Below are 288,358 nucleotides of genomic sequence, written 5' to 3'. Positions count from 1 at the left end.
GAACTGAGTAGAATGAATCAATGAATGGAATAGCAGAAACAGAGGAATAGGATAGACAGCATGGATGCTTCTTTCAACTGAGGTCCGAAAGGGAAATGAATAACAAGGAGTTGCATGAATCTCTGAAGGTGACATTCACTAACAGAGACACATGGAACTTTTAAGGCTTACCTGACCCTGATGCTCCCTACTGCGAAATTTTCTTCTACTGAACGATCTTCTCAAGATCAGGCAATGATTCAGCTGATATTTTGAAGATATCTTCGTGCATGTTTCAACAGCTACGCCAGAACTTCAATGTGGAGTCGCCATAGGATGGCCTTCCTCCAGTGGAGTCGCCACACAGATGATTACAACCAAAATATGTGCTCAAACCTTGTCTGTCATCAAAGCTTGACGATGTGTCGTCTACCAGGGAAGCTGAGCTTCGATTCTCTTCTCCCCGGCAACGGCGCCAATTAATGTTAACACCCCAAGAAACTCACCTAGGTTGCATATCGGTGATGCTCGGGAACATTACAAATTCAACAAAATAGTTGGATGAATGGTGTATGAATGAAACAAATGCTGCATATTCAAGCCAGATAACCACTTCTACTATGATTGACCCCAGACATGGGTGAACACCCCCAGACTACAAGGCTTTTAACCACCAATTACTCACACTTTGAGGATAAGGTGATAATGGAGAAGATTGACCACACCAGCAGATGCACAGGACCCTGTGATGGCCGGCTGCAACCAGTTAAAAGGTCTGTAAATCTAGTTTCTAATACACAAACAAGATGACAGCTCTCTATGCATTAAACAACAGAAACCTGCATACACGTTCAATGATACATGCTAAATCCTAACACAGAGGTGGGATGACAGCCCCTCTAATGCTAAACATTAACAAAACATGAATCAATGCAAACACGCAAAGCCTGGAACAAGAAAGAGAAGTGGAAAGTGAGCAATTAACAGCAAAAGAAGCTTGTATTAGCTAGAATGAAGACCAGACGCTGCAGGTTACAAAGTAGTTACAGTCTCCAGAAGTTGAACCTTACAACAGAGTCACCTTCATCTAACACTCATCAATCTCACTACATCTGTTTTTTCAGTATATATGGTGTCTCATTACACAATCTCTCTATTACCTATGCGTGGAGGAGCCCATAAATGGCCACCAACCACATTTACATTCAGGAGTGGGCCTCTGGTACAAATCTGGCTGTGCTGTAAATGGATTTGACCCCTCTGTTGCTCTGCAGTCCTCCTTTGAGCAGGTGGCATGAAATACCAAAGGAGCCATAACCATTGAATGCACTGATCTGATAAACGGTGTCCTGCTTCCTTCTCGGCCATACTGCTGATTAATTGCAGCAGTTGAACATTAAAAATGGCTCCATTATGACTGTTTTGCTTATAAATAGTGAAACGCTGCCCAAACTGTTCATTCCCGCCCATCATTGCTTCAATCTTGACTTTAAAAGGTTCGGGCATGGTTCAATCATCTATCGGGTCCGCCTTTCGGGTCGCAATGCATATCTTAACCGGCCAATCCTCTGTTTCTTTATATTTCCTTATACACAGAAAATGCGCCCAAAACCATTGAAAATGGCTTAAGCGCGGATTTGAAATTTTATAAGAAATGATTCATAAAATATCGGGCCCGACCCATCACGTCTGAACTCCATCGCAATTGGCACCTGCCCAAGGCCTCCTTTGTAATTTCTTTATACGAATAAAATACATAGAAAACATTAAAAACGCGAAGGGAGCGGACACGAAATAATATAAAATGGAGTATTGTATGGCCGTCGGGTCCGGCCCATCGCATCGCAATATAACTCATGTTAAAGCCCGCCCCTTTGAAAGCGCCGATAGCGATATTGTCGCGGACCCGATAATCTATCAGAAGGAATTAACACCACCGTCGGGTCCGGCCCATCGGCGATTGATCATTTACATGCAACAGGCCATGGTCCATTGGAAACGCCGATGCGATATCGGCGATCGCTCATCGGCGATGTCTTGTGCCCCAATCGTTGCGGACCCGATAATTTATCAGAAACAACTTATAATGCCATCGGGTCCGGCTTATCGGGTCGGAAGCATATCATATGTGAAGGCTCTGTCCCTTTGGCAACCCTGATAGCGAAATGCCGACGTGATCTCGGCCGTTGATCCGGATACGCGATCGACGGTCCTCACAAAATCGTCGATCACCATCTCCATTGCCTCTTTTTAAAAGTGCCGATACGATACGCCGATGCGATATCGGCGATCGCTCATCGGCAAGGTCTCCTTTGTCGCTGCCACTGCCTCCCCCGACTTGCGATATGCCGATGCGATCTGAACCGTTGATCGGCCAGATCCAACGGCTGAGATTAATGCGGATCCTTAAGCCTGTAATTTGCTTTTTACATGGTTTTTGGGGTATTTTGTTTCCATTTTTTGGCATCCTTCTGTGCGCAAACAACCCAATTAGGACTACCTTTGATCCTCAAATGTTGGATTATGTAGCAGAGCTAACATGTACACACAAAGCTATGTTATTGTGATCTTCCCAATTCCATGCACCTCAATACAATTATTCCCAATGGTCCGCTCGACCCTTACTATGGTTGACCTTATTTTCTAAATTATCTTGTAAAATTATTTCTCTCTACTATTTCTTATATCAATTCAAAAACCAGATGATCCTGATGGTCCACACCATCTTAGGATGTAACACTTTCCCGAATGTCAAATGTTTCAATCCAAACACATGTGGAGGTTAATGCATCATTTCGAGTTCCAAGGTATCCAATTGTTGTGGTGGCCATAATATATATTGTCTTGGAAAATTTGTTGTCATATATTCATCCCCATCAGCATGTGTTCATAATTGGTATATTACAAATTAATAACTATTTTACAAATCTATAACTTAATAACTATTTTATATATCAAAATTGTTTTGTGCATGATTTCATGTTCGTAACCTACCAAACTATCACGCCAAGACTTGAGTAAAAAAAAAAACGGACACCATGAAAATGTCTCTCAATATTTTTGGCATGCAATGTTTCTTTATTCAAATGATGAAATGAACTTTCTTCGGCATGATTTCCATTTTATTCACGAACATAATTAAAGATACTTTGTATAGTTGATTGTTAAGCCAATGTTCCTAACTTAGGGTGTCGATATGACACTAAAGCTCTCTTGGTATGACACTAGCTTGCATTTGGCTTCTTCCTCTAGTTTATTGCTAAATGATACTAGATTATCTTCACCTCCTATTGATTATTCAAGTGCAATAGATACAAGCACAATATTTAAGAAAACTGATAATTACTTCTAATGATGTTGATCTTCTTTTAATTTTTCCATTATATCACTAAGTAATTATACTTCATAAATTCAACCATATGAAAGCAATAGAACAGTAGAAATCACAATGCACAAAGAGAGCACAATATTTACCCTAGGAAAACCCACTAAGAGAACAACCTTTTCAATAGATAAATTTCTTTTTTGAACAAGAGACACATCTAGACCTTTAGTCAACAACTATGTCAAACTAGCCTTCAACAAAACTATTGTCAAACCTAGCCAAACCCTCCAAGTCAAGCCTTCCATTATGATCCAACACTTCACTCCATTGTTCTTCCCTAGGCTGAATTTTGACCTTCCAGAAACTACCAAAATCCTCAAATTTGCACCCCCTACAATTGCCCAGAAATTTTGGCCCCCTGCAACAACAACTACCCAAAATGTTCGAGAGAGAGAGAGAGAGAGAGAGAGAGAGAGAGAGATCCCAGAATTTACACCCCCTATAATTTCCTAGAAATTTTTCCCCCCTGCAAAAGAAACTACCTAAAAAATATGTAGTAGAGAGAGAGAGAGAGAGATGATTTCATCCTTCTTCTTCATCCTCTTTGTCTTTCTTGTCCTTCGCTTGGATTCCCATAATACTCTTTCTTGATAGAAGTCGAATTGGTGCCTTGAGGACGAGGTTAAGTTCCCTTTATATAGTGATGTGCTTAGGTTGAATGGCTATGAGTTTTCCTGGGCTGACTTGACCTAGAGGGAGTTTGACTTAACAATATTTGGAGCTAAAATTTCGAATTCAAAAATTCTTTTTTTTTTCTTTTAAAAATTTGAAATAACATGACTCAAAATATAATTTTATTTTGACTCTAGCATGAAGAACATGCTTTAAAATAATCAATATAAATACATCCAGGGCCAAAATATACATTATGAAAACCATCCATAGTTAAAAAAAATTCAACACTCCCTCTTAACTAGGGAGGTATTCATAATGACTAACGTAGGTATTCTCCAGTTGACAAATTTCTCTATGAAAAGGTTATAACAAAATCATCATCATTTTTTCAACATCTCTAAAATTATCAGCATCTTTGACATCATCAACATATTGTCAACATCTTTGACATCATCAGCTTTATCTTGTCAACATGTCTAATAACATTAGCATGAACTAGTTGGACTCTCTGACATTGTCAACAATAACTAGCAGCCATAATTAGTCGGTACCACTGACCCAACTAGTAGGTGCTCCTGACATGTGGTACAACAATTAGCATCAATTAGTCGTCATAACTTTGGTCAGTACTCTTAACTTAGACTAGTCTTGGTTCACCATCCTGGTCAATCTCTCTGACTTGTGGTAACACTTCAAAAGCCATACTTTATCTGAGCAACTAGGTCCAATGCTAAATGGGATCCTCATCCAAACTAGAGATACTAAGCCTCATGTTGAAAGTCACACACTCAACTGAGTGAACTCGGGCTTCTAGGACTATTCTCCCTAACCGATCAACGTATTTGACTCAAGGAGAATAATTGTCTATGATGTTATCATATCATCACTCCCTCTCAAATGGACAGGAAATCTCCACAAGCCCAAGCTTGTCCCTGAAGTATACAATCTTCTCCCTGGACAACGACTTTGTGAAAATATCAGTTGTCTTATCATCAATGGATATGTACTCAAACCTCATTTCTCTTATCTGCACCATATCTTGGATGTAGTAGTGCTTGATTTTGATGTGATTTGACCTATCATGGAACACTAGATTCTCTGAAAGCCTCACACAACTTTAATTGTCATAATATATTATGGTCAATTCCAACTCTTGGTTGAACAATCCTACAAACAACTTCTGAAACCCAATCAAAATTTGTATATCCCTGCAGTTGCACATTGATGTTTGAGACATATATCAAATCATAATTCATAGTACCACATAGATATATCAATATGTGCTTTGCTGGAATCTGATGCTAATGTCTCGGTTCCACCAGGAACTAGCTCAATGTATTCACTACAAAGCAAATGTTCAGCTTGGTATTAAAAAAATACATCAATTGTCCAATAAACCAACGATACATGGATGTATCTACTGAGATAGACTCGAGGTATCTCAATTTCTTCAAATTAGTCACCATGGGAGTTTCCATTGCTTTACAATCCATCATGTTGAACTTCTGAAACATCCTAATAACATAATTTCCTTAACCAAGGAAGATTTCGCTAGGCTTCCACCATACTTCCTATCCCCAAATAATAATGCATCATACCAAGATCCTTCATGTCAAGCTCAGAGGCCAATTGCCTCTTACATTGAATGACGAGAGGCTCAACATCTGTCAAGAACAAAACATCAACACATAGCATTAAAATCATAGGTGCACTCTTCACAGCCTTGAAATAAAGGTTTGGATAAGCATCACTCTTGGAAAATCTAAGTCTCATAAAGTAGCGATCAATTCATGCATACCAAGCTCTTGGAGCTTGCTTGAGTCCATAGAAGGTCTTCTTCAATCTGCAAACGTAAGATTCCTTCCCATGCACCTTAAATCCTTGAGGTTTTTCTATGTACACATGTTTCTTAATTACACCATTAAGGAAGGCAATATTTACATCCATCTTGTGTAAATTCCAAACCAAAAAATAAGCAAGAGAAATAACAAATCTAATGGAGTTGTACCTGGAAACTGGAGCAAACATCTCATCATCGTGTACTCCCTCTTTCTGGGATAACCCTCTAGCCACAAATCGTGCATTGTACTTTTTAATACTTCCATATGCAACATGCTTGATCTTGTATATACACTTGGAAGTCACCACTGAATCCCTTCAAGTCTCAGCAAAATCTCCCAAAAATCATTCTTAATGATGTAATAGTATTCTTCATTGATAGCCTCCTTCCATACTTGTTGGCTAGTTGCTTCTTCATCAGTGGAAGATTTTTCATCAATAAGGTTAGTCATAAGAGTTGTATAGCTAGATAACCTCTTAGGTTTCTTTCTTTCTCTAGATGTGCCATGTGGAGTTGCATGTCCTTCTACTTCTTCCAATGTAGATCTATGTCATGTTGGTCTCTTCTTGATCTTAGGAAGAATAACTAATTCAATAGATTCACAAGGCTCTTTTGGCTCTTAGGATGTTTTGAAGAACTTGAAATTTCTTCCTTAGAAGCCCCATGCTTTACTTCATCATATGAATCCATGGAAACTTCCTTAGACTTCCAATATGAAACCTTCTCATCAAAGGTAACGTCTCAGATGACCTCAACCTTGCGCTACTCTAGAATGTATATTCTATAATGCTTTGATGATTCACTATAAATAAAAAATATCCCTTTATTTCCTTAATACTATAACTTCTTCTTCTTATCCCTAGGAAAATGGACGTAAACTAGGCAACCAAAGATTCTCAAATGCCCAACCTTTGGCTTTTGTCCAACAAATGCTTCTTCAAGATTCATATCTTCCATAATTCTATGAGGACTTCTATTTTGAATATATACAGTTTTCAATGATGCTTCTCCCCATAAGAACATAGGAAAATCTTTATCATGCATCGTAGCCTTGATAGATTCGTCAATGGACCTGTTCTTTCATTTGGCCAATCCATTCTATTGTGAATTATAGGGGACCATAAGCTCCCTCTTAATCCCAAATTATTTATAGAAATCAACAAGTTCTTTTGAAGAGTATTCTCCTCCATTGTCATATATTAAAATCTTAATATTATGTCCTATCAAGTTCTCTACTTCAGACTTTATCCCTTGAAACTTGGTGAAGACTTTATCTTTAGTATTCATGAGATAGATCCATGTCTTAGGAGAAAAATAATCAATGAAGGTTACATAGAGATCCTCCAAGTGTTTTCACTTACATAGGACCACATACATCATAATGAATAAGATTCAATATTTATTTGGATCTACTATCCTTGCTTGGAAATGTCTTCTTGATATTCTTTCCAAGTGCACAACCTTTACATACACCTCCATATCTATCTGCAATTCAGGAGGACTCGAAACCAATTGATTTAAAACGGGCAGTGCTCTATAATGAACATGACCATATCTCCTATGTCATAGTTCACATGGATAGATTTCATCATTTACTAAAGCCTAAGCTGGTTGACCCAAGAGTCTATACAATCTTCCCTCGTGAATTCTAGTAACTATAGCATCATCTATATTAGAGCCCTTGGGAAATACCAGTAGTTTGTCATCAATAAAATCTACTCTATTGCCTTTATCTTCTAAACATGAAACAAAGACTAAATTCTTTCTCAAAACCAGAACATATAATACATTGTTGAGATGGACATTGTTACCATGTTCTACCTCAATGGATGTCTTTCCAATTCCTTTGACTGCATAAGTGTGGTTGTATCAAAGATTTACCCTTTGAGATAGTCTTTTTTCCATCAAGTTGGTGAGATTGATACAATCCCGTGCCATTTGTCTTAAAGCACCATTGTCTACCAGCCACATATCATCGTCATCATCTGCAATAGAACCTATCAGAGCATAAAAGCAAAATAAATATTTATCACCTTTGGATTTATTTTGATGTTCATCATTAATGTCAATTGTGGATGCATGTTGCTTTCCTTTTCCCTTTCTATCATTCTCTCCTTTAGGACATTGGTTCTTATAGTGACCAGATTTTTGATAATGATAGCATTGAATCTTTGACATATGTCTCTTTTTTTTTTCTTTTTTTTTTGGAATGAAAACTTCTTCTTTCCTCATTCTTCCTTTTGAAACGAGTTTCAAATGCTTGAGAGCTTTCTTCCTTTATATCTCTTGATATAAGCCTTGATTCATCTTGAATACAAAAGGTCCATAGTTCTTAAAAAGAGGGAACATCCTTCCTACTACTTATACTAGTTGCAAATGTGTCCCATGATCTAGGTAGTCCATTAAGTTTTGTAGTTGCAAGTTCCTTCTCATAGATGACTTCACCAATTGCTTGAAGTTGGTCCCTTATTTGGGAGATTCTTAAAAAATATGAAGCCACAATGTCATCATTTTTCATCTTTACATCACAAATATCATTCTTCAAACTCATGACTTGACCAATGTTGTTTCCTGTAAGTAGCTTGGTTAGGGCATCATACATTTCCTTTGAAGATTCAAATTTTGTAATATAAGGAATGAGGTGATATTTAATGGAATCCACAATAAGACTCATGGAAGCAATTTCATCTTCCTTGAACTTTTCCTTTCCTCCATTATCTACTGGCTCAACAACTTAACCCTTCATAATATCCGATACTTTGTTCTTTGTAAGGAAAAGATCAATTCTAGTCTTCCAAGCTCTGAAGTTTGAGGGCCCTTCTAACTTGTTTTATGATTTCATAGAAGAATCCATAGACGTACATCAACAAGAAGGACTTCAACAATAGTGATCTCAATGTAGTGTTTCTTCAAGAGTGATATTAGTGTTCCTTCCTTCACCAAAGCTCTAAAACCATGTTGATTTTTCAAGTGCAATAAATACAAGCACAATATTTCTAAATACTGATAATTATTTCTAATGATGTTGATCTTCTTTTAGTTTTTATAGTATATAATTAAGCAATTATACTTCAAAAATTCAACCATATAAAATAAATAGAACTGTAGAGATCACAATGCACAAAGAGAGCACAAGATTTACCCTAAGAAAATCCACTAAGACAAAAAACCCAACATACTTTTCAATCAAGAAATTCTTTTGTTCAACAAGAGACACACCTGGACCTCTAGTCAACAACTAGTTCAAACTAACCTTCAACAAAACTATTGTCAAACCTGTTCCAACCCTCCACGTCCAGCCTTCCAATTTGATCCAACACTTTTCTTTATTGATCTTCCCTAGGCTAAACTTTGGCCTCCTAGAAACTGCTAGTATCCCGGAATTTCAACCCCTACAATTTCCCATAAATTTTGACCCCCTACGACAGAAACTACTCAAAAAATATGTGAAATAAAGAGAGAATACTTCCACACATGTGATCTAGAAGAGAGAGAGAGAGATGATTTCATCCTTCTTCTTCATCCCCTTTGTCCTTCTTATCCTTTGCTTGGATGCCCAAAATACTTTTGCTTAAGAGAAGTTGAATTGGTGCCCTGAGGAGGAGGTCGATATGCATTTATATAGTGATCTACTTGGGTCTTGAGCCAACTTGACTTGGAGGGAGGTTGACTTGACAATCTTTGGAGCCAAAATTTAAAATTCAAAAATTCAAATTTTCTTCTTTTAAAAAACTGAAAGGACATGACTCAAAAATATAATTTTATTTTGACTCTAGCATGAATAGTATGCTTTACAAGAATCAACATTAAATACATCAAGCACCAAAATATACATTATGAAAATTGACCATAGTTACAAAAGTTTCAACACCTTCCACATACAAGCCAAGAGAGGCCAAACAGATATGAGTCTAATGGGAAAATGTGTCATTACAAGATGTGCTAACTCCCTATTATGTATGAATATTCTCATTATGATAAGCAAAAAAGCATGATTATATATAAATGTTGTGACACTCCTTGTCGGTTCAAAAATATATTTGATATCACACCAGAGGACGAGAGACGCAATACAAGCATACCATATATATGTATTGGTTTATGAAATGCCTCCTTGGCAAGGCCATGGAATAATTTTGGACGACTGCTTTCCAGGATTTTCCAAATTACAAATAGGATTTTCAAAATTTGCAATTCCAATTGCAGAAACAGGATGGCCACCTGGGCCGTATTGAGGAACATTTCCCATGCCTATTCACGCAGACTAAGCTGCCAAGCTCCAATGCAAAGATCCAACCCCGGTTACATCGACATCTGCCGAGCAGGAGGACTAGCATGCTGGCTCTTAGTTAGTTTTTGATTAGTTTTCATGCGGGTAGCTTTTAATTTACAGTTTATATATATATATATATATATATATATATATATATATATATATATATATATATATATATATATATATATATATATATATATATATATATATATATATATATATATATATAGATATAGATATAGATAGATAAGGATTTTTTCCCACATTTTTTAACATCAAATCAATGTAATGTGCAATGCAACGACTCCAAAAATACCTCAACATGTTGAGCAGCCTACTATTAGCAACATAATTGATTATAAGATTTATCTCATTGATCATTTTTCTCTCAACATTTTTGTTCATGGTCATATACTTTGTCAACATGGTAGGATTGTTAATGGCTATTGTGTGCCTAGTTTGACTACAAATATGTTGTCAGTTTCTTAACTAAAACAGATTCATAATATTCTCAAGTTTGGGTTAGATCAATTCATTGTTAAGTATTTGAAGAATGGCGAAATGATTTCATTAAAGGATTTCTCAACTCAAGGTATTGGCTAAACAAGTTTTGTGATCTACGTTGACCAGATCCTACATCGACTACTCTCATTTTTTAGACCGACGAATGTTGCAAAATTTGACATGAATAACTTGGACCCCTGAATTTTCAAAGTTTGAAGACAATGGTAACCTAGAGAATGGTTTTTGGTTTACCCAAAGTTCTTCCAACTAATGGAGTTTGTATAATATGTGTGCTAGGCAAGCACAATCAAGCCCCTTTCAACTCTAGAAAATCATGGCATGCACAAACACCACTAGAGTTTTTTCACAATGATATTTGTTGCATCAATAAGCATTCATTAGTAAGTATGAAGTATATTTTTACCTTTATTGATGGTTTATAGTTTTATTTGGGTCTATTTATTCAATAAAACTAAGAGTAATGCTTTTGAAAAGTTCAAGAAATTTCAAGCATTGGTTGAGAAGCAATGCATTTGGCCTATCAAGTGTTTGAAATATGATAATGGTAGAGAGCATGTGAATTAAGAATTTGAAGAATATCTTCTTCAATCATGTATCTCTTAATATATTTTTTTCCTTCATATTCCTCAATAGAGTGGCATAGTTGAAAGAAAGAATAGGACTTTGGTTGAAATGACTTGATTCCTATTGCAATCCAGAGAGTTGTCGATTGAGTTTCGAGCTAAAGTTATTTACTATGCCAACTATCTCTTGATTCTTGTTTCAACTAGAGTTTTGTTGACGGCATTAGAAGTCTGCCAATACAAGGGGTATCCCTGGTATGAAGTCCCAATTAGACCTCACATTTTTGGAGTAGGATCCCCTTCTGAAAAATAGGACATTCTACCATTATTCTTAGAGATTTTCCTTGGTTGAAATTATCAACATAAGAGCATATGCAAAAAATTTAAGATAAACAAGTAAGTTGACATTGTGAATCATACAATTGTATGTATTAATAAGGTTCTTGCACTAACGAAGTAGAAAGAGTGAGCCTTTAAGAGAAAAGTAATAGTACTATTCTATTAAAAACACACAGGAGCATAGAAATAATTGTTAATTAACCTACAAAATATTTCGAAAGGTAACAACGATCATAAAATAAAGTAACAACGCACATTCTACAAGATTTTTACCGAAGCCAATGAAATAGTTCATTTTCTTTAGTACGTATGAACACAAACATATACCATAAACATTAAGGGAATAGTTTTACAACATCCACAATACATGCATGAAGGTGCATAGCTCTGAGAGCTTCATATATTAAGTGAAAGTTCCAAGATACACAATTACAATGTTGCAGCACTAACCCCAAAATTGGAACATTAAGTCACCACTTTCTCCTCCAAATAATGATCTTCTCTCATATGCCAAGCTAGAGAAGCCAAGGTGGAAATTCCTTTGCTTGAGCTATGATAGTGTATTTATAACAAATGAGGTGACTCTCCACCTCTCTTGTGACTCTTGACCTTCCCTCATGACTCTTGAGCTCCCATATGACCTTTCGAATTCCTATGTGACCTTGAGCATCTACATGACACTAGGACTTTCTAGTTACCCTTCATGTTCCATGTGTGACCCTTGGTCTTCCACACATTTTATATTTTCTAATTTTTTTGAAATTATATTCCACAAATAATGTGGAAAAATACATGGGATCAAACAACACTCTTGTGTTGACACTTTGAATGACCATAGTTTGGTGACTGTGACATGAGACTTGATGGAAATGTATTGATGTGAGGTTCCTTTCACCATTAATATGCCTTCAATTCTTTATGATTGTTCAAGGATTTGCTTCATCTTCATCCTACAAAGGGCCTGGATGAGTGTTGAAACCTTCTAAGTCAACATGAGTTGTCATTTCTCCATCATGGTCCATAATTCCTTTACTCTTACATGATAACATCTTTGTGTCTTGTCTCCACGAGTGTCCTTATTGTAACCTCTTCTTACTAACCTCCTTGAGCATGATCTTGCCATGACAGGGTGATATCACCTGTGAATGAAGTTCACTCATGACAAGAAAAATTTAGCCCCATAATCACCTATTTTATTTGTGTTTGCTCACATGAGATTTGATTATGATGAGACATTGGGAAATGATTGAGAGGAAGAAACCTTGTTTTGAGCAGTGTGTAGTTTCAGGAGGCTAGGAGGGAGTGAATGGACACTGTGATTGCACAATGTGTTGTTTCAAGGGAGAGGCAAGACATGGATTGCGCATGGGAAAGTCCAGGAAGCAAGGATAGCAGGCTTAGGCATAGTGACTATACAATGTGCGGTGTTTGAGGGAGAGGATCCATGTATTATGTAGTTGAGCACTACATGACACAATAATATAGGATTGGGCACTAAAAGTGTGTAGTGCATGGTGGCAAAGGATGAGGGATATGACTGCTTAGTTGAACAAGTTAGGGAGGTAGAGATGACAAGCCTGCTCACTATGAATGTGCAATGCACAGTGCTTGAAGGAGAGGAACCATGGATTTCACAGTTGAGCATTGAAATGCTTGATGGATTATGTCACTCTCCTCTAAAAATGCATAGTGTGTAGTGAAGGCATATGGTAAAGGGAACTACGCAATTGAGCATTGTAGGTAGTTCGAGGTTAATTCACTGTGCTCTAGGATTGCGCAAAGTGCATTTAAAGGAGACTGTCCTATAGGATTACATAGTGCATAGTTCCAGGAGGTAAAGACTTCATCACTATGGCGTAGGAATGTGCAGTGTACAGTAGGCTTGAGGTTGAGTATTGGTCATTTATTGTGCAAGTTATGATGACAATGAAAACTCCAAAATTGATTAAGTGTGGGATCAATGAGACGAGAGAGAGAAAACATCCAAACAAACCCCAAGTGGAGATCACACACACGTATACCATCAAATATAAACTTAAAAAATGTACAATACTCAAAATCAGCATGCATACATTGAAATGACGACAAGGCGACACTTGTTTTTTAGTGCGACAGTTAAAATGTAAGATTGCGACACTTAAAATACAAGTGGCAAAACAAGTGGCAACTACAACCAAAAGATATTTTATGTCATAAGAATGTGTTCAACACATGTTCTAATGATAAATAGCATCAACTAGTGCAAGAGAGAGTGTTGGAGCTTCCTCTAGGAGGTTCTCTTAAGATGTGGGAAAACAAGTGAAAGAAACACATGCAAGAGTGAAAACAACACTTGAAAACACAAAGAAAACACAAATGACACATGAAATAATGGAAGTAGGAAAAAGTGACACTTGTAAAAGATAGAGAAAGCAAAAATGATGCATGTAAGAGTAAAATAAAGTGAAAGCAACACTTGTGAAAGAAAAAGTGATAGTTGAGTAACTCACCCAGATGATGGGGCGTTTGAAACCATGGATGCGAGAATACTCCTTATACTCCAATAACGCACAAAGCTCAAAAGCAAAAGATGAACATAAGGACAAACTTTGGACTAGAATCTTTATACAGGGAGAGCATACATGTAATTGGGATTGACATTTTTTAGTGTGCTTAGTGCATGTTGGGAAACTAGGAGCCAAGGGTGAACTAACTGACTTGAATAAGTACACTCTTACTATCAACAAAGAGTTTGCAATCGCTATCTGCCAAAGATTCCCTCACACTATCACTATCTATAATGATTGTGCATTCTTTGCCTCCAGGGATGACGTAAGCTCTGGCATCAAGGACTGTGCAAGCACTATCCACTAGGATTGCACAAGCATTATCATCAAGGATTGCGCAGTCACTATTTCTAAATATTGTGTAGTCATTGTCATTAGGCACTACACAGCTATTGTCATCAAGGACTGTGTAATTCTTGACTTCCAAGGATCCACATTGACTACTAATCTCACTCATAAGAAGTTTGTTATGTAGGCATCACAAGATAACCATGTAAAAGTAAGTCACTTCGACACTTAGAACCCATGAAGGAAGACTTGAACACTTTAGGAACATGACCAAGTATGAAATTAATGGCTTGAAATGAAGGATGGCATGATCATAAGGGGGCTCCAAAATTTGAATATAGGCAAAATTTCGAGGGTGTTGTAGTAGTGACAACAAGTTTTCAATTTTGTAACTCCATTCAAGAGATAGTGTGGAAAGAAGCCATTAATTGACCATCTCAAAACATTTATATGCATTGCTTGGTAAAATATTTCAGATGATTGTAAGAAGAAACTAGATAGAAACAATCATCCTTGCATCTTGATAGACTACTCAAAAGAATCTAAACACTATATATTGTTTGATCCTATAAAAAAACATATCATTATTATTGGAAGTTCCATATTTGATTATGAGTCTCTAGGACTTAAGTTCTTATGTGATATTACACATTGATTCCTTTGATAGTTGCAAAAAAATGAATCAACTTCTCTCCTTTTTGGAATTTCAACCAGTTAGTTGAACTATGTTCCTAAATCAATTAGTAGTTGGTCCACACCATATAAAACTATTACTTCTCCTTGTTGACATTCCAAAATGCATGTTAGTTCACTTACTACTTATTTACCATGGAGGGCTACTAACATTCTTGAAGTTTCTAGACCCAATGTTGGTGATATCTCTTCATGCCAACAAAAGTGTAGTTAGAAGTAGCAGGTCAATGTTGCTTTGGTGGCTTATGTTCTTAAGACTTGTGATATTGTCTCCTATGATGATGAATAAGGACAACCTGAATGGGATGAGGACATGTTATTTTTTATGGATTCTCTTTAAAAGAACCACACTTGGGATTCAGTTCCTCAAACTCAAGGGAAGAATGTTGAAAAATGTCAATGGGTTTACGAGACTAAATTTAACTCTAAAGGCACCATCGAGCATCATAATACTTCTTTGGTCATGAAATAATTTTCTCAAAAATAAGAAATCAAATCAAATACACTAAAACCTTTTCTTTTTTAGCAAAAAATAATTATATTCAACTTATTACTTCACTTGCTTCTCACTTTAGATAGCAGATGGACCAAATGGATGTTTAAAGTGATTTTCTTCATGATGACTTATCCAAATAAATTTATATGGATAGGCCCCTTATATTTGTGATGGATTTAAATATTTTTTGTCAAACATAAAAATATGTTTATGGTTTGAAGCAGAACCCTAGGGCCTATGTAAAGATTGATTGTTTCTTTCTCAATATTAAATTCAGACATTGTGATTTTGATCATGGTATTTATGTATTACATGTTAATGGTAATGCATTAGTTGTTTATCTATATGTTGATGATTTAGTAATAATCGGAAATAATGCCAATCTAACTCTTGGATTGAAAAAACAAAATGCCAACACATTTGAAATGATAGATCTTGGTCTTTTGCATTACCTTCTTAGTCTTCAAGTTTTACATTTTTATGATGGTGTTTTCCCCTCTCAATATAAGTATGTATTGGATTTGTTTAAATATTTTAAGATGGACAATTTTAATCCATTTGGTATGCCTCTTTTTAATGGGTCTTAAATTCACTAAAGAAAGTCAATCCCTTAATGTCAACACCACCCTCTATCGATAGTTGGTTGGTGGTGTTATCTATTTAATTCATAGTTTACCTGATATTTCCTTGGTGTAAGTATGGCTTATTGATTCATGTAGGATCCCCATGAAATCCACTGGAAATCTATAAAGAGAATTACTAGTTACCTCACAATTCCCTTGCACCTTGGAATCAAGTAAGAATAAACAATGATCACAAGTCCACTTTTGGATATGTGTTTCTCTTTAGTTGTATGCCACTGGTCTAGTCATGCAAGAAACAAATGGTAGTAACTATATTAACTATGGAAGCTAAGTATCATGGTGCAATTAATGAAGATAAAAAGGTAGCATGGATTTGACAAATCTTGGTAGAGATTATGTTTATGTCTAGGACTTTATTTCTATATATTGTGACAATTAGAATGTAATTTTGGTTTTTGACAATACTATTACACATAGTAAGATGAAGCATGTCCAACTTCATGCTCACTGCTTAAGATAATTGGTTCATGAGAAGGTTGTTACCATTGTCTATTTCCAAACCAATTTTTAGATTATTGATATCTTCACCAAACCATTGTAAAAAGCTAAGTTTGTTAAGCTCTAAGACCTAATTTGGATTTTAAGGATGTTGTACTTATGAGGGGGATGTCATGTTGATGTAATTTCACCTCTTGAATTTCTAGAAAGTTATGTTGAAAGGTGGGGTGGTGTTGGAACCTGTGTCAAAGCCTTAAGTTATATTGGTTAATCACACTTCTATTAGGGACAACTAAACAAGTCAATGTTGGAAATCAGGATAATACTAAGAGTTGGTAGGGATGGGTTGGGGTGGTGTGGGGGGGGGTGTGGTGTGTGAATGAGTATTAGGACAAATTTTAATAATTATTACCAATATACAATATTTCAACTCATTTAGCAATCAACCATGTAAACAACTCATCAATCACATAACAACAACATACACATATGTAACTCATAAAGACACTAGATGTATGTGGAAACCCATAAAGTGAAAAAACCACAAATATTATTTTAGTTCTTTATGCAAATGCAAGCTCCAACCTATTGTTACATTATGCTTAATGGCAGCAACCAGAAGGAAGCAGCCATGTGAAGGAGGCACCAACCCCCAATTGTTTTATAGGCACCAACCTAGAGGAAGCACCAACTCCCTAATTTTCAAGCACCCAATTGCAAGAGGCATGAACCCCCAAGTTGTTTTATAGGGCCCTACCTGAAGGAAGCACCAACTCCCTAATGTGCAAGCGCCAACTTGCAGAACCTAATAGATCCTTTTTTCAGAACATTTTCATACTCATATTTACATGAACTCTGTCACCTTAAACTTCATATTTATATATGATTCTCTCATTGCTTCAACTCTCGATCAGCTAGATATTTCACTGCACGATCAATATACTTAGGCTATCTATACTTCTAATTTTAACTCTATACCTACTCTCAAACTCTCCCCTCAAACCTAGATTTAATCACTTCTTTTAAGATATGCTTAGACAACTCTTTCTTTACAGTCTCAAAACCAATATCAACACTTAGATATATATATTTTTTACCAATCAATAACATCTCCAATTTTAGATCTACATACGGATATATTATGGGCTCTTCTGCCCAACTCATCCTTCTTCAACACTCTTTAGACTCTCTTGGATCTTTCAATTCTTCACTGGGTCAACCAACCTTCCTTTATTGATTTAATTATCTTTTATAATTATATCCATCGTTTACCACGGGTATCAATCCATGGTATTTTCCCATGGTAATTTTCATTTTGAAGGTATCAATAGCTATATCATTTGGCTCAATCAAGACTATGGACAAAGTCTATATTCCATCATGCTAGCTCCTTGTAAACATTTGATAGATTGTTCTGCTCAGTTCCAATAGTGTTTTTGACACAAAGGTTCCCTTACATGTATCTGTTCTTTACGTTTCCTTAACTCCCCTTATATATGCATCCATAACTATGCCTTCATCCAACAACTTATAGTGTCTTAACTGAATTTGGTGCTCAATCACCAAATTTTCATGTTAGCTACCCCCAAAGACTCCACCGCTTTAGCACATGTAACCAAGGTCCAGGACCAATAGCTTAATCACAGAAGGCACTTAGCCTCTCAACTTGTAAAATTAACATTAACAAACAACCACATATGTCATCTGTTGGTGCTCGCTCAATCGTCATTTTGATCAACAGTTGATTTTCATCCCAGGGCCACCCACATGCCCGACGGTTAATGGAGAAGGAGGGCTTGGGATTTGTCATTTTGTGCATGAGAACACTTATAAAAACTCATCGTTCATGCAAATCAAACAGTGGATATTTATCTTGGGCCCCCTTGCTTGTTTGGTGTTTAAAAAGGGCGGGTTCATTTTTTGTTGCTTTCCCTCAAATGCAACACGATGCCACATCAAATAGCCCCAGCTTCCATGTCATGCTACCATGACCTTTCTTCCATGCACAATCCCATGTGTCTCTGCCACACATGTTGCTATGTTTCTCTGCCACACACGTCGTCGTGTCACTACCACATCATTTGTTGTGTAGTGTCTTCTAGTATACCACATCATTACGGTCCCAAGTCTCTCTTCCTCTACTTGTCTTGGTGATGTCATGTTGTCATCATAATGATGTCATCCTTCCACGTAGTGTCCTCTAGGTGGTGCCACATGTCTCCTAGAAATAGGCCACTTGGTCACCCAAAAGGGCCAAATCATTAGGTGAATTTTGAGGTCTAAAATGGGCCTCCTAAGCAAAATAAAATGATAGTAAAAATAATAAAATAAGAGTTATGAATTTTTAAAAGTTAAAAAAGGAAACTACATTTTTTCTATTCTATTTTCGGTTTATGTTCTTGCAGGATTACTCAATGTTCAAGTGTGTACACTCATTGGATGCATAATTAGATTCTTCATCCAATGAGTGTGCAACTTGAAATTTGAGTAAATTTACAAGGTGATAAATAAAAAAATATGACTAAAAATAGTAATTTTCTTCTTTTCCCTCAAAAAATATTCTTCCTTGAGGATGGCATCATCATCTTAAATCCTATTGGTCTCTTAAATTTTATTTTATTAGTACACTTTTCATTTTGAGGTCCATTTTTTACCTCAAAGTTCACCTAATGCCACCTTCCACGTGTCATGATATGATTGTGCCATGTGTTAGAAAGGTAGCAAGAAAATCCTCCATTTGACTTGTGCCTTAGTCAAATGGAGAAATTCAAATTTCCACATCAATAGGATGACTTGGATTGCAGTTAGCTTGAGTTACATGGCCTTGTTACCTATTCAGATTAGGGAATTCAAGTTTATAGGCTTAGAGTAGGGTTGTGCATGTAGTGATTGCTAAGATTTAGCAATCTAGTTTAGTTATTTTCAGTTGAACTTAGTTAACTAAGCTCTAGTCATTAGTTCAGTAGTTATAACTATTGTCAACTCATTGATCTCTCAGTTAACCAGTCAATCAGCCAAAAATAGCCTAGATATGCATGGATTTCAAATTGCCTAGTTGGAGTGGAGGAAAAGGCACATTATAATTGTCAATTGTATACCAGTTGAGTGTAAAGGCTTGGTAATTAATAAGGTGATCAATTCCATTCTAATCACACAAGTAAATAGGGAATTCCCATATTCTTTAGTAGCTCAATTTCTCCAGGATCGCGCAAGGAAATAGGAGGAAACTAGGGGGCTTGAATAGGCTAAGTGTTGGCCAGAGATACTCATTCAGCAGGAGAACAACTTTATAGTGGTGGGTGTGCTTCTAAGCTTGAAGCTGACATTGTAATAGTTTCTCATTCTCATCTGATTAATGAAAAGTAGTGGAGGGCTTTTTCCCAATTGGTTTCCGCTGTAAATCATTGTTTTCTTTATGTTTTGATGGTTGCATGTCATTGCATTTGTTTCTATCTTGTGATTTTCTATTCTGCAAATTGTAGAAGAAATTTGTGTCTCTTGTTTTCAGTTTGAATTCATCAGTAGTAGCAAATTACTTGTCATTTCTACATGTTACCAGAGCCTGAAAACACAATAGAAACCATTTAATAGATCGTTTCCTTTAGAATTTTCGATTTGCAGATTCAATGAAGCAGTTTTTCTTTTGTGCGGGAAAATGTCTTTCAACAAATTGAGATTGGAGTATGCCCTAGAGGGAACCTTGAATTTCATAGATTGGAAGGATGGGATGGAAGTTGTACTCGATGATAATGCAATATTGGAATACACCCAAACTGATATAACAAAACCAGCAGCATCAGATGCACAACAATTCACCCAATGGAAGAAGGATACTACAAAATCCAAGAGGATCATCCTAAAGGGTATGAGAGACAACATAGTCTCGAATTTACAGTGCAAGAAAACTACATTTTTTATGTGGAATATTGTCATTGAATTATTCGAAAATAGCAATGATGCTAGGAAATTAGCATTGAGGGACAAGCTCAGAAACATCTGAATGCAGAAAAATGAAACAATTCCACACAACCTCTCCAGCTTCACTCAGGTTCGAGATGAACTTGGAGGAGTAGGAGAAAATGTTCGATCTTCTGACCTAGTGAGCCTAGCTCTCCATGGCCTTCATAAATCCTAACACAGCTACTAGGACTCTATAAATGGAAGGGACAAATTACCAAATTGGGAGAGACTTTGATCTAATTTGGTGCATGAAGAAATTTGAAGGAACACTAGAGATGGAGTAACATCCAAATCTCAAGAGGAAGAAAATTTTGCCTTGGTAGGTAAGGGAAAGAAGGTCAACGAAAAGAAGTTCAAGGGAAAGAAGGCCCAAGGCAATCCTAAGCCTAGCCAAAACAATGGCAAGAAAAAGGACCTCGGCAAAATTAAATGTTTTCACTACCACGAATATGGACACTATGTAACCAAGTGTCCACATAAGAAATTTGGGAAGAAGCCTGCAATAGGAGTAGAAGATGATGCTCTTGCATCATAATTTGAATTGGATTTCACCCTCATTGCATGCATGACAAATATTTTATGAGGAAATGTATGGTACTTGGACTCTGGAGCCTCATTTCATATGACAAGAAGCAAGGAGTTCTTCAACATCTTGGAGGATAAGGACCTACAACTACACATAGAACATGGAGATGATGGGAGGTATATTACCAAAGGGATTGGTACTATCACCTTTAAGAGGGAGTCAAGCTCCCATCTTCACTTAAAAAATGTAATGTATATGCCTGGGCTAAAGAAAATTTTGATTTTTGTAGCTCTATTGGAGGACATAGGTTATGATGTGGTGTTCATTAGATGGAAATATTTTCTGAAGCATATGTCTACTTGACAAGTAAATAAAATTGGTGTCGAAGTGAAGAGGTGGATGCATGTGTTGCATTAAGTAACAAAGCAGAACATGTTTAGAGTCGAGATGTTGGAGAACTATGGCATAGGCGCTTGGGTCACCTACACCGTGGAGCTTTGAAAATAATACATCCGATCACCATGACACTTCCAAAATGAAACCTTGACCAACATGATTTTTGCAAGGGATGCACTCTTGGAAAATATTTTAAAGCATCCTCCCAAGGTTGACATAGCAGAGCTGGAGCAATCTTGGAGCAAGTCCACTCAGATGTGTTTGGAGCATTTTCTACAATATCAGTTGCAAAACACAAGTATTATGTAATTTTCATAGATGAATGTTCCTGCAAGTGTTGGATCTATTTTCTGAAGAAGAAATATGAAGTGTTTGCAAAATTTGTTGAATTCAAATCATTGGTTGAAAATGAGACTAGTTAGAAAATTAAATCCCTAAGAAGTGATAATGGAGGAGAATTTGTGTCTAATGCTTTCAAATGTTTTTGTGCCGAGGAAGGAAATAGAAGAGAATTGATTACACCCCACAACCAACAGTGAAATGGGGTGGTAGAGAGGAAAAATAGAAACATTATAGGGGTTGCAAGATCGATGTTGCATGATCAAGGATTGTCACTATATTTGTGGGAAGAAGAATTCAATACAGCAGTTTATTTGAAAAACCGAGCCCTCACAAAATACTTGGTATGATCACACCCAAAGAAGCTTTCTCTGGTAGGAAGCCAATGTTGAGAAATGGCAACAAGAAATACCAGTTTAATTTGTCTTTGAATTAAACTAAGAATTAAAACCGAATTCTATTCTCGTAGCAACTTGTAAATAATTGATTAAGTTTAATTAACTTAATTAGCTTAGGAATTTCGAGATGGAAGTCTTTTTGAAGTCAGGCATATGTTCTCCCTGTGTTTTAGGGGTCCAATATGAGTTTAAATTGAGTTGGAAATTAGATCACTTAGATTACTGAGTTAAGTTCAGTTAAATTAGTTCCAAATTGTTTGAGGAACTAATAGAGAGTTAATAGTCAGTTGGTGCACTAGGGCATCCACAAGTGTCACTCTAGTTAATTGAAGATTCCCTTATCAAAAACTCATGCATCTCGATTTTGAGAAAGACCCAATTGAGACTAGAGTGCAGGGACAATGTATTATCGGTTGTATTATTTGCTGGAGTGTAAATATCATGCATGCATCAAAGATTGATCCTATATTTGAATTGCGCAGTTTTGGAAGCATGAATTCCCTTTAAATACAGGTTATTCAGCCTAGGAATTATGCAAGAGATTAGGGGCTTGGAGAGATGTAAAATTGTCTAAGTGTTGGCCAAGAAATAGCTTGTGAGATGAGAGAGTTGGGCATACTTGTGCGGAATTGTTCTAGTAAGAAAAAGCTTTGTATATTCACTCACTTTTCTGATATATGCAATCTAGATAGCGGGGTTTTTAGCATTGGCTTTCCCCAAATACATTTTGTGTTATGTGCCATTGATTTATCTTCTTCTTGGTCATATTGTTTTCATTGATCTATTGGCTTCCGTCGGTTGAAACTAGAAGTAGATTCTTGTCATGTGCTTTAGTAAATTGCATTGTGAATCTACAAGATTTTCTACATGGTATTAGAGTTGAAGACAATATACTAGAGGAGATTTTGAAGTTATGAGTTTTGGGTTACAGGTGAAATTAGAATTTGCAATACATGCTTCAGGATCAGCAAATGGTGTTCTACAATTTGTGGCTCGAGTATGCCTTGGAAGGCAGCTCAAATTTTATAGCCTAGAGGGGCAGAAAGGAGGTTGTGCTAGAGGATAATGGCTTGAAGGAATTCGTTGATCAAGAAATTCCTAAGCAAGCAGCATCGGATGCACAGAATTTGGCCGAATGGAAGAAGTGTGTGGCAAAGGCGAGGCGGATAATCCTTGAGGGAGTTCGAGACCACATTGTCTCGAGTCTCCATGGCAAGGAAACTTCATATGCTATGTGGAAACCATTGACGGACTTGCATCAAAATAGCAGTGACCAAAGGAAATTGGCACTGAAGAACAAACTTTGAAAAATCAAAATGGAGAAAGGTGAGATGATTCCAAAATACTTGACCAAGGTGAGATGATTCCAAAAGGTTAGTGATTTTCATGGGAAAAGTGTTGATGCAACATCAAACTGCTTTTTTAGAGGACTTATTTTTTACACTTAAAATTTTCTAATGTGTGAAGTGTGGATGATTGTTTTTAAATGTTGGTGATTTTCATGTAGATTTTGAAAAGCATCAACACTTTTTTAAAGCATATTTTGACACTTTAAATTTTCTTACATCCTAAGTATGCACAATTTTTTTTAAATGTTGATTATTTAATCATTTCTCAAGTTATTCTTCATCTTATTTTTCGTTCTAATATGTTTTTTTAAGGGTTTTCCAAACATGTGTTTTTTGCCTTTTTTTTTTTTTTTTTTTTTTTTTTTAAAACGGAAATTTTAATTTTTTTTTGAAAAATTAAAAAAAAAAAATAATAATAATAACATTAATATTTTGAACTTAGGATTTTTTATATATTTATATATCGTTAATTAATACTTCAATACACATAATAAAAGAGTGACGGAATCGATCTCTGCAAATTACGGAGGGTTTCTCTGCGACGGCAATGGCATCGATCCGACCTTCCTGCGTCTGCAAAACTACTGGTGGGTCCATAAACCACCAGCCTGAATCCACACCCATACGATTATCACTGTCTTATGCTGCGCCGCCGAAAGTAGGGTTTTCTTATTCCTTGCTTAAGATAGGGCTTCTAAGAAGCTCGGAGGTGGAAAACTGGACGGCTCTGTTGCCTGTCGTGGCCCCTCTCCCGGAGCTAATAGCTGGCAATTTGATCGGCCTTAATAGTTTGGCTCTGACTCTCAGACGCCTGCGGATCATACCCTCAACAGAGTGCTCTACGGCAGGCTATGATGGAGATCGAAACGCCGTCCCTTTGGAGATAGAGAAGCCGCTGCAGAGTTATGCAGGAAAATACCCTGCCCTGAGCATGGATTTTTCCCTCTTTATGTGGGGTTCTGGAACAGAGATCGGTGTCATCGAAGCACTGGCAATACAAGATCGGAGCTATAATGGAATAGATCGAAGCCTCCACAAGAAACTGACAGATGGGTTAAATGAATCTGAGCTGATATCAACAACATGGCAACAGCCTCAGGAAAAAATGGAGACTAGGGTTTTGTCGACGGCTCTATCTTTAGCAACTCTCGTGCCACACCAGAGTGCCTCCGAAAATTTCTCGGCCCCCTTTCAGGTTCAAATCACACAGATCTCAGGCAAGACCATTCTGCAATGGATATACCCTTCAGATCTGGTGCAGAATCTCAAGGTAAAACTGGAACGCAGATTCGGGATCCCCACTGCCCTTCAGAGACTTATATTTCAAGGTAAACAACTCGATGATCCTCTTCCCCTCTCTTCTTACAGCATAAAAAATAATAGCTCTTTAGTGTTTTCCCTTCGCTTGAGAGGTGGAGCTGCAGGTCAATCTTCTTCTGCTCCTCCCTTCTCCTACAAAGCTGCAGTACACTTTGAGATTCCCATTTCCCCTGAGACTCCCAAACCCAAGCCTTTTCTGGTTGACAAGTTAGAGGAGGTTCCCTCTGTTGAGATCTCCCACCCTGGCCTGGCAGATGACCTTCAAAAATTTGTTGAAAGGGCCATCATTTGCAGATTCAATGGGCTTTGGCCACGCTCTAAGGACCTCTATGACTGGATCCATGACAACTGGACTCACCATTGCAAGGTCTGCTTCTGCTCAAAAGGATATTTTATAGTTCTGTTCGACAATCCTAAGCACTATGAACAGGCCTTAGAAGAAGGTCCTTGGTTTAGGGGTGCAGCAGGACTCTTCTTAACTCCATGGTTCCCAGATTTTGACCCAGCATCTGCTGTCATCACCAAAGCGCCTGTCTGGATCAGACTTCCAAACTTTCCAGCTCACCTGTGGCATTTAGCAGCCTTTAGGAGCATAGGAAACACCTTGGATAGCTTTTTAATGGGATATTCCTGGCGGGAACATCAAGGTCTCTACACATATGCCAGATTATGTGTGGAGCTAGATCTAAGCAAGGGACTACCAGATCAAATCATTCTCAAGATCAATGACTTTGTTTGGACCCAGAACCTGGATTACGAAAACACTGCCTTCCGCTGCCGCCACTGTCACCTAACAGGGCACCTGCAGAATTCATGCCCATCGCTGCCTGCAAATTCGAAAAAGGGCAACTTTGCAAAGACCAAACCCAAGCGTTGGACCCCTTGTTCTCCGCCGCCAGCAGTGAGCTCTGATTCCTCAAGCTCGGAAGATGAGGAGAGCGATGCAGAACTGGACCAGGCGCCTCAGATGATGGATCTGTCCACTGATACTCCTGCGCATACCACTGTCACAGCAATCTCCCAGAAACGCGTCCATGAGACCTCCTCTTTTGAATCAGATAAGGAGATCCCCCTGCTGGAGAACTCTAGTCTTCAAGTTGTTTTAGCTCATACTCCCCAGGATGGCTGGATAAAAGTCAATAAAAAGAAAGGGAAAAAACATCGTGTTGAGAATTCTGCCCCTGTGGGGTAAAAGTCAGTTTTTTGCTCTCAAGTTAATTGTTGTAGCTCCGTGAATGGTTCACCCCTTCTCCGGGACCGAGGTTGATAGTTTCATCATTTCCAGTCGGCCGGTTTCTTGTCTCTCTTGATTGTACTATATTTTTTTTTTACTTTAACGGTTAATTTTTTGAATGGCGGCAAAACAGCTACCACGTGCTTATTACATTGAAATAGATCCTCAAATTTCTTGACCCTCAGATTTCTTGTTACACGGTGAGTCCATGGACATGCTTTGTCACAGAAACGCCTTTTAGGGAATAAAATCGCAGAGTCTCTGCCTAAAAGTTCTGGACATCATTAAAGGAGCGTTTGTCCACACAATCAATGGCTGTTACCTGTTGCCCCTGGGAGATTACAGAATTTGACTTGCTTCAACCTGGAATTTGAAATGCTGACCACTATCTCTGCTGCCAGTAGGACAATTCGGATCTGAGTTACTTCAATCTGGAATTTGAAATGTCGACTTCCCTCTCTGATCATCAAACCCCAACCAACCAGCGCCTTGGTTTATCAATCAAATGTATGCCACAGGATAAGGACATTTTTTGAAGAGATGGATTGCATTTTCCTTGGGAAAACAACTTGTTGTCGCTAACTAATTAATCCGATGCACTATCAGGCTCAATGCTTAGTTCAGCTTGCTCTAATGCTAGATTCAAAAATCCCTTTGCAGGAGACAAGGCGGTGGAGCCGATGGATATGAAATAAACTGTCACAAGATCATCTTTCTGTAGTTAATCGAAATTCCTGGAAAGGATTGTGCTGCTAACAGACTCAACAAGCTTGAGAGTTGACAGACAGAAGTAGGTCCCGAATTTTTGCTGCCGTTCTTGGCTTTCTTCCGACATGTGATTGGGGAACCAGTAATAGACTCTTTTAATTCTACCTGAAGCTCACCTGTACAGTGCATTCATCCAAACAATCACACAACGTCCAAGTCAGTTCAGGATTCTGCTGGGAACAGAGTGTAAAGAGTCTGCCAGGAACAGAGATTCCAAAGTATCAAACTTTTCATGAATGCCTGCCCTTGGAGCTTGGTATAATTGATTCCTGGAAACTAGAACAGCAAAGCCTGATGGAAATCCAAGATTGCTGGCTCAGTAGCTGATCCCATATACATCATAAATATCAATTTCCTGGGTAAACCTATTAAGGGATGATGCAGAGAGATTCTACCGAGTTGACTGAAAGGGTTCTTTGGCTTCTGGCTGAGCCAAGATTGGCTTCCGAATCGGCTTGAGAATTTAGCTGCCTCATTATGTGGTAGAAGGAAATTTTCCGAAACTTAGCCAGCATGGGTCTAATTTTCTTGAGAATTTGGCCTAAATGGATCTGCAAAGGATTTGAATGTGAATTCATTGCTTGAATGATGAGCCGAGAGTCTCCAAAGACCGTCAGGGATTGAATATTCCGTTTAAGAGCCAGAGTCAGCCCCTGCCACAAAGCTAGAGCCTCTGCTCTATTGTTTGATTCGATTCCTAGACCCCAATGATACCTGAGTAAAGTAGTGCCTTCAGGTTTCAGCAGAACTCCACCTCCACCCGCAGCTCCAGGATTGCCTTTAGAGGCCCCGTCGAAGAATAGACAATGGTCATCTAGGGCCGATCTCCACTTTAGAAATTCCTGTTCTTCTAGGCGTATTTCCCACATAGCATGGCAAGAGGCTGGAGTAATAGGGATGGATTGATTTTTTGGGACAATATCTTTCAGCCAGAGCTCCTCCTCACTGTCAAGCTTCGCTTCATTCCTTAAGGCTGGCTTAGCTTCCAATGTTTCTCCCAATATAGCTTTAATTTTGGAAATTACGCTGTTTGATGTGCAGATTTCTCCTCTGAAAATTCTGTTATTCCTTTCCAGCCATAACTTCCAGCATATGAATTTAGGGGTCCACATCCATGCAGTCTTTAGAAGGTTTTTTTTATTGAGGCAGAACGGTGATAGCTTGGCCCACTCGTGAAGCAGATTTGGCACATTACTTGGCAGCTCAAACTTGTTCGCCCTTGAACTCAGAACCCCCTTCCAAACTGTCTTGGCAAATGGGCACAGCAACAACAGGTGATCAGCTGTTTCTTCCTCTGATATACATAATGGGCATCTGGATGGCCCTTCCATTCCCCGTTTTCTCAGGTTGTCTCCTGTCAGAACACTGTTATGAGCAAGCGTCCAGCTGAAGAAGTCGATTTTTGGGAGAGAAGGGAAGCTCCATATGAATTTCCATTGCGTTGGGTCTGGAGGAACATTCGGAACAGCAATCAGACTTTTGTATCCTTCAGCTACCGAGAAGGTACCAGTATGGGAGCCCCACCCTCTTTTGTCCTTGGCTGTTGCTGACAGGGGAGATTTTCCTTGCAGTTTGTCTAACAGTAAAGAAGCTTCAGAATGCAAATGGTGTGGAACCTCTCCTAGATTCCAGTTGTCCCATCTTCTGTCAGCATCCTCCGTCCAGTTGGATATGTCCCAAAGTGTTTCCTTATTGTTGGAGTGCAGCCATAGTTTAATATTTGCCAGGCCTTCTATCTGGTGTAGTGGCTGGTCTCCAAGAATCTGATCTTTCCAAATTCTAATTTTCTTCCCATTGCCTGGGATCCAGTAGAGGTTGGGACTGAAGTTCTCCAGAGCTGCGATACAAAGCTTGGATATTGGGGAACCTTTGGAGTTTTTTGGAGGTAGGTCCAAACATCTCAAACGTTGACCTTGAAAGTATTTCTTCCACAGTACTTTTTTGCTCCAGCTTATTTTCCCTGCCACAATATTCCACAAAATTTTTGAGCCTAGAGCGAGATTTTGAGCAGCCAAGTCTCTCATTTGCAGACCTCCTTCTATGAATGGTTTCTTAATGGTATCCCAATTTACTAAATGAAGTCTTCTTTCATTGTTTTTCCCCCCTTCCCACAGGAATCTCCTCAGCATACCATCCATTTTACTGAGAAAGGTTTTGGGGGCAAGGAGAATGGAGTGCTGAAAAAGAGGCATGCTTGTTAGGACAGATTTTATAAGAATTATTTTCCCAGCAGTGTTCAGCCAGGAGGCTCCCCAGGCTTGTATTCTGAGCTTTAGCTTGTCCAAAAGGGGCATCCAGTGGGCAACTTTAGGGTTGGATCTGAAAATTGGGATCCCAAGATATTTGAATGATTCCCAGTCCTGACAGATTTTCATTTCCAGAAGCCTAGCTATGTCAGCAAGATTTTTGGCTGAGCAATTCCAGCCATAGATTGTGCTTTTTGAGTAGTTTATCTTGCTGCCGGATGCTTCCTTATAGATGTCCAGTTCCTTTTTGAAAGATCTGGCCGAATTAATGCTCGCTCCACCTAGCAGCAGAGTATCGTCGGCAAATTGGGCATGGTTTATGTCTTTGACATTATGCACCATTCTGAGGCCTGGCAGAATTTGGACTTGCTGACAGAAGTCGAGCTGGAAACTAAGAACTGAGGCTTGAATAGCATAGAGCAGCGGGGACAGCGGACAGCCTTGTCTTAATCCCCTGGAAGCTGTAAAAAATTCAGTCGATCGTCCATTTACCAACGGTGCAATCCAAGGAGAGGCAATGCAGGCTTTCACCCAATTTATGAAGTTTATTGAGAAGCCCATTTTCGTCATAACAACAAACAGAAAGTCGTGCCTCACCCTGTCGAAGGCATTAGCCAAATCTAGTTTTATTACCATTCCTTTCTCTTTTCTCTGGCCACTTGAGTGAACTGCCTCTTGAACCAGCACTATATTATCCAGGATCTTTCTCCCTTTGATGAAGCCTCCTTGGTTCTCCGGTATGATGTCCGGCAGAATATTCTTGAGGCGAGTGGAAATTATTTTGGTAATCAGTTTATAGCTAGTATTACACAGTGAAATGGGTCGAAATCTACTGAAATCTGAGGCTCCTTTCTCTTTCGGAATCAAAGCAAGGAAGGCTGAATTGGTACTGCCTCCTATCTTTGCACAGAATTGGGACTTCCTGGCCATTCTCAGGAGGTCTTTTTTGATAGTTGACCAGCAAGATTGAAAGAACCTAGCAGTGAACCCATCAGGCCCTGGCGCTTTGTCCGGTTCCATGCAATCCACGGCTTTCTTGAGTTCGTCCATGCTGATCGGAGCAGTCAGCATATTATTGACAGAGTCTTGCACACAAAAGGGATTAGATTATACGGATAGGCTTGAGGATCTATAGGCTGGTCATCTGGCGCTAAATAGAGATCTTTAAAAAAGGAGAATGCTGCTCTCTTGATACCTTCAAAATCATTAACCACTACCTCTTGGAATCGGATTTCTGAAACATTTTTGAATTGCTTTCTAGCTTCGGCATGCTTGTGGAAAAAACTAGTATTTTTGTCGCCGGCCTGTAACCATAAATTTCTAGATTTTTGTCTCCAATACTCTTCTTCGTCCCTACTGGCTTTATGAAGGGCTTTTTGCAGCTCAACTTCTTTTTGGAGCAGACTTTGGGTAATAACTGAATCCTCCATTGATGATTGGAGAGCAGCAAGGTTTTCTACAGACTCTTTTCTCTTGGCAGCAGGTGTTTTCAAAGCTTTAGCCCACTCCTTGAGTCTTCTCTTAAGAGCCCGCAACTTTTCTTCCCACACGAAGAAGGGGGATCCCTGTATTTTCCGACTCCATACTTCAGAAACCACCTCATTGAAACCCTCTTGCTGAATCCACAATGGGCTAAATCTAAATGGAATTGGGCCCAGAGAACCATCCATGGAGAGCTCGAGACTTATGGGTTTATGATCGGAAGTGCAGTTGGGCAGAATTTTGGATGAAGCCATTAGCCCGTTAGTAAGAAAGGAGGCTTGGACTAGGAATCTGTCCAACCGAGCAGCTATATGGCTGGGGCCTAGTCTTTTATTAGACCAAGTGTATTTCCCAGCTGATGGTTTGATGTCCTCCAAATCCCAGCCAATCATGATATCTTCTACCCATTCTCTGGCTGGATCCCTTACAGGGGAACCTCCTTTTTTCTCTTCAGCAGCTAGAGTAACGTTCAGATCCCCTGCAATAATGATGTTTTCTGGATTGTGCAATACAAGAAAGGACTGGAGCGAGTCCCAACAAATTTTTTTCTCCGATGGAGAGACCGGAGCATAAAGGTTAAACATACTTACTTGTTGACCAGAATCTTTGTGAAGGAGCTGAGTGAAAATCCAGTGCTGGCAACTTTCTTCTTGAATCAAGTCGTATTTGGAGCTGTCCCAGAAGGAGGCAATCCCACCCGAGGCACCTCTAGCACTGACAGCTCTACCAGGGCCTTTGTGCCAGAATGTTTTGCTGGATTGGAGGAGAAGAGTGTCCTCCATCTTTGTCTCCTGGATGAGAAAGATTTCAGGCATATGCAATCTCACAATGTCTTTCAGGGCCTCTTCTTTCAGCCTGCTACCTAATCCTCTGCAATTCCAGGAGACGTATTTCATTATTTACTGGAGTGGGGGGGAGTGGCTCCTTTTGGAGCCTTGTTATGCTTGCGCCCGGATCTGGTGTTCATCATTCCCTTTAGAGTTTTCTGAGAACCTTGGAGAACATCCATGTAGGTTTTCTCCTCTCTCTGTTTCTTCTTGGATTTTCGGCCCCTGGTCGATTTGATAGGAGAAATTTGTGAGCTGTCTGATTCAGATTCTCTTTCTTCTGATTCTTCCCCTGAATCAGAGGCAAGACTTATGTGCTCGTCATTGCCTGCTTTTTCCCCTTGATCTGCCTTGGCTAGTTGGGCATTTGATTCTTCTTCGATATCCTTCCTTTTCTTTGGCTGATCTTCAGTTTCTTCATGTTTCTCTGAGGTCTCCCCCTTTTCAACTGAGGATGGGCCTTCATTTGAGACTGGTTTGGTCTTGTCATTGGACTGGGGATTTCCCTTTGGTCCTGACTGCTTCTTCTCGTTTGGCTTTGAGACTACCTTTCCCTTTTTTATTTCCTTCCATCCTTCTTCTTCCTCTTTGTCCCCTGATGGTGCTTTGGGGCAATTTCGTTGAAAATGGCCGTGCTCATGGCAGATTCTGCATTTAAATGGCAGTTGCTCGTAGTCCAACTTCTGGAAATGGTGCCAATCTCCCACTGAAAGCTTGATGGCTTCCGGTAGTCCAGCTTCTAGGTCAACTTCCACGCAAATTCTGGCGCAAGTGTATTGGCCCTTGTTATCAGCTTTGTCTATGAATCTGCCCAGTCCGTTTCCTATCTTTTGCAGAGCTTGATAGCTCCAGCAGTGTATTGGCAGATTGGGGAGCCGGACCCAAACAGGGACCTCCTTTGGAACATCGACTGAGGGGTCAAAGTCGGGTGTCCATTTATTCAGGAAGAGACCTTGGTTTCCCATGAAATATGGACCATTTCTGAACACCAGATCTCGGTCTTCCTTGGTAGTGAATTCGAAGATGAAAAAGCCCCTTCCAACCGCGTAGCTGATCACATTGTTGGGAAGCAGGGGTCTCCAGTTTCTTTGCACCCATTCATCAGTCGATTTTGTTGTTGGCCACCGACCCATAAATTGCCCTACTAAACCTCTGTCAGCCAAGGCAAGGGCGATTTTGATTGTTTGGTCTTCCGGCAAAGCGATTTCTGGGATTTCTTCCAGCTTTTTTATAAATTTCGGGACTTCAGGATGATTTCGTTTTTTCCCTCTCTGCGTTAAAATGCTTCTGAATGCTTCTGCTGGGGATATCGGAGGGGTGGGAGAGGGCTCCGCACCCCCTGGAGCAGCCATGGCGGCGGCAGTTGAACGCAGACCTAGCTGAACGCATAACAGAGCGCGCATAAAATGTTTACTAAAAAAAATTGATTGTACTATATTTTACTCAATAGAAATAGTGTAATTTTACTGAGAAAAAAAAATACACATAATAATATTAATTTTAAATACTAGACAAAATATTATACATTTTACATATAGATATCATTAAAAAATATATGTATTTCAAGAACTTTTCGCTAAAAATAAAATGACATGTTAAATAAATAAAACATTATGGAAAAATTGAATTAAAAAAGTCGGAAAAATAACAAATTTTATGAAATTGTTATGACTTTTAAATCCAAAAATGATGACATTTGAATGTTTTTTTTTTCAAAAAAATGATTAATATAAAATTTTAAGTAAAAATAACTAAAAAAATAAACCATACAATTAAAAAAATAAATAAATAAAAATTAAAAACATAAAGGCCTATGGGATGTAGCTCAATTGGAGTTCGCCTTGTTATTAAGTAATATGTAAATCATGAGATTCAAAGTTCAAATCCCCTAGGTTAAACAAATATATATATGTTAAAAAAAAATTCCAAACAAACAAACAAACATTGAAAATAAATAAATAAACATTAAAACAATTAAAAAAGCAAATAAAATCAATAAAAATAATTAAAATTTAATTTAAAAAAATAAATAAAAATAAAAATAAACCGCAACCCGGGGATCGTGGGGTCGCGGGCCTGGGTAGGTAGGAGCAGCGGGAATTGCATTGCCAAGCTTGGGGCCGTGGGGCTGGGCAGGGGCAGGAGGGGGAGTTGTGTGCCCTTCCTCCCCCTGCCCCCGCTCCCTCCCACGCTCGCCCAGCCCCACGACCCAGGGCCCTGAGCTTGGCAATCCAATTTCGAGAACGCACAGCCTCCCCTCTCCCTTGTCTGACCTCTTCCCCCCTAATATTAGAAATTATATAATATCGATTTATTTTTTCTTTAAAAAAAAAAACAAATTTCTTAAATTATGTTTTTTTTAATATTTCAAGTTTTTCATTTTCATTTTTCTCTTTTATAAGTTATTTTTATTTGAAAGAATAACTTCGGCGTAAATCACATGTAGACAGACATTTGTCGACGCGTTTCGAACCAACTAGTGTGGTTAAGCGTCAGGACAAGTTGAAGAAACAGATCCAGCTTAGCATGTTAAATAGTCTGAGCAGAGTCTCCAACGACTAAATTGACTAACGGCTAATTTTGACCTTAGGACCCAGGTCAAATTATTATTTATTAATTTAATATTATTATTATTTTTATTATTATTATTTATGGAAAAAAGTTAAATTAGATAAAAGTACATAAATAAATAAAATAATTTTAATGGTTGGTTTTAAAAAGGAATTTATTTATTTATTTTAATTAATTATTAATATATATATAAATATATTTTAATTAAAGTTATAATATTAGGTTATTAAGATAAAAGTTAAGATTAATAAATAAAATAATTTCAATGGTTAGTTTAAAAAGATAATTTATTTATTTATTTAAATTATTTAATAATTATATATATATATATATTATAATTAAAATCATAATATTAGGTTGTTAAGTGACGAGTATTTTCATTCAATAATCATTTTAATGGTTAGTTTATTTTTATAATTATTATTTATGGAAATAAGTTAAATTAGGTAAAAATATATAAAAAATAAAATAATTTTAATGGTTGGTTAAAGAAGTAATTTATTTATTTATTTAAATTATTTATTAATAATTATATATATATTCTAATTAAAGTTATAATATTAGGTTATTAAGATAAAAGTTAGGATTAATAAATAAAATAATTTTAATGGTTAGATTAAAAAGATAATTTATTTATTTATTTAAATTATTTAATAATTATTATATATATATAAATTAAAATCATAATATTAGGTCGAGAATTTTCATTTATTAATTTAATAATAATTTTTAATGGTTAGTTTAAAAAAGTAATTTATTTATTAATAATCAAATAAATATATATATATATATATATATATATATATATATATATATATATTATAATTAAATTATAAAGTTAGGATAAAACACTATATAAATAAATAAAATAATTTAATGGTTAGTTTAAAAGGTAATTTATTTATTTAATTAAATTATTTATTAAATATTGTTAATATTATATATATACATATAAATTCTAACTAAAATTATAATATTAGGTTGTTAAGTTAAAAAATAAATAAATTATAGATAAATAAATAAATAAACCAATAACAATAATAATAATAATTATATATATATATATATATATATATAAAGATCTAAAAAATGAGGAGGGGGCAGAAAAACCGACTAAGAAGAGAGTGCTGGAATCCAGCACCTACTGAATTTCCAACCATCATCTCTATTGAGATTGCTCGGCCTCTTTTCAATCTCAATAGCTTCCCTCAATTTACGATGATGGAACTGAGCAACTTTGGAAACAACCTTGGCCTCTTCAATACACACGTGATGCTTGGTCTTTTCTGCATGCTCAGCTAATGCTGAAGACTTGGATCTCCCATGTCTTAGGTCGGCTGCATGTTCGCAGATCCTTTGATGGATGGAGCACCCTGTTTCCCCAATATAGGGGGTCCCACAAGAACAAGGGATCAAGTAGACACCCTTCATGTCCTTAGGGTTAACGAGATCTTTCACCGATCGGAGGGAATTGCGAATGGTGTTGAGGGGCCTAAAGGTTGAGGGAATATCATACCTTTTAGGGATTCGAGCAATCTTGTCTGTGGTTCCTTGAACATGCTAAGCTGGATCTGTTTCTTCAACTTGTCCTGACGATGAACTACACTAGTTGGTTCGAAATGCGTCGACAAATGTCTGTCTACATGTGATTTACGCCGAAGTTATTCTTTCAACTATTATGGATCACAGAAGCTTCCATTCAATTATTTTTATTTTTTAAACATTTTTTATGTTTGATTTTTTTGTCCCTTTTTTCCCTTTTTTTGCCATGTTTTTAATTTTTTTTATGTCTTAATATATAATTTTCTTTATTTGTCATTAATTAAAGAAAAAAATGTGTGTTTTTTATGTTTTGTTTTTATTTTTAATTTTCTTAATGTTTTAATTTTTGTTTTCTTTTTCTTGCCATGTTTTTTAATTTATTTTTTATGTTTTAATATATATTTGTATTTACTTGTTATTATTTTTTTATTTTTTTGTGTTTTTTTCAATGTTTTATATTTTTTCTTTTGTATTTTTCATTTTTATTTATTTATTATTTTGTTTTATTTTATTTTTCCTAGAATGTTTGTGTTGATTCTCGACTAGCAACCCGATTTTATTATGTAGCAATTTGATAGTTGATTTTAAAGTTTACGTTATAATGGATCGATTCCACCCCCATGATGTGTCAATTTCATGGTTGATCTTTAAGTTTTTATTACAATTGATCGAGTTTGCCTACACTACATGCCAATTTGATGGTTGATTTTAAATTTTTTGTTGCAATGCATCAAGTTGTCTTAAGCTAAGATTTTAGAGTCGTTACATTTTTAACATTTAAAAAAGAAATTACTCTTTCATTCAGCTCTTCATTTTTAAAGTCTTTTTAGTCATAAAAAAATTTCATTATGTCATGGTTAAAATATGTTGAAAACTTAAGATTTTATGTAGTCATGATCTTTGGTTTTAATTACATGGTTGAAAAATTGTCTAAATTCTAAGGTTTTTCTTAGCCATGATATTTTATCTTTAATGCTATGGTTGAAAATAGTTATAAGTAATTTATCTTTAACACCATGGCTGAAAATTGTTGGATTTTTAACGCTTTTCAAAGACGTGATATTTTATCTTTAATGTCATGCCTGAAGAGCATTGAAATTTTAATGTTTTTCAGAGTCGTGATATTTTATCCTTAATGACATTGCTAAAAAAAGTTGAAAAGTTACCTCGAAAAAAAAAAACGTTATTCGAGCATCAACACTTTTTGTTTTCACAGTGTTTTTTGCGCACACACACACACACACACAAAAGGGTTTTTTATTAGCTTTTACTCCCATTTTTAAAAAATGTTGAAAATTTACCTGGATTAAAAAAACAACAACACATTATTCCAACATCAACATTTTTCATTTTCGAGTTATTTTTCATGTTTTTTTGGGTTTTTTGGCTAGAGTTCTCATTTTGGGCTTACAATTCTCGTTTAATAGTTAGTTGTGGGTGAATTTTTTGAGATGGCTATATTGGCAACTTGCAAGAAGATTATCACAGCGGAGGAAACTGTTAAACTCTTCTTTGAACAAGTACGGGTACATTTTGGGATCCTGCAGAACATTATATCAAATCAGGATAGCAGGTTCCTAAGCACATTTTGGTCGAGCCTTTGGACACTATTGGACACGAAACTCACCAAGTCGGTTGCATTTCATCCCCAAACTGATGGCTAGACAAGGGTCATCAACAAGATGATAATGAAAATACTTTGCATGTACAACTCCAAGCATCCACAAACATGGGATGAGAGTCTTCTCTATGTGTAACACAACTATAACATAGCTTTCCATAACTCGACTAGTCACAATACTATTGATGTTACAATGTCGAGGGCATGCCTCATGCAACCACACAGACATAATCCACACATGTACAGTCTAAGGTTGATAAAGTAACTAGGTTTATTAAACGCATTCAGCACATCTATCAACAGGTTCACGACATCTTGGAGAAGTTCAATGCCAAGTACAAGCAGCGGTATCATCAACATTGGTGCCACATAAGTTTCAGGTGGGCGACAAAGTTTGGGTACATTTACAGAACAAACACCTTGTCAAATCTCATTGGAAGATCTGGCCACTCCCATACGAACCTTACACCATCACCAAGGCTATGGGTGACAATGCTTTAGAGCTCAACATTACCTCATTCCTTGGCCTGCACCCAGTGTTCAATGTGGACAACCTTCGGTCATACTTTGCACCATTGTTGGACACATCAGACATTGCAAAACAACTAACACCAATAAAGCTCAAACCAGACTACATGGAACAAGCCACCACTGATTAGATTATGGACACACAGATCAAGACCACTCGCTAGTACAAGATCCAACTATATCGAGTTGTCAAAGTTGGTCAACTCTTGCACCAAGGCAAGTGGCTCACCAGGGACCAAGTTCAGTAAAAGTTTCCCCATCTCATGGACGCACTCAATGCAATGGGGGAAATTGCTTCCTAAGGGGCCAGGAGTGATCCACACCTATATTGGTGGCCATCCTCCTATTCCACTTAGACCCCCATTGTTATTTCTTTCAGTTTCCTTAATTGTAGCATAGCTTACTATTTTTTGCATTTTTGAGGTCTTAAGCTTCCAGAGTCGTTTTGAGGGCCTGAATGACGTTTTTTGGGAAAACAAAGAGACTGGAAAAATATAAGAACATTTTACTACTATTTTTTCAACCTCCTCTTAGAAATCTTTGAAACAAGGTATTATGATAGCCAGACGGGGATCATATGTGGTGCAGGGTAACACCCGCACATACCCACAGTATGCATGAATCTGCATAACACAACTGTCCCAGGTATCTGACTCTACAATGGAGTCAAATCTTCAAACCATAAATGGTCAAGACCCTTTTATCTGCAGTTCCTTTGTATCAGAACCAATCACCCCGCCTGAACCTTCCTATCGGGACTTGAATCCTTCACAATCTTCAGTTGGTGCTTTTAATTCCCAACATAATCCTTACACAAAGGTTTTACACGCAATACACATCTTTCCGCTTTGTATGGACTTTTCACAGTTTCCGAGCTTTAACCTCCTCGCAATGTCCAACGGATCATACACATATGAACCATCAACCCTCCTCTGACTCCGACTATGACTATCGGATCGTTTAAGCCTTGAAAGGGTCGCAACACTTTATCGCAATTATAAAGAATACACAAAAAATACACGGAGGACTCCGCTCTGAAACCTTATAGCAGATTTCAGATTCTGTATATCCGCATTAATAACTATCATCGGGTCCTCCCTTACCATCCACTTCCGATCTCCGAAACCCCAACGTCGATCGTCAATAAATCGCTATTGGCGATATCGAAATTCTACTAAACACCACCGCTGACCTTTACACCTCCGATCGCCAATTGCGATTTAAATTGTGACCATTGATCTGATCATGATCCAACGGTCCATGATTAATCGATGTTCGCTCATCTCAACCTTCCAAGGCTCACTCCAATAATCTTAAAAGGGTTTTTGCATACACAACTTAATCTTGGTCGTTGATCTTAATGATCCAATGGCTACTGAACGTCCATCCTTCACTTGTCTGCTCGACTCTCTGTACTTAATTTTTCCGTGTTTCCTCCAGTTTCTTCTTTATAGTTCGGATTCTTCAAAGGTTCTACTTTCCACTCTTCTGCTGCTTTGAGCTTAACTCTTAAGCGCATCCTTGCTACGCCATTCCTCCAAAGCTTCTTCTATCTCTTCACTTGGATTCGAAATCCATTGTGATTCCTCTGAATCACTCCTCTTTCTGCGTGTTCTACAGAACTTTGTCTGTAACCTCCTATCATAGAGCCTATGAATTCACATACAAGCAACACTTAAACACACATTCAATTATTTGACACAAACAGGAATAACTCTGAATATATATTAATGCAAAAGAAAGATTACATTCGAGACACCTCGGTCTCGCACAGGCCCGATTCTCAACATTAGTGGCCTCTTCGTTGCCCGTAGGCTTACATATATTTATATGGAAACATTGGATTGGATCATTGAAGGGTCTAATAAATCCTCTAACAAAATACTAAAGCTCGCTACATGCATGCATATGTGGCAGATAAGTCTCCTTGAGACTTTATCCATTCCATCTTTTCCTCTGTTTTAAAACAGAAAAGTCTTCTTATCAGCTTCCCATTTAATGCCTAAAAGCTCTCTCTTGTTTCTAGAATCATGGAACTGTTTAAGAGTTGGATTTGACTTCTACCACTCATGTTCTCATTTATTTATTTATTTTGAGAGCATTTACATATTCTCCCATTATCTAATTAAATCACTTAAAAGCCTAAATATTACATTGACTTGAGACTTAGGAAAACTATTTCCTAAAATGCATGACCCCCTATGTCTACTATTTACAATGATTTTCCTTGGGTGAATGCTCTTGCATCAAACTCCAAAAGTAGAAAATATTCATGATCCCCTGATCATGTGTCTTCTAGTCTTTGTCTTCCTAGATCCCACGCTTTAGTTTGTAGTGGTCCAAATGCTCTGTACCTTTGCTGCTACTGTATGTCTGTTGTCTTTTCCTCCATGTTCTTCTTCTTGTAAATCAGCTTCAAACTCTGATTGATTATCTTCCTGCTGCTATCATTTTCCTCCATTTGAATTGCTTCGTCATCAACTCCCACATTTCTTCAATTTCTATGTCCAGCATATCTTTGGGCTGGTCCATATTCTGCTCCTTACTTCTTCCTCTTTCTTTTTGTTTCAGGTTATTGTTATTGTCTTCTATGCTGACTTCTATTTTACTTGCTTCATTCTTTGGTTTACTTGCCGCCTCCCTATCATCCTTACCCTCTTTCATGATTAAATCATGATTGTTCAGCATTCTTTCCAGCAAATTAATTTCTCCATTCTATGGATTGAATTCTTCCACAAAATTCTCTTCTTTCACCTTTATTTGGTTGTTCACTTGTGCCAAATCTCCTCCAGCATTTGCAACAAAACTTGCATACTCAAAGCACTTGTTAAAGTAAAAAAACATAGGGCTGTTGTGCCTTATCTTCCTTTGGCAACAATTTAGTTTGCTGCTCTGTTTTTGCCTTCTCCTCTATCAGCACATCAATATGCTAATTTGAATTCTCAGCGGAAATCATGAAACTGTCAGTTAGTCTCTCTTCCACACCATCTGTTCTAATGATGTCTTCCTGCTTGGGTTCACATTAGTGAATTTCTCCTTCCTTAACCTGCTGCTGGTTATCTTCACTTTGAAATTGTTTGATTCCTACTGCCTCTTTACCATCTTCAAACAATCTCTGCTCAAACTCTTTGATCATATACTCATACACATTCATTCTTTTTAATGAACCTACAAACAAATTACTGCATCTTCCTGTCTTCATGGCTACTTGAGACAGATCTTCTTCTTCACAAGCTGTACCTGCAGCTTCTGTTCTACCGTAAGGTTCTCTCATCAGTTTCTCCAGCAGTTTAATCTCCTCTTCACACTTAGCAAGCACTTCATCACAATGATCTCTTCTTCCAGCTTCATCCTTCACATGATGTGTTATAGCATTAAAACATTGTCTTCCTTTGACCCTTTTACTCTCAAGGTCTTTCTGTTGTAGCAAATCACTACTTCCCTCATTCAAGAGGTCTTCTTCATCATACTTTGTTCTCCTAGAGTACTCCTCCAGAATTTCAACATCTTCAAAAGACTATCCATCCTCTTCAAAACACTCCTTTGTTAGTGTTCCTTTTCCCAAGGTTAAATCCTTTGCATAGGGTTCCTCCTTCTTAACATCTTTCAGTAGATGTCCTTCTTCCCTATTGTCTGTCTCAATAGTTTCCATGGCTATCTCCACTGTGCCTATCATCATAGTGAATTGATGATCCTTTACTATGTTTTCAACTAACATAGTCTCTTCCTCAAGTTTGCCTTCAGTCCCTTGTTGTTTATCTTCTCTGAAGATATCTTCAAATGGCTGCTTTTCTCCTGCAATATCTGCCATCATACACAAACTATCAGTTTTAAAAATATAAGACCCTATGGTCTCACTTGATGGTTCAGCCATCATATCTCCTTGCTATTCTAAATCATTCATATGATTCATAAATTCTTTGATAATCTCTTCTTCAATCTCCTCAAGCCCTTCACTTGGTTGCTTGACATATTTCTCCAGTTGTATATGAGATCTATCTATCTCATCTTTTTCCAAAACAGAATGTTGATTCTGCTGGTCTTCTTCCTTCTTCTTAACATTATCAGCCAATTGTCCTTCTTTACATGTTTCACCTGCATACACATATAAATTGTCAGTTTTAAAATCATTAGACCCCTTGGCCTCACTTGAAGTTTCAGTCTTCAAGTCTTCATCTTCACTTTCTCCCAGAAATTCTCCTTGTTTTAGTTCACAAATGGATTCTTCCATTTCTAACTCAACTTCCTTGAGTTTTTCCTTTAGCCACTTTACTTGCTTTTGATGTAGCCTTCTCTATATTTCATGCCATTCCATTGGCATCTTCCTCGAGACCCAACCTAGTCTCTGGCCTTCCTCAAGCATTATCTTTAATTCATTGAGTTGTTCTTCTAATTCAGCAACCTCTTTGTCAATTTATTCTTGACTCATCTTCTTTCCATTTGCTTTGGCATCCTCTTTCTTATATCCTTTGTTATGGCTTCTCTCTGAACCTCTGTTATGACTATCAATAATCATCTTCTTCTCTTGTTTCTTCATGAGCTCCTTTGCAACAAGCCTCTGTGACAGCTAGTCCTCTTGGCTGCAATCTTACCTCACTAAGCTCTCCTCACTCAGTCTTTTGGTAAGCACGGGTCCTCTGTCTGGAACCTCCCCTTGAGCAACACCTTTGCTCCTTCTAGGCTTCTGCAATCTATCACTCTCTCTTGAGAACGCATCAGTTGTCCTCTCTGTCCAATTTCTTGTTGGATTCTTTAGGTTCACTGCCACTTCTCTTTTAGAGTATTCTCCTTACTATGTCTTCAAGAACTCACCTGGTTCTTCTCTCATAGCTTCTCTTGCTGTCACCTGTGCATTAGTATAAAAACACACATTCTTAATTTAAAACAGAACACATTACCTCACCTTCAATATCTCAGCATGATCTTGTTTCACCCATTCTTTTTCACTTTGAATGGATTGTCCTATGTTTTGTCCCTCAAGTCCTTTTTCCTTCAGAACTTGCATTAAGCAATCTCGCTTTTTCTTTCCTTTAAGGAATTCTCTATTCCTACCTACTCCAAGCCTCTGCTGGAATGCTACAATCTTCCAGAACTTCAAAATTTCCCCTTACAGATTAAAAATCTGCTCTGATTACAAACTTCTACTCTGATACCACTAATGGTGCAGGGTAACACCCGCACATACCCACAATATGCATGAATCTACATAACACAAACGTCCCAGGTATCTGACTCTGCAATGGAGTCAAATCTTCAAACCATAAATGGTCAAGGCCCTTTTATCAGCAGTTCCTTTGTATCGGAACCAATCACCCCGCCTGAACCTTCTTATCGAGACTTGAATCCTTCACAATCTTCAGTCAGCGCTTTTAATTCCCTATGTAATCCTTATTCAAAGGTTTTACACGCAATACACATCTTTCCGCTTTGTATGGACTTTTCACAGTTTCCGAGGTTTAACCTCGTCGCAATCGACCATCACAATTTCCAACGGATCATACACATATGAACCATCACCCCTCCTCCGACTCTGACTATGACTATCGGATCTATTAAGCCTTAAAAGGCTCGCAACACTTTATCGCAATTACAAAGAATACACAGAAAATACAGGGAAGACTCTGCTCTGAAACCTTATAGCGGATTTCAAATTATGTATATCCGCATTCATAACTATTGTCGGGTCCGCCCTTACCATCCACTTCCGATCTCTGAAACCCCGACACCGATCGCTGACAAATTGTTATCGGTGATATCACAATTCCGCTAAACACCGTCGTTGACCTTTACACCTCCGATCATCGATTGCGATTTAAATCGTGACTGTTGATCTGATCATGATCTAACGGTCCACGATTAATCAATGTTCGCTCATCTCAACCTTCCAAGGCTCGCTCCGAAATCTTAAAAGGGTTTTTGCCGACGCGACTTAATCTTGGCCGTTGATCTTAATGATCCAACGGCTGTTGAGCATCCATCCTTCACTTTTCTACTTGACTCTTTGTGCTTAGTTTTTCCGCATTTCCTCTAGTTTCTTTCTTTGTAGTTCAGCTTCTTCAAAGATTCTACTTTCCACTCTTTTGCTGCTTTGAGCTTAACTCTTAGCGCATCCTAGCTACGCCATTCCTCCAGAGCTTCTTCTGTCTCTTCACTTGGATTCGAAATCCATTGTGATTCCTCTGAATCACTCCTCTTTCTGTGTGTTCTGCAGAACTCTGTCTGTAACCTCCTGTCACAGAGCCTACGAATTCACATACAAGCAACACTTAAAACACGCATTCAATTCTTTGACACAATCAGGAATAACTCTGAATATATATTAATGTAAAAGCAAGATTACATTCGAGACACCTCGGTCTCGCACAGGCCCGATTCTCAACATTAGTGGCCTCTTTGTTGCCATAGGCTTACATATATTTATATGGAAACATTGGATCGGATCATTGAAGGGTCCGATCAATCCTCTAACAAAAGCCTAAAGCTCGCTACATGCATGCATATGTGGCAGATAAGTCTCCTTGAGACTTTATCCATTCCATCTTTTCCTCTGTTTTAAAATAGAAAAGTCTTCTTATCAGCTTCCCATTTAATGCCTAAAAGCTCTCTCTTGTTCCTAGAATCATGGAATTGTTTAAGAGTTGGATTTGACTTCTACCACTCATGTTCTCATTTATTTATTTATTTTGAGAGAATTTACATATTCTCCCATTATCTAATTAAATCACTTAAAAGCCTAAATATTACATTGACTTGAGACTTAGGAAAACTATTTCCTAAAATGCATGACCCCTGATGTCTACTATTTACAATGATTTTCTCTTGGGTGAATGCTCCTGCATCAATATGCCAAAGTTACGAACCAGGGAAGTTGGCGTTCCAACTAACTCTAACGAGGCCCACAAGCTTTTGGCGCTTCATCCCCTAGGGTTTGGTTTTTTGACATTTATGATTTCCCATTATTTCTTAATAATAAAAAGGCCTTCGAGCCTCATTTTAATATAATTAAGAAGACATGTAGCTGCCACATCTCTTCCCAGAGATAAGCTACTATCGCTTGAGCTAGTTTATTTCCATTTTACATGTAATAGTTTTCAGTGCTTTGTCATTAATGAATTGAAGTTTTATTTTCACTATATCTTTGTGTTTCTTTCATACTTGTATTTCGTTTCATTCCTTCATAAATATGTATCACTCCATATTGTTTGCATAAGATGCATGGACTTGGCCCCATAGATGCTCTCTTCTAAAGACAATCCAAGGCTTTCCCCATGAGTAGTGAACCATATAAAAGTATAAAATTTTGGCTACATATTTTTTTCCATGTGTTATACTAAATAGGATATGCAAGGATATTTTGATACTCAATCGCAAGCCAGTAAGATTCCTAGAGATTGAAAGTTCCAATTGGTTTCTAGCTCCATTGGATTTGTCCAAAACAATGGATTTATAATCATGCACTAAGAAGTTTTTGTTCAAATGTGGAAAAGACATATCTTTCACTTAGAGGGATATGATCAGGAGATAAAATCCATCACCTGTGATTTACATTATTTGGTTGGTTTCTTCAATAATGGTGCGCCAAGGCACCATGGCTTTGGATTACAGCTTCATGAATGCTTTGAAATTTAGATGATTTCTAAAGCCATGAGAGTTGACATGAGGAATATATTGGAAAATGTAACTAGATTCAGTGTTCATAATTACCTTTGTACTTATGACATTGTATATTTTTGTAAAAGGAAGAAAGAAAATTATTGTTTTAAACATGGGTTTCATGCCAAATTTGATTTATCTTTTAGTTCAATCAATATGTTCTTCATGCTTCTAGGGTTTGTTAAGTCAAAAAAAATATTTTTCATAAGTCTTGGAGTCAAGTCCCATTTGGACTTTGATAAGAAAGTGTATAGAAAAAATTATTTTGAGTCAAAATGTCATTTTGTCCATACAAGACCAAGTCGACCTTGTTTGGGGTGATTTGACCTCCACAAATGTGTATATATAAGAGCACTTCGACCTCATTTGGCATATACAATCAAGCAAGTTTGATCTCTTGAGAAAGAAGGAGGAAAATCAATGAAAAAGGACAAGGAAAGAAGTCAAAGTCAAGGAAAGAGAAAGCAAGGTCTAATGAGAAGAAAATTTGCCCTTAAACTCTCACAATTGAGAAAATTTCATAATTGTAGGGGACTAAAATTGCAGACCTAGTTGCAAGTTTGAAATTTTGTTACAAGGAGGCTGAAACTTATGTTGCATGGCGTCAAAGTCTGAAGTTTGACTAGCTTTGGAAGGGTTTGACTATTGTTGCCTTGAGGAGACCTTGACTTGCTAGAAAAGCTTGGAAGGAGGGTTGACTTGGGCCTTGCGAGTGGACTTGGCCTTGGAATTTGGGTCTTGGATTTCTCATTTGATCTGATTCTATAAGAAGAGAAGATATTTTTTTGGGTTTTCCCCTGGCTTAGAGACTATATTTCGTGTCCATTATCTTTTGTGATTTTAGTTTTTTATGACCTTGATAAATGTTTGATGAAAAGAATCTAATAAATAAGAAGAAGAAGCTAATATAAGTTCACAAGCACTTATTTAAGGATATGAGAATTGTTTAAATAGTTTCCATACTAGATTCTCCAACATGCAATCAGAGCTAAGGTGAAGAGAAGGTGGCTTGGAGATCATCCTTGTTGAGGAGATTTCTTATCAAAGGAAATCACTTGCTAAGGACACGAGGAAGGGCATAAGGAAGAGGATCTATTGACCTACAAGGAAGAAGAGTATAATCTCTTTTTGAATGCTCTCTAGTGCATTCCATCATCTTGAAGAAGAACATCTATCTTTCTCTCTCTTGAAGATTATTTTGAAGGACATATTTAAAGTCTCTTGAAACGTCTTGAAAGCATCAATATAAGTTGAAGGCATCATCAAGAAGAACACTTGGTTGACAAGTAAGTACCATATTTTCTTCCATTTCTCAATATACAAATCAAATGAACTTGTTTTGAAAGAAAAAAAGCAATAAGCTTAGCGGATCAACAAAATTTTTAGCATGGAAGAAAAGGATTGATTTGGTGCTCACAGAAAATGAAGTCATTGAATATGTTATTGGAAAAATTACTCAACCAAAAAGACAGAAGACTCAAGAATTAGCAAGATACAATAAGGAAGAATTGAGGGCACAAAGGATTCTCATTGAATCTATAAAGGATCATCTCATTCCCTTTGTTGTTGATTTGAGTTCATCCGAAGCAATCTATGATAAGTTGGTGAAATTGTACTCTATAAGTACCTCGGGTTAGAAAATATCCTTGAGGAATCAATTATATATATATATATATATATATATATATATCAAAGAATGAAGATATGGTCACATATCTTATGAAGATCTCACAATTCAGTGACCAATTGCAAGGGATTGGGGAAGCTACCTTTGATTCGGAGATGACTACTTGTGTACTAAATCCTTTGCCACCTGAATGGAGGAGTTTTTCAACTAGTGTCTACTCAATAAAATATACTATTCCCTCTAATGAAATATGGGATCAAAGTATCTTGGAATAAACAAGATTGAAGAAAAAGGATGACAGTGAATCAAATGAAAAATCTCAAGCCTTTGTTGTAAAATCCAAAAAGAAGAAAAGGAAGTTTAGAAGTCCAAAGGAAAACAAGATATGTCCAAGATACAGCGTTATGGATGCAATTAATATGGACATTTTAAGAGGGATTATCCAAACAATAAAAAAAACAAAGGAAGGAAAGAAGTGGAGCTCACATAGCTAAGGAAAAGGAAGAACCGGGGAAGAAGCCAAAAGGTGAAGATCCCAAGGATCTATATTATTGAAGGAGCTCCACCTTTATCAGGGTTATTTGTTGTTTGTATTTCTTTTGTTAGAATATAACAATAAAAGTAGCATGCACCATTGCGTTCTCTAGAAGAGTTTTGGTTTTTTTGAAGCATGGCATCATAGAAGGAAGCACATGATAGTAGAAGATTTAGAGTCTACATAACCAATTGATTTGAAAGAAGTCATCTGGGTGACAAGAATGAGGAGATTTAGACTATCTTGCACATCACAGTTCATGCAAGCATTTTCTAACATAATGTTAGAGGTAGTCATATTAAAAAAAGGATCACCGTGATCCTCCAATAAGAACCATCATTTAGGGAAGGTTCTTTAACATTTGGAAGAAGCATTATGGCATGACAAGTATATTCTACTTAGTGTAGAAACAATAGCCTTGAAGGATGAAGGCATGTAGATGGTCGAGTTGTAGTGTGAAAGGCGTAATTGAAGTCTTTCTCCTCTTAGAAAGGGAAAATTATCTTTGATGAGGATAGAAGCAATCTCAATCAAAGGAAGGGTGGCTATATGGTTGTATCAAAGAAAAGGTATGCATGTCTTTAGCAACTCTTCTCTAGAAGGTAGAATTCATGTCTATAGGAATCTTGTAGAAAGAGTTGGTCGTAAGAATGTGCTCTGTAAAATGAGCATCAGAAGTCTTCTATGTGGTTACTTGATGCTTGGAAGAAGGAATTTGGTATGCTTTGGAATGGATAAAGATCAAGACTCTTTCATAAGACAAGCATAGCTTAGACACAATGATATTGTTCAACATAAAAAACGATCTTCTGAAGAAATAAAGAGAGTCAATAATGAAACTCCAAAGAAGAAGATATTGTGATTAGTTTGTTTCATGGGATGGAAAGGGGTTATTGTACAATATGGAGATAGATCGTGCATAAAGATGTTGATCTCAAAGGAAACAAGTAAGCATAATCTAATATTTTGATAAAAGGCCATCATGTTGAGGTAATTATGATATTGATATTTTGGTATTGGTTATCTGGTTATGGTCTTGCTGCTTGGAAGAATGTTGTAGTTTGTAACAGCCCAAAATAAACATGTAATTAATTAGATTAATCAAGTAATTTATAATCAACATGCAATTATCAACTAATTAACATCAAAGTTCAAAACTATAAGTAGAGACACTTACCTGTGATTTCAGTTGAAGTTTGCTAACTGCAACAAGGTTTTGGGGACAACTCTCCACCCAACCGTAGGCTCAATTGCACAAAATCTTGCTACAACTGGCCACCCCCGAGCCCTCAATCAACGTACTACTGTTAGAGAATCCTTTGTCTTAGAACACTATTCTCCCAAGAGAATGAATGATAGAATCTTGGAATAATGGAATCCTCTCATCTTCCTCACCATCTATTAAATAGAGCAAACATTAGAAGGGGAACCACATGCACACACTCCATGTGTCCACATGCAACTTTACTGCTTTCTTGTTTTATTCTTTTGTTTTTACTTTTTGATAGTTTCACTGATTTTTACCATTTTTCTTGTTTTATTTCTTTTGTTTTTACTTTTTAATATCTTTACTGATTTTTACTATTTTTCTGTTTATTCTTATTTATATTTATTTAGAGCATGTAATTAATTTATTAACTAATTTATTATTATTTATTATTTTATTTATTGTTTACTATTTATTTAATATTTAATATTTATATTATTTATTATTAAGGCACATTACATACTCCCCCACTTTAAGGAACTTCGTCTCGAAATTAATATTATTTTTTATTATTATTTTTATTATTTATTATTAAGGGACATTACATTTATTTGGTTATTTATTACATCATGCAACAATCTCGACACCCTCTGTTGAACTAGTATAACCAGCAGGCATCGAAAGTTTCACAACACCCTGGAAATCCCAAAAAATCTCTGTCCTTTTTCCCACTTTCGGAATCAGGGATAAGCCTCCTCGGTCTGTATCCTAGTCCAAGGCTCGCGCCTGACTCAGACCTCATTTGCCCCAAGGCAGGCATCCGGTACAGTGCTCAATGTCACTGGCATCTCGCAAGGTTGGCCCACTCCCTCCACAACTCACTAAGGCGCACAACCCCAGGCATTGAAGTCCTTACACCCCTACCAGACTTCGGCATCCCAATACAATACTGGCCACCTAGCCTAGAACATCAGGCACTTGGCCTCCTCAAGATGGTCCCATAGCCCTTCAAGAGCTATCCATCAAGAGCTACACAAGACAAAGGAACCACTTGCATATGTAGTGTTGATTGAGTTTGTCCCCAGCCCATATGGTGTTACTTATTCTCCCTCGTGCATATGGGCTCGCACAAGATCATCAAATAAACCGGCCCTCTTGGCCCATTTGTGGAGTCCTGTGAATCATCACACCTCAACATGCAACCAATGCATTAGCTATACCATCATAGTATCATAGAAAATAATCCACATTCCAAGTCTTGCATGCCATCATGTAACATTCATCATTGTTAATCGCAACATTATGAATAATAACGAACTGCATGCTCATGCATGTCATAAATTTGTATGCAAATACCATCATAAGTTATAACATCAACATATTTTCATCAAAGACATATCATGACTTCACATAATAAATGAACCACATGTCAATAAACCTCATATTATAGCATTATAATTCCTATGCCACGTTATGCACATCATAATCATCATAAGGATACATCATCACTATTCTAACAACTATATAAATATGAACCACATGTGCATGATCACCCTTATACCATCATATCATGAAACATGAGAAACATCTCAATACTTATCAAATATAGAAAACTACTCTATAAGCATTCTTATCATGATTCATTAGAAAAATGAATTTCATTTACTTTACAAACATTCAACTATGAACTAAGATTATTCAACATCCATCTAGGATCTATGTTATCTCATCAGTGTTATTAGTGTTATGTTTTCATCAAGATACCAATTAGTTTTTCAATAATCATTTCCACTTCTTTCAACTAGGAAGTTGACAATTTACACCATAGGTATAATCATCTAAGTACATCATTAAATTTCACATGAGCCTTATCATCTTGAGTCTTAATCTCTCATCATATATTTTTCCTTCCCCAAGGAAATTCTGGTGAAATGTATTGTTAAGATATTACTAGTTATACAATCATTATTTAAATCATCTATCTCAAAATTAAAATCCCTTGGTTTTACATCCATTTACCCTTTGGCTTATTGATTCCAATATCGCTATATGTAATTGCATATAAACACTAGGTCATCATGATTTAATTTTATATCGTGCTTAATTTACTTGCATGAGGGTTTGTTGATCCATGTTGACTTAACAAACATCACTTAACAATTATCATTTTCATCCACAAAAAATATTTTCTTATCTCGTCAAGTTCCTATCTCAATACCATTTGATTGCTTTATCGTAAATTCACCCTTCTTCAATTTGGACAAGAGATTCTTGCTCATTAAATAGTATCTTTATTTTAGATTTTGAAACAGTTGGAAACACTACTAAATAGAGCAAACATTAGAAGGGGAACCACATGCACACACTCCATGTGTCCACATGCAACTTTACTGCTTTCTTATTTTATTATTTTGTTTTTACTTTTTGATAGTTTTACTGATTTTTACTATTTTTCTTGTTTTATTTCTTTTGTTTTTACTTTTTGATAGCTTTACTGATTTTTACTATTTTTCTGTTTATTCTTATTTATATTTATTTAGAGCATGTAATTAATTTATTATTTATTTATTTAATATTTAATATTTAATATTTTTATTATTTATTATTAAGGGACATTACATAGTTGAGGTAAGTGTATCTACAACTATTTGTTTTGAACTAAATTCAATGAATACATGGATTGAGTGGATGGCTTTGGTAATCCTTGGAGGATTATATAGCCAATATGTCCACATCATCTTGGGATTGAAAGGTAGCAGTACAAAAAGATAACCTGATGTTTATGTTTCAATGACAATGAAGATCACTTTCATGATTAGAGGGAGCTATGACAAGCTCTACTTTGATTGGCTCAATATAATTCCTTTGTTGATGATGACAAGAGGAAAGTGATATGAAAGGTTGATGGCCTAAACCCTATCATAGATTGAAGAAAAAGTTTGGCTCCATTAAATTCAGAAATATAAAGCTCAATATGATGAGATGCAAAGGAAACGAGGAGCCATGCAACTACTACTTGAAGATCTCCATGAAAGAACTAGTAGTTGATGTATTGATGAAGTTTAAGACAAGCTAAAGAGCTTGTGGTTATATCTTCCTAGTTGAAAGGAAGTAAGGAATCTCCTTTATGCTTGAGAGGGAGTAAGAAGTCTCCTTAAATTTTTGAGAAGGAGCAAGGATTTATTTCCAGACCAAAAGGGAATGAAGATCTCCTCTCTAGTTGAGAGGGAGTGATGATGGACATCATAGTCTCCATGTGTCATTCACTAGACTATGACTAACAACCATAAGTCTAATGAAGGCACTAGGAAGAAGAATGGAGAATTGGTTAAGCATATGGGATTGGTACTCCTTGATGATAGAGAATACATGATATGAAGTAATCCCATGGACCAGCATTCTTTGAGGATTGGATAGGGTATGCAAAACAAGAGTGGTTGAAGAGGACCGATATTCTTTGAGGATTAGGAATCCAAGATAAGAATAGTCCTTGAAGGACATGCCTAGTGAACATCCAGATGGGGTGTGCACCTTAAGAGGTAGTGTGGTGTCTCATGTAAAACCTCCTAGCATTGTGCTTTGATCTAGTGGAAAGATAGAACTTGTTAGCCAAGGCCTTGCTATGTTGACAATGTTGGTTATGATGTAGGTGCTTAATAATGGCTTATCAATCCGACTCTTCTTATGAGAATATTTTAGTTTGAGATAATTTGTGTATCGATTATATAATTATGAATACCTCCCTTGTTAAGAGGGAGTGTTGAAAAATATAACTAGATTTTATCTTCATAATTACCTTTGTACTTATGACATTGTATATTTTTGTAAAAAGAAGAAAAAATATTATTATTTTAAGCATGGTTTCATGCTCAAATTGATTTGTCTTCTAGGTCAAGCATGTTCTTCATGCTTCTAGGGTTTGTCAAGTCAAAAAAATATTTGTCATAAGTCTTGGAGTCAAGTCCCATTTGGACTTTGATAAGAAAGTGTAAAGAAAATTCTATTTTGAGTCAAAATGTCATTTTTGTCCATATAAGACCAAGTCGGCTCTACCTCTTCAAGTTGGCCTTGTTTGGGGTGATTCAACCTCCACATATGTGTATATCTAAGAGCAATTCGACCTCATTTGGTATATATAATCAAGCAATTTTGATCTCTTGAGAAAGGAGGAGGAAAATCAACGAAAAAGGACAGGAAATAAGTCAAAGTTAAGGAAAGAGAAATCAAGGTCTAAGGAGAAGAAAATATGGCCTTAAACTCCCACACATGTGAAAATTTCAAAATTGCATGCGGGCGAAATTGCATACCTAGTTGCAAGTCTGAAATTCTGTTGTAGGGAGACCAAAACTTCTGTTGCAGGGGTCCAAGTCTGAAGTTTGACGAGCTTTGGAAGGGTTTGACTATCGTTGACTTGAGGAGACCTTGACTTGTTGGAAAAGCTTGGAAGGAGGGCTGATTTGGGGCTTATGAGTGAACTTGGTATTGGCATTTGGGTCTTGGATTTCTCATTTGATCTGATTCTATAAGAAGATAAGATATTTTTCTGTGTGTCCCCTTTGGAGGGGTTTTGCCATGGCATGGAGTCTATATTTTGTGTCGATTGTCTTTCATGACTTTCATTGTTTATGATCTGGATAATTGTTTGATGAAAATAATCTAATAAAGAATGAAAAGAAGCTAATATAGGTTCACAAGTAGTTATTAAAGATAGGAGAATTGTTTAAATAACTGCCATACTAGATTCTCCAATAGAATCCAATAAAAAAAGTGTAGTTTGCCCATTGCAGAGTTCCTAAAATTTGTGATACTAAATGATAGATTTGTTTGTCCAAGCAGTGTTCTAGATAAGATGTCCAATTGTACTCCACCTATTTGGATCAGATCTTGATCTCTTATATGTTCGGCATATTTGTGTTTCCAAATATCACTATAGATTTCTCCTTCTCTTTGTATCTAGTGCACCACGTTTTTCCGCCTAGAACTTGATTGAGGAGTTATGGGTCTTCAAGACCTAAACACCCATAGCTTGGGTGTTGTAAAGGTTAGTCCAAGAAATTAAGGCCCATTTTTGTAGCAATGAATGTACCTTGTCAAAGAAAGTTCCTCTGAGTGTTATAGATCAGAGGGATAGCATGGAGAACCAATTTGACGAGAATGAGTCCAACAACAATGTTCAAAGAGAAAAAAATCATCTATCAAGTTTGGAGGTGGGCTTGAAAGAGAGCTCCTCCTAGGTAGCATTGGAAGTAGTATGTTCCATGAGAGGGATGGTTCTGAGATTTCATGTGGTTGACATAAGTGCCAAAAGCTTCCATGAAGTCTTTGTTGAATATATGTTGTCATTGATGGCTCAACAAGTACTTATTGTAGTCAAGAGACTAAGCAGGCGATCAAGGGGAAAACCCAAATGTGGAAGAAAACCCCATATTATGGGTGAACCTCGAATTTGGTTATTGGCACAAAAACAATAGAAGAAAAACCCCAAATTTGGAAAAATGCAAGACTGACTCATCTTTCTTTATTGGGTTATGACTCGAGGATTTACTACAGGGGTCAAGATGGGTATCTTACCTGCCATGTCGTCTCATAAAAAGTTGGAGCCACTCCCAAGGGTTGTTGAAATGGCAAATAGAAAGATAAATTGCAAGTGATGCTTGAATTTTCTTTCCCTAGTAGCACCCATTCCCTTACTTTCTTCATGACACCCATTCCCATTCCTGAATGCTCAAACCTTCCAATTGAATCAAACAAGGGAGGAATTGAACAAAAAGTTTTACTAAATTCCAGTGGACATAGAAGAAACAAAGTTTGCCCAGAGGGATTTCTTAGGTTTCGTTCAAATCAAAGTTATACATTCGTGATCAATTCGAAAGCGTACTTTTGGATTGATAGCATTGTCCTAAAGCCAATACGATTATTAATTACATCCAAGCCTTCGTCATTCTTCTTGGTCATCAATAACTTTGGACCTTCTAGTCATGGAATCAACATAGGACTGGCCTTTGTTGCTTTCAGGAAGCAAAGAGGTACTACTGAAAACTCAATGCATAGAGTTTCCTCTTCAAACGCGTTCCAGAGAAAGCATGTGATTAAAGCTTTGCAGGATTCAAAGAAGAAGGCAGATTCAGATTCTTATGTCTCTGGAAATGCAAACAATAATCTTCCATAAGTGAAGAGTACAAAACTGAAGAAAAATAAAAATTACCAACACTGTCCTTGCAGTGAAACATTTAAATCCATGTCCATACCCTCGGATGGTGATGAGGTGTTAGACATAACAGATTTGGAATCCTTTGATGCGCGTAACATTTCAGAAGATGGAAAAAAAACAAACCATACAACCTTCCTGAACTTGTTTTCAAAGCAATTTGTTAAGAATCGAAAGGTTAGGCTTATGCAAGTTCTCAATAAGTTGGAGGCTGTTCGATTGGATGCTTTGGCCATGGAGTAGTGGAATGAATTCCTCTCCCCCTGTTTGTACTTGTAATGCCAAAACTTATGCCAACGTTAATGATGGTAGTGACCACGCATTGGATGCTACTCAGTTTTCCTTGCTGTCGTCAATGGCAATACCAGAAATTCCCTTAGTGATAGAGCAAAACGAAGTTGGGATTTGAACATACAAACTGAAATGGCAGAGGAAGAGGATGAAGATTTAACTAACAACGAGTGCGTACAGGTACCAGATGTATTTCAAAGCAAAGTCCATCATTTTGGTTATGAGTTGCGCTACAAAATTCAATAAATTTCTCACAGAAAACCCAATGCTTAAGACTTCAAAAGCTCGCTTTCCCAATTTCCTTTAGGCAGCCTGGGCCAGGAAATTTCCTTATTCAGTAATATTGGTTTTGTATTCTTCTTTTTTTCAGAAAGAAAAGCTTTATGTTATATTGAGGCAATATATACAAAATAGATAGGATGGATCTGTTAAAAGATCAATGGATGATCATCTGAAAGAGAGACAGACATAATAGTTCTGATGGATTTGTTGCAAAGATCGCCTGTGAGAAGACTGATAGTCAAAATACATAAGCATCAAAGGATGGTAGAAAAAAACCAAAAGGGGGTTGCCTGCGGAGACAGCCATGATAATAGAGACAAAAAAACCACAAAAGGTCAGCTTCAGCGATTTGGAAAATAGAGAGCAGAGAAAAGAGATAGAACATATTGGTTTTGTATTCTATGTGCTCACATTTGAAAATTTTGAATTTTGAAGTTTAGAGCTAGCCTGTCTTGTTTTAATTATCATTATCTCTAGTGGCTTCGGGCTCTTGATATTGTTGGAGACGAAGATCTGGAAACCATATCTTCAAGCTGAGAAAATTGCGGATTTTTTAAATGGATCCATTTGACTGGATCGATGACAGAGCTCTGTTTTTATAATGTAGGTGTTGGCTCAAGAAATAGACTTAATCACAACAACCATTATTTATTTCTTGAACTTCCTCCTGTACTAATATTAGAGATTTTCAATCGTCTCAATGTAGAGAACTCAACCTTGTTTTCTGAGTATGTATTTTTTTAGGAGGATTTGCCCTGATAGCCATGAATGGAAAATATTATATCGTAAGAGATGGGGGCTTCCTGCACTTCGAAAACCTTCTGAAACATCTGCAGTTGCTAATCTAGCATCCATCTCGTTTGAAGACAACAGATTAGTGATAAGGCGGGGATATTTTAAAAATACACTTTCTTAAAACAAGTAAAAATATTTTCAAAGGCAGCTGCCTAATAATTTTTGTTGGCCAAGTTATAAGAATAAATCAATGGAACACCCAAAGGAAAGACTTGGAAAGTTGTTTTGACTGGGTCAAAACACAATTCCATGGGAACAAACCATGGTATTAATTTTACCATGGGCTTCAAACCATTGTAAAGGTGAGGCAGAAGGAAACCATCCACAAGTATAGGTATATGGTCAAGCCAATCAAGCAGGCCAATCAAGTAGGGTGAATGTGTGAGTAAGAGTGAACATTGAAGGACATATGGGAGGGAGAGCGTTGTTTGGAAAGCAAAAAGATTAACAAAGAGATGAATAGTTTAGATCAGATTGCATAGGCAGTTGAATGATTGAGATTAGATTGCATAATAGAGAGATGTAAAGTGTCGAGACCAATAATAAAGGTTGTTAAAAATAGCAACAAGAAATTCCAATTTAACTTGTCTTTGAATTAAATTGTGAATTATATTCTCATAACAACTTGTAATAGTTAATTAAGTTAAATTGACTTAATTCTAGAGTCATGTAGAGTGATCCATAAATTTTAGGGCCCAGGTTGAGTTCTTTTGAGTTGTGATTAGATAACTTAGTCTAATCTAACTGAGTTATAATGAGTTAAACTAGTTCTAACTGTTGAAGGAACTAGTAGTGGAGTAGTGCACCAGTGCATCACCACTACCACACCAGTTAACTGAAGATTCACTCATAAATAACTCATGCATGTCAGTTCAGAGGAAGATCCGGTTGAGATTAGAGTTCAGGGACATTGTACTATCAATTGTATAATTTTCCGAGTTGTAAAGATGGTGCATGCAATGAATTGAGGACCTATGTTTGGATTGCGCAATTATGGAGAGTGGATTTCCCAATTAAATATGGGTTAATTCCTCTAGGGATTGCGCAAGGAAGCAGGGGCTTGGTAGGCAGCAGAATTGGCTAAGTGTTGGCTTGAGCTGGTATGTGAGGCAGAGAGTTAGATTGTACTAGTGCAAGATTGTTCAGGACAAACAATCATTTCATTTTCTTCTCAGATCTTCTAGTTAATGCAATATAGATAGTCGGGGCTTTTAGCAGTTGCTTTCCCCAAAGAAATATTGTGTTATGTGCGATTGAAATTCTTCTTTTTCTTCTTATTGTTTTGATCGATCAATTTTGGTTTGTGCTAAACAATAGGGTAGATTCTTGTCTTGTGTTTTAGCATATCACGTAAGTTGTTGAAACTACAATAAAAATCTACATCGTATCGGAGTTGAAAACAATGTAGAATAGTCGAACTCGAGTTTGTTGTGCAGGTGAAAATTGAATTTGCGAGTTCATACTTCAGAGCAGCAATATGTCATTCTACAGTTTGCGACTTGAGTATGCCTTGGAGGGCAGCTCAAATTACATAACTTGGAAGGACAGGATGGAGGTAGTGCTGGAAGACAATGGCCTCAAGGAATTCATAGATCATGGCATTCTTAAGCCTCCAACATCATATGTTAAAGACCTCGCTGAATGGAGAAAGTGTGTGGCACAAGTGAGAAGAATTATCTTGGAAGGAGTTCGAGACCACATTGTCTTGACTCTCCACGATAAGAATACTCCATACTCAATGTGGAAGGCATTAATGGACCTGTTTCAAAATAGCAGTGACCATAGGAAGCTGCTACTGAAGGGCAAACTCATAAAGATCAAGATGAAAAAGGGCGAGTCAATTCCGAAATACTTGGCCAAGTTCACTCATTGTCGAGATGAGCTTGGAAGTGTCGGGATTATTGTTGCCGAAGACGATATGGTGAGCCTAGCTCTTCTAGGACTTCCCAAGAGTTGGCACAATTATCAGGACTTTGTCAATGGGAGGGAGAAGCTACCAGATTGGGAACAGTTGTGGTCGGATTTGGTACAGGAAGAGATTCAGAGGAATACTAGAGATGGATCCTCATCAAAGAATGATGATGAGGAAAATTGTGCCTTAGCGGGTAAGGAAAAGAAAGGGAAAGGGAAGGCATCCCATTCCAAATCAAATTCTTGCCATGGAGGCAAGAAGAAGGAAATGTCGAAAGTCAAGTGCTTTCATTGTCACAAGCTGAGACATTTTTCCACAAAGTGTCCACTCAAGAAGGCCGGTAAGAAGCCCTCAGGAGGAGCAGTAGGAGGTGAGGCACTTGCCTCACAATTCGAACTGGACTTTACCCTCATCGCATGTATGGTGTCATCGATGATGGGTAGTGTATGGTACCTGGACAGTGGAGCTTCTTTCCACATAACAGGTAACAAAGAGCTCTTGAGTAACTTGGAGGAGAAGGATCTCCATATGCATATTGAGATGGGTGATGACGGGAGGTATAGTGCTACCAGGCTTGGTACAGTTACCTTTCAGAGGGAGTCAGGTGCTCCCGTCACTTTGCGAGATGTTATATATGTTCCTGGTTTGAAGAAGAACTTGGTATTTGTTGCCATGTTGGAGGATAGAAGTTGTGATGTGATATTTAGTATGGGAAAGGTGTTCATTCGTCACATAGCCACAAGACAGGTGAAGAGGATAGGGGTTTGACATCAAGCATAACCGTTCCAAAACCTCAGCCTTGGCCAAGCACTCTAGTAAAACCAATCATCACATTTGTATTGAAAACTCTTGTGTTGTGGCCAAGATCGATCATTATCACCATAGAAAATTTAGAGAAGCTATTGAAATAGGAAAACACCCTAACAACCTCAACCGCGATGAGGGTTGGAAAATAAGTGATAATTGGATTCCTACTCTAACTAGAAAATCCACCTTCTCCTAGATGTTCCTGGCCCCATCATCACTTGGTCTTTCTTTGGTATACCTACCCTATAATTGATTATAATAATATAATTATTTGAATAATAATAAAATAAGTATTTGAATAACAATAATAATCAAGAAGGTATTAAGTTACTCTTTATATCTTGAATTAATTTTAATTTTAATTTTAATTAAACATTAGCTAACTTAAGTAGCCTTTAATAACTAAAAACTTTACAAAACAATAAATAATAATTAGTAAATAATATAGATATAATAATAGGCTAGAAGCATTAAGACTGAGGAGCATCACTAACTAGATAATCTCAATAACTATTAATAAAGATAAAATAACAATCATTAAAACATTAAGTTCTAACTATTATTTTGAAAATAATAAAATTTCAATTAATTAGACATATAGGAATAAGTTAGTTCATGATCATTATTAATCATTGTGTTTTAATTAGTACTTAACATTTTAAATCATACAATATTTAAACATTATTATCATCACTAAGAATTTGTCATTAAAATTTTGTTATTAACATAAACCAATTAATTATGCAGAAAACTATGAGTTAGTGGATAATCAATAGTATTATTAGGTCACAACATTTAATTATAATCATTTATTCAATAATTAAACAATATAATTATCTAATATTTAATATTCATTAATATAAATTTTTTTTTTTTTGTAAGCTTAGGTAGGTCCTCCTTTTCTATTTATATAAAAGCAAATTGAATCCACATACTGTCAATAGGTGGCCTCAACTTGCCCAATGGGAAACCAAGTTTGTTGGCCACCTATGCATATTATAAGCCATCCAAAATTGGAAAGTTATCAGTCTTTCTACCCAAACAATATATACAGAACTATTTAAAAACCAGTCTTTCATCTTAGGTCCCATAAACATGCATATAAAAGAAAACTAGCCGCTAAAAAAACAGTAACCTGAGATCCATGAGCTCAGTCTATTCCTTGGGCTCTTCCTATTCTGACTCGACACTGGGTCTTCAGCTGAATCTCCATTTGTTGGTGTCATTTCAACGATGCATGGAATGTGTCTCTGTATTTGATCTAATCTTATATCCTGCTTACATAGCTGGAACTGTATGGTCTGCAGGTCTCATTTATAATCTAGCATATCTCTGATTATCAAAGCCATCCCCATGGACACTTGTTCCATCACTTTTCCAACCAGCCTCTTCATGAGCCAGTGCAAATGTAAGGTTTGTTTAAATTGAGAAAGTCTTCCTCTAGTATTTCCAGGATCGGGAATGAGGTCTCTCCATTCCTCCATTTCTTCCTCCGAGTCCTCTTCCATAATCCTTTCCTCCATTTCCTCAATAATTTTCCTTATCCCTTCATCTGTGCCTTTCTTGTAAGCCTTGGCTACTTCCTTCACGGTCTCATCCATGGGTCATCTTCCCATCCTTTTTTCTGAGGTTCTCATATCCTGAGAACGAGGTCCGTTATTTCCCTGACCTCTGCGACCTTGTCCTCTTGCTGCCCGTGCCATGTCTCTAGTCTCTGCTACCTATTCACAATGGACACAGTTCAGAGTTAGGATAAAACTGCCATTACCCGTCCAAATTCCAATTGTTTCATAGGGTTTCTGTTTGCCTGCGCTAGCTCCCCTATGTCAACACTCCTCTGCTCCCAAGTACTCCAAAGAGCCCAGGATGGTACTCACCTTCTCCCTACTCCCTCTGTCCTGCTTCTCTTTCGGACCCCTGGTTACTGTCTCTCCTCCTTTTTCACGTCCTCCCTCCTTGGGTTCCCTCAGGCTGACCCCCTCTCTAAGCAACCCCGGTATAGTGAACACGGGGAGCTTCCCACTAAGATTCTCCTCTCTCTTCCTGCCTTGCTGGCTGACACCACTCCCTCTCTTCACAGCATTCCCCCCTTTAAAGGTCACCCCATTCTTTCTTAACTTTTTGCCCGGCTTCCCCTCACAAGCTCGCTCCTCTCTGCTACCCGAGCTTACCTTTCCTACCCAGAATTTCTGCCTGAAGAAATTTTATGGACTCTCATACCTCCCTGCCACCCTGATACAATCCTTTCTTGCCTTTCTATCCTTAGCCCTGAGCATAGTGCACCCCTCCCTATTATCTTCTAAGCCCTCCATCCTTTTCGGCCTCGAAGCAAAGCTACCGGGTCACTCCCTCTCGCTACTACTGCTTTGTTTGCACAGCATAACCTCTACACGAGGTGTCTCTCCTTCCCTCCCTGACCCAAGTTCCTTTACCCTCCCATCATACTGAATTTTCCTTTGCAAATTACAGAGAAAATACAGTAAACTACCCGAGGCTGGATGCGTGTCTCACTTGCCCGTTGCTCTCCTCCGCCTTCTCCCTTGCAATCTATCCATCCTTCTTTCCTTACCCCTGCTTTCATACTCTGTCGCACCTGCCTGCCGTCCCATCCTCCTTACACCACCGTCCTTACCACCTCTCCTCTTCCCAACATTCCTCACGCCACTTCGCCCATCTGACATCCCCCTTGGGATGCAGTACCTCTCCATGTTCTACGCTATAATCATGCGAGCTACGGTAAGTAGTCCTCGCGTCTCCTGGCTTCTGACATTGCCATTACTTTTGTTTACCCACTCTGTCACCCCGATCGGGGGATTCATTAATAGAAATTTAATATTCATTAATAAAAATTAATAAATAATAATTAGATCTATTTCATATCATTTTCTACACTGTCGGCTCCATCCATTCCCATCCCAACCCTATCCTCTATTTATTACCCTATTCATCTCTGACTTATTCACTCATCTGATCCTGATGATGAACCACAGAGGTTGGTTCAAAATGTTGATTACAAAAAACATAAATGCGATGACTCTGGAAGATATCACCACATAGAATCTCTACAAGTTGGAGGTAGAAGATTGCGCTGCCTTGAGCACGAAAGCAAAGAAGGTACAGAACCGAGACATCGGTGAGTTGTGGCACAGGAGGTTGGGTCACTTGCATCATGGCGCTTTGAAAATCATGTAGCAAATTTCTACTGGTCTTCCAAAAGGTACATAAAAGTAGGTTGACACATGCAAAGGGTGTACTTTGGGAAAATACGTCAAAGCTTCCTTTCACGACAAAGACAGTCAAGCACAGGCGATCCTCGATCGAGTCCACTCAGATGTGTGTGGACTGTTCTCAACAACATCCATGGCCAAGCACAAGTATTATGTTATATTTGTTGATGATTTTTCTCGTAAATGTTGGATCTTCTTCATGTAGAAGAAAGATAAGACTTTTGCAAAGTTTTCTGAATTTAAAGTATTGGTCGAGAAAGATACTCGCAGAAAAGTTAAAGCTCTCAAGAGTGATAATGGTGGAGAGTATGTTTCGAATGAGTTTAAAAACTTTTGCATGGAATAAGCCATTCAACAATATTTGATAACACCTCATAACCCACAACAAAATGGGGTGGATGAAAGGAAAAACATAAGCATATTAGGGGCAGCATGAACGGTGTTGCATGATCAGGGCTTACCACTACACTTGTGGGGCGAGGCATGCAACACAACTGTTTATTTGCAGAACAGAAGCCCTCATCAAATTCTTGGGATGAGTACACCATAAGAGGCTTTTTCAGGGAAGAGACCAGATGTGGGTCACTTTAGGATTTTTGGTTCAATAGTCTACTGCCATTTAACCAAAGATGCATGGAAGAAGCTTGAGCCAACAATAGAGCTGAGGATATTTGTGTTGTACACTAATACACCTCACAACTATCGCGTGTACCTATCGACCAACAAGATGACAGTGGTTCACAAGGATGTAAAATTCGATGAAGAGAAGGCCATGAGATGTTCCATTGAGAGGGAGCTTCAGCTACATGCGGTTGAGGAGCTTTTTGCTGATAAGGAGGAACCTCAGTGATGTGGTTGTACACTAATACACCTCACAACTATCGCGTGTACCTATCGACCAACAAGATGACAGTGGTTCACAAGGATGTAAAATTCGATGAAGAGAAGGCTATGAGATGTTCCCTTGAGAGGGAGCTTCAGCTACATGTGGTTGAGGAGTTTTTCGCTCATAAAGAGGAACCTCAGATTGATGTGGAGCAACCACATGCAGAGGACCAGGGAGTGGAGACACCCACTCATGTAGAGTCTTCTAGAGATGGGAGAAAGCACACCAAAGAGGATGACAGGTTATTGCATGATCTGAGAGAGAATGTGGGAGCAACCACATCACAATGCAGGAAGAGGAGGTCACTAGATAGGTACATTGGATATATCGCTCTTATGAGCATATGTGTTGAGACTAAGCCATCCTCTTTTGAAGAAGCAATGCAACAACCAATTTAAGTTGATGCCATGGTTGAGGAGTATGACTCACCTTCGTGCCCAAAAAAATACAACACTATTTCACTGTAATTTCTACATTTTTACTTTGTATCAACAACGTGAACATACCTGTCATTACCCATTCATCCAAGGGTAAACTTCAAAAATAATGGACTAAACTCGGAAATATAATAAATGTAAAGGTACTTTATATCGGACAAAAGTAATTTGGCCTTGTCCCAAGGAATGATATTTCCCGCTCATACTATATAATGATACGGGGATGCTCCATCAAGTGTCTCGACCAGCACTTTGGCAATGGCGAAGAGTTTGTGGATATCCGGAGAACTGGTGTTAGTATGTGCAGCTGCTGTAGTCGGTGGCATCGTAGGAGCTTCCCTGATGCGTTTCATGTCGTCGACATTTGAGGCAGGAGGCTGCTGCAGCAGCAACAAGGGAGAGGAGGAAAGGAGGAGGAAGATGATGATTATCAACGGTAATTTGATCACTTGCACTACCACTGATTGCTTTATTGGAACTGGAACTCTCAAGGATAATATCGACAAGGATGCTGCTGTTGCAAACGACAATGCCAGTGATATCACTGAAATTGCCCACCAACACCATGAGCATCAGCAGCCCCTTGCCAGCGACCCCTTTGACCCAGCCAAACGTAAAGGGTACGAGGTGCCTCTGCCACCCACTGCAACTCGTTTCTAAATAATCTAATATAATTATCGGACCTATTTTGATTTTGCTTGCATTTTAGTGTGGAAGCCTTGAGAAACTATCATTATTGGTATTTTGTGTCTGTTCACGAGGCAATATTCTACTGCTAGATGATGCGTATGTGGTTATTTTTGTTGATGTGTATGTTTGTGAAGCACACCTGTGTATTTCAATGGCCGAATTCTTCTTGATATCATCATTAAGGTTTTAGTTAATGAAATGATGGAGCGATATTGGTGGAATTGTCCAAGCACCGGAAGCCTGATAAAAGGTTTTTCTTTATTTCTTTATAATAAATATTTCCATTTCCTTTCCAAAACGAGTTGCATTGTGTTGCTATTATCCCTCGTGGCCCTTTGCTCTGTCAGAACGCCATGGTGGTGTTCTTGTGAGTTGAGGACTTCTCAGCCCAACATTTTGTCTATTTATGTGTCTTGTGTTGGTTGAATTCCTTGGCTTACCCGTGTAATTTGGGATTTTGTGGTTCGTATATCTGCATTGATGGCTAGTTTGTCTGTCGTGAGTTACCCTGGTCTATTAACCCTAAGCTCATAGATGTTAGTGCGTTTGATGTTGGAAATAGTAGAGAAAAGGTTCCTTGATTTGTGCCTTAATTCAAGTAACGACAATGAGTTTCCTATGAGTTAAGAGCTATTTCCTAAAAATAGGACGAGTTTCTAAAATTTAGGGTGAATTTCTAAAAGTTGGAAGTGCAAAAAGTAGTTGACTAGTGCTGATTAGTGGAAGGCCGAGATTATTGTCTTCTAGTGCTAGTTATTTTGGGTAAAGGGCAAGTTGATTGAGTCAAGCACCTAAATTATAGGAAAGACGAGTTAACACAACCAATGAGCTTTTGTTAACTAGTTAATCAACTGTTCGACTTTCCTTAAATAGAATTTGCTAGTAATAGCCTAATCGAAGTGCTTGTAAGGAGGAACGAAGGCACAATTTGATCATTGTTTTGTGAGCATGAGTTGGTGAGACAAGGTAGTAGAAAGCACATGTTGGTGCTTGTGTGAGTTTGATAGAGAGCAGATAGGGATCAACAATGTTGCAAGGGTTTCAAGCCTGGGTGAAGCAGGAAAAACAAGTTTGTTTTCAAATTGAAATAAGCTGTACTTGTAAGAGATCTAATGCTCAGTTTCTATCAATAATCAAGTAGAGGATTTTCCCAGTTGGGTTCCCTAGAAAAAAATTGCTTTTTGAATTGTGTGATTGTGTTTATTTCTGTTCCTATTCTATTGCAAAGTTTAGTAGAGAAATAATGTGTTTATATAAGAGTAAATTATATTTCAGATTGCTCATATTAGCAAATCAGAATTTCGTGGATTTTCAACATGGTATTAGAGTGTGGATCAGAATAAGGACCAACACATCACAAGTGTAACACATCTAAGGAGCAAAAACATCAAAAGAAGATACCTTTGAGGTAGCTGCAAATCAGGAGCCCTAGCGAAGGAGAGATATTGGATTGTTTTGGGTCCAATATTCTTGTGACAATTGGCCGAGTTTGTGGAGTTACAACCAACATAGAGGAGACATCTTCTGAGGCAGTTCTGTGCCAAATTTGAGGGTTAAATTCTCAAGAACAAGTCTGTATATTTCAGTGTCTTTGCGATGATAGTTGCATTGCTGTAGGTGTCATTTTGGGCAGAAAAGTGTCCTAAAGGCTAGTGAAGAAGAGGAGCTATAACGGAAGGGCAACCGCAAGTTTTGGGTGGAGAGTTTCTCTAGAAACAGGTTCGAATATTTTTTGAGTATGCCCTAGTGTTGCCTAGTTTTGTAGGTGGTCTTTGTGAGTACCAAAAAGGCTAAATAGTGGATTGCACAAAGGCAAGAAGGACAACGAATAAGGAAGGACTGTTGGGGAGGCTAATCTACAGTATTTGGAGGCATAGAGGGCCGAGTTTGTGGGGCTGTAATTGTAGTTACAGTTAGCCCTGACAGAGGGCTGAGAATTGTAGAGAAGGGCACAAAAGTCGAGGTCAAGAGGAGCAATAGTTGGCTGAGAAAACAAGGTATGTTTTGTCCTCTTGAATTTGATGTTTGCTAGTGGATGAGGTGTCCAGTTTGGATAGAGGTTGGAGGACATCTTGTGGATTGTGTGGAGGGCAACAAGAAGGTGTCTTTGGGAGCCCTAAGTGCAGACTTATAAAGGAGCATATGTCTGCTAGGAGTGGTAGAAGTTTGATGCTCAAGGGCTTGTTCTTTGAAGGGATAAAAGGGCAGCCAAGGGAGCAAGCCCTAGTTCACAGTTGTAGAGAAGGACTTCTACAGTGAAAAGAGGGTAGCCTCCAAGCCCTTGACTTGTCTACAATAGCCGTAGAGGAAGACAAAAGTGGGTAGCCTAGGAGTTGTTCACAAACGAAGCTGTGAACAACTCACAGAAGACCCTAAGAGTCGACAATCTTGGAGGAGTAGAAGAGTAGCTAGTGGGCATATTTGTTTGAGACAGGTGTAGCCTTGAGTAACAATGCAGGGAAAGTTTAGAGTAGAGAAGTGGTGATTGAGCAAGTGTAGGATAGAGCTTTCAAGATGGATCCTCAACTAGTATCTCAGTTTGAGTCTAAGCTAGTTGGCAGTTGGGTTGACCAACAGGATGATGAGGAGCATAGCCCAGGGTGAGTGGAGGCATCCACTCAGTCAGAGACTTCTAGTATAGGGAGAGTTCTAGCCAAGTGGGCAAAGGATTTGGTTAATGAAGATGAAAAGAGAGTTGAATCTTCCAGTATCACTTCCATCCAGAGGAAGCAACCACAGAGGTACATTGGGTACATGGCACTTATGACTGAAGTGATGGACTCGCAGAACATGGCGGGAAAGAACAGGTCTTCAGATAAGGTTATGCAGAAAAAAGTAAGGAAGTCTTCTAGTTCAGAGGGAGCAATTGCAGCAGCGAAGAATGTGTTAGTGTTGGAGACAGATCCAAGTGGACGAGGTTCTTTCAGGAACACCTTCCTCGGTAATAAGGAGTGTTGAAAATAGTAGTGAGAAAGGGTTCCTTGATTTGTGCTTTAATTCAAGGAACCACAACGAGTTTTTCCTTGAGCATGCACGAGTTCCTATGAGTTAGGAGCTAATTCCTAAAAAGTAGGACAAGTTCCTAAAATTTAGGGCAAATTCCTAAAAGTTAGGAGTGCAAGAAGTAGTTGACTAGTGCTAATTAGTGGAAGGTTGAGTTTATTGTCTTCTAGTGCGAGTTATTTTGGGTAAAGGACAAGTTGATTGAGTCAGGCTCCTAAATTATAGGAAGGACGAGTTAACACAACCAGTGAGCTTTTGTTAACTAGTCAATCAACAATTCGAATTTCCTCAAATAGAATTTGCCAGTAATAAGGAGGAACGAAGGCACAATTTGATCATTGTCTTGTGAGCACGAGTTGGTGAGACAAGGAAGTAGAGAGCACAAGTTGGTGCTTGTGTTTTGGGGCTTGTGTGAGTTTGATAGAGAGCAGATAAGGATCAACAATCTTGCAAGGGTTTCAAGCCTGGTTTAAGTAGGAAAAACAAGTTTGTTTTCAGATTGAAATAAGTTGTATTTGTAAGAGATCTAATGCTCAGTTTCTATCAATAATCAAGAAGAGGGTTTTCCCAGTTGGGTTCCCTAGAAAAAATTGTGTTTTGAATTGTGTGATTGTGTTTATTTTTGTTCCTATTACGCTGCAAAGTTTATTAAAGAAATTTTGTTTTTATATGAGAAGAAATTATATTTTAGATTGCCCATATTAGTAGATCAGAATTTCGTGGATTTTCTACATCTAACAGTCAACCTATCAAAAGACCTAAGGGAAGTTTCCTTTGTTCAGGTCGGAGATGTTGTCGCCCGGATTGTACACCCATTGTGACAACGCTCAGTGCAGGGGCTGTCACTCTGATCCCTGCCTTCTCCCTTTAAGCTATCTTGTAAATGCAGGCTAAGGGGTGTAGTCCATACAAATGGAATGATGAAAAACCCGTTGGAAACCAACAAGTTCAGGAGATACAACTGAATATCCAAGCAACTTGAATTAGAGATATGTGACAAGTAGAATTATTAAGCACAACCAAATCAGATTCTTAAAGATATAATTGATAGACAAGTGCCTTCAAGATTGATTACTTGCTTAATAAAGATCAATACGCCAAGTTATTGGATGAACAGTTGCTGCAAAATGCAAATTCTATCCTAAATGAAGTGCATGATCTAATCTAATGTGAAATGCAAAATCTTGGTCATTTTTAATTAGATGCCTAATCTAAGTGAAGCCTTCCTCTCAATTATTTTGAAGCTAGTCTCGAACACAAGTTGTAGAGAGAAGTCCGCTGGAAGGAGGCTAAAACCTCATTAATGATACGTCCCCTGGAGTTCTAACCACCCATATGCCTCCGTTCCTACAAGGGATTGCCCACAAGACAACTGCAAGGTCACCTGTGTTAACTGCGAATGAGGGTTTGTCTAGACTTCTCAAATTAGGTGAAGAAGGTGGTTCTATCTCTCTTACAACGAAGCTTATGGTTGGAGGTAAATTTTAAACATGCACTTCTTGTTAAATTTTGCAATTAATTAACTTAGATATTCAACCTTTAAGTGCATACAATAACCAATAACCATATAGAAGACAATCAAAGAACAATAAGACAATAGAGATATATAAGCAGAGTATAAAAACCTTTTCTCAATGATAGCAACATTAGCCCTTTTTAAACTAGGACAAATCTTTTTGAAGTGTGAGATCTGATACAAGGGAGATCTGCCACCAATGATAATACAAGATAGAGATCTTGTCAATAATACAAAATTTGCCAAATAATAATGCAAGAAAGAGATCGCCAGAAATGTGAGAGAGAAATATCCACTAGGTCTACTAATGATGAAACAAAATAATAGGCTTCCAATAAATCTGCTAACAGTGAGAGTGACAAAATATTGATGCAAGAATTTTATCACCAATGTGAAATAGATCAAAGAGATCTGCCAATGATAATAACTTCCATAAGTTTTAAGGTCTTCTTCACAATGTCTTCCAGCTAGATCTGAAACAAGAGGCTGATCCTCTCACCATACCACAGAGACAGATCTCAGGTCTTCTTCTCTTTTGAGGCTCAAACTTGAGATAGAATACAAATCTGTGAAGGCATAAGCTTAGACCATATTACAATTCTAAAATGGCATCCTGAGGTGGCTTGGATCTAGATTTATGTGAGGCAGATCTGAAATGTATCAGATCTAGATCTATGGAGGCAGAATTGAAATGTATTAGATCTAGATCTGTGGAGGTAAATCTGAAGTAAATCTCGGCCTAGTTACAGGCTTGAAGAAGTTATAATCTCTGACCAATCAATGAGCTCAGATCACAGAATAATGAACAACCAAATCATAGCCTTCAATAAAAGATAGAAGAGAAATTTCTTCACTTGATCTGACCCTTAAACATCTCTTTGAATACCTTCGCGTAGGAGAGCAGATGAGCAATGTGTGCATGATCGAATTATATATCAAGGAAAGTGGATTAACCTCTTTATATAGCCACCATGTGATCTGAATGAAAGTGTTTTAAGGCATGCCAACTAGCCATCATGTAAGTTTCTAGGCAAGTCGAATTAACCATCTAGAAGAGCCAGCCTAGCACTTGTGGAGTCACTTGGAAATGATTTGCTTCATAAAGTGTTTTTATTTATTTATTTATTTTTCTAAGAATATTTCTCCCTTAGTTGCACAAAATTCAACACTCCCTCTCAACTAGGGAGGAATTTCCACCAACAGTGTGAAAATTGCTGTACTTGTCAAATCATCATGACTCTAAAGAAGAATGCTCATGGTAGGGGAGCCTCAACTACCACCTTGAATCCAAGCTCAGCCAAATAAAGGCTAAGAAACCATTACTAGGGAGGCTCAAGCTCCAGCCCGACCTAAATACCATCGGGGAGCCAAATGCTTCCACCCGACATCAGGGAGCCACATGCTACAACTTGGAACAAATACCATCGGGGAGACTCATGCTACCACTCGAAATGAATAACGCTCAGTCATGAAGACTAAGAAACCATTGCTTAGCCAATGAGGCTAAGAATCCATAATAGCTCAACACATAGAACACCAACATCTTCGAACTTAAGCAAGATACTACTTACCATGATTAGTAAGGATCACAATCCGATCTCACGTAGCCAACACCCGTTGGCCAGTGGGTGGGAAACAAGATGCATGACTGGATCATACTCCCGATTGGAGGTCCCTCATCCCCATGAGCTCACTAGCTCAATTCCTTATCTTTGGGAGCTCAACTAGGGGGCAAGAGCACACATCTCAATGTTCTTGATCAACCGGGTCCCAGACTGGGAAGGGGTACATCCCTTAAGCCAAGCATATCTTTGAAGACTAGAAATTTCTTCTTCGACAATGCTTTGGTAAGTATATCAACAATTTGCTCATCAGTCTGAATATGGTGGAGTCTCAATGCTCCTCTCTGTACCATGTCTCGAATGAAATGATATCTGATTTCAATGTGCTTGGATCTGTCATGAAATACAGGATTCTCAGACAATCGAATCCCACTCATATTATCACAGAATATCACTGTAGTATCCAGGACTTGCTCAAATAACTCTCCAAAGAGTTTTCTTAACTAGCCAACTTCACAACTAGCTAAGCTAGCAACAATATACTCAGCTTGAGCAGAACTGAGAGCGACTGATTTTTGTTTCTTGCTTATCCAAGAGATCATGGTGGATCCCAAACTGAAACAACAACGTGAAGTGCTTTTTCTATCAATAATGTTGCCTGCCCAGTCAACATCCGTATAACCATGCAACTTTATATTGCCAACAGTATATCGAAGACCAAAGTTAATTGTCCCATGTAGATATCTAAGCACGTGTTTAGCAACGACCCAGTGATTATGCAAAGGCTTGGTCATGAATTGACTCAAGGTGTTTACAACATAGCAATTATCAGGATGACTGTTCACTGGGAACATCACTGCTCCAGTTAACTGATGATACTTAGATGGATTAGATAAATTAGGTCCAACTTCATCACCATAGAGTTTCTTGAAGTTCACCTCCACGGGAGTCCTCATGGATTTGCACTCAACCTTTCTAATAGCTTTACAACATACTTCCCTTGGGAGAGAATAATTTCGCCAGGTCTCTGCCAGACCTTTAGGCCCCGAAAGAAGTGCATCATCCCAAGGTTTGTCATTTCAAATTTAGAGGCAAGCTCCCTGTTACACTGAATCATCAGAGGTTCATTACTTGTCAAAAACAGATCGTCAACATATAGTACCAAAATCAAAGGCATACCTTGTATAACTTTGAAGTAGAGGTTTGGATCAACATTGCTCCTCATGAATCCCACCTTTACTAAGTAGTTGTCAATGCGAGAATACCAAGCTCTATGGGTTTGCTTTAAGCCATAGAGTGCTTTCTTCAATTTGCATACATGGGTTCTTTTGTCATGTACCTCAAAAGCTTGAGGTTGTTCAACATATACTTCCTCGTGAAGAGCAGCATGAAGAAAAGTTGTCTTGACATCCATCTGATGGAGAGTCCACCCATGACTAGCAACTAAAGCAATAATAGAGCGAATGGTGGTATAACGAGCAACAAGAGCAAATATGTCTTCATAATCAATTCCCTCTTTCTGAGCGAATCCTCGAGCCACAAATCTTGCTTTATATTTTTCAATACTTCCATTCATGCCATGTTTTATTTTGAACAACCACTTTGAAGTCACAACTGATTTGCTTTGAGGTCTAGGAACAACTTCCCATACATCATTTTGGATAATGGATTCATATTCTTTTGTCATGGCATCCTTCCATACTTCGTGCTTTACTATTTCTTCAAATGATTGAGGTTCACTTTGTATGATAGAACTCACAACAACAACATAGTTTTGATATTGACTGGGTTTCTTGCTTTCTCTAAAAGTGCCCCTGGGAGCAATCTGTTTTTCAACATCCTGTAGAGTATCACGAAGCCATAGATGCCTTTTCCTATATGGAGGAGGATCTAATGGATCCATAGGCTCAACAGGTTCATCTAAGTCCTCATAATCATGTTCAGGGATCTACATCATCATTTGTTTCTTTAGAAGAGATAGGAGGACTAATTCTTACTTCTTCAACAGTTGCATCTTCATCAAATGTTACATCTCTACTAAAGTCTATTGTTCTTTGACCAGGTATATAAATTCTAAATGCTTTAGAATCTTCACAATAGCCCACAAACATACCTTTCTGACTCGAAGCCTCAAGCTTGTTCCTTTTTTCCTTTGGTACATGAAAATAAACAGGACAACCGAGGATCCTTAAATGTCTGACATCAGGGTTCTTACATGTGAATGCTTCTTCAAGAGTCTTGTCATATAATGCTCGATGAGGAATCCTATTCTGTACATATACGACAGTGTTGGCAACTTCTCCCCATAGGAACCTTGGCACATTCTGATCATGTAGCATGGCACGAGCAACCTCCATGATAGTTCTATTCTTTCTTTTTGCCACACCATTCTGTTAGGATTATATGGTACAATGGTCTCTTTCTTGATACCGACTTCTCTGCAAAAATTAGTGAATTCATTTGAAATGAATTCTCCTCCATTATCTGAACTGAAGACTTTGATTTTCTTTCCAGTTTGGTTTTCAATCAATTCTTTGAAATTTTTAAACATATCAAAGGCTTCATCTTTGTGCTTTAGAAAGTATATCCATGTTTTTATAGAGAAATCATCCACAAAGGTGATATAATACAAATATCCACCTATGGATGTCACTGGCATAGGTCCACACAAATATGAATGAATTAGCTGCAGGATGTCATGAGATTTGGTATTGCTAGAGGGGAAAAGCTCTCTCGTTTTTTTTCCACTTTCACAACCAGGGCAAACAACATCATGTTTTGATTGGATTTCTGAAATTCCAAAAACCATTTTCTTTACTTTGGGCAGTGCTTTATAATGAAGATGAGCAAATCTGCGGTGCCATAACTTGATCTGATTGAAATTGCATTCTTGAGCCATAGCTTAAATAGGTCTCCCATTGACCTTGTAAAGTCCTTCAACTCTCGATCCAAGAGTAAAAGTATTTTTCATGTTAGTTTTCTCTGGCCAGGTTAACACCTTTCCTTTTATAAAAGCCACCTTCATTCCTTTATCTTCTAGAGCAGATATAGATACAAGATTTTTCTTTAGTCCAAGTACATATAAAACATCTTGAAGGTGAATAGTTTCTCCAAGATCCAAATGAAAAGAACTTGAGCCACACCCTTTTACAGGGTATGTAGTGTTATCTCCAAGGATAATGTTTAAACCAATCTCCTTCTCAGCCAAATTAGAGAGGATTTCCTTATAACCAAAGAAGTGCCTAGAGGCACCACTATCCACTAACCAACTATCCAAAGAATCTGGAGGAGAAGCACTAGACAAAGCTGAAGTTAGAAAGTACTCAGATTGAGAAGCAACAACATCGTTTTCATACCTTGTATTTTTGTATCTCTTTTGAGGACGAGGCTCTTGATCATGATCACTACGAGTATTGCTTCTTTCTTCATATCTTCTTCCTCCATAATTCCTCCTTTTTCGATCAGGAGATTGATTGTAGTTGTTGCTACTCCTTTGATTATAAGAGGATCTTCTTTCTGGACAATCTCGAGCATAGTGCCCATGCTTGTGATGGTTAAAGCATTCAACATTCCTCATGCTCTTCTTGAAAAATTTGGGTTTGGACATATTCATCTCTCAATAGAAGTACATTAGAGAAATGTTGAATAGGTTTGACATGGCTGAGTGTAACCCTCTCTCCAATCCATTGGAATTGAATTTGAAGATGCAACCAAGTCTTTTCTACCTTACCATCACCATACCAAATATTTCATTTGTTGTTAGGGTTCTTTCCAAGTTTATGTAAAAAGCTTGTAAAGGACACCAGCGTGCTACAAAAAGAGTTCAAATATACTTAAAGGTAACTCAAGACTTTTGACTTAGATATTTTAAGGTTGACGACTTCAACTTGATTGGATATTGTGAATTGGACTTTGATGGTGATAAAGAAAATGAAGCGTCAACTTCAAGGTATCTCATGAGTCTTGGATCAATAGTAGTCACCTAGAGATCATGTAAAGAGTTAGTTCTAGCAGATTTCACAATAATGGTAGAATATGTGGTAGCTGCAAAAGTAACCAAGGAGATTATTTGGCTCAAGAAAATACTTGAAGCTTTATAGAAGAGACAAGTGATTCTGCTCCTTTTTTGGTTGACAGTATTTCTGCAATCAAGTTGGCCAAGAATCTTAGATTCCATGATCAAACCAAGCACATCAACACAAAGTACCATTTGATTTGATATCATGTAGAGGCCAAGAATATTCATTTGAGACATTTTTCCACAAGTGAACAATTTGCAGATATCTTCATCAAAAGCATTTGGGAGAAAAAAGTTTGAAAATTTTTCATAAAGTTGATTTGACTCAAAAATACCCCTTTGGATTAAATGGGCAATGTTAGATACCTAATCCTTAGGGATTGAGGTAAAACTGTAGATTTTCTAATAAATAAGCGTGGGAGGAATATGAAGTGTCATAGGTGGATATGAAGTTATTCAGAACATGAAACCAAAAGTCATCTTGCTAATTTATTTATGTATGGCTTACATTTATGAAAATTCATCCAAGCATGGAGTTATTCCTCTACTCATGATCAAGTGCTTTAATTGTCATAAGCATGGTCATTATGCATCATAGTGTTTAGAGAAGAAGAAAGGTAAAGTGAAGCAATGACAAATGTAGGTAGCAGTCTCGAGAAATTAGAAGAATGAGTTTATTGCCAAGTTCAAGAAGGATTTCTTGACGATATCTTGCCTTTCTACCAACGTGATTTGCGGGATATGTGGTATGTAGACAATGATACATCTTGATATATGATATTAGCTTGGAAATTGTTTTCTAGTTAAAAGAAGCGGGATTCGAGAGTATAGTTTGAACTTGATGATGATGCCAAATGCCTAGTAATAGGGATTGGTACTATTACAACAAAGTCTAGCACCTAGTGCAAAGCCTCACTAGGTGACCTAGACAATGTGCAACACAAACGAGTGTCATCACTGTCACCTCAACAACTACTCTGCAAACTTTAGTGAAGGACATAATTCAACACAAGGGAAGCTTCCCTAGTAGGGATTATGGGATCAAGTAATCCAAGGATCTTAAACTAAGTGTCCCCTAGTGATTCTACAACATATATCCACTTGATAAAGGTATGACACAATAAGGTTTGAGGTGCACAGAGTAAATTACAGACTTGGGTTCAATGGGGCCATGGGTTAGCCTAAAGGCTAGGGTTAGCCTAAAGAGTTTCAAATAGGTTTCCTGAACACACTGAATCAAGAAATATTCAAGGCCGCCATAAACTAGGATTTTGAAATAGTGAATTGTAGCAAAACAAAAGTTTGTAGCAAAAACAAATATAGTTGTGAAAATAGTGAATAAAATATGAGAAATGAAAGCTAAATTAGAGAGTAAACTAAGGACAATCTTACAACATTTTTTTTTAATTGTTTTATTGTTCTGGTGGTTCACAAACACTCGTGGTCATTGGGTGGCCACTAAGTCCACGGAAATATTTGAGCTTGATCAAGTATCAAGCCCCGCGGCCAATAACTAGGCCTAACCCCAAGGGCTTCAGGGAGAATTGACCTGTGACCTCCCGAACAACGTGGCACTTATTTGACCAGTTGAGCTAACCCTTGGGGCTCCCAAATTTTGATAGTTAATAAGGCATAAACAACAAATGTTTGAAAAATGCATTAAAAACTTCAATTTTGCATCTCTAATGCACTTTTACACAATGTCTGACTGCAGGATTATCTATCAACAAGTCATGGAATGCTGAAAATATAAGATTTTGCCATGGTTCAACCCTAATTTACCATAGAATGGTTAAAAAAATTATATTTAGAAAAATACCACAAGATAGATGGACTAGTGCTATCTTAATTTAGGCCATATGGATTCTAGGATACAAACAATTCTAAGGTTGGAGTGATACTAAATTCAAACAAACTAGGGAAAATAAACTAACTTACCATAGGGTTTGAGATTTAGGTTTTCAATTTTATGAATGATTAAGGGAAAGAAAAACCAATCTCTGATTAATTAACCCTAGGGTTTAAAGTTTAGGTTCTTTATTTTTTCAGATGTTCAAGGTAAAGAAAAACCTATCTCTATCCTTAAATAGTTGGAGGAAGGGTTTAGCTCAACAAGGGATAATGAAACAAATACCAAATAAACTAACTTGGTACAAGAACATTAATCCCATGGACCATAATACCAAGATAAACCAAATAAGCAAACTTCATGACGTAACATCCAACATCCACCATAAACATCTATCAAAAGAGGTTGCATCACATCACAAATCCACCTGAGAGGAGTCACTCAACTAGACCTCTATAGTGCATGTGAGAGACGAATCACTAATCAAGAGAAGTTATGATCCAAGTGTGACAATGAACACACGAGACAAGTCGACTCCATATGTGTGTGTGTGTACATATGAGGGTAACCAAGTTGATTTCCCTCTAATTTTCCATAAAAGCCCCTAAAAACAAGTTGTCCATGATAAAAGGTGGATAGGTCATCAAGCCAACCCCCAAAGATAGCCAAAATAATGAAATAACTTGAAAATAAGCCTCAATTAGCCCACGTGTGGGCAGAATACCCTCCAAAGGGTGACACCATCTCCAAAAGTCTTGTCTATCCAGGAAGTGGTGCAAAAGATAACTCAAAATGCGTTCCCCATCCAAAAGTCTTGTCTATCCAGGAAGTGGTGCAAAAGATAACTCAAAATGCGTTCCCCATCCAAAAGTCATGTCTCTCCATCTCCCTAGTCCCATATTAAGCAATCTGCTCTGGTGAAGTTTTTCTTTAGTGAATTTTGCCTGAAAAGTAGTTTCGATGACTGGAGGTGGTTCCTTACCTTAGGATTGTTTGTCCATTATGGCTACCATTGGACTTTGTTTCGTAAGGTCTTTTTTATTTCACTTCTTCTTGTATTTTTCTTAAATTGTGGAGTCCTCCATGTCGACTGACACTACCACCAATACCTTTCTACAAGTTTTGATATTATATTTTGATTTGCGATTCTTTGATTTGTCTTCTATCTCTCTCTCTCTCTCTCTCTTTTGTACTTTGAAATTTAGGTCTGTGATAATCAGATCTTTCTTGCTATCTTTCTTCTTTAGCGATTGGAGTTGACTACATAAAACCATCTCCAGTATTGTCCAATGCGGGTGAAAATTATTTAATATTGCAGGGGTGGAGTTTTGATTGTTGGTTCTGGTGTTTAATCATAATGCTTCCATTTCTTCTGTTTTGTCTTTTGTACTGCTACAATTTATCCCTTGTCGTAACTAGAATCTGCCCTCGCCACTGTTACAGTTGGCCCCTGAACTTGCTGTTTTAGTAAGCCCTTCAAATTTATTTTTACAAGTCCCATAAATTAGCTGTTATAACCTTGATTGACAAAGGAGAACGTGCAAGTAGTTGACCTGACAGGCTATAAATACAGGAAACTATGAGAGTATTTTGAGATGAGTGACACCCCTGCAGATATTGGAACTCACAGCTCCTGACAATCTAAGGTTATCCTGCCCAGCAGGTCTTGGTTTAGGCTTTTGGTTTTGTATCTAGAGTGATGATCAATTATTATGCTGATAGAGCAAAATATCAGGAAGGCAGCTTGTAACCTTAGAAAACAAGCAAAATAAAAAATCATGGCCTCAAAAAATCAGAAAAGCATTGTAGGCAGTAAAAACTCTAGAAATGATGTCGGCTTTAAGGCCCTGTTGTAAATATCAGCCCTGATTCTTGGGAAATTCTAGAGGAGATATAATATTATGTTCTCATGATGAAGAAGTAGAATAGGGTCTCAGAAGCAAAATTTGAGCCTTGTGAACAGAAACCAAACCACAGGGCAATCAAGCCCCAGAGATTGAGATTGGTCCTCCACAAATCAAACTCTGACCTTAGAAATGCAGGACAGGCTTCATAAATCAAAATCATGCTTTACAAGCAAAGTCTTTGACCTGAGACTCTTATCAGGGCCTCAAAACTCAAGAATCTACCATCATAGATCTCAAATCCAATATTAGTATATTATAAATGGAGGAAATTGCTCTGTTGAAAGAGATTTTTGTGTGGACTTCAAGCAACTAAAACTAGAGGTAACAAGTTGAATCAGTCCTGTTAAATCAATATGAGGGAGCCATATTGGTTGTGAAGTCAATTTGGAAAATCACAGGAGAAAAGGCAGCCTCAAACACCGTCATAGCTATTACCTATATTCTTTTCCAAGGATCTGACATAAAGGACTTATTGGGAAATTATATTATCCAGTCTAGTTTTTCAGGCCATAACAAATTAAGGGAGAAACTTGTAAGTTTTCCACAAGTATTAGCATGGAGGGCAGGGAAACGGTAGTCAAGCCCCAGAGATTGAGCTTGGACCTCCACAAATACTCTGACTTCAGCAGTGCAGGACAGGCTTCGAAAATCAAAACCATGCTTTAGGAACAAAGTCTTGGACCTGAGACTCTCATCAGGGCCTAAATAGTAAAATCCCAAGAATTTGTTATCATAAATCTCAAAACCAATTTTAGTTCATTTCAAATGTAGGAAATTGCTCTGTTGAAAGGGCCTCTTGTACGGACATCAAGCAACTAAAACCAGAGGTAACAAGTTCAATCAGTCCCGGTGAATCAATGCAAAGAAGCCATATTGGTTGCAAAGTCAGAATTTGGAAGATCACAGGAGATAAGATAAGATAAGATAATTTTATTAATGTCCAACGAATGACCACAAAGTAGGTCAAAGGGACTGTCGGTTACATAAGGGGGCCGTGCCTAGTAGGAGAACCAATCGGTCTCCTCAGAAAGACAAATGTTGAAAGGAAGATAGAAACTAAAAACGAGGCGGGTTGGGAAGAGCGTATGGAGCTCCGATCCTGGCCACGCCTGTTGATCTCTAGACTGCGTAGTAGTCTCACTGGTGAAGAAGACCCTGGGGAATCGGATGTGGGAGTCCGCTACTCCTAGCATCCGAGGCCGAGAGAAAAGAGCTGTGGGTAGTTCAGCAAGGTTTGTTAGTTTGAAGCGGTGGGCGCTGGTTGCCTCCCATTGTGTTGTCTCTGTGATCTAATGATCCTGGGCCGCCTCTCGGGGAGATGCCTGGAACGGTTCTACTGCTGGGCCCTCGTAAGTAAGGGGCCTCTCCTCTTAACTAAATGAGGGTCTGTCGATCTATGTGAGCCGGACTAATCGGTACTCGGACTGGTTGATCTCTTGACTCCTCGGGCTGAGGGGAGTATGCTGAAGAAAGAGGTGATCTGACGAGTAGTGTTGGGTCGGACGGGAGGCTGGAGGATATGCTCCCGATGCTTTAGAGTCTCCTGGATGTAAAGTGCAACACATCTCTGGTCTGTGTAGCTGAAGAAGCTGGATAGGTTCTGTGGTCCTCTGAACAGACAGTGGTAGCGACCTCTGATCTCATAATATATCGGACAACCGAAGATGAAGTGCCATTCGGTTTCCACCTCCTGTGTGTGGCATAGCCGGCAAGTCCTGTCAACTCTCTCTATTTGGTGGTCTGTCTCTACCCGAAGCCTATGTGATCCAACTCTGAACTGCCCGAGGGGGATCCGAAGAACATGCATCCAATGTCGAAGCGTGTACTGGGGGCGAACTATAAGCCCGTCTCTGATACTCAAGAAGTGCTCTGCATAGAACGCCATCTTTGGGCGCAGGCCCCCCGGGGGTTAATCCATGTGACCTGGATAAACTGCCTGTAGATGTCTTCCTTGATGATCTTATTTAGTTCCTGCCTGGGGGGGAGTCCTCTGGGGGCATTCAGGGAATACCGAAAGGGGGGGAGATGATCTATATGGAGTCCCATTGCCTCGAGGAACTTCGAGACCCCTGTATACCAACACTTGGATTTTCCTGGTTGGGTGCAGTCGATGGCCTCAGAAGAGCAGTAGGCTAGATAAGGGTACCTTTCGCGTCCTTTCAATGTATCTGCGAAGCTCCGGGCTCGGTGAAGAAAAGAGACCAGTCTGAAGGCTGTCTCAAGGCGGAAGGGCTGCGCACCAAACTCGGCCAGTATGATTTGATGTGGGATAGTATGCTTGCAACGGATAATACGTCGGAGGAGAAGGGTTTGGACTCTCTCAACTGCTGCCCAATCAGACTCAAGCAAGGAGGGGCCCCAAATTTCCGATCCGTACAGGACCGTGGGTCGGATCAGGGCATCCATAAGGCTCAATTTGGATGAGATGTCCTGGAAGTGGTGGCGGAAACATTGTCTCTCTAAAATGGCTAGAGAGCCATACCCCTTATTGATCCGAGGTTGCAGAGCTGGCCGCATACTGAACCGGGGGCCCGAAAACTGTACTCCCAAGTATGTGTAGCTAAGTCATTGGACACATCCTCTAAGGTCCCGTGTCCCGTATTTTACGTGCCAGACACGAAAACGGCCCTAAAACGTGTCGAAAACGTTTTTCATCGTGTCCTGTAAAATGTAAAACGTATTCGCCAGTTTTCGTCGTGTCCTGCATCTAGAAAACACGTATTCCATTGATATAAAACGTTGACTGCATAAGCTGCATTTTTTTTTGAAAGAAACAAATAATTTTTGAGTGGGGCAGCTTAATAATCAAGTCTAGGCCCTAGTATTGATATGCTATTCATGGTAATGTTAAATTCTTAAAGTAAAAGTGACATTCTCCTTAATCTTCATTTTCATCCTTTTACTTAAATTTTTAACATTACCATGAAATGACTCAGGATGTTTGAGAGTGGTTCCAGACTCATTGGATTTCATATGGAGAAAGTATAATTTTAGATTTCATTCAAAATGCAGCAGACTTATCAGTTTTTCAGGATTTCAGGATTGGGAGATTGTAATGTTTCCAGGTGACACCACCTGCCCGAGCTACCCTTACCACCAGTAGAGGACGTGGTCTACCTCCTATAGCTCCTACTTCTAGTTCTTCAGCTTCTAGAACATAGCAAACTCCACTGCCAACTCCACCAGCACCGGCGTCTACATCTAGAGGGAAAGGGAAAGCTGTGGCATTTTCTCTCAAGAGGGGCAGAGGAAATCAATAGGATTAGACTTTAGCTATTTTCTTATGTGCTTTTAAGTTGTACATGAACAATGAACATTGAATATTCAAGAATCAAGACCAAGCATATCACATTCTAATTTCTAAATAGTAAATTTTGATTCTATTTATTTTCTTTAAGTGAACTATGAACTTTGAGAAGTAATTATATTTTAATTTGATTAGATACGCTGCAACCTGCAATTTAATATGGATTAAAAACTATATTTCGGTATATATATATATATATATATATATATATATATTATTAAATATATATAAAACGTGTCCCCCGTGTCCTGTTTCCAGGTCGCTGCGTTTCGTATTGAATATTCGTATTTACGTGTCCTCCGTGTCTCGTGTCCTCGTGTCATATGACTTAGATGTGTAGCTATTGGTAATCTCCACTCTCTCTCCCTTGAAGAGAAATCGGAGATCCTGAGACTTCTTCGTCCCGTTGAAGACTATTACCTTTGTCTTACTCAGGTTCATTGACAATTTCCAGAGATCACAGAATAGGGCTAACGCATCCAGCTGCCTCTGGAGACCTTCTGGTGATGAGGATAAGAGTGCAATGTCATCTGCAAAGAGTAAGATATAGATCAAAACTTGATGAAGATAGCAACCGTCAGACTCCTGTATGTGTTCCCGCAGAAAGGCTTCGAGCTCATCAATATATATCCCAAATAGGGTGGGGGAGAGTGGGCACCCCTGCTTAACTCCAATCGTGATTCGGATGAACTCAGATAGTCCCCCCTCCGTGCGAAGACGGCCCAGGACAGACTCGTATAGACGCATAACAGCAATCAACCGGGAGTTTGAGGTATTGGTGTCTTTGAGTCGCTGTAGAAGATCCTCTCTCGGGACTGAATCAAAAGCCTTCCGGAAGTCCACAAAGCAGCAGTACACCTTCGAGGACCGGTGGCGTGCTTCCTCGATCACAGCACGGAGTGTAAAAATGTGGTCAATGGTCTGATGATCTGGCCTGAAACCAGCTTGGCCTCTGGCCCTGAGATCTCTTTCTTCAAAATCGCCGGAAAGCTTTCTATGAAGGATAGTGGCATAGAGTTTTGAGAATGTATGACCCACCATAATTGTCCTGTAGTTGTTGGGGTCCGAGGTATCCCCTGACTTATGGATGGGATAAATAATATGGTGGGACCATATGGGGGGAACCCTTCTCGGACCACATGGTTGAAGAGATCTGACAAGACTTATTGGGAAATTCTATCATTCAGTCTAATTTTTATTGGCCATGAGAAAATAGGGTAGAGACTTGTAAGTTTTCCTAGCTACAAGTATTAGCGTGGAGGGCAAGTGTATTGGAATGCTAGACTGTTTTCAACTGGTAGACAACTGGGTCAAAATGCATTAATTTTTTTTAACCAGAATGAGAATTTTGTATTTATAATATATATGCAAGTCTGCAACTGGTCTGCAGCAAATATATCAGCTAGTACATATCTATATCTTCAAAATTTTCCTGAGCCCTCTTATCCATAGAAACTACAAACTTTTTACAGAGTGACTCAAAACTGGACAACAAAAAATGAGGTTTTGTAGGTATATAACTTACAAAATTGACCCACCATAAAACAAAATTTACATGCCATACTATTACTATTTGATAATGCAATCCTTCATAACTGTGTAATGGCAATCCATTTAGCTCTAAGGAATAGGAGAAGGTTTGATTCAGTCATTGATTTTTAAATCTCCCAATCTTGATTTGCACCTTTCATTATCACATAAGTCTGCATCTTTATTGAGTTCACAGAGAACACAGAAATATGCTATTGAAGAGAACTCTTCTGCTGCTTTCCTAATTCTTTTCATAGGACTTTCTAATGTTTCGCCTGTTGTAGAAGAGCCCTTCACCAAATGCTGAATAAGGAGGGAGTCTCCCAAAAAAGTGAGGGAAGCTACACGATTTTCTTTCGCTAACTGAATCGCCTGGTAAAGGGCATAAGCTTCAGCTTGGTTGTTTGTCACGCATCCTAAGCCCCATGAATACTCTGCAACTTTAAATTCCTTGGGGCCATAGAGCATTTTTCTCCCTCTTGCCACCCCTATCAAAATGCATTATTTTACTTGATGTTTTCTGCTCTTTGTACTTTCTTGAATGAGATGGGTTTTGAGGATTTTGTTTTTAAGCATCTTAGGATTAGTTTGCTGTACCTTTTTATTCTGTTTTCTTCTTTGTTATTGATGTAGAGAGAGGGAACATGTTGAACCAAGTACTCCAATTTCTACTTGTTTTCAATTCTATAATGTTTGTACTCAATGCTTGTTACTAATTGATCTTCTTTTTTAAATCTACGTGTTGCAGGTACTTGTCCTGGGATGATTATTTTATGGCTATCGCTTTTCTTTCGGCTCAACGTTCCAAGGATCCAAACAGGCAGGTGCGAAGGCCAAAATTCTCATCTTAAGCTGTCAAGAGTGTAATATAAAGGCACCGTCTATGCCTAGTTAAATATTGTTTTTTCCAGCCAAGGTGTATATTAATGCCTGTGGTCTGATTTAAACTAAAGTTTCTTTCTTAAAGGCAATAGCCCTTTCTCTTGTTGCCAGCATTTTTTTTTTTCCAGGAAAAAAGCTGTAATTTCCCTTAAGAAGAAAGTCTGAAACTACACTTAGCACTGTGTCTTGCATGCTAAAACCAAAAAAGAGTCGTGCTACGGGCTCTGTAATATAAAACCAGGTCTAAGAACAAAATAACTCTAAGGTCTACGGTGATATCTGTCAATTGGAAGTCAGATTGCTCTGAAACTATAATTTTCAAATGTTGTTTCTAAAAGAAACCAACAGGAAAGTCTAAGCCATTGCTGGCCACTTAAACCAAATGCTGTAGAAAAGGACAGATATGACCATTCCATAGAGGAACCAAGCATTAAACGAAGATTTGTCTAGCAGTCATAGTATCTAGCTCTGACTTCCTAGACTCTAATCTCCAGTAGGTGTACTGGAGTATTCACAGTGCTCTTAGTCAATCCATCTGCAGTAACGTTCAACTTTTAGCAAATATGATGAGGAGTGAAATTCCCCATTCTAGTTAGAAGCTCGTTGACCCTCCTAATAATAAGGGGTTTTCCAAAGCCAAATTTAAATGCTTGCTCTGCCCTGAAATTTAGTGGATCCCAAGAAGTCACTGAAGGTATGCAAAGCACTGTTGCCTTTTTCTACTGCAATTTCCACTAGTAGTAAGACAGCCTTAATCTCAGCCATGTTAATAGAGCCAAACCGTAAGCCACATGAAATGGAAAAGGAATGATGTTGAGAAAGGAATAGGACGCCTCTCACCTCACAATTGGGTTTTCCTCAGATGCACAGTTGAAAAAACCCTACGGCCTGTTACTGCTCAAACTAGTAGGGTTGGCAAGGTTCAACTTAGCTTGCTATATGGGAAGTGTTACTCTTGCCGCCTACACCTACCTACAGGTTAGTGAGAAAAGCCTTCAACCCCACAAGTTGTGGTTGGTGGTAGGGAACTCAGAGAGGGGGCTGTCACATTGTTTTTGACTCTCTCTGTCTAAGCTATCTCCTAGGTTAGCTAAGGGGGTGGTCCCTAATGAAAAGTTAAGTTAAAGGTGATATGAGGTTTTAGAAGAGTGTTATAGTGAAAATGGATTACTTTTAGTGATCTATGAGCAAAATATGATATGAGCAATAACAATGAAAATCATTAACATGAGGAAACCATAAAACCAGTGCCTTATAAAGAATTTGCTCAACAAGATAAAAGATACATTTGTTGAAAGTAAAGATGGAATACTTCCACTAATGAAAACAAAGTAATCTGAAATGCAAAACAAAAGATGTGAGCACAAGATATTTGTAAGATATAAAATCAATTCATGAATCAATACATATCTTGCCAAAACTCAACAAATTAGAAAATTTACTTTAAAAAAAAAGTAAAATAAGAGATGTTAAATGCTAAATCAAGATGTCAATATAGAATTAGACTTGAGCATGAAATAAAAACACTTATTACCTATTTGAAGAATCACAATACTTTCTTTGAAATGTTTTTTGAATATAAACTTTGCAATATAACAATTCAAAACATCAAAAGGCAAGTAAAGTAAATGTGATGGAAAATGCTCTTGGTTAAATTTATTAAATTTATTAGCTACTTCTACAACAAGATTGCAATTGAACTCTTCAATCCTCAGGCTTCACCCTCGCTCAAAGCTATGGATCTTACAGTGAGGAGTCAATAGAGGAGTAGAGGGTCCCTAAAATGTTTACTTCAACCAACTTATGTTGGAGGTAAAATTTTAGTGAGGTTTGGGGCCTTCCTATACTGAAATGCCTAGATGAAGTGCAAATTGTGTTAATTCCTCAATTAAAATAATGATACATGAAAATACTTCAAAGTGAAATAAGATACTTGCAATACTTGAGAGACTAGAATGTAAGTGAGCTCATATGTGCTTGCACCATTAACTGGAAAATAGGCAAGTAAAATGGAATAGATTGCTTTAAGCTATATTTGTTTCAAATAAATGATAGTGCTCCAATAGTTTCCATGACATATAACATAAATTGACCAGGTCGTGAAGCATGTAGTTGAAAAAATTATGAACCAATTAAAACTTGCCAAAGTATGAAGTGTTTACACAAAATAAAATTTGCTCAAGTTTACAAGTTGGAAGCTTATGCATGTGAAAATTTAAATACAAGATCAGGAAAAATTGCATGTGAAGTGGAATGTGTTAATTTTAAGCATGCACAAAATGAAATTAAGTGCTAGAAAGCTAAGAAAAACTAGAAGTAAAATTAGTCCACCCACAAGAATCTCTCCTCTAAGTGAGGAAGGGGGATGCCATAGGAAAATTCCCAAGCTCCCTCAAACAATTTTTTTATTTTTTATTAGTGCATGAAATGCGTAAAAATGCCTCTAAAAGGGCTGCCCACAATATGAGAGATCTTTACAAAGATGAAAATTTAACAAAGCTAGACTCTTTCCCAAAAAATATAACAACAAGCTTGAAGATGGAAAAACTCTCCAAAAGATATTTACAAGGATCAAAAGGCCCACGACCTAAATGAGTTTGCAATTCTCCCTCAAATGCTTACGACCTCTCTAAAAATTAGTCCTTGAATAGCGTGAGGGGGTCCTGCATACACACGAGTGACTAGTTTTCCAATGCTTCTCCTCAAGCTCCTTGCTGCCCAATGCTCAAGCCTATGGGCTGCAAAACAAAACCAATTGTCAGTGTGAAATTAATAAAAAGAAACCAAAACTAAACTACAATTTAATATACAAAATACTAGCTCAGGTAATGAGAGTGAACACCCATACTTGCTTAGCCTTGGAAATAACTCTTGAAATAACAGATATAACTTTGAAAGAGCTAGAATCAAAGAAGTATTTTAAATTTAAATGGATGATCAAGTAGCTATAGAGTAAGAAAACTCCCTCTTTTGATTTGTTGGATGGAAGACTTGGAGTGAAAAAATGACTGAGTCTTGGATTGCTTTGACTCTAGGAGTGAGTTGATCTAATTGAGATTTCTCCAACTTCCAGATGGATTTCTGCACACAATACAAAAGATGTTTCCTATACACTTGAACTAATATTAATTTGCAAAAGGATTAGAGCAATATAATGAATAAGATAAACCAAACATTCCTTCTAAAATGAATTGGTAAACTTATTCATAGAATACTACTCTAAATCAATGATATGTGCAAAATAGCTTGCACACATCAATCCAAGCAGGATGACAAGTTTAATTCATACCAATTCAATATGCAAAAAAAAAAACACGATGGCAATAACATGAAAAGACATCACCTCATAACGCTAAGCGAACAACATCCAAATAGCCCCAAAGTCTTGATTATATTAAGAAAAATATGCAAGTACAAAATGACGTTTCCTTAAGCCCAATAGCTGATAACATGATACAATATGAGAGCCCATGGCTCTATTATATAGAGAGTTGGGAGCAAATCACAAGGAAATCCCAAGGAATGATAAGTCAAGTTCGATGTGGAGAACATAGAGACACCAGAGAAAAATCAAATTCAATATGTGCACCTCAAGGGAAATCGAATCCCATATATGGCATGGTAAACTCATCCATGAGTGAATCCAAGTACCGTGATAACTCTTGTCAACAAATGCAAACTCGAACTAAGTGATGCCACATCTGTAGATGATCACAAGGTAGCTCTGCGTAGGTCCCTAGGAATTGCGTGATTCCTCCATGTGAAACTCATAGTCTGGGCAAGTGAAACTTGTAATTCTCAATAGTGGAGTGCTAAGAGTAGAAGCACTCGAGATAACTGTGAGATGAGACTCCACATAATATTTGGTCAAATATTCCATAGAATATTCCTTCAGTGCATGAGCTCCTCTAATAGATTTGATTTTCCAGATGTGCAATTGCTACTTTATCTCTGGGAAATTCGATTTTATGAAATAATGGTGTATTTATGATGCAGTGTGCTCAATTATCCTCCACATGTCCCTTAACTCAACTTTTTGACTTACGATATTTTCCAAGCCATTTTCAAGTCATTCTGTCACATGGAATAATTTATTTATCTCTGTTTTATTTAATTCTAGCCTAATTAAATGCCACAATTTCTACTAAACCTAGGAAATGTGGGTTTTGAGGATTCAGAACACATTATTAACCCCTCAAGGTGTGTCATAGTAGAAAGTTGAGGGTGAGAGGTGTATTTTTTATTACTCATACTGCTTACAACTTCTCTAGACAACATTTATTACATTACATGTACAATTTTTATTGCGATTTTTGACGTGCGGGAAATCTAAAACATTGAAAAATGACTACTTAGACCTAACCAAATTCCACAATTTTTTTGTGTGATCTAGTATCGTAATATACATTGAATCTAGACATTAGGACTCGCCCAAGGTCTCACCATCAAGCCGTACTCTGGCTTTGGGGTAAATTTGGAGGAAAAACTCAATTAATTATTAACTTCAGGTAGGGAGATGATAATTAACCAAGTGAAAAAAACCTCCCAGAGTAATGCTCACTTGTTGGTAAGGTCTCAAGCTACTTAGGCTTGTTACAAGCTCAAAACTCATCATTACTAGCATCACTTATTACAATTCCCCGCAGGGTGTGGAATCTGGGTACAAGAGAAAATGATGAGAAGTAGAAGTAGAGTTTAAAAACTCTGGTGATCTGATGATATCTGATGGTACAAGTGTCCTTTAGTACCTCCTTGTTTTAGCTTTTGGTAGCATCGGAAGTGCTCTAGCCTTGAAAATTGGTGGAGAGGCTAAGGCACATGAGTTTTAAAGAACTCAGAAACCATTTGGTGAAATTCCACTCGGATTGTATTTTATTAAAATAATTAATATTTTTAATGGGGTTCCTAAAGTCTAAACTTAGGGAAATTAAAATATTAATGGGTATTAATCACAATATGGGTGAGAAGATCTAGAAGGCGGATCAAGTCATGTTTTAGTCTCAGCTGTTGATTAGAGACTTAATTTTGGCTGTTGAAGACTCAACACGAAAAGTATAAAATGGAGGCTTGGGGTTCATTTGGAAACACACACAGAGAGATTGAGGAAATAAATTTTCAGAGGTGAGAAGTTCTCAGGAGGAAAATCAATTGAGGAGATCTTGTAGTTGAGAGGTAGAGAGAATCCGGGAGAAGGAATTTCCAGAAAATACAGAACAGAGAGGCAGTGCAGTAGCCGGGAGCGCTGATGCAGAAAAGCTACCTATGACGCAGAATCCAGAATTGTTGGAATTGCCAGAACAACCGGGAGAGTTGACGCAGAGGCAGCGCAATAGCCGAGAGAGCTGACACAGAAAAACTGCCTGTCACGTAGCATCCAGAACTACCAGAACAGCTGAAATTGTCGGGAATTGCCGGAACAGCCGGGAGAGCCGATGCAGAAGGAAAAGAAGGTGATGTAGGGCTGACGCAGAGCCAACACAACAGTAGCCAGGGTTAGCCAGTGTTGTGCCAGATTTGCTGGAATTTTGCTGGGTGAAGTGAGGTAAAACTCACTCATATTTTCCGCCAATATTTTCTTTGTAAAGGATTGCTAGATGAACATCCTAGATTTGTATTCAGATATTTCTCCTGCATAATAATAAACCCTCAGAACTGTTGCATCGGTTTTCTCGCATTGGGTTTTTCCGGGGACTATTGTGTCCAAAAATAAGTGTGTCGTATGTATCTTGTTCTTTATTCTGTTTTCTGTTTCATGAGATCAAATATTTAATTAGTGTAGGCTGTAGAAATAATTTGCTTCAATATTCAGAAGAATAACTTGATGAATGTAATTTAAAAATCAATTAGGTGAAGTAGATTCAGATATGCTGTAGTAGGGGTTCCTTCGAGTCTAGGAATTTTCACACCTTGGTCATGGATTTTTCATATAATTATCAGGTGCCACTCCAGTGGTCAACAATAAGCACTATTATCATTACACCCACTGTCACCTTAGTGTATTCCTCTCGCTTTAGGCCAACTTCTACAAAACACCACGGGCAATATACCGACAAACAACAATTCAACCAAAGAATAAGTAGACCGGTGCCTAAGTGAAAGTATCTAGAAGAGATAAGAGTTACTATGATAACAGAATTATGATATGAGTAGTGATATAACAACAAATTTATATAGCAAACCAATAAAGGAAAATACTCAATATATCAAGGAAATAAGCTTGAAAGTGTCACAAATTGAGTATATGAGGTTACCACCATGGAAAATGAATTAGAGATGTTATACCTATTCTATGTGGTTGTAAGCAGAAATAAACTTCTTGTTCAAACCGATAACTTTTGTAGTTCTGAAGGTTGCATGAGGAAAACACAAAATACCAGTTTAGAGACCCAAAACTAGCTTTTGGTGGACCTGAAACTCAAGGGACTTGTATGGAAATGTTAGTACTATAAAAGACCTTAACAATGAGCACAAGAGCATCAAATTTGGATGAGTAGTTAGAAATATATTCAATCTGTAAATCAACCACCTAGAAAGTAGCCCACGACAGTGAGGGTTGGAAATTGACTTAGCCCAATAAGATGATCAAACTCGCAATTCGTTTTGGACTACCAATATATGATCTAAAAGTAATAAATAATCAATGGATAACCTCTTTAGATCAATTGTAATGGATACACGAGAATTTATCTTGGATTTCACATATCCCAAGGCAAGGGTTTGCCTTCAATCACTTCTAATTGCTATGGATGATTTCCAGAACTTATAATCAACCTTTAAACACTTGGAAACAATGTTAGCACAACAATATAGTGTAAAATTAAAGGGGCCATATAGCCTTTGGGCTTCCCCAAAATGCAGTTTTGCGGTGATTTACTCAATGAAATTGTAAATAAATGCAATTTAAACCACAAGTTAGTGAACAAATTCACTATTGAAATACTTTTTGAATTTTTTATAATAATTAATTTGGATTTTTTGAAATATATAATTTTTTTAGGAGTTTCTTTTAATGCTAATTACAAATTTACAAAAAAATACAATAAATTTTGAGAAGTAATTTTGAAGAGGAATTGATTGTAATTTGTTGGAACAAGCATATGTTCCTTCTTCCACAAGAGTCAAGGATCAAGAACTATGCCCACTCGTTGATTTGGTGTATCAATGTTTGAAGTTTTGATTGCTAGGTGGAACACCAAAGATATGCCACTAGGATAAAAACAAGAGAAGAAGTAGAACCAAAATCCTACTAGGAGGGCCTCCCAAGGAGAAAATATTCTAACCAAGAAACCAACAATTATAGAAGATAAGGTTATTTACCTCTAAAGGGGAGAGTGAAGCATATGTTCGAAAAGAGAAAAATGATACCTTGAGGCTTGTATGAATTAAGAGAGTGTGAGATAAACCCTCGACCTATTCTTCCAAGACTTCTTGGATTGATTTGCTTAGCTTTGTAGTAACTTAGCATTGCTCCAAAAATTGCCTTTGAAATGAATTTGATCAACCAAACAAGAGAAGAGAAATCACATGTAAACCTTTTGTCTCATGAAAAAATCACATTGTATTAGATAGCTCAACAAGTTCAAGATGATTTGCAAAGGAGGAGAAGGCCTATATTTATAAATGAGGCTCTTCAAAATTCACTCCTTGGTTTCCCATAAAATAAGTAATTTGCCATCCACAAAATGTTTGGAGGCTAAGTTTAGAATTTATTTTTTTCAAATTTACGTTGAATGATCCCTCAAGAAAGGCTATATAAAGGTGAGGAACTTGACTCATTTGGACATCTTACCCACTACCTGTGGGTACCTTGCATAGGAGAAATTTTTCTCTTAGATCGTCCTTAGTTGACAGCTAACAACCCCTTGTAGCCACCAGATAGCTCGTTGTGCCACTATCTCCACCACCTGAGCCAACCATGTGATCCCTCGCCCATCTCTTATGATCGTATGTTTGAAGGTGGGCCTCCCAACCTCGAAGGTATGACTTTTCATTGGTGTAGTCAAGTGATTTTTCTTACTTATCATGAACACTTTTGGGCATGGATTGGTGGGGGGATTCGATAGAAAGAGTGGGCTAGGTTTGTACTATTGTCTCCTATGCCTTATTTGGTGGTTAGCTTTGTATCCTAGTCTTGTGATCTCCTTTACTGGCCATTAACTTTAGGGCTGGCACTACATGGGAAATCCCGATTTTGGTTACATGGTCCTGCTTTCCAATACCATATACATCACTTCCTTCCACTTATTTTAACCCCATTCATCACTTTTCCCATTCGGGTCCACATGTGTCCACTGGGTCCACATAGGGTTAGTCTCCCCCTCCCCTTGCCCACACTTTGGGTCAGGCTTGGAACAATGCCCCGAAGGTTAATGCAGCTAAAAAAAAAAAGAAGAATCATAATTTGGCAACTCTTAATAGGAAATGTGCCACAAAATGCAAAATATGGTCGGGACATACAAATTTAGCATGTGGGAAAAATCCAAACATGAGCTCTACCCCTTATTTATGGCCATCACCTTGGTTTTTATGGGCCCTATATGAGCCCCCTCCACCTTAAGGAACCCATGATTGTTCCAACGCTTGGTGGGCAATGAAATGCCCCACCTCAAAAGGGGGTACCTACTGCTATATCCTACACATCATGCTCTCATCCTTTGGAGCCCCAAGCAGTTATGAAGAAAAATCAATCAAAGGCAAAAGGCATATGAAGAAGGGTGGAAAAACAAATACCGGGGTAACTCATGTACCATGATTTTCTCCCTCCTACACTCATATACCCAAGTGTGGGTTTCCCTTATTATAGCTACCCTTGTACCATGGCATGTGGCCTAGAGCATTCCCTTAATCCCCACTCCATTCGATCACCATATCACATGCCATCCCCTTTAAAGGCTGAAACCACCTAATAGGGTCCTTGGTTAACCCCCTTATTGAGTTTGGAGACACTTGTACATGTCAAGCCCATTATGGAAAGGCATGCCATCAAGAAGTGCCCCACTGATTCCGTGATTTGTAGGCTCTTTTATTGATTATTCTAATGATTTGTTGTATTAGAGGGCAAGGGGACACATTGGATCTTATGTAGGATTGCAGGTGGGTCTCTATTGGGGGTTTGGTCTCCCTATACAGGGTCCATGCCCTCTAGAAGGCCACATGGGCACTTGTAGGGTGAGCATTGAGAGCCATGGGCCTCTACCATAACAGAGAGTACTTCATGGATCCCCAACATTGTTCAGTGATTGCTCGTGTTTCACCTTTTTGGATGAGGATGATGCACCTGGTTCACCATGCCCAACCGACTCCACCCTTGCACCATACACTTGGAAGATGTTCTAGGGTTCAGATGAGGATGTGTCTCATTGCAGGAAACAAAGGGAGGACTTATGTCATAGTCCTAGCTCTTACAAATAGTTTACAGGCATTATCGATCCACTTGGAGACCCATAAGGATGCATTGTGCCCTAGCACCCACTTGGGAGCATCACATATGACTTGCTTGGAAAACAAGGGGCCAACCCCTTGTTCACTATGTTTGGAGCCTTTTCACTCAACTTGCCATATTTGGACTCCATTAGGCCTCCTCAGTGGCCCAGCGACTCATTATATTCATTATTTTTCCCTCTTGAGAGGTTATTCTTTGTGTTATTGAGCTATCTTGGTGGGCTTGTCACCAAGTCATGTCATTATTGTGTATTATTTTATTATTTGGGGTTAAATTAGGCCAATTAGGCAAATCAAATCCCCTTTAGAGTTGTATAAATATGAGGGAGGCTCATTCTAACCTCTCATCACCACTTGGATTGGATTAGTATCTCTTGAGAGATTTTCACACTTTTTGCTGGGGTGAACTTATTGAATCTTTCTTGATGCACTTTGATATATGGATTTTTGCTATTGTCTTTGGAGCTTCTTTCTAATGCGAAATTGACAAATGTATATACTCTTTCTCTGATGTAAGCCGAAATTTTGATTCTATCCTTGTTATATTACTTGTCAAATGCATGTACTTGTTATCATTGTTCTTGTATGGGTTAAATGTAATGCGAAATTCTTCTAGGACCTTGAATAATTGATTTTAATGCATGGTTTGATCTTTGAGGGATTGGGTGAAAGTTCCTAGAGGTGTCTCTTAGGTTGAAAACCTCGAAACTTTCTCCTTCGCACATTTAAAGTATAAATCCTTATTAACCTAGTTCCTGCCCTTGGAGAGGCTAGCAAAGATCAATTAGGACCCCTTAGCTCATGAAATTCCTTGATCTCAGTGTATCTTGACTCCATTAAGCCCCCCTAAGCAAGGCACTGATCCTCGCATCCTCTTGGTGGTCAAATTTATCTTTCTTTTCTTCACTCTTCCCAATTCTAGGCCTAACCCTAGAGGGTCACCTAGGGCATCAATTGAATTCCTTTGTAGCCATCCAAACACCTCGATTTTTGGTCCACTACTGCGCTGAGGTTTGCTCTAGAGGTCCTCCAAGTTTTAGGCAAATTCGATAGTGGAATGCCGAGATATAGCAAACCCTAGTTGTAAGACCAATTCTTTCCCTAGGTTGATTTGGGTTAGTGTCCTCGCTAGGATCATTGCATTCAAATTTCAAAAGAAAATTAGTCCTTTGATCCTATTCTCATCCCTAATTAGGTCAAGCCCCTCCTTGATTGATCAACTCCATACCCTTGACTTAGTGTGGGTCCACTTTGTTGAGAATTCAGTAGGGCAATGAATATGTTAATTCTCTTTAACGTGATAACTGTTTGTGTTATTGTTAAGCTGATCTCTCCCTGGATAAAACCGGACACTTGAGGAACCGCTAAGTCTTGACTCGGGACAATTCTGAGTCTCGCCACTAAGGAGGGGAGACCTTCGAACAAGCACCTGAGGTTACTTGGAAATTAGCCATGATTCACTGAGTGATAGAATGTGCTCCTCCTGGAAATTGTCATAGATCTTCTAGCTCTCTATAAAACAGTAGAGGCCTAAAAGGAAGGAACAACCCCTACAACCAATAGAGATATTTTATAGGACCTAGGTTTGCCTCTTATTTCTCTGCTCGTTTTGCTGGCACTTGGAAGCTCGATGGATTCTACAAGTACAGAGCAATCTTTGTATGGATCCATGTGAGGGACAGATTTCTAAGTGACAGGTACAAACCTAAGAATCTAGGCATAGCAGAGAGTTGAGATTGAAAGGTATGGTATTTGATGGTACGATTTTCGGAAGGGACGGTATTCGATGGTACGATTGGTTAGGAAGGGACGGTCTTCGATGGTACGATTTTCCGTCCTTTGAGGGTATGCATTCGGTCATCGGATGACCTGCTTTGTTCCTTATTATTATAATGTGAGATACATCAAACAACTACCAAAACAATAAAAACAATGACAAAGTATATAGGCTGCAAGCCAGGGCCAAAATCCCTCCTCTTGAGGGGAAAACCATTAAATATCTTCTCTTCTAATAGATCCTTCAATTGACGAATACCAAGACCTTGTGACTCAGACAAATACCCTCCAAGATCAAGATCAACTCGACCTCCTGTTGCAAGAACTTCGACCTCCTACTACAGATCCAAAATTTTGTCTGCCCGACAACTGCTGTTGCTCCACTTGAAGACTTCGATCTTCTTCTTAGAGCCTCTTCTCCCCTTCGCTTGCCTTTCCTTAAGACTTAGGGCTAGAGAGATACCCTAAGTGACCTTCGCTTGACTTCTTTCCTCTCTTCCTTTTAAGATCGAACTAGATATAACCCTTGTGCAAAAACCCTAGCTTCGACTTGCACGTGGGAGAGAGAACTAGCCCAAACACTTTGAATTCCTTCGACCTCTCCTTCGTCCTTCTTCTTCGACCTCTTCTTTGTCCTCTTCTTCGTATAGAATGAGAGATGAGTGAGTGATCCTTTGGAGGACGAGTTCCTCTCTTTATATAGGCCTCTTCAAGGGGTAGATGTGGCTCTTCACTTTGGCTGACTTGATCGCTTCTAGGCCAACTTGATCTTGGAGGGCATTTCTACACTTTAAAGACAAAAATACTTTTTCTTTACAAGATACAACGTGACCATTGGGGTCTTCAATATATGACAATGACTCTTAGACTTAGGACAAACCTTAGAAGCACTCAATGGGTGCTCTACCTATAAAATAAAAGAAATTGAGCATGAAACCAGTGTTGTGAAAAGCGCGATTAAATCGCGCTTTTTTCCCCGCGCCGATTTAATCGCGCTTTTTACACTAAAAAATCGGCTATTTTTTTGCCGATTTTTCCGAAAAAAGCGCGTTTTTTTTTTCGAAAAAAGCACGATTTTTAAAAAAAAGCGTGCTTTTTTTTTTGAAAAAAGCGCGATTTTTTTTCCGAAAAAAGCTCGGGGTTGCCGGGACAGCACGATTTTATAAATTTTTTTTTGGTTTTTCATTTGGTCATTTGGGTTTTTTCATGCAATTTTTTTTAAATAAACAAATAATTTTTGAGTGAGGCAGCTTAATGATCAAGTCTAGGCCCTAGTATGGATATGCTATTCATGGTAATGTTAAATTCTTAAAGTAAAAGTGACATTCTCCTTAATCTTCATTTCATCCTTTTACTTAAATTTTTAACATTACCATGAAATGACTCAGGATGTTTGAGAGTGGTTCCAGCCTCGTTGGATTTCATATGGAGAAAGTAGAATTTTAGATTTCATTTAAAATCCAGCAGACTTATCAGTTTTTCAGGATTTCAGGATTGGGAGATTGTAATGTTTCCAGGTGACACCACCTGCTCGGGCTACCCCTACCACCAGTAGAGGACGTGGTCTACCTCCTATAGCTCCTACTTCTAGTTCTTCAGCTTCTAGAGCACATCGGACTCCACTGCCATCTCCACCAGCACAAGTACCAACATCTACATCTAGAGGGAAAGGGAAAGCTGTGGCATTTTCTCGCAAGAGGGGCAGAGGAAATCAATAGGATTAGACCTCATTTTATTGTATATGACATTATGACATGATGAGATGCATTATCATATTTTTTGTTGATATTTTGAGGCTGAGTTGGGACTCAGGAGTCAGGACTTACTATTAAGGACATGATTCAATGTTATGTGTGATTTTAGCGCTAGAAATGATATTAAACATCTTATATATTAGTTTTTCTATCATATTTATGTGTCAATGTATTTATTTTATGTTGTAGATGGTTTAAATATTAAAAAAATTGAAAAAAATGAAAAAAAATGAATATTTTTGTACCAAACGATTTTTTCCCGATTTTTCCGATTTTTTTCGATTCGTTCCCCGCTCGCGCTTTTCACAACATTGCATGAAACCCATGCTCCAATAATAATAATAATTTCTTTTCATTTTATAATTTTACAAGAATACATTTCATACTTATGAAGATTGAACCTAGTTACATAATTTCAACACACTTGGGTTCTTTATGGTCTTGCAGTTCTACAACTTAAATTCCACAAGGGTTACATAAAATCCACTTCTCCACAAGGATCCTTAAGTCTAGCCTCTAGGAAACCCCTTGTCCAGGCATATCTAGGCCCCTGTTTTAAGAAACGGCCGTTTCGGGCTTGATCCGTTTCGCCAGCAAGGAGAGTGACCTGGCCATGGAAACGGTCCGGTTGGCTGAGTCACCCATGACTCGGCCAACCTGGCCGTTTCCGATATGACTCGGCCGAGTCACAAAGGAACGGCCCAAGCAGCGTAAACAACAAAAAAATATATTTTTTTAATGGATTTTTTAATTGTTTTTTGTTTGGTTTGGACCCCAAACAGTTATATGAATATGCTAAATGATTTTTGGGGTCCATTTCCCCCTCCCAAACCCTATTTAACACACCCAAGTGCTCTCATTCACTCACAACAGTCTTATGCATTTGAGTGAGAGTCTTCTTTGAGAGTTAGTGAGCAGTTCTTGAGCTTGTTTTGGAGCAGCAGTGAGGAGTCTTGGAGGAGCATTGTAGCTGGAGTGAGGAGCTTCTTGGGCAGCCATTTGGAGCAGCATTGAGGAGCTGATTCTTGGAGCAAGCTTGAGGAGGCAGTTTGTGCCTGGAGGTATTTTTTTCCACCTCTATAAATCTGTTTTTGCTTAGTAAATTTTAGGTGCATATCTAGAAAGCTTAGAGAGTGTTTTTTGTCAAATAAATGAACATTGAATCAATGCTTTTTTTTTTTTTTTTGTCATTTTCAGATTGTTTGCTTTAATTTCCTAGTCAAAAAATGGCACCTAGAGCAAGAGATCCTGCTTGGGCATATGTTGAAATGGTTGATAGTCAAATGCAATGCAAATTTTGCCATAGGAAAATTAAGGAAGGTCCTGGGGGCATTAATAGGCTGAAACAACACTTGGCAGGGATTAGAGGCCAAATTACCCCATGTACCTCACCAGAAATTGGGGAGATTAGAAAGAATTTGTTGGCCAGCTTTGAGAAATTTAAAGAAGTCAAGGCTAGGCAAAAAGACATATAGGCTGAAATTGGGAGGAAGAGGGAGATACAAAAAATGATGGCTACCAACCCCCACTATGATTTTGAGGGTTCTTCCTCTATCCCTCAAACTGAGGCATCCAACCCTTTCCGATATGTTCCTCCCTCTTTTGGTTCTGTTCAAGATAAGGGAAAGGGTAGAATGAATTTGAAAAAGGGTGATGTGACTATCAAAAGTTATTTCACTCCCTCCTCTCCATCAGATGCACATGGTCCTGAAGTTAGTAAAACTCAAATGCAGCCCACTTTAGATGACCATTGGAAGAAAGAATTGAGGGAGACTGCTTGTGATTACATAGCTAGATGGTGGTATGATGCTGATATCCCCTTTAATGCTGCTCGTTCACCATATTATGAGCCTATGTTTGATGCCATACATGCTGCTGGAAAAGGCTTCAAAGGCCCTACTATGCATGAGCTAAGGGGGTTTCGTTTGCAGAAAGAAATTCAATCCATTAATGAGTATTTGCAAGAGTTCAGGGACTCATGGGCAAGAACAGGGTGTACCATCATGTCAGATGGATGGAGTCATGGACTGATCAAAGAAACCGTACCATCATAAACTTTCTTGTCTTCTGCCCACAGGGAACCATGTTTTTAAAATCAGTTGATGCATCTAATAAGATAAAAGATGGCCACTTGTTGTTTCAGCTATTGGATCAGGTTGTTGAGGAGGTGGGGGTGGCTAATGTTGTTCAAATCATCACAGATAATGCCTCTAACTATGTTCTTGCTGGTAAACTGTTAGAGGAAAAACACAAGACCATATTTTGGACCCCATGCGCTGCACATTGCATAGACCTCATGCTTGAGGATATTGGAAAATTAGATTGGGTCAAAAACACTATAGATCATGCCAAAAGCATAACAAAATTTATCTACAATCATACATTGGTTTTGAGCCTCATGAGGAAACACACTGGGGCAAGGATATTATTAGGCCTGCCATCACTAGATTTGCTACACATTTTTTGACATTGCAATCTATGCTTTCCCAACATAGAAACTTGCAAAAGATGTTTTCCAGTGATGAATGGAATCAAAGCAATTGGTCTAACAAACCAGAAGGCAAAGAATTGAAAAGGAAAGTCCATGAAGAAACTTTTTGGAGAAAGGCAGCAGAGATTGTGAAGCTTGCTGAGCCACTAGTTAAGGTGTTGCAGTTGGTGGATGGGGAAAGGTTGGCTATGGGCTTCATTTATGAGGCTATGGATCAAGCAAAGGAGCAAATAAAGACGGTATACAAGGATAGAGTGGCAAAGTATGGGCCCATTTGGGCAATCATTGATGAAAGATGGAACAATCAACTCCATCGCCCTATACATGCAGCTGGGTATTTTTTGAACCCACGGTATCATTATAAAGCTAAGGAGTCAGGAGCTTTGGGGGGGGAGGTCAGAGATGGACTGGTTGATTGCATTGAACGCATGATCCCATTGGAGTCTGATCAGCTGGAGATACACCGACAGGCCAATATCTTCAGCAATGCAGCAGGTACCTTTGGGAAGAACCTAGCAAAGATTGCAAGAGAAGCAGATGAGCCAGGGAAACAAAAATTTCAATTTTCAAATTCTTAATAGTTTTACTTTTTTTTTTTAAAGTTTGTTAAATCGTTTATAATTTGAAAGTTAGATATAATTTGTAATTTTGTTGAGCTAACTCATTACACTCCTATGTTTTTTGCAGCACAATGGTGGGAGGCCTTTGGTGGCCATTGTCCTGAATTGCAAAGGTTTGCAATTCGTATTTTGAGTCAAACTTGCAGTGCATCTGGGTGTGAGCGCAATTGGGCCATCTTTGAGAGGATTCACACAAAGAAGAGAAACCATTTGGATAAAAAACGGTTAAATGATCTAGTTTTTGTCCAATACAACCTTCGGCTCAGACGAAACCATTTGCTGAACAAAAGACCTGATTCAGATCCCATTGTGTTGGAAGACATTGATCCAACATCAGATTGGGTAGTGGAGAGTTGTCCAACAGAGTTTGATCCTGATGAAGATCTTGATCTAGATTTAGATATGGAGACATCAGTTGAACTTGAACATGCTGTTCAACTTCAGCCTATTCAGTTGAATGCAGATCCCAATCCACCAGCCTCAGTCTCATAGCCAGCAAGGACTCCAGTTGTAGGTGCTTCCTCTGCTCAGCCACGACAGAAGCGCAACCGCATATCTACTCTATCTCAGCTTGCATCTGCTGCAGTTGCACAGCCTGCTAGTGGTACCACTTCTACAGTTGCAGTTGGGGATGATGATGATGATGAGGAGCCATGGGCCCCTCTGTCTGACTCTGATGATGATGATCCAGAGATTGATCGACATGATCTTGGCTCCTCTGACAGTAGCTACTAGCCAGTGGCCCAGTAGTACTGTAGTACTAGTACTGGAGTCTGGTCACCGTCACAGTTTACTTTTGTTGTAGAGGCCATTTCTAGCCTCCTTGGTTATGTGTTTTTTGTTTTGAGTCTTCGATCATGTATGACAGTTGACTATGTATTGCCATTGGGTACCATTTTGATATAATGGATTGGTTCATGAGCCTACTTTGATCATATGTTGTCTTCCATCTATATTATAATGCTGTGTGTTTGGAAACATGAATGAAAATCTTTAAAATTATGTTTAAAATCTTTAAAATTATGTTTTTTTATAAAAAAAATAAATATTTAATGTATTTTTTACAACGACCGAGTCATTGAAATCGAGCTGGCCGAGTCATTACCGTTTCGGAGTTGGAGTCGGAGTCGATCCTCGGCCGAGTCGGAGTCGGAGTCGGAGTCGATCCTCGGCTGAGTCGGAGTCGGAGTCAGAGTCTTAAAACATTGATCTAGGCTCAAGTATCCTCTTAGCCCTTCCTAGAGAGCCTATCACCTTGCTTCTCAAGCAAGTAAGCTATTCAATTGAACATCTCTTGTGAATAGGCCTGAGGAATCACTCTATATCCATTCATAGATCCATCCTTCCTAGTGATTCCCCCCATACTGGGTCTCCTCCTATCGATGAAAGTCCTTAAAGAGTAGGGAGACTTAGTTGAGGTGACAGTGGGCTATCACACCATTGTTGCCCCTTGACCTAGTAGTTTCTCCATAAGATCCTCTCCTAGGACCCCTGCTAGTTTGAGCGGTAACATGACATTCACTCACTCAAGCACAAGTTTGATCTGCAATAACGAAGAAGAGAGAGTAGCTAGAGGACGAAGAAGAGGAGCAAAAGTCAAAGCATGCCAAATATTCTCTTTTCTTGATTCACTAGGGTTTGTGAAGCTGCTAGTTGTAGGAGGCCGAAATTCTAAAGCATTTGTAGGAGGCTGAAATTGCAGGGCCAAAATTCTGTTGCAGGGATCGAAGTTGCAGTACTAGAGTCGTAGTTTTGGAAGTTGCCTTGGAAGAGATCTTGCTGGGGGCTGACTTGGGTCTTGGAGGGTTTGTTGGCTTTCGTCTTTAGGACTTGGAAGTCTCTTTGTAAGAAGATTCTATAAGAAGAGAATCATTTCTTTCTGGGTTTTCCCCTTGGAGGGGTTTTGCCCATGGCTTGGAGTTTATATCTTGTGTACTCTTTCTCTTGTGATCTTTATTGTTTTTGGTAATTCCTTGATGAACAAAACTAAAGAAGTAATTAGAGACCCACTAATGTCACAAGTAATTATCAAGATAAGGAATACCATTCACAAGTTTCAAGTCTCCAGATTTTCCAACAGATTTGACCCTCATTTGACGTCCAAATGATTGGGCTAGGCTAGAGTGGATGACTTCCTTGGGCTAGCCTTCATTGCTTGTATTTTGGATTGATTTTTCTTGTAATGCAACTTTTCCTTGCTTTGTTGCTCATGTTTGACTTGTAGATGGATTTTTCCTTGCAATGCGTAGCATCCTTGACCTTCTTGCACACAAAATGAGGTCTCGACCTTCATTTCTTGCAAATGGCTAGCCGATATAGTGCACAATACTTGAAATTAGGCTTGAATTTGACTTTGAAACACTTGAAATTTCCCTTGGAGGCTCTTCTTCATCAATAAGTTTCCTTATCTTTGCTTGAGAAGGGCTTAATCTTGCCCCAAGAGGACTCAACCTCCTTTATTAGCCCTTAATCCTTCCGACGACTGCCTTAGATGGTTGTTTTGACCTTTGAATTGATCTTATTTTGCTTATTTTAGTCATTGGGGGCTAACTTCCTCACTTTATGCCTCAATGTCTACCTTGGAGGGGCTTCCTTTGCTTACCTAAAGAATTTAGCCTCTCTTTCTTCTTTGGAATGCTAGCAGCGAGCTTGACTTGAAACTCTTTGACCCTATGTTTGAGTAATTTGGAGTTGATACTTGAATTGTGAAAATTCCTTGACATGTAGCAACTAGAATTTATTCTTCTAACTGATTAATTATGCATTTTATTTTGTTAAGAAAAAATAATGAATAAATCACACTGCAATTTCTTCACAATAAAAACACTATGGAAGATAAACTGGAATCGAGAAAAATAGAGCACACAATAAAATTGAAACTGTTATTTTTTGACAAATGTCCTGGAAAAATCCAATGTGGGAAAACTGGTGCAACAAATGAGGGTTTTATTATTATTATGCAACAACAAAAATTCTAAGTACAAATATGGATGCCAAACTGGCTATCCTCGACAAATAATTTGGCCAAAAATTAGTGATACAAATTTTATCGCACTCGACACTCATCTCAGCTCCGAAATTGGCTCAAACTGGTTGTTTGAACACCCGTGCATCAGCCTTTGCGCAGGCCAATTGGCATTGCTTTGATGTTGTCGTTATGCCCAACTCAGCCTTTGAGAATGACTCGCTTGGCCTTCCGGAATTTTTCTAACCCTCCAACCACTGAATCGATCCTCTCTCTGGCTAAATTGAACCCTCCTCTAAAGCTTCCTGCATAGGCCCTATTACCCACTACCTGTGGGTAGTATGCATAGGAGAAATTTTTTCTCCTAAATGGTCCTCAACCGACAACCAACAATCGTTGGGGCCACCAAGTAGCCCGATGTGCCATTATCTCTGCCCCCTGAGCCAGCCATGTGGTCTCTTGCCCATTTGTTATGATTGGATGTTTGCAGGTGCGCCTTCTGACCCCGAAGGTATGGATTTTCAATGCTATAGTTGAGTAATTTTTCTTACTTGTCATGGGCACTTTTGGGCATGAATTAGTGGGGGGATTCGGTAGAAAGAGTGGGCTAGGTTTGTACTCTTATCTCCACTGCCCGATTTCGTGGTTAGCCTTATATCCTAGTCCAGTGAGATCTCCTTTACTGACCATTAGCTTTAGGGTTGGCCCTCCATGGGAAATCTTGATTTTGGTTGCGTAGTCTTGCTTCCCGACACCATATACACCACTCCCTTCCACTCATTTTAACCCCATTCATTTCTTTTCCCATCCGGGTCCACATGTGTCCACTAGGTCCACATAGGGTTAGCCTCGCCCTCCCCTTGTCCACACCTTGGGTCGGGCATGAAGCGATGCCTTGGAGGTTGATGCAGCTAAAAAGAAAAGAAAAAGCATAATTTGGCCACTCTCAATAGGAAATGTTAAAAGATGGCCCGGACATACAAATTTAGCATGTGAGCAAAAGCCAAACATGAGCTCCACCCATTATCCGTGGCCATCACCCTGGTTCCTATGGGCCTCAGATGACTCTCCTCCATCGTTAAGGAACCCATGATTGTCCCAACCCCTGGTGGGCAATGAAATGCCCCACCTCAAAAGGGGGGTACCTACTACTTCATCCTACACATCATGCTCTCATCCTCTGGAGCTTCGAGTAGTTATGAAGAAAAATCAATCAAAGGAAAAAGACATATGAAGAAGGGTGGAAAAACAATGGCGGGGTAACCCATGTACCACGATTTGCTTCCTCCTACACTCATATACCTAGGTGTGGGCTTCCCTTATTATAGCTACCCTTGTACCATGGCATGTGGTTTGGAGCATTCCCTTGATCCCCACTCTGTTCCATTGCTATATCATTTGCCACCTACCACCTGATGGATGTACCATGGACATGTCACCCCCTTTAAAGGTTGAAACCACCTAATAGGGTCTTTGATTAACCCCTTATTGAGCTTGAATACGCTTGTACATGCCAAAGCCCACTATGGAAGGGCAGGCCACCATGAAGTGCCAATTGATTCCATGACTTGTAAGATCTTTTACTTCATTATTCTAATGGTTTGTTGTATTGGAGGGCTTGGTTTCCCTATACAGGGTCCTAGCTCTCTAGAGGGCCATGTTGGCACTTGTAGGGTGAGCGTTGAGAGCCATGGGCCTCCACCATAACAAATATTACTTCATGGATCCCCAACACCACTCATTGATTGCTCATGTTCCACCTTTTGGATTAGGAAGATGCACCTAGTTCACCATGCCCAACCGACTCCACACTTGCACCATACACTTCACAGATGTTCTAGGGTCCATATGAGGATGTGTTTCACTGTAGGAGACAAAGGGAGAGCTTATGTCATCATCCTAGTCCTTACAGATGGTTTATATGCATTTTTGATCCACTTGGAGACCCATGAGGATGTCCTTGTGTCCCCACATCCACTTGGGAGCACCATAGTGACTTGTTTGGAAAACAAGGGGCCAACCCCTTGTCCACTATGTTTGGAGTCCATTTTCTCACCATGACACACTTTGGACTTCATTAGGCCTCCTCAAAGGCCCAACGACTCATTTTATTGATCATTTTGCCCTCTTGAGAGACTTATTTTTATGTTATTGAGCTATTTTGGTGGGCTTGTCACCAAGGGATGTTATTATTGCACATTATTTTATTATTTGGGGCTTAATTAGGCCAATTAGGCAAATCAAACTCTCATTTCTCTCATCATCACTTGGATTTGGATTTAGTAGCTACTTGGAGAATTTCACATTCCCTTTTGGAGGACAAGTTTAGTTTCATGTATGAATTTTGATGTTTGGATTCTATCTTCTTGGTCTTGGAGCTTCATTATTGGCATGATTTGATGATTGGATATACTCATTGTACATAAATGATTTTTTTTTCATGTTTATTCTTACTATTTACTTTGTCACATGAATGTTGCTGGGATTTTCACTATATAGGTTTGAAATTTACTGCTATTCTATGCGAAATTGTGGAAATTTTGGTCTTTTGAAGCGTTGCATCATTGCATGTGTCATGTATGAATGGGTGAATGTTCCTAGAGGTTATCTTTGTTGAAAATACCTTGATAAGTCATCAATTATTGCATATCGAAGTATAAAATCTTCTGACAGCTACTCTCATGCCCAAATTGCCATGCGAAGTTGTTTAGAGGTTTCCTTGATTGGGTATAGCCTCTCCAAATCACAAGTTCATCTTGACTCCATCTCTCCCAAAGGCAAGGCACTAATCCAACCATTGGTGGTCACTTAAAAGAATATTTTTTCTTACCTTCTCCTTCTCTTTCTAGGCCTAACCCTAATAGGTCACCTAGAACATCAAACAAATTTCATTGTAGTCATCAAAACACTTCAATTTTTGGTCCATAATTGCGCTAGGGTTTCCTTTAGAGGCCCTCCAAATTTGAAGCAATTATGATGGTGGGATCCCGAGATATAGCAAGCCCTAGCTCAAAGACCATTTCTTGCCCTAGGTTTCCCTTGGCTAGTGTCCTCATTTGGATCATTGTATTCAATCCTCAAAAGAAAATTTGTCCTTTGATCCTCTTCTCTTCCCTAATTAGGTCAAGCTCCTCGTTGGTTGATCAACTCCATACCCTTGACCTAATTCTAGGTCAACATGGTCCTTTGTGGTCCGACATCTTTATAACTCTAATTTCAAAAAGATCACATGAAGGCCAATTCTCCATAAGGATTTTCTGGTTTAGGAACCATCTTGACAAGATATATTTCCAAACCCTAGCCTTGAGAATCCTCTTAGTCCTTCCTAGAGGGTACATCACCTTGCTTTCAAAACAAGCAAGCTATCTAATTGCGTCTCTCTTGTGAACATGTCATAGAAATCACTCCTTATCCTCTTATTGACCCATTCATCTAGTGATTCCCCTTATACCAGGTCTCTTCCCATCGGCGAAAGTCCGTAAAGAGCAGGGAGATTTCGCTGAGGTGATAGTGGGCTATCACTCCATTGTTGCCCCTTGACCTAGTAGTTGCTCCATAGGATCCTCTCCTAGGACCCATGTTAGTTTGAGTGGTAATGGACCCTGCGCAACCTCACTGTGGAAAAACTCGACCTGCTGCTGCTGCCTCTCCGAAATTGGAAACTCCTCTAGAATCTCATTGCTACTGCTTCTCTGCCTCTGCTACTCGATCTCTGGCTTGAATTCTCTTCCTGGATGAATCTCTGCTATCTGGGAAATTCGATTTGCCTCGATCACTCACCCGCTCGATGTGCCTTTCTTCATCCCAATGTCCAACTCTTATAATATCTTGTTGGTGAACCAACAACTATGATGAGATCCCCATCAACGACTAAGATCATTTCAAACTCACTCTGTGTGAGTTTTTAGAGCATTCTCATCTTTCTCAATTAACTGTTGTTAATTAATCACTTTTCCCAAGTTACACTTAGGAAAAATTTAATTATTGATCAATTAACTTAATTGAGCTATCTTTAGGTGTTTCTCTCGAAACTTTTTTTGGGTTTTAGATATCTTTTGTTTCTTAGCCTCTCTGACCAAAGTCGAGACTAGAGCACCTGTCTAATGCACAAAACCTAACATGAATAATTAGCCCTTTGGGGCTTTAGTCTGCACAAATGGGTTTCAGCGTTCCATTAGTTGCCCTTGTCTTGTCCATCACCTTGCTTTCAAAACAAGCAAGCTATCTAATTGAGTCTCTCTTGTGAATAGGTCTTAGAAATTACTCCTTATCTTCTTATTGACCCATTCATCTAGTGATTCCCCTTATACCGGATCTCCTCCCATCGGTGAAAGTCTGTAAAGAGCAGGGAGCTTTAGTTGAGGTGATAGTGGGCTATCACTCCATTGTTGTCCCTTGACCTAGTAGTTTCTCCATAGGATCCCTTCCTAGGGCCCTTGCTAGTTTGAGTGGTAACAGACCCCGCGCAACGTCACTGTGGAAAAACTCGGCCTACTGCCGCTGCCTCTCCGAAACTGGAAACTCCTTTGGAATCTCATTGCTACTGCTTCTCTGCCTTTGTTTGCTACTCGATCTCTGGCTCGAATTCTCTTCTTGGCTGAATCTTTGCTCTCTGGGAAATTCGATCTGCCTAGATCACTCACTCACTCGATGTGTCTTTCTTCATCCCAATGCACGACTCTTATAATCACTCGTTGGTGAACCTACAACCATGATTAGAGCCCCATCAACGAATAAGATCATTTCAAACTCAATCTGTGTGAGTTTCTAGAGCATTCTCACCTTTCTCAATTAATTGCTATTAATTAAACACTTTTCCTAAGTTAGACTTAGGAAATATTTAATTATTAATCAATTAACTTAATTGAGCTATCTCTAGGTTTTTTTCTTGAAACCTTTTTGGGTTTTGGATATCTTGTGTTTCTTAGCCTCTCTCACCAAAGTTGAGACTAGAGCCCCTGTCCAATGCTACAAAACTTAACATGAATAATTAGCCCTTTGAGGCTCCAATATGCACAAATAGGCTTCAACGTTCCATCAGTTGTCCTTGTCTTTCATTTTTACTCCATCCAATAGCCCCAAAGAGGATGACATCATGCCCATGTGTGGAATAAATGCTTAAAGTGCTTGGCTTTATGTCACTTTGCTTGAGTGTTGAGTTGATTTGGCTTGTAAATGACACTTGTCCTATCTTCCTTGTCCAATTCGTCACTTACCTTCAAATTTTGTTTGCTTGCAATGCCACATGGAAAGTCCTCGTGCTCCAAAAGTGGGTCCTGTTATCGCTCAAACTAGCAGGGTTCCTAAGAGAGAAACGTAAAGGGACAATTGCTAGGTCAAGGGCAACGATGGAGCAATAAGCCACTGTCACCTTAGCTAGAGCTCCCTACTCTTTATATACTTTAATCGATGGGAGGAGACCCGTTATGATAAGGATCACAAAGATGGATATATCAAAGATAGGATGAAGGGTCGTCCTAGAAGCCTATTCACAAGAGAGACTCAAGATTGTGGCTTGCTTGTCTTGGAACGAGATGGACGACTCTCTAGGAAGGGCTTGGGGAGAATTTCAAGGGTTAGCTTTTGAGTATGTGCCTTATAAAGAAGATCTCTAAGTCCTAGAAGTTTTGTGGAAACTTGAGTTCCAGGTGATCCACACAAGACCAAGTGTACCCGAGGTTAGGATTTAGCAACCAATGATATGCTTGACCTAATTTGGGAGGGGAAAGAAATTAAGGAATGATTTTTCAATGAAAGGAAATGCAAGGATCCCAGTGAGGTTTCTAGCTTAAGGGAAACCAAGGGCAAGAATTGGTCTTCGAGCTAGGGCTTGCGATATCTCAAGATCCCACCGTTGGAATTTGGTGAAATTTGGATGGCTTGTTGAGGACACACCAGTGCAGTTGTGGACCAAAAATGGAAGTATTTGGCTGGATAGATTGGGAGATAATTGATGCCCTAGGTGACCTATAGGACTAGACACAGAGAAGAAAGAAAATAGGTTTAAGGTGATTACCTTACGGGTACCAATGCCTAATCCTTTGGGAAGATTTGGAGTCAAAAGTAATTATGACTATGGATATTGAATTTCTTATGTCAAGGAGGCCTCAAAGACAACTTCGCAAAGCATAAAGGCATCAACAAATGCAGCTTCAAGAACTTTATACTTCGTTCTGCAAAAATTGATGGCTTATCAAGATGAATTTCAATGAAGAGGCATCTCTTGGAACATTCATTCGTAATACATGGCCCATACATGAAGCATCACTATCTAGAGACCAAATTTTGACAACTTCGTATAAATGGATGCTGTAAATTTAGCCCTAGTATAGCGAAATCCCAACAACAATGAATGTGATAATGTTAATTTTAGGTATGTTATATGCTTAGAGCAATTTATTTCAATTTTCACAGTTAGCTCAATATCTTTTCCAGATTAGTAGAAATTAGCGTAATAGTAAATTGCAGATAGAACATAAACATAAATCATAGAAGACAAGCCAAGACAAGAGGACACAAGATGTGGCACTAGCCAGGGACAAACCCAAATGTGGGGAAACCCTTGATCAATTCTTCTTATATGTTCTTCAATAGTTTAACAAAAAGAGAGAGATAGTACATTTACAACAGAAGTCAACACTTTGACTTATCTAAATAAGAGCATAGATCATCTCTAAGAAGATGATACATGAGGTAGTTGAACTTAGTTGAAGACATGCTGTTTCAACTGTTTCTCCAAGATGACTCCATCACCCATCATAGTGCTGCACCTCACTGTGTTGTACCATGCTGCACCCATCATCACTACGCTGGACCTCATTACCATGCTGCACACAACATACTGCTGCACCTTATGCTACACCTTCCGGTACTGCAACATCTTGCGATACCTTATCATCTTGCTGCACTCACTAGTGCTGCCTCATCTTGTACCTCACAGTGCCTATCATGCTGCATCTCATTGTAGCATTTAATATCACTGTACTGCTCTTTGCAAGTGCTGCACACAACATGCTACACTTCACTTCATTACGATGCCCATTATTATGCAACAACATTCCACATCATGTTGCACCTTATCACAATGCTGTCACATCTCATTACTGCACCATGATTGCTTGTTGTCCCATGTACCATGCTCCACTAAGCACCATGTCCTTGCTGTCCCATTTACCATGCTCCACCAAGCACCATGTCCTTGCTATCCCATTTACGATGCTCCACCAAGATTGCATTTGCTACTGTCCCACTGTTAGCATTGTTGTGCCTGCACTTCTGGTTAGGGCATGTGCCACTGCCCTTAACCCAACACACAACAAGACTAGCCCTCTAGTGCTGCGGCCAACCTTGAAGAGGCTCCTCCCATGCCACGTTATCCTCTTAAGGGTCTGTCCACCTCAACGCAGCCTTGTAATAACTCCAACAACTTGCTATGGCCTGCGGCCTAGCTTGCTATAGCTTTCGGCCTCCTCAACGTGCCTAAATAGTCACTCAAATTCCAATGTTTAGCTTCTCCTCTACTCGGCCTAGCAGCTTGCCCTCTTGACCCTAGATTTCAGCCTTAAGATAGTCACCAAACTCAGCCTCCTGTAGCAGACCTTCCACGCTGTTCCTTGACCCTTTCTATTTCCGGTTAGGGCTTGTATTGGCCTCCTCCTTGACTGCATTTAGGGCATGTTAGAACACCAGCTTGCGGCACTTGTTGGATTGCGGCTAGGGCTTGTAGAGACCTCCTCTAAACAGCATATAAGTTTTCCTTAGACAACCTATAAAAGGCTTCTCCTAGCAGCGTGGATAAACCCTCTTTCTAGTACTCGGTCACTTGAAGCTGACTTCCAACGTCCCTTCAAACCCTCGCTAGCCTGTCTTCCTTACTACGGTTAGGGCAGCCTCCTTTCACCTGCGTCTAGGGCTTTCTCTCCTAGATTTCTCTTCCACTAAAACCCAAAGCGAGTGGACAGAAATCAAGAGTGAAGTGTGTGTAGAAATGACTATCAAGTCACCTCATTTTATACTAAAACATTGAGCACATGTGGGGGTTATTTGGTTTGTGGCCAACCTTGACGAATTGTTCCATAACACAATTACATTCATATCTCCATGAATACTTATCGGAATCGGATGATCCTTAGATCAATCCTACACCTCTTGATGAGAGGGATCCAAGAAAAATATCATTTGCCATAAATAAGATGACTCACATGGAGTTTGGCCCTAGTTGCCAATTTTAATAGATAAAAATAGAAAAGAAAATAGCATTAAATTGTACTTACATGTATTAAGAGTATATCCAACCATCAAGAAGCTCCAAGACGAGAAAAATAATGCAAACATCAAAATTCATTCCATGCTCCAAAATTCGTCCTCCAAGAAGGATAGCGAAATTCTCAAGAGAGATACAAGTACAATCCAAGTAATGATGCTAAAATGAATTTACATCACTTGCATTTATGCACTTCTAATGAGTTCGATTTAGCTAATTAGGCCTATATTAGCCCCTAAAATAAAATAATGTGCAAAATAACTAACTTTTGGTGACAAGCCCACCAAACTAGCTCATAAACAAAAGAATAAGTCTCTCAAGAGGTTGAATGATCAATAGTATATGTCGTTGGGCCATCTAAGAGGCCTAATGAAGTCCATAGGTGCCATAATGAGAAATAAGACTCCCAAAAATAGTGGAGAAGGGGTTGGTCCCTTATTCTCCAAATAATAAACCTGTGGTGCTCCCAATTGGTGTGGGGGTACGCAAATGTCCTCATGGGTTTCCAAATAGATCGAAGATGCCTATAGACCATCTTCAAGGGCTCAGATGATAGTGTAAGTGATGCCACATCATCATACAGGTCTTGGGTCATCTGCCAAGTGCATGATACAACTGTGGGGCCGGTTGGGCATGGTGAACCAGGTGCATCTTCCTCGTCCAATAGATGAAACTCGATCAATCTCTAAACATCTCTGGGGATCCATGGAATGCTGTCTAATGCTGTGGAGGCCCATGGCTCTCTACACACACTCTACATGTGCCAATGTAGCTCTCTGAAGGGTTAGGACCCTGTATAGGGAGACAAAACCCAAAATGAAGACCATCTGTAATCCTGCATAAGATCCAATGCGTCCCCTTGCCTTCCAGTACAACAAGTCATTTAAAGAAATCAAGTTAAAGAGCTTACAAACCATGGACAATAGGTGGGCACTTCATAATGGCATGCCCTTCCATAGTGGGCTTTGGCATGTGCTAATGTCTCCAAGCTTCAAGGGGGGGTTAACCAAGTGCCCTATTAGGTGGTTTCTACTTTTAAAGGGGATGATATGTTCAAGGTACATCCTTCAAATGGTGGTGGCATGTGATAAAGTGATGGAATGGAGTAGGGGATGGAGGGGGCAATTCCTGGGTCACATGCCAAGGTACAAGGGTAGCTAATAAAGGGGAAGCCCACACTTGGGTATATAATGTATAGGAGGGAGCAATTGTGGTACATGAGTCACCCTGACCTTGATTTTTCCACCCTTCTTCATTTGCCTTTTATGATTTTTCTTTGGTTAACTGCTCGGGGCTCAAGGAGTAAGAGCATGATATGTAAAGTATAACAGTGGATACCCCCTTTGAGGTGGGGCGGTTCATTGCCCACTAGGGGTTGGGACAATCATGGGTTCTTGAATGATAAAAGAGGTTCATCTAGTGCCTACAGGAACTAGTGTGGTGGCCATGAGAATTGGGTAGAGCTCATGCATTGACCTTTTCCCATGTGCTAAATGTGTTTGTCTCGACTATCTTTTGCATTTTGTGGTACATTTTCTTGTTGAATGTGGCCAATTATGCTTTTACTTTTTTTTTCAGCTATATCAACCTCTGGGGCATTGTTCCAGGTCCACCCAAGGTGTGGGCAAGGGGAAGGGGAGGCTAACTCTATGTGGACTTAGTGGAGGAATGTGGACCCAGGTGGGAAAAATGATGAATGGAGTTATAATGAGTGGAGGGTGAGTGATGTATTTGGATGAGGGAGCGGGACCATGCAACCAAAATTGGGGTTTCCCATGAAATACCATCCCGAGAGCCCAAAGGTCAGTATAAGAGATCCCACGGGACTAGGAACCAAGGGTAACATCCAAAAGAGGTCTAGGGGCCAAGAGCATAGACCTAGCCCACTCTTTCTGTTGAATCCCCCCATTAATTCATGCCCAAAAATCTTCATGATAAATAAACTACAATACTCAATTACCAAATGACAAGGCATACGTTTAGGTTTGGGAGGCCCACCTTCAAACATACAATCATGACAGATGGGTGAGGGACCACATGGCTGGCTCAAGTGGCGGAGAAATGGCACAACGAGCTAGTTGGTGGTTGCAAGGGGCTACCGACTGAGGACCTATTGACCACTGGAATGGCACCTGATGATTATATGAAAGTCTCCATGGCCAAGGATGCTCTAGAGGACACTTGTACCATCAGATATCATTGTTTAACAAAGCTTTTTAACTCTACTTCTATCTTCTCATCATCTTTCTTGTACCCAGATTCCACACCCTGTGGGGAATTGTAATAAGTGATACTAGTAATGATGAGTTTTGAGTAAACTTTGGATGTTGAGACTCAATCAACAAATGAGTACACCTTGGAGTGTATTTTTTATCTGGTTAATTATCTTTTCTTTTACAGAGACGGATAATTTTCTGGTTTTTTTCACTCACTTTCTACCCCAAAGTTGGGGTGAGGGTTTGAATGTAGAGCCCCTAACACATCTTAGTTTTTAGAGTCGATGTATATTACCATACTAGATCACACAAAATTTTTTGTGGAATTTGGTTAGGTCTAGGCAGTCATTTTTTAATTTTTTAGATTGCCCGCAGGTCAAAATTTGCAAATAAGTTTAGTCTAGAGAAGTTGTATGGGGTATGAGTGATCAAAATTACACTTCTCACCCTCAACTTTCTACTCTGACACACTTTGAGGGGTTAATAATGTGTTTTGGACCCTCAAAACCCACATTTCTTAAGTTTAGTGGAAATTGTGGCATTTAATTAGGCTAGAATTAAATAAAATAAAGAGAAATAAATTATTCCATGTGACATAATGACGTGGAAATGAGTTGGAAATTATCCTAAGTCAAAGAGTTGAGTCAACGGACATGTGGAAGATCACTGAGCACACTGCATCATAATTACACCATTATTTCATAAAATTGAATTTCCCAGAAATAAAGCAGTAGTTGCACATGTGGAAAATCGAATTTATTAGAAGAACTCATGTACTGAAGGAATATTCTATGGTATATTTAGACTGAAGATTAGGTGGGGCCTCATCTCACAGTTGTCTTAGGTTTTTCTACTCTTAGCACTCCACTCTTGAGGATTACGAGTTTCACTTGGCCAGACTACGAGTTGCACATGGAGGAATCACGCAGTTCCTGGGGACCTACGTAGAGCTATTTGGGGATCATCTACATATGTGGCATCACTTAGTTCGAGTTTGCATTTGTTGACTAGAGTTATCATGGTACTTGGATTCACTCATGGATAATATGCTATATATGGAATTCGATTTCCCTTGATGTGCACATATGGAATTCGATTTTTCTCTGATGTCTCTATCTTCTTCACATCGAACTTGACTTATCTTTCCTTGGAATTTGCTCCAAGTTTAGTTTCCACATGCATTGTTCCTTGGGATTTGCTACCAACTCTATATAATGAGGCTATATGCTCTCATATTGTATCATGTAATGAGCTATTGGACTTGAGGAAACTCTCCCATTCTGTATTTGCATACTTTCTTAATACAATCAAGACTTTGGGGTTATTTGGCTGGTGTTCTCTTGGGGTTATGAGATGATGTCCTTTCATGCTATTGCTATTGTGTTTAATTTCTTTCGCATATTGAATTAATATTAGTTTAAACTTTATACTGACCATTTTGTTTGGATTGATGTGTGCAAGCTATCTTGCACATATCATTGATTTAGATTACTATTCTAGGGATACGCTTGCCAATTCATTTTAGGAGGAATGTTTGGTTTATTTTATTCAATAAATTGTTCTAATCTTTTGCAAACTAATACGTGTTCAAGTGTGTAGGAAAGATCTTTTGTATTGTGTGCAGGAATCTATCTGGAAGTGGGAGAAATTTCAATTAGATCAACTCACTCCTAGAGTCACAATGGTGCAATACTCAACCATTTTTTCACTCCAAGTTTTCCATCCAACGAAGAGCAAAATGAAGTTTTCTTACTCTATAGCTACTTGATCATCCATTTAAATTCAAAATGTTTCTTTGATTCTAGTTCTTTTAAAGTTATATCTCCTATTCAAGAGTCATTTCCAAAGCTAGGCAAGTATGGGGGTTCACTCCTATTACTTGAGCCAATACTTTGTAAATTAAATTCCAAGTTTAGTTTAGTTTTCTTTTTCCTAATTTCACACTAACAATTGGTTTTTTCTTTGTGTTTTGCAGCCCATAGGCTTGAGCATTGGGCAGCAAGGAGCTTGAGGAGAAGCTGTGGAAAACTGATATCTTGTGTGTATGCAGGAGCCCCTCACGCTATCCAAAGACTGATTTCTAGGGAGGCCATAAACACTTGGGGGAGAGTGGCAAACTCATCTAGACAGTTGGCCTTTTGAGCTTTGTGAATCTCTTTTGGAAAGTTTTTTCAATCTTCAAGTTTGTTGTTATATTTTTTGGGGAGAGAGTCTAGTTTTGTTAGTCCCATCTTTGTAAAGATCTCTCTCGTATTGTGGGCTGCCCTCTTAGAGACATTTTTACCCGCTTTAAGCACTAATAAAAGATAAGAAAATTTGTTGGAGGGAGCTTGGGATTTTTCCCATGGCATCCCCCTTCTTCATTTAGAGGAGGGCTTCTTGTGGGTGGCCCAATCTTGCTTCTAATTTTTCTAGCTTTTAATTTCATATTGTGCATGCTTAAAATCAACACATTTCACTTCACATGCAAAACTAACCCTATATTTAAATTTGCACATGCATACGCTTCCAAATTGTAAACTTGAGAAAATATCATCTTATGTGTAAACACTTCATACTTTGGTAGGTTTTAATTGTTTCATAATTTCTTCAAGTATATGCTTCACTACTTGGTCAATTTATGCTATATGTCATGAAAACTATTGGAGCACTATCATTTATTTGAAACAATTGTAGCTTAAAGAAATCTATTCTATTTTACTTGCTTATTTTCCATTCAATCGTGCAAACCAGTGTTGCACGAAGCGCCCCCCCCGGATCGAAGCTCCGAAGCGCGCCCCGTACGAAGCGCGCTTCGGAATTTTGGAAGCGCGCTTCGTGAAATTTTTAGCGCTTCCTGGAATTTCCGAAGCGCCGGCTCCGAAGCGCGCTTCGTACGGCGCTTCGGGCCGCCGAAGCGTGGCGCTTCGGAGCAGGAAGCGTGCGCTTCACGCACGCTTCCGTACGCTTCGGCGGAAAGGGGCGCGCCCAAGGGAGAAAAACACATTTTTTTTAATTTTTTTTTTAAGTTATGTTCACTCAACCTTAAGGGGGTGGGTTAGGGTGAGGTTAGAGTGAGGTTAAGGTGAGGAATGAAAAGAATAAAGCCCCCATTCATTCCTCATTTTCTCACTTTGAGTTTATGAGAGTTGGAGAAGAGAAGAGAGGAGAGGAGAAGAGAAGAGAGGAAAGGAGAGGAGAAGAGAGGAGAGCTTGGAGGAGTGAAGAAGGAGGAGCTAGGAGAAGGAGGAGGAGCTTGGAGCAAGAGCTTGGAGGACTTCATCTACAAGAGCTAAAGAGGTAAGTTCAAACCCCAAACTCCCTTGTTTTTTTGAATTTTTTTTTGTATTTTTCTCCTCCCTCTCCTACTCTTTCCCATTGTTTCTACTTGCTCTTTTATTTACAGGTTGCCGTTGTCCACCACCTATATCCATATTCCAAGATGGTGTTCTTTTGGCTTCTATGTATCATTCCACTCTTGGTTTTAATGATGGCAAGGGTGAGGAATAGAAGGGAAGAAACAGAAGAGGACATTGGTGATGGTCCTAATAGTAGTGACCCAATGTATGATGAGGAGGAAGGGTTTGAAGAGGAAGGGGATGAACTTGAAGGGGACACTGAAACACAAGATGGGAAAGCTACATCAACACCCTTGTGGAACTATGTGACCAAACTTGATGGGGGAAAGGGTGGTGGATCTTACAAATTTGTGTGCCCTCATGGTTGTCATGGAGGAAAACCATATTGTGGTTCATATACCCGTCTGAGGAGGCATCTTTGTGGGGTGCTGGACAGTGATGAAAAAAAGGGTTCTGTGGGGGTACAAATTTGCCCAAACATTTCAACTGAAGAAAGAAGAAAATACATCCAAATAGAGATGGCTGCACAACAAAAAAACAAGAAACAAAAAACTCATTCTGAATCAAGTGCAACCTCTAAATTTGGTAGTTGCTTATCTCCTCATGGTACTTCTGCAAGCTCTGGAGGTAGAAAAACAATAGGGGATTTCCTTAATGTTGCTGGGAGGGATGATGTGGATGGAAAGATAGTCCGTTTTCTTTGTGCTTGCGGTGTACCATTCAATGTGCTTCGCTCTCCCTATTGGCATGAAATGGTAAAGGCCATCAATGAAGCCCCAAAAGGATACAAGGCCCCCAACTATGAGAAAGCTAGAACAGTGTTATTAGAAAGAGAAAAAGCTAAGGTTCAAAGAGCTTTGACACGTTTTACAAATGAGTGGGTAGATTCTGGGGTATCCATTGTATCAGATGGGTGGACAAATATTAGAAACCAACATTTGATAAATGTTCTTGGTGTTTCTTCTAGTGGTGCAATATTTATTGCATGTCATGACTCCTCCTCCATCACTGCATCTGCACAAAACATTGCAGATCTACTATTGAAATCAATCAGAGATGTTGGTCCGAATAATGTGGTTCAAGTGATCACAGATAATGCAGCAAATTGTAAGGCAGCAGGAAAAATTATTGAGCGTACTCATCCACACATCTTTTGGTCTGGGTGCCTGGTTCACACATTGAACCTTTTGATGCATGATATTGTGAAACACAAAGAATGTGGGTGGATTGCTGAGGTTTACAGGAAAGGGAAGCAACTCATTAAATTCATCACAGGGCATACAAGGGTAAACTACTTCTATGGCACTTACTCCAAGTTGCAATTGCTTAAAATTGCAAAGACAAGATTTGCTAGTTATTACCTCACCTTTAGGCGGCTAGTGAAGGTGAGACAAGCTTTAACTAATCTGGTGTGTGCTGAAACATGGGATGAAATTAACACTGACATAGATGGTGCTAATGCAGTCAAGGACACTGTTCTTGACAGTTACTTTTGGGGACAGGTTAAATATGTTTTGCAATTCACCAAACCAATTTATTACATGATCAAGTTTGCAGATTCAGATCAACCAGTAATTGGGGAGGTGTATGAGCAAATGGATAGCATGTTGGGGCAGATTAAAGACATTGTTGAGCCTAGAGATACCACCTTGTACAATTATATTCGTGTAGAGGTGGAAAACCGATGGGAAATGCTAAATGTTCCATTGCATGCATTAGCATATGTTTTGACACCTAAATACTATCATCCATCATGGCTTTCAACACCAGCACCTGGGGGGGAAGCAGGAGAAAACCACACCAAGATCAAGAGGTTCACAATAAATATATGGCTGCATTGAGTAAATTAATCCCTGATGAGGAGGAGGCTGCATTGGTACGGAGACAGGTGAGCAACTATACGCTCAACACTGGTCCATTTGGGAGCATGCATGCAATTAAAGATCGAGAGACTTTTTCTGCTCTTGAGTGGTGGAACATGCATGGAGGGGGTACTCCACTTCTACAGAGTTTGGCATTGCGGGTGCTATCACAGGTGGTAAACACTTCTTCTGCAGAGAGGTGTTGGAGCTCTTATTCTTTCATCCACAGTGTTAAAAGGAACAGGTTGAGTTTAGACCGGGTAGAGAGCTTGGTTTATGTTCATTACAACTTGCGATTGTTGTCCCATTACTGTGAAGATGCAAAGTCTAATAAAGACTTGTTGATTTGGGACAAGAATCCAGAGGAGCCCAATTTGGAGGATGGAGTGTTGCGACTAGAGCAATTAGAGGATGCTCTTATCCAAGTATGTCCATTGTGGTATGAATTTTCCAATTTTCCCTTATAAAGCATTTCTCTAATTCATGTTTTTAATTTTTTTGTTAACTAGTGTTTTTTTTTTGCATGAATTTTTTGAGCGATTCTAGGATGACGATGACCGTGTTGATATGCCACCACCCCCACCCCCATCTGGTCCCTTGGTTCCTAGGTTCCATGGTTCAACACCAACAGCAGGGGGTTCTTCTTCATCAGTTTCAGTGCCACGACTTCCACAGGCACCATCTTCTTCATTGCCACCACGTGGAGGCCCGCCACCACGTTCTATTCGTGGTGGAAGGAGGAGAGATTAGTAGATATATTCACAATCTACTACTTTTTGTCATAGATTACTCATTAGACTTGTAGACTTGTGAATTTGAATTTTGAACCTTTTTGGCTTGGCGGTGACCAAGTGACATATCTTGTAAACATTATTATTTGAATTTTGGACATGACAAATGTTGACAGTTGCTCACTTGCTAGATAAATCATAATATGCTCTATGTTTTATGTTTTATAATATGCTTAAATGTTTTATGTTTTATAATATGCTTAAAAATTTGATGTATGTTTGTAATAGCTAGAATATAGATGATTTTTGTACATACTAGTAACTACAATGGAATCATGGATGCCATATCTATCTTGATTTATGCAAAAATATGCATGTTTTCATGTCTTCTACAATTAATTTGGTATTTGGGATGTTTGTTTTGAGTATAAATGCAAAAAAATATAAAAATATATATATATATAGCAGACGCTTCCGCGGACGCTTCGCTTCCTAGATTTTTGGAAAATGACGCTTCGGCGTCCCCGCTTCCAAAAAACGCTTCCGCTTCGCTCCCGCTTCGTGCAACATTGGTGCAAACACATATGAACTTATTTACAATTTAGCCTCTCAAGTTTTGCAAACTATTCCTCTTTGAAGCATTTGCATGAAACATTAGTTTAATTTGGTGAATTAACACAATTTGAACTTCATCTAGGCATTTTAGTATAGGAAGGCCCCAAGCATCACTAAAACTTACCTCGAACTTAAGTTGGTTGAATAGACTTTTAGGGACACTCTACCTCTATTGACTCTTCATTGTGAGATCCAAATATTTGGGCAAGGATGAGGTCTGAGGACTGGAGTTCAATTGTAACTTTGCCTTAGTAGTAATTAATAAAATAAACCAAGAACTCATTCCATCACATTTGCTTTGTTTGCAAAGTTCTTAAATTCCTTGTCATCTTGATGGTTTAAAGTCTCAAATTCAAATCTTATTTCAAGAGGCAATTTGGATGCAAGCATTGTAATCCCTTTTAGTTTTGCGATAAGTTTTAATTTTCTTGTACTTGGAAATTGGCTTATTTTTTGGTTTAATTGCATATTGTCATGAATGGCTGATTTCACTTTCAAGTACTATTATTTTGGGTTGTAAACTTAATTGCATGTTGTCATCTTGGTCTAACATTTGATATCTTTTTATCGTCTCATTCTCACAAGTAGATTTCTAATTGTATCTTTTTGAGCAAAATAGTTTCCATGCTTTGATTTGTACACTTATTTATCTTAAAAGCATTTATAATATCTTGTGCTAACAATTTATTGTTTCACTTTTTAGGATTATTTTGGCTTTCCATTTGAAAACATTTCACTTCATTTTAAGCAAATACATTTTCACTTTTAAAGAGCAAATAATTTGAAGGCATTGGTTGTTTATGTATTTCATGCTTATCTTATGTATCGATGGTTGTTGCTCATATCAGTTTTTTGCATATAAATCTTAAAGAAATAATCTATTTAACTCTAACAATTATCCTAGAAACTCATATATTTTTAACTTAACTTTACATTAGGCACCACCTCCCTTAGCTAACCTAGGAGATAGCTCCAACAAAGAGAGTCAGGATTTGTTTGACAACCCCTTCTCTGAGTTCCCTACCACCAACCACACCTTGTGGGGTTGAAGGCTTTTCTCACTAACTTGTAGGTAGGTGTAGGTGGCAGGGTCAACAGGACCTTCTTGGAGATTTTTTTCTCTTAGGGATATCACCCACAAAATGGTGGGTAACAAGTCTATTGTTGCAATTAGAGATTTGTGGGGGCGTGGTGACCACTTCGAAAGACAAGTGGTTCATCTTGGCAAAGATAATCAAATGGACACCCTCTTTACCTCAAAAGACATAGTACAATGCCTTAGGAGATGCAAATGCATTGGGAATTGTGAGACTATTAGGATGCATAGCCAAGGCCAAAGGGAAGACAAGATACATAAGACACATGGTACATGTGGAGTAGGGGGTGCACTGATAATGTTAGGGGAAAGTACATATGGTGATGACCCTTACAATGCTTTATTGACGCAAGTGCTCCTTTAAACCATGAGTCCTAGTAATGCCAAATCCATGATACTTGCAACATCATCCCAGGTTATAAGAATATCCATCAAGGCAGGGAGTTACTGTCCACTAGGGGTAAGTCAACAATGCCACAAAGGTAGATATTTCATGAAATATACAAGACTAGGAGTAGGTAATAGGTATGGCTGTCAATGCGAATGAGGATCTACAAGTCACTTTCACAAACAACAAAACCCATATGGCTTTACAGGGCTATAAGGCACATCCTTTGGGCTTATATGGCGTAGCCAAAAAGTTTTGGAGTACCCCTACCGAAAGAGGGGTAACACGGCGTGTGCCCTGGATATGTCAATTTGAAGATGCCTAATCTTATTTGGGAGCTGTTATTGGCCAAACTAGTAGGTCTTGTTGAGGTTGCTACAAGATGTTAAGGTGGCACCACATAAGGCAAGTTCCCATTATCACCTCATCACTAGTTCCCACTCTTTAGGCCAAGTCCTACAAAGCCATGGGAGGATTCCCTACACAATACCCTCCAACACATGCTGATAGGCTAATGCCTACTAATACCTCTATTCTCACTAAGGTACTTAGAAATTACATTGAACTATTCGTGGTCATTTGCCAAACATTAATTTAATTATCTTATCTTATGGATGGCTCTATCTAACAAAGTCATTACCTGGGAAAATGAGAAATTTGACTACATAAAATGCAGATCAACAAGAGAACAACACTAGTACAATAAATGAGCCTTGAAACATGCATTAGGGCTTTGTAAATGGTTACTGAGGAGTAATTAGTTTGCTATTCTACTACTTCAAACCTAAGTTGCATTGAAACGGATACGAGAACAGATACAGATACGGGGTTTGAAACAGATACAACAAATTTTCAAAAAATCTGGATACGATATGGTAGGAAACGATACACACACACACACACACATATATATATATATAAGAATTTCATATTACCATTCATATTTTAGAATCTAGATTATATCTAAAGAATAAAAATAGGCAGTGCAGTCTTATCGTTAGCAAGTGATATAACATGCTCTAGAAGAATGGATTTTCAAATGTTCTCCTAAGCAAGCAAAGAAGATTTTTAGTTTAAAATGTCATTTTGAAGAGGAGCCACCATTGCTTTGCCGAGGTTAAAATGTTGTGTTTATGCAGGATATACAATTAGTTATTTGGCAGGAAACGTGACTCTTTAGGTAGCCACTGCAGTCTCTTTTTTATTACAGAATTCCCATATTATTGGCAAATGATTTAACATGTTCCTAAAAGTGTGTGTTTTCATATTTTCCCCTAGGCCAAGAAGGCAAGGTTTAGGTTAAAATACCATCATGTAGAAGTCACACCATTGCTTGAAACTTGAAAGTTGAATCTCAACACTTCCATTTTGGTGACTCTAATGAGGGAATGATTATTTATTCTATTCAATTAGCCAACAAGACTGTAGAGAGCTCTCTCCTTCAGCTCAACCCTTACTCTACAATTTACTTAACAATAAATGTCATATGGTCAAAATCAACTTAGTTGTAGGACGTGGATTGTAGCATAAATTTTCAGAAAATGGAAAGTCCCTTGCTCCAAGTTGATGTGAAGAATTTTATCTCAGGACAAGAAAGGAATGCTTTAGTGGACTGAATCATTGATATCGTCGATCAAAGGTTTGTTGTACGATTTTCAACTACAAATCTTTAGAGATTGGATAGCACATTGTTTTTGCTGAATATGCTTTCTAATGAAATATGCTATTATCTACATATAATGAACTTCAGTTTACCATAATGGTTGTCCAATATGGGCCCGAGGGTTTAGAAATTAGCATTCAAAATGGAATTTCGATATCGCCATGCCAAAAATTAAAATGAGCCTTGAACAGTGAACACTTACACTATTCCGCTCGGCTCTCGGGATCGACTCAGGCTCCCACAGTGGCTGAGTGACACATTCGGTTGGCGGGTTGAAGGCTCCAGAGTCCACACTACTCACTCGCTGGCTGAGGGCTTAGCGACTCTCTCACAATGTCAAGACTCACAGTCGCTTGCGGGCTTGGCTGCTCACTCACAATGTCAAGACTCACAGTTGCTCGCGGGTCAGGTCACTCCACAGTCAGTCCAAAATGATAAACGCAAATGAAAATGACGGCTCCAGGAAAATGACAAACGCCGACTAGGTAAAGGTTATAAAATGTGAAAACGGCGTCATAAAAAAACACAACGAAAATCAAATATCAAATGTGAAAACCGTTCCCAACGGCCATTGAAAAATCCCAATACGTTCTTGTTTTGGCCGGATCAGTTTCGGTAAAATCTGAAACGTATTAAAAATTATCGGAAACAGATGCTTTTTACGAAAAACGCCCTAAAAACGTTTTCGGATTTCAACCCTCCATTTCCGAAATTTTGAAATGCTAACAATATGTTTTTGTGCCGTTTTTTATAAGTTTCATACCAGTTTCGAGATCTGAAATGCCGAATGACGTTTCGGGGAGGTTAGCCCGGTGTTTCTGGTAATTTAGCTTTAAACCTGTAAAACTGCAGAAAAACAAAGAAAACAACAAGCATGACCCCCTTTTGGTGCCGCACAAGTATATAAATACCATTTAAGGTTGGATATAAGAGTGGAAATGATAGGTAATGAATAAATATTAATAAAAAGCCATGGGAGGATTTCCTACACAATACTCTCCAACACATGTTGATAGACTAATGCCTACTAATACCTCTTGGGTGATATAGTCTTGGAGTTAATTTCACAGGTCTTGCTGATCTGAAAATGAGAATTTGACTACAGAAAATGCAGATCAACAAGAAAACAACACTCTTAAGTACAAGAAATGAGCCTTGCAACATGCATTAGGGCTTCGTAAATGGCTACTGATGAATAATTATTTTGCTGTTCTACTACTTCAAACCTGTAAAACTGTAGAAAACAAAGAAAAAAACAAGCATGAACCCCTTTTGGTGCCACACACAAGCATATAAATACCATTTAAGGGTGGATCTAAGAGTGGAAATGTAAGGGCAATGAACAAATACTAATAAAAACAACCCAACACTAAAGATAGGCGAGTAATTTAAATGACAATGCAATCTGGAAAATGCTTACTCACTGAAGAGTCAAAACCCGGATTTTATTTTTGTGCAGAAATTTAATTTGCAGCAAGATGGAAAGTGATTTTCACTTGAAATAATGAGGAATATATTACTTGGAACTGAAAATATCACAAGGGTTCAGAAGTACATACCTTTAGGATCAAACTGTTGTATGAGGGTTTAACTTGCTACTTGAAATTTGCTGATGTAAATTCTGTGGCAGATCTGAAAACCCTTGGACAACGCCTTGCAATTAGCTTTAGATGAGCTTTGGTAAACAATACAAGAGAACCGTACCTTCCTTGGGCCATGTAGATAAGATTCAAGCATAATCTAAGTGATGAAACTAGCTGAAAATAAAGCTTAGGCTAGTGAAATATTTTTGTATTTTTCATATTTTATAACACAAAAATTTGAAAAAAGTTTTGGATTTTTTAAATAGGTGCTTGTTGCGGTGAGGTTTACATTAGCCTTGCAAATTACCTCTTTTGGTGCCAGATTGTGATCACAACCCCCTCTAGATCAGCCTTGTGTTTTCGGATTAAGAGATGTGTTTGGAGTTGAAAGACTGGTCGCTCTTACTCTAGATTAAGATAATGTATCGTTGCCCAAATCTAACTAGGAGCAATTTCCTCTTAAGATACCTCCAGTCAATAGCTCAGCTATGGTGTTGGGAGAGATCTGGACTTTGATGAAGAAAGCTCGGACAAGGGTTAATCCAACAATTATATTTTTATAACCTCAATCCAATAAAGAGAAAGTGAGGACTAGCGCCCTAGCTTCCTCCTCCAAGTGACTATGTAGACTATCGACCCAAGAGCTTTGTGTGATTTAGGATGCCTGCAAAAAATCTTATAGAACACAATATCTACAATGGCTAAGAAGAAGAATACAAGGATCAATCCACAAGACAATTGTTTGCACCAAAAAAAAGGTTCTTATTATGGCTTGATGATCTCATAGTTCACAATGACACAAATGGGAGGAGGGACTAGTTTTATATAATTTTTCTTCTAGCTCCTAGTTTGAAACCCTCTCCCAAAAATAATGATTTGAAATGTCATCCACAACTCAGATACCAATTCATTACAATGAGAGTAATATTTTACATGAGAAAAATGCACACCAAAGGGGGTCGACTTGGTTCCACAAAGAAAAAGGTTGGAATAGGAGGGCTGAATTTGGTTGAAGGAGGCTCTATTTGGTCCAAGAGAGGCTTGCTTTGCTCGAATGGGGGTTCATTTTGCATCCAACGGCCTCAATTTTTGCCCTACTTGAGGTCCAATGTTCACTTGCTTGATCTTTACACCCTCAATGTCTAGTTGGAGAAGGTTAACCACTGGTAAGAGGAGGTCAACTTGGTCCATTAATCTTGACTTTGAATGCCCTTAACACCTTTTTGATTTGAGACTCTATTTTCATTGAGTGTTTGACCTTTTTCAACGTTCACTTAGCCCAATGACTTGATTTGGCCTCTCAAATGGTCTAATAGACCTCACACTTGTGGGATGACCCTTCTATTTAATGAGCCATACGCTAGATCTTCAACGCCTTCCATAATTTGTGGAACTGGGCACATGGGTTTTGTTCGGAATATTTTTTACATGAATTTTGATGTAAGATTTGCCCGTTCATGCTAAGAATGGAGTTTGATTTGCCCAAACTAGCCCACATGTGACACAAAAGTTGGGATGACCATCTTTGACTTGGAATATCTATTTGATGCCTTTACTTTTTGACAAAATTTGCACGTGGCATGTCAAGTGCGTATTATGTTGAGCAATTTGAGTCTTTGTTGACATTTTGACCTCGAGGCGTTGTGCATTGGGATCCATGAATTGCCTTGGGAAATGTGAAATGTCGTGAATTGTGAGTTTGCCATGTTGAGAACTGTAAAGTGAATAATGCATAGAGGCCAAAATTTGAATACAAACTCTATGACACATTGTCATGTGGATAAGACATAGGTGTGCTCAAGACATGGGTTGGATTGGCTATAGGTACCCCTAATGAAATAAGGGCTAGCAAGAACTTAATGTTGATCTCTCTCCTATCTTATTTGAAAGAAAATTTGATCTTGTGGAAAATTTGTATAGGGGAGATCAAAACTTACTCGAAAAACTTCCCATTCTTGGCTTTACAAATTATCCAACATACCAACAAAGGCAAAGCTTCACATTCTTCTGATTTTTTTTCTCCCACCAATAATTAGAGATATCTTCTAAGGATTCCACTCTTTAGGATCCACCCCTCTTGTGATGGTAATTGCTGCATCTCACACTTCCAATGAGAAATGACAACAATCGACATATGAAAACTATCTTTGAAGCAACTTTGCACAATGGGCACCACTCAAGACTCTCAAAGGTTTTTTTGAGAACGGTAATGAATTTGTTGGATAGAGCCATCCATAAGATAAGATAATTACGTTAATGTTTGGCAAATGACCACGAATAGGTCAATGAAATTTCTAAGTACATTAGTGAGAATAGAAAATACTTGCATTCTAATGGTGTCTTGATATTCTAGACTTTCTTCCACTACCATAGAGAATTTTTCTTTTGTTTAGAGGAAAACATTGCCCCATACTCATGCTTGGTTGTGGAGAAACCATCAACAAGATTTCTTGCCAAAACTAATTTGTCCTCATCATTGAGGTAAATATTACTAGATGCCAATTTCTAAATAATTGTATCCCACAACTTTGCTTCTAAATTCTCCAAACCAAGAGCTTGGAATGCCAATCGTCCTCAAATAATGGGCAGCACTTATTGTTTACATCTTTTAATGAAGTTCTATTGAGGGATATTAGAGAAGCTTGTAGATCCTTAAATAACATGAAATTAGACTCCCCATCTATCCAACTCCCGATAGTATTAATGAAGGCATATATGGGTTTTGATCGCCCGAACAGCTCCCGATAATGTTATCTGAGGCATATATGGCTATGTTTGCTTCATTTTCTCCTCCGATGGCTCCTCTTGCTCCGATATGCTCCGATAGCTCCTCCGATGGCTCCTCTTGCTCTGGCACTCCTCCGATATGGCTCCTCTTGCTCTGATATATGTGGCTCCTTCGATATGGTCTGCTCCTCTTGGCTCTGATATGCTCTGTCTCCTCCTCTTGAATATTGCCATATTGACATCAATGACAATCTGTGTCCAACACTTCCTTGGATTTGAGTTTGATTTCCTCTGTCTTACATAGAGACCACATTTCACTTAGTGTGGTAGCTTCCTTCTTGGCATATATGCTTTATGTGAAGTTGCCCCAATCCTCAGGTAGAGCATTGAGTACAACAATTGTCATTTCTTTATTGGACATGACTTCCCCTAGCTCTTGAAGTTGATCTCTCATCTCAGAGATCTTCAGGAAGTAGGGAGCTATTCCTTCCTTTGATATCTTCATCTTGTACAATTCATTTCTTAGAGATATCACTTCTCCAACTGTGGTTACCGAGAATAGCTCTACTAGTTTATCATAGATGTCTTTTGATGTTTCAAATTTGGAGACATAAGGAATGAGAGAGTCCTTGATAGATTGTATTAGAATCCTTTGAGCTCTTGTCTCATACTTATTGTACTTGGCTAACGCTTGGGTTTGTTCCTTATCAGGGATAGCGATATTCCCTTCGATATGTTCTAGAAGTTCATTCTCCTTGTGAAGTAAATTAGTCGTCTTTTTCCATGCAAGAAAGTTATTGGTACCTACCAGTTTGTTGCTTTCCTTGCAAAAAGACATTGATGTATATTCAGAAGGGGACATATACTTGATAGATTTTAAGATGTAGTGGATTTGCTTTCTCCTTGAAGACTTGATGGCTTGCCTTCCTAGGATCTTGATGTTCTTCAAGTTGGCTTCTCCAAGTGGACTTGCTCGATGATGGGATTTGCTTGATGACTTGTAGATGATGTAGGTCCCTCTTTGATTTGCTCTTCTTTGTGGGTGCCTTTATGCAAGGCTCTTCTTCTTGCTTTATAGTCTTCCTTGATGAATGATAGATGGTAAACCTTCTTGTCTTTGAAGTGATTGAGACGTCTTGGCTTGATGCTTCAACTTTGTAGATGTCCTTCCTTGATGAGTCGCCTTATGAGTGTTCTTGAGATGCCCTTTCCTTGATGTGTCACCTTACCTCTGATACCATGTTGAAGAATGAAGGGCAATTAGGTGTAGTGTGATTCTTCTTGACATGATAGCAATTTGTGGAGTCTTTTTACTTTTCTTGTTAAATTAATCTTCTTCTTCTTATTAATGCATGTGTGTGTACTTCATCAAACTACTACCAAAAACATAAGAACAAGAACACAAGATGTTGGCTCTCTGCCAGGGCCAAAACCTCGCTTCTCTTGAGAGGAAGACCCTTTAGTAAGTTTCTCTTATTGATCAATGCCAAACCCTAGACCCTTGACAAGAATATCCTCCGAGCACAAGTCAAATCCTTCCTCCTTCCTGCACTTTGTTTTTTGGCACTTCGTCATCTTTCTTCCAGCACTTCCCCAACACTTCATCCTCCTTCTTCCTTGTTCGACTAAAGATAGACCTTGTTTATGTGAGCTCTAGAAGAGATACTTGTCTTTTATACTTAGTGAGATCCTTCACCTATGGAGACACCTTCCCTTTTCTTGACTAACTAAGTTTCTTCTTGATGTGTAGTTGTAGGCTTGATGTGACAGCACAACAACCACTTTGTTTTCAGGCACTTTGTCGTCCTTCTTCCAGCACTTCGTTCCCCGCACTTCATCCTCCTTCTGACACTTCGTTCCCCGGCTCTTCGTCCTCCTTCCTTCTTCGACTAGAGATAGACCTTGTTTATGTGAGCTCTAGAAGAGATACTTGTCTTTTATACTTAGTGAGATCCTTCACCTATGGAGACACCTTCCCTTTTCTTGACTAACTGAGTTTCTTCTTGATGTGTAGTTGTAGTCTTGATGTGACAACACAACAACCCTAGTTTCTCGCACGTGTGGGTGGTTTCCTTGAATATTTGACTTCTTCTATCTTCACTTGGGAGAGTCTCTTCTTTGCTCTAGCTGGAGGGCTTATAGGCCTAAGTTACTAGCCCAAACAATGGGAGATATGGGACTGATATGTTGCTGCTGTTATGACAGCAGAGTGGCCTCTTTTTTCTTGACGTGTCACTGTGTTTGACACTTAGAACATTCCCTTAAACTTCGGTCTTGTCTTTTGCTTCTTCGCTGCACTAGAGGCTCCTTATACTTGGCTTCTTTCACTCTTTTCTCGACTTCTCTTGCTCGCTGATTTTAGAGGTGAGTTACTTGTCGTTGGAGGAGTGGATAGCCTCTCTATATAGAGGACTGTCACTCCCTTAGGCCGACTTGAGGCCGACTTGAGTTTTCTTCATCGTTTTTGCTCCTTTTGGTGATGTCGTTGCATGGAGAGGACTTGTCTTTGCTTGGAGGGATATTCTTTGACTCTTATACAAATATATACATGGTGTAACATGCCCTTAAGGGTCTTCAAACTTTCTTTTGACTCTTTGACTTACCTATAGCACTTTAACATGTGCTAGACTTATTTCAATGAGCAAGAAAATCATTGATAAATATAGCAAAAACAATATTTCTTTTCTTGAATAAATACAAATATCAAAAGTACATTTATGAAGACCGAACCTAGTTACACTTTCTTCAACAATCCCTCTTAACTAGGGAGGTATTCATACAATATTACAAGGTGTTTGGCTATGTTACAATCTTGAAGAATTCAGATAAGAGAAACCGGATTGGCAATCCATCTGTTATAGCATCATAGTGACCAACATTGTATCCATAGCAAGGCCTTGACTGACAACTCTATCTCTCAATAGATCAAAGCACAATCTTGGCGAGACTAATGACCTATAGACACCTTAGTCATTGTCTCACAAGGTACATTCCCACTCGGGTGTTCACTGAGTATGAACTTCTAGGACTATTGTTATCTTGGGTTCCCAACCCTCCAAGAATATCGTTCCTCTTTCCTACTCTTTTCTTGGATGCCCTACACATCCTCAAAGAGTATTGGATGCCAGATGAGTACCCAATCGTCCCATTCTTTCTTCCCAAATGAAGACGAGAATGTTGTGTCTATCTCTTCCTCTCATTTGAGAAAGACATGCCCAAGTATCCTATGACAAGGTACTTGTCCAAGTTCCTTTGTAATTGGGAACTTGTTATAACTCCCTCTTAAGTAGGGACTTGTCCATTCATCAACAACTTCTTCTTCGTGGGTCCTCCAACTGCTTCGTCTCCTTCCTTTTATTGCATGAAGTCTTTGTTCGAACTTCTTCTTGGTAGGGCACCATCCATCAATCACTTTCCTTCCTTCTTTGTCATGTCATTGCTTCCTTCGTGGAAAGTGGCCTTTTTGTCATATATGAAGTTCTCTTGTCATCTTGTCTATGCTTCAGACTACTCTTCACATGGATGCTTCTTTATACTTGTTTGTTCCCATGCTTTGATCTAGTAGCCCTTCATGACTTCATCCTGATATTGCTTCAACATTAAATGGTACTTTTGCTGGATGGCTTCTTCATCATGACATCTTTGTAGAGTAGAATCAGTTATCTGCACCTTTCATATCTCCAAGGCCTTCACAAGTGTCAAGGGTCCTTTAATATTTTTCTTCCTTTGTCAGAGTTGTCATGCCTTCTTTCGGGAGATGTCTTCAAAGTATCTTGTCAGATAGTGATTCTTGGTGATCATGGTGTTCTTCACATGTTTTATCTCTTTCTACATTTGCTTCTTCTTGGATAGATTGGTCAACCACCTTATGCTCCTTGTGAGAGCACTTCTTCATTGCTTGCTTCTAGGACTAGTTAACATTCCTCTTTCACTTGCTTCTTAGTCAACAATCTTATACTCCTTATGTGAGTATTTCTTTTGTTGGCCTTCATTGCATTGTAGTACATGCCTTTGAGCATGTCATTGGTGAAAGAGATTCTTTCCTACTTGATCATGTCATAGAACCATTCCCATGACTCAATAATATACATATGATAACATGACTAAACTTTGATGCATACATACCTCATCTTGATTATCTTTTGATCATCTTAACTTCATTTGGTTGTCCTTGGTGTAGCCCTTCTTGCTTCATCTTAGCTTGCTTGCATATCATCCTTTTTTTGAATCCCATGAATGGGATTCCCAATGAGACATTTGCTTTTGTTTATTAATCTTTTGTTGAAGATTCCAGCATAGGATCTTGAAGACCCTTATCCTGCAATTGTTTCTTTCTTTTTGATGATGGAGGAATCATGATCAATTTTCTTTCATCATGGATGAGGTCCTATTCTAGGTATGCTCCTTCTACATGAATATCTTGAGCTATATCTATCATGCTCCTATATTCTTGAAGATATTTCTAACCATGCATTTTGTTCTCATTTATAAATGCTCTTTCTACATGAATATCTAGAGCTCTATGTACTTCATGCTTCTAGATTCTAGAAGATGTTTCTAGCCATGCAATTTTATTCTATTCCTACGTGCTCCTATCCTACTTAAAACTTTGAAAGAAGACTTTAAGTAAAGAGTTTGACTTAGTCATAGTAGAGATCCGGAGGATCTTCCTTCTTTTGCTTCTTTTCTTCTTCTTTCATTTCTTGAGTCATGTGAGCTTCTTCCCTCTTTCTTTTGTTGTTGTTGTCCTTCTTAAGTTTAGGACAATTCCTTTTGTAGTGTCCATATTCTTGGCATCCAAAGCATTGGACTTTGGACATATCTTTGTTGTTTGTTCTTTGTGGACCAAATTTGCCAAATTTTCCCTTTCTCTTGGCCATGGTAGCAAATGCTTGCTCCTTTGATCCCACATCTTCCTTGGCTTTGAGTCTAGTTTCCTCTGTCTTACATAGAGACCACATTTCACTTAGTGTGGTAGCTTCCTTCTTGGCATATATGCTTGATGTGAAGTTGCCCCAATCCTCAGGTAGAGCATTGAGTACTACAATTGTCATTTCTTTATCGGACATGACTTCCCCTAGCTCTTGAAGTTGATCTCTCATCTCAGAGATCTTCATGAAGTAGGGAGCTATTCCTTCCTTTGATATCTTCATCTTGTACAATTCATTTCTTAGAGATATCACTTCTCCAACTGTGGTTATCGAGAATAGCTCTACTAGTTTATCATAGATGCCTTTTGATGTTTCAAATTTGGAGACATAAGGAATGAGAGAGTCCTTGATAGATTGTATTAGAATCCTTTGAGCTCTCGTCTCATACTTATTGTACTTGGGCTAAGGCTTGGGTTTGTTCCTTAGTAGGGATAGTGATATTCCCTTCGATATGTTCTAGAAGTTCATTCTCCTTGAGAAGTAAATCAGTCCTCTTCTTCCATGCAAGAAAGTTATTGGTACCTACCAATTTGTTGCTTTTCTTGCAAAAAGACGTTGATGTATATTTAGAAGGGGACATATACTTACTTGATAGATTTTAAGATGTAGTGGATTTGCTTTCTCCTTGAAGACTTGATGGCTTGCCTTCCTAGGATCTTGATGTTCTTCAAGTTGCCTTCTCCAAGTAGACTTGCTTGATGACTTGTAGATGATGTAGGTCCATCTTTGATCTGCTCTTCTTTGTGGGCGCCTTTATGTAAGGGTCTTCTTCTTGCTTTGTAGTCTTCCTTGATGAATGATAGATGGTAGACCTTCTTGTCCTTGAAGTGATTGAGACTTTTGGCTTGATGCCTCAATTTTGTAGATGTCCTTCCTTGATGAGTCACCTTATGAGTGTTCTTGAGATGCCCTTTCCTTGATGTGTCACCTTACCTCTGGTAACATGTTGAAGAATCAAGGGCAATTAGGTGTAGTGTGGTTCTTCTTGATTTGATAGCAATTTGTGGAGTCTTTTTACTTTTCTTGTTAGCTTAATATTCTTCTTCTTATTAATGCATGTGTGTGTACTTCATCAAACTAATACCAAAAACATAAGAACAAGAACACAAGATGTTGGCTCTCTGCTAGGGCCAAAACCTCTCTTCTCTCGAGAGGAAAACCCTTTAGTAAGTTTCTCTTATTGAAGCTTCTTATTGTTCAATGCCAAACCCTAGACCCTTAACAAGAATATCCTCCAAGCACAAGTCAAATTCTTCCTCCTTCCTGCACTTTGTTTTCTGGCACTTCGTCCTCCTTCTTCTGGCGCTTCGTTCCCTGGCACTTCGTCCTCCTCCTTCCTTCTTCGACTGGAGATAGACCTTGTTTATGTGAGCTCTAGAAGAGATACTTGTCTTTTATACTTAGTGAGATCCTTCACCTATGGAGACACCTTCCCTTTTCTTGACTAACTGAGTTTCTTCTTGATGTGTAGTTGTAGGCTTGATGTGACAGCACAACAGCCCTAGTTTCTCGCACGTGTGGGTGGTTTCCTTGAATATTTGACTTCTTCTATCTTTGCTTGGGAGAGCCTCTTCTTCGCTCTAGTGGGAGGTCTTATAGTTACTAGCACAAACAATGGGAGATATGGGACTGATATGCTGCTGCTATTATGACCGTAGAAACTCATTGATAAATATAACAAAAATAATATTTTTTTTCTTGAATAAATACAAATATCAAAAGTACATTTATGAAGACCGAACCTAGTTACACTTTCTTCAACATGATTCACACCTAATATGATGCAAGTCGTGTCCCCACTAGTAGAAAGGTTTGGATCAATGCTTTTCTAAGAATAGAGGCTTTACAATGGGTTTTGATAGGATTCCTAATCCAATCTTGAGTGATAGTGTGTGCATATATTTTTGGACCAAGACATTGCTCCATAGACTGGAACCTGTAATCATCTTGCATAAAGTTTTGGCAATAAGGGCCTTCGAGAAATGAATGATGTTCTTGAGATCCCACTCAGTTTCCTTCTTAGACCCCTTGTTAACGTCTCTCACTTGATTAGCTAAGCTAAGCTAAGCTAAGATATGATATTAATGTTGGACAAATGACCAATGCCACAAATAGGTCAATGGGATTGCTATGTACATCCATGAGGATACAAAGTGTAAATGCTAAAGCAACTCCTGGAAAATCATGATATATTCTATTTTGAGAAGAATCCAAAACGTTACTCCTAACAACATGGAAAAGTGAAACAAATCCATGGTGAGATACACACAAGTTTGACGAAGAACTGATGGCTAAGTTGCTCAAAACGCTGAAATGTTTGGAAGTATCTGCTCTGGGTAGAAACGAGTACAACTGGAAATAGGATTTCTGGAAAATGGAAATGTTGGTCGAAACATTGGGTGAAATGTCATATATATATATGTAATTATTTTACAAATAAGTTAATGGCACATTATCTTGCAAGAAGAAAAGAATGAGAGGATGGAATAGCCAATCTATATTAACTCTCATAGAAGATTACATGATTCAAAATCCAATTATCCTTTATAGATGAGGTCGTACATCTAATATTAAAAAAATGGCCTTTATACATGTGGATTTACATCCAAAATCAATCTTTTCACGTGACTATATGTGCTGAAAATGAAATAAAACATGAGCTAATGATAAGTACAATTACATATCCTATAATCCTCATCCTCATCTTCATTAGCAAAAATAGAACAAGGTGCTTTATTTAACAGAACTAGAGCGTGGATTGACTAGAGATAAATTAGTTTGTGCAGTGATTAGAGACAAATTTTGGTGGTAGATTAAATATTTTTTGGCCATAAAAGTATACCGCACCCTTTTTGGGTTCTTGAGTGAGCCCACAAAAGCAAAAAAGTCATGGAATTGGGGCAAATATGGTCCAAAATGTTGCGAAAACATTTCGATGGTGTTTTGGTGCCATTTCCAAATCAAGAAATGCCACATAGGATTTTTGACGACGTTTCGGTGTTTCAGGGCATTTTAGGTATGGGTATGTCACCTTGGGTGCCGTTTCCTACAACATATAGTGAAGGCCAAGAATTATTGGCCCTTTCAAGGGAGATGTCTCATCTAGGGGTTGATCAACATTACCTGATGTCCTCTCTCCTAACATTTGACTGTAAAGGGAAGAATATCATGATATATGGGTGGTCAAATCATCTAGAAGCACCAAGATGTAAGGTATGAGATATGCCTTGTTATTTAGGTACAATATCTCATAGTCAAGATATGGATGAAGTATCGTGTCTGCTAGTGCAATGGGAGCTGTCCTGGGTGCTGAGGTGACATGACCTCAAGGGTCTAGCTAGTTGAGTGTTGGTGGTCTCTTAGGGTCTAACAATTTGGTGTTTGAGGTACTATTTTTGTTTATTTGCATCTTGGTGCCTCTATCTGTTGGAATCACCGAAAGAATTTTGTGATTGACCGGATTTGGTTTGGATGTGGCTCAAAAAGATTGTCTAAGTGTGATATGAATCTAAGGGCATCCCTCAATACAAGGCTAAGCATCTTTGGTTTGGGAAACGAAGGAACCTAGATAGAGAGTTTTGGGACTCCTTGAAAAGCAATAAAATTATCCTCTCATCTCGTAATAGATGGGATACTTGAAGATGAAGTGCACCTCTATGTTGGGCTCATGAAGTTGGCAAAGCTGGTAGATTTTGCTCTTGTGGGTGATGTGGTGGTTGGTTTAAACTTGAAAATATTAGTCACAACTTGAAGTTTGCCGAAGGGGGATCTAGAGAGCATACATCTAGCGCTGATATGTGCAGGGGCCAAACAATAAGGCCATCTCCCCACTCCTAAAAGTGTTGTGTAGAAGGCTATCTTGGGGCTTAGCCCACCCAAAGTATCAACCCATGTATATTTGATGATCCTCTTCAACACTTTCTTATTCAGGAGTTGATTGGTGACACTAGCCAATTGAATTTTGTATAGATAGGAGGCCTTACAAAACAACAAGCTTGATGAGATGTAGTAGAAGTGGTTATGTCTTTTGAAGAATAGTAGGTGAGATCAAGGTAGTGGGTCTTGTTTGTTGAACATAATAGAAAATGTTGTACTCGGTTTAAGAGGGAAACTAGTCCAAAAATGATTTTGATCCTAAAAAGAAGGTGCATGAACACTCCTTGAACAATGGCTTAATGAATAGTCCTCATGCATTTGATGATGTGGTGAAGCACGAGGACTTGAAATCTATCTGTCATGGCCCAGTTCTACTCTAGTAAACTAGGAACCTAGGCCTACAAAACATAAAGAATCTTGGGTTTCATGAGTCTATCCATGAGGTCCATCTTGGATTGAATAATCCCAAAAGTGGTTTTGGAATCATTGATGCTCATAAAGAGCGAGGACGTTATTGCTGCACAAACTAGCAGGCCTAGTTAATAGGCTAAAGTGAGAGGACATAACAACTATTTGGGACAAAGGTCCAATGTCACCACAACCAATGTCCCCTTCTTTTCTCGGATTTTCACCGATGGGAGGAGATTGAGTATCCTTCACTTGTGATTAATATGTCTATACTAGGGTTCAAAGTGAGGCAAGGATGTCTCATTCAATGGAAAGGCTCAATTGAGGTGGGGGCTTTGGGAGAAGCTAGGATGGTTTTCGACGAAAAACCCCTTGAGAGAAAGACTATACTAGACCTAGGGTTAAGGTATTTGACGGAATAGGAATTCATCCAAGGTCAATAGAGTCGAGAGAAAAGGTTTCAAAAGATACACTACTAAATTGCAAACCTTCAAGGAATCCCTAAGTCAAAAGCAACTTCAAGGGTTCCCACTTGGTACGATGGCCAGGGCATCAATTATCTCAAAATTCAACAGTGAGAATTGCCTCAAATTTGGAGGAGAACTAGAGGAAACACTAGTGCAAAATCCTGTCCAATTGTTTTTGCAAGAGCTCACTCCAAATGGATTTCACACCAAGCCCTATAGAGGCTACCTATCACTGAAAGGATGAAGAAAGAGAGAGGAAAGAGGTGAAAAGAGTGATGTTTCAATAAGTTAATGCGATTACCAAGGATCTAGGACTAGTGCCTAGCAATTAGGAGGATTGGAGTAAAAAATGATCTTGGTTTGGTAACTTTGCTGTTCAAGGAGGCCTAAAGAAGCAACTTCACTATCTATGGATGCAACTACATGGCAACTTTAGACTTTTATACTTCAATGACAATTGATATGGATTTTCAAGGATGTAAATTATCCTCTAGGAACATTCGTTCATTCATCATTTATGAGTAAGACATGCAAAATTTTCCAATAATATTAAGGCCTTGTTACCTACCATAAGTGGGTGACCCCTATAGGAGAATTTTTCTCCCAGGCTTGCCTTCAACCGATAGCCAACAGCCCCTTGCAGCCACTAGAGAGCTTGATGTGCCACCATACTCTGCCACCTGACCCAACCATTGTGTGCACTCGCCCATCTGTTAAGACTGTATGTTTGAAGGTGGGCCTTCCAACCCCAAAGGTATGGATTTCCATTATGTAATTGGGTGTTTATGCTTGCTTTCCTTCAACACATTTGTACATGAATTAGTGGGGGGTTTCAGTGGAAAGAACGAGCTTGGTTTGTACTCTTGTTCCCTTGACCCAACTTGGTGGTTAATCTTGTATCCTAGTCCTGTGGGATCTTCTTTATTGGCTATTAGCTTTAGGGGTGGCACCATATGGGAAACCCTCATTTGGTTGCGTGGTCCTGCTGCCCGACACCATATATATCACTCCCCTCCGCGCTTAATCCTTTTTCACACTTTTCCCATCTGGGTCCACATTTTTCCACTGGGTCCACAAGGAGTTAGCCTCATCCTCCCTTTTTCCACACTTTGGGTTGGGCTAGGAATGATGCCTTGTAGGTTGTTGATGCAGCTAAAAAGAAATTTAAAAGCATAATTGGGCCACATACAATAGGAAATGTACAACAAAATACAAAAGATGGACGTGACATAAAAATTTAGCGCATGGGCAAAAGCCAACCTTGAGCTCTACGCCCTATCTCTATGGCCATCACCCTAGTTCCTAGGGCTCCTAAGAGTGACCCCTGCATCATTTAGGAACCCATGATTGTCCCAACCCTTGGTGGCAATGACCTGCCCAACCTCAAGGGGGTAATCATTGTTCTATCATATACATCATGCTCTCATCCCTTGGAGCCCCGAGCATTTAAAAGAAAGAAAAATCAATAAAAAGCAGAAGGCATATGAAGAAAGGTGGAAAAACAAAGGCCGAGGTAACTCATGTACCACGATTGCTCCCTCTTACATCCATACACCCAATGTGTGGGCTTCCCTCATTATAGCTACCCTTGTACCATGACATGTGGCTTGGAGCCTTCGCTGTTGCCCCACTTCGTTCCACCATCATTTCACATGACACCTGCCATTTGGCGGATGTGCCGTGGACCGGTCACTCCCTTAAGAGGTTGAAACCACCTAATAGGGTCCTTTATTAACCTATCTTGTCAAGCTTGGTAAGACCTGTACATTCTAAAGCCCATTTGGAAGGGCATGCCACTATGAAGTGTCCACTTTTGCCCCTGGTTGGCAAGCCTATTTACTCAATTGCACTAATGTTGACTGAAAGGTGAGGAGACACATTGGATCTTATACAAGATTGCAGGTGGGTCTCCATTTGGACTTGGTCTCCCTATACGGAGTCCAAGCCCTCCAGAGGGTCATAATGGCACTTGTAAGGTGATCGTTGAGAGCCATGGGCCTCCACCACAACAGAGCATTGATTGCCACACCATGGGCTTTTCATCCCCATACATTGCTCGTGCTCTATTCATACATTGATGATGATGCACTTGGACCACGTTGCCCAGTGGACCACACATTTGCACTTGACACTCGACAATTGATCCCTGGCCTAGATGGGGTTTTGTCTTATCCAGAGAGACACGAGAGGGAATGCATCATCTTCTAGCCCACACTTATGGAGCATTGACTTGTTATTGAACCTCTGGAGACCCATGAGACCATTGATTGTGTCACTAACCACTTGGGATCACCATAGGATGTTTTGCTTGGAAATCAAGGGTGCAACACCTTGATCATCATTTTTGGAGCCCTCCTCTTCCTCATGGCATATTGAGGATTCATCTTGGCATTCCAACGACCCTTTGCACCATTATTTTATCATTTCGACCTCATTAGAAAGGTTTATTTCAAACATTTGAGCTATTTGGTGGCCTTGTCACCAAAGTTATTGTTATTTTGCACATTAGAATATTATTAGGGGTTTAGTTAGTCCAATTAGGCTAAATCGAACTTCTAAAGGCTTATATAAATAAAAGTGAGCCACATTTGTATTGGATCATCACACTTGGGATTTTCGACTACCTCATTAGAGGATTTCCGACCTATAATTTATGGAATGATTTGGATGATTAAATGCATTTTAATGTGTGGAAAGGTTTCACTATCTCTCTTGGATTTTCTTTTTGGCAAGATTGTGGATGGATATGCTCTTATTTATCTTGTAAGTGCAATATAATGCTCTATTTCTATTCTAATGGATGTCTAATGCATGGAATTATTTTCTTATGGTGAAATAATGTGCCCTAATTAATGCAAATTAGTGGAATTATTGAAACTATTGGAAATTTTTGCATGCGTTACTTGTTGGACAAAGAATGAATGAATGTTCCTAGAGGATAATTTGTATTTGCATCCTTAAAACTCCATAACAATTGTCATCGAAGTATAAAAGTATAAAGTTGTTGTGTCGCTGCATCCATAGTTACTGAAGTTGCTTCTATAGGCCTCGTTGAAGAGCGAAGTTTCCTAAATAAGGATAATTTGGACTCCAATCTTCCCAATAGCTAGGCATTGGTCCTAGATCCTTCGTGATCACATTAATTCAACGAGACATCATCCTTTTCACCTTTTTCTTCCTTTTGTTCGTCTCTTCAAGGATTGGTAGCCTCTCTAGGGCTTGGTGTGAAATCCTTTAGGAGCGAGATCTTGCAAAACTGATTGGATAGGTTTTTGTGCTGGTGTTTCCTCTAGCTCTCCAATTTTGTGGTCATTCTCACGGTTGAATCTCAAAATAATTGATGCCCTAGCCTTCGTACCAAGTTAGAACCCTTGAAGTTGCTTTGACTTAGGAATTTCTTGAAGGTTTGCAAGTCATAGCTTATCATTCAAAACCTTTTCTCTTATCTATCTTGACCTTGGATGAGCCTATATCTCGACACATCTCTCGACCCTAGGTGTAACGCCCTGTGGTTGGCTCACCAACCAAGCACGCCCTCCCACTGTGTGAAGTAGCCAAGTCATGAAAATATGCGAAGGAGCGACCAAGGAATGAGGCGTATGTATTATGCGCGGGTAGGTTGGCGTTCGATAATTATATGGCGAGTTGGGGGAGCTCGTCATGTTAAACCGACCGAGGAGCGAAGGCAAGCATGGAGCGAGTTGGTGGGCGGTCCCGCGCCATTGGTGGGCCGACCACACAATAACGTTGGATTGTTTGATGGACGCGGTGGTTGGGAAAAGGATGGAGGGTTGGCCGAGGACGCAACCTCCATGCGAAGGTAGCATATAAAATATGCGATGAAGCTTGTCATTTGAGTATCAAACAATCGGTCTTCAACCAAAAAACAAAGGTGCGAGTAAAGGAGTATAGCCGCAGCAAAGGCGCAGGTCATGTGCCCGGTTGCCGGGTAGGTTACACAAGTCTTGCACGAAGTTGGAAGCGGTTGAAGGTGCGGGTGGAGGGCGTGCAAAGGCGCCCGCTCGCCAAGTCTTGTGAATGAGTTTGGGTTGTATTTTGGGCAAGGGTCGTGCACGGGCGCTCCTGCCCATCTTGGCAAAGAGACTTGTCTTGTATTTTTGGGTCGTTGGGCGAGACCACGATGCGGTCTTGCACGGGTGGACGCTCAATTCGGTTATAACGCCGGTTGAGTTATACTCCCGGCAATGTTTTTAAAACCGGAACTAGTGACCGGACCGGTCCACCTAATGAACCGGTTTACCGACCGGAACCGGTCTAACCGGGACTGGTTTGGTCTAAACGAACCGGTTTTATAAAAATACATTAAATAATTATTTTTTAATGAAAAAAACTATTTTTAAGATTTAAAACCATGATTCCAAGCCAATAGAGACAAAATATGCAAAGATTGCTCATTTATATACCATGTAAAGGTGAATATATCAAAATGGCACCGAGTGCAATACATATCATCGACAAAATACATAAGCAATGAGGCTCTAAATGGCCTCTAGAGTGCAAAAACAAAGCCTACAAACTATGGGGCCAGTGGCCTACTACAAGACCTCAGTCTAGACTCTAGACTCTACATATATGATAATAGTAAATACTATAATAGTGATCAACATTATCACTTGAAGTTGAAACTTCTCATGAGTCTCAGTCATCATGATCAAACTCAGTTGGTTGAGTCTCGACTCCCAAACTTTGCAGTCACAAACTTCTCTATTGGTTCAGTGACTTGAGTCTCAAACTTTTGAAGGTATTCTGCCCTAATATGCTCTATTATTTCATTTGGTGCTCCACATGGCTTTACATGGCCTCCTATCCCAGCCAAGTGTTGCTTGAACCTGTTAATACCCCCTCCTTGAATGGATTTTTGGCAATATTTGCAGATCATTTTGCCATCAATCATATCACAATGAGCCCATGCAGTATCTCTGGCTTTTGGAGGCATGATGACTCCCTGGATGGTAGATCATAGAAGTGAGAAGTTTATAACACATAAAAAAATTTAATTCATGGACAACAGTCAAATAAGGAATTTTCAAGTGCAAATCCTTACCTGGAAATGCAAACTAGCTTCCTTAGCCTCCTCTTGAAGATGGCAACTCCACTGACAGCTACACACTATCTCCAAAATAGCTCCAACTCCAACTCCAAGATGACTACTTCAGCAAAAACTCAACACTCTCCAAGCTCACAAACAAATTCACAAACACTCACAAACACTCCAAATCAGTTGTGTGAGACAAATGAGAGTGAGAGGGGCCTCTTATAGCTTGGAGAGGGTGTTTTTGGAGGGAAAACACCCTTAGTTCCCCCCCAAAACCCAAAAACCACAGTTAGAAATCCGCTTTTTGCAAGTTATGGTGGGCATGCCTAAAACCGGCCGGTTTAGGACGGAACCGGCCGGTTCCGTCCTAAACCGGTCGGTTTTCACCGGTTAGGGCCAAAAATTGGAGAAACGGCCTTCCAAACCGGGTTTTTTGGCCGGTTCGGACCGGCCAGCTTGCTAACCGGCCGGTTTGACCGGTAACCGGTTTTTGAAAACGGTTTTTAAAACAGTGACTCCCGGCCACTTGTAAAAAAATACTCTCATATAATAAAAAATTTACTTGCATATGAATGTGTTCATGTTGCTGTTCTATACTATTATGATATTAATGGATTCCACATTAATATGTTATTCATGTATAATGATGAATGTTAAGGTGTAGTTCGTAAAGTAAGCTAACAATGGAAGATGTTAATTACTTAGGCGGTGCCGCACTTGGCCAATTTAACGAAAAAGAAATTGGGTGCGTGACAGGTGGTTTCGGAGCAGGTTCACAGGGAGTGAAGCTGGTGTATGATGATGGACGCAAAGAACAGACATGTATGCAAGGAAAAGTTATGGAGAAATCTTGGATTACTAGTCTGGGTTTCGTGGACTTGATGGTGCATGGTAAGACCATTCAAGCTCTGGTGGACATGGGTGCCACTCATAACTTCATGACGACACGGTTAGCAAAAGAGGTTGGACTGATGATCTTCCCATCAAATGTGGAAGTCAAGGCAGTGAACTCCAGAGCTAAAGTGGCGGGTTTGGCACACGAAGTGCCTGTGCAGATAAAACACTGGAAGGGTCAGTTGGACTTCACTGTGATGGAGATGAACGACTTTGAAGGGCAACAAGGCAATCGTTGTTCCCTTCTATGATGAGGTGGTGCTGGTTGGACAGTCACAAACTTGGACTTTGCCCACTCATAGGAAAAAGAGGGAAGTCAAGGTGCAACATGTTTCGGCACTGAGTTTGGAGAAGGCTATGAAGGAGTCAATATGGAGACATATGCGGTGATGTTCAAGGATGTCGAAGGTGATGGAGTGGGGACGCCTGTTCCAGCCAAGATTTCTGAGGTACTGCCCAAATATGCAGATTCGATGCCTGATGCGCTACAAAGAAACTTCCACCAAGGCGTGCAGTGGACCATAGCATTGAGCTTGAGCTAGGGAAGCAACCTCCGGCTAAAGCACCTTATCGGTTGTCAGGACCCGAGTTGGAGGAGTTGAAACAACAGTTAAAGGAGTTAACTGATGCAGGTCTCATCAGACCTTCAAGGCCCCCCTATGGTGCTCTGGTATTGTTCCAGTGAAAGAAGGATTCGAATGAGCTACGGATGTGCTGTGATTACCGTGCATTGAATAAGCAGACGGTAAGGAACATGTATCCTTTGCCATTGGCTGCTGATTGCTTTGACAAGCTTGCGAAAGCTCGAGTGTTTTCCAAGCTGGACTTGAGGCATGGGTATTATCAAGTGCGGATAGCTGAAGGAGACGAGAAGAAGACCACGATAGTAACGAGGTATGGTAGTTTTGAGTTCCTTGTTATGCCATTCGGGTTGTGTAATGCTCCTGCTACGTTTTGCACTTTGATGAATGATGTCCTACGACCATACTTGGATTTGTTCGTAGTAATGTACTTGGACGATATAGTGGTGTACAGTGACAACATGGAGGATCATAAGAAGCACTTGGCGATGGTGTTCGAGGCATTGAAGGCAAATCGGTTGTTCTTGAAGAAGTCTAAGTGTATGTTTGCTCAGAGCAAGATTCCGTTCCTTGGACATATAGTGGGTCAAGGGTACATACGGATGGAGCCGAGTAGAGTGAAGGCGATCGAGGACTGGGTTCAACCGAAGAATGTCCATGGGATGAGGGTGTTTTTGGGCATGACCAACTACCAATGAAAGTTTGTAGAGGGGTACTCCAAGGTAACATCATCACTGACAGACCTATTGAAGAAAGACAAGAGATGGAAGTGGATGGATAAATGTTGGGTGGCATTTGATGACTTGAAGAAGAGGATGCTTACAACGCTGACACTGAAGTTGCCAGACTTCGAGTGACCGATTGAGGTACACACAGATGCTTCAGATTTTGCCATACGAGGGGTTCTTATGCAGGATGGGCATCTGGCGCCGTACGAGAGTCGAAAGTTGCAGGATAGAGAACAGAGGTATCCGGTCCAGGAGAAGGAGATGACTGCAATCATTCACTGTCTTCATGCGTGGAGGCATTACCTGATTGGGAAGCCGTTTGTTGTCAAGACAGACAACGTTGCAGCAAGTTATTTTGCATCACAACGGAAGCTTTCTGCGAAGCAAGCTCGTTGGCAGGACTTCTTGGTAGAGTTCGACATGACTATTGATTATAGACCGGAAGACACAATGCGGTAGCAGATGCCCTTAGCAGGAAGGGACAACTTGCAGCATTGGAGGGAGAAGATTGGGCAGCTAGGAGTAGGAGTCGAGTTCAGATGTCAGAAGAGATGCAAAATAAGATCAAGGAAAGTGTTGAGACCGATACTCAGGCGTAGATTATAGTGAAGCAGGTGAAGGAGGGGAAGACACGAAAGTTCTTTCTTCGAGATGGATTCTTGTTCTTTGGAAACCGGCTCAATGTTCCAAAGTCATCTGGGCTCAGGAGGCACCTTTTGAAGGAGTGCCACGACTTGCCATGGGCTGGTCACCCAGGGATGCGTCGTTCTTTGGCATATTGGAGAGATGATTCTTTTGGGAGAGGATGCGGGAGGATGTAGAGGAGTATGTACATACGTGCATCATTTGTCAACAGGACAAATCAGATACTCAGAGGCAAGGAGGTTTGTTGCAGCCTTTACCGATTCCTGAGAGACCATGGATGAGTGTCTTGATGGACTTCATCACTCAGTTGCCACAGGTTCAGGGGTATAATGGGATTATGGTCGTGGTTGATCGTTTTTCCAAGTATGCTGTCTTTGTTCCAACAAAGATGCCTTGTGGAGCCGAGCGGACTGCGGAGTTGTTCTTTAAGAACATAGTGAAGTATTGGGGGATGCCATTAAGCATTGTGTTGGACCGAGATCCACGTTTTACAGGCAAATTTTGGACTACATTGTTTAAGTTAGTCAGGACAGAGTTGTTGATGAGTTTGAGTTACTATCCGCAGACAGATGGGCAGACCGAAAGGATCAATGCATTGCTGGAGGACTACTTGCGACATTATGTGATGGCTGATCAGAAGAATTGTCCTGAACTCTTGGATGTTGCTTAGTTCAGCTACAACATTCAAAAGAGTTCCGCGATGGGGTACAATCCATTTGAGTTGGTGAATGGACAGATGCCAGTCACACCGCATACCGTAGTTATAGGAGGTTTCTTAAGAAGCCCTAATGCGAAGGAATTCATGAAGGCTTGGGATGAGACCTTGGAGCTGGCATGGTTGCGCTTGCACGAAGCTGTAAGGAGAATGAAGAAATGGGCAGATAAAGGAAGACAGGATGTACACTTCAGTGTGGGAGATATGGTGTTTTTGAGGATAACCGGGGAGCAGTTTCAGGTGCTTAAGGGGACTATGAACAAACTGACACGGAAGTATGAGAGACCATTCCGAGTGAAGAAGAGAGTGGGGGAAGTTGCTTACGAGCTGGAGCTTCCACACCATATGCACATGAAGCATCCGGTTTTTCACATGAGTCAACTGAAGAGATGAAGACTTGATGCTGATCATCCAGAGAGAGTTGAACCGCCGAGAGGACCAGCCGGGATTGTGGACAAGCCAGATTTGGAGTTGGAGAAGATTTGAGCTTCAGAACTACAGGAATTGGTTGCCACATGAAACGGGAGTTTCTTGTCAGATGGAAGAATGCACCAGAGGAGGAAAGCTGGGAATCAGAGGACTCACTTTGGAGATGGAAGAAGATTGAGAAGTATGACAGGAAGCTATTGAGGAGGTCGGGAGTGTCGAGGACGACAACGATTTCGAGTGGGGGAGGATGTAACGCCCTGCGGTTGGCTCACCAACCGGGCGCGCCCTCCCACCGTGCGAGGTAGCCAAGTCATGAAAATATGCGAAGGAGCGACCAAGGAATGAGGCGTATGTATTATGCGCGGGCAAGTTGGCGTTCCATAATTATATGGTGAGTTGGGGGAGCTCGTCGTGTTAAACCGACCGAGGAGCGAAGGCAAGCATGGAGCGAGTTGGTGGGCGGTCTCGCGCCATGGGTGGGCCGACCACACAATAACGTTGGATTGTTTGATGGACGCGGCGGTTGGGAAAAGGATGGAGGGTCGGCCAAGGGCGCAACCTCCATGCTAAGGTAGCATATAAAATATGCCATGAAGCTTGTCATTTGAGCATTGAACAATCGGTCTTCAACCAAAAAACAAAGGTGCGAGTAAAGGAGTATAGCCGCAGTAAAGGCGTAGGTCATGCGCTCGGTTGCCGGGCAGGCTACACAAGTCTTGCACGAAGTTGGAAGCGGTTGAAGGTGCGGGTGGAGGGCGTGCAAAGGCGCTCACCCGCCAAGTCTTGTGAACGAGTTTGGGTTGTATTTTGGGCAAGGGTCGTGCACGGGCGCTCCTACCCATCTTGGCAAAGAGACTTGTGTTGTATTGTTGGGTTGTTGGGCGAGACCACCGTGCGGTCTTGCACGGGTGGATGCTCGACTCGGTTATAACGCCGGTTGAGTTATACTCCCGGTCACTTGTAAAAAAATATTCTCTCATATAATAAAAAATTTACTTGCATATGAATGTGTTCACGCTGCTGTTCTATACTATAATGATATTAATGGATTCCGCACATTAATATGTTATTCATGTATAATGATGAATGTTAAGACATAGTTCGTAAAGTAAGCTAACAATGGAAGATGTTAATTACTTAGGCGGTGCCGCACCCGTCCAATTTAACGAAAAAAAAATTGGGGGCGTGACACTAGGTCTCTTATAGTATTTCTCTCAAGGGTTTTTTCATGGAAAGCCATTCTAGCTTCTCCTAAAGCTTGCATCTCAATTGAGCCTTGCCATTGAATGAGCCATCCTTGCCTCACTTCAAACCCTAGTATAGAAACACCAATCAAAAGTGAGGGTTACTGGGACTCCTCCTGTTAGTGAAAATCCGGGAAGAGAAGGGGACATAGGTTGTGGTGACAGTGGGCCTTTGTCCCAAATTGTTGTTGTGCCCTCTAGCTGTAGCCAATAGATAGGGTTTGCTAGTTTGTGCAACAACATTTTTGGTGTCGTTGCCAGGGAAATGAGATGTGTGTCTTTCCCCCCAAATGACAATATTGACATATCATTCTTGGCGACTCCATTGAAAGAACGAAGCCCTAGTTCTTCATTAAACTTCAAAGTTAATGCTTGTAGGGTGAAGCAAGCATCTATCAAGGCATTAAGAATTCACCCTGGTGACTCCACATTTGCTCTATATACAAAAACATGAAAAATGGCCCATAGTGAAAGAGAATTTGTCCTCGACTTTCCTTATAATGACCTTGATCCCAAAGATTTTCAAATACTGTAGGAAAGATTGGGTGATTGGAATAAATTTTGCGAGCATGTGGTCAAACATGAAGGCGAGGATTTCTTACTTGACCTCCATAATAGGAAGAAGGAAGACCTCTATGATGTACAATGGGAATATGAAGAAAACCCCTCTGAGTATCTTTTCCTTGAGCTTGCCTATTACACTGGTGCATTCAAATCCTTGTGTCACGCAATCAAAGAAGAATATGGCACTTTTCTCGATGAAGATTTTGATGACCAAGATGGCCGAGAAAGCAAGGATGATGTGGAGGAGTTATCAATTGCAAATTTGGAAATCAACAACAATGAGCTTGAAAACATCTCCTTAGAAGACGAAGATGAGGATCTTCATCCTGAAAGACTCCAAATCCTGTAAGAAAGAATGGATGAATATAGTAAGTCCTACATGGAGTTGGTAAGGGAATATAACGACAAAGATCTCCTCTTTCATTTTTGTGAGCAAGGAGGAAGGCTCTACGATCTATATGTGAATATAAGAAGAATCCTATGGATACTCTCCTCTTAGAAGTGTATTATAAAAATTATGTAGTAAACACTTTGGATGATATTGTTCAAGAAAAGGAGAATGCAGAAGCGTCCTGCTTGCCTAACAATGAAGAAGGAGATGATCCTAAGGAAAATCATGATGACCAAGTGAATGAGGAATCTATGGAAGACCCTTGGACTATGAAGTTGGGAATTGGATACGAATATGGTATGAATGAAAGCCCCATTGAAATCCACAATAATGAGCATGATGAAGTGAGGCCTTTCATTCAAGAAAGGGTGCTTAATAAAGGTCTAGAATATATGGGTATTGTGGCTCCCTGTGAGGTTTCCATTTCTAATTTCTTCCACATAAATGAGGGAAAATGGGATATTAGCAGCCATCATTTCGACAATGACCCCATTTATGATATTGATGATAACACCGATAGGAGCCTTGCTTTTCCTTGCCTCCTCCAGGATCCTGGGCATATAGTCGCATTGTCCATGAGCCACTGCCTCAACCTTTCTCATACCATGAATGATATGGATAAACCCTTTTGCCCTTCAAAGTTTGATGTTGAAGAAGAACTGCTCATTAGACGTATCCCTTCTTCTCAATCATACCATCAAGATTGTGGGCGCACAATCTTTGCCCCTTGTCAATGTGACCATCACATTGAGCACTCCGTTTGTTGTGTCTCTTCATGTCCCCAGTTCCCTTTTCCTTCCCATCATGACCTTGGGGCAATCACGAAGCATGACTGCAATAGGGAGTTCTTGAGCTTGGTTATTCAATCATCCATTTTGTGCTTGCAAGAAAGGATCAAAACCTCTAAATTGGTATCCTTCCCCTCATCCAAGACTCCTTTATACTCCGTATAGATGTCATATTTTCCCACCTTCCACCCTCATCACCCTCCATGTGATTGTTTCTATGTTGACTCCTGGGTCTATTGCATAAGTAATCATGTAGGCAAGTATTCTCACATTGATCTAATGATATGTTGGTTGTATTGGCTTTATGATTACACTTAGCTTTATGTATTGGCTTTATGATTACCATGTTAGTGCAGGATGCATTGCATATTGGTTTTTGCATTGGTTGCCTTGTGTGCATAACCTTTGATGCGTAGGTAACAGGTCTGTAGTCCCAAGAGATTGCTTGTGTTCTCATGACCTCCTCGTTCGAGTACATGGTTTGTGCACTCTACTGAGAGCTCATGTTCCAGTTGGAGCTAGATGTTACCCACCACTAGTGGGTGACCCCTAGAGGAAATTTTTTCTCCCAGACTTGTCTTCAGCCAACAACCAATAACCCCTTGCAGCTACCAGAGAGCTCGATGTGCCACCATTCTCTGATAATTGAGCCAGCTGTTGTGTGCCCTCACCCATCTGTTATGGTTGTATGTTTGAAGGTGGGCCTTCTAGCCTTGAAGGTATGGCTTTCCATTATGTAATTTGGTGTTTATGCTTGCTTTCCTTATACACATTTGTAGATGAATTAGTGGGGGGATTCGACAGAAAGAACGGGCTGGGTTTGTACTCTTGTTCCCTTGTTCCAACATGGTTGTTAATATTGTAACCTACTTCCCTGGGATCTCCTCTATTGGCTACTAGATTTAGGAGTGGCACATGGGAAATCCTGATTTGGTTGCGTGGTCCCGCTTCCCAACAACATATATATCACTCCCCTCCGCTCATTATAATCCTTTTTCACACTTTTCCCATCTAGGTTTACATTTGTCCATTGGGCCCACAAGGAGTTAGCCTCCTTCTCCCCTTGTCCACACTTTGGGTCGGGCTTGGAATGATGCCCTGGAGGTTGATGCAGCTAAAAAGAAAGTTAAAACTTAAAAGCATAATTTGGCCACTTATAACAGGAAATGTACCACAAAATGCAAAAGATGCCTTGGACAAAAATTTAGCGCATGGGAAAAAGCCAAACATGAGCTCTATGCCCTATCTCTATGGCCATCACCTTGGTTCCTGTGAAATTTTTAATATATTGCAGCAATTGGAAATTATTCTTCTAACTGATTAAAAATTAGGTACAGTTTATTTGCTACAACAAACAACGAATAAAATCACAACTGCAATTTTCAACATAAAAACGTTGTGGAAAATAAAATGTTGGAACTGAGAAATATAGAGCACACACACAATATATGTTGGAACTGAGAAATATATAGTCCCATCCCTGACCCTGATATTCCTCTAGGTTGGTTTCAAAGTTAATGGATTAATGTCACAGAGACCCACATCATCAATCTTTTGAAGGAAAACAATCCGCCAATGGGTCCATCCTTTAATTTCCACTGGCACCTCTTCTTGTCTCCCTATGATTCATATCCCTTGCCACAATCACATTATCCATCCTCAGTTTTGGATTCCCATGAAAGGATTCTCCAAAAAGATTTGCTAGCCAAGAAAGGACCTTAGACTTAAAAATATTGAAAATTGAATCTAGATCTCGAGAGAACAATACTAGACAAATGATATTTTCAAGAAAGGTTACATTGTTGAAGAGGAGGGTCTTGTATAATCTTACCACCAAACTTCCGTATTTTCACTTAGCATTAAGTGCTTTGAAGCTCCACCCACGAAGGGTAGTCATTAAAAGAGCTTTTACTTACTAGTCTCCATGATTGTTTCCCAAATCAACATCACCTTAGGGTTATTTGTTTCAGCTACTGTTAAAATTGGCAACTAGGGCCAAACTCCATGTGGGTCATCCTATTTATGGCATCTGATATTTTTCTTGGACTCCTCCCATCAAGAGGTGTAGGATTGATCTAAAAATCATCCGATTGTGATAAGTATTCATGGAGATATGAATTTATTTGTGTTATGGGACAATTCGTCAAGGTCGGCCAGCAACTAAACTGCCCCCACTTGTGCTCCACGTTTTGATATAAATACAAGTGCCTTGCAAGTCATTTACACACACAACTCTCTTGAGATTTCTTCTTCTCCACTTGTTTTGGGTTTTAGTGGAAAGAAGAATCTCTAAGGGAAAAACGCAGGTCTAGAAGGAGACCCTATATGTAGCAAAAGAGGGATGCCCTAGCCGCTGTCATAATGAAGCCTAGCTGCTGTCATAATGAAACCTAGCTGCATTTCAAAGGGAGATCTGTCCAAGGGAGCTTCAATAACCCTAATCTTGGAGCCCTAGCCGCAGTCTATTCATAGACTAATGCAGTCCTATCATGCCCTAAACACAGGTCATATGAAGCCCTAGCTAAACACAGTCATGCCCTAATCCATACGCTCTTTTGGAAGGGTTTGAGACAGCCCTTAGATGCAGCAAAAGGGATGCCCTGGCCGCAGTAAAGAGGCTCATATACACAGCCTAAAAAGGCTCCTATACGCTGCCCATAAAGGCTCCTATATGCTGTGCTTAACTACTCCTATACGCTGCCCATACCTACTCCTATACGCTGCCCTAATCTATACGCAGCAAGGCAGCCCTAACCACAGCAAGAGAAGAGCCCTAGTGACAGCGTGAAGAATGAATGTATTTGGGCGCTGGCAAGTGCTGTTAGTTAGGCATTTGGATGCCAGTCAGTCATTAAGTGCAATTCTGGGCCAGTTTTGATGGGCTGTTAGGGACTGTGGTTAGTACCCTAACCAGTCCCAGAATTACAGCAGTGCACAGTAAGTACAGCAGCATAATGTTGTGATAGTTGGCAGAATGATGAAGGCAACATGGTGCAGTATGGTGCAGCAATGGGACAGCATGGTAATGATGGACATATAGCAGCAGCAAGAATGTATTGCAGCAGCAGGATGATGAGGTATTCCAGCGGTAGGATGATCAGGTTTTGCAGCATGCATTTGGGTGCAGCATAGTGCAATGAAGAGCTCAGCATAGTGCAGCATGAGGAGATGTAGTACAGTGATGGGTACAGTCATGATTAGTGAAGCATGATGAGATGCAGCATAGTGATGATGGGTGCAACATGGTGCAGCACAGCGATGTGCGACATGATGATGAGGTGCAGCACAATGATAGGTGCAGAATGGTGATGGAGTCACCTTGGAGAATCAGTTGAAGCAGCTTGTCTTCAACTGAGTTCGGCTACCTCCTGTATCATCTTCTTAGAGATGATCTATGCTTATATTTAGATAAGTCAAAGTGTTGACTTTTGTTGGATATATACTATCTCTCTCTCTCTGCTGAACTATTGAAGAAAATATAAGAAGAATTGATCAAGGGTTTCTCCACATTGGGGTTTGTCCCTGGCTAGCACCACATCTTGTGTCCTCTTGTCTTGGCTTGTCTTCTGCGATTAATGTTTATGTTCTATCTGCAATTTACTATTATGCTGATGTGATTGCTACTCTGGAAAAGATATTGAGCTAATTGTGAAAATTGAAATAAATTGCTCTAAGCATAGAACATACCTAAATTTAACAACTACACTCTTCAGAGAGTTTTTCTCATATGCACTCCTTAGGCCTCTTATATTATAAGAGAGCATAATCATATTGAAGCATTAGAGTGGGCTTTGCTTGCTTTGAGGGCTGCTTGAATGGTCATTTGTTTTCTATATAAGACTTCTCTGCTTGTTTCTTTCTTTGCTTGAAAGAGGTAAGATTTCATTATGGGATTAGGTTGATTATCATTTTTGATCCATTCATATACCTCTAGGTTTTTTTACTCTCTCATTCTCCATTACTATACCCTTTTTTTTGCAGATCTTAATAGTAATTTTTACTTTGAATAGGAATAAAATCTTCACCTGATAATTACATGGTACATGGTACTAATACCATTTATTCCTATTATGGTTCTTATGCATTTTGATGTGCCGAAGTTCTGTTTAAATCTTTAAGCCTTTGATCTTCAGGCTTCTTTTTGTAGTTTCCATTCTAAAGTCTTAGACCTATGTCTTGTTGGTAATGGACTACAGGTGGGAGCATGCTTGGTGAGTCAGAGTGGAGTTATCCTTGGTAAGCCAGAAACACCATTGCTTATCCCTTCTCTTTAGCCTCTCTTAGGTAGAGTACATTTGTCCACGTTGTAAAATTGATTTGCTTTTTCATACTTTAAAACATTTTCTTACGAAATTTTGCATTTTCTCTGTAGTTGAGAGCCCTAAGATTGTGCAGGGCTACTAGAAAGGAATAACGACTTTAGCAAGTGGATGTTAAAATTCTTGAGCTAGTTTAGAAGGCACATAACAACAATTATTTTTATACTTTGTGGCTATATAATATTGCTTCTAGCTAGTGAACGTGCACTTCCATATATCCTCTTATAGCTTTTGAATTTGTATTTTCAAGTTAATATGTGATTGAAAATTCCCAATATCAGATTCAGATAGTCGTAGTTATTTATTGCAAATACAAACTACTTCTCTGGGAAGTTATCGTTGATAAATTAAGATCTCATAAAAGTTATGTTGAGGATTGCAATGAAACCTCAATGACTATAGACTCACAGAATGTGCCAGAGACTTGGGGAACACATTGGATAAGATATGACCAAGCATATTTGGTCACATTCTCCTAAATTTCGTTAATTTGTGACAATTAATGGTATAAGATACTGTGCATAATTACTTCTTTGTCTTTGCTTATCCTTACATTGTACGTTTACCTTAGTGTGAGTCAACTAAAGCCTACTCATTAGTTGTTTCTTCCATTCAACCCATCTTAGTGGTGGTGCAGGGGCAGGTAGTGTGGAACCTAGTAGTGTAAAATTTTTGAGAATCAGGGAATTAATGCAATCCAGCCTTAGGGATGATTTGAAAAATTAAAGGATGGAAGTAATATTAAAGGATGGAAGTAATATGTCACTTGCCTTCAACTCAATTTCATGTGGCATCCCAAGGGAATACATACTATATGAGTGTATTTCAATACCACAATTTTATGGCCCTGAAGGCACACTTTTCAAGGCATAAAGATTCTGAAATGTCTTATTGCAGTGGATTATAACAGCAGCAAATCTGATCCCTTGTCTTCCAGATATGTATTAAATCACTTAACAATTCAACATGAACAATAGGGAATCGGATCTACTCAATCATGAAGATAACATAAGCTGAAAATAAAAAAAATCTGCAAGTGCAGTTTATTTGGACTGCTAGAGTCTTCATTATATATATATATATATATATAAGATGGAGTAAGAGTACATATCATAGCTTTATCACAAAGCTGGTGTAAGTAAATCACTCCAAACCCTAGCCAGGGAAGCAATAAGAAACACTAACCACCACTCAGAACCAAAGCTGGTCTCTGGACCAAAGGTCTTCAATATGCTAGTGTCAACTCTACATGTCGTACTTCGTACATACAATCAACTTGTATCAGACAAGCTCCCTATACTAGCATTGTTGTCTTCTTTAGGGCTTACAAACCCTAGCCATTTACATCACACAAGTACATGACAAGACAAACCTAGCACTAGCTTCTAGTTCTATAGGTCCATCCTAGGGTTTAGGTCCTCAAACCCTAGGTCTTCAACTCTTGCATCAACACAAGCACAATGGCCTGCTTGGAACATGAAGGATATAATAATCGAGTTTTGTTCCATGTAAGGCATTGCATCAAGCTCAAGATTTGTTAAACTAGTCTCTTGATGATCTTGTTGTGGCCAACCTCACATCCCACAGGAGCAAGGTTCCAAAATCATGCAAGGTGTGAGCTCCACTCTCCATGTCATCTATTTAGCTTGAAACTAACCAATGATATCTTGACTAGGACGTGTGTGGGGTTTCAAATATTTTGGTTGGGTGTGAGAATAGTGATGGGGCTTTTTAGCCTCCCCATGGGACACTTTATGATGCACTCAAACTCTTATATATTCTTTTTCTGACCAAGACACATGAATCTTGTTCAAACTATAGTAGACTATCCAGTTGTTTATGCAGATTTAATTGTTGCTACCAAAGACTTCATCCCATAAGTTTCCCCAAGACCTATGACAGACATAATCCAGATGCATGTAACTAACTTGTACCCGTGAATAATTCATACATTTACATTGATATAAATTGACAAAGAGGGATAGTAGGGTCACCTTTCCTTGGAGGTTGATCCTAGCTTGCTCCTTGGCTGATTTGGTATTCTTTAGAGCTTGTCCCAATCTCGCAGACTTGAACCTACAAACATAGATCACAATGTCACACTATCTAATCCTATACACAATAAGTGTTAGCAACATAATACCATCATGAACATGTAATCTGAATAAATAAGAATACAATACATGGGGGGGGAAATCATAGTCTCTTTCATTAAACAAGAGGTACTTACAACCCTTGTGTTAGATTTTGTAGCTCGAACAAGTATTCTAGTCTCAAGAGATGTCAATGAGGCTAACAGCACGAGAGGAATAATTATCTCCAAGCCCAATTTATTTTTTAAAGAGGAAAGATTTCTTAATTAGATTATTAACAAGTTTATAATTGTTTTCTTAACTTAGGAAAAAGGTTAATTAATCAATATTAATTGAGACAAGTCAATTTCTCTTTAGTGACTTGTAGAAAAGTGATTTGATGGAATCAAAATGATCATAGCTATTGATCAGGATTAGATCTTGGTCGTTGATTGCTTCATGAGAGATTATAAGAGGAAGTCGATGGGCATATTGGAGATCAATTTGATTGAGCAAGGGCACAGTGATAGCTTGGGACATCAACAAAAGGTTTCAGTAATGATTGAGGAGAGATTTGCTAGAGATTTCTTCACGGTGATTTCTAGTTTCTTAGAGATGAGGCCGAATTATTTCTGCAGAGGGAGGCCAAATTAGCTAGTGTGAGTTGCTAGTTCATCAGTGCGAGTTGTCGAAGAACCATTTCGTGTTGTCAGTTGCTAGAGAAATTTGCTAGAGGCATTGCAAATTTCTTGTGTGAGTTGTTGGGAGCAATTTATCTTGCATGATCGATTTCCCTGAGGTAGCGCGAATTTCCAGGAAGGCCAATGCACATTTCCAGTGAGCTAGTGTGAATTAGTGGAGGGCAGTGTGAATTGCCAGTTAGAGGCCGAGCTAATTTCCATAGGTTTGATTTGCCAGTTAGAGGCCGAGCTAATCAACATGGCCAACATCTGGGGTTAGTATTGTTTCTTATGGATGGATAGATCTAGCACGACACCCACGCATCAAATTCATGGTGTCTTCCTTGAATGGTCCAGTTTTCTTGAAATCAGTGGTTGCACTTGGACAATACAAGGATGCACAATATATGGGTGAGTTGTTTATTAAAGTTATTGAAGATGTAGGTATTGACTTTGTGTGCAAATCATTACAAATAATGCACCTGTTTGCAAGGTTGCTGGCATGATTGTGGAAGCTAAATATCCACAAGTATTTTGGATACCTTGCATTATCCATTCTTTGAATTTAACACTTAAATCTATTGCTTATGATGTGCATTGGATTGGAAGCATTATTGAAGATGCATGGCATATTCGTAACTTTGTACAAAATCATACAAATGCCCTCACTATCTACAAGGAATACATCAATCTATCATTGTTGAAGATTACAGATACACGGTTTGCCTTTTCATTCATCATGTTGAAGAGGTTGAGGGAGGTCAAGACCGCTCTTGGGGCCATTGTTGTTTCAGAGTTTTGTTCTTTTTGAAGAAAGATAGATCAAGCAGCCTCAAAAAGAGTGAAGGATACAATGTTAGATGATGCTTGGTGGGAGAGGGTAGATCTACTTATTCAAATCATGGACCCTATCATTTCTTTGCTTCGATTTGCAGATATAGACCAACCCATCCTAGGAGAGGTTTATGAGGGATGGGATTCCACGATTGAGTCTGTGAGGAGCATTATTTTACAGAGTGAGTGCCCCGAGTACGAGACATCATCAGAGGACTTCTTCACCACCATACATGATATTCTTGTCAGCAAATGGGACAAGAATTGCACACCTTTACATTGTTTGGCTCACTCATTGAACCCAAAATACTATAGCCATGAGTGGCTAAATGGTGGACCTCCTCGAAGATTCCCTCCTCACATGGATGAGGAGATTTGACAAGGGAGGCAAGATGCATTGAGGCAAATTTTTAAGGATAGAGCATCCCTTGATGAGGTGGAGGATACCTTTGCAAAGTTTTCTACTGGCACTGGTCGATTTGCAGGATATGATGTGATTAGACACAGGGGGCCTAAGAAGCCCTATTCTTGGTGGGCAACTCATTGGGCAACAAGCCCTCCTCTATAGCAGTTAGCCATGAGGCTCCTCTCTCAAGTGACTTCATCCTCTTGTTGCGAGAGGAATTGGAGCACATATGGGAATTTGTATAGTGTCAAGAAGAACAGGCTTGAGCAGTCCAGGGCGTTGACAATGGTGTATGTGCACACCAAATTGCGCCTTATTTAAAGACAAAGGGATGAGTGTTTGAATGGAAAGACAAAGATGTGGGATGTCTTTCTTGATGATATGGGTTTGGACAATCGTGTTGAGTTGGCATTGGCCAACTTGGATCTTAATGAACCAGTGCTAGAGCCTGTCACTTTTGATGATGGTGATACTGTAGAGGGGTCATCCTCCACACCAACAGATGCAGAGATGACATTGGATACAGAGGAGGAGGATGCAACAGAGGAGAGCAATGGTGACCATGATGATGAGTACAATGATGTTGATTTTGATGATGAGGATTGATGACTCATGAGCTACCTACTGCCTTGAGGCTTGTAGTTGTTTTGTATTTGTTATTTCTATTTGCAATTGGCATTGCTACTAACTATGTAACACATTTTGATTATGACTTAATGAGAAAACTACAGTATCTTGTCTTTCTCCTTTTGGATCATTGATGAATATGTATTATGTCACAATTGTATTTGTATGCATAATGTTACTTTGTAAAACTTACATCTAGATGAAGATCGATGTTATTAATGAATTTGTAGTATGAATGAGAATTTGTGGAAGAAATATCTAATTTTTAATATCTATATATATATATATATATATATATATATATATTTTTTTTTTTTAATAAAATAATATATAACGTGTCCTGTTCCGGGGGGGTCAACGTGCCCGTGTCTGACACTCGAATCCTCGTGTCCTGTGCCCCTGTGTCAGGTGACTTAGATTGGATCTTATATAGAATTGCAGGTGGGTTTCCATTTGGATTTGTTCTCCCTATACAGGGTCCAATCCCTCCAGAGGGTCATAATGGCACTTGTATGGTGAGCATTAAGAGCCATGGGCCTCCGCCACAACAAAAAATTGATTACCACTCCATGGGATTCTTCAACGCCACATATTGCTTGCTCATACCCCAACTATACAGAGATGATGATGCACTTGGACCATGTTGCCCGACTAACCACATACTTGCTCCTGACACTTGGCAGCTGATCCAGGGCCCAAATGGGGTTTCGTCTCATCCAGAGAGACATGGGAGGGCATTTGTCATCATTCTAGCCCTTATTGATGGGGCATCGACAAGTTTGATCCAGTTGGAGACCCATGAGACGATTGTGCCCCCACAGCCACTTGGGAGCACGATAGATGTTTTACTTGGAAACATAGGGGCCACCCCCTCGGTCATCATCTTGGGAGCCCTCCTCTTCATAATGGCACTTGGAAGACTTGTCTTGGCGTTGCAACGGTCCTTTGCACCATTATGTTATCATTGCAACCTCATTAGGAAGGTGTGTTTTGCACTTTTGGGCTATTTGGTGGGCTTGTTACCAATAGGGTTGTTACTTTGCACATTAAAACATTTTTAAAGGATTCATTAGCCTAATTAGTCGATTCGAACTTGTGAGGGGCTCATATAAATTGAAGGAGAGCTTCATTTGTAGATCATCATCACTTGGATTTGGGATATCTCTCCCTAAAGAATTCGAACCTGCAATTGTGGAATGATTTGGATGAATAAATGCATTTTGATGTGTGGAAGAATTTGGCTATCTCTCTTGGAGCTTCTTGTTGGCAAAATTTTGGATGGATATACTCTTCTTTGTCTTGTAAGTGCAATATTCATGTTTTAATGGATGTCTAATGCTTGGAATTATTTTCTTATGGTGAAATAATGTGCCCTAATTAATGCGAATTAGTGGAATCATTGAAACTATTGGAGATTTTTGGCTGTGTTACTCATTGGACAAAGAATGAATGAATGTTCCTAGAGGATTATTTGCATATGCATCCTTGAAACTCCATAATAATTGCCATCGAAGTATAAAATTCTAAAGTTGTGTAGTTGCATCCATAGGAATTGAAGTTGCTTCTTTAGTCCTCTTTGAAGTGTGAAGTTCTCAAATCCTGATCATTTTGACTCCAATCTTCCCATTAGCTAGGCACTGGGGCTTGATCCTTGATGATGAACCCTAAACCATTTTTTTTCTTTCTTCTTCTAAATTTCTGCCCTAACCCTAGACGACTAGCTAGGGCCTTTGACGAATTTCATTTGAGGGATGGCATTGAAAAACTAATCAGATAGATTACTACTTTGTTGTCCTCTGTAGTGACCCTCAAATGTTGAGGCAATTTTCACTGCTAGTTTGAGAGAAAACTCAAACCCTAGCTACAACTTTGAAGTTGATCTTGAATGTTTTGGGTCAGTGTCCTTTGAAGGTCATTTGTCCATCAAAATTCATATTAAATTTATCTCTCTTGACCTTCTTCTTCACTACCCTAACCTAGTATACTCTTTGGAGGGTCTCATCCCATGATTGATCATAAACCCTAGGTATCACGTGCTCCCACTTTAGGCTTCTCAAGGATAGCGAACTTTTATTTAAAGGCATATAAGCATCCTTTAAATCTTGTTGTGAGGTCCTAATCTTCTTAGAAGCCTTGTCCTTAAGAATCCTTATCATTATTGAACATCATTAGCCCTAGGTCTAGGTCTCCTTATTCGCCTTTCTTATAAAGCCATTAGCTTCCCTTTGAAGCATTGAGCCATCATTTGAGCCTCTCCTTTGAATGGGTCTTGGAAATCACATTATACCTTTCCATTGATCCTACCATTTAAGTGATTTCCCTCATACCAGGGTCCAGGAGTCCTCCCACCAGTGAAACTCTATAAAGAGCAGGGGACACTGACTGAGGTGATAGTTGTTCTTTGTCCTGTTGTTGTCATTTGGTCTAGTAGTTGTCCCTTAGGTACCCCTCCTAGGACCCCTGTTAGATTGTGTGGCAATGAGAGCCATGTAGGTGGGAGATGGTAGTCTTTTGAGAGTCATGGTACGAGATGGCCATGAAAATGGGAGAGAGTGGTCTTCCAAGATTATGTCATGTTACAAGATGGCCATGCATGATGCTTAGGAGCGTGAGGCTTCAAGGAGCAGGATGTCTTTGAAAAAGGATTCTTGTCATATAGTGGGAATTGCTTCTATGTCATATGGAGCAGTTATGGTAGTAGATTAAGGGTGGAATTGTGTTCCAAGTTTGAAGGAAGAGAGACTTCCAGGTGGTGTTATATGAATACATCGCTTGCTAAAAGGGAGTGTTGATGTTTTGGGTAGAATCCATAGTATTTTCACATGTGGGACAAGTGGGCTAAGTGATCAGGCTTTGCACCCAGAGACCCATGGTATTACCCATGTTATTGAACGCTTTAGAAAAGTATAAGTACAAGGGCGAGTGATTTGTCTTGTGGCTTGGAAAGAGAGTAGAGAGAGCCTGTAAAGGCTCGGGAGGTCTTGTAAAGGGCCCAAAGGGTCGAGAGGGCCAAGTGAGCCAGTGGGGGTAGAGGATTAGGAGCAAGAAGTATTGAAGGTTGAGTGTGGACTAGCATCACTAGCAGTAGAAACACAACTTGTAAATTTGGAGGAGGACCAAGATGTTCCTTTGAGCTCTACTAGGAGGAGGCCAAGTTGGGTTTGGGGTGAAGACACACCATACAACAACACTAGCCTTAGTAGGAAGAGGAGTGTGATACTCAAGTGTGCTGGTTCTTAGGAAGGTGCCAGGAGTAGTGAGGGAGACAAATCCAGATTAGTCGAAGGAGTGATCCGAGGCTTGATCAGGTGGATAACTCCAGGTTTATTGTTGAATATGTAGTTCCTCAGTTGGGCCATTATCCTAGGACAGGAGGCCAAGTATGTTCCGAGAAGAATTTATTGAAGAATTGTTGATTGCGAAAAACTTGTGTATAATATGTTCACTGTGCATGATCTAATTGCTAGTTTTATAAGTTCTACAATGCATAATTTGTTTTTGGTTAGACACATCAATGTGTTTCAGTTCACAAGCTATGTAAAGTTACTAGGAAGCTCTTATCAGATCTGATGTGTGTGTGTGCATTGAGTCTAGTGCCCACAAAATCTGGCAGATTTACAACCCTAGTTAAGCAAAAGGCTTCAGCTTAGGGCTATTTTAAAGTTTGTCGTTTGGTTGATCATATCTTTGAAAGCGAATCATTTCTCTGTGCTTGTATGCCTAATGTAGCATTGTCAAACTACACATTAAAACCCTAGGCTCAAAGTGCTATTTCCTAGGCTTTTCTTCATAGGTACACTGTTTGTTTGTACAAAGAATTGCGCCTGGCTCCAAGTGTGAAGTACCTTGATCAAGCCTCTTAAACATCACCTTGATGCCATCAAACATAGAATATCTCTAGATGATCTATATTGGGAAGTCTCTCGTGTGGCGAAATTCCACTAAAGAGCAGCAGGTGGAGTGCTAAGGTGTCAATGACAGCCATCTGATTGTTGCATTATGGTCTAGGTCTTGCTTTGTGAGGTCTCTTACAGGGCCTGATAAATTTTGAGGCAACAAGGGGCACTCTTTTGTCGGCTAAAGTCGAGAAGCTTTTCAGCCAGATTTTCTTATAGATGGGGCAGATTTTGTGCAGGATATGGGGTATGCTTATGAATATGAAATGGCATAAATTTTTCAGCCACATAGAGCTTCTTATCTTGCACATTTTGTGCATAGAAATCCATCTAAAACCTGTGATTTTACGGCTGTAAATTTTATGGAACAGGGGTTTTCAGTTCTTAATATTTTTGCAGAAATTTCCAACCATCAAAAAGAGGGAAACAACCGCTAAATTAGGAGCAGAATATTTTTTCCAGATCTGATGTTTTGCCCATATTTAATTTGCCGTTTTTTAGAGGGCAACAAAGAAGATTCTTGCATATTTTTGTTGGATCTGCCTAGACTCTTGTTGCTTCAGGGTAATTTTGATGATATCTTATGGTTTGATGTTGGGCAATGTTATCCACCAAAATGTGGGTAACCCATAGGAGAAAATATTTCTCCTCACTGGACAGCTAGCTAGCTGGCAGTCCTATATGATCAGTGCATAAAATTATGCCATGCTTCTCGACTTATTGCCAGATTTCTCTCGCATCCAACATTCCTTCTTGAAGGAAGTTGAGTCATCCATTGGTAGGTACTTTAATTGTTTTTGCAATCATGTGCTTTCATTTAATGCTATAGCCACACTAATATGTGTCATAGGGAAAAACGGGATAATTGACCGATCACGATTGCAACCTTGTTCCGTTACTTCACTTGGGAGGTTAGTCTTTGACTCTAGTCCAGTGGGACCTCCTTTGAGGCCTTGGGGGTTAAGAAGGCCATTGCTAGGGAAGCACTAATTGAAGTAGCATGTCCAAGATATTCCATGTATACCACTTTCTATCTCTCCTTCTTATCCATATCTCCATTTTTCAGGCTAGTAGTTATTGGTCATGGTATTGGTACCCTTCATCCATATCCTTGAGTTAGTGCTCCAAAACTTGACTTTTGAGGTTAATGCAACTAAAATAAAGTTAAAATCATGGAAAGCCACAATGAAAGAAAAATGTAAAATGCAAAAGATGGTTGGGACATTATTTAGTTTGTGGGAAAAGCTAGCATGAGCTTTAGCCCCCTCATTAGTGATCACCTAGTTCCTTGAGCAGGGAATGCTTCTTCAAAAGAAATGAACTCTGATAATGTTCCAACCCTGGTGAGCGATAAACTACTTCATCTTGAAGGGCTATTGAAAATGCAAAAGCAAGCTTTTGCTCCTAAGTTATGCATCTAATAAAGACAAATCATGAAAAGTAAAAGATGCACCAGATGGGTGGAAAAAGCAAGCCAAGGAAAGGGGTAACTCAAGCCACCACTATTGCTCTCTCCTTACATATCTACGCTTAGGATGTTGGACCTATGCTTAGCTAATCACATGGCTATGACGCCTACACTAAAGTCTTTCCCACTCCGTAACCATCATTATCATGCTATCCTAAGATATTGTTACTCCCCTTGGGGGTTGGAAACACTTGATAGGGTTGTTGACCTAATCATCCCTAGAAGTAACTTGTTTACATGTTCTAATCTAGTCAGACATTTGAAGATGAGTTTTGTGTGAACTATTCTTGTTTCCCTAGCTTTAGGTATGGTTATTGTCCCTAATGAATTTTGATTTCAATTGATCTCGAGAGGCTTTTGCTAGCAGAGACCCCCTTGAGAGATGTGCTTGATCCTTTTGAGCAACACTCCAAAGGTTGTTGTACCCTATCTAGAGAGTAGTTCTGACCTTGATGATGTAGTGTTGCCCCTCTAGAGATGAGTGTTGGGCTATGAGATGACTCTGCATGGTACTTGACCCTCATATGTACACTGAGATGTTGAATCACTGAGCTAATAAGGCTAGGCATTGGACTATTAGATGATGTGCCCAAATGGACCTAGATTGCCCCCAAGTTGGCCTCTATTTGATGGATGTTGCTTGTTCCTAAGCTCAGATGATTGTTGATTATCCTTGAGATGGTAATGGGAGGCTTGCACAATACCTAGAGACCCAAATGCTTGAGCATGATGGTGCCATGTCACCCGTTTTGACCTTAGAAGGGTGACATGTGGCATAACTACGATGATGCCATAGTTTTGGAGGCACTTTATGGGGACATACCTGTTGATTTGTGTAGCTTGGGAGGTGTTGTCGCCCAGATAGTACAAGCACCACGACAACGCTCAGGACGGGGGCTGTCACTTTGATCCCCGCCCACTCCGTTCTAGCTGCCTCCCAACAACAGACTATGAGGGGTAGTCCCTATGGAATGAAGTGAATGAAATCAAGTTGAGAATCAACTTACTGGGGAGACACGGATGAGTGGCCTAGTCACTTGGTTGAAATTAAGCAATATTATTGATTAAATTAGATTTTTTATTATGAGACGAGTGCCTTAATGGAGTCACAAATTCTTGCTTCTTATGAATTGGAACCAAATTACTAGATGGACACCTGCTACTTGAATGATTGACTAACCTATATGATATGCAAATCCTAGGACCTATGTGAGATGCAATGATCTTGGTAAATTTTAGTTAAATGCCTAGTCTAAGTGTAACCTTCCTTCAACTGTTTTGAAGTTGGGCTCCAAGGTAGGTTGTGGGAGGGAGGCTAACAAGAAGCAGGCTAGGGCCTAATTAACGATACCTTTTGTTAGGCTTCTACCACCCGATGCCTCTGGCGCTGCAGAGACTGTGGCTTTGACGACAACAAGGTCATCGTGTTAACCACTGAAGAGTTGCTGAGGCCCCTCAAGCTAGATAAGAAGAGTTTTCTTATATCTCTATGAACCTGGCTTATGCTAGGTGGAGGTAAATTATTAATGCAAATCTAGATCTAGTATGCTTATGCAAGAGATTATGAGTGAGGTTTATCTTGAGGTAATATTTTCTTAAGTTGTTTAAGTACTTAATTAGAATTTTTTTAAGAGTACTTAACAATAATGAATTGCAATCTTAGACAAGATGAAATGCATAGAGATACAAGTGTAAATTTCAACAATATTCCACAAGATATCAAGTAACACAAAATGCCAAATGCTAAAAATAGTCAATCAAGACGTTGATCACAGATTTATGATAGTTTATACCAACAATACTACCTCAGAAAAACCAGATCTTATCAATGTTGTAACAACAGTGCATAAACTACTTCAAATGATGAAACGTGCCCAACACATAAAACAATGAAATTCTAATGACCAAAAAATATAATTCAGCTTTGTTTAGATCACTTTAAGATGATGTATTCAGTAAAATTTCAGATCTGACTTCTTGATTTGCAACAGTATGTAAAGAGAACTCAACAAGATAAAACTGCCCAAAAATATATGGCCAATATGCCTAAAAATAGCAAAATGCACTAGAACTTGAAAATTTAAATTTTAGGGCTTTTAGAGAGTTTGACTTAGTAATTTTTAGAATTGATATGTTTATTACAGCAGTGAGTTAACCACAGACCAACAAACTAATCAATGCCAACAATAGATGCCCAATATTTCCAAAAATAGATTTTTTGTTGTTGTTGTTGTTGTCCAGAAATTGAAAAATTTAGATTTTGGCCCTTATTAAATATTTGATTCAGAAATTTCAGAACTGCAGAAAATTTCAGTGATGCAGAAAAATCCTGCAAGCTTAAATGTTAGATCTAGGCCAAAACTCGAATACCCAAGTGGCCAAAATTCGTGAAAATGAAGATTTTGCAATTTTAAATGATTTTGACTTTTTAGTTTGTGATTTTAGGGCCTAATTAAAAGTAATTTTCTTGCTGTAATAAAACTGCAGAAAACAAGGGTTTAGAGGTAAAACCCTAGGCCCAAGGCCTTGAAGATCCCATCGTTGAAAATCGATGAGACTTTGGGATGACTTTTCTGCTTGCAAAATATGAATTTTGAGACCTTAATGCTACAAAACCGCCAAGTATTTAGCTTTAAAAAATTCAACTTAGGGTTTCAGGTCAATTCTGGGGCAAAAGAGGCCAATAATTGGAGAACAAGGCTAAGGGAAGCAAACTTGCGGGAATAAATGGGTTAGGATGATAGATCGGGGCACAAAGATGGAGAATATGGCCTCAAAGGGCCAACGCTATGCCTAATAAGGCTAGCGTTGGGGATAAGGATGGTATGGACGCCTAGGGCAAGACCTAAGGCCTATGGCCTAAAGGCCAAGGAAAGGGAGTCGTAAGTCCTTAGAGGGCTGCTACTAAGGGAAGGAGGAGAGGAGGTCGCAGGTAAGAGGGTTAAGGGAGGTTGAGAGGAGGGAAGGCCTGCAACAGGCGTTGGAGCGCCCAAGAGGAGGCTGCAAGGCCTTTTAGTCTTACGGCTAAGGCAAGGAAAGGAAGCCGCAACCCTAAGGGGTCATGGATAGCTCTGGGAGGGCTAGAAACCAAGACACTGGAGGGAGAAAAGCTGATGATGAGGCTGAGGAAGACAAAATCGGGCTAGAAGCCCTGAAAAGTTTGAAACCCCTACTCCATTTTTTTTATGCTTCAACTCTTTGATTTTTTGAAAATTTTTCTGTGGAAACCTTGCAATCCAAGAGACTAGATCTTACCCTCAAGGGCCTAGATCTAGCTCTTCTCCCACTTGGTTTCTCGATCTAACCTGCAAAAATAAAATTTACAACACCCAAATGCCAAATATATACAAACTGAATCCTAAAATCTCAAGCCAAGTTTGAAAAATAATTTATAATTTAATCTACAAATTCTATTTACAAAATATACATGGGTTTTTAAAATAGATTTTGAGATGATAATTTTTATGATATTTTTTCTTTGAAAGAATTGCTAAAACGCTTAAGAAAAATTAATATTCACTATAGCCCAAGCAATGATTCAATCCACCATATAAAAACTAGAGATCCAAGCAAAGTAACCCTTGTCCACGCTCTGTGAACTTGGAGACCAAGGATTGAGTACCTGCACACACTATGTATTATCTCAAAATAACAATATAAAACACCACATAGGAGACCTGTAGTCAATACATACCACAGGTCAACTACAAGAACACCTTGAGTTGCACCCCAAAGTCTTTTATTATAGTAGAAAAAATAGTTCCCAGCAGGAGAATAGTTTACAAAATGCTTTAACAACAATTCTAGCTAGAGATCAAGATGACTATAGGGTCAACTGACTCTCTGATTTATAGATAAATCCTCCAAATGGAAAAAACAACGGCTAGTTTCTTTGATAATTGTCAAAATAATCTTGGTTGTTGATGAGCAGTTCAAGATCTTTTAATCTTAGCCCTTAATTTTTTATTTTTATTTTTGAGGAATTTTTGAATTTATCATTTAATTCCATTTTAATTAGCTCAAAATTAATTATTTAGATCTAATTTCCTCAAAAAATTAACTTTGACTTAGCCACCAAGGTCCAAGGTGTTGATTTCTGGTAGCATTGGATGTGCTCTAAGCCTCAAAATTTGCAGGGAGGCTTACACATGTATTCCACAATACTCATAAATCGTTTTGGGAAATTGCACCTGAAGATTTTTAAAATAATTAACTAGTTTTAATGGGTTCCTAAGTCTAAACTTAGGAAATTAAAATAATTAAAGGGTATTAATCAAACTGTGGGTGAAACTTCTAGAAGAAGACGAGGATCAAGCCAAAATAATCTGAGCCATTGATTAGAATCAAATCTGTGCTATTGGTTCTCAACTGGAGGATTAGAAGAGGAGGCTTGATGGGCATTTGGAAAACATATCGAGTAAGATATCAGAGATCAAATTTTTGAAGAGAGTGACACAACAGTTGCCAAAGAGAGATTCAAAGTGATTTCTTGCAGTGAGAGGGTTCGAGATAGTAGACCGGAGGAATTTTTCCTGATCCGGGGAGTGCATAGAAGAGAGACAGTGTACTCCACAAAGAGGCTGATGCAGTGCAGATCTTTAGAGGGAGATTCGTATTTGCTGAGGAGAAGTCAAGTTTTAGAGGAAGAAGCTAGAGTGGGAGCCTGGAGAGCCAAAAGATCTATTTCCCAAAGTAGAAGCTAATCAACAGCAGGAGAGAGAGGCGCTGGCCCCAGCAGGCTGACGCAAAATTGCTTAAACCGACGCAGATGCAGCAAGGGGAAGCTCATCTCGAGCTAAGGAGTGTCAGATCACTGGTGGAAGTGAGAATTTTCTCACTAGACGTTTGTCAATTATTCTCTCTGCATGGATTGCTAGCTCTGAAGCATCCGTAGATTTGTACTCATATTACTACTGCTTAATAATACAAACCCTCAATTGCTGCACAGGTTTTCCCACACTGGGTTTTTTCGGGGACATTTGTCCAAAAATAAATGTGTAGATGTGTGTGACGATTATTTCTCTCTTGTGCTGTATTTGGTTTCCGCAGTTTTTATTTGTGTAGGCTGCAGTGTATTTAATTCAATATTTGCCATATCACAGAACAAGTAATTTTTTAATCGAATTAACATTTAGAAGAATTAACATCAATTGCTGCAGTAGGAATCGGGTAACCGATTTTTCACATGGTATCAGAGCATAGATCGTGAGCAGAAGAGCTCAGAAGCAAAAAGGAAGAGGAGTTTGAAATCACTACAGAGGCAGCGCAATTCGTGGGACAAGGGGGTCGAGGTTTTGAGGAGAATTCGATTTCTCTGAATGAGTCGCCAGAGAAATTCGATCTCCAGATCGAAGCTTTCCAGAGGTAGAAGTGAGCAATGTACTTTTCCTTGCAGAGCAGATCTTCAGCTGGGACGCAGATATTTTGCAGCAGTTGCTGGCAGAAAAGCATTACTGGGAGAGAAGAAGACACACTTGAGGGAATTCTTCCTCAGAGGACTTCCAACCAAGAGGTCTTAATTCTCATTTGTTGAGCAGTAGATGTACGAACTCCAACAGGGAGTGCGTAGGCCAGCTCAACAGTAGTGCAAAGGAGAGAGGAGGAAATTCGACATTTCACTGGCAGAGATGGCAACATGGGTTGCGATCAGGATCGATTGGAGGGTGCATCCAACTATGTGATCTGGAAGGCAATGATCTCATGCCTTCTTGTTAAAATTGGCAACTAGGGCCAAACTCCACATGGGTCATCTTATTTATGACATCTAATATTTTTCTTGGATTCCTCTCTCCGAGAGGTGTAGGATTGATCATGATGTCACCTTCGACGAAGATATGGCCCTCAAGAAAATCAACAGCATTCCTATCCTAAGGAAGAAAAAAGAACCTGACACCGGAAATCAAGGTGCAAAATAAGACGAAATGATGCATGATGTTGATGAACCTATGGATCCTATTGATCCTCCTCCTCATGAGCCCTCCTCCTCCAAAAGGAGACCCTCATGGCTTAGGGAGACTCTCGAAGATACCGAGAGACACATTGCACCAAGGGGGACTTTCCGTGAAAGCATGAAGCCGAACAAGTATCAAGGATATTTGACCGCCATGAGCACTATCATTCAAAATGAGCCTTCATCATTTGAAGAAGCCATGAAGCATCAAGTATGGAAGGATGCTAAGAATGAAGAATACGAGTCAATTATGAAGAATGATATCTAGGATGTGGTCCCTAGACCCCAGGACAAATCGGTTGTCACCTCCAAGTGGCTCTACAAAATCAAGCATGGAGCTGATGGAAGTGCAGACCCTCTCATTCTCAAATGTAAGAGGGAGTTGGCTTCTGAATTTGAGATGAAGGACCTATGATCGATGCACTATTTCCTAGGGTTGGAGGTTTGGCAAAATCCAGGTGAAATTTTCTTCTCTCAAGGAAAATATGTTGTGAAGATATTGGAAAGATTTGCGATGGTGGACTGCAAGCCTGTGATTACTCCGATGGAACTTAACTTTAAGAAGTTATGTAGTAGTGCCGCTGGACCTGAATTGGGAAATGCTTCTGAGTATCGTCAACTCATAGGAGCACTGACGTTCTTGGTGAACTCCTGTCTGGACATATGTTTTGCAATTAACACATTGAGCCAATATATGGTTGAGTCTCATCATATACATTGGATTGGTGCCAAGAATCTTCTAAGATATCTTTGGGGCACAATCACTCATGGACTGAGTTACACTGCTAGAGATGTGAGGCTGCATGGTTATTCAGATGCTGATTGGGCTGGCAGTGTGATGGATTGCGAGAGCACTTCTCAATGCTGTTTTTCTTTGGGTTTTGCTTCGATATCCTGGATGAGCAGGAAGCAGAAATCGGTTGCCTTGAGCACCGCCGAGGCTGAATACATAGCTGCTAGTATGGCCTCCTGTGAAGCTGTATGGTTGAGGAAGCTCTTCAGTGAGCTGTTTGGACATGTGCTAGATACCACCGTGATCCTCTGTGACAACCAGAGTGGGATCTTATTATCGTAGAATCCTATGCTTCATGATCGCTCCAAGCATATAGATATCAGGGACCACTTTATTCGGGATATGGTACAACAAGGAGCAATAAGGCTCCATTACATTGGGATTGATGAGCAGGTCGCCGATATTCTGACAAAGCCCTTGGGGAAGGTCAAGTTCTTGGCCTTTCGAGAACGACTTGGAGTCGTGGAGAGACCCTCTTATGAGGGTCTTGTATGAGATGGACATTGAGCTATGGGAGCTCGAGGGGGCTTGGGGTATTTCTTGGAGTGATGAGCAACCATAGGGTGGGTGGTTCAGCCTTGCCCTAGTGGTTTGTTGTGTATAGGGTGAGTGGTTCAGGTTTCCCCTGCGATACCCCTTGGCGATATGTAGGCAGGATGAGTGGTTCATCCTTCTCCTGTTGAGACATCCTACCCATGCAGTCTGGGACTCATGGGAAGTACCTCTCATCTGGCTAATGAGTAGGAAAATGAGGATAGGGACCATAGTACTACTGATGGACGCATTGTGTACTACCGTATTCCCTATGCTAGGATGACCGATATTGATCTGGGATCAATTAGAACTGGCTTCGGGTCAGTAAGAGTGGTATGAGACACTCTCTTTTGATTGGAACTGACTTTAGGTCAGTAAGAGTGGTATGGCACACTCTCCTTTGATTGGGATTGACTTCGAGTCAGTAGAGAATGGTATGATGCATTCTCGGTCACTTCTTCTTCTTCATAGTTCAACAGAGCAGTGCATTGATGGAGTTCTCCCTAGTTGAGAACGAGTGTTAAAATTGGCAACTAGGGTCAAACTCCACATGGGTCATCTTGTTTATGACAACTTATATTTTTCTTGGATTCCTCTCTCCGAGAGGTGTAGAATTGATCTAAAGGTTATCCGGTTCTGACACGTACAAATAAAGTTGTGAATTTATTTTTATTATGGTCAAATTGTCAAGGTCGACCAACAAACTTATGTAGGCTCAAAAGCCCAACAGTCACGTCTATTCATCCTCAATGTTGCATATAAATAAAAGGTGACTTAGCCTCATTTGGACACTCATCTTCACACTTCTCACTCTCTCTCCTCATTGATTTGGTACGGATTTCTGGGCCTCTGTCTCTCCACACGTCCGAAATTTTAGGAGGCCGAAATTTCAGGAGGCCGAAATTTCAGGAGACCAAATTTTTGGATAGTTTGACCAAGCGTTGACCAACATGCGTTAACCACCTTTGACTGCCTTTTTGTGAGGGCTATCTCAGTTTGGGCAGCCGCATTTATGGGCACAAAAGTCTGACTGTTAACCAACGTTGATTGCAACTTGGGTTGATCGTAGGTGGGCTGTTTGACCAGACTTTGACTGGGCTGAATTTGATTGTTTTGAGGGTTGTTTTATCTTGTTGTTTGGAGGCCGAAGTTGATTGAAGTTGACCAATTTGTTGAGGGTCAAATCTGCCCTGTTGACCAGCGTTGACTTTTCTGGTTAGGGCTCTTTCGTTGCTGTTATAAATTATCAGATTTGTAAATTGTACTATCTCTCTCTATTGAACTATTAAAGACTAAAAGAAGATTTGATCAAGCGTTTCCCCACATTGGGGTTTGTCCTTGGCTGGTGCCACATGTTGTGTCCTCTTGTCTTGGCTTGTCTTCTACTGTTTATGTTTATGTTCTATCTGCATTTTACTATCATGTTGATGTGATTGCTAATTTGAATATTGGCACTGGGCTAATAAAGAAATTGAAGTAAAATTGCTTTAATGCATAAAACATACCATTGTTGGCTACAATTAACACTTCTGGATGAGCACGATCTCAAGACCTATGTCGACAATGTGGTAGCTGTACCCGCGAATCCAGATCTGCTCAAGAAGTACAAGGCCGAGATGGCGAAGGCTAAGAGGTTGATCCTTGACGGAGTGAGGGATCTTGTAGTGTGTCACATTGCCTGCAAGGATACTGCCCGACAAATGTGGGAAGCATTGGCCATGTTATACGAAGGGTCTTTCAAGCAATGGAAGATGTAACTGGAGTAGAAGATGAGATCCATGTAGATTCAAAAGGGGGAATGCATTGATCCGTTCTTTACGAAGCTTCAGGAGATTCGAGACTCATTAGAAGTTGCGGGGTCAACACCTCAGCCTACCGAGATGGTGAGGCTGGCCTTGAACTCAGTGTCAGAAGAATGGCAAGTGTTTGCCCAATGTATCCTGGGCAGAGAGAGATTGTCGGATTGGGAAGGAATGTGGGCCGCTCTTCAGCAGGAAGAGATGAGGAGAGACTTAGTCAAGTGCAAACTTGACAGTAGCAGTAGCGATGATGGGACGAAGCCAAAGGAGGAGGAAGAGCATGCAACCCTTTCATCTAAGGGGCAGCAACAACAACAAAAGAAGAAGAAAGATGTTTCAAAGACCAAGTGCTTCCGGTGTGGTGAACTTGGTCACTACGCTACATAGTGTCCTCTCAAGAAGAAGGACAAGGACGAGAAGCATGATCCAAAGGTTGCATCCACAAAGATCGGGAGGAGTTGTTTGCCATGGTTGCCCATATACCTCCAGGGGAGAGGTGGGGTGATCTAGAACTGTAGTTCGAAAGAACTACAGATGGGCATGATCCTTGAGGAACCACCTCTTGGATCAATACGTTGCTACGGGCGCCGAGATCAAAAGTAGCAGGATGGACCAGCGTCAGTCGGTGCAAAGGAGTGTCAGAGTGATAGTTGCAGTGGCTAGGAGCGCCAGAGACTGATCAACGTAGAATAGAGTTGGCAGTAGTGTAGTTGGCATAGTGTAGAGTCAGCAACAACGTAGAGGCTGTAGAGGGTCAGCGTAGAAACTAGCAACAGTTAGAACTCCAACAACAGATGAATCATGCTGAACACCTGTTCAGTAATTTTGGATGCTTTTACATTGTTGATGTAGTAGCAACAACAGTTGGAGAAGGTTGCAGTGTAGATGCAGTGTTGGTACTGGCAGCGCTAGCAGCATCACAAATGCAAAACTTATGAGGGTTGCAGTACAGATGCAGTGTTGGCAATGGCAGGGTCAACAGTAGTACAGATGCAACATTGGCGCAGTAGTTGGTGGGCAACGATGTCAGACATTAGCAACACAGAGGGAGATGTTACAGAGAAGGGAGATGCTTTAGCAGGTTGCATTACCAGAGTACATTCCTTGCAGAGAGGGAGTGTTGATTTTTGGTAGCATCGGATGTGCTCTAAGCTTCAAAATTTGCAGGGAGACTTGGATACATGTATTCCACAGTACCCATAAATTGTTTTGGGAAATTCCACTTGAAGACAGTTTCTTTAAAATAATTAATTGTTTTTAATGGGTGCCTAAGTCTAAACTTAGAAACTTAAAATAATTAAAGGGTATTAATCAAACTGTGGGTGAAACTTCTAGAAGAAGACGAGGATCAAGCCAAAATAATCTGAGCCATTGACTAGAATCTAATCTAGGCCATTGGTTCTCAACTGGAGGATTATATGAGAAGGCTTGATGGGAATTTGGAAAGCATATCGAGTAAGAGATCAAAGATCGAATTTCTGACGAGAGTAGCGCAGTAGTTGCCAGAGAGAGATTCGAAGTGATTTCTTACATTGAGAGAGGGGTAGGGATAGTAGACCGGAGGAAGCTTTCCTGATCCGAGGAGTGCATAGCAGTGAGACAACGTACTCCACAGAGAGGCTGACGCAGTGCAGAGAGGGAACACAAAGCTTAAGAGGGAGATCCGTATTTGCTGAGGAGAAGTTGAGTTTCAGAGGCAGGAGACGGAGTGGGAGCCCGGACAACCAAAAGATTGATTTCCCACAGCAACAGCTGATCAACAACAGGAGAGAGAGACGTTGGTCCCAGCAGGCTGACGCAAAACTGCATAGGCTGGAGCAGAGGCAACAAGGGGTGGCTCATCTCGAGTTAAGGTCAGTGTCAGATCACCGGTGGAAGTGAGAATTTTCTCACTAGACGTTTGTCAGTGATTTTCCCTGCATGGATTGCTAGTTCTGAAGCATCCATAGGTTTGTACTCAAATTACTACTGCTTAAGAATACAAACCCTTAGCTGCTGCACTGGTTTTCCCACACTGGGTTTTTCTGGGGATATTTGTCCAAAAATAACTGTGTAGCTAAGTTACTAGGATACGGATACGGATTCGGATCCGGATACGGATACGGATACGGATCCGTTGGATTTTTGAAAAGCCAGGATCCGGATACGGCGAGGATACGGCGAGTACAAAAATATATAATAATATTTTTTAAAAATTTTAAAAATACATTTGATGTTTAAAATCAAAACCATTCATGAATCACAACATTAGAACTAAAATAATTAGACAATTTATGAATCTGAACACTAAAATGATGCATCTTGCCTCATACACATATATATACATAATTTAAAATTTTAAAAACTAATAAACATATAAAATTTAAATATTAATAAAAAAAACAATACACATATTAAATAATTGATATAAATTGTAATTATTAAAATAAAATTATAAACATAAAGTTATAAACATAAAATATTTTTTAATTTTTATTTATAACTGACAAATTATATTAATATACTATATAGTTTACGGCCCACGGGCCTACCATATTTAATTTTTATTTATAATTTTTTTTTAATATTTAACCCACACTTTAGTGATTATGTTTTTGAGCACGCTGGACTAAGTGTTATGTGATAACGTATAACGTATATCACATATGTTAAAAAAAATTAAAATAAAACAGAAATAAAACCTACCGCATATATGTTATAAACTTATATTAATATATGTTAACGTATATCATATATGTTAAAAAAAATTAAAATAAAACGCAAATAAAACCAACCTACCGCATGCTGCAACCCTGCTCGACTCACGGCGCCCACGACAGCAACGACTGCAACTGTGCTCGACCCACGACGCCCACGGGGAACCTGGTCTGTGGATTCTGCTCGACAAAGAACGCTGCACCGCTGGACCCACGTCACCGCACAGAGGATAACTTAACTGAGAATCGAAACCCAACTGAACTGCGTGATGAACATTTTGTTAAGTGATCGTACGGATCCCACCGTATCCGTACCCGTACCCGTTTCGGATTCGGGGATCCGAGGTATCACCGCATGCCCCCAGCGGATCCGGTAACGTAGCTGTGTAGATGTGTGTGATAATTATTTCTCTCCTGTGCTTTATTTAGTTTCCGTAGTTTTGATTTGTGTAGGCTGCAATGTATTTAATTCGATATTTTCCGTAGCACACAACAAGTAAATTGTTTAATCGAATTAATAATTAGAAGAATTAACATCAGTTGCTACAGTAGGAATCGAGTAACCGATTTTTCCCACAAGGGTCCAAATTTTCTTGAAAAAGACAATATTCCCTAGATGGAGGACCTTTAGAAATTGATTCTTTTAAGACCCACGAAATTTTCCATTTGGAGAATTTATTTTCCTAAAACAATTTAACTTGACTCTAATTAGTTAATTTTTTGGCTTAGGATTTAATTTTATTTTACCAGAAAAATTAATTAATTTACCTGAGGGGATTAATTATTTTTCCAACCCTCTAATACACATGATTTTTCATTTACAAGACTTAAAAAGAGAATACACATTCGTCTTAGTCTTTAGACCCTCAAGACACATAACCCATCTGCGACTAAATATGATATAGTAAACCAAATGATTTGTAATAAAATAATTTTTCCAATTAGCTTTAATTATTTCCAAACCACTTTTACATCAGACTCGACTAAAACACTAGGACTCACCAATAATTCGACAATAAATTTCACCGTAGCTTTGGGGGTTTAAGCTGGAGGGAAAAAACTCTTTTGATTAGCCATGTCGGAAAACACAGGTAATCAATGAGGTTAAAAAAACTCCTAGGATGGAATTTGTTATTAAATTATAGTTTTTTCTAGGTTGTTACATAGACTCATGGTTTTACTAAGATCATTTACAATATATAGCTTGCAGAATGGTGTGACTATGACACATGGATAGCTGATATGTAGTTTGATCCTTGTTGAAAAAGTTGGTACTTACGCTTCCCTGGAACTTTGACAATTTGAGTGCAACAAGAGGTACTCCACAACCCTAGGTGTTGGGTTTATGAGAAGTTTGACCACAAAAGGGTTTTGTGGGCAAAGTACCCAAGCGAGTGTTTTGCACCGAAGATGTGGGCATGAAACCAAGTGAAGAAAATAATTGTTTATTCATTGTTGCAAGTGGAGCACCTTTAAAGGATCAAGGGTGACCTAAGGTAGACATGAAGGGTATTGATCAAATGAGGAAATTAATTTCTCTTAAGTTAGTTGAGGTTGCATGGAGAATTATCAATTTGGCCTAGGGTTGAAGAACACCCTTGAGGGATAACGTTCACTCTCAAAGAAGACTATAAGAATTGGAGGACTCAAGTCATTTGCTCCATCTGTCCAAGTATAGTTCATCCAAGAGGAGAGATAATTTTGAGGTGCCACAAGTTAAAGGAGCCAAGATGGAAGGTGAGGGAGGACAGAGTCAAGGGTTGTTCCTCCATGTCTGATGTGGTCGAGTTGAAGTAGTTGCTGACTGTTCTTGCAGGGCTCTGGGCGTATGATTGAGGCACATACTCCCTCTGATCTTGCCTGCAAAAATTCAGTGTGTACACAAAGTGCTGAGGTCTTGTTCATATGCGGTTTGTGGTCATATGACCTAAGGACAGAAGGGCGAGAATCCTTGAGGGAAAAAGTGAGGGTTGAGGTCTGTTATGGCAGAATTAGGGCGTACCTATGGAAGGTACACGTGCCATAATAGGAGGTCGAAAATGTCAAGATATTATGCTCAGATCAGTGATTTATAGGCCATGTGTGAACGTCTTAAAGATGCATGCTAACTTGTCTTTTAGGGACGAATGCTAGGAGATGGAGGTCTGTCCAGAAGGTTTTGGACAACTTCTTAGTTTGCCCTAGTTGTGGCTTCTTCCTGTGGAGAGAATCACCCTGAATATCTGTTCCATAAACTTGGTATTGCGACATGTTCTTGTGCATAAAAGAGAGGGTCGAGACCCTAAAATAAGAGGACGTGTATCTCTGAGTTAGGCTCACATTCCTTAGGAAATTTGCACAAGTGTACTGGTGGTATAAGAAGCCATAACAACAGTGGGAAAAGGACAGAGTGTAGGGCTGATTTTGCAAGGGATGGAAGTATTGTGTAAGGTTTGTTCAAGGGTTTGAACAACAATGACCATAGCCCTAGTTCAGTGGTTAAGTAGAAAACTTATCATTGATAAGAGTGCTGTGCATGTGAGCCTTAACAATTGACCTTATGGAGGGGCAAAAGTTAGTTAGCAGGCAGATTTGATGATGCCCTAGGATCAACATTTTGAAGTAGATAGAAGGTTGACAAGTGGGCAGATCTGGAAGGCCTTATCACAGTGATCTTGGAGGAGCTAAGACATTGTTTGAATGCAGCTGAGTTCTATTCACAAACGAAGTTGGGAACAATGTTTATTGTGGGAAGTATGTAGTGAGTAAATGGACTTATCTATTGTGAGAAGCCAACTTTGTAGAAGTCCTCATGTACAATGATGATTGATGGAGTCAAGCGACTGTTAGAAGGAAGTAAATTGTGTTGTAGTTCAGTGAATGCAAGGAGGCATTTAACTGATAAGAGGGTAGTTTGGTGAAGACCCTAAGCGCTGATGATCCTATCCTAGTGGAGCAGGAGAGCAACTAGTGGGCATATCTGTGAGTTAGAGTTCAGTCATCCTAGAGCATCTAAGTGTGGTTCATAGTGGCAAGTTGGACAACTGAAGATGTAGTTGCAGTGATCAGCAGATGGGGAGGCAAAGTAGCCGCTGGATGTGTTCAAGGTACGTAGACTGAAAGGGTAGTGGTGCACACCTTCAACAGGTGGGTCAAGTGTATCTTTTTTAGGGCAGATTGGTGGTCATATTTGTTGACACCAAGCCCTAGTTGTGTCCTTGTATTAGGGCTGTAAGTGAGGGCCATGATCCATGGTATGGGAGGCCGAACACTGTTTTATTAAAGTTTGTAATATAACATGTAGTGGTTAAAAGGTTAAAAATTGTCATGTGCAATAGTTGATTCACTGATGTATGTATTTTCCGTTGTGCAAAGTAGAAGTGTTGTGGCAATTGAGTGTCTCTGTGATCGTGATCTTAGACTCAAACCAAATTCTTGAGTGCCATCGAAAAATCAACATGGTATCAAAGCTACTTTGGTGGGACAGTGGATCAGAGTGTGCACAACGAAGCGGATCAAAGGGAGTTGAGATTATCTAGATCATGGAGCAAAGGATTCAGCTAAAGATGTGGAGATGTGGTCTCGGTTGGCTAGGTAGCGAGAGAGGCTGTGAGTTCTAGTGGGTTGGTGTTGAACCTGGTGAACAACAATTTGTTGTAGGGTAGGTTGCTAATCGTGGACTTCCTGTGAGTTTCCATGGATTGTTGAGAGTGCTCAAGGGTTGATTTGGCTTAGACAAGTTGGCTTTGTGTGATGGACGAAATGTTGGCATTATAGTATCTTCATTGGGTTGCGATGTTGCACAACTGAGATTGGAGCCATGTGCAGGTGTGGTGTTTGACCCAAGAGGGTGAGGTTGCTTGCAGGGTTGGGTTGTGGTAGTAATGAGGCCTATGTTTGACCACAACTCAAACTGACTTTGTAGGACGCAAGTTTAGTAGCAGTGTGAGCCTGTGGAGGTTGTGTAGACTAAGAGGGAGTCTAGCTTCAGAAGGAGTAGCCCAATGGAAGTTTGAATCTCCAGGTTCTGACGAGATGAGGCAGAGACAATACCAAGATAATGTGGTTCATTCTACAAGGTATGTTGCAGTGATGAATGCTAGATTGGGCTAGTGTCACCAATGTTGATGATGGTTAATTCTATGCAGTGGAAGTACCTCCCTCACTAAGAGGAGTGTTGATTTGTGTAGATTGGGAGGTACTCCACAACCCTAGGTGTTGGATTTATGAGGAGTTTGACCACAAAAGGGTTTTGTGGGTGAAGTACCCAAGCAATGGGGTTTTGCACCCAAGTTGTGGGTGTGAAACCAAGTGAAGAAAATAATTGTTTATTCATTGTTGCAAGTGGAGCATCCTTAAAGGACCAAAGGTGACCTAAGGAAACCATGAAGGGTATTGATCAAATGAAGAAATTCATTTCTCTTAAGTTATTGGGGTTGCATGGACAAATTATCAAATCAGCCTAGGCTTGAAGAGTGCCCTTGAGGGGTAACATTCACTCTCAAAGAAGACTATAATAAGAGGAGTACTCAAGTCATTTGATCCATCCATCCAGGCGCATTTCGTCCAAGAGGAGAGACAACTTTGAGGTGTCACAGGTCAAAGGAGCCAAGGTGTCGTAGGTTTTTCCTCCATGTCTGATCTGGTCAAGTTGAAGTAGCTGTTGGTCGAGTTCTTATAGGGTTCTAGACATACAATTGAGGCACATACTCTCTGTGATCTTCGCCTCTGAAATTCTCTGTCTATAAGGAGGGTTGAGCGCTTGTTCATATGTGATTTGTGGTCATATGACCTAAGGACAAAAGGCTGAGAATCCTTGAGGTATAACGCAGAGATGAGAGGGCTAAAAGTGAGGGTTGTGCGTGTATTTGGAGGTTTGTTATGGCGGAATTAGGGCAGACCTATGGAAGGTACAGGTCCCCTAATAGGAGGTTGAAAACCTCAAGATATTATGCTCAGATGAATGATCTTTAATATAGATATGTGAACGTCTTAATGATGCATGGTGACTTGTCTTTTGAGGGACGAATTCTAGGAGATGGAGGTTTGTCCATAAGGTTTTGGACATTAGCTTAATTTGCCCTGGTTAGGGCTTCTTCTGGTGCAGAGAATCACCCTAAAGATTTATTCCATATTTCTGATATTGCGGCCTATTCCTGTGCATAAAAGAGAGGGCTGAGACCCTAAAAGAACAGGACATGTATCTCTGAGTTAGTCTTGCATTCTTCAAGAAATTTGCATGGGTGGTATGAGGGATATGCATGTGTGCCCTAAGAATTGACCTTATGGAGGTGCAAAAGTTAGTTAGTGGGCAAATTTGATGATACCCTAAGATCAAAATTCTGAAGTAGCTAGAAGGTTGACAAGTGGGCAGATCTGAAAGGCCTTATGACAGTGATCTTGGAGTAGCTAAGACATTGTGCAAAGGGAGCTAAGTTTTGTTCACAAATGCAATTGGGAACAATGTTTTTTGTGGGCGAGTATGCACTGCGTGGATGGACTTGCCTATTGTGAGAAGCCAACTTTGTAGACGTCCTCATTTACAGTGATCATTGAAGGATTCAATGCGCTGGTAGGAGGCAATGTATTGTGCCTTAGTTCAATGAATGCAAGGAGGCATTTCAATTTTCAATAATAAGAGGGCAGTTTGGTGAAGGCCCTAAGAGTTGATGATCGTAGTGGAGCACGAGAGTAGCTAGTGGGCAGATCTATGAGTTAGAGTTCAATCATCTTGGAGCTACCAAGTGTGGTTAATAGTGGTAGGTTGGACAACTGAAGATGCAGTTGTAGTGATCGACAAATAAGGAGGCAAAGTACATACCATATGTTTTCAAAGATACATGGACTGAAACGACTGTAGTGCACACATTCAACAAGTAGGTCAAGTGTATCTTGTTCAGGCATATTGGTGGTCATAGTTGTTGACACCAAGCCCAAGTTGTGACCTTGCCTCAGGTTTGTATGTAAGGGCCATGATCCCTGGTACGGGAGCCCTAAAACTGTTGTATTAAAGTTTGTAATATAACATGTAGTGGGTTAAAAGGTTAAAACTTGTTATGTGCACTAGTTGATTCACTGATGTATGTATTTTCCACTGTGGAAATTAGAAGTGTTGTGGCATTTGAGTGTGTTTGTGATTGTGATCTTAGAGTCAAGCTGGATTCTTGAGGGTCGTGGAAAAATCAACAATACCCATGCACTTTGAGCATCCTTGGAGCACTCATGATCCGTCTTGTCACTGGCTTGTGGCATATTGGGATTTATGGAGTATGATGTCCAAGTAGATGCCATTATTTCTCACATGTGTGTGTTATTTTGGCATTTATTGTTATGTTTTTGAGCTATATTGAGGTCAACTTTTGACTCACACTTGTTGAATGCCTGAGCAAACTTCTTTTAGGGTTTTGCTTGTAAACTTATGAAAATAAGGCTGGTTAGACCTTATATAAATAAAAGACTCTGTATTTCATTTTTCATCATCACTCATTCATCACTCATCTCTCTAAAGCAATGTTACAAACATCGACATCGGGATAAAATTAGCAAGGGTCTTGAAAACCAAAAAATCATAAAAATCAATAAAGTATTGGTAAAAATCAACAAACATCGACAAAATTAAGATACCACCAAAATATTGGTAAAAATCGGGAAACATCGGCTCGGCAAAAAAATCATGATTTTAGGATAAAATTGGGATTTTATCGGGATGTTTTCAACACTGCTCTAAAGAGTGCGAATTAGTCTTCTTGTTTCTACTTGGGCAAAATGTGTTCTTTTTATGGAATGAGTTTCTCTTAGAGATGGTTTTTGCTTGGAGATCATTTTCTGGGGTTGATTAAAGTGTTTATCTCAATTTTTTTTGTAAGTTTACGACATATTTTCTATGTTTTGCATGTGGTATTTGTGTAGTAGGCTTTCTAATTGCGCCATGATATAAATTGCTAAATCTATCTTGAAATATTGCTCTTCTATGGTATGTATTTTTTTTTTGGGAAAAATTTAAGATAAGATAAGGTAAGATAATTTTATTAATGTCCAACGAGTGACCATAAAAAGGACAATGGCATTGAAGGATACAATCAATACGAGTACAATGTGGGAGTGCATATGCAATTCCCAGACAATGTCAAAGCTAAATCTAGGATACAATGAAGTAAAGAAGGATACAATAATAAGATAGTGTCATAAACATGTATATAACCAGATCATGTAGAAGGCTAAGTGAATAAGTGCGGGGTTGTACATCGATGATGTCATGAATATTCAAGTCTGATAGTGCATAATGAGGGGTGCATCTTTGAAATTTAATATCTCTCCTCACAAAGAAATTGCTAGGGTTTTAAAAGTGGATGCCCTAGTCATCCCCCATTACTTCAACAAAGATGTTCTCATTGATTTTTCTCTAGACGACTCCATTTTCCCATTTAGGACAAGGCACTAGTCATAGTAGTTTTGATCAATGTTGTTATTCAATGAATTTATCTTCCCTATTAATTCCTAAATATTTAGGGTTAGGGCCATGGTTTTATGGGGAATGTTGCTTAAAGGTAATTTATGTTTGATGTGTTGTTTTCCATAAAGTAGGAAATGCATTTAATGATTATATAAAAGCAAAATCTAGCATTATATGCGTGTTAAATCCCTCTTTCAGGGTTGATGCCATCATCATCTTGCTATTTATGCATAGTTTTAGCCATAAAATTGCATTATAAACCCTATATTCCAACTTCCAAGTATTTGGTCACGAGTCCTTTGTTGATCAATCATTGAAATACCTTTTTGTTTGGATGTTGTATGACATTGCTTGCCTCATCATTAAAAATCTGCAGAACCTTAACTTACAACAGTGATCTATTTGGTCTAGGAATAAAGTACTTGAACTTTGGAAAAGATTATTTGGGCCTTCTAGGCGTTGCCAGTACTATATCATAAATTGTAGACATCATTCAATCGCCTTTAGCCATTTTCATTGAATATCCTTTAGGTGAGCATTCAGAAAGCCTCCTTTCTGGTTGAATACCACTAAATAGCAAGAGAAAGATTACTAAGGTGACAGTGGCAATTGATCTATTGTTGCCTGAAAGTGTGGTTTCTCTTAGTGGGGCTCTGCACTAGGATTGCTAGATCTTGCGACAATAGGCTTTCCTACATTTTTTCCAGAGATGATGAGTACATCAACCCTATCCAAAAATGCATACAAAGAGATTGCATTGGCACATGCCATTTTGATTTTCTTTCCCCTTTCAAAAGTACTCTTCATATTTCACCCTTATGAAGATGGATATTCGAGCATTTGAACGCTTCGAGCATTTGAACGCGTGATTTTAATGTCTCTTGGTTTTGGCTCATAACCAAGCACAAGGTAAGACCTCATCATACTTATGACATGCTAGCATGCTTACTTTGGTTATATGATTTCTATAACGAACAAGGTTTGTATACTCAGAGGAATGCTTTGATACCAATGTAATGAACAAATTTTGTATACACAACAAACTACTTTATAAGATCTGGTATATGTAAATATGCATTATAGGACAAATATATTATCCAAGAAAAATATTGAAGATATGAGATGATTACAAATGAGAATGAGGGCTTGCTTATATACCCTAGGCAGGTGCCCTTTCATGAATGGTCATGTCTCTAAGACATGCCCCTTCATTACTAACTAACTAACCATTAGTTAATTAATTATTATTATTATTATATTTATATTTATATTTATTGTTTTTATATGAATTATATTCATAACATTGCCTCTCTCTTCAAGAATCTTTGTCCTCAAAGCTTACTGAGAATATCTTCTTGTCTCTAAACTTTCATTTTCGTTGATACAATATGATATGATGCTCTGAGTGATAGGCAAAATTGTCATACTGAGAACGGATCAGACCATCCTAGATTAGTCTTCTGCGGAATCTTCTGATCTCTGGCTAACGTTCGTATTGGCTAATGTTCGTATAAGCAGCTGCTGGCTAGCTTAGAGTCTGTCTCTTCACTGCCTAGTTTTTACGGTTCCTACAGAGGTTGAAAGGGTGAAAGCTCTGTCTCTTTATTACTTTTCCTACAGAGGTTGAACCAATCTGAGATTACGGGTTCGGGCTGGAAGGAAGGCCTGAACCCGGAGGTCGCATCAGGTCAATAAGATTGGCTAGCGCATTTACCTTATTCTCTCTCGTTCTCAGCACAGGGAAGGGAGGCTCCACATCCTGAGTCTGATTTATGTGGTGAAGTGCCAGAATGGATCAGAAGGCAAGCTATCCAACCTTCCAAGCTCGTAGATGGGAAATTTGTGATGAATAGTTATCGTAGGATTGGTTTCTGTAAACTTTAGTATTCCTGGGAACATAAATTTGTCGTTTATGTTATGAATGATACTGGTACATAGATTGATTAGAAAGTCTGCTCCTGTGATTTAGATGTCGATAAATAGTTCCTCAGGTTGGACTTTCGCTTATCATGTTAGTGGTTGTTTCCTGATTTCCTTTAGGCATTATTGTTGTTGAGTTGGCTACTAAATCATCATTGGGAATGTCCATTGTTTGAACTGCAAATACATGTGTCTTCACTTTAGTAGGTTTATCCTCTGCTTGAGTTACGATTTTGCCTGGATCAATATTTATTTCTTTATCTTCAACTTGGACTTAAACGACTGGAGACTTTGATACTACTTCTTCGAGATGTTCTAACTTGTCATTTAGTGATTTCTTGTCACTTTTAAGTTTCTTTATTTGCGTAAGTAAGGCTTGGTTATGATTCCTTAGACATGAATGTTCGCCATCTTCTGCATTGTCGACTTTTCCTTAGTATCTTTCTCTTTATCTTTTAAAGTTTTGATTTGCTCTAATAATTTTTTATTAAGGGTTTTTAGACACAATTTTTCTTACTCTTTTTTTGATAGATTCTCCTTTAGTTCCTTATCAGAACTTTCCTTTTCTTGTTTTAGTCTTTGTTTCTTAACCTTGGATTTTTTAATTTATGAAAGTAATTTCTCATTGTGGTCCCTTAGATGCCAAATTTTTTCGTTGTTTTTTGTTGATTTTTCATGAAACCGATCTTCGAGATCTTTATATTTTTTCTCTGCTGCTTCGTTATTTTGTTGAAGTTTTGTGATTTCTTCCTTTAATCATTTTATTTGCATCTGCTCATTGTCTTGATGTTCTTCTGTACTAAATAATCTTCCACACGTTGGACAACGTAAATTGCACTTTTTTTTAATATATGTATATCCAATTTCATTTAGACAACATGGACATTTAGTCCAAAATAGTGATTGTTGTGTTGGACTCATCTTGACTACTTCCTTCATTATTTTCGAATTAGACCTCCATTTTTCTTGACTTGATAACCTTCTTTGGTAATTTAATATCTATCTATATACATATATATATTCTCAACAATTGTTTTTTTCTTTTATTAAACTCTCTTCTTATTTTATTTTATTTTTATTTTGTTAATTTCTGTAGCATTGGATGTGCTCTAGCCACAGAATTTGGTGGAGAGGCTAGAATACATCAATTCTCCAAAACCCATAAATCGTTTATGGAAATTCCACCTAGAGACGACTTAATTAAAATAGTTAATTGTTTTTTAATGTTTCCTAAGTTTAAACTTAGGAAATCTGATTAATTAAAGGGTATTAATTAAGTCATGGTGAGAATCTTCTACAAGAAGACATTGATACAGTTTTAATTAATCTTAGCCATCGATTATGTTTTAATCTTGGCAGTTGATGTCTCAACGAGAGATTATAAGAAGAAATTCGATGGGGGTTGGAGAACACACTTGAATCACAAGCAGTTCGAATTTACTGGCAGATCGAACCCCAGAGTAGTAGCGCTGAGTTGTTGGAGAAAGAGTTAGTGAGCTCAAAGCAATGAGAGAGGGGCAGGGATAGTAAGGCTGGAGAGAGATTTTCCAGGCCGGTGAAATGCATTGCAGAGAGGTAGTGAGTGCCATAGAGAGGCATTGCAGAGCCATGCAGAGGTAGCGCAGTGCTTCAGAGGAGAATCCGTATTTTGCTAGAGAGAAGCAGTGATTCATTGCCATAAGCCGGAGTGGGAGCCCAGAGGCTAGGAGAGTCCGTCTTCCAGACAACAACGTATCAGATAGCGAGAGACACACAGTTCCGAGTTGTGGGACACAGTACTGCGTAGGCTGACGCAGGGTCTGCATAGAGGGAAAAAAGAGCGGCTCATCTTGAGCCAAGGTTAGTGTGAGATCGCTAGTGGAATGAGATTTTTCTCACTAGACTTATTGTTAGTCATTTCTCTGTATGGATTGCTAGATTTGAGCATCCATAGTTTTGTACTTGGGAAAACCGGTCCAGCAGCAGAGGGTTTTAATTTTTATGCAGTGGTAAATCCAGGGACATTGATCTAAAAATAACTGTGTACTTGTTTGTATGTGCATCTATTCCTCCAACGTTATTTTTCTGCCGCAATATTTTATTTGTGAAGATTGCAGTGTATTAGTTTCGATATTTACAGTAGAACACTGTAAATAATTTGTTCAATTTATTTAACAAATAGAAGAAACTTAATCAGTTGCTGCAGTAGGATTCGGGGTTTTCTGAATTTTCACATGGTATTAGAGCGCAAGTAGAAGCCTGAGAGCTCAGTTGTAAAAGGGAAGAGGAATTTCGAAACTCTGTGTAGGCAGCAGTTTGAAACCCTCAGAGGCAGCGCAATCCTTGGCCAAGAGGGTCAGTTTTTGAGGAAAGTTATTTCTTTGAGAGTCTCGACAGAGAATAAATTTTCCAGATCAAAGATTACCAGAGGCAGAGGGAGAAACAATATTTTCCTTGCAAAGCAGATCTTCAGCTGGGACGCAGCTATTTTGTAGCAGTGTGCTAGTGCAAAATAGCGTCAGGAGGAAGGAAGAGCACACACTGAGGGAATTCTTTCCTAAGGGGACTTCTAGCCGAGAAGTTCGATTTTTCCTAGCAGAGCAGTAGTGGTTGTGAGCAGATTTGCCCACTCCAGTAGGTAGTGCGTAGAGCCAATCAACAATTGTGCAGAGGAGAAGAGGAGGAATTCGATTTTTTTTTTCAAGAGATGGCACCAGTAGGGTTGAGAGATCAGGATCGGTTGGAGGGAGCCTCCAAGTATGTGATTTGGAAGGCAAGAATTACCTGTCTTCTAGATGAATACAATCTCAAAACTTACATCGATAGCGTGGTAGTTGTACCTGCAAATGTAGATCTGCTAAAGACCTCTAGGAAGGAGATGGTGAGGGCAAAGAGGCTGATTCTCGATGGGGTTCGAGATCACATAGTGTCTAACATAGCTGGCAAAAGCACTGCTCGATCAATGTGGGAGGCTCTTGCTATCATATGCTATACGAGGCATCTTCCGAGCAGCGAAAGATGTATCTTGAGGAAAAGATGAGATGCACAAGGATGCAGGAAGGGAACCACATAGACCACTTGCTCACTAGGATTCAGAATATTCGAGACCAACTGTCTGCAGTAGGGTCAGTGCCCCAACCTATAGAATTTGTGCAATTAGCTCTAAATAATGTTTCCGAAGAATGGCAGGTCTTCGTCCACAGTATTTTGGGCAGAGAAAAGTTGCCAGATCGGGATCGAATGTGGGCTGATCTGCACAGTAGGAGATGAGGCGAGATTTGGTGAAGAGCACCATTAGTGGCACGTGTAGCAGCAGTGGGACAAAGCAAGTGAAGGAAGAAGAGAATGTGGCCCTCGCCTCAAAGGGGAAGCAGGAGTAGTGCAAGACATTTCCAAGGTCAAATGCTTTAGATGTGGTGAGCTTGGACACTACAACACTCAATGTCCTCTCAGAAAGAAAGACAAGGAGGAGAAGCAGGATCAGCAGGCTGCATCCGTAGAGATCAACAAGCTGTGCTTGTAATATTCCTAATTAGCCATGGCTAATTGGAATATTCGATTTTGCTCAATTTTGCCTTCTATAGCTATTTATAAATAAAAAGGTGAGGAGAAGGGGACATACTCACTTCATGAATAAAGACACTCCTTAGTAGCACAACGTTGTAACTTAAAAGGTGAGCCAAGGGGCGCCAAAGAATCACGTAGAGGAGGGGCCCACGTAGACACTTGGAGTAACTGCGTAGATGGTGAAAAACACGTGGTAAGAGGAAAGCTGTGTTAGAGGAGGTGAGCCTTAGGATTGAGAGAGGCCAATGTTATAAAGGGGAGAGGAGCTTCCTCATTTTGGCATTCGATTATGTGCATTTGAGCTAGTCACTTCGACTTAGAGCACGCTGGCTGTTTAGCTAGTCTGCAACACTGTTTAGTGCATTGAGTGTCTCCGTTCGAAGATCTCACCCTTAGCCTCGGGGGACTTCGAGTGTCTGCTCGGGCAAGGTATTTCCATCAGTATTTCTGCAGTAGTGTCATCAACGTTTTGGCAGGAGGATTGAGCATCTTGGATGACTGCGCAGTCTTGAGAGGGATGACGTAGTTCTTTTTGGCAGGAGTTCTGGATTAAGGTTTTGCAGGGGGATTTGTGTTGGGAGGTTGAGCAGGGAATGAGCCCTTGCATATTGGAGGATTTTGGCTGAGTTTCAGGCAGAGTTGTGGTGGGTTTATTTCAGTGGTAGCGCAGAGCCTTGAGGGATTGCGTGGGTCCTCAAGGGGGCGATTTTTGGGGGTCGACCATTTCAGAAAAGCTTTCTGGGTTTCTTGAGTAGAATCTGATTCCAGAGTTTCAACACTTTTTGAGGAGGGGAACAGTCCGAAATCCTCATTTGATTTCCAGCAGCAGCAGCAGCAACACGACAGTTCTCCAGCAGATTAGACGCAGTTCAGAGAGAGGCCATTCCTTTGCTATTCTTAGTGTATTTCTTCACTTGCCTTGTGCAAGTCGAGGTGCCATCTTTCTGATCACCTCCTGTACTCATTCTATTACTCAGTATAATAAAATGGCTTAGCATTTCTCTCTGCATTTCTTGAGTATCTGGTTATATTTCATGCTTATATTATTATATCCTACACCACTGTTATTTTTATCATTTTGAGCTTCCCGGTTATTATATCATTTATACGTATTTGGTTGGAGTTTAATGGGGTTTGGGGAATATCTCGGAAACGGGATATTACAGTGGTATCAGAGCATAGATCTGGCTCAGCCTATGGAGCTAGCAATCTATGACATCGGGGGAAGAGCCCTACATCTGTTACGGAGGTAGGAGGTACAGAGACACTGGGCGTAGGTTGGAGAACACCTATGGAAAGGGAGACTGTGTTCCAGTAGTGGACGCAGAATAGGAGGAGCCTGTGGTGGACGCAAGACAGAAGGAGCCTGTGGTGGACGCAGAGCAGGAGGATCCGATGGCAGCTGATGACGGGAAGAGATTTGCGGACATGCTCCTCAGATCAGTGCAGGATCTTTCGAGGCAGATCGAGGTGATGGGGTAGAGATTCACGGTAGTGGAGGCTAGACAGCGTGAGAGCCCACGAGTTTTCCAGGTTGGAGATGGACCGGGTGCATCTCACCATTTGCCAAAGCAGAGTGCCGCTCAACGTGATACTACTCAACATGTGGCCTCACATGCCCCTATACGCTCTACCATGCTCACTTTTCTAGGAGCAGATACGGGGGTCGGAGCACAGCAGGAGGTAGAGCTCGGTCATATGGGCGATTATTTTGTAGAGTACCAGGCCTATGGGTAGGAGTTCAGGGATGCTTTCTCATTCAGAGACTTTTTTAGCTCCAACGGGATAGTAGACCCCGCGACCATCACAGAGGATTCCGACATTATCATGATGGAGACACCCACCGCACTGCTAGTAGATTTCACTTGCCTACGTTTGATGGCTCATCACTCTAGGGAAGGTCACTACAGATTAGAAGGCCCTAGAGATGGAGTGGGATGATGAGAAGACAGGGAGGCATGAGAAGATACGGGGGTAGCACACATACTCGCCTCAGACTGTTTTAGCTCATTGGATGGAGGCAGTCTTCCGGAAGAGAGACGTAGAGTGGGCAGTGGAGCTGCGTGCATCAGAGGCAGGGACTACAGGGCAGACGGTGCACCCTGAGATACAGGCCATCCTTGACTGGTATGTCACAGTGTTTGGGAAGATTCCACTAGGACAGCCACCGGGCTGGGGGTTTGAGCACACCATTGAGCTTGAGCAGGGCATACAGGCAGTGATTACTACCCCCTATAGGCATCCCAAGGCCTATCGGGATGAGATTGAGCAGGCCGTTCAGGAGTTGATGGCTCTTGGGCACATTCGGCCGAGCACGAGCCCTTTTGCTTCTTCCCTTGTTTTGGTGAAGAAGGACGACACATTGAGGATGTGCATTGACTACAGGGCCCTGAACAAGAAGACCCTGAAGAACAGATACACCATACCCAGGATCGATGAGTTGATGGACGAGTTGAGAGGAGCACGGTTCTTCTCAAAGATTGATTTGAGATCTAGGTACCATCAGATTCGCATGAGGGAGCAGGACATTCCGAAGACCGCCTTCAGGTGTCACTATGGGCACTTTGAGTTTTTGGTGACGCCCTTCGGGCTAACCAACGCCCCAACTACATTTCAGTCTTGCATGAATCACATCTTCTGCAGTCACTTAAGGAAGTTTGTGTTTGTGTTCTTTGATGATATCCTCATTTACAGTTGGACTTGGGAGGAGCATCTCCAGCACATTGAGACAGTATTACGCATCTTGGAGGAGCAGCAGTTCTATGCCAAGCTCTCCAAATGTAGTTTGGGTTGGCGGAGATGTTATACTTGGGACACATCATAGGAGTGGATGGAGTAAGGGTCCACGAGGAGAAGATCAAGGCCATCAGAGATTGGCCTGAGCCGAGAAACGTGATGGAACTTTGAGGATTCATTGGCATTTGTACTTACTACCGGAAGTTCGTCAAGGGTTTCTCACAGCATGTTGCACCCCTAACAGATTTGACAAAGAAGGGGGCATTGAGTTGGTCGGATACAGCGCAGCGAACCTTCGACAGGCTCAAGGAGGTGATGAGCAGCTGCCTAGTGCTTGTGTTGCCAGATTTTACGCAGCCATTTGTTTTGGAGTGTGATACGTCGGGAGAGGGGATCGGCGCAATTTTGATGCAGGGAGGTCACCCTATAGCCTTTGAGAGCCGGAAGCTCCTTTCACACGAGAGGTTGTATTTTATATACGACAAGGAGATGTTGGCCATCATGCATGCATTGGCTAAGTACCGACAGTATTTGGTGGGTAACAGGTTCAGGGTGAGGATTGATCACAACAGCCTCAAGTTTTTTTTGGAGCAGAAGTAGCTACAGGAGAGGCAGCGGAAGTGGATCAGCAAGATCCAAGCATATGACTTAGACATTGAGTATGTCAAGGGTAAGAACAACGTGGTAGCAGATTCCCTTTCACGTAGGCCAGCCACGTTGTCTCTTATGAGCTTGGACGCAGACAGGAGGGCTCGACTCTTAGTAGAGTACTCCAAGGACAGATTTGCATGTGAGGTTTTGGATGGGCAGGTGGCAGATGACAGGTACATGGTGGTCGATGAGATCATCTACTACAGGGACCAGATCTTCTTGACTGAGGGGTCTCAGCTCAAGAAGAAGATACTTAAGGCGTCACATGTTCACCATTGGCAGGTCATCAGGGGTTTACCAAAACCTACAGGGCTATTAGAGAGAGGTTCTCATGGAAGGGCCTCAAGGAGGACGTACTCGAGCATGTTCGGGAGTGCGATGTTTTCCAGAGGAACAAGGGGGAGATGAACCATCTAGCAGGACTATTGCAGCCTCTTTCCATTCCGGAGGGGAAATGGGAGTGTATTTCGATGGACTTCTTCACAGGGTTGCCCATGGTACAGGGCAAGGATTGCATCTTTGTCATCGTTGATTGGCTGACAAAGTACTCACACTTTTTCACCATATCCGCACACTACACAGTAGCGCAGGTGGCCGAGCTGTTCTTCAGAGACATTTTCAGGTTACATGGTCTCCCCAAGACCATCACCAGTGACAGGGACAGCTGTTTCATGGGCGGATTTTGGTAGGAGCTTTTCTGGTTGGTGGGGACGGAGTTGACACTGAGTACCAGCTATCACCCACAGACAGACGGGTAGACAGAGATAGTTAACAAGTGGCTGGAGGGCTACTTGCGTAACGATGTCAGTGGACAACAGCGAGCATGGCTGAAGTGGCTGCATCTGTGGGAGTACTGCTACAACTCTACTCATCACATATCCATCGGTATGTCACCATTTTATGCTTTGTATGGGTATCACCCTTTATCTTTTGCTGATGTGATGTTTGGTGCTATCAAGGCTCCGAGAGCCAAGATTTGGATCCAAGAGAGTCTAGATATCCTCCGAGCTCTCAGGGATAATATGGCTACAGTGCAGAACCAGCAGAAGCTGTACGCTAACAGGGGTCAGGTGGAGAGACAATTTGAGGTAGGGGACTTGATCTACCTACGATTACAGCCATACCGACAGTTGTCATTGAAGCAGATGGGGGCTGAAAAGTTCAAGTCCCGCTTGTATGGGCCATACAGGGTGATACGTAGGATTGGACAGGTAGCAGATGAGTTGGAGCTGCCCCAAGGCAGCAATATTCATAACGTTTTTCACATATCATGCCTGAAGAAGCCATTGGGGCAGCAAGTGACAGTGACAGATGAGCTACCACCCACGGATGATAAGGGGCATTTGGTGTTGTAGCCAGAGTCTATTATTGATACCAGGGAGAGGCGGCTGCAGAGCAGGACAGTCCAGAAATTCTTGGTGAGGTGGAAGAATTTACCGGATGAGGATGCCACTTGGGAGAGTGAGAAGATCTTGCAGCATCCATCACTTCAGTTGCTTGAGGACATGCAACATTTTGCCGGGGGAGGCTGTAATATTCCTAATTAGCCATGGCTAATTAGAATATTCGATTTTGCTCAATTTTGCCTTCTATAGCTATTTATAAATAAAAAGGTGAGGAGAATGGGACATACTCCCTAGTAGCACAACGTTGTAACTTAAAAGGTGAGCCAAGGGGGGCCAAAGAACCACGTAGAGGAGGGGCCCACGTAGACACTTGGAGTGACTGCGCAGATGGTGAAAAACACGTGGGAAGAGGAAAGCTACATTGGAGGAGATGAGCCTTTGGATTGAGAGAGGCCAACGCTATAAAGGAGAGAGGAGCCTCCTCATTTTGGCATTTGATTATGTGCATTTGAGCTAGTCACTTCGACTTAGAGCATGCTGGCTGTTTAGCTAGTCTACAACACTGTTTAGTGCATTGAGTGTCTCCGTTTGGAGATCTCACCCTTAGCCCCGAGGGACTTCGAGTGCCTGCTCGGGTAAGGTATTTCGATCAGTATTTTTGCAGTAGTGTCATCAACATTTTGGCAAGACGATTGAGCATCTTGGATGACTGCGCAGTCTTGAGATGGATGACACAGTTCTTTCTGGCAGGAGTTCTGGATTGAGGTTTTGCAGGGGGATTTGTGTTGGGAGATTGAGCAGGGAATGAGCCCTTGCATACTGGAGGATTTTGGCTGAATTTCAGGCAGAGTTGTGGTGGGTTTATTTCAGTGGTAGCACAGAGCCTTGAGGGATTGCGTGGGTCGCCAAGGGGGCGATTTTCGTGGGTCGGCCATTTCAGAAAAGCTTTTTGGGTTTTCTGGGTTTCTTGAGTAGAATCTGATTCCATAGTTTTAGCATTTTCTGAGGAGGGGAACAGTCCGAAATCCTCATTTGATTTCCAGCAGCAGCAACAGCATTGTGGTTCTCCAGCAGCCTTGACGCAGTTCAGAGAGAGGCCATTCCTTTGCTATTCTTAGTGTATTTCTTCACTTGCCTTGTGCAAGTCGAGGTGCCATTTTTCTGATCACCTCTTGTACTCATTCTATTACTTAGTATAATAAAATGGCTTAGCATTTCTCTCTGCATTTCTTGAGTATATGGTTATATTTCATGCTTATATTATTATATCCTACACCAGTGTTATTTTTATCATTTTGAGCTTCCCGGTTATTATATCATTTATACGTATTTGGTTGGAGTTTACTGGGGTTTGGGGAATATCTCGGAAACAAGATATTATAGTGCTCTAGATTGGAGGAAGAGTTTTCCATGATCACTGATATACCTCCAGGAGTGAGGTGTGGTGATTTGGTTTTGTAGCCCTAGAGAGCTACAAGATGGTCAGGATTCTTTAGGAGGTCCACCTCAGGAATCAATACCTTGCTCCAGGAGCCCATGGCATGTAGTAGCAGGATGGATCAGTGGGAAATTGTGTAGGCAGATGCTAGAGTGACAGATGCAGTAGCTGGTAGCTGCCAGATACTGGACAACACAGTGCAAACTTGGTGTGAAAATTCCTAGACCAGAATCCCTACGCAGCAACTGATGATATTTCTCCTATTTGTTAAATTGCTTTAAACAAATTACTTGCAGTTTCCTACGACAAATATTGAAATACATACATTGCAACCTTCACTTAATTAAATATAGTGCGAAAACAAGAAACTAAGCAAGAAAGAAAATACAACGCAATGACACCGTTATTTTTGGACAAATGTCCTTGGAAAAACCCATTGCGAGAAAACCGGTGCAATAGATCTTAGGGTTTTATTATTATGCAGTAGTAATTTTGAGTACAATTCCTTGGATGCTCAACTAGCAATCCGATACAGAGAGAAACTGGACAAAACAAATAGTGAGATGCTCTCACCCTGTCACTGGAAGAATCTGAGTCTGATCACGCTGGACTGGAGCCTTTGTGTGGCCTTTGCGCAGAACTGCGTAAGCCTCACGCAGTCTTTGCGTCACCCCTGCTGGGAATCACGCTGCTCCTCCTTCGGACCCTTTGCTGGATGGAAATTTCGAATTTCTGCCTCGTGGTCTCACACCCTCGGCTCTTGGCTTCTGAAACTCGATTTCCTCAATAGGAATTCGATCTCCCTCTAAGGCCTGCGTTGCCATTGCGTCAGCTCTGCGTGGGCCAACATCTGCCTCTCTCTGGATGTCGTTCTTCCCTCTCTGCCTTGTACTCTCTGGCCTAGGAAAACTTCCCTCTTCCAGATACTATCTCTGCCCCTCATTGCAAAAGATCACTTCGATCACTCTAGCAATTGCTGCGCTGCCCTCTCCGAGAAGTTCGATCTTCTTGATCTCTCTCGTTGTGTATTCCAAATGACCCTCAAGCCTCCTTAAATAATCTTCTCGTTGACATTCGACGACTCAAATTAGAAGGTAATCAAAGGCTAAGATCATTTCTGCTTGATCCTCGTCTTCTTCTAGAAGTTACACCCATAGATTAATACCCATTAATTATTTAAATTTCCTTAGGTTAGACTTAGGGACCCATTAAAAATAATTAATTATTTTAATAAAACTCTCTCCGAGTGGAATTTACCAGAGCGCTTTCTGTGTTCTTTGGAATAGTGCAACTGAAAAAATTCCCAAAATATGAACAACTGTTCAGCATAGATGAATCTCGATGCTGAAGATCTGACTGTTGCTAGTCCCACGCTATCCCTCTGAAGCCACTGCGTTGCTACTGCTACTGCACTATGCCTCCTTGCACTGCTGCAACTCTGCACTACGCTGCTCAGACTTGGCATTCTAGCCACTGCATCCGTCGCTCCAACACTCCTTTGCATCAACTGATACTAGTCCAGCTTGCTACTTCTGATCTGGGCTCCCATAGCAAGGAATTGATCTAAGAGGTGGGTTCCTCAAGTATCCTGTCCATCTGTAGCTCTTTTGAACTACAACTCTAAATCAACCCACCTCCCTCCTAGAGGTATTTCGACTGTCATGACAAACTCCTCCTCCTCGATCTTCGTGGGTGCAGCCTTTGGATCGTGCTTCTCATCTTTGTCCTTCTTCTTGAGAGGACATTGTGTTGCGTAGTGCCCCATTTCACCACACCTGAAGCATTTGATCTTTGAGACGTCCTTCTTTTGCCTCCTCTGCTGCTGTTGCCCCTTGGATGCAAGGGCTGCATTCTCTTCCTCGTCCTTGGGCTTCGACCCACTGCTGCTACTTCTTTCAAGCTTACACTTGACTAGATCTTTCCTCGGCTGTTCCTGTTTGAGAGCTGCCCACATACTATCCTAGTCTGGCAAAGCTGCCCTACCCAGGATGCTCTAGACTAAGACTTGCCACTCTTCTGAGACTGAATTTAGGGCCTGTCTCACCATCTCGGAACCTTGAGGTTTAGACCCCACAACTGCTAACTCGTCCTAGGTCTCTTGAAGCTTTGTGAGGAACGGATCAATGCGCTCCCCCTTTTGCATTTGTAGAGATCTCAATTTCTTCTCTAAGTACATCTTCCACTGCTCGAAAGATCCTTGATACAGCGTTGGCAAGACATCCCACATCTCCTTAGTAGTCCCTCTGCTAGCGATGTGACATACCATGTGATCCTTTACTCCATCAAGGATCATCATCTTGGCCTTCGCCATTTCTCCCCTGTACTTCTTCAGCGGATCTGGATCTGCAAGCACAACCACCACGTTGTTGACATAGAGCTTGAGAAAATGCTCATCTAGAAGGTATGACATCCTTGCCTTCCAGATCACATAGTTGGATGCCCCATCCAACCTGTCCCGATCTCTCAACCCACTGGCTGTCATCTTTGGCACGAAAATGTCGTACTACTCCTCTTTGTCTCTTATTGTTGTTGCTTAGGCAATAAGAAAACGGACTTCTTGGCATGAAGTCTACTCTGCTAACTCGTCCTAGGTCTCTTGAAGCTTTGTGAGAAACGGATCAATGCGCTCCCCCTTTCGCATCTGTACATATCTCAATTTCTTCTCTAAGTACAGCTTCCACTGCTCGGAAGATCCTTGATACAGCATTGGCAAGACATCCCACATCTCCTTAGTAGTCCCTTTGCTAACGATGTGACGTACCATGTGATCCTTTACTCCATCAAGGATCATCATCTTGGCCTTCGCCATTTCTCCCCTGTACTTCTTCAGCGGATCTGGATCTGCAAGCACAACCACCATGTTGTTGACATAGAGCTTGAGAAAATGCTCATCTAGAAGGTATGACATCCTTGCCTTCTAGATCACATAGTTTGATGCCCCATCCAACCTGTCCTGATCTCTCAGCCCACTGGCTGCCATGTTTGCCACGAAAATGTCGTACTACTCCTCTCTCTCTTACTGTTGTTGCTCAGGCAATAAGAAAACAGACTTCTTGGCAGGAAGTCTGTTGAGGAAAAATTCCCTGACTATGCTTCTTTTGACGTATTTCAGCCCAATAATCTGCCTGCTGAAAAATTGTGTCCCACTAGCTCTTTCCTCACGCTGAGGCTCTGCGCTGCTCCCTTTGGCACGACAAAATTTCGGTCTAGAAGCCCTTTCTTTCTATCGACTCACTTAGAGAGAGACTTTCCTCGAAAAATCAACCCTCCTGGCTTGATTGCGCAATCCCTCTGGGGATTCGAACTGCCTCCTGCAGCTATTCAACTTCCTTCTCTACTCAGCGTTGGGTTCTCTGACATTGCTCTTCTTGTTTCACCTGCAACTCCGATACCATGTGAAAATTCCTAGACCGGAATCTCTACTGCAACACCTGATGATATTTCTCTTGTTTGTTAAATTCTTTTAAACAAATTAGTTGTAGTTTCCTACGACAAATATCGAAATACATACACTTCATCCTTCACTTAATTAAATATAAATGCAGAAACAATACACTGAGCAAGAAAGAAAATACAACACAATGACATCGTTATTTTTGGACAAATGTCCTCGGAAAAACCCAATGCGGGAAAACCGATGTAGTAGATCTGAGGGTTTTATTATTATGCTATAGTAATTTCAAGTACAATTGCTTGGATGCTCAACTAGCAATCTGATATAGAGAGAAACTGGACAAAACAAATAGTGAGAATATCTCACCCTGTCACTAGAAGAATTTGAGTTTGATCATGCTAGACTGGAGCCTCTGCGTGGCCTCTGCGCAGAACTGCATAAACCTCACATAGTCTCTGCGTCACCCATGCTGGGAATCACGTTGCTTCTCCTTTGGACCCTCTACTGGTTGGAAATTTTGAATTTCTGCCTCCCGGTCCCATACCCCACATCCTGGCTTCTGAAACTCAATTTCCTTAGTAGGAATTCGATCTCCCTCTAAGGCCTGCTTTGCCACTGCATCAACTCTGCGTGGGTCAGCGTCTGCCTCTCTTTGGATGTTGTTTTGTCCTCTCTACCTTGTACTCTTCGGCCCAGGAAAACTCCCTATTCCGGACACTATCTCTACCCCTCACTGCAAAATATCACTTCGATCACTGCTCTGGCAACTGCTCCGTTGCCCTCTCTGAGAAATTCGATCTACTTGATCCCTCTCGGTGTGTCTTCCAAATGACCCTCAAGGCTCCTTAAATAATCTTCTTGTTGACATCCAACAGTCCATAGAAGAAGCTAATCAATGGCTAAGACCATTTCCGCTTGATCATCGTCTTCTTCTAGAAGTTACACCTATAGTTAAATTAATACCCATTAATTATTTTAATTTCCTAAGTTTAGATGGGACCCGTAAAAAATAATTAATTATTTTAATAAAATTGTCTTCGGGTGGAATTTCCCAAAACGCTTTTTAGGTTCTTTGGATTACATGTGCCCAAGCCTCCTTGCAAAATTTGAGACTTAGAGCACATCCATTTCTACTAGAAATCAACAGTTGGCAGCAGTGCAGTTGGCATAGAGTAGAGTCAGCAACAATGCAGAGGCTTCAGTGATAGCGCAATGTTAATTTTAGGTATGTTCTATGCTTAGAGCAATTTATTTCAATTTTCACAGTTAACTCAATATCTTTTCCAGATTAGCAATCACATCAGCATAAAAGTAAACTGCAAATAGAACATAAACATAAATCGCAGAAGACAAGCCAAGACAAGAGGACAGAAAATGTGGCGCTAGCCAGGGACAAACTCCAATGTGAAGAAACCCTTGATCAATTCTTCTTATATGTTCTTCAATAGTTCAACAAAGAGAGAGAGAGATAGTACATTTACAACAGAAGTCAACAGTTTGACTTATCTAGATAAGAGCATAGATCATCTCTAAGAAGATGATACATGAGATCAGTGGAAGACATGTTGCTTCAACTGATTCTCCAAGGTGATTCCTTCACCTATTATTTTGCTGAATCTCATCATCATGCTGCACCTCACCGTGTTGCACCATGCTGCACCCATCATCACTATGTTGCATCTCATCATGCTTCACCAATCAAGACTGTACCATGTACTTGCTGCACCAAGCATCATTGTTGTCCCAAGTACTATTGTTGCACCTAGCTGTTGCTGCTATCCCATTGTGCCACTGCTACACAATGTCATTGCTGTCCCATCATAGTTCTGTCCCAACATGCTGCTGCCCCATCATTGTTCTGAAGCTGATCATGTTGCCACACATCTGTCCCAAGTGGTATGCTGAACCATGTTGACACACATGTCTCATGTGCTTGCAACACCATGCTTGCCTTAGCATTCCTTAGCTGTCGCATTTACTATATAGCTGTCCCTTGCCACTGCTGCCCAATGTACATATAGGTGTTGTTGCTGTCCCTAAGAGTCATGCTATACCTTGCTGCTGTCCCATTAGCCTTGCCATACTTGCTGTTGTCCCATGTGTCTTAGTAGCACCATGTAGCCCAGTTGTCCCATTTATTAGCATTGCTGTCCTGGGCATGTTTGAGTCCTCAAACTCTCATGCTGTCCCTGTTTTGAGGGTCACCTATAACCCACCTTTTTAGCTGTATTAGGCCTACATCTAGGGTATGTAGGTTAGTGTTAGGGCTCCCTTTAGACTGCGTTAGAGCTGCCTTTAGACAATATTTAGGGCTGCCCTTAGACTGCGTTTAGGGCTGCCTTTTGACAGCGTTTAGGGCTGCTCTTAGACAACGTTTAGGGCTGCCTTTTGACAATGTTTAGGGCTGCTCTTAGACAACGTTTAGGGCTGCCTTTTAGACAATGTTTATCTCTGCCTTTTGACAACGTTTAGGGCTGCTCTTGGACAACGTTTAGGGTTGCCTTTTAGACAACGTTTAGGTCTGCATTTTGACAATGTTTAGGGCTGCTCTTAGACAACGTTTAGGGCTGCCTTTTGGACAATGTTAGGGCCTCTCTTTGCTGTGATAAGATTCCTCCAAGACTGCGGCTAGGGCATGCTTCCTTGACAACATTTTTGACTTCTTCTTTGACAACGTCTAGGGCTAGGGCATCTCCTTTAGGGCAGTTCCCTTAGTCTTTTATCCTCCAACGTCTAGGGCTTCCACTCCTAGATTTCTCTTCCACTAAAACCCAAAACAAGTGGAGAGAAATCAAGATAGAAGTGTGTGTGAGAAATGACTCTCAAGTTATCTCCTTTTATACTAAAACGTTGAGCACATGTGGGGTTTATTTGGTTGTTGGCCCACCTTAACGAATTGTCTTATAACGCAAATAAATTCATAACTCGATGAATACTTATCGGAATCGGATGATCTTTAGATCAATCCTGCACGTCTCGATGAGAGGTATCCAAGAAAAATATCAACTGCCATAAATAAGATGACCCACATGGAGTTTGGCCCTAGTTGCCAATTTTAACACTCCCTCTCAATTAGGGAGAACTCCATCCGCTAATCCATATGTTTGACTGTACTATCTTTGCCGTCAATGCCCTGTGTTGCTCTGCTGAACCATGAAGAAGAAGAATTGATCGAGAATGTCTCATACCATTCTCTACTGACCCGAAGTCAGTTTTATTGATCCCATACCAATATCACAAGAGAGTGTCTCAAACCACTCATACTGATCCCATATCACTTTCATTGATCCTAGATCAATGGAGGTCATCCTAGCATAGGGAGTATGGTAGACACAACGATGCGTCCATTGATAGTACTACTATGGTCTCTAACCCCATTTCCCTGCTCAATGGCCGGATGAGAGGTACTTCCCATGAGTCCCAGACTGCATGGGTAGGATGCCTCGATAGGAGAATCATTCATCCTGTCCCTAAGTCGCCTTGGGGTATCACAGGCGAAGGCATAGCCATTCACCCTGTACATAGCATACCATTAGGGGAGGGTGAGTCGCCATATGGTCGTGTGTTGCTCCAGTAAGTACCTCAAGCCCCTTAGAGCTCCTAGAGTTCAATGCATGCAACATGAAGGACCCTCATAAGAGGGTCTCTACAAGTCGTTTGGGAAAGTCACAAATTTGACCTTTCCCTGGGGCTTTGACAAAATGTTTGCGACTTGTACATCAGTCTCAATGCGATGGAGCCTCCTCGCTCATCGATGTACCATATCCCATATAATGTAGTATTTGATGTCTATCTGCTGGAGCAATCATAGAATGCATGATTCCTCAACAATCAAATCCCCCCTTGGTTGTCACAGAGGATCACGGTGGTATCTGTCATGTGTACAAACAACTCGTTGAAGAGCTTCCAAAACTAGGTAGCTCCACATGAGATCATACTCATAGCTATGTATTCGGTCTCAACAGTACTTATAGAAACCGACTTTTGCTTCCTGCTTATCTTAGATATCGAAATAGAACCCAAAGAGAACCAGGACTCAGAAGTGCTCTTGCGGTCCTCCACCCTGCTTACCCAGTCAGTTTTCGAATAATCATGCAGCTTCACATTTCCGACAGTGTATCTCAATCCATGAGAGATTGTGCCCTGAAGATTTCTCAGAACATCCTTGGCACCAATCTAGTGAGGCTCAATTATATATGAGCTCATCATGCTAACTGCAAAACATATGTCCGGACAGAAGTTCACCAAGAACATCAACGTGAATGAGTTTATGAAACTCAGAGGCATTTCCCAAATCAGGTCCGGCATCACTACCATATAACTTTTGAAAGTTAAGATCCTTGAGGTAGTCACGGGCTTGCATTTTATCATTCCACATACGGAATCCAACTCCCTCTTACTTCTTAAAGGGTCTGCCCCTGTCAGAAATAGGTCGTCCTCAGAAGGTGTCGGCATGAGAGGTCTATCATCCACAACCTTCAAGCAATGGTTTGGATCGGCTTCAATCCTAGTGAATCTCAGCTTTATCACACAGTTATCAAACCTCTCATACTATGCCCGGGGTATTTTGCTTCAAGCCATAGAGGGCTTTCTTCCACCTTCATACATGATATTCCCAATGAATCTCAAATCCCTCAGGTTGTTCCAAGCCTGTGGACCTGCTACATGAGGGGAATGGCCCCCTTGTAAGATTTTCCTTTGTTACATCTCAGACATGTACCTTCATGCTCCTTTTGAATTCAGGCATCCCAATCACCATCTGATTCACATCGGGTAGGGCCCCGCAATAGACCTCCGATGCTAAAGATGGGATGTGTCAATTGACATGGTCCGCAATGGACCATCCTGCAACTTGATACAAATTGCCAACCCTGAACCCATGAGTAAAAGCATCTTTGAAAATTCTATTTTCAAACACGTACCTTTCCATCGATGATTGCCACCCTGAAACCTTTGACTTCCATTGCCGAAATGGACACCAAGTTCTTCTAGCGATCAGGTACATAAAAGAGGTTCTGTAAATGAATCGAGTTACCCTCATTCAATTGAGGGGTAAGATTTCCTACACCCTTTCCGTGATAGGTGGCATCGACTCCAAGCATAATCCCACGATTGTTTCCATCTCTTACCAAATTCGAGAGAGCACCCTTCTATCCGATGAAATGCCTTGAAGCACTATAATCAATAAGTTAGATTCCCACAAAATCTGAAGGAGAGGGCCAATACAAGATAACGCTTCTTTATCTTATCAGAAACAACATTTGATTCTTCATACCTGGGGTTCCTTGCTTTCCTTGAAGAGTCGGCCGTTTCCTTGATGACTTGCATTATTTGTCATTCCTCCGATCATTGAAGATGTCCCTGGAATGATTTTTATCTTCATCAAGAGATGTGTCCCTGTCATTTGGACACTCCTTCGCATAATGGCCAAACTTATTGTAAGCAAGGCATCTGCGTTTCCTTTCACCCTGAGATCCAAACTTCCCATTGAAGTGATCTATAGGTAGGCCATTAGAAGCTTCCGCTGTGCCATTTTGATAATATACTCTGCTTTGACTTCACCCTTGGTGAATTTGAAGAGGGATGAGGAATCCATTGATCCTTTTGTCCTTTCCTAACTATGTTCAGTGATTGCTCTTTCACTGTTGCTTGGGCTTCGTCTTCACCTCAACTCTGATACCATGTTAATTTTAGGTATGTTCTATGCTTAGAGCAATTTATTTCAATTTTCACAGTTAGCTCAATATCTTTTCCAGATTAGCAATCACATCAGCATTAAAGTAAACTGCAGATAGAACATAAACATAAATCGCAGAAGACAGGCCAAGACAAGAGGACAGAAGATGTGGCACTATCCAGGGACAAACCCTAATGTGGGGAACCCTTGATCAATTCTTCTTATATGTTCTTCAATAGTTCAACAGAGAGAGAGATAGTACATTTACAACAGAAGTCAACACTTTGACTTATCTAGATAAGAGCATAGATCATCTCTAAGAAGATGATACATGAGATCAGTTGAAGACATGCTGCTTGAACTGATTCTCCAAGGTGACTCCTTCACCTATCATTGTGCTGAATCTCATCATCATGCTGCACCTCACCGTGCTGCACAATGCTGCACCCATCATCAATATGTTGCATCTCATCATGCTTCACCAATCAAGACTATACAATGTACTTGCTGCACCAAGCATCATTGTTGTCCCAAGTACTATTGTTGCACCTAGCTGCACCATGTACTTGTTGCACCTTGCTATTTCTGCTATCCCATTGTGCCACTGTACATAATGTCATTGCTGTCCCATCATAGTTCTGTCGCAACATGCTGCTGTCCCATTAATGTCATTGCTGTCCCATCATAGTTCTGTCTCAACATGCTGCTGTCCCATCATTGTTCTGAAGCTGATCATGTTGCCACACATCAGTCCCAAGTGGTACGCTGAACCATGTTGACACACAACATGTCTCATGTGCTTGCAGCACATGCTTGCCATGCTTGCCTTAACATTCCTTAGCTGTCCCATTTACTATACAACTGTCCCTTGCCACTGTTGCCCAATGTATATTATAATTGTAGCTGTTGTCCCTAATAATCATGCTATACCTTGCTGTTGTCCCCTTAGCCTTGCCATACTTCCTGCTGTCCCATGTGTTTTAGCAACACCATGTAGCCCAGTTGTCCCATTTATTAGCATTTCTATCCTGGGCATGTTTGAGTCTCAAATTCTCATGCTGTCCCTGTTTTGAGGGTCACCTGCAGCCCACCTTTTCATCCGTGTTAGGTCTGCATCTAGGGCACCGTAGGTTAGCGTTAGGGCTCCCTTTAGACTGCGTGAGAGCTGCCTTTAGACAACATTTAGGGCTTCCCTTCGACTGCATTTAGGGCAGTCTTTTGACAGCATTTAAGGCTGCTCTTAGACAACGTTTAGTGCTGCCTTTTGACAACTTTTAGGGTTGCTCTTAGACAACGTTTAGGGCTGCCTTTTAGATAGCGTTTACCTTTTGACAGCGTTTAGCGCTGCTCTTAGACAGTGTTTAGGGTTGCCTTTTAGACAACGTTTAGGTTTGCCTTTTGACAACGTTTAGGGCTGCTCTTAGACAACGTTTAGGGTTGCCTTTTGGACAACGTTAGGGCCTCCCTTTGTTGTGATAAGATTCCTCCAAGACTGCAGCTAGGGCATGTTTCCTTGAGAGCGTTTTTGACTTCTTCTTTGACAACGTCTAGGGCTAGGGCATCTCCTCTAGGGTGGCTCCCTTAGTCGTCTTTCCTCCGACATCTAGGGCTTCCACTCTTAGATTTCTCTTCTACTAAAACCCAAAACAAGTGGAGAGAAATCAAGATAGAAGTGTGTGTGAGAAATGGCTCTCAAGTCATCTCCTTTTATACTAAAACGTTGAGCACATGTGGGGTTTATTTGGTTGTTGGCCAACCTTGACGAATTGTCTTATAACACAAATAAATTCATAACTCCATGAATACTTATCGGAACGGATGATCTTTAGATCAATCATACACCTCTCGATGAGAGGGATCCAAGAAAAAATATTAGCTGCCATAAATAAGATGACCCACATGGAGTTTGGCCCTAGTTTCCAATTTTAACAGTCTAGCAGCAACCAAGACTCGGGTGATAGATGCATCATATGATCATAGTTGATTCAGTATTTTGGATGATTTTTAGTTGCAGTTACAGCAGCAGCAGATGGAGAGGGAGTTGCAGTGCAGATGTAGTGTTGGCAAAAGTTCAGTAGGACTAGCTGCAACGTATATCAGAGTTGCGCAGTAGTTGGTGGGCAACATTTGCCAGACATCAACAATGTGACAGGGGATGGTGCAGAGACAGGGTGTTGCTTTAGTGGGTTGCAGCGTTAGAACACATTCCTTGCTAAGAGGGAGTGTTAGTTTTTGTAGCATCAGATGTCTTCTAGCCACAAAATTTGGTGTAGAGTCTATAATACATGTATTCTCCAAAACGCAGAAATCGTTTCTGGAAATTCCACATAGAGACGACTTAATTAAAATAATTAATCGTTTTTTAATGTTTCCTAAGTCTAAACTTAGGAAATATGATTAATTAAAGGGTATTAAATAAGTCATTGTGAGAATATTCTAGAAGAAGACATGAATCAAGTTCTAGTTAATCTTAGCCATAAATTATGTTTTAATCTTGGATGTTGTTGTGTCAATGAGAGATTATAAGAATAAATTCGATGGGGGTTGGAGAACGCACTTGAGACACCAATAGTTCGAATTTTCTGGCAGATCGAACTCCACAGTAGCAGCGCTGAGTTGCTGGAGAGAGAGCTAGTGAGCTCGAAGCAGTGAGAGAGGGGCAGGGATAGTAAGGCCGAAGGGAGATTTTATAGTTTGGTGAAGTGCATTGTAGACAGGTAGTGAGTGCCAGAGAGAGGCAACGTAGAGCCACGCTGGGGCAGCGCAGTTCTTAAGAGGAGAATATGTATTTTTCTTAGGAGAAGTAGTGATTTAGTGCTAGAAGCCATAGTGGGAGCCCGGAGGCCAAGAGCGTCCATCTCCTAGACAAAAATTGATCAAATAGCGAGAGAGATGTAGTTCCAAGTTGTGGGACGCAGTATTGCATAGGATGACGTGGGGACTGCGCAGAGGCAACAAAGAGTAGCTCATCTTGAGCGAAGGTTTGTGTTGGATCGCAAGTGGGAGTGAGATTTTTCTCACTAGACTTATTGTCAGTTATTTCTCTGTATGGATTGCTAGATTTGAGCATCCATAGTTTTGTACTCAAATTTACTACTGCATAATAATTAAAACCCTCAGCTGATGCACCGATTTTCCCAAGTTGGCTTTTTCCGGGGACATTGGTCCAAAAATAACTGTGTTCTTGTGTGGGTGTGCATCTATTCTTCCAGTGTTATTTTTCTTCCGCAATATTTTATTTGTGAAGGCTGCAATGCATTAGTTCTGATATTTACAGTAGAACACAATAAATAATTTGTTCAGTTTATTTAACAAATAGAAGAAACTTAATCAGTTGCTACAGTAGGATTCATGGTTTTCTGAATTTTGACATATTTTATAATTTTTATTTATTTATATATATTTATAATTTTTTTTCTTCTTTTTGAAAAGTTACAACCCTAGTGAAACATGGCTATTCAACTTTTTGGGGTATAATATAATATATATGTGCACTTATGTGCCTTTGACTCGGTTAATTTTCTCCACGTAAAAAGTAAAACTTACCATTTACATAAAGAGATTTTGTATACCTTTTGTTCTTCTTTTACTTTGAAAATACTATGGTCAATTATCATGGGTTTCTAAAACCACGAGCTTGTAAACCACTTGATGAAGAATCATGATAATCTTCTCTACTCTTCCTTCTTTTACGTATAGTTTTAACGATATTTGGAAAGATTCCCTTTTGACTTTATCATGCACTTTTTATGAATAAAGTAGAACCTTTTTATATATATATGAATGTTCTCCTTCAAAAATTACATCGGACTATTTTTTTTTACTAGAATCATTGAAATGTCAATGGCCAAGGGCCTTATTATTATTATTTTTTTAATTAAATAACTTATATATATATATATATATTTCTAACTCTTTTCTTTTATAATCTTTTTTCCAATTCCTTTTCTATTAACTCTTTTTTTAAAAGTGTCCTAGGGCCTGATCGAAAATGGAGAAACTCCAATTCGTGTAGTGAAACACTTTAGTTGCGACAACAAGTTGATGGCCAAAGGCCGGGATCTGCCAATGTGACTCTCATACCAATGTAACGAACAAGGTTCATATGCTCAGAGGAATGCTTTGATACCAATGTAATGATAAAGTTCATATATGCAACATACTACTTTAGAAGATGTGGTATATGTAAATATCCATTATAAGACAAATATATTATATAATAATGATATTGAAGATATGAGATGATTACAAATGAGAATGAGGGCTTGCTTATATACCCTAGGCAGGTGCCCTTTCATGAATGGTCATGTCTCTAAGTCATGCCCCTTCATTATTAACTAACTAACCATTAGTTAATTAATTATTATTTATTATTATTATATTTATATGAATTATATTCATAACAATATCACTTATCATTTTTTCATCGTATAATAGGGTAGGGTAGGAAGAATAAGCTCTAATGAGCTGTATACTAGAAGTAGTTGTTTATTTCCATGTTTCGTTTAGATTAGCTGATGCCTTCTTTGAAAAGCTAGTTGAAGTAGTAAGCTGTATGGACATATGTTGGTGATTTTGCTGTTATGCGGGGCTCCTAGATGGGAACTTTTACCTATTCTGCAACATGTTTTTGCTCTTATGGCATTTCTAGCGGGTATGCCATAGATATAAGGTTCTCATACACGAGAGTAGGGTGCATTTACCCTCATGGAGCCAAGTGTTACCCCCCATATGCCATGAGGATTACTCTAGGTCAAAGACCTTGCTTAATTGGGTTGTGTTTGGAAGATGATGGCGTACAAGCCATATTCTTTACAGTTTTGTATACAGATTATTCATGGGTTTTCAATTCATTGCATCATCATCTCACATCTTGGAGGCTTGCATCTTGCACATGTGATGTTTGGTTCATCATTGGGTGCCTTCATGGGGTTTTGCTTAGCCTAATGCACTCTTGATTAATCCCTATGATGTTCATGGAAGGAATACCCATCAACTAAGGGTTATTTATTGGTTCTATATGTTGTGCATTGGTGTGATTCCATGGATTTCTTTAATTTGATGGCCAATTATTGCTTCATTACGTTGATTGAGAGCTTGTTGATGTAGTCTTTGGTCTATTTTACATGTGGAATTCATATTGGTCTTGGTGCACCTTGAGATTTGTTATGATGGCTTAGATGTGTTCCTGAGGAGTGCTCCACATGTGCACACTCTCCTATATTTGTCCCATTGATGACTCATGCTTTGAAGAGGATCCATTGTGTGTACATGAATCTATGCCTTTGCACATGCTTCTAGGTCTTCCCTCTCTTGGAGATTGTCATAACAACCAAAGTGGACTTTCTTGCACATATTTTTCTGGCATTTCTGAAGGGACAAATGGTTATTTTATTGGAGAAAACACTCTAAGTAACATTGCTATCTTTGGCATTGTTTTGGTCTCAAGGTAGTTAATTACCTCATCTATAAGAATGCTCCCATCTTGCACATTTATTAAGGGGGTATAACTACCCTGGTACAATCTCCTACGAAATTCAACGTTTGGAGGATTATTTTATTGATGTGGCACTATGTCCAAGGGAGGTAGCAATTACTATTGGTACTATCTTCAAAGGCTCAATCTCTATGGATTATTTATATTATCTTGGCTTGGTCCGTGTGGTCCAATTGCACATTTCTCAGTTGTACATCATTTTATTGGATTATTTTATTGTATGACATGGTCAAGGTGGTCCCATAACTACCTTCTTGCACACATTTCAAGGGCACAAGTGATACGAGGGTTAACTATATTATATTTATAGATCAAGGAGCTTCTTGGAGAGTGCCAATATTATACTTTATCGGAGGCAGTGGTTGGACACTATTTTTGAAGCATATATGGGTCTTATTCCCTTTTCTCTTGCAAGATAATGTTTTATTCACTTATTTATTCACATATATGACGTTTTGGATGATGTTTCGGCCGACGTTTCCATGTTTTGGAGGTGATGTTTCTAAACATACCCGTTTCAGAAACTCCAAAATGTTTCGGCGCTTCGTGCAACCTAGCTATTGGCCTATAGTAGGTTCTTAATATTCAAGCCTATGGCCCTACAAGAAGGACATGGCCCTATTTAAAATTTTAACATTACCATGAAATGACTCAGGATGTTTGGGAGTGGTTCTAAACTCATTGGATTTCAGATGGGGAAAGTAGAATTTTAGATCACACTTAAAATCTTGCAGACTTGACAGTTTTCAGGATTGGGGGCATTGCAACATTTCCGTTGGATTTTGTCATGTACAAGGGTATGGAATTAGTATTTAATCAAGAGCACCAAGCCCTCTATGTACCTTGATGTTAGTGCATTGGTTGTCAAACTCCTCTACCATGATCCTCTTAAAAATGTACCCATCACTCAAACGAAATTTTGAATTGACATGCTAAGCATCTTCTATCTTATTTTAATGCTTAGAGGGTGATATGGATGACGAAGATTCCAATATAGGAAAATATTTTGATGATATGTAAGAATTTGTTGTTAGCATGATTTTTTTGGATGCTAGAGGCCATCTAGGGCCTGTTTTTTGATGTATTTTTGGTTTAGAGATGGATTGCACTTGGTGTTTTGTTGGTTATGTGCTTCGTTACATGCTATATAAATGAGAATTTCTTCTTATTTGTGTATAAATGGTTTGGATTCATATGGATGTACATGAATATATCCATTTTTCTGTAAAATTTAAATATTTTATGTGTTTTTGGTTGACCAGTTTTTTGGTCTGGTTGTTTTACTGGTTCCTGTCCGGTTCTAACTGGTTCCTGGTCTGGTTCTGATAACGTTGTTAATTGTTAATTACTTGAAGCATTAATTCCACTATCAACCACCATTAAAAAATTATAAAACCAATCTCTTCCTTTCTCTGTTAATAAATCTGAAAATAATTAAAGTGGGCTGGCACATTGTTGCAAGATAAGATTAGCCAAACAATCTAAACATTAGGGGCACTATGTTTGACATGTACTTGAAGCAAGTTTTCTTTCCATGGTAACTTGTACTTCATGCAAACATTTATTGCAGAAAAAAATCTGTAGTTGCCTTAGGTGAGTTGTATTTGAAGCAATCTTTCATTTCAGGGTGACCTGTGTTTAGAACAAGCTCTTATTCTAGAGTGACTGTTGATCAAGACTAGTATAGTTTTTTCACAATTGATAACTACTTCTAATGATACAATCAGTCTTCTATTAACACTCCAATCATTAAGCAGCTATACATCAAAAACTTCAACCATATACTTTGATCAATAGAGCAATAGAGATCACAGTAAACAGAAAAACAAGACGCAAGAGACACCAAAAATTAGGCTCACAGCCAGGGAAAAACCCACAAAGGCAAAACCCAACCAATCTTTCCTTGTGAGAGAAATTCTTTTCATCAATAGTACATCAGAATATTCCAAGAAGATTCCAAAATCTGACCTCCATATATCCACGTCAAAATCCAGTCAAAGGATAGAGATGAAAGTCAACACTGGTCAAAATCACAGTCTGCAACAGAAGGGCTGAATTTCGGTCTGAGGTAGCTCAGAACAAGAGGCCGAAATTTGGTCAAATCCAGTCGAAGTAGCCTCGAAAATTCTTGGTCAAAGCCTCAGTCAAATCTGCAGTCAACCCAAGTCAACAAGCCAGAACAGGAGTGAAACTTCAGTCAAATATGGTCAACGAATATCTGCAATTTTCGGCCTCTTTCAACAGTGAAGATCTAGTTGAAACAGAAGTAGACTAGCCCAAGTCAATGAAAGTCAAACAGAGGAATATATGCTGGTTGATACAGAACAGAAAAGTCTCCTTGACTTCTTCGCACGTGTGGATGTACCTCTCCATTTTCAGATTGAATTGTGTGATGTGTTGTGTGTCCAAATGAAGTCCAACGAGCCTCTATTTATATCTGGTTTTGGAGGTGTTTTTTCTTACATGTGGGGCTGACTTGTCCTTCTTAGGGCTGACTTGGTAAAACTTGAAAATATAAATTTTCTCCATTAATTGCCTATGAAAATACCAACCATAGCTACCCCTTTTTATTCTTGGATACTTCCTTTGTACATTCTCAGTCTCATTTTGTAAAGTTAGAAAGGGATTGATAATTCTTTTGTTCATTCATCCTTCCTTCTTCCATCTCCATGCATCTTTGTTCAGTTTTTTATTAACAGATTATTGAGAAAATTTGTGATTGTGTTAGAAGTAGCTTTGATGGTGCTCATGTGACTGTGTCACAGAGTATGGTGTGTATATGATATCTTTAGAGCTTGTAATCACAATCTAAAATGAAGGTGAAACTCTTTTGGCTGCCAATTCTTTTTTGTGGATGAGTGTGATGATCTGATGTGGAATTTTCTATATTGATTTGGCTCTGTTATATCGCATTCCCAATCAATTTTCTTATGCTTAGTTGATTCCATGCCCATTGGCATGAAGGTATTGGTCCAAAAAAATTAAAAATATGCTAAAAGAAGAATTTATTTGCAGACTTTGAGTGTTCTACTAGCAAATCTGCATAGTGTTATCATAGATCTGAAGTAGATTATTGCAGACATATGAAGGGATAACATTGATTCTATATTCTAACACACACACACACACACACACACACATATGAAGTTGCATTTGCTGTTTTCAAGCTGTATTATATTGGAGATTCCACTGAGTAATTTTTAGAAATTTGAAGTCTTTTGCAGAGTATACCTGTAGATTTTTGACTTCATTTCATTGGGTATGCCCTCTCCAAGGCTAGCAAACACTAACTGAAAGCAAGAGGGACTGTGCAAGGTGACATTGGCACTTCCCCTAAGTTCTCATTTGATCCTGTTGGGAGCAAATTCCCCAAAGACAATTTCTCCTGATAACAAGTCCACAAAGAGATTTCTCTAACCAATCCCATTTTGCAATGATTGTGGATTGCATTAGTTTTCTTGTAACTTTCTTTGATTTTGGTATATTGTTTAGAAGTGATTTTTCGCAAGTTGATGCTAAGAAATTGATCACCATCATCAACCAACAAGTTGTCCTTATCATTGACCAGATAACTTTGATGAATAGGTAGTTGAATTGTGATGACTGATGTTAGTGTAGAGGTTATAGTTATTTGTAACTTAAAAATACCATATTTTATAGATCGATTAATGAGCTTTAATTAAAGGGTTCTTCCAGTTCAGAAACAATGATATGTAAAAGTACGACATGAGGTTCATAAATTAACTTGGAACAATTTGTATCGGAACTCAAGCTTTGGAGTTTGTATTTCATACTTTTTTTAGTTGACTCAGGTAGATTCACCATGTTCCTAGAAGACTTGATGAATCTTGTATCTATGCTTTCAACTTGGTCTCTAAATAAGACATAGATAACTATTTGGATATACATTGTAACCATAGCAATGTTCTTGAAAGATAATCAACAGTGTTAGCTTTGAATTTTTTTGGGATGTAAACCAACATGTATTATGTGATCGTGGAAGTTGAATTTTAAGTAACTTACATTTATCAAAATTTTCAAAGATTTGGTCAGGCATATCTTCAACATTAAATTGCAATCCTAAATGGCCTCTTTCACACAAAGGTGGTGAAAATAAAATATCGGCTTTGAGCATCAGCAATGATTTATTATGTATTCTTTTTAGGACTCTTATGCTAAAGGAAAAATATTGACAAGTGATAAATTCAAAAGGTAACCTTCCTTTCCAGTGGTATCTTGTTCGTAAGTCATGTGAAGGTCTTGATGTCTTTTCCAATACATCTTAGCACAACCTTCTACTCTCAAGTAAAGTGCAATATGAATTTCCTTGTTAATTGCCGATAGTTTCAGGTGATTCCATACTTAATGATTCACAAGTTGTCAATTTTATAGGAATTGGATATAATGGGTTTCCCAGAGGTTGTTCTGATGACTCTCTTCCTTGGGCTAAGGTTGGTATTGGACTTGCGTTTCATTGTTTTTTTCCCATTCTCCATTCTCAGTTCATTAGCAAGTTTGGAAAGAATCTAAATCTGAACTTCTGCCTTGTTCTAGAAATCTATCACTGGAGATCCATTATTGACAAAGTATCCGTGAGTGAAGTTCTTAACTTTACTATTAAGTTAGCATTTAAATAGAATGCATGCATTAGTTTCTATATTGCTATGTAATACTTAATATTATTATGCATGCAAGTGAATTATAGAATCGATTTTGGCTTTTATTGTTTCCTCGTTGAATATTTATGCTTTTTGAAATAGTTTTGATTAGTCCAATAGTTGCTGAAATTCCATTGCTCCGTTCAATTTGTTACGGTCTTAAAGGAAATTTTGGGAAAATTTGGCTTTGGAGTAAAAGATTCGCAAAAGTCTTTTCGGATTTTAGTGAAAAGAAGAGTACCACATGATTCATCATGCTAAGAAGATCTCGTAGGTCAGGTTTGGCTCTTTGATTAGCTTCCAAGTGGGTTGGGTGTACATTTTATTACTATTTCCTGGTTTGGAGGATATTTGGAGGCACAAAGGCTTCATGTCATGATAAAATATTTGCAGGGATAAACAAATATAATTCTTATTGTGTCTCTATTTTTTTAGAGTTGTTTAGGTTGATAAGGAATATGCCCTTAGCATGCATTTTGGTGAAGGCACTGGAAAAGTGAGAAAATGGGAAAAAGGCCATTTTGACATGTCAATAACGCCTAGAGGAAGGCAAAGTTGGACAATCTGAATGTATGGGAAGATGTTCATCACAAAATAACTTAGATAAATTTGAAATGTATTAGGATAACCTTGGCATGTATTTTATAAAGCCCTTTCAGGGTATTTTTCCTAATTAGTTAGTATTGATATAGTTTGTGATGGTAGAGAATTCTAGTGCCAGAATTGAAATCTTGGCAACATGAGAAGGCCATAATAGTTAGGATGGACATTTCCCATTTTCATAGATCCTCATTTCGATGAAAATTAAGCCTCAATGTGCATTTTGTTGAATTTCGGTGAAGAGATTTCTAAGCTATAAAAGAAGGTTGAAACTGATGAAAATGCTATTTTGATAGGCTTATATTTTTCGCCATTAGGTAGTTTGGGAAAATCTGGCACTGAAGTGTTGTTAGCCACCCTGAAATGTTTTTCTTCCTCTAGTATGACATTATATATGGTCGCTAAGCATTTATCTGAAGCATTGAAGTCTAATTATCCTTTGTAAAACTGAAAAATTTGGTATTTAGGCACAACAATGACTTCTGAGGTTTAGAATGAGAAATTAGCAATGTAGGAAGGTCCATGATGTCTCAAAGGATACTCAACATTTTGAATATCTAAAATGGCAGCATCAATGAGCTCTGGGTGTGCATTTTATTGAAGATGGGAGAAACATGGCAAAAAGTAGCTAGGTGCCATTTTCATAGATTTCATAACTTACATCTAGGAGTATTACCGAAGGTTCTGGAGGTGAATGTTAGTAGACAAATGAAATACTTAACCCATATCACGTCAGATGACATTAATATTCCATCTACATTTGCTGGGGTGCATTTCACCAAGCTTCATTGGGTTATTTAGGAGTTTTGTCAAAGAAGACAGATTTGGGAATTTATGCCTTGTAAAAATATTGAATGATGAAAATTGGAAATATTCTAGTGTGGAAATGTCAAGTAGGTCTTTAACAATGCTCAATACAACTTTCATGTTGATTTGGGGTAAAATCAGATGTGCTCCAACCACGAAATTTGGTGGAGAGGTTTGGGCACATGAGATCTCCAATACCCAGAAAGGGTTTGGGCAGATTCTAAACGATCAGGAGATATTAAAATAATTAATATTTTAAGAAAATAAAATATTAATGTGTATTAATATGAATCTGTGTTAGAATGGTCCAACAAACATGGATCAAGCCAGATCTAATCTTAACCGTTGATTAGGGACTTAATCTTGGCCGTTGATATGTCAACAGGAAAAGTATAAGAGGAGGCTTGAGGGTCACTTGGAGAAGACACCAGAGTGATTAGTCATTCTATTCTCTAGAGCGGGGTTTGCTAAGAGAGATAGAATCAGTGATCGGGAGAGCAATTGAGGGGCATTGAGTACAGAGAAACAGAGAAGGCAGAGATTGTGTTAGGAGAGTAGCGCAGTAGCCAAGGAGAGTGACGCAGAGCCAACAAGGGCTGATGCAGGGCCACACAGAGGCAGCTAGGTGCTGCCCAGAGCACTAGAGAGGCCAGCGTGTCTGACGCAGAGGCCCAGAAGGCTGATGCAGGGCCTCCTGGGGCTGACGTAGGCCAAGAAAGGCTGACGCAGGGCCAGAGTGAGACAGAGAGGGGCTGATGCAGTCCAGATTGGGCAGACGCTGGGGTTGCAGAGCAATTTTTTGTTGAGAAGCTGCCGGAAGGATTTTTTGGGGTTTCAGCCAGGAGATTTCTCTCAAACTGTGAGGTATAGCTGCTAAGGAAATTCTCTGTTGGGTAGGCCAGTTTTGACACCTAGATTGTACTCTGATATTGCTTAATAAGAAAATCCTCAGATCGCTGCACCGGTTTTCCTGCATTGGGTTTCTCTGGGGACATTGGTCCAAAAATAATGGTGTCATGTTGCGTGTTTGTTCTTGTTTCTTAATTACCGATCTGTAATATGTTGAGCATGCACTGGTGTTTATTTTCAGTATTTACTTTGTAGATAACTTGTTAAAGAAAAATAACAAGTAGGTAGGAATAAATCATAAAAAGTGCATGAAGGCTTTCTAAATTAAGTAAACTTAGAAACTTCAACATGGTATCGAAGCATGATTGCAGATCACAGGAGGACTAAGAGACATCAGCCGAGTGGAGCAATAGCAGCAGAAAACAACTGTCCCGAGGTGACAAGCTGTTTCTAGCAGTGCAAAAGCCAAGAATTGTGATGCAGAGCTAGCTAGAGCCACGCAAAAGAACCCAAGAGCTGCGCAGAGCCTCAGAGAGGCCATCATTGCTGATGTAGAGGGCCAAAGGGCTGATGTAGGGCATCCCAGGGCTAACGCAAAGCTAGTGTGAGGCAGAGAGGGGTTGATGCAGTTCATAGAGAAGCAGTTGCTGGAGTCGAGAAGGCTGCAGAAATATTGCAGAGTGGAGCTGGTGAGGTACTGTAGTCAGAACAGTATCTGACAGAACAGGGCCAGAGGAGTTGTTACCAAGGGTTTCTAGCCGAGGAATTTGGATCAGCAGTGCAATTGCACAAGACGATCAGAGTAGGGGGCATCTCAACAAGCGGTAGAAAGATTTCCAAGAGGGAAATCAGGAATTAGAGGGAGTCTAGAAGAGAACTTCCAGACGGGAAGTAGACACTCAGAGGAGTCGAACAGAGAACTTCCAGGAGGGAAGTAGAGGAGTGTCATGCCACTACACGGGGTAAGAGACCAGGATAGACTGGATGGAGCATCAAACTTCGCAGTCTGGAAGGCCAGAATCTTATCAGTGCTTGACAGGAATCGTGTCAAGAACTTCTCCTTGAAGGTTATAGCTATCCCAGTCGACCCCAATGATAACGACAAGTACGAAGACACGATGGCGAGGGCCAAGTGCATTATCCTTGATGGGGTCAAGGATCATGTGGTACCACATATAGCCGAGAAGGAAACGACAGTTGAGATGTGGGAGGCTCTCAAGAACCTGTAGCAGCATACTTTTGTGCAGAGAAGAATGCTGCTCGAGAACCAGACTAGGTCGTATCAGATGAAGAAGGGTCAATCGATTGACACCTTCCTCGGAGGACTGAATGAGATCCGAGACCAGTTGACTGCTATAGGAGCGACATCGGATCAGAACTTATGGTGAGGACAGCCCTGAATGCTATCTTAGAAGATTGGGAAGTGTTTGTCCAGAGTATCTTGGGTAGAGGGACTCTCCCACCTTGGGACGAGATGTGGGCAGCTCTTCGCCAGGAAGAGATCAGACGGCAGCTGAAGACAAGTAGCAGTAGCAAAGGGATCAAGGTCAAGCAGGAGGAGGAGGATGTGGCCCTAACATCTAAGGGAAAGCAGGAGAAGTGGAAGAAGAAAGATCTCTCCAAGATCAAGTGCTTCCATTGTGGGGAGATGGGTCATTATGCAACCCAGTTGCCAAGGAAGAAGAGTAAGGGAGTGTTTTCCGAGACTAAGGCAGCGCCAGCACAGGCAGAGAAGGATGTTTTGACAGACAAGATTGTGCCATGAGTGCACACGCACCACTTGAGCGGAAGTGGGGAGACATCGAGCTGTAGTCAGGTGGAATATAGGCGATGAGGGGTGGGATCCTCGAGGTACCCAGCCCCTTGGACTAAACCTTGCTACGGGAGCCCCGAAGAGGAGTAGTAGGACTCGCTGAGTCGGATAGAGACGGATGCAGATGGAGCGACAGAGAGAGCTACAGTGTAGGAGTCTCGAGACAGCGTAGAGCTAGCAGGCTGCAGCGATGCGAGAGGCACAGGAGTGTTGCACCAGTGCAGGAAGGCACAGAGAGGTGTGCAACGGTGTGAGATGCAAGGAGTTGTTGCAGCAACACAGAGGTCAGAGAGGGAGCACTTGTCAGCGGCAGAGGGAGCTTCAACATCAGAAGGTGTTTCTAGCCCAACAAGGAGGTCAATTACTTACTTCTCAGTAACTGAGTTGCAGTGCAGCAGTGGGCAGCACGATGTAGCATGATGAGAGGAGATGCAGTGCTGGGAGAAAGGACCAACAACAACACGGATGCAGAGGGAGTTGTCGTACAGATGCAGCAGTGGCATAACCATGGGCAGCAGTAGATGAGGCAACAGTGCAGAGGATGTTGGACAGGAAGGCCTAGCATCAGCACAGGTACTGATGCTAGATGATCAGAGTAATACTCAGTGAGGAGTAATGCTAGAGCATAGTCGTCGCTAAGAGGGAGTGTTGATTTGGCGTAGCATCGGATGTGCTCCAGCCACAAAATTTGCTGGATAGGTTGGGGCACATGAGGTCTCCAATACCCAGAAAGGGTTTGGGCAGATTCTAACAGATCAGGAGATATTAAAATAATATATTAATGTGTATTAATATGAATCTGTGTTAGAATGGTCCAAAAGACATGGATCAAGCCAGATCTAATCTCAGTCGTTGATTAGGGACTTAATCTCGGCTGTTGATATGTCAATAGGAAAAGTATAAGAGGAGGCTTGGGGTCACTTGGAGAAGACACTAGAGTGATCAGTCATTCTATTCTCTAGAGCGGGTTTTGCTAAGAGAGATAGAATCAGTGATCGGGAGAGCAACTGAGGGGCATTGAGTACAAAGAAACAGAGAAGGCAGAGATTGTGCCAGGAGAGCAGCGCAGCAACCAAGGAGAGTGACGTAAAGCCAGCAAGGGCTGATGCAGGGCCACATAGAGGTAGCCAAGTGCTGTGCAGAGCACCAGAGAGGCCTGTGTGTCTGATGCAGAGGCCCAGAAAGCTGACGCAGGCCAAGAAAGGTTGATGCAGGGCCAGAGTGAGACAAAGAGGGGCTGACACAGTCCAGATTGGGCAGACGCTGGGGTTGCAGAGCAATTTTGTGCTGAGGAGCTGCCTGAAGAATTTTCCGTGGTTTTATCCAGAAGATTTCTCTCAAGCTGTGAGGTATAGCTTCTAAGGAAATTCTCTGTTGGGTAGGCCAATTTCGGCACCCAGATTGTACTCTGATATTGCTTAATAAGAAAACCCTCAGATAGCTGCACTGGTTTTCTCGCATTGGTTTTTTTCAGGGACATTGGTCCAAAAATAATGGTGTCATGTGGTGTGTTTGTTCTTGTTTCTTTTAGTTACTGATCTGTAATATGTTGAGCATGCACTGGTGTTTATTTTCAGTATTTACTTTATAAATAACTTGTAAAAGAAAAATAACAAGTAGGTAGGAATAAATCAGAAAAAGTGCATGAAGGGTTTCTAAACTAAGTAAACTTAGAAACTTCAACATTTCAGAGCTCAATTTACATGCTCGTGCAAATTGAGTGAAGTTGTTCCGATTTTTTTTGAAAAATAGTACAATTTTTTGAAATTGTCAGTTTGGCAGAAGTGTAGCGTGCATGTGGTGATCATTCTGAAGGATTTGGTTACTAAGTGTTAGCACTCAAATTCTCATTAGGCATAAAACTTCTCAGGCACAATTGATGAGAACCTAGAGGCAACTACTAGGTGAGCCACACGCTCTCACCTTGGTGGCCATGCGCTTCACTTTAGACTAAGGATTCCTAGCCTAGCGGAGTATCTTGGAAAGAATCAACTAAGCCCAATTGTTGTGTTAGTGGTGAAGACTTAGGTTTTAGTTAATTCAAAATTGCAAATCTATTGTGTGTTATGAACAAGTTTAAATCTTATTTGGTTAGAGACTTGATTCAACTCAACCATGCACCATTAAAGTGAAATACATAAAGGTAATTATGCTCATGAGAAAGTAAATGATTACATAACCTGTAAAAATAACCAATGGACACTTGAGAATTAGAAGCCCTAATGCGTGTTTTAACTTTTTTGACGAGAGTTCAACCATGAGAATGATAACTTGCTCTAAAGCTGAACAAGAGTGAAGAGCAATTATGGCACAATAATGCGTAAAACATCAAGCGAGAATTGCATACCATGAACATAAGCAATTAGAATTTCATCACCGTGAATTAGGAAATAGTAAATTTGATCTTTGGAATCAATGACACATCTCTTGTATTTGATGAACCATGTAAAGTAAAACAACAAGTACCAAAGTGGAAGTGTGCTTAAAGAGTGGGCTTGTTCTTGATACAATGCTTAAACTTAGATCAAGAAAGATTGCATGAGAACCACAAGAAGATCATGAGAAACATGTTATAATGTGCCACAAGATTAATTGTTAAAGATGAGGAGTGTATTGCATGTTATGAACTATCTTTAGGATTAGATTTTAGATTCAAATTAGTCCAGTAGCAAATAGATCACAAACCATAAACCATCAATGCTGAACATCTAAAACTAAATTTGAATGGTTGTGTAGCACCTTAACATGTCATCCACCCATAGTATTGTGAGTTATATGATTAAGCATTTGGAGTGGATTTGCCCTAATAACGATGTTAAATATGTATTTAGATGGAACTTGAAATCCATAAATCAGAGTGTGAGCAAATGAAACATCTAAATCAACAAGAGATGAAGGCACATAAGAGAGTGTTAGTTTGTATAGCTCAGATAGGTTTTCTAGTCTCAAAGTGTTTTTATGAGGCTAACGAACACATTTTCTCCAATACCCAGAAAATGTTTCAAGAGAAAAGGCCTTGGTTAGATTTAATAAATTAGTTAATTAATTTTCCTAAGTCTAAGTTAGGGAAATAACTTAATTTAATCAATATTAATTGGGGTAACTTGAATTTTCTCTAGAGACTTCCGGAAAAGTCATTTAAAGGAGTGAAAATGGTCTTAGCCATCGATTGAGATTAGATGATGGTTGTTGATTCGTCAATGAGAGATTATAAGAGGAGATTGATGGGTCATTTGGAGAACACATGAAGACATAGATTTGTAGTAAGAGAAAGGGTGCAGAGGTAGTGCAAAGACACTAGCAGAAGGGTTTCAACAGGTAAAATTGAGGAGAGATTTGCTGGAGGAAATTCTTTGTAGGAATTCATAGTTGTAGGAATTCGTAGTTACAGGAATTCGTGCTAGAAGAATTTGCAGTTATAAGAATTCACAATCATAGGAATTCACAGTTGTAGGAATTCTTAGTTACGGGAATTCACAGTCACATGAATTCGTAGTTACAAGAATTCACAGTCGCAGGAATTCGTAATTACTAGAAGGTGCAATTGCAGGAAAGTGTGATTGCATGAAAGGGCCGAGTTGTTCTACAAAGGGAGATAGGGTAATTTACCAGATCTATTTGTTCAGAAGTGAAGAAAATTATCAAAGCATTCCCAGTGTCAGTCAAGCTGTTGATGTACTCTTTAATTTGTTGAAGAATAATAATAAAACCCTCATTTACAAATTTGGTTTTCCCTTCAGGGTTTTTCTAAGGATGTTTGTCTAAAAATTTCTTGTTCATTATTTGTGTGTGTGTGTGCATAGTTTTCTCAGTTCTTGTGGTTAATTATTTATTCTGTGAAGATGTAGTAGTGTTTTATTCACTGTTTGCCTCAAATACTTTGCAGAAGACAAATAATCTAAATAGATAGGAGAATAATAACTAGTAACCGCAACAATAATTAAAAATTTCACATGGTATTAGAATAGATTTGAGGGCAGAAGGAAGGATCTACACAAGCACAGGGAGAGATAGCCGAGGGCGTTAATCCAGTTCGAAATTTTTCAGTCATTTCTCTAGTTTATTTGAGTTCGCTACGTTTCCATATTTTCCAAAGATGGCCGCAGTAGGTTTGAGAGATCGGAATAGGTTGGATGGAGCCTCCAACTTTGGTGTTTAGAAAGCTAGGATGCAATTCCTTTTGGATGAGTATGGAATATAAGAGTATGCAGAAAATGTTATCGCCATACCAGCAGTTCCACAATGACTGACTACCTATAAAAAGGAGAATGCCAAAAGAAAGAGGACGATCCTTGATGGAGTCAAGGACCACATTTTTCCACATATCACAGAAAAAGGCACAACGAAGGAGCTGTGGGATGCCATAGTAAATCTGTACTAGAGTCCTTCTGAGAACAGGAAGAGGATTCTCAAAGATAGGCTGAGGACCATCAAGTAGTGGAAAGGAGAAGAAGTGAATTCCTACCTCACTAGAGTTCGACTTGTCAGAGATGAGTTAGTTGCTCCTAGAGACAAGGCTAACGACGATGAATTAGTGCATATAATGCTCAATGGGTTTTCCAAGGAATGGAGTATGTTCGTCCAAGTGATTTTTGGGTGAGACAAACTTCTAGATTCGGATCACCTATGGAGTGACTCACTCAGAAGGAGCTAAGGCTTAACTTGGTCAATGGCACCAATAGCAGTGGCAAGGCACCGAAGGTTGAGAGGGAGGAGGAGAACGTTGCTTTAGTAGGGAAAAGAAAGGTGAAGAAGGGGTTCAACAAGGGACCAAGCACAAATGGACAAAAGAAGAATAAGGACCTATCAAAGGTTAAGTACTATGGTATCAGCTTCAATAGATGCAGATGAGCTCTCCAACAGAATGGAGTAGGAATTCGCATTGATATCTTACTTGTCTAGCTCGACTTCATAGGGTGTCTGGTACGATAGTAGAGCGTCATTTCATATGATAGGAGTTAGAGAGTACTTCTCTAGTTACAAGGAGGATATCCGGTTCCAAATTCAGATGGGGAACAAGTCCAAGTGCAAGCCAGTTGCTAGAGGGACTGCTTTATTTTAGAGGGAGAATGGCAAGAAGATACCTATCCATGACGTGTTGCATGTGCTAAGCTTGGGGATGAAGTTGATCTCCATATCTATCCTTCAGGACAAAGGATACGATGTTATCTTTAGAGAGGCGAAGGAGTTGTTGAATCACAAGAATGGAGGTCACCTATAGCGATTGGGTTGAGGAGGGGAAGATTATACAAAGTACAGATGGACACTCCTAAGGCACTAGTTAACAAGAATAGTTTGAGGGATCAGGGGGAGCTATGGCATAGGAGGATGACCCATATTTATCATGGAGCGCTTAGATTACTTTGTGAAACAATGATAGGTGTTCCGGAGGTGAGTGCAAAGCATGATGATGTGTTTTGGCGAAGTTTGTGAAAGCCACTTTTCCAAGGAGTGACAGTAGACTGCAGGGGATAGTAGACCTTGTGCATTCAGATATATGTGGGTTGATGTTGACGAAATCTCCAGGGGTATTGTCATGTCCCTTCCTAAATCATTTTGGGACAAGATTTAAATTTGTACTATGGGGCCAATTTTGGAGTTAGTGGACCCCATTCGATGCTATTAGGAGATTAGACTAGGAGAAGATGTTTTGTTTTGTAGTTAAGTTACACATGGGGGCCACCCTCACTAGGGAATTACGTACTCCCTAGTTTGATATGCATGGCGGGGGGTAACTTTTGCATGGTGTTGGTTATGTGGGGCCCACAATGGAGGACGAAATGGAGGGAAAAGTCCCCCACGAAAACTATATAAGGAGGGCAACTCTTCTCTTCTTATTCATTCATGAGTGTATATCGACTTTTCTTGGTTGCTTGAGCTGCTTAGCCGAGTCACTGGCTGTTTAGCACGAGTTCTTCGGGCAAAGAGCTCACCTTTTCTTCGGGAGACTTCGAGTGCCACCATGGGAAGGTTTCCTTCATTTCTTCAGGAGGAGAATCCCATTGTGATTTCCAGTAGTAGCATTTCCTTCCAGGTGGTGCGTATTTCTAGAGGATGCAGTGAGAGAGGAGGCCGAGTTGTTTTTGGAACTGAGCAGTGGAGTTTTACTGTGAGATTTTCCAGTTGAGAGGCTAAGGAGGATTGTCATCCTTTGGGGGAGTTTGGGAGCTGAATGAGCTTCAGGTTTGGCAGTGTGACTTTCATACTACTTGGGCCAGCGCAGAGGCAGTGTTTGGGAGCTCATTTGGTGGGTAGAGTATCAACCCTTGAGGCTGAGCTTTGTCGTGGAGGTTGGAGGAGTTATTCGGGGTGAAGTTTGCTCCCTTTCCAGAGCTTGGAGGAAGACTTTGTGGCCATTTCTTGCAGGCCGTATTTCTGGAGTTGTTTGGAGGGCATAGGCCATAGAGGAGGTTGAATTTGGGAGGTTGGGTTCAGGCCAAACCCTTTCTGGGTTTTGGCCAAGGAGCTTGTGGCTGAAGTTTCATCATTTTCCGAGCACCGGAGGCGGGGTTTCTTGCAGCTCCTTTCCAACCAGCAATTGTCGTTACTGGGAGACAACACAGAGCCTTAGAGGAGCAGTTGCTTTCTAGCATTTGGGATTATTGTTGACACCTGGGTTCTGTCTAGCTTGCCCTTGAGGCAAGCCCAGGTGCTTTTTCCACACTATTGTACATTGCTCCATTCATAAATAAAATGGCTCAGCTGGTTCTCATTTCTGTTGTGTATTGAGTATTTGCTGATCGTTTAATTTTTTTGTGCATAAATCGAATTTGCTTTTGTATATCACTGTTTGTTTAAGTTTGGAACATTATAGTGGTATCAGAGATTAGATTCTGGCTCAGTCGTGGGGAAAATTTCTATGAGTGAAGAAGACCGATAGAATATTATTATATTACTTACAGAAGACACAGGTACCGGAGCAGGGAAAGGGAGTTGGAGATTACTCCAGACACAGAGGATCATGGGAAGATTGTAGTAGAGGAAGATATGGGTGAGCCCAAGAGAAGGGAAGAGATGGCCTTCGATAGCCTCTTGAAGGCTTTGAGTGATTTGGCAAAGGGGCAGAAGGAGATGTTGGACGAGATCAAAATGCAGAACCGGGAGCGAAGCACTCACCGGGAGTTTGTAGTTGGAGAGACTTTAGGGGCCTCTCAATAGTTCGATCACATTTCTCCCACTACACAGCGACCATCCTCGAGTGAGCCAACTCAAGCTACTTTACCCTCTTTTATACCTTTGGCACAGGGAGAGACTGGTGGAGGTGAGGATCCATTGTTGATGGGGGAGCATTTCCGGGAGTGGCAGTCCATGGGGGTAGACTTCAGAGAGGCTCTGACCTTCAGAGACTTTTGCAAGCTCAAGCAGAACGAGAAGGGGAAAGGCTATGGTACACAGAACTATGAGCTACATCGTTCTATTGGGAAAATGTATTTCCCTACATATGATGGCACTTCCAAGTGCACAACACTTGCTTGGGTGGAGAAGCTAGATACATATTTCTAGCTGAATTGAATGGTAGAGGTAGAAGCCATCAAGATATCCACATTGCACCTGGAGGGGTAGGCACATGATTGGTGGTTTCATGGTTTGTCCACTCTAGGGCATGCCAGCGTGACCTCCTATGAGGATTTCACGCAGAGAGTAGTGGAGCGCTTTGATCGGAAGGATCCAAAGGCTCACTTCAGAGAGCTGACCAACTCCGACAGATAGGGCATTCAGAGCATTATATCTCAAAGTTTTTGAGGGTCTTAGTCATGGTGCTTGATTTGTCAGATGCGAGGAGAGGTACATTTGTGGAGGCATGGACAGAGCCATTGCGAACATTGGTGAAGTCTTGCAAACCCTGTACTCTTTTGGAGGCAGTATCTTGCACTTGGGATTTACAGGGGGCCATCCCCAAGGCTCGAGCTCCATTTCCTGCATGCACTCCCTACCCTCAGAAGGGAAGTGACACTGGAGCACCCACAACGCAAAGAGCAGCCCAAGGGCGTGGTCAGTTAGATGACTAGACCAGGAGAGACGTCAGGAGGGAGAAGCTATCATGCCGTGAGCCTTAGGCACCTGGTCATCAGTGCACAACAGGAAAGGCGCATTACATCGGGGTCTTCTTAGACAATGATCAAGAGGGTGATGAGGAGTTGGAGTTTGGCGGCGGAGACAGCGAGGAGCCAGCAGGGAAAGGACCACCACCACCAACTCAGGGAGGAGCATCCTTCGCACCAGCATGGGGAGTCCTAGCTTCTTTGTGCGGGATTCCCAAATTCTTGACTTTGAGGATCAGAGGTATGTTGCAGGGGCAACGTGTCTCAGTCTTGGTAGATAGTGTGGCCACCCATAATTTTATTTATGTTCAAATGGTCTAGAGGAGGGGCATCACTGCTAGAAAGTTTGAGCGGTTTTCAGTCCTCATACCAGGGGACAAGACTATGCAGTGCACTCAAAATGTTCCTGCTCTGACAGTGACTACGGGGAACTATTCGATGACAGGCCTCTTTTTTGTGGTGGATGTACCAGACACCAATGTGGTGCTGGGTGTCTAATGGTTGTATTCCCTTGGTCGGGTTACTATCAATTGGAAACAGTTGGTGATGGAGTTTACTGGGTCAGATGGCAAGTCTATAGTTCTTAGGGGCATGTATTTGTACCCCCCTCAGACAGTTTCGGCTCACTGGATAGAGGCCGATTTGAGGCATGGAGACATAGCATGGGCAGTAGAGGTAAGGATTTCAGAGGTTGGGGGAAAGACCACACCACCACATCTGGACATACAGGTAGTACTGGATAGATATATGATAGTTTTTGGAGATATACTGTCGGGACAACCACCTGACAGAGGATTTGAGCACACTAGAGTTGGAGCTTGGTGTGTAGGCGGTTATAACCACACCCTATAGGCATCCCAAGGCCTATAAGGATGAGATCGATAGAGCCATCTGGGAGTTGTTGGCATTGTGTCACATCAGATTAAGTTCTAGTCTGTTTGCTTCTTCGATTGTGCTGGTGAAGTAGAAGCACGAGACTCTTCCCATGTGTATTGACGACAGGGCCCTCAACAGGAAGACGTTGAAAAATAGGTATCGCATTCTGTGCATTGATGAGTTGATGGATGAGCTTAGAGGGGCCAAGTACTTCTCTAAGATAGATTTGCAGTGAGGGTATCATCAGATATGGGTGAGAGTGCAGGACATTTCGAAGACAACCGTCAGGTGTCATTATAAGCATTTCGAGTTCCTGGTCATGCCTTTTGGGTTGACCAATGCACCGACCAGTTTTCAGTCATGCATGAACCATGTGTTCCGAGGCCAGCTTGCTTGCTCTTCAGTCAAGGGACTTGATCTTCTAGGGAAAGGGGATGAGGATTGGAGGGTTGAGGTAGAAGGATAAGACCTATGAAGGAGGTTCTCAAATCCCTAAAATCCTTTTGAGAACTTGGATTCTCGAGTAGTCCTTGATAAATAGGCTTTGGTGAAGAATGGGACCACATGAGGCCAAGTGGACCCAACCCAGGTTAGGGGATGGATTTAGGCAACCAATGATGTTCTTAACCTGGCCAAGGTGAGGGGAAAGGATCAAACAAGGATTTTCTTCCAAATATGTCAAATTGATCCTACTAGGTTCTAGCCTTGGGAACACCTAGGCAAAAATTGATCCTAGAGCTAGGGCTTGAGGTCTTTGGAGATTCCACCGTTAGAATCATTTCAAATTTGGAGGAGAGAAAGGGGACCCACTAGCGCAGTTATATCTAGGAGATTTTAGATTTCTTGTGGCCAGTTTCTTCCGAAATTGATGCCCTAGGTGACCTAGTGAGGCTAGACCTAGGGAGAGGAAAAATGGGTAAAAAGAGGGTTAAAATGATCACCCTTTTTGAGGGACTAGCGCCTAATTCACTTGGGGATATGGAGTCGAAGATAATAATGAAGAAATATTTAATTTCTTGTTCAGGGATGCTCCAAAAGTCAACTTTGTCCAATGTTAGAGGAAAGAGAAGAAAAGTGACTTTCAAGCATTTATAATTCATACAAATGGTGCAATCTTATCAAGATACATCATCTCTAGGACATTTCATTCATCTAACAATGTCTCATACAAAGAATAAGCTAAATAGATACATAATTCCACATTTCATACATGCAACAATAGCCCTAATTATAGCGAAATTCAAGGTATGCAGCAACAAGAAAAACAACGTTAAATTTGCACTTACAATGTTAGAGAGTATATCCAACTAGTCTCACATTTGCAAATAAGAAGCTCCAAGATAGAAATAGCCCAAATCCATACATCAAAATTCATCCATCATCCAAATAGTCCTCCAAGGAAAAAGTGCGAAATTCTCTAAAGATAGTGAGATCCCAAGTCAAGTGATGATAGAAATGAATCCAACTAACTCCTATTTATACACCAATTAGGAGTTCAGTTTAGCTAATGAGCCTACATTAGACCCTAAAAATAAAATAATGTGCAAATGACATAAGTTTGGTGACAGGCCCACCAAACTAGCTTACAAATGAAAATATAAGCCTCTCAAGAGGACAAATAGTAATCTATGGAAGTTGTAGGGCCCTCGAAGAGGCCTGATGAGGTCCATGGATGCCATAATGAATAATAGGATCCTCAAAAGTAGTGGACAAGGGGTTGGACCCTTGTAATAACCTGTGGTGCTCCAAATGACTGTGGGGGCACACAAGTGTCCTCATGGGTCTCCAAACAAGTTGAAGATGCCTGTAGGTTGCCCTTAAGGGTTGGGATGACAATGTAGGAGATGCCACAACATCGTAGAAGTCTTGGATCATTTTCCAAGTGAGTGTTGTAGGCTTGGGGTCAGTAGGGCATGATGGATTAGGCGTATCCTCCTCATCTAATAGGTAATCCATGAGCAATCTCTGAATGGTTGTGTGGATCCATGAAGTGCAATCTGCTGCTATGGAAGCCCATGGCTCTGAACGCTCACACTATATGTGCCAATGTAGCCCTCTGAAAGATTAGGATCCTGTATAGGGAGACCAATCCCCAAATGAAAACCATCTGCAATCCTGCATAAGATCCAATGCATCCCCTAGGCTTCCAATACAACCAGTCATTAGAAAAATCGAATGAATGATCTTACCTAATCATGGACCATGGGTGGGGACTTCATAATGGTTCGCCCTTCCATAATGGGCTTTGGGTGTGCCAATGTCTCCTAAACTCCCAATGGGGTTAACCAAGTACCCTATTAGGTGACTTCTGCTTCTAAAGGGGGTAATATAGTCAAGGTACATCCGTCAAAAGGTGGTGGCATGTGGCAGATAGGTGAATGAGGTAGGGAATGAGAGGGGGCAACGTTGGGTCACATGATGGGGCATAGGGGTAGCTAATAAGAGGGAAGCAAGCGTGGTACATGAGGTGCCCCAATCTTGGTTTTCCACCCTTCTTTATATGCCTTTTTCCATTTTATGATTTTGTTTGATTAACTGCTCGGGGCTCAAGGGGTTAGAGCACGATGTATAATATATAGGAGTGAATTCGCCCCTTAATGTGGGGTGGTTCATCGTCCACTAGGGGTTGGGACAATCATGGGTTCCTATATGACGAGGGAGGTTCAAACTTCATACAACTTGTTGGAACAAAGGTGATGGCCACAATGATGGGGTAGAGATTCATGTAATGGATTTTGCCCACGTACTAAATGTTTTGTCCTGACCATCTTTTGCATTTTCCTGTTGAATGTGGCCATTTATGATTTTGGCTTACTTTTTAGCTGCTTAAACCTCTGGGCTTCATTCCAAGCCATGACCCAAGGTGTGTGCAAGGGGAAAGGGTGAGCTGACCCTATGTGGATCCGATGGAGGAATGTGGATCCGAGTGGGAGAAGTGATGGATGGGGTAATAATGAATGGAAAGGGGGTGATGTAAGCGAATAAGGGAGTGGGACAACACAACCAAAATCAGGGTTTCCCATGAAATACCATCCCTGAAACCAAGTGGTCAGTCAAAGAGAGCCCACGGGACTAGAATCTAAGGTTAAGTCCTAAAAGGGGTCTAGGGGATAGAAGCATAGACCTAGCCCATTCTTTTCGTCGAATCCCCCCATTAATCCATACCCAGAAGTGTCCATGACAAGCAAACTACAAGACTCAATTTCAAAATGACAAGGCATACCTTTAGCTTCGGGAGGCCCATCTTGAAACATACGATCATGGTAGATGGCCGAGGGACCACATGGCTGGCTTAGGTGGCGGAGAAATGGCACATTGATCTAGTTGATGGTTGTAAGGGGCTGCTGGCTGCTGACTAAGGACCATCTTGGAGAAATTTTTTCTCTTAAGAATATTACCCACAAAATGGTGGGTAACATTTGGCTCCAATTGGGACGTGATCTCTCGAAGAAGTGGGCGAATCTACTCGAACAGGAGGTCAAGAGAACTCTAGCAATCTCTTGGTTACCACAGACTTGTCACTTGCACATATAATGGATGGAAAAAACACAGGGCAACATGCTTTTGTGGTGTCTTATGATTGCACATGCTAATATGTTAAGCCATAAATTCGACAGAAATATAAATATGTTCATATTTTAATCTAAGTGCAGCTAATCTACCATGAGAAATATCATATGATCTTATTTGTAATGAGAAAATGAACATGCAATGCATCCTACCCTAACATGCAGATAGTAAGGTTAGTACTGTTCATATTTTAATCTAAGTGCAGCTAATCTACCATGAGAAATATCATATGATCTTATTTGTAATGAGAAAATGAACATGCAATGCATCCTACCCTAACATGCAGATAGTAAGGTTAGTACTAAGTGTAATCATACAGCCAATACAACCAACATTCAATCACATCAATGTACATATGCTTGCCAGTACGATTACTCATGCAACAACCCCAAAATCGAATGTGGACATAGACACATGGGGGATGAAGTGTGCGGGAGGTGGGAAAACATGATCTCCATTCGAGGTAGAGGGAGGTCCTAGGAGAAAGGAAATTGGTCATTCCACAGGTCCATGGCTCTCCTTCTAGGTACAAAATGGAGGAATGAATAATCACTCTCGAGAACTCCTCATCACAATTATTGCTTGTAATATCATGCCTTGAGGATGTCACATGGTTGTGATGAGAGGGGAATGAAGGGTTAGAGAAAGAAAGAATGCAACAGGAGGTCGCGGGGTGATCACAATCCTGAGGATGGGTCAAAGGGGATAAATTATATTCAATGAAGGGTTCTTTGTAGAAATTTCTGTTTTCCCACCCCGGTTTTCAGTTTCTCCTTATTTCTCCCATGTAGTTAAATGCCCATTCCCATAACCATACATTTAACAGACTGAAAAAAATAAATATTGCTGAAAACACAAATTCTGGAAATTTTTCAGAATGCTGGAAATTGCAGAATTAAAAATCAGCAATCAAAAACAGCCATTAAAACACATTAAAACACTGATATTTTTGGTCAACTTGACCCTGGAAAAACCCCCTACAACTCTTGGGGAAAACCAGTTTGAGAGCTCTTCTTTATTTCTGAAAATTGCCTTTTTACGGTGAGAATTATTCAGCAAAAAATCAGCAAGCAAATTTACAACTTATCTCCTTTCCCGTGCCTCACAGCAATCTGGAAATTACAGCAAACAGGACAGCAATAAATGCTGTACGGCCTCCGTTTTGTGTGCAGAAAAATCAGCAAACTGCTCCTCGATTTTTGTGCAAAAATCTGCCTTTCACTATGTGCTGAATCAGCTGTACAAATCTGCTCAACTGCTGCCTTGGAATGTGTGCCAAGCTGCTGTCTCCTTCTCCTCCCTGCTCAGAAATCTGTCTTGCTCTCTTGCTCTCCTCCCAATCTGCTCATGAAAGAATGAATGACCTTTTCCTCCTTTAATATAACTCCAAGTGACTTTTGGGTGATCTCTAAATCCAATGGCTGAAATAGATTTAGATCAATGGCTGAGATTAAATGCTCATTTAAATCTCACTTTCTATTTTTTAATTCACCCCACTTTAATAAAGACCCACTTAGTCATTTATTTCCAAAGTCACTTTAAAATTAGACTTAGTAACTTTATCACTTAAAGTCACTTTTAAATTAGATTTAACTTTATAAAATTATAAAGTCACTTTAGGAGAAAAATTAAATTCTTTTGGACACTTTTCCCTAGGCCAAAGATCAAAGCCTAAGGGAACCAAATGTCCTCCGGTACCAAATTTCAACACTCCCTCTTACCGAGGAAGGTGTTCCTCACCACACCCATCTTGTCTCTGAAGTAGACATGCTTGCCCCGTGGTAAGGCTTTGGTAAGGATATCTGCAACCTGCTCATCAGTGGAAATATACTGAAGCTTCACAGCTCCCTTCTGAACATAGTCTCTGATGAAATGATATCTGATCCCGATATGCTTTGACCTGTCATGAAATACTGGATTCTCCGTGAGTTTAATGCAACTCTGATTATCACAGTAAATCACTGAAGGTCTCAACGGCTGACCAAATAAGCCAAACAACATCTTGCGAAGCCAGATAGCCTCACAACTAGCTACACTGGCTGCCATATACTCTGCTTCCGCTGAACTCAGTGCTACTGACTGCTGCTTCCGGCTGAACCATGACACTACTGCTGAACCCAACCCAAAACAGCACCCTGAAGTGCTCTTCCTATCAGAAGCACAACCTGCCCAATCAGAATCAGTGTATCCTGCCAATCTCACTCCATCTCCCTGCCTGTAGTCCAGACCATAATCCACTGTCCCCTGCAAGTACCGCAAAATGTGTTTTGCAGCCACCCAGTGAACCTTCCTAGGCTCACACATACACTGACTCATCGTGTTGACTGCAAAACAGATATCTGGTCTAGTGTTGACCAAATACATCAAGGAACCAATCAGCTGCCTGTACAATGTGGGATCCACCAACTCGGAATCCGAAGCATGAAGCTTCTTCCAGTTGGTGATCATCGGTGTCGACATGGGTCTACAATCCTCCATGTGGAATCTGCTAAGGATGTCCACAATATACTTCCCCTGCCCCAGGAAGAAATGCCCCTCCTCCTGCCACACCTCCAAGCCCAAAAAGTAATGCATCAAACCGATGTCCTTCATCTCAAACTCCGTCGCAAGATCTCTCTTGCAGTGCTCTATGAGTCTCTCTGCACCTGTAATGATCAAGTCATCCACATACAGCACCAGAATGAGAGGCTCCTCACCAATCACAATAAAGTAAAGGTTCGGATCTGCCTCACTCTTTGTGAAACCCATCCCCTGCAAATATGTATCTATCCTGGAGTACCAAGCTCTGGGAGCTTGCTTCAGGCCATAAAGGGCCTTCTTCAGTCTGCACACATGGGACTCCTTCCCATGCACCTCAAAGCCCTGTGGCTGCTCAATGTACACCTCCTCCTGTATGAAGCCATTGAGAAATGCGGTCTTCACATCCATCTGGTGGATCTTCCAACCCATCTCTGCTGCTATCGATATAATGGAGCGGATCGAAGTATATCGAGCCACGGGAGCGAAGGTCTCCTCATAATCAACTCCCTCTACCTGGGAGAACCCTCTAGCCACAAACCTCGCTTTGAATTTCTCAATGCTGCCATCTGTAGCATGCTTTACCTTGTAAAGCCATCTGGAAGTAACCACGGATTTGCCCTCAGGCCTCGGCACCACCTCCCAAACATCATTCTTCATGATAGAAGAATACTCCTCCTGCATGGCCTCTCTCCAGACCTGCTGGCTAGCTGCCTCCTCATAGCTAGAAGGCTCAGAGTCAAGGATGCTGGTAACCATCGCCATATAGCTACAAAACCTCTCAGGTGGTCTACTCTCTCTGACCGGCCTCTTCGGCTCAGCGACAGATGTGGCATCTCTCAAGGTGTCCTGAAGCCACTTGGGCTTCCTCTTCCCTGAGCACACTTCTCCCACTGGAGAATGAAACTCCTCCTCCTCATCATCATCAGTAGCCTGAACTCCTGACTGTCTGTCTGTTGTCCTCCTGCCTGCACCTGAACCTGTAGAAGCTGAGGTACCGTGTGAACTGTCCATCAGTGGACTCCCTCGTGAACTGCTCTGCATGCTGCCCGGAGCACCACCCCTCTGGCTCGGCGAGCCATTGCTCACTGATGGACCTGACATCCTCATAGATGTACCTCCGGATCCTCCTGATCCCTGCCCACTGGATCCCTGCGACTGACTCAACTGCTGCTGAGGGTCTGGCTGATCCAGATACTCTAACTCCCGTGACCTCCTAAAGGCCCTGTCCTCCTCGAACTTCACATCCCGTCTGACAACAACTCTCCTCTGTGCAGGAATGTAAATCCGAAAGGCCTTTGAGGTCTCACTCTAGCCCACAAAGATACCCTTCTCTGCGGTGGGCTCTAGTTTGGTCCTCTTCTCCTTGGGTATATAGGAGTATGTAATGCATCCAAAGATATGAAGATGACCAAGATCAGGCTTCTTCCCAGAGAAAGCCTCCTCCGGAGTCATGTGCCCCAAGGCACGATGCGAACTCCTGTTCTGCAAGTAAACAACTGTGTTGCAGGCCTCTGCCCACAAGAACAATGGCAACCCCTGATCATGTAACATGGCTTTGGCAGCCCCTATGATGGATCTGTTCTTCCTCTCCGCAACCCCGTTCTGCTGGGGGTTGTAAGGAACAGTGAACTCCCTCCTAATGCCTGCCTCCGCACAATAGTCAACAAACTCTCCAAGGGTGTACTCTCCTCCATTGTCCGACCTCAAGGACTTGATCTTTCGACCTGTCTGAGTCTCCACAAGAGCTCTGAACTCCTGAAACCGCTTGAAGACCTCACTCTTGGTCTTCAAAAAATAAATCCAGGTCCTCCTGGAGTGATCATCAATGAATAACACATAGTACTCATATCCACTCAAGGAAACATGAGACATCCGACCGCTCACATCGGAATGAATCAAATCAAGTATCCCCGTCGCTCTGCTGTCACTGCTGGGAAAAGGGGATTTGGCAAACTTGCCCATCGCACAACCTCTGCAAGTATCAAAGTGATCAGTACTGAAATCTGGCACACCTGTAGTGATCTCCCGCAATGTCCTCAAGGCTCCATGATACATATGTCCCATCCTGCGGTGCCAAATCTCACACAGCTCAGAACTGCTAGCTCTGCTGTCGATACTACTGCTCAATGCCAAAAGGGGTTGGAATGCAAACTTGTACACCTTTGCATGGCGTACACCTATCACTCTAGCTGAATCAGCTGGAGCGCCCCTGGGATACATCAACACCTGTCCTCCCCTGAACAGTACCTCATATCCTCTGTCCTCCAAAGCTGAGACGGATATGAGGTTCTTCCTCATCCCTGGCACATAAAGAACCTCTGACACCTTCAAGGGAGGTTTGGACTCCCTCTGAAATGTCACTGTCCCCACCCTGACTGCTCTAACAACTCTGTCATCACCGATTACTACCTCAATATCAGTGCCACTCTCTGAAAGCTCTGAGAAGTACTCACAGACTCCTGTCATGTGACGTGAAGCCCCACTGTCCACATACCAGATACCTGAAGATGCTCCGCTAATCGAGGGAAAAGCATGCTCCCTCTGAACCTGTGTGGCAGGTGATCCTGCACTAGAGGACTCACATGTAGTGAATGCAAACTCCCGGTCAAAACGACCTGCAAAGTCCTCAATCTCAGCTGAAGCTGCCACATCCTGGTTCTTCCCCTTCTTCTTCTTCTTCTCCGGACACACAACTGCATAGTGTCCCATCTTCTGACAATTCCAACACTTCACCTTGGAATAGTCCTTCTGTGTGTTCCCCTGTTTACCTTTACCTTTGCCTTTGCCCCCACCACTGCTTGTGGAAGCCTGCTTCTTCCCTTTGCCTTTCTTGCCTCCTGCCACCAGTGCTACGTCCTCATCTTGCTCAACTGGCTTGGCTGCCCCAAGCTGTCCTTTCCTGATCTCTGTCTGAATACAATCATCCCAAAACCTCTCCCATGTGGGAAGGGTCTCACGTGCACAAACCCCATCAGCAAAGTTCAACCATGAACGGGGGAGGCCATTCACCGCAATACGCACCAACTCAGTGGATGGAATGGCCTCTCCAATCGCTGCCAACTCATATCTCACATTGGTAATCTTTGTGAGATATCCAGCTGCACTATCATTCCCCATCTTAATGTTCTTCAGCTTCTCCTTCAGGACCATCTTCCGGTTCTCATTGGTACTCTGGTAGAGATTGGACAATGCTGTCCACATCTCATGGGCATTGCTCTTTCCTCTCACATGAGGAATGCAATGGTCTTTGATTCCGTCTAGAATCAATCTCTTACCCTTATTGTTCTTCTTTTTATACTCGGCCAACTGAGTAACATCAGTGGGCACAACAACAGGGTTCTGTGCGGTATGCACCATGATATCCCAGACTTCTGCCTCCTCAAAGATACTCTACATTCTCTCCTTCCAAACACTGTAATTTGTATGCCCATCCAACCTATCCTCCACCCTCAATCCCAATGACATCCTGCTGTCCTAAAACTGAAAAATAACACTGCTGTAGTAAAGATAAAACTGCTATTTATGAAAAAATCAGTTTGCTGGAATTTTCTGAGTGAAAAATCAGTAACTGTAATTTTTCCTTTTGCTGTCCCAAACTGCCCTTCAGCACTCAAGCTCTGATACCATGTAGAAATTTCTGTTTTCCCACCCCGTTTTTCAGTTTCTCCTTATTTCTCCCATGTAGTTAAATGCCCATTCCCATAACCATACATTTAACAGATTGAAAAAAATAAATATTGCTGAAAACACAAATTCTGGAAATTTTTCAGAATGCTGGAAATTGCAGAATTAAAAATCAGCAATCAAAAACAGCCATTAAAACACATTAAAACACTGATATTTTTGGTCAACTTGACCCTGGAAAAACCCCCTACAACTCTTGGGGAAAACCAGTTTGAGAGCTCTTCTTTATTTCTGAAAATTGCCTTTTTACGGTGAGAATTATTCAGCAAAAAATCAGCAAGCAAATTTACAACTTATCTCCTTTCCCGTGCCTCACAGCAATCTGGAAATTACAGCAAACAGGACAGCAATAAATGCTGTACGGCCTCCGTTTTGTGTGCAGAAAAATCAGCAAACTGCTCCTCGATTTTTGTGCAAAAATCTGCCTTTCACTATGTGCTGAATCAGCTGTACAAATTTGCTCAACTGCTGCCTTGGAATGTGTGCCAAGCTGCTGTCTCCTTCTCCTCCCTGCTCAAAAATCTCTTTTGCTCTCTTGCTCTCCTTCTCCCAATCTGCTCATGAAAGAATGAATGACCTTTTCCTCCTTTTCCTCCTTTAATATAACTCCAAGTGACTTTTGGGTGATCTCTAAATCCAATGGCTGAAATAGATTTAGATCAATGGTTGAGATTAAATGCTCATTTAAATCTCACTTTCTATTTTTTAATTCACCCTACTTTAATAAAGACCCACTTAGTCATTTATTTCCAAAGTCACTTTTCCTTTCTAATTTTTCATTGACTTTATAAAAGTCACTTTAAAATTAGACTTAGTAACTTTATCACTTAAAGTCACTTTTAAATTAGATTTAACTTTATAAAATTATAAAATCACTTTAGGAGAAAAATTAAATTCTTTTGGACACTTTTCCCTAGGCCAAAGATCAAAGCCTAAGGGAACCACCTGTCCTCCGGTACCAAATTTCAACATTCTTCCTTGACACCATATTCAAAAAGGTGAAAAGGGCCATGGTCACTGGAGGTGATATCAAAAGAGACGAGGGAATTAGTTGAGGAAGACTCAAGGTGATGAACAAGAGAGAAAGGCAAAGGCGAGAGCGAAGTGTCATATTCGATGGGATTTCCTTCCCCACAATTTAAAGGCTCAGGTGATTTGAATACATAGTCATGAAGTGGATTGGTGGGAGCCTTATTGCTTTCCTCATCAAAGTTTGGGCTTTCGTTAAAAGGAGAATCAATCATTTCCAACTGTCCACCTTCATGTAAGGGAAAATAATAATTCTCCTTCCCTACAGTATCGATGGGTATGTCATTGCAAGTAATGTTCAAGATAAAGGGAAAACCAATCTCAATCTCATCTGCCCTGCCAGTATCATAAATGGGAGCATAATCAAATTGGGGCCCAACAGTCTCCCATTTCTCCTTTTCAATGTGGAAATAAGAATAACAAATGGGCATCTTGGAGAAGAATAACAAATGAGCAAGGGTGCAATGATAGCATGGGGTTTGACACTAGCGTAAGTTTCAACAGTGGTTGAGGAGATTTGTTGGAGATATTTCTTCACAGTGTTTTCTAGTTTCTGAGAGATAAGGAGGCTGGATTATTTTAGTAAAGGGAGGCAAAATAAGTAGTGCGAGTTGCGAGAGGACCAATTTGTGTTACTAGTTGCCTGAGTGATTTGTTGGAGGCAGGAAAGAGGGGAGACAACGCGACATGTACACTGCCTACATGGCATTGGTGAGTCAAATTATGGATAGTGAGCCTTCTAGCTATTAGGAGGCTGCACAACAACAGGTGTGGCGGGATGCTATGATTAAGGAGTATACCTCGATCATGTAGAATGATGTGAGGTGGTGCCTAGACCGACAGATAGGGTGGTGTGATCACGTTGGATCTACAAGATCAAGCACAATGCAAATGGTAGCATTGAGAAATACAAGGTGATGTTTGTGGCCAAGGGGTTCTCTCAGAAGGGGAATAGATTAAGAGGAAACATTTGCTTTTGTGGCTAGGTGTACTTCTAGTAGGGCCATGCTCTCACTTGTAGTGCAAATGGGATGGTAGATCCATCAGATGGATATCAAGATGACGTTCCTTAATGGTGAGTTGGAAGAGGAAGTTTAAATTGAACAACCGTAATTCTTTGTAGCACATAATAGTGAGACCCATGTGTGTAGATTGAAGAGGGCTTTATATTAGCTCAAGTAGGCTCATAGGGTGTGGTATGAGAACATTGACAGATACTTGTAGGGGATGGGCTTCGTGAAGAGTGAGGTAGATGCAAACCTCTACTATTGGATGGTTGGGGGTGAGGTACTCATTCTTGTTCTATATGTCAACGTCTTGTTGTTCATAGGTTCATTGGGGCTTATAGAAGATTGCAAGATGAACCTTGCAGTGGAGTTCAAGATGAAGGATTTGGGGTTAATGCACTACTTTCTAGGCATGGACATGTGGCAGACATATCGAGAGATTTTCCTTGGGCAAGGGAAATACTTCATCGAGATCATGATAAGATTTGGGATGGAAGATTGCAGAGCAAGGTCTACACTGATGATAACTAATTGGAGGAAGGTAGATACATCTAAGAAGAAGGATGTGGATCCCAGATTATACAGGCAGTTAGTTGGCTCTCTTATATATTTGGTCAACACCATGCTAGATATATCCTTTGCAGTAAACTGTCTGAGTCAGTTCATGGTTGAACGAAAGAGGGGCAGTAGACAATAGCTAAGCATGTGTTGCGTTATTTGTGAGGTATAATTGAGTATGGGATCAAATATACTTTAGGTGATGGTGTGAACTTGATGGGCTATACTGATGCAAACTGGGCAGGTAGTCCAATGGACAGAAAGAGCACTTCATGGTGTTGCTTCAACATGGGTTCGAGAGTTGTCTCTTGTTACAATAGGAAGCAGAAGTCCATTGCACTGAGCTCTATAGACGCATAGTATACAACAACAAGCATGGCGACATGAGAGGCCATTTGGCTTCGGAAGTTGTTAGTAGCTTTGTTTGGTCAGAAGGTGGAGATGACTGTGATACACTACAACAATTAGAGTTGCATAAGGTTATCTGAGAATCCGGGGTTTCATGACAAGTCTAAGGATATGGACATCATATATCATTTCAGCAGGGATTGTGTACAATGTGGGACAATCCAGCTAGAATATGTGCCTACAAATCACCAGGTAGCAGGCATCTTGACAAAGGCCTTGGGGAAGGTGAGATTCATCTTTTCTAGAGATAAGTTGGGTGTTATGTAGGACACCTTCCTCAATAAGAGGAAGTGTTATTTTAGGTAGCTTGGATAGGTGTTCTAGTGTTAGGAGGAGGTACGTCAACTTGGCTAGACCTGGAAGGAGGTGAAAGAATATGAGTTTTAATGACCACCCTTGGTAGATCAATGCCTTAATCTTTGGGAGAATGGAGTCTATGATGAATATGAGTAGGATTTCTTGGTTCCCAGTAAAGGAGGCCTCAAGATCACTTCGCTTGCCTTCTAGGTCAAGAAGAAGCAACCTTTAAGCTTTATACTTCAATGTGCGAAAGGAATGGCTTATCAAGATCAAATTCTTTCATAGAATTACCCCTAGGAGATTTCGCTCATATTACATGGCTGATACCTTGAGAGATGCTATAATAGAGACAAATTCCACAAATTTAAGTAGTAAATGAATGCAACAATTAGCCCTAGAACATCGAAAATCCCAGTCCAATGTATATGAGAAAATTAAACAAGAATAACATTAGAAAACATGTACTTACATGTAATAGAGTATATCCAACGATTCACAATTGGCATTAGAGAAGCTCCAAGAGAAGAAATACCAAAATACACATCAAAACTCATCTATAAAGCTCCAATTCATCTTTTAGAAAAAGTGTGAAAATTTAAAGAGAGATAAGAGATCCAAACCAAAGTGATGATGAGCAAATGAGCTCATCTCACTTGTATGTATACACAACTTAGGGGTTCCAATTAGCCTCCTTGGCCTACATAAGCCCCAAAAAGAAAATAATGTTCTCATAATTCAACTTTTGGTGGCAGGCCCACCAAACTAGCTCATAAATGAAAAAGTAAGCCTCTCAAGAGGGCAAATAATAATCTATGCATGTCGTAGGGTCCTCTAAGAGGCCTAATGTGGTCTATGGGTGCTACAATGAAGAATAGGACCCTCAAAAGTAGTGGACAAGGGGTTGGCCCCTTGTAATAGTCCGTGGTGCTCCAAATGACATGTGGGGGCACACAAGTGTCCTCATGGGTCATCAAACAAATCGAAGATGCCTGTACATCGCTTGGAAGGGCTAGGATGATGGTGTAGGTGGTGCCACATCATTGTGCAAGTCCTGAATCATTTGCCAAGTGTATGGTGTAGATCTGGGGCCAACTAGGCATGATGGTTTAAGTGCATTCTCCTTGTCCAATAAGTGAACCATGAGCAATCTTTGAATGGTTGTGGGGATCCATGGAGTGCAATCTGCTGCTACGGAGGCCCAAAGCTCTCCACGCTCACCCTACATGTGCCAATGTGGCTCTTTGGAGGATTAGGACCCGGTATTGGGAGACCAAACCCATGATGGAAACCATCTGCAATCCTGCATAAGATCCAATGCATTCCCTAGCCTTTTAGTACAACAAATCATTAAAGAAATCGAATAAATGAGCTTACCTAATCATGGACCATAGGTAGGGACTTCATAATGGCCTGCCCTTCCATAATGGGCTTTGGGATGTGCCAATGTCTCGTAAACTCCAAATGGGGTCAACCAATAATCCTATTAGGTGGTTTCCACTTCTAAATGGAATAATATAGTCAAGGTACATCCTTCTAAACGTGGTAGCATGTGATAGATAGGTGAATGAAGTAGGGAATGATAAGTGGCAACCCTGGGTCACATGCTCGGTTATAAGGCTAGCTAATAAGACGACGCCCACACTTGGGTTTATAATGTGTAGAAGGGAACAATCGTGGTATTGAGCTAATTTATTAACACAAATTAACACAAGTATTCATTATCAATCCAAGTTTGTAAAACTTGGAGGCATGTCCACAATGTATGGATATCAGATGTAGCCATGCTTAGAAGATAAAATATAAAGAATTAAGGAAGTGCATATTACAAATATAAATCTATTTAAACATTTTCTAATTCACTTCTGCAATGTATGTGAGATGAAGTGGCTCTTAACTTAAGAGATCCATTTGTGTCCTTCTTCTACAATATCGCTTAATGAATAGAACTCAAAAATATTAATTAACAACAATTCAAGATGCATGAATAAACAATGAAGGAGACTCCTAACTTAAGAGATCTTTAGTATTCCTCATCACAATTCACTCATCATTATCTGCTTAAACACACTAAAGACGAATTCTAGTTTTGATCCATTAATTCAACAGAAGGAGGATTTAACTTGAACCCTTTGTTGTCCCTTCGTATCAAAGTGATAAACAAACTAAGATTCATCAACAATATAAATCATTACTCATCAATTCAAGTAAGCAAATCTGAAACAAAAGAAGTAAATAATTTTGAAGCAACTAATACATGAAAATTAAGCTAGTTTAACAATGAAGTGTACTTAGCTTGGAGTGGAGGCCCTCCACCCTTGCCTTGCACACTTGAGGATGCTATCAACTACTGAAACTTCAATCACTTATCGACATCAATGAACAACAAAATGGAAGTAGAATAAGTTCTTCAAATTAACTTTAAATATTCAAATGTCTCAGCATATACTTATACAGAAACTACATACATAAGCTTTCAAAGTTTTGGCTTTTTAAATAGAAGATCATGAAACAAATTGATATAAAGTCTATCTAACAACTCTATCTACTCATAGCCATCTGTCCAAGTCGAATCCATCCAATCTATCGCTAAAAATATGGACAATCCCATGAAATTACAAAACTGCCCTATTTCCTAGGGATTTTCTGGATGACTGGTCCTGTTTGACCATCTTTGATTGGGCCTGATTTAGCTTGTTTTGACCGAACCAATTGGAGTTAGTTCAGTCTTAGTTCCCAAGTTTTCCATACATGTATCTAGCTCGAGCACAGGTGTCCGGCAAGTATGACATCCATATAGCTATTACAGGAATTTCTGATTCTATTCAATTTTCATAAAAACTTCTAGAAATTGCAAAATTAAAATTAAATACCTGAGTATGCAAAAAATACATCAAAATGAGGTGGATGTGATGGAAAATGGATGGATAATATAATAGTTAAGTAAGTTTCCTTAAGCAAAAATGGACCAAAATTGAGGGCCGATACGTGGTACGTGAGGTGTCCCGACCTTGATTTTTCCACCCTTCTTTATATGCCTTTTGCCCTTTTATGAATTTCTTTGATTAACTGCTCGGGGCTCAAGGGCGTAGAGCATGATGTATAAGATATAACATTGAATTTCTCCTTTTAAGATGGGGCGGTTCATTGTCCACCGGGGGTTGGGACAATCATAGGTTCCTATGTGAAGGAAAAGGCTCATAGAACCTGTAGGAACCAGGGTGATGGCCATGATGATGGGTTAGGGCTCATGTATTGGCTCTTGCCCACGTGCTAAATGTATTTTGTCCTAGCCATCTTTTGCATTTTGTGGTACATTTTGCTATTGAATGCGGCCATATATGCTTTTATCTTTATTTTCAACTGCATCAACCTCCGAGCTTAATTCTAGGCCATGACCCAAGTTGTGGGCAAGGGGAAGGGGCGAGCTAATCCTATGTGGACCTTGTTACCCACCACTTTGTGGGTGACATCCCTAGGGGAAATTTTTCTCCATGATGAGGCTCAACCAGTAGCTAGCAGCCCTTTGATGCCTTCTACTAGCTTGTTGTGCCATTTCTCTGCCACTTGAGCCAGCCGTGTGGTCCCTCACCCACCTGTATTGATCGTGTCAGTATGTTTGAAGGTTGGCCTCCAGAATCTAAAGTTATATCTTGTTATTTGGTAATTGACTATCAGGTCTACTTATCATGGATAGTTTTGGGTGTGGATTAATGGGGGGATTTGGCGGAAAGAGTGGGCTTGGTTTGTGCTTTTGTCTTCTTGATCTCTTTTGGTTGTTACCCTTGGGTCTTATTGGCCATTTGGTTCTTAGGTCGTACTATTTGGGAAACCCTGACCTTGGGAGCGTTGTCCCACTCCTTTACCTGCACATATTACTCACTTTCCACTCATTATGCCCCCATTGATCATTTTTCCCACTTGGGTCCACATTCCCATTCTGGGTCCACATAGGGCTAGCCTCCCTATCCCGTTGCCCCAACCTTGGGTCAGGCCTAGAATGATGCCCTAGAGGTTGAAGCAATTAAAAGAAAAAAGTGAAAAGCATAATTAGCCACATTTAACGAGAAATTGTACCACAAAATGCAAAAGATGGCTGAGACAAAAATAATTAGCACATGGACAAAAGTCGTTACATGAGCTCTACCGCAATCCATGGCCATCACCCTGGTTCCATAGGCCGTAGATGAGCCTCCTCTATCATTCAGGAACCCATGATTGTCTCAACCGCTGGAGGGCAATGAACTACCCTGCCTAAAAGGGGGTAATCACGACTCTATCTTACACATCATGCTCTTGCCCTTTGAACCGAGAGCAATCAATTAAAGAAAATTCATAAAAGGGAAAACATATATGAAGAAGGGTGGAAAAATCAAGGTCGGGGCACCTCATATATGACGATTGCTCCCTCTTGTACATTATATACCCAGGTGCGAGCTTCCCCTTATCGAACTACACCTACGCACCACTATTTGGCCCAATATTGCTCCTCTCATTCCCTATTCCATTCCACTTATTTATCACTTGCCACCCCCATTAGAGGGATGTACCTTGGACCTACTATCCCATTTAAGGGTTGAAATCACCTAATAAGGTACATGGCTAACCCCCTTTAGAGCTTGGAGACATTAGAACATGACAAAGCCCACTACGAAAGGGTATGCCATTATGAAGTGCCTACATGTTATCCACGATTTGTAAGCTTTTTACCCGATTATTTTAATGACTGGTTGTACTGGAAGCTTAGGGGACGCATTTGATCTTATGTAGGATTACAGGTGGTTTCCATTTGGGTTTGGTTTCCCTATATGGGATCCTAACTCCCAGAGGTCTACATTGGCAGATGTAGGGTGTGCATAGAGATCCATGGGCCTCCACAACAGTAGACAACACTCCGTGGATCTTCATGGATTCTCAGAGATTACTAGCGATCCACTTTTGGGATTATGATGATATGGTTGGTCCATTATGCCTAGCGGGCCCCCACAGGAGCTCCACACTCTTGACAGGTGTCCCAGGACTTGTATGATGTCATGGAAACATTCATTCCACCACTTGGACCCTTGCGGAGGATCTCGAATTCATATGGAGACCCATGGGGTCATCTATGTGCCCTCATACCCAATGGGAGCACCACAGGTCTGCTATTTGGAGAAGAAGGGGCCACCCCCTTGTTCGTCATAATCCGAGGAATTTATTCCTCAATATGGCATTTCAGGATATTATTGAGTCTTTGGAGGGCCCTACAACATGCACATATTATTACTTGGCACCTTGTGAGGCTTATTTTTACACATATGAGTTAGTTTGGTGGGCCTGTCACTAATAAGGGTTTTGTTTGTGTTAATTTCTGGTAGCATCAGATGTGCTCTAAGTCTCAAATTTTGCGGGGAGGCTTGGGCACATGTATTCCAATGAACCCAGAAAGCGTTTTGGGAAATTCCTCCCAGAAACGGTTGTATTAAAATAATTAATTATTTTTAAAAGGACCCTAAGTCTAAACTTAGGAAAATAAAATAATTAAAGGGTATTAATATAAACTGTGGGTGTAACTTCTAGAAGAAAACAAGGATCAAACATAAATGATCTTAGCCATTGATTAGCTTCTAATATGGGTTGTTGAATGTCAACGAGGAGATTATTTAAGGGGGCTTGAGGGTCATTTGTTTAAAACACACAGATAGTTTAAAAGTTCGATTTTCTGAAGAAGAGCAGAGGCGCTGCTGGGAGAATTTCGATAGTGAGCTGTTGCAGTGAGGTGTAGGGATAGTTGGGTTGGAGTATCTTCTTCAGGACCTAGGATACACAACAGAGAGGGAGAGAGACACCAAGAGGACGTAGCGCAAACCTAGGAGGGGTTGATGCTGTGCGAGAAGGGCCCACACAAAGCTTGACGCTGAGCTAGGAGGGCTCATGCAGACGCTGTGCAGTGTTCAATGCGAAAGTTCGAGTTTGTTGAGGGAGCTGACATTTCTGAGCCAGAAGGGCTTGAAACCACTCCAGAGGGCAAACGTTTCCCAATTGGGTTGACGCAGAGCCTTTTGAGGCTGACGTAGGACCTACGAAGGGCCTGCACAGAGATAGCTGGGGACAGTTGGTTCAACTGCCAGAACAACCACGAATTATCGGGTAGAGTGAGGTAATCTCAGTAAGTTTTTTTGCCAGTTTATTTTCTCTGTAATTGGATTGTCGGAAGGGCATCCATAGTTGTATTCAGAAACTACTGCTTAATAATATAAAACCCTTAGAGCTGCTGCACCGTTTTCCCACATTGGGTATTTCCGTGGACATTTGTCAAAAAAATGCTGTCACTTGTGTATCTCTCTATTGTTCCGTTCTTGATTTGGGCAAATTAATTAATTAAGTGAAGGCCATAGTTGTATTAGCTTCGATATTTGCTGTAGGAAGCAGTAAATAATTTGTTTCAGTAATTAACAAATAGGAGAAGTTTAATCAATCGCTGCAGTAGTAGATTCGGGCGGGATTCTTGAATTTTCACAATTTGCACATTATTTTATTATTAGGGGCTAATGTGGGCCCATAGGCTAATTCAAACTCCTTAGGAGGCTATATATTGATGTTAGATACATTCCTTTGTATCATCACTGGACTTGGGATCTCTCTAATCATAGAGATTTTTTGCACTTTTCCTTGGTGGATATTTTTGGAGATGGATGAATTTTCGTGTATGGATTTGGGCTATTTTTCTTGTCCTGGAGCTTTATTGAGCAAACGAAATGCTGGTTGGATATACTCTATAACGTTGTAAGTAAAGTTTGATGCTATTATTCTTGTTGCTGCATACTTCTAAAATTAGGGCTAGTTGCCGCATTATCAAATGTGGAATTGAGCATGTTTTCGCTAATTTAATGTATGGGCCAATGTTATATGAATGAAATGTCCTATAGATTTATTTATCTCGAGAAGCTTGTATCATTTGCTTCGAAGTATAAATGCTTGAAGGTCACTTTTCTTTTCTTTCTCTCAACATTGGACGAAGTTGACTTTCTGGGCCTCCTTGATCAGGAAACTAAGTTCTTACTCATCATTATCCTTGACTCCATATCCCCAAGTGGACTAGACACTGTTCCCTGAAAAAGGGTTATCATTTCAACCCTCGTTTAACCATATTCCCCTTTTTCCCCGAGTCTAGCCCCATTAGGTCACCTAGGGCATCAATTTCCCGAGAATTGACCCAAGGAAAAAATATCGATCTCCTATAGGCTACTGCAATGGTGGGTTCCCTTCCTCTCCTCCAAATTTGAGGCAATTCTAATTGTGGAATCTCAAGGCCTAGCTTCAAGATTGAATTGTGCCTAGGCATCCCCAAGGCTAAACCTCAATAGGATCAATTCAACCTTTTGAAGAAGGTATTCTTGTTTGGTCCTTTCCCCTCACCTTGTCCAAGATAGGAACATCATTGGTTGCTACGTTCCATCCCCAAACCTGGGTTGGCTCCAGTTGGCCCCGTGTGGTCCCACTTCTCGATAAAGACTATTTGTCAAGGACCATTTGGGAATCCTAGTTTCCCAAGGATTATAGGAATTGAGAAACTTGTTCATAAGCCTATCCTTTCTCCCTCAACCCTCCAATCCGCACCCCTTATCCCTGGTGGACCAAGTCCCTTAAAGAGCAAGGAAGCTCCATTCTTCACTCCATCCTTTGGAAAGGGTTTTTAGGGTTACTTCTCACCTATCCATTGACATATACGTTACAAGTGAATCCCTACACTACCGAGACTCCTCCCATCGGTGAAAGTCTGTAAAGAGAAGGGAGACTTAGCTATGGTGATAATGGGCTAAGCCTCAACAATTGCCCTTAACCTAGTAGTTCTCCTCTTATGAACCCCTTTAGGTCCCTTGCTGGTTTGAATGGTAACATTTCTGGCATCGTTGTTGGGGATGAGACATGTGTTTTGTTCGCCATACGACATATTGACATATCATTATTGGCAACTCCATTGGAGGAACGACATCCTAGTTCCTCATTAAACTTCAAGGTCAATGCTTGTAACGTGAAGCAAGAATTTGGGAGGGCATTTTAATTCTCCTTGGCGATTCCATTTTCACATTATATGCAAGATCATGAAGAATGGTTGAGGAAAGTATCCACGACATTAGCCCCGAAGAAGAAGAAGACCTATGGGACAGATTGGAGTCATGGTCTGAGCTTCGTGATCATCTGATAGAGAACGGTCACTTCGTACTCATTGTTTATGATCAAAGTAGGTCAAACCTCGAAAGTATAAGGAAGGAGTATGAAGAAGGGCCCCCACATTATCTCTTCTTGGAGCTTGCCTATTGTACTGGTGCATTTAATTCCTTGTCTCACAAAATTAGGGAAAATATGACTTATTACCAGATGAGGATTTGGATGACCAAGATGACCAAGATGATGAGGATGATGAGCAAATACCAATTATGGAATTGGGTGCGAATGACAATGAAATGAAAGACATCTCCTCTAAAGATAACGAAGAGTTGGACCCTGAAAGCCTCCAAATCACACAAGAAAGAATTGATGAATATGGTGGGACATGTAGGGAGGTAGTAAGGGAATATAATTCTAATGAAGTTTTCTCTTGCTTATATGATGAAGAAATTAAGCTTCATACGATGAAATGTGAATATAAGGAGAACCCTACTAATGCTCTTCTCCTAGAAACATACTACCAAAATCATGTAACAAATACCTTAGCTATTGTTCTTCAAGAGATGAGAGAACAAGAGAGGTCCCGCTTGTCAACCAACCAAGATGAAGATGACCTTGAGAATCTCGGTTATAAGCAACAAGATGAGTCCTCGTTGGGGCTGCAAGATAGGCAGGATGATTTTGAGGACACCTATGTTGGAAAGTATGAATTTATTGAGACCAACCCTACCTTTCTCAAGAATATTACTCCTGACGAATCCTCTTTTGAAAACCTTGAGAGAGATGACCCCATTAGCCCCTTTAAAAATGATATTGAAGATTATTTCCGCATTGAAAGGGAGAAATGGGCAATTGTTGGTCCTCTATTTGATTATGCTCTCATTTATGACATCGACAAGGAGGATGAGGATATGATTGGTCTTCCTTTCCCCTCTGCTAATATTCATGATGAGATACCCATTGATACCCTTGGGCAATGGGAAGGAGAATTATTGTTTTCCCTTGCATAAAGAAGGACAACATATGATGGAAGTGATTGACTCTCCTTTTAATGAAAGCCCAATCTTCGACTCTCCTTTTGATGAAGGCCCAATCTTTAATATTTACAATGAGGAAAGCAACAAGACTCTGACCAACCCACCTTATGATTATCTATTCAAATGAGTTGAGGCTTTGGGTTGTGGGGAAGGAAAGCCTATTGAATATGACACTTCGCCCTCCTTTTTTGCTTTCCCTCTTGTTCATCACCTTGAGTCTTCCTCAAGTACGTCCCTCATCCCTTTTGGTATCACCTCGAGTAACCATGCCCTTTTCCCCTTTTCTAAATATGGTGTCAAGGAGGAACCCTTCATTGAATGCGCCTTATCCCCTTTGACCCATCCTCAGGATTGTGATCACTCCGCGAATTCCACTCGGCGCTGTGACCATGTAATATCCCTTATCATGGGAATCCCTCACACACAAGCAAACTCCAACCAGAGTGCAACATACAATAATGGATACATGGAATATAAGCAGATACTCGAAAAAATGCAGAGAGAAATGCTAAGCCATTTTATTCTAATGAGTAATGGGAAGAGTACAGGAGGTGATCAGAAAAGATAGCACCTCGACTCGCACAAGGCAAGTGAAGCAATACACTCAGAATGGTAAGGAAATGGCCTCTCTCTGAACTGTGTCCAAGCTGCTGGGGAACTGCTGTGTTGTTGCTATTGCTGGAATCAAGTGAGGATTTGGGGCTGTTCCCCTCAGAAAATTCTGAAACTCCGGAATCAACCTCTACTCAATAAACCCAGAAAAGCCCAAAAAGATTTTCTAAAATAGCTGACCCCCAAAAATCACCCCCCTTGAGGATCTATGCTGTCCCTCAAGGCTCTGTGCTGCTCCTGAAGAGAATCCTCCAAAACTCTACCCGAAACTCTGCCAAATTCCTCCAATATGCAAGGGCTGATTCCTTGCTCAATCTCCAAGCTCAAATCCTCCACAAAAACCCCAATCTAGAGCTCCTACGAAAAGAACTGCGTCCTCCCCTCTCAAGACTACGTAATCATCAAAATACTCAGCTCCTCCTCAACTCCAGAAATCACTCCTCCTGCAAAATACTGATGAAACTACCTTTCCCGAGTAGGCGCTCGAAGTCCCTCGGGGCTAAGGGTGAGATCTCCGAACGGAGACACTCGATGCACTAAACAGTGTTGCAGACAGGCTAAACAGCCAACATGCTCTAAGTCAAAGTGACTAGCTCAAATGCAACATAATCGAGTGCTCCAAAATGAGGAGGCTGCTCTTTCCTTTATAGCGTTGGTCTCTCTCAAAACCCTAAGGCCCACCTCCTCCAATGTAGCCTCTCTCTTGCCACATACTCCTTCTCCATTTGCACAGTCCCTCCAAGTGTCTACGTGGGCCCCTTCTCTACATGGTCCTTTGGCCCCCCTTGGCTCGCCTTTTAAGTTACAACATTGTGCTACTAGGGAGTGACTTTATTCAAAAAGTGAGTTATGTCCCCCTTTCCTCACCTTTTTATTTATAAATAACTATAGAAGGCAAAATTGAGCAAAATTGACTATCCCAATTAGCCATGGCTAATTAGGAATATTACAGTCTCCCCCAGCAAAATGTTGCTTGTCCTCAAGCAATTGAAGTGATGGATGCTGCAAAATTTTCTCACTCTCCTAAGTGGCATCCTCATCGATAAATTCTTCCACCTCACCAAGAATTCTCAGACTGTCCTGCTCTGCAACTGCCTCTCCCTGGTATCAATAATAGCCTCTGGTGGCAACACCAAATGCCCCTCATCATTCGTAGGTGGTAGCTCATCTGTCACTGTCACCTGCTGCCTTAATGCCTTCTTCAGGCATGATACATGAAAAACGTTATGAATCTTGCTGCCTTGGGGCAGCTCCAATTCATACGCAACCTGTCCAATCCTGCATATCACCCTGTATGGCCCATAAAAGCGGGGCTTGAGCTTCTCAGCTCCCTTCTACTTCAGCGATGACTGTCGGTATCGCTGTAATCGTAGGTAGACCAAGTCCCCTACCTCAAACTGTCTCTCCACTCGACCCCTGTTAGCATACAGCTTTTGCTGGTTCTGCACTGTAGCCATATTATCCTTGAGAGCTCGGAGAATATCCTGACTCTCTTGGATCCAAATCTTGGCTCTCGGAGCCTTGCTAGCACCAAAGATCATGTCAGCAAAAGATAAAGGATGATATCCATACAAAGCATAGAATGGTGACATACCAATGGACATGTGATGTGTAGTGTTGTAGTAGTATTCCCCCAGATGCAGCCACTTCAGCCATGCTCGCTATTGCCCACTGACATAGTTACGCAAGTAGCCCTCCAACCACTTGTTAGCTATCTCTGTCTGCCCGTCTGTCTGTGTGTGATAGCTGGTACTCGGTGTCAACTGTGTCCTCGCCAACCGGAAAAGCTCTTGCCAAAACCCGCCCGTGAAACGGCTGTCCTTGTCGCTGAAGATGGTCTTAGGAAGATTATGTAGCCTGAAGACCTCCCTTAAGAACAGTTCGGCTGCCTGTGCTGCTGTGTAGTGTGTGGATATGGCGAAGAAGTGTGTGTACTTTGTCAGTCGATCAACGATGACAAAGATACAATCCTTGCCCTGCACCATGGGCAACCCTGTGATGATGTCCATCGAAATACACTCCCATTTCCCCTCTGGAATGGGAAGAGGCTGCAATAGTCCTGCGGGATGGCTCATCTCGCCCTTGTTCCTCTGGCAAATATTGCACTCCCGGATATACTGGAGTACGTCCTCCTTGAGGCCCTTCCATGAGAACCTCTCTCTAATAGCCATGTAGGTTTTGGTAAACCCCTGATGGCCGACCGATGGTGAATCATGTGATGCCCGAAGTATCTTCTTCTTGAGCTGAGATCCCTTAGTCAAGAAGATCCGGTCCTATCCAGATCCCTTAGTAGAAGATCTCATCGACTACCCTGTACCTGTCATCCGCCACCTGCCCATCCAGAACCTCACATGCAAATCTGTCCTTGGAGTACTCTACTAAGAGTCAAGCCCTCCAGTCTGCGTCCAAGCTCATAAGAGACAACGTGGCTGGTCTATGTGAAAGGGCGTCTGCTACCACGTTGTTCTTACCCTTGACATACTCTATGTGAAAGTCATACGCTTGGATTTTACTGATCCACTTCTGCTGCCTCTCCTGTAGCTGTTTCTGCTCCAAAAAGAACTTGAGGCTGTTGTGATCAGTCCTCACCCTGAACCTGTTACCCACTAAATACTGCCGGAATTTGGCTAATGCATGCATAATGGCCAGGATCTCCTTGTCGTATATAGAATACAACCTCTCATGCGGAAGGAGCTTCCGGCTCTCAAGGGCTATAGGGTGACCTCCTTGCATCAACACTGTGCTGATCCCCTCTCCCGACGCATCACACTCCAAAACAAATGGCTGCAAAAAATCCGGCAACACAAGCACTGGGCAGCTGCTCATAACCTCCTTGAGTCTATCAAAGGCTCGCTGCGCTGTATCCGACCAACTGAATGCCCCCTTCCTTGTCAGATCTGTCAGGGGTGCAACAAGCTATGAGAAACCCTTGACGAACTTCCGGTAGTAAGTACAAATGCCAATGAATCCCCGAAGTTCTGTCACGTTCCTCGACTCCGGCCAATCTCTGATGGCCTTGATCTTCTCCTCATGGACTCTCACTCCGTCCACCCCTATGATGTGGCCCAAGTACAACATCTCTGTCAACCCAAACTCACACTTGGAGAGCTTGGCATAGAATTGCTGCTCCTCTAAAATGCACAACACTATCTCAATGTGTTGGAGATGCTCCTCCCAAGTCCTGCTGTAAATGAGAATATCATCAAAGAACACCAACACAAACTTCCTTAAGTGACTGCGGAAGATGTGATTCATGCAGGACTGGAATGTAGCTGGGGCGTTGGTTAGCCTGAAGGGCATCACCAAAAACTCAAAGTGCCCATAGTGACACCTGAAGGCCGTCTTGGGAACGTCCTGCTCCCTCACGTGAATCTGATGGTACCCAGATCTCAAATCAATCTTTGAGAAGAACCACGCTCCTCTCAACTCTTCCATCAACTCATCGATCCTGGGTATGGGGTACCTGTTCTTCACGGTCTTCTTGTTCAGGTCCCTGTAGTCAATGCACATTCTCAATGTGCTGTCCTTCTTCCTCACCAACACAACGGAAGAAGCAAAAGACCTCGTGCTCGACCGAATGTGCCCAAGAGACAGCAACTCCTGAATGGCCCGCTCAATCTCATCTTGATAGGCCATGGGATGCCTATAGGGGGTAGTAATCACTGCCTGTATGCCTTGCTCAAGCTCAATGGTGTGCTCAAACCCCCGGTCTGGTGGCTGCCTTGGCGGAATCTCTCGAAACACTATGGCATACTGGTCAAGGATGGACTGTATCTCTGGGTGCACCGTCTGCCCTGTAGTCCTTGCCTCTGATGCATGCAGCTCCACTGCCCACTCTACGTCCCCCTTCTGGAAGACTGCCTGCATCCGATGAGCCGAAACAGTGTGAGGCGGATATGTGTGCTGTCCCCGTATCTTCTCATGCCTCCCTGTCTTCTCATCATCCCACTCCATCTTTAGGGCGTTCCAATCTTTTGTGACCTTCCCTAGAGTGATAAGCCACTGAACACCCAGTATCATGTTGGTGTCCGGAATATTGACCACAAAAAAGTGGTCAGTCAATGTGTAGGTGCCCATCGTCACTGATAACTCTGGGACATAACGAGCACACACCATGGTCTGATCTCCTGGGACCAAAATTGAAAAGCCATCGAAGCTCTCTGTCTGTATACCTCTTCGCTCAACCATCTGTGCATTGATGAAGTTTTGGGTTGCCCCACTGTCAACCAAAACTGATACTCGCTGGCCACGTACTGTCCCCCGTACGTGCAACGTCAAATACTTGGGAACTCCTCGCAATGTTGCAAGGGCCCCTCCGGTAGGTGCAAAAGCTGCACCACCTGCTGGTGGTGGTGGAGGTGGCAAAGGATCCTGCACGACATGACTATCTCTTGCCTCCACATCATCCTCCTCATCCTCTTCCCCGTTGCTGTCGGAGAAGACCTCAATAAAATGTGCTTTGCTAGTAGCACATCTATGCCTCGGTGCCCACGGCTCCTGACAGGTAAAGCACAACCGCTTCTTCTTCAGCTCGCTCGTGTCATCATCATCAATCTGTGCTCGTCCTGGATTCCCCTTTGGAGGCGGAATCCTCACATCCTTCCCCTTAGGCTTGAAAGCCTGTCTCTAGGGGTAAAGTGTCTGGGTCCTGGGTAAGGCATCCTGTAAGTCCCAGGTCCTGCTAATAGCATCCTGGAGTGTGGCTGGTTTGGTGGATCTGACTAGACCCCGAAGTGGCTCTGCTAACCCCTCAACAAACATGTAGATCCTCTGTGCCGTGGATAGATCTGGCACCATCACTGAAACCCTCAAGAAGTTTGCAATGTAGGTCTCTAGGTTCCCGTTCTATTTGAGCCTCGTCAGCCCAACAAAGTGTTGTTCCGGATCCCCCCGGTCAAATCTCTCTATCAGTTTCCTGGTGAACTCGGCATATGTCGTCACTGTGGAGTGTTCGAGTGTAACCAACCCATGGAACCACCAGTCCTAGGCCTCACCATCCAAATGTAATGTCGCCACCTTGATGGCCTCTGTCTCTGGCATCTTGTTAAGCTGGAAATAGATGTCCAACTTCTCCACCCAGGACTTTGCCGAACTGTTTGATGAGCCATTAAATGTAGGCAAGTGGAATCTGCTAGCTGTGCGGTGGGTGTCTCCATCATGATAATGCCGGTACCCTCTGTGATGGTCGCGGGGTCTACTATCCCGTTGGAGCTGAACAAAGTCTCTGAATGAGAGAGCATCCCTGAACTCCTGCCCATAGGCCTGGTACTCTGCAAAATAATCGCCCATATGACCGGGCTCTGCCTCCTACTGGACTCCGTCCCCCGTGTCTGCTCCTAGAAAAGTGGGCATGGTAGAGTGTGTTGGGGCATGTGAGGCCATCTGCTGAGTAGTATCACGCTGAGTGGCACCCTGCTCTAGCAAATGGTGGGATGTACCCGACCCCTCACCAACCTGGAAAACCCATGGGTTCTCACGCTGTCTAGCCTCCACTGCCATGAATCTCTGCCCCATCACCTCGATCTGCCTCGACAAATCCTGCACTGATTTGAGGAGCATGTCTGCAAATCTCTTCCCGTCCTCATCTGCCATCGGATCCTCCTGCTCTGCATCCACCACAGGCTCCTCCTGTTCTGTGTTCACCACAGGCTCCTCCTGTTTTGTGTCCACCACCCGAACACAGTCTCCCTCTCCGTAGGTGTTCTCCAACCTACGCTCAATATCTCTGTATTTCCTACCTCTGTAACAGATGTAGGGCTTCTCCCTCGGTGTCATAGACTGCTAGCTCCACAGGGTGAGCCGGATCTATGCTTTGATACCACTGTAATATCCCTTATCAGGGGAATCCCTCACACACAAGCAAACTCCAACCAGAGTGCAACATACAATAATGGATACATGGAATATAAACAGATACTCGAAAAAATGCAGATAGAAATGCTAAGCCATTTTATTATACTGAGTACTGGAAAGAGTACAGGAGGTGATCAGAAAGATAGCACCTCGACTGGCACAAGGCAAGTGAAGAAATACACTCAGAATGGTAAGGAAATGGCCTGTCTCTGAACTGCGTCCAAGCTGTCGGAGAACTGCTGTGTTGCTGCTACTGCTGGAATCAAGTGAGGATTTGGGGCTGTTCCCCTCCTCAGAAAATGCTGAAACTCTAGAATCAATCTCTACTCAATAAACCCAGAAAAGCCTAGAAAGCTTTTGTAAAATAGCTGACCCCCGAAAATCACCCCCCTTAAGGATCTACGCTATGCCTCAAGGCTCTGTGCTGCTCCTGAAGAGAATCCTCCAAAACTCTACACGAAACTCTGCCAAAATCCTCCAATATGCAAGGGCTAATACCTTGCTCAATCTCCAAGGTCAAATCCTCCACAAAAACCCCAATTTGGAGCTCCTACCAAAAGAACTGCATCCTCCCCTCTCAAGACTGCACAATCATCAGAATACTCAGCTCCTCCTCAACTCCAGAAATCGCTCCTCCTGCAAAATACTATTGAAACTACCTTGCCCGAGCAGGCACTCGAAGTTCCCCGAGGTTAAGGGTGAGATCTCCGAACGGAGACACTCGATGCACTAAACAATGCTGCAGACAGTCTAAACAGCCAACGTGCTCTAAGTCGAAGTGACTAGCTCAAATGCAACATAAGCGAATGCTCCAAAATGAGGAGGCTCCTTTCTCCTTTATAGTGTTGGCCTCTCTCAAAACCCTAAGGCCCACCTCCTCCAACATAGCCTCTCTCTTGCCACGTACTCCTTCCCCATCTACGCAGTCCCTCCAAGTGTCTACGTGGGCCCCTTCTTTACGTGGTCCTTTGGCCCCCCTTGGCTCCCCTTTTAAGTTACAACGTTGTGCTACTAGGGAGTGACTTTATTTAAAAAGTGAGTTATGCCCCCGTTTCCTCACCTTTTTATTTATAAATAACTATAGAAGGCAAAATTGAATATTCCAATTAGCCATGGCTAAGTAGGAATATTACAGACCATTACGTTGAGAGACCTATTTGTTGCATTCCTTCTTTCCCTCACCCTTCGTTTCCCTCTCATCACAACCATGTGACATCCTCAAAGCATGATATTACAAGCAGTGATTGTGATGGGGAGTTCTCTAGAGTAATCATTCATTCCTCCATTTTGTACCTAAAAGGGGACTCCTGGACCTCTAGAATGACTAGCTTTATTTCTCCATGGACCTCCTTCTACCTCGAATGGAGATCATATTTTTCGCTTCCCACCTGCCTCATCCGCCATGTGACTATGTCCACATTTGATTTGGGTGTTGCTACATGAGTAACCATACTGGCAGGCATATGTATATGGATGTGATGATATGTTGGTTGGACTGGTTTTATGATTACACTTAGTATTAACATTACTATATGCATGTTAGGGTAGGATGCATTGCATGATGATTTTTGCATTAGAACTAACCACATTTGATGTTTCTCATGATAGATTAGACAGCATTAAAAAAAATAAAAAAGTAAATAAATAAATAAATAAATAAATTTGCATATTTAATTGGTTTATGGGCTAACATTAAGCATGGGTGATCATCAGACATCGTGAAAAGCATGCTGCCCCATGGCTTTGATCTTCGACATGTGTAAATGAAAGGTCTAGGGTAACCAAGAGATTGCTAGTTCTCATGACCTCCCGTTCGAGCAGCGCTGCCCACTTCTTCGAGAGATCACGTCCCAATTGGAGCCAGATGTTACCCTCCACTTTGTGGGTGATATCTCCTGGTTAAATTTATTTCCATGATGATCCTCAACCGGTAGCCAGTAGACCCTTGATGCCTTCTACTAGCTCGTTGTGCCATTTCTCTGCTTTCGCACATGTTAATATGTTAGGCCATAAAATCAACAAAAAATAAAATATGCATCTATCTACCATGAGAAAAATCGTATGATGTTACTTCTAATGCAAAAATCAACATGCAATGCATCCTACTTTACCATGCATATGATGCAATGTCAAACCTCGCGGTCATACTCCTTTAGGAGTTGCCCATTCATGGGAAGGGGAATGGCTTCTCCGTCCAGAGTTTCTAAATGATGAGTTCATTCCTGCCACTTCACTTATCTTGAACGACCCTATCCAAAGGTTATCCCACTTCTTGTGCATGCTAGGTTTTTCTCTTCTTTTATCCCGCAAGAGCACTAGGTCACCAGCTTTGAAGGCTTTGTGACGACTATATTTGAAAGTGACTTTCATTTTATCATGACTACGACCAATCTGGTCAAAAGATTTCCTTCTATTTTTGTCGCTTTCAATTAGTTGATCGATCGGAGAGTGTATGGCATTTTGTTGTTCGGGGAAATCTTTCAGGCATTCGAGGATGGGCAAATGCATCTGAATAGGCAACTTGTCCTCAGAACCATAAACCTATTGGAATGGGCTAAAACTAGTGGAAGCCTTCACGGTTGTTTGGTCAGCCCATAGGGCGTACTTTGTTGATTTTTGTAGCATCGGATGTGTTCTGGCCACGAAGTTTTGGGGAGAGGCTAGAATACATGTATTCTCCGAAACCCATAAATCTTTTTTTGAAATTCCACCTAGAGATGACTTAATTAAAATAAGTAACTTTTTTTAATTGTTCCCAAGTCTAAACATAGGAAATTTGGTTAATTAAAGGGTATTAATTAAGTCATGGTGAAAATTTTCTAGAAGAAGATATGGATTGATTTCTAGTTAATCTTAGCCATTGATTATGTTTTAATCTTGGTCGTTGGTGCTCCAACAAAAGATTATAAGAAGAAGTCGATGGGTAGATGGAGAACACACCAGGGCAGATACTCAGTTGCTCAAGTAGATCAATTTTCTCAGTGGATGAAGTTTGGCAAGAGAAAATCAAGTCAGAGAGTGAGTTGCAGGTGGGAGAGAGAGGGCATCAGCATAGTCTGAGAGTGCAGGACAAATCTGGAGGGGGCAGCACAGAGGAGGGATGCAAATCATCAGCGCAGAGGGTTGACGCAAGGCCTACGCAGTCACTGCGCAGAGGGTGATGCAGAAAGGCCAGCGAAAGGGCAGGAGGTCCTCTTCGGGGTCAAAAAAACGTTGTGGAGTGTGAGAAATTCACCAGTAAATTTCTCTCAGTGATTCTTCCTCTATTTTGTTTATCCATGTCTTGTACATAAATTATTACTGAAGATTAATAAAAGAAACCCTCATCTGCTACACTGGTTTTCCCGCATTGGGTTTTTCTGAGGACAATTGGCCAAAAATAACTGTGCCACTGTGGTTATATATGTGCTGGTATTTTCCTTGTATTTACTTTCCTCATAATTTTATTTGTGAAGGCTGCAATGTATGTATTTTGATATTTTCCATAGAAAACTGCAAATAATTTGTTTAAGTTATTTAACAAATAGAAGAAATATTATTAGTTGCTACAGTAGGATTCACGATCACTGAATTTTCACATGGTATCAGAGTACTGGTAAAGCAGGAAGAGCTCGGTTGCAGACGAAAGAAGGATTTCAAAAAGCACTGCCTAGGCAGCAATTCGAAACCCCAGAGAGGCTGCATAGTCCATTTGCTATGTGGGCAAATTTTTCGTGGAAAAATAATTCTCTGAGTGAGTCGACAGAGAATAAAATTTTTTGGATCGAGATTTGTCAGAAGAAGAGGGAGCAACGCAACAATTTCGATGCAGAGCAAGACGTGTATTTTTGCATCTGCGAATTCAGTGTTGGGAAGGAAAATAACACAAAAAATTATGGATAATCAAGAAGCCTCAGAATTATCTTCCAGATTGGAAGATGAGTTTGCGTGTCTGTCAGGATCGGCTTTAGCTGGTGTTTGGTATATTGATAGCGGAGCTTCAGCTCACATGACTGGAGTAAGGGAATATTTCTCGAGCTATCAAGAGGAGAAAATGGATTTCCAGATAAGTATGGGCAACATAACTAAGTGTACTCCAATAGGGAGAGGCACCATAGATTTTTAGACGGAAGCAGGCACTGGTACTAGCGCCACGAATGTACTGCATGTGCTAGGATTGGGTATGAACCTAATTTCAGTGTCCCAGTTGCAGGACAAGGGATACGATGTATACTTTGTTGGAAGGAAAGTATATGTTGAGCATTGTACTTAGAAGAAGGTGAGACGGATTGGAGCTCGAAACAATAGGCTATATAGATTGCAGATCAATTCTCCAATGGCACTGATAGGCAGTGATAACAACAATAGGCGCTGAATAAACTATGGCACAAGAGGATGGGGCACTTGGACCATGAAGCACTTAGGATGCTCAGAGAGATTGTAACAGGAGTTCCAACTCTTAGCACCGAGCACGATGATCTATGTTGAGGATGTGTACTTGGAAAGTACGCAAAATAAGCGTTTCCTAGAAGTGACAACAGAGCCAATGGCATGTTGGGATTGATACATTCAGATATTTGAGGCCCTATGTCCACCAGAGCTCTTAGCAGTGGCGAGTATTTCGTCACCAGTATTGATAACCATTCCAGAAAAACCTGGATCTACTTCTTAAAGACCAAGGATGAGGTCTTTGATAGGTTTCAAGAGTTCAAGGCTCTCGTAGAAAACATGGTAGGGGAAAAGATCAAGGTACTACGTTTAGATGATGGTGTTGAATACACGGATAAAGACTTCACAGGTTTATGCACAAAGGAAGGTATCAACAGAGAGTGGACAACTCCTTACAATCCACAACATAATGGAGTAGTGGAACGAAAAAACAGAACTATAGTCGGGGCAGGAAAGGCCATGTTATATGACTAGGATCTGCCTCGATTCCTATGGGCAAAAGCATGCAACACAACAGTGTACATTCAAAACAGGACACCTCATAGAGCTTTGGGGAAGAAAACGCTCGAGGGAGTCTTCACCAGGAAGAAACCTAAGGTAAGTCATTTGACTATATTTGGCAGTGTGGCCTATCGTCACATTCCAGATGAGAAGCACAGTAAGTTGGATCACACTGTTGAGAAGGGGTATCCTGTAGGATATAGCGAGACCTCAAAGGCATACATAATCTACGTTCCTGGTAGCAGGAAGATTGTAGTGAGGTGTAATGACCCTTCCAAACTTTATATTAAAAACGGATTTGATAAACTTCATATTAAACATAAATATGAATTAAACTTTGTTATAAATATAAAATTTAAAACTTATAAATATATATATATATATATATATATATATAATATTAAACTTCATAAAATTAAAGTTTATAATAAAAAAAGATATAAAATATCAAACCTTATGTAAAAAGGTAACGCAAAGGCCAAACATGAAATATAAGTAAAGTACAGAAGATCAGAGAGAAAAGTATCTGAGAGTGAAATGCATGCGGAGGCGTGTCGGGAGGAGGAAGAGCGGTGGCCGTAGGCGGGAGGGCGGCCACCGCCAAGCCTGCAATTATAAAACCACTGATCTGAGCCGATCACGGAGGAGGAAGGCAGAGGAGAAAATGAGCAGAGAAGGGAGGACAAACCAGAGAAAGACAATTGACTAAGGGAAGAGCTTTAGGTATCTGAGGTTCTGGGCACGGGGGACAGTGAGCTTCTGCGAGAAGCTTACTGGATTGAGCAGCCAGGCTCTGCTCAGTCTAGGCTGGGTGGAATTGGTTTCCCGGTAATTGGTATCAGAAGCAACCACAACGCCATCAACTACACCAGAGCAACACCAGAGCAGGCAACAGTTCAGGTAGGTGTCCAAATTCTCTTACTGTATTTCAGTTCAGTTTTGGTTCTTACTGTATTTTAGTTTTGGTTATTACCGAATTTCAGTTTATGGTCTTTACATATGGTATCAGAGCATCACTTTCCTATATATATATAGTTTAAAAGAGCTGACCTGTGGAGAGACAGACGCAATTCAATAGTCCATGACAAGTCCCTCAGCAGACTTTTCAAGCTCTGAACTAAGAGGGGGATACTAACAAGCACAACACCCCTAATTAAAGGAATGTATTGGAAATATATAAAATAAAGAGAGTTGACGAGCATAACAGAGATGTTGCAATCCTTTTAATTTGATCGAGGAGGTACATTGATTCCTCTTGGATAACATCCCTTGTTTTATTCTAGTATTGATATGTGACCTTATACCTGGGTTTTGATATGTGAACTTATAAGTTATGACAAAATTCACATGATGTATTTACTCAACTTAATATCAAATTTTATCAAATATTTTGCATTAGTGAATTCTTCATTAGTTTTGTTTTATTCAAACAGGAATCTAAAAGAGGTGACCTAACCTTATAATGAGCATTACATTAGCAAACTGCAAAACCTTCAGTTTCCTTGTATAAATACTGCAATTAACTCTCCCTACCAACTTAGGTGAGAAGAGCCAATGCCTTCACCTTAGCACTAGTTTGGACAAAGTCTACATCTTTCCTATACTCATATATTGTGGACGTTATTTGTTCTGCCAGATCAACTTTAAATGCAGTCAACTGTCTAAAAACAAGCATTAGACTAGTCACCATTGCGAGATGTTATACACCCATTCCAAAGGAAGGTGAACCCTTCTAAACAGGTTCCTTTTTATGTTCCTTGACAGTAATCGAATCTAACTTGATAGGTTCCCTGTTATGTCGTTTGATCATTCATAGCCTCCTAGAATTGCCAGTTTCAAGTTGAAGGGAACAACTAAATTTCTCAGGTAATATCTATGCAAGTTCTCTGCCAAATATCGTGAAATCTGAACTTATGATAGCACAAAATTTTCTATGAACCCTATTGCAGTCAATTTGCACTTGCATCAACCATTAAAGCGTTAGGTGCAATTTATAAAAACTACTTTTCAAAGCATCAGTTAGAGGACAAAACTATACTAATTATATCCTTTGACGCAGTCATTCATAAGACAAACTAGTTCTTACACATCCTAATTTATTTCCTTCGTTAAACCCAATCTACTTTTATGATATATTGCTGAACTATATCCCTTCTAGATTTTAATAATGACATGTCCAGGTTAAATTTTCGGCTAAAGGTCAAACTGATATGGAACCCAAAACAACCCTTCATTTTATAGATTTAATCCATATCCAAGTAATATATTCTGAATGTAAATATGTACGACCTTCCTTAAAAGTAATAGCTAGATTGAGGTATGGCGGGTATGTTACCGGCATATATTGAAACGAGACATTTTTTTTTTTCAATCGTAGATGTCATTGGTGAATAAACTTTGGATGTCTTACCTTAGGAGCTTATAACCATACTTCCGCACTATTCATATTAGGATAGAATACCCTGCATTAGGACAAGGAGGTCGCGAGACCACCCTCCTTGACCTCGGTACCAGTAAGATCCGCCTAGCGGATAAAAATAGCAAAACTATACCCGTTAACAAATGTGAAGTTGCAAAAGAAAATTATGTGTTAAATTCGGTTGTCTACCTCAAAATTTTTATAGAAATTTTATTATGTGTTCAGGGACCATTACAATGGTAAGGACGTATGAGCGACGACGACGTGACCAGGCAGCATCACCACCATTAATGCCGCCATCATCATCCCCATCACAATCGTCACCACCTAGACCATTATCAACATCAAACGCCCCAGCGCCAGAGTTGACTGTGATAATGAACTCTTTGGAAGCCTTATTGGAGACATTAAAGGAATCAACTAAGGCTAAAACCAAAGAGGAATTTCAGCATGTAGCCACCAGTTCAGCGGAACCAAATAATTTTGAGCCCAGAAGACCGAAAGAAGACATTTCCAGGGAGCTTCAGAAAATTAGACTCCCAGAATTCTCAGGAGGTCGAGCAGGTGAACGCGCTGAAGCGTGGTTAGAAGGAATGAACCGGTGCTTTAGGTTAAGAAAATATTCTTCTTCTGCAAAAACAAAAATTGTCGTGTTTCAATTAAAGGAAAGCGCCTTGATTTGGTGGGGAAATCTGGAGAAGCAGTTACACCTTACATCGGATAATGTCCCTTGGGAACTATTTGAGGAAAGGTTCCGCGCAAAGTATTTACCTCCATACTTTCAACAACAGCAAGCCAGAGCCTTTCATACATTAATTCAGGGAAGTAAAATGGTGGAAGAGTACGAGATAAGGTTTATGGAGCTGGTAAAATACATTCACTACTTAGACTCTGATGAACGTCAAGCTGAACGCTTCATATTTGGGTTAAATCCTCGCATCAGAGCCTTGGTAAGCATGTGGAAACCATCAGCAGTAGCCAAGGCAGTCGAATGTGGTCGTTATGTAGAAGAACACCTTGGAATCAAAAAAGATATGGGGCCAACAGGGCCTATCCAACCAGGATTTCCAGGAAAGACCCCATGAAACTTCTTCAGAGAAGGTGGCTCGAGGCCACCTTACGGTAACAGGTTTACCCCAAGAAATGTGGGGACAAGAGCTTCCATGGCAGTAAACACTATAGCCGCGGAATCATCAAACACCAGTCCATGGACATCTCGAGGGACTGCCAGTAGAGGAAGAAATTCGAGAGGAATCAACATGAGAGGACGAAACTCGTTCTCTAGAAATTCACGTCCCGATTCAAGAGGATCAACGCAGCTTAATTGTTGGGGATGTGGGGGACCGCATTTTCAACGTGACTACCTTGAAGCTTCGTCGAATATATTGCATAGGACTGGAAAGGAACCGATATCAAACAATCGAGGTAATCATAGAATTCACGCAGTAGTCGGCAACGACCAAGCAACACATCAATCCACTGTAGTGGAATCTTCAGGTATTATCAATGGTATAAAACTCAAAATCTTATTTGACACTGGTGCCACAGATAGTTTCATTTCATCATATGCATTGAACAAATGTGGGTTGGCAGCTCGTAGACAAAATGATTTCCACCAAGTGGAACTGGCCTCAGGAGAACTCCAAACTGTGGGCTTGAGTGTGGATCAATGCAAAATTGACCTAGGGGTCTGTGCGACTAAATTGAAAGTTTATGTCACAGCCTTAGGAACGTATGATTTTATCATAGGTATGGACTGGCTAGAAGCTCACCAAGCTTGGGTAGACTGTTATGGGAAAAGGATTCTAGGCATAAATGATGAAGGGGAAGTAATCCAAATCCAAGGAATCATGAGGGAAGTTTCCTTACGCTACATTTCAGCAACGCAGATGAAGCGTTGTTTAAGGAAAGGTTGTCAGGCTTATGCAATTCAAGAAGTAAGCCATGGAAAAGGGCCATCCTTAGAACAATATCCGGTGTTAGCCGAATTCGCGGATATATTTCCAAAAGAACTACCTGGATTACCGCGGTAAGAGAATTGGATCTCACTATTGAATTAAAACCAGGTACCCAACCAATCTCTAAAACGCCTTATAGAATGACAGCTCCAGAACTTCAGGAATTGCAAATTCAATTAAAGGAACTACTGAATATAGGGCATATTCGGCCCAGTTCATCACCTTGGGGCGCTCCTGTAATTTTTGTGAAGAAGAAAGATGGATCTTTAAGATTATGCATAGATTATCGAGACTTGAATCGAGCTATAGTAAAGAATCAATACCCTATGCCTCGAATCGATGATCTTTTCGATCAAATGAAAGGAGCTGCTGTCTTTTCAAAAATTGATCTTCGCTCAGGATATCATCAGCTAAGGATTTCTGAAAATGATATTTCTAAGACTGCATTCCGGACACGTTTTGGACACTATGAATTTACGGTGGTACCCTTTGGATTAACAAATGCGCCAGCCGTATTTATGAATCTTATGAACAGTGTTTTCCGTGAATATCTTGATCAATTTGTGCAAGTCTTTTTAGATGATATTCTCATCTATTCCAAGAATGAGAAAGAGCATGAAGATCATTTGCGGATAGTATTGTCCTGCCTTAGAGAGCATCGGTTATATGGAAAACTATCCAAGTGTTCATTCTTTCAGGAAAAGATTCATTATTTGGGTCACATCATATCAGGTGAAGGGATTTCAGTAGATCCTGAGAAGGTAAAAGCGATCATGGATTGGCCAATACCAAAAAATGCACATGAGATACGAAGCTTTATGGGTTTAGCCGGTTATTACCAAAGATTTGTGGAGGGATTCTCCAAAATCGCAAAGCCAATTACCACCCTTCAGCGTAAAGGTGTTAAGTACGAATGGACCGAGGAATGTAATAAAGCATTCTCTGAACTCAAAAGACTACTCACCAGTGCACCAATCCTAAGAGTCCCAGACATGGACAAAGATTTTACTGTCTGTACTGATGCATCCAAACAAGGGCTGGGTGTAGTGTTGATGCGGGATAGAGGAGTGATAGCATATGTTTCTAGAAAGTTAAAACCTCATGAAGAACTCTATGCTACTCACGGTTTAGAACTAGCCTATGTAGTGCTAGCTTTAAAGATTTGGAGGCACTATCTAGTGGGATGAAGTTTTACACTTAAAAGCGAACATCAAAGTCTACAATACTTGTTCACCCAAAGAGACTTAAATGCCAGGCAAAGGCGCTGGAGCGAATTCCGAAGTGAATATGACTTCGAAATATCATACATTAAGGGAAAGGAAAATGTGGTAGTAGATGCTTTAAGCAGAAGACCTCGGATATTTTCTCTCATACCCATTAAAGTAGACTTAAGACAACGAGTACTGGATCATCTTATAAAAGACAGCTAGTATTTAAAGGTAAGAGCAGGTCTTGAAGGTAATAGGGAAAAAGAATCTAAATTTGAGGGATATGAATTAGAAAACGATGGGATCTTACGATTCCATGAAAGGACGTATATTCCTGATGATAAAGATCTTCGAGATACCATCCTTGGGGAAGCCCACAAAGCAGTATATTGTGCTCATCTTGGAGTAGGGAAGATGTATGCGGATACCAAGAAGCTCTTCTTTTGGGTAGGCATGAAGCGTGATATCACTCAATTTGTTGCAAAATGTTTGGAATGTCAGCAAGTAAAGGCAGATCATTGTCACCCAGCGGGCCTCTTACAACCCCACGACATTCCTATGTCTAAATGGGAGACCATTTCGATGGATTTTATCACTGGAATACCTCTTACTTCTCAAAGACACAATGCCATTTTGGTAGTGGTGGATAAATTAACAAAAAGCGCCCATTTCATTCCCGTAAGAGATACTTACAATGTTGCTGACGTAGCTCGAGTGTTCATAAATGAAGTTATTAGATTTCATGGAGTACCTAAAAAGATTATATCCGATAGAGATTCGTGATTCACTTCTAGATTCTGGACTTGTATGCAAACAACCCTAGGTACTCAGCTAAATTTAAGCACTGCTTACCATCCTGAGACTGATGGGCGAACTGAAAGGGTAAATCAAGTACTTGAAGACATGTTGCGAATGTATGTGATGGATCAACAATCACATTGGGAAAAGTACTTACCCTTAGTCGAATTTGCATACAACAACAGTTACCACAGTTCGATTGGGATGCCTCCATTTGAAGCTTTATATGGCAGACCTTGCAGAACTCCGTTAAGTTGGGACAGGTTAGAAGATCGAGTGATAATAGGACCAGAATTAATCCATGAAATGGAGGCGCAGGTAAGACAAATTAGACAACGATTAAAGGAAGCACAGGATAGACAAAAGAGTTATGCGGATGCTCACCGAATTGATAGGAGATATGAAGTAGGGGATCAGGTCTTCGTCTGCATCAAACCAAATAAAAGTACTATTCGATTCGGAAAAGGGACAAAGTTGTCACCCCGATTTATTGGACCATTTAAAGTCATGGAAAAAGTTGGACCTGTTGCCTATCGTCTTGCCCTGCCACCTCACCGGCATAGAATTCATAATGTATTTCATGTTTCTGTATTAAGGCATTATATAGCTGATCTATCTCATAACCTTCAATGGAAGGAATTGCAGGTATTGGACGAGGGAGTCGTAACGGTCGAACCATTACGTATACTGGAACGTAGGGTTCGACAGCTGAGGAACCGCCTGGTGGACCAAGTTAAGGTCTAATGGGACAAGTATAGTCCTGGATCAGCAACTTGGGAAGATATAGAGGACATATGCCAAAGATACCCTAATCTATGTCAATTTTGAAGAACTTTAAACTATGTTTAGTATATATTTACTTCACTGCAATCAGAGACTTAGAAACATTTTTGAATGATTATAGATATACGTGAGATTTTGTGACATTATATATATGTTTAAATTCTGCTGGTACATGGATACCAAAACGATATATGCGGTTCATTTTTATAATTGTCAAGGTAAAGTTAAAGACCGTAAATGATTTTACTTCTGATAGAAATTAAGATATTATAAATTTGTTTTATTTATGCATGTCAACATGAACAATGGAATAGAAGGCAGGAAGTGAATACATTCTAGATGAAGGTCAAATGACATGCATGGAATATGGAAAAATATGTTATACTGTAATGTCATATGTGAATAATACATGAAGTTATTTTGAATATGCTAAATGCACATTTTACAAATGTATGGGTAAGTGTATGATTGCAGGTAATGAACAGTTACCGGGATAACCGCGTGATGACAGAACCTCAGAACCATTAAAGCTCAAAGTGATTCTATGGTAAAGTATTAGCCCTAATTCTACTGGGAGGGGTGGAGGTGTTACCCACTGTTTATCCTCCGAACCCTGGAGTCATGGGGGGACTGTGTGAATCACGCTCCCCTAGACGTGTGATGATGACTGCCGGATGCCTACTGGGAATCAGGCCGATATAACCGACGCTGTCACCTTAGAGTTATGAATGGTTAGGTCAGTAAAACTAATGCCACGACATACTCTAGTAGAGGACGGATAGGATGGGAGCGGAAGAGATTAGGAAGGATAGGATAATTTTAGAATAACTTGGGAACTTGGGTAGGGTAAGAATTATCCATTTAAAATCATAAACCTAAAACTCTAATTTTATAGTCTCTTGACATTAAAACAAAAATTTTGAAATCTAACTTCGGGACGAAGTTTTTGAAGGGGGAGTGTATGTAATGACCCTTCCAAACTTTATATTAAAAACTGATTTGATAAACTTCATATTAAACATAAATATGAATTAAACTTTGTTATAAATATAAAATTTAAAACTTATAAATATCTATATATATATAATATTAAACTTCATAAAATTATAGTTTATAATAAAAAAAGATATAAAATATCAAACCTTATGTAAAAAGGTAACGCAAAGGCCAAACATGAAATATAAGTAAAGTACAAAAGATCAGAGAGAAAAGTATCTGAGAGTGAAATGCATGCGGAGGTGTGTCAGGAGGAGGAAGAGCGGTGGCCGTAGGCGGGAGGGCGGCCACCGCCAAGCCTGCAATTATAAAACCACTGATCTGAGCCGATCACGGAGGAGGAAGGCAGAGGAGAAAATCAACAGAGAAGGGAGGACAAACCAGAGAAAGAAAATTGACTAAGGGAAGAGCTTTAGGTCTCTGAGGTTCTGGGCACGGGGGATAGTGAGCTTCTGTGAGAAGCTTACTGGATTGAGCAGCCAGGCTCTGCTCGGTCTAGGCTGGGTGGAATTGGTTTCCCGGTAATTGTTATCAGAAGCAACCACAACGCCATCAACTACACCAGAGCAACACCAGAGCAGGCAGCAGTTCAAGTAGGTGTCCAAATTCTCTTACTGTATTTCAGTTCAGTTTTGGTTCTTACTGTATTTTAGTTCTGGCTATTACCGAATTTCAGTTTATGGTCTTTACATGAGGCGAGATGTAAAGTTCATCGAAGACTAAGCTTTCAGAAGATCTCGAGAGATGCCTGCAAGAGATCAGTCATCAACTCTTCCCTTAGTCCAACAGCAACAGGGGGACAGTCACAACATTCGAGTACAGTGACTAGTACCAGCATCTCTTCAGTAGTAGGAGATCTAAAAAGTTTTCAACAGACAGCGCTGTAAGTACAGGTGGAGGAACAAATTAAACCTCCCACCACCAGTGGTAGGACCAGTAAGGAAGTGCGTCAGACCTTGAAGGATGCAAAATAGTTTGTCGGAGCTCCTAGAAACGACAAGAGGTAGTGCAGGCAACCTGATAGATACCAGGGCTTGGTGGCTTAGGTTGCAGAACCCTCTAGTGTTCAGCCATGGTAGAAGAGTACAGTTCTATCATGACAAATGATGTTTGGGAGGTGGTGCCTAGACCAAAGGATAGATCAGTTGTGGGTACCAGGTGGATCTACAAGATCAAGTACGTTGCAGATGGCAGTGTAGAGAAGTATAAGGCTAGATTCGTTGCGAAGGGGTATGCACAAAAAGAAGGAATAAACTATGAGGAGACCTTTGCCCCAATTGCTAGATATAACTCTATCAGATCTGTCATATCCCTAGCAGCACAGATGGGATGGGAAATTCCCTAGATGGACGTCAAGGCAACATCCTTGAACGGTTTGATAGAAGAAGAGGTGTACATAGAGTAGCCTGAAGGCTTTGAAACTCATTAGAAGTGCACTCATGTATGTAGATTGAAGAAATCCCTATATGGGCTCCAGCAGACGCCCAGGGCGTGGTACGGTCAGATTGATAGTTACTTGCAGCAGTTGGGATTGATCAAGAGTGATGCAGATCCCAATCTCTACTATTTGATGGTGGAGAATGAGCTTCTCATTCTGGTTTTATATGTAGATGATCTGTTTTTGACAGGATCATCGAGGCTCATAGAGGACTGCAAAAGGAACTTTGCAGTTGAATTCGACATGAAGGATATGGGGTTGATGCTCTCTTTTTTGGGGTTGGAAGTATGGCAGGAGAATGGGGAAATCTTCCTTGGGCAAGGAAGATATGCTACCAAAATTCTGAAAAGATTCCAAATGCAGGATTGCAAACACATGGCAACACCCACGATTACCAACTGGAAAAAATAGACGCCTCAGGGGACAGGGAAGTCAGCCCCACCTTGTATAGATAACTAATTGGGTCACTCATGTATCTGGTGAACACCAAGCTAGAAATTTGTTTCGCTATCAATACCCTTAGTCTGTTCATGGTGGAACTGAAAATGGCACATTAGGCAACAACTAGGTACATTCTCAGATATGTGCGTGGAACAGTCAGACTCGGGTTGAAATATACTCGAGGAGATGACGTCAGGTTGAGTGGATTCACAAATGCAGATTGGGCAGGTAGTTTAGTCGATAGGAAAAGTACCTTTGGGTACTGCTTCATCATTGGATTAGGGATGATCTCTTGGTGCAGCAGGAAGCAGAATTCAGTAGAACTGAGCTCAGCAGAAGCTGAATATATGGCGACCAACAGGGCTACGTGCGAAGCTATATGGCTTAGGAAATTGCTGGTAAGTTTGTTCAAGAAGAAAATGGGAGCGACCAATGTTTACTGTGATAATCAGAGTTGCATAAAACTCTTTGAGAATCCAGTATTTCATGATAGGTCAAAGCACATTGATATCAAATGTCATTTCATCAGAGATTGTGTACAACGTGGGGCAGTCCAGCTGCAATATGCCCCCACAGACTATCGGGTAGCAGACATACTCATAAAAGCTCTAGGGAGAGGAAAGCTCATCCAGTTCAGAGAACACAGGGGTATGGTGGAGAATTTGTTTCAATAGATTCTCAACAAAAACAGTTGAGAGGGAGTTGCACTAGTTGACAGTAGTTTAGCAGGGTTAGCAACAACACAGATGCAACACATATTAGAGTTGCGCAGTTGTTGGTGGGCAACAACAACCAGACATCAACAACGTGACAGGAGATGGTGCAGAGACAGGATGTTGCTTCAGTAGATTGCAGCACTAGAACACATTCCTCGCTAAGAGGGAGTGTTGATGTTTGTAGCAGCGAATGTGTTCTAGCCACGAAATTGTTTGGAGAGGCTAGAATACATGTATTCTCCAAAACCCAGAAATTGTTTCTGGAAATTCCACTTAGAGACGACTTAATTAAGATAATTAAATCTTTTTTAATGCTTCTTAAGTCTAAACTTAGGAAATTTGGTTAATTAAAGGGTATTAATTAAATCATGGTGCGAATCTTTTAGAAGAAGACATGGATTGATTTCTAGTTAATCTTAGCCATCGATTATGTTTTAATCTTGGCCGTTGGTGCTCCAATAGAAGATTATAAGAAGAAGTCGATGGGTAGATGGAGAACACACTAGGGCAGATACTCAGTTGCTCAAGTAGATCGATTTTCTCAGTGGCTGAAGTTCGACAAGAGAAAATCGAGTCAGAGAGTGAGTTGCAGGTGGGAGAGAGAGGGCATCAACATAGTCTGAGAGTGCAGGATAAATCTAGAGGGGGCAACATAGAGGAGGGACGCAGATCATCAACACAGAGAGTTGGCGTAGGTCCTGCGCAGAGGGTGACACAGAAAGGCCAACAAAAGGGCATGAGGTCCTCTTCGGAGTCAGAAAAATGCTGTGGAGTGTGAGAAATTCACCAGTAAATTTCTCTTTGTGATTCTTCCTCTATTTTATCTATCCGTCTTTTGTACATAAATTATTGTTGAAGATTAATAAAAGAAACCCTCATCTGTTGCACTGGTTTTCCCACGTTGGGTTTTTCCAGGGACAATTGTCCAAAAATAACTCATTGAGGTTATATATGGGCTAGTATTTTCCTTCTATTTACTTTCCACAGAATTTCATTTGTGAAGGCTGCAATGTATGTATTTTGATATTTGCCATAGAAAACTGCAAATAATTTGTTTAAGTAATTTAACAAATAGAAGAAATATTATTAGTCATTGTAGTAGGATTTAGGATCACCGAATTTTCACATACTTGATATTGTTGTCCCACCCCCCTTTTATTATCACCAATGATTCTTTTGATAATTTTTATGAGGTTCTTATTACTAGACTCAGCCTGCCCATTTCCTTGAGTGTAGTAGTTGGAGGAATGTGATGTGATTATGTCGTATGTGTTACACAGGGATGTCAAAGCCATGGAATCAAAATCTTTGGCATTATCAGTGACAATCTTGGTGGGAACGCCAAACCTAGTAATATTCTTATCCTCAAGGAAATCCATAACCACTTGGTTAGTTGCCTTCTTGGTTGGTATCACTTCAACCCACTTGGTGAAGTAGTCGGTTGATGTAAGGATCCATCTATGCCCATTGCTAGAATTGTCCTTGAATTCACCAATAAAATCTAAGCCCCATTGTTGGAAAGGTGTGCTGTTGGCATCGTTTGTCAATGGCATAACTGCAAGGTGCTGCTTTCCAGTGAATAGTTGGGAGGGTTGGCATCGTTTTACAAATTTAAGGGTGTCAACAAAGATGGTGGGCCAGTAATAACCTGCTCTCAAAATCTTATGAGTGGTGGTTCATGTAGAATAATGTCCACCAAAGTAACCAACATGGAATTCGTTCATCAACTTTTCAGATTCTTCCTTGCTAACTCATCGGAGGATTACTCCATCGGGACTCATCCATCCAAGGCCATCTTGGGTCAAGCAGAACTTTGATGCTTTTAACCTCAAAGCCTGTCTCTTTGATCAACAAGGTGGGGAGGGGCAAGCATATTGCGCAAATAATAAACGATGTTTGTGTACCAGTCATCGTTTTCAAGCTTAGTGGAGGTAGTGCATAATTTCTCCTCCTCTCCTTTAATGGCTTGACTATTACTCTTAGTAAGCATCTTAGCAAACCCTTGTCCCTTGATGACTTTTTTAGGGCAAATATCAAGGTCGTATTCTTGGATTTTGGATACCCATTTGCCCCTAAATCCGAGACAATCAAATTGTGACAACACATCCTTCACAGCAGGGTAAGGGACATATGCATATATTTTGTTGAACCCTACATAGGCTCTAAAGAACTTAAGGGAGTTGACAAGAGCGTAAGCTTGCTTTTTAGTGATGGTGTATCTCATCTCAGCGTCTCTGAGGGGCTTTCTCATGGATGCCACTGGTCTTTCCCCTCCTTCCACATCCTTTTGCATGAGGATACCAACTATAGTGTCTTTGGATGTGAAGGAATATATTATAAAGTCCTTGGTGTAGTTGAGGCTGATTAGGATAGGGGCATAAGCAATTCTTTATTTAATTTCTTCAAAGGCCTTGTTTGTGGTTTGGTTCCACAAGTAAGGAGTATATTTATTTAGGAGGTCATTCATAGGCTTGACAATTTCAGTAAAGTTTGGCACAAATCTCCTCATGAAGTTTATTTTGCCGAAAAAGGATGGAAGGCACTTTGATCTGTAGGAGGAGGAATGCCTTTGATGGCTTGAATTCTTTTAGGGTCAATACTAATCCCATCCTTAGAAGCTACATGCCCTAACAGTTTACCCTTGTGAACATCAAATATAGATTTCTTAGGGTTCAAGGAGATGCTATATTGCCTACATTTCTCAAATACCTTTCTCGAGTGTTTGCAATGATCATGTCTTTGCTTAGAGGCGACAATCAAATCGCCTCGGTAGATCTCCATGATCTTTCCAATGAGGTCTCTAAAGGAAGAATCCATGGCCCTTTGGAAAGTGGATCCAACATTGAGGAGACCAAATGGCATCCTAAGGTACATGTATGTTCTCCATGGTGTGGTGAAGGTAGTTTTCAAGTGATCCTCTTCCTTTACAATGACTTGGTTATACCCCAAAAACCGTCAAGGAATGACATCATTGGGAACCTGTTATTCTTTGCAAGAGATTTCCCATATTGGGGAAGGAATAATTGTCTTTTAGACACACACGATTGAGATCCCTAAAGTCAATGCACATCCCAATATTGCCAATATTTTTACGGGTGATTACAGGGTTGGAGATCCAGGATGAATGTCGTATGGGGGCTATTATCCCTGCATCAACCATGCTTTGGAGCTCTTCCTTGACCAAAGGTGCAAGCTTGGGGTTTTTTCTTCTCAATTTTTGCTTAACGGGCTTGGCACCTTCCTTGAAAGGAATAGTACGCTGGATAACCTCAGGGTTATAGGATTTCAGATCGTCATAAGACCAAGCGAACACATCCTTGAGTTCCCTCAATAATTTCTCGAGCTCCTCCCTGTCTTCTTTAGACAAATTCTTCTCGATTTTTACCATTTGAGGAAAGGTTTTAGATCCAAGGTTGAGAGCCAATGTATTAGGTGATTGTTGATCATCCTTTTTAGTGGTGGTAACGTCGTCCCTATCAAAGTGTTGCTCCTTTATTAAGTCTTTACCTTTTCTATCGGGATCATCATGGTCCTGAAGGAAGTTGGCTATATCTTGATCATCTTGAAAAACATGCCACTGTTCTTCATAATCAAGGACAGAGGGTCGATGAATTGTTTCAATTATACACTTTCCTTTTTTAGCAACATCACTAAGAATGATTAAGGACGTGGATGCAACTATGGCTAGGGCATTGGCCATGTCATTAAGGCATGATCTAGGGCCAAGAATTGTAACTCTTTGAACCCCTCGATCATGCTAGTGATTCTTTCCTTATAGGGTTTCAATATTTCATCCTTTGTTTCGAAAGCCCCCCTTATTTGTGAGATGAAAAGGTCAGAATCTCCAATTATGATTAATTGTTGGATCTCCCTTGATCGGGCCACCTCAAGTCCCAGTAGGAGGGTCTCATATTCAACTATGTTATTGGTGCATGCAAATTGGAGTCTTAAAGAGAATAATAAGTACTCCTCAAAAGGGATATGATGACAATTCTGACCCTCGATCCAATCTTAGAGTGAGCCCCATCAAAATACATAACCCATCGCCCAGGGAGACGGGTAGTCTTGACATGCCCACCTTTGAAAATTCTCCATTCTCCAAGTTTATTATCTTCTTCTTCCAAGTCATTATCAAATTCTTGAGAGGTGGCAATCATTGGGGCAAAGCATTCCTGCATAGGGATGGACACATAGGAATTTTCTTTCCACGAGAGGTATGTTGATTTTGGGTAGCATCGGATGTGCTCTGGCCATGAAATTTGGTGGAGAGGCTAAGGCACATGAGATCTCCAAGACCCAAAAATAGTTTGGAGAAATTCCACTCGAATGAAGAGATATTAAAATAATTAATATTTTTAATGCGTCCCTAAGTCGAAACTTAGGAAAATAAAAATATTGACGTGTATTAATAAAAAATGGGTAAGAAAGTTCTAAGTGACGACGATCACGCCAGACCTAATTGTAGCCATTGATTAGGGATTTAATCTCAGTCGTTGAATCATCAACACGGAAAGTATAAGAGGAGGTTTGAGGGTTAGTTGGAGACACCCCAAGAGAGATCAAGAATTTGATTTTCTGGGGCTGGGTTTGCTGAGGAAATCAAGTTAGTTATCAGTTGTAGTGAGGGGAAATTCGGCAAAGGATTTCTATCCAAGGTTGAAGAATACATAGCAGAGAGGGAGTGAAGTGCCGGGAGAGATAGCGTAGGCCCTAGAAGGGCTGACGCAAAGGCTGAAGGAGCCAGTGTAGAGGACGCAGAGGGCCATAGAGGCTGACGCAGAGGACCTCAGAGGCAGCGCTGGGAGATTCTGCGGGGCAGACTAGGAGTTGATCAACAGATTTTGAGCCGGGAGAGGGTGATGTAGTTCCAGAGCAGTGCTTGGAGCAGCTTTCGCTTTCTAGCACAAGGAATAATCAGAGTCACTGTGGGGTTGGTCATCTGGTCGCTGATTTGCCAAAATATCTGTCTCCAAAGAGAGGTACTACTGCCAAGAATATTCTCTGAAGGGTGAGCCATTTCTGGGACCCTAGCCATATTCAAAAATCTGCTTAATAATAAAACCCTCTATATGCTACATCGGTTTTCCCGAATTGGGTTTTTCCGTGGATGATTGTCCAAAAATAACGGTGTCCCTTGTATGATTGTCTCAGTTTATTTCAGTGCATGATCTGTATATATTTGAAGGCTGCATTTGTGTTTACTTCGATTTTTATGCAATTAAATAACTTGTTAATGTAAATAACAAGTAGGAGATAGTAAACCAGACATTGTAGTAGGGGTTTTTGATGTGTTAGATTCGGGAATTTTTGCATGGTATCAGAGCGATTGCAGATCGTAGGAGGACTGATGACACCAACCGAAGAAATCTGAGAGTTTGCAATAGAGAAGCAATTGTCTCGAGAGACAATGCTGTTCCAGAGCTAGAGATGCAAAAGGAGGAGTGACACAGTGCATAGAAGGTGATGTAGAGGCTCACGCAGTGCTTGCGTCAACATTTGAGCTAGGAGAGAGTGACGCAGTAGCTGGGAGGAGTCCACGCAGTAGTTGTGTCAGTTGTCTAGGCCAACGCACAGGAAGAGGGAGGGCAGATCAAGCCTACGCAGTGCCCAATCATCTTTCTTAGCCATGAAGGATTAATGCTGTGGCTAGGAGGAGCTGATCTAGCTCTCATTGTGATTGCGCAGAGCTAGAAGGGCTCAGATTCTTCAGTTGCTGGGGCCAAGGGAGTTGTGTAGATTTTGATTTGAGGAGCTGGTGGGATGCTGTTTCTGTTGGTGCAGAACAATGTCTAAGGACACTGAACCAAGGTAGAGGGAAGCACTACCTCGGTAGATTTCTAGCCAAGAAATCTAGATTCGGGTTGTAGTGGCAAAGGAGGATTGGAGAGGAGTGGTTCGACGGTTGGTTGGAGGATTTCTGAGAGGGAAATCAGGACTCAGAGGGAGTCTAGAGAAGAGGAGCAGAGATGGCAGTGATTGGATTGAGGGATCAGGACAGATTGGACAGGGCTTTCGATTTTGTCATCTGGAAGGCCAGGATCCTAGCAATCCTGGATAAACATCGCATCAAGGACTATGCCTTGAAAACCGTAGCTGTCCTAGTTGACCCTGATGCTAATGAGAAGTATGAGGAGGCCCAGGCAAAGGCAAAGTGCATGGTCCTAGACAAGGTCAAGGATCATGTAATACCACATATTGCTAAGAAGAACACAACAAGGGAGATGTGGAAGACCCTGACCACCTTATCCCAAGGCTTTTCTGTGCAGTGGAAGATGTTGTTGGAAAATCAGATGAGGTCATATCAGATGCAGAAAGGAGAGGAGATAGACCCCTTCCTTCTTAGGTTGCAAGGGATTCAGGACCAACATACTTCCGTGGGGTCTACACCGGTTCCAGAGTTCATGGTCATGATTGCCTTGGATGTAGTCTCCAAGGAGTGGGAGACATTTGTCCAAATCATCTTGGGCATAGCGACTTTGCCCAGTTGGGAGGAGATGTGGGCAACTCTTCGACAGGAAGAGCTCAGGAAAATGACCAAGGCGGGGAGTAGTGGTAAGGTAGTTCGAATCAAGAAGGAGGAGGAGGATGCAGCTCTAGCATCTGCAGGACAATAGGGGGTTTAGAAGAGGAAGAAGAAAGATATCTCCATGGTCAAGTCCTTCAACTGTGGGGAGATGGGACATTATGCCTCTCAGTGCCCTAGGAAGAAAGGCAAGGGAGAAGCTTCCGAATCAAAGGCTGCTCCAGCAAAGGCAGAGACGGATGTCGAGACTGATGACGATTGTGCCATGAGTGCTCAAGTGCCTTTATAGAACACGGTGGGGAGACATAGAGTTGTAGTCAAGAGGACTACATGCAGGGGCAGGATCCTTGAGGTGCCCAAACTCTTGGATCACATCCGGCTACGGGAGCCCTTAAAGACAATAGCATGATGATAGGTGTTGGGTGGAGCAAGGTGTGATGGAGTGGCAAGGTAGTTCTAGAGTGCAGAAATCTGAGGCAGCGCAGTGGAGGTTGCAGAAGTGCGAGAGGCACAGAGGTGTTTGCAACAACGCAATGGCAGCAGAGGGAGCACAAGATAGCAGTAGAGGTAGCTTCAGCATCACGAGGCTTCCAGACTGAGCAGGATGTCAGTGATTGGGTGAAGTCAGTTACTTACCTTTCAATAACCGAGTTGCAGTGCAAGAATTAGCGGTGGCATTACTATGGGAAGCATGAGGCAAGATTTTGAGAGGGAGTTGTAGTACAAATGTAGTAGTGGTAGTGGCAGCAATATAGGAAGCAACAATGAAGTGGATGTGGGGCAGCAGGCCAAGCATCAGCACAGAGGACCGATGCGAAGGATCAATGTGATGGTTCTATGGTGAGGCATTACTAGACCACATTCCTTGCTAAGAGGGAGTGTTGATTTTGGGTAGCATCGGATGTGTTCTAGCCATGAAATTTGGTGGAGAGGCTAAGGCACATGAGATCTCCAAGACCAAGAAATCGTTTGGAAAAATTCCACCCGGATGAAGAGATATTAAAATAATTAGTATTTTTAATGGGTCCCTAAGTCTAAACTTAGGAAAATAAAAATATTAATGTGTATTAATAAAAAATAGGTGAGAAAGTTCTAAGTGACGAGGATCAAGCCAGATCTAATCTTAGCCATTGATTAGGGACTTAATCTTAGCCGTTGAATCGTCAACAAGAAAAGTATAAGAGGAGGCTTGAGTGTCAGTTGGAGACACACCAAGAGAGATCAAGAATTCGATTTTCTGGGGCTGGGTTTGCTGAGAAAATTGAGTTAGTGATCAATTGCAGTGAGGGGTAGTTTAGCAAGGGATTTCCATCTAAGGCTGAAGAGTATATAACAGAGAGGCAGTGAAGTGCCGGGAGAGACAACTTAGGCCCTAGAAGGGCTGACACATAGGCTAAAGGAGCCAGCGCAAAGGACGCAGGGGGCCATAGACGCTGATGCAGAGGGCCTCAAAGGCAACGCTAGGAGATTCTGTGGGGCAGACTGGGAGATGATCAACAAATCTTGAGCTGGGAGAGGGTGACACAGTTCCAGAGCAGTGCTTGGAGCAGCTTTCACTGTCTAGCACAAAGAATAGTCAAAGTCACTGTCAGGTTGATCATCCGGTTGTTAATTTGGCAGAATATCTGTCTCCGGAGAGAGGTACTACTCCCAAGGATATTCTCTGAAGGGTGAGCCAGTTTTGGCACCCTAGTTGTATTTAGAAATCTGCTAATAATAAAACCCTCTATATGTTGCATCGATTTTCCCGAATTGTGTTTTTCCGGGGACGATTGTCCAAAAATAACGGTGTCCCTTGTATGATTGTCTCAGTTTATTTCAGTGCATGATCTGTATATCTATGAAGGCTGCATTTGTGTTTACTTCGATGTTTATGCAATTAAATAACTTGTTAATGTAAAGAACAAGTAGGAGATAGTAAGCCGGACATTGTAGTAGGGGTTTCTGATGTGTTAGATTCAGGAATTTTCACAAGGTATATAGTGGAACTATCTTCACTGATGGATAGGTTAAGATTTTGAATGGATTGTTTCGATAGAATCATACCCCATGTTGGATTTGTTTTGATAACGATAATGTTTATGGAGAATTCTTTCTCAGGATATGTATGGAAAAAGATCTTTCTACCTTCTACTTGCCCACATACCCTGAATTCTTCACAAATTAGAGTCACCTCGCCCCGACATTTCTTTGAAAGAGTAATCCAAGCATTTTCATAATACTCAAAGTCCTGATATGGATAGGGCTCCCTGAATTTAGGATACAATTCTTTAAAGTATGCCCGTTTATTCCTAGAGTCACCTAAAACGAGTTAGTCAAGCTTAAAATCAATCTTAGGGGAATTTCAATAGTGGGGTTAGGAGGTTCCTTTGCCTTGATGCTGATTTCTTATGTCATAATTTCTTCATGATGGGGAACACTTTCACTTGAGGGGGAAGGCTCATCTTCAATTTGCAGCATGTTGATCTAATTATGCTTCATGGCTTCATCCAGGTCAATCATCATGTTTTGAGCTTGGAAGAGACTAGAGGATTTTTTGTTTCGGACATCGAAGACCAACTATTCTTTGAAGGCATTGAGGTAGCCAGTCATAGCTACATCCTTTGGGGAGACATTTCTTGAGGGATAGAATGGATAATCATATTGAGTCGTTGATTAAATCAACAATGGTCTCATCCTTTCTCCTATCACTAGAAAAAAGCCCTTTGTACATTTGGATCACGTCCTTTTTGGGGAACCATCTTCTTCTAAAGGTTTGGACAAATCCTTCCCATGTAGAGATGGAAGATGATGGAAGGTTGATGTACCAATCGCGGGTGTGTCCTGTCATGGTTGTAGCGAAGACAATCATTCACTATAGTCATTATATAGTTTGTCACATGTTGACATTCAAATTTTAAGAGATGTTCCGAGGGGTCGTCCTTTCTTGTGAACATAGGCCTTTTGGGGTCTTCAGGTATTGCACAAAAGATAGCCCCAGTCATGGAGGAAAGGTCTAAAGGTCTAAAGATCTTATGCTTCTTCCTTAATTGATTGAGCTTTTTGTTGAAGAAAGGAATATGGGGTTCGTCATCTCTCCTTCAATGGTAAGTCACAACCTCAAGATCTTCCATTTGGGAGAGAGAATGTGGAGTCGCCAGAGGAATGCTTTATAGATGTCGTTAATGAATCAATTCCTCGATGATTCACTAGGGAGGTAGACTTGCTTCCTCCCCGACAACGACGCCAAAATGTTACCGCTCAAACTAGCAGGGGACCTAAGGGGGATCCCTAAAGGGAAAATGCTAGGCCAAGGGCAACAAATGGAGACTTAGCCCATTGTCACCTCAGCTAAGGCTCCCTTCTATTTACGGACTTTCACCGATGGGAGGAGACTCGATATGTATGGAGTCACCAATGAAGGATAAGTCAATGAGTGGATATGAGTGACCCAAATAAACCCTTTCCCAGAAGAGTTTGAAGGATGGAGCTTGCTTGCTTTCTAAGCAAGGTACTATGTATTCTAGGGAAAGGAAGAGAGGATTTGAGGGTTAGGTTTATGAGATAAGACTTGTGAAGGAGTTCCCCAATCCCTAAAATCCTTGTTGGAATTGGTATCCCGGATGGTTCTTGAAGAATGATCTTTCAAAGGAACGGGACAACACGGGGCCAAGTAGAGCCAGTCCAAGGTATGAGGAAAGAATATAGCAACCAATGATATTCTTACCCTAGACAAGGTGGGGAAAGATCAAAGAAATAATTTTCACTTGAAGATGTTGTTTTGACCCTATGAGGTACTAGCCTTGGGGATGGCAGGGCAAGTTTTGATCCCGGAGCTAGGGCTTGGATTTTCTACCAACTCCACTATTGGAATGGCTTCAAAATTGGAGGAGAGGTAGAGGAAAGGCCAACCCAGGAGACCCTAGAAATTCAAACATTTTTGATGCTAGCTTGTCGGGAAATTGATGCCCTAGGTACCCCAACTTGGCTAGACCTGGAAGGAGGAGAAAGAATATGAGTTTTAGTGACCACCCTTGGTAGATCAGTGCCTTAATATTTGGGAGAATTGAGTCTATGATGAATATGAGGCCTTAAGATCACTTCGCTTGCCTTCTAGGTCAAGAAGAAGCAACCTTGTATTTTTATACTTTGATGTGCAAAAGGAATGGCTTATCAAGGTCAAATTCATTGATAGAATTACCCCTAGGAGATTTCGCTCATGTTACATGGCCGATACATTGAGAGATGCTATAATAGAGAAATTCCACAAATTTAAGCAGTAAATGCATGCAACAATTAGCCCTAGAACAACGAAAATCGCCGTCCAACGTATATGACAGAAGTAAACAAGAATAACATTAAAAAGCATGTACTTACATGTAACAGAGTATATCCAACCATTCACAATTGACAATAGAGAAGCTCCAAGAGAAAAAAGACCAATATCCACACATCAAAACTCATCCATAAAGCTCCAATTCATCCTCTAGAAAGTGTGAAAATCTCAAGAGAGATAAGAGATCCAAACCAAAGTGATGATGAGCAAATCAGCTCATCTCACTTGTATTTATACACAACTTAGGAGTTCGAATTAGCTTGCTTGACCTACATAAAAGCAGTGGAGAAGGGGTTGGCCCCTTGTAATAACCCGTGGTGCTCCATATGACATGTGGGGGCACACAAGTGTCCTCATGGGTCTCCAAACAAATTGAAGATGCTTGTAGATCGCCTGCAAGGACTAGGATGATGGTGTAGTTTGTGCCACATCATCGTGCAAGTCCTGGATCATCTGCCAAGTGTATGGTGTAGATATGGGGCCAACTAGGCATGTTGGATCAGGTGCATCGTCCTCGTCTAATAAGTGAACCACGAGAAATCTCTGAATGGCTGTGGGGATCCATGGAGTGCAATCTGTTGCTACAGATGCCCATGGCTTTCATTGCTCACCCTACATGTGCCAATGTGGCTCTCTGGAGGATTAAGACCCTTTATAGGGAGACCAAACCCAAGATGGAAGCCATCTACAATCCTGCATAAGATCCAATGCATCGCTTAACCTTCCAGTAGAACAAGTCATTAGAGAAATCGAGTAAATGAGCTTACCTAATCATGGACCACATGTGGGGACTTCATAATGGCTTGCCCTGCGATAATGGGCTTCGGGATGTGCCAATGTCTCCTAAACTCCAAATGGGGTTAACCAATAATCCTATTAGGTGGTTTCCACTTCTAAAGGGGATAATATAGTCAAGGTACATCCTTCAAAAGGTGGTGGCATTTGATAGATAGGTGAATGAAGTAGGGAATGAGAAGGAGCAGCCCTGGGTCACATGCTAGGGTACAAGCCTAGCTAATAAGAGGGAATCACACACTTGGGTTTATAATGTGTAGGAGGGAGCAATCGTGGTACATGCAGTGGCCCGACCTTGATTTTTCCACCCTTCTTTATATGCCTTTTTCCTTTTTATGATTTTCTTTGATTAACTGCTCGGGGCTCAAGGGGGTAAAGCATGATGTATAAGATATATCTGTGAATTCCCCCTTTTAAGGTGGGGCAATTCATCGCCCACTGGGTGTTGGGACAATTATGGTTTCCTATATAATGGAGAATGCTCATAGAACCTATAGGAACTAGGCTGGTGGCCATGATGATGGGGTAGGGCTCATGTATTGGCTCTTGGCCACGTGCTAAATGTATTTTGTCCCGGCTATCTTTTGCATTTTGTGGTACATTTTGCTATTGAATGTGGGCATATATACTTTTATCTTTCTTTTCAGCTACATCAACCTTCGGGCTTCATTCTAGGCCATGACCCAAGGTGTGGGCAAGGGGAAGCGGCGAGCAAACCCTATGTGGACCCTATGGAGGAATGTGGACCTAGGTGAGAGAAATGATGAATGAGGTAATAATGAATGGAAAGAGGGTAATATAAGCGGATAAGGGAGCGAGACCACGCAACCAAAATCAGGGTTTCCTGTGAAATACCATCCCTGGAACCAAATGGTTAGTAAAAAAGATCCCGTGGGACTAGAATCCAAGGTTAATTCCTAAAAGGGGCTAGAGTACAAAGAACAAACCTAGCCCATTCTTTCCGACGAATCCCCCCATTAATCCATGCCCAGACGTGTCCACAATAAACAAACTTCAATACTCAATTTCCAAATGACAAGGCATACTTTTAGTTTCCGGAGGCCCACCTTCAAACATATGACATTGGAAGATGGGCGAGGGATCACGTGGCTAGCTCAGGTGGCGGAGAAAATGGCACAATTTGCTAGCTGATGGCGGCAAGGGGCCATTCCCTGCTGGCTGAGGACCATCTTGGAGAAAAACTTTCTCCTAGGGATATTACCCACAAAATGGTGGGTAACAATGAACTTGGATGTACCTTTATCTCGTCAAATATCCTAACCCTAGGTCTTTGGTAAACTTCCTTTCAAGGGTTTTTCTTGGAAAGTCATCTAGCTTCTCCCAATGCTTGTACTTTCATTGAATCTTTTGCTTCAAATGAGCCACCTTGCCCCACTTGAAACCCATCCTAAACATCTATTTGAGTGAGGGTTACTGAGTCTGGAACTCCTCTCGTCAGTGAAAATCCGAGAAGAGAAGGGGACATTTTGTGGTGATAGTGGGCCTTTGACCCAGGGTGTTATTGTGCCCTTTAGCTTTAGCGTATTTACTCGGTCTGCTAGTTTGTGCAACAACAGGCCCAAATGTGGAGTGGCCAGGTGTGTTGCAATAACTTTGGTGTCTGTGCAAATAATTAGATGATCTTCATCCAAAGGCCAAAAGAGTGGGCTTAGCTAGGAGAATGTGCATTTGAAGTTGAATGTTATCCATGGTAAGAATACACTAATGTGAAACATACACCAATATCTAAAACCATGTGCTAAAACCATCAACTCCCCTCCAAAGCCAATGGTAAAAGATTAAGGAGGAATAGGACATTGTGCCAAAGAATGAGGGTTTGGACTTTGACCATATATATCCACTAAACTATAAGGTTTCCGTAGGAAAATGTCCATTTGTAGTGCCCCTTGAGAAAATATATCATTCATGCACATAAATCATTACAAATACAAAGATGCACTGTTTAGTTAATACGATGCCAAACCTTAGGAGCTGACAATTTAATATGTGCTACTGTCATTTGTTCACCAAGATTACCAAGAGTGCACATATGTTTAACAACAAATCCAATAATGAACCACAAGTCCTACGGAAAATCCTTAGTTGAGGGATCTCCCTCTCCATTGAGTGTGCTAGGGTATAATGAAAAGTGCATTATGCTGAGTAGAACCCCATGAAGACACTAAATACTCAATGTGAAAAATGCACGCATCGAACAAAAGGTGATAATCCATAAGTAAACATGGATCAAAGCTCAAATAGCTTGGTTGAAAAGCCAAAATTCTCCTGTTGTAGCATGCTTGGGAAGGGATTTTACCTTGGAATGATACTCATGCTATATGAGCGGTAACAAAGAGGAAACAATAAAGGAACACTTGATCAAAATTTAATTAGCATGGAAAAATATTTAGCATCAAATTTATTGGGCTGTCAAGAAAATGGAGCTTGATGTGATTTATTAACTAGTTTATATGTATTGTGATTTTCATCAAACATTTCAATTCTAACTTAAGTTGTGTTCTTGAGATCCAATTTCTCCTTTAGATTTGATTTTGGTGAAGTTACAACTGATTACACGATGCTCGTTGAGATCTTTCTATATCTTTAAAAATAGACAGCCTCAAATTAAAAGAAAAGGGTCATCTAATATGCCTTTAGACTTGTACTTCTTTGTATGGAAATTAAAAGGAAAGAAAATGTAATTTTTTTTTCTATCATTTACTGATTATAATAATACATTAGAACAAAATGTTGGGAATCTTGATATACTTTGAGATTTTGAAGGTTGTTTTTCTTCCTCTGTTGTCACAGCTACGTTTGCCATGCTGAAGTTAATGCTATTTTGAATACAAACCATGCCTCAGCAACAGGACAGGTTAGTCACTTGTATATGTCAATATTTTCGAAGGAAAAATATTCTATAGTTGATTGATTAGAATTACATGATAACTATATAAGCCTGTGACTTTGAAAATCTTATCATTTTTGCATTTATAATGTTTATTGCCTCTAAATTTCTTTGTTTTCACTTTGGGAGATTACTTTTCTTTTAACAAAGAAATCTCTGTGGTATCACATCTCTTCCCAAGGATGTTTGAATGGAGGGTGGCTAAACTGCCATTTAGGATGATGACAGGCGCTGCTCGAGGACTCTATGGGATTTGAATCTGTCAAATACCAAACGACCTATGTGCATTTTTGAGGTTATGAATTATCTCAAAAGTACCATGAATTTCACTTTGATACCAAAAACGAGTTCACTAGGTAGATGTAGAATTCAATAGAAAAAGTAAAGCTATAATGAGCTTAAATATTGACTTTCAACCTTAAGAAATGACTGTAGTCCTAAAATGCTTTCGTCGATAATTTTTCAAATTACATTCACACAGAGCTGAATAACCTGAAAATCCTATAATCACTCATCTTTCTGAGAAAATAATCCTATAATTACTTTTTATATGACAAAAGCCACCATTGAGTTGAGGCTATGAATCCACAAGGTGAATTTCTATGGTCTATCTTTTGAGTATTCTTACTCATCCCACAACCTAGAAACTTTCATATGCTAGAAACCTCTATACAACTATCCCAATCAACCAACATCCCTTGTTGATTTTTGTAACTATGGTCAGTCTTCATAATGTATATTTGAGTGCTTATTGTATTTGTAAGCATGTTCTTCATGCTAGAATCAAAAAGGAAATTTTAAAAGGCATGTTCTTCATGTTAGTTGTGAAAAAGAAAATTTGATTCTTTTATAAAAGTATTTTGGGCTCCAAAATATGTCTTGTCGGCCTACTCCTAGTCAAGTCAGCCCCCTAAAATGTTTAAGTTGGCTCCATCCAAATGTAAGAAAATGTAAAGTGGCAGCTTGTTATAACTCATTTTCTTTATCCTTGATACTTGCTTGTGAATCTTTAGTTATCTTCTTCTTTTCTTTAGTTTTATCTTTTCATCAAACAAATCGAGAAACAATAACAACAAAAGAGGACACAGATATAGGCTCTTAGCCACGGCAAAACCCCTGCAAGGGGGAAACCCGGAAACTCTTCTCTTCTTAGAATCTGCTTCAAATGAGATACAATGACCCATCCCTAGACCAAGTCCGTTTCCTAGTACCAAGTCAACCCTTCCTTAAATCATTTCTTGCTTCTTCCTTGCAACTTTGACCTGCCAACAACAACCTAGCTACTTGATCTGTAACTTCGACTTCCCAGCTACTGCTACTTAACCTGCCACTTCAGCCTAGCTACTTCGCCCTTGCAGCTTTTTGGAAACCTTAATAAAGCCTTCTTGTAAGACCTACTTAGAGAAAGACAACTCTCCCAAGGTCAACAAGGTCTAGACAAGGGTTTTCCCTCTTCTACCCATAAATTTTGCACTTCGTCCTCAGCAACTCGAACCTACAATTTTAGCCTGTTTATGTGACCACCCCAGAAACCCTAGACTTTCACACGTGTGAGAGAGATAGAGCCCAAAAGCAATAAATTTCATCCTCCCAACTTCTCCTAGAACTTTGCTGTCCTTCTGCCTTTTCCAGCTATAGATCGAACTTGTGTGAGTGTATGTCTCCTAATGAAGTCAACCTGCTCTTTATATAGCCTTCTCAAAGTTTTAAATTCCCTCCTTTAGTCCGACTTGAGGATCCCAGGGCCGACTTGTACGCTTGGAGATTCCAGAGTTTCTAGACTCAAAAATAATTCCTTTTACAATTACTAATTGACCCAGAAGGGTCCTATAAACATGATGTTGACTTCTTTGATTCATGACAATAAATCCTAAGACCTAACATACTCTAGAAGCACAAAGAACATGCTTTTACCTAAAATACCATCAACAATGAGCATGAAACCCATTCTTTAACAATAATAATTTTTGTTTTCTTTTTCTTGTTTGTCACATAGGATGCATATTGAAATGAGTACACCAATTATGAGGACTGAAACTAGTTACATTTCTCAACACCAAGAAGGCACCCATTCAGACTAGCTAAGTCTATAAATAAGAGCCAATTCGACCTCCCTCAAGGCCAACAATGAAGCTCACATCTGTCTGAGGCAGGAAGAGCCTAATCTGAGGCATACAAAGTACATTTGGGCAATAAAGAAGGGCATTTCTAAGGCAACGAAGTCTAAGGAAACAAAGGACTAATGCAGTGAGGTTTGAGGCAAGAAGGCTGAATTTAAGAAGTGATGAATCTTTGGATAAGGTCGAATCTCTATGGGAAAAGACCTTTGTTAAGGGATTGGATTCCTATGGAAGGGCTATTTCTATAGAGGGCAGAAGGCAAAGATCTATGCAGACGTAATCAATCAATTCAGTGGCTAGTTGAGTTGACTAGGAGGATGGACCATGGACCTGGTTTGACCTAGTTATTGACTAAGATGTGTCTCTGTTGAATTGAAGATTTTTATATTAAAAGGGTTGCTGAGTTTTTCACTATGTGCATTTTCCGAGGGTAAATTGTTTTTTTCTTGTGTGGCTGGCTCTTTATGATCTTCTAGCATATTCTTTCATTGTTGAAGTTCTCTGTGTAATTGTTTCTTATGATGAACAATAAATATAATATATGAAAGAATCACAAGAAATAATTATCAGATTAGAGAACTATGGTAAAATCAACATGGATCAGAGCTATGGTGGAAGAGAAACTCTAGAAAGAAGTCACTTGTTGTTTCAAACTAGCCCTAGTTGAAATGAAGCCGAGTTGTCTTATCTCTCTGATAGCATTTCAATGGGTTGACGTTACTTTAGGTCTCTTAAGAAAAGCCTCAACAGGCCGAAGGATTATTATTGTCATAGCTTGATAGAGATCTGAACTTAATCTCAGATCGAGCCTTAGTATA

The 288,358-nt window shown here is 40.3% G+C and overlaps 2 protein-coding genes across 2 annotated transcripts; one reads left to right on the top strand and one right to left on the bottom strand.

The window, feature by feature from the left end:
* Positions 1 to 26,735: 26,735 nt before the first annotated feature.
* On the bottom strand, positions 26,736 to 30,899 carry LOC149222541 (uncharacterized). Its single transcript, XM_089387627.1, has 4 exons — positions 30,359 to 30,899; positions 27,632 to 30,248; positions 27,034 to 27,112; positions 26,736 to 26,864 (listed from the first exon to the last, which is right to left on the bottom strand). The coding sequence occupies exons 1-4, from the start codon at positions 30,897 to 30,899 to the stop codon at positions 26,736 to 26,738; spliced, it is 3,366 nt and encodes a 1,121-aa protein (XP_089243753.1).
* Positions 30,900 to 63,798: 32,899 nt separating this feature from the next.
* On the top strand, positions 63,799 to 285,444 carry LOC149222540 (uncharacterized). Its single transcript, XM_089387626.1, has 6 exons — positions 63,799 to 64,221; positions 83,732 to 83,807; positions 153,308 to 153,347; positions 213,215 to 213,273; positions 213,377 to 213,414; positions 285,324 to 285,444. The coding sequence occupies exons 1-6, from the start codon at positions 63,860 to 63,862 to the stop codon at positions 285,442 to 285,444; spliced, it is 696 nt and encodes a 231-aa protein (XP_089243752.1). The 5' UTR covers positions 63,799 to 63,859.
* Positions 285,445 to 288,358: the final 2,914 nt, after the last annotated feature.

The sequence above is a fragment of the Pinus tabuliformis genome, chromosome Q (assembly GCF_031772625.1).
Source record: "Pinus tabuliformis cultivar Carrire ecotype Pingquan chromosome Q, CPIR1, whole genome shotgun sequence".
Lineage (NCBI taxonomy): Eukaryota > Viridiplantae > Streptophyta > Pinopsida > Pinales > Pinaceae > Pinus > Pinus tabuliformis.
This window is presented reverse-complemented; position numbering and strand designations above follow the sequence as displayed.

Coding starts and splice junctions, on each gene's coding strand:
- LOC149222541 (XM_089387627.1), bottom strand. CDS start 30,899: ATGGCTTCATCCAAAATTCTGCCCAACTGCACTTCCGATCATAAACCC. Junction 27,113..27,631: donor GAAGGCACTACTTTACTCAG/GTATCATTGGGG, acceptor TGTTCCTGGCAG/ACTCTTTACACTCTGTTCCC. Junction 26,865..27,033: donor TGGATGAATGCACTGTACAG/GTGAGCTTCAGG, acceptor GATTAACTACAG/AAAGATGATCTTGTGACAGT.
- LOC149222540 (XM_089387626.1), top strand. CDS start 63,860: ATGGCGAAGAGTTTGTGGATATCCGGAGAACTGGTGTTAGTATGTGCA. Junction 83,808..153,307: donor CCAAGGATCCAAACAGGCAG/GTGCGAAGGCCA, acceptor AATGGACTACAG/GTGGGAGCATGCTTGGTGAG. Junction 213,274..213,376: donor ACTCTCTTCCTTGGGCTAAG/GTTGGTATTGGA, acceptor GCCTTGTTCTAG/AAATCTATCACTGGAGATCC.